A 260,228-nucleotide genomic window follows, 5' to 3' on the forward strand; every position below is an offset into this window, starting at 1 on the left:
TTGTTCAGAAGTCGGTGAGGAGTTTGAGACATCACAACAGAGTATTAGCCCAAGCCCAGGGCCCCTTCTGAGCATCGGGTCCTGTGCGGCTCCCTCTCCAGGCTGCCGGCTCTGGAAGCTGGCCCGGGAGCTGAGAAGTTCGAGAGTTCCAGAGGAGGGGCGACGTCAAGGGAGATGACATTTGAGAACGGGCTGTTGAATTTGATTATTTCAAGGTCACGGTGATCTTCGCGAGGGTGGAATTGCGGGCAAATTATCTGATTGGAAGCGGTGGGAGAGCTGATGGTTCAAAGAGGAAGGCATAGAAAGTGACAAGGATGGGGCTTGAAGAGATGGCCCAGTAGTTCAGAGAGCAAGTAGGTTAGGAAACATCCATGTATTTAAAATTTATTTTAGGGGCGCCTTGGTGGCTCAGTCGGTTGAGCGTCCGACTTGGGCTCAGGTCATGATCTCACGGCTCGTGAGTTCGAGCCCCATGTCGGGCTCTGTGCTGACGGCTCGGAGCCTGGAGCCTGCTTTGGATTCTGTGTCTCGCTCTCTCTCTGCCCCTAACCCACTCGCATTTTGTCTCTGTCTGTCTCTCTCAAAAATAAATAAACATTAAAAAAATTTTTTTAATTTATTTTAATATTTATTTATTTTTGAGGCGGGGAGGGGCAGAGAGAGAGGGGGACAGAGGATCCGCAGAGGGCTCTGCACGGATAGCGGAGAGCCTGAGGAGGGGCTCCAACTCATGAACTGTGAGATCGTGACAGGAGCCCAACTCGACTTGACCGACTGAGCCACCCAGGGCCCCCAGAAACAGCCATTTGCAAGTGGAACAGACACAAACACATTTATTGGCTTGAATAACACAACCAGGAAAAACTGAAAAATCAAGAAAGGAGAGTAAGCGAAGACACGAGGTTGGGAAGTGGTAAACATGTTGTGATTCACGGAAAGTCCGCTTCAGAGCCGCTCTGGAACAATGAAAGAGCAGGAAGATACAAAGAAATCAAGGAGAATGGGGCCGTCACAGTCTCTAAGCAGGCAGAGTATATCACCCTGGAGGGTTTCAACGAGTTGGATTCCATTTGTTTATCACATTCAACAGATCCAGGACCTCGCACTTTAAAAGGAAACAGATTCATTTGTGAAAACCATCCTCTGTGCTTCTGTGGGCCATCAGTTTAGAAAGCATTCCCTCTGTAGTCTGGAGCCATGGGGATTTAGTTAGAATCTGCTATCCACTGAGTGGCCTGCTTCTGATGAGGTCAATTACATCTTAGCCCAAGTCCATCGTGTTTAGAAAACAAGGAAGAGTAGCAGATTCATTTTTTTTTTAAATGTCTTATCCCTGCTTAATTTCTGTTGATTCTTTTGCACTTGTTTAGTTCTATTACAGGGTAAAACACTTCACATCATTTCACCACCAATTTTATTCTTGCTCGGCAAATCTTTCCCAATCATTCTCAGTTTCACATGGAAAGAAAAATCCCTTCAGGGCTTTTGAATTGCAAGTTATGAGAAATAAACACACACACACACACACACACACACACACACACACACAAACATTTGTCTACAAGTTTCAAGAACATGTAAAAATGCCCTTCATTTTTGTTCAGAAAAGCAAATACATTTAATTTTTAAAATATCCAAGATTATAGGTGAACCCAAAGAACACCCGTTGTTTAGTGGAGCATGAAAAACAGGATTTTAGAGTTGTGTCAGTTATTAACTTCTAATTTGTGTGAAAGAACCTTCCTGCACTTTCCCTTTCGATACCTAGTAATTAAACCATTACTCTGACGGGAGCAATTACAGGTGAGTATTTAATAAAAACAAAAGTAATGGAAAAGGTTCTATACACGAAGACACAACCAGGTTAGGAACTGGTAGCAGCCACAGAACAACAACAAAGAACTCGATTTGAAATCACCAAGGAAGTTAAGACAACACACTTCAAATAAAATCAAACAAACACACGGTGGAAAACAAAAACAGAGGGAGATCATATTACTTCATTCATTATATACCCTACATGAGTCTCCCTTTGTGTGGGGAAATGGCCCCAATTGTATTAAAATAAATCTTTCAGCAGTGTGGGTTAATTTTTGCAGCTAAATAAGAGAACGTAGCCTGAGCTGCTTTGGTGTTTTGTTTTGAAAATGACAATTAGCACGGAGTCTTTGAGAAATAAGGATAATCGGAAGGAATTTTGTCTCCGGAAATGTGCCCATTCTGTCATTAACATTCTTGGGGCGCCTGGGTGGCTCAGTTGGTTAAGCGTCCCTTCAGCTCAGGTCATAATCTCCAGGTCCGCGAGTTCGAGTCCTGCATCGGGCTCTGTGCTGACAGCTCAGAGCCTGGAGTCTGCTTCCGATTTTGTGTCTCTCTCTGGGCTTCCCTTGCTCATGTTCTGTCTCTCTCTGAAAAATAAACATTAAAAAAACCACATACACACACACATTCTTGAGCCTGTCACTTGTTAAGAGGGCAACTGTTTTAGCCTAATCAGCTTTGACCAATGGGTAAGACAGCTTCTTAAAAGGAAGCACATAACTTTAAAAAACTGGTAAGAAGAATAGATATTCTTAGAGATCTATCGATTTAAATTGCTTCCCCTTCTCTGTCCAATTTTGTCTAGGCCCTTGTAAATTTAACACGGTCCTTTTCAACAATGGATTCCAAATGCTTAAAATAACATGCACTTTGCTGTTTGTTCCACAGTCTTACTGTTGCAGTTCATCTTTATGCCTTTTGGAGAATGTACGTTTATACAGAAAATCTGATGAATTCTGATAACCACAAGGAGTGATTCTCAAACTCAGAATTGCCTACTTGGGTGCTTACTAAAATGCTGATTTTTAGGCACTCAGCCCACCCCTGAGATTCACAGTTATATATACATATATATATATATACATATATATGTACGCATATATGTATATATATACATATATACATGTATATATGTACATGTATATATACATACATGTATATATGTATATATATATACGCATATATATATATACACACATATATGTACATATATATTTTTTTCTTTTGTAACAACTGTTTCAGGAGATTTTGATGAAGTGGTGTAAACTTTTTTTTTAATTTTTTTTAACGTTTATTGATTTTTGAGACAGAGACAGAGCATGAACAGGGGAGGGGCAGAGAGAGAGGGAGACACAGAATCGGAAGCAGGCTCCAGGCTCCAAGCCATCAGCCCAGAGCCCGACGCAGGGCTCGAAATCACGGACCGCGAGATCGTGACCTGAGCCAAAGTCGGATGCTTAACCGACTGAGCCACCCAGGTGCCCCTGGTGTAAACTTTTTAAATAAATATAATAATTCAGTAAAAATCAACCCTTATGTATTGGATCTGGCTCACAACTCTTTATATGAGTCACAGTGGGGGTAATTATTAACTATATCTTCTTGATCAACAGGGAAGTGACCTTTAAAAAATTAATAGACTTTACGTTTTTGAGCAGTTTTAGGATTACAGAACAATTGAAAGGGAAGTGTCCCCTCACCGCCCCCCTCCCCCCAGTCTCTGTAATTAATGTGCTGTATTGGTGTGGTACATTTGTTACAACTGAGAAGCCAGTACTGGAAAGTGACTTTGAAAGGACATGGCCAAGGCCGCGCAGGACATTGGTGGCTGGGTTGATGCCTGGAACCCAGCCACACCCACACACTGGCTTGAACAAGCTGCCTGGTAATTTCTCTTGAGAGATGTTCTATACAGATTAACACCAAAATGACTGTTAATTGTTTTACGCCAGTATCTGGGCACAGGTGGCCCCAGGACTCGTTTGAGCACTTTGGCTGGTGCCTGGGATTGTTGGTATTTATCCTGGCCCCACCTTAATTTTGCTGGCAACCCGGGACACAAGCTTCCATGGCTTAGGTGTGTAAACATGTGAATCCGGGCACTAGCATAGCACGCTGTCACCAATTAATTTACAAATTGACTCTTTCCAAAGGGAAGCGGGGTGGGTATGAGGAGATTTATGCTGAAGCGCTGCTCTGAGATTCGGGTTACAGACACACGTGGATTTTCACCTAAGGATTACAGAAGGATGCTACATCCATTCATTCTCTGAGACAGGCTGGGGATACAAATTTTAAAGCACAGTTCCCTCTGTTAAGGAGCTTCAATTCTCCCAACTGAAGAAAGGACACCAGAAAAACAAAACAAAACAAAACCCCAAACAAACCAAAAAAAAAAAAAAACAACAACAACAAAAAAAGCAAAAAACAAAAAAACCTTAAGCCATACAGTGTCCTCAACAGTTTTAGGAATAAGGCACACCCCGTGGTGTGTGGCTGGGTAAGTGGCCTGGCATTTCTGGGAAGACTGCCCCTGGAAGATGTGACTTTCTGACTTGAGTTTTAAAGGATGAGTAGCAGTTGGCAGATCCCCTGGAGAGAACTTCGCAAACCACTTGTGGCGAAGAACTAGTCGTTTTTGTTTCCAATTTGCCAGGTACCAATAGGAGAACTCTGCTGTGCCAGGCATGACTCCCCACGAATCCGCCAATACCAAAGCTGGTTTACACTCGGTTGAGAGAGTCCTCCGGTCATTTGTTTGGCTGTCGAGGCATTTTTAAATGGCTACAAAAGTTCCTAAACCTTTGCTCTCAATTTTTCTACCTGTTACGGACGGGCTTCCGTTTGCAGACCAGCACAGGGCCTGGTGCCTCCGTTTGAGGGCACCTGGAAGCTTGTTAGAAATGCCCCACTGAATTCCAACCTGTATTTTAATGAGATTCCCAGGTGGTTCCTGTGCACGCTCAGGTTTAAGGACCTGCCTTAGAGGAAACAACTCCGTATCAGGTGGTTTGATCCTTCACCTCACTTCCCTTTGCCGGTTTCCTTCAGGTCTAGGAAAAGGGTTACATTTTTTTCTGGTGCAACTGGCCATGTCCTCTTCCAGGTTACAAAACTACATTCCCCGGCTGCTAGGAAAACGTCTGTGAACCCGACTGCAGGACAGAAACTCTACACGGGAAGGCAGCTTCTAGAAATTCTGAACAGCCTCCGTTCTCCGCTTTGATCTGGCCCAACAGCCGGGGCAGCTCGGCCGACCGCGCTTCCTTCCCCGGGGTCGCTCATCTGCCGAGCTGCATTAATGAGATCCGTGTTGAGCGGGTTCCAGGGTCCGCTGAAGATCAAAGGCACAAAAGAATCCCCCAACCCCTCCTCCCCGGTGACTATTTGGTCTCTATCACCAGAGGGTAGAGTCGACTCCTCCGCCCACGCCTGGATGGGGAGGCGGAGACACCAGAGGGTGCAGCCCGGCCCTCCCGTCCCCTCCCCTGTCCTCTCCTCTCGCCGCCGAGCGGGCGTCCGCCCCAGGCGGGGTGGGCGGGGCCGGACCCTGCCGCAGCGCGGGGCGGGGTTGGCTGAGGGTTGGGCTCCTGGAGGGGCGGGCGAGTGGGCGGGGCCCAGCTCCTGGAGGGGCGGGGCGGGGCGGGGCTGGTGGGCGGGGTGAGTGGTCCTGTCTGCAAATCTCCGCGCAGCGGTGAGCCGGCTGAGTCCAGGCGCCCGAACCCTCACCGCGGCGGCGCTCGCTCTGGGGTAGCTACTCCGGGCACGCTTTGTGGCCGCTGTCCCCCTGTCGCGGCGAGCGCCTCCGGCTGGGGCGCAGGAGGAGGGGGCGCGCTCCCAAGACCCCCGCCGCCCTCCCCCAGCCCGGGGGAAGAATGTGTCACCAGCTGTTCTCCGCTCGCGAGCGCTGCGCGCAGAAGTAAGGAACTTGGAGGCAGGGAGACAAAGGCTGCAGTTGGGACGGATGAGTTAGAGACTTGGGTTTGGGCAAACAAAAGGTGCGAAAGACGAGAAGGGGGTAAGGCGATGGCAGCCGGAGAGCCCCGCGGGCTCGGGTTCCTGGGAATCGCGCCGTGACACGCATGGTTTCCCCGGACCGTCTGCTGGGCTGACTTCCGCGAGCCGGACGCGGGACTCGGGCAAGTTGGGGAGCGCCCTGGAACAATGGACAACTTCTTCCCCGAGGTGAGTGCGCTCGCGCCGGCGACCCTGCCGGGACCTGGCCCCCGCGCCCCGGGAGGGATCTACCCACCGCGCCGCGCGCACGCTTGGGACCCTGTCCTAACTAAGCCCGGGAGGGCAAAACTTTCCGGGAGTCGCCTGAAATCACCCCCGGGGAGTCTCCGGATGAGTAAGCCGAGGCAGGTTTTGTTTTGTCCCGCGCTCCGGGACGTAGCGAAGGTGAGCCTCCTTCCGCGTGGGTGGCTGGCTCACCGGGTGTCCCTGCGGCGCCCCGCGCGAGGTGAGGCGGCGGGCGCCGGGCCGCGGCTGTCGGGGTGCGGGAAGCCCAATCGAATGTTCTACCGGGACGTGCCTTTCTCCAAGAAAGTTCTGGTCTGGTATTTCCTTTGCAAAACGTGCCGGCTTCCTGTGAGAGGGGCACAAACCCTTCCAGAGGAGACGGCTTAATGAAGTGCGAGAAGCGAGGCGAGGGTTTAATCATTCACTGTGTTCTCTGCCTACGGGACCTTTGGAGTCTAGGTGGTAGCGCTCCCCAAGATGTGCTCATTCAGGGTTTGAGATCACTCCAGAGGCAGGGATCAAAAGATCATGTGCTTGTGCTGACGGTCCTTGGCAGATTCTGAATTCGAATTTAAAGAAAATCGTTTGGAGCAAACAATGATTATTTTTAACGTTTAAGCTGATGCCCCTTTTAGGGCCATTGAGGGCGGGACACCACGGTTACTTGAAACCCTTGACTTGAGAACCTTTTTTTTCTTTTTTTTTCCCCCCTCCCTGGGATGGAGAGTTACTGTGGTTTCTTGGCTCCCTCTCCTTTCTTGGTTGTGTTTATTTAATAAATTCTGTTTTAAGTTTGAGGTTTGAAGTGGCTCAAAGTAAACTGAGTTGACTTAAGGGAGTCTGATGTGACTTTCATTGGAAGCCAGGGGACGTTTCGTGAATCCAGGACAGTTTTGGAATCTTCCAGCAAATTAGATTGGTGAGGGCTTGCCTCTGTTCGCTAACTTGCTTTATCCTAGTTAATTGGATATAATATTTCAAGTCATTCCCCCTGATGGATGCTTACCTTATTCTTAGACAACTGTATTTAATGGCCAAAGTAATAAATACATTCTTGCCTAACAGCAATATCCACCTTTTTTCAAGGTGGCATCTCATACGTGATACCCACATTTGCCGTGAAAAGCAGACTGGAAAGGAATTATCCATTCATATATTTTTTTTTTCTTTTAAGGAAATCTGTGGTTGAGACTATAGCATTTTTTTTTTAACCCACAGAGCTTTGTTTTCATGACTGTAAGAAAACACCAGAACTTTTTACTGGAGTTGCAGGTTAACCAAAGATGGACCAGTGGGCTGTGTTTAATTGCTTTCATCTGTAAGAAAACCTGGGCTCTGCCTGCAGGACACTAATTCGTATTTTTTTTTTTTTATTTTTTGTGTGTTCTGGGTCCCTTGGGAAAGCTGGTGAGCCGTAGGATTTGTATTCGGTTTTGTTGGGGGTTTCAGTCCCGTTGAAGCCTGTTTTTGGACCAAGGAGGGGAGGGGGCTTGTGACCTCCCCCTGGGCAGAACTCTGCCCCCTAGTGCAAGTGGGGGGGAACTGCAGGATAACATGGGACAGCTGTGACCTGCCGGCACTTTCTCTGAAATACTTTTTCCTTACACCATACCTTGGTTAAGTGTAAGGAGACCTGGTTGTTGGATTTTATTTCAGTGATTAATATGAAGCTGGCCTTTGGCGATCATCTAGTCCATCCCCTTCAGTTTTCTGGATGATGGATCTTAGCCTACAGATGTCAAGTCACAAGCCCAAGGTTGAAGAGCTTATTACAGAATCCAGAGCCTTTTTTCTCTGTTGCTGGTGACTCGTGTATTTGGGGGAAATTTTCATTTATTTAAAGTTATGCTTTTGGGGCGCCTGGGTGGCTCAGTAGGTTAAGCGTCCGACTTCAGCTCAGGTCATGATCTCGTGGTCTGTGAGTTCAAGCCCTGTGTCAGACTCTGTGCTGACAGCTCAGAGCCTGGAGCCTGCTTTGGATTCTGTGTGTGTGTGTGGTGTGTGTGTGTGTGTGTGTGTGTGTCCCCTGCTCATGCTCGCGCTTGCTCGCTCTCTCTCAAAAATAAAAACATTAAAAAAAAAACAAAAAAGATTTATGCTTTTAAGCTTGTGATGTATTTGTAGTACAATATTCTAATCAACATTCAAAGTTCCACCCATAATTGGAGTGACCTTGGGAGGCCATCAAGGCCAGTCAGGGAGGCAACACGGTGCTGTATTAGAGACAAACTCTTAATATAGATCCTGTTTGTCTCCGGTAGTGTCTTCTAACAGGCCATCCTTTTGTTAAATTTCGTGAAATTCTCCAGTGAAGAAAATCATGGGATGTCCTGTCACAGGAGAAACAGTAACTGTGAAAGTGATATGTTTCCAAGGACAGCAAAACTGTACCGACTCATCGCTAAGTAGTGCCCTGGTAACTGGTGTCTTTGCTAACTTTTTCCATTGTGATTTAGGCATAATGACTTGTTGCTTGTTGGACAGCAGTTTGAGGCTAACTAACACTAGCAATTGAGAAAAAAAAAGGGGGGGGGGAACAAGATGTTGCATGTATTAGCTTTATGTGAGCATGGCCAGACAATAGCAGAATGGGAGCTTCTTGTGACTAGCAGCTGCTGTTTAGAGCGGGACCAGGATTTCTCAAACCGGGTGCCATTGACATTGTGGCTCCGTTCATTCTTTGCTGTCGGGAGCCGGCCCTGTGCCTTGTAGGATGTTGAACATCACCTGTCTCTACCCAGTAGGTGCTAGCAGAACCCCCAAGTTGTGACAACCGAAATGTTCCCAGACGTTGCTTCATGAGCCACCGGGAGTGAAATCACTCCTAATTGAGAACCACGGAGCCAGCCCGTGGAGCGTTGCCTCGTGGAATTGATTCCTGTGCATGTTGCAAGCACAGCCTTCTGGCCTGCGTTTGCCTGCTGTAAAAAGCCATCAGGGCTTTTACTGCAGGCCAGCGAGATGCCCATGAGGTTTGTGCCGTCCACTGATGGCTACCGACCTCAGAATGTTCCTCGGGATTGGAGAGGCCGAGGGCCCCACACTCCCCATGCAGTTCCTTCGTGACCTTACATTTTCATGGCTTCTCAATTAAATTGTGTGTGCACTTCTGGGAAAACTCATTTTTTCAGCGTTTGGAGTTAAGCTGTTAAAAAGTTTGGTGTTGGCAGAAACTAAGTTGGGGTATGTCTGTAACCAGAAGCCCCTTTTTTTTTTTTTTTTTAAGCAAAGAGAAAAGGCTCAACCAAGTGGCAAGATTATTTTGCAAACATGTTGTTGATATTTTGAAGTGGATGGTGTTTCCGTGTCCCTGGGGCCACGTAGGCAGCTAGGGTAGTGGAGGGGCGGGTACGTACCAGCTGAACACATACAGGAGCTGGACTTTTCTATTTGAGGAAAAGGTATGGCCCCTGGCCATGTAAACAAAAGATCTTTTGAGGATTATTGATGGAAGGTATAGGACTGCTTTGATTTTCAGAATAAATATGTAAAATGTCTGTAAGTGTCATGAATACAAGCATAGAAGGCAGGTTATTAACGTCTTGAGATACATTGTTGGTGAAAATGTCCCTGCTACGCCCATTTCTTACTCTCAGGTGGAATCACCTTCCTTGTTTCCACTTAATTTGGGAAGGTGTCTTGGTTTTGATTGTTAACCTAGAGTTCAAATAGCTTTTTAAGCTGGAAGTCATTCTTGAGCCTATTTCTCTCCCCCCTTCTATAGTATTTTTATTTTGTTTTAGGTCTCAGTGATATTTATTGCCTCGAGCAAAAAAAAAAAAAAAAATCAAGACTTATTTTTCGGGCTCCTTGTTCCGGCAGATCCTGAAGCCGACTCCTCTGGCAATGATAAAATAGAGTCGGGCTGTTTGCTGGGGTCCTCCTTTTTCACAATGGAGTTATAGCGCCTTGCCTTTTCTGCACGCTCGGTCAAGGTTTCTGTTGTCAGATACTCATTTTTTGGCCCCTGCCATGTTGGGGACAGCAGAGCCCTGAGAGCAGCTGTAAACTGGACAGTTGTTACCAGCAGGGAGCCCTGATCTCCCTGGCCTGGCAGGGAGGGGCTGCTCTCCCCATATCGTGTGGCTTGCTGTTCTCACCTCTCAAATCAGGCACGAACCAGCATGGGCGGGGCCTCCACTGTTTAATCAGAGTGGTGGCAAGGGAGGGCGGTGTTTGCTTTTTTAGCTCTGCTGGCTTTAAGTGGGGTCACCTCTAAGGACACTCGCCTTGAATGTGCCCTTCCATTGAAATTGATTAAGAAATCGGAGACTTTATTTTTTTAGTTAAAAAAAAATTTTTTTTTTAATGTTTCTTTATTTTTGAGAACGAGCACAAGTCAGGGAGGGGCAGAGAGAGGAGGAGACACAGAATCTGAAACAGGCTCCAGGCTCTGAGCTGTCAGCACAGAGCCCCACGCGGGGCTGGAACTCCGTAACTGTGAGATCATGACCTGAGCCGAAGTTGGACACTCAATTTGAAGAGCCACCCAGGAACCCCTGTTTTTTTCTGATTTTTAAATTTAGTTTTTACTGAAGTGTAATTAATATGCAGTGTTATATTAGTGTCAGGGGTACAAGAGAAGGATTCAACAATCCTATGTGTTACTATTCCGCGCTCATCACCATAAGTGCACTCTTATTCCTCTCTCTTTCTGTGAGGATGCCTTCTTGATGAGTTTCAAAATTTTGCAGAGTAACTGCTACGTAACATTTTCATATCATCGGCAGGGAACTGAACGTTCAAGAATGAGCAAACACTGAGTCTACATTAAGCTTAGCAATAGTTCCCCACACCTCAATGCCCCTCTGGGCCAAATGAAAAGCACTTCATCCTTAAAAGTAGAACAGATGTAGCTTTGGGGAGCCCAGCTGCACCCCTCACCCCTGTGGGATCTTGGGTTTTCTGACCTTCCTGGGCTTTATTTCTGTGGGCATAATAGTGTCAACCTTGCATGATGATTAGAATTTGAGACTTGGCCCATGGCAGGTGCACAAGAAGAGATTAGTTACAGTAACGTAGAAAGTAAGAGTCAGGGGCTCTTGATGGTGAATGAAATTCCAGAATGCAGCGGGGCAGGGAGATCTTGGCCTTAACGCTATTCCCCAGGATCGTTCCGTGTGCTAGATTGCATTTATTAATTTCCTCCCTTTCAACCTGTACACTTCTGGCAGATTTTGCCTTTCCAGAATTCTGTCTCAAGCGTGTCCATATTGCTTATAAAATCAAGCTCACATTCCTTAGTCTGGTTTTCCAGGCCTTCTGTATTATTTTCCCCATGTGAATTCTACCCTCGAGGATCTCTTACAGGTCCTTCTCCACACCTTTGTGTGTGCTGTGCTCTCTGCTGATCAGATGTCCTGCCTGGCTAGCGCCTTTTTGAAACTATCCCTGACTGGTCTAGTTCACGGTGACCTCCTACCTCTCTTTCTTTCCTCTGAACTTGGCTCTGCCTCTTTCTGTCCTGGTCTTGTTAGGAATTTACCCTGGTTTGCTAGAGGGTTTACCTATCTTTTTCCCCCTTTCAAATGAGTAAACTGAGCCTCAAGAGTTTAAATATCCCACTCATAAGTTTTATCACCTTGTTTGCACTGAGAGGTCCTTATGCATAGGATTCTCTCCTTGTATCGCCTTTATTTTTCCCCCAAGTACTGATCCTTTTATGGTGAGAGGGGTGATGCTTCTAACATTTTTTCCTTGATTGTGAAGCATTTTACAATTCTTTGAGGACAATAATAAATATGGCTGATGTTTATCGAGGGCTTACTGTGTGCCAGGCATGTTCCTGAGTACTGGGCATTCAGCAACTCATGAAATCGATTTGCCAGCTCAAGGAGGAAGTCCCCATAGATGAAGAAAGTGAGACACAGAGAGGTTAAGTAATTTGGCCGAGTGTCACACAGTTAGAAAGTGATCATTAGGATTTGAACACAGACCTTTGTCTCCAGAACCTCTGTACTCTTCACTGTCACTCTTTTCTGTCCTGTTGGTGTCATTTGCCTTCTGCTTGTACCGTTGTTTCTGGGCTCTTTGAAGGGCAGTAGGCGGTTCGTAAATGATATTTGAGTTAAATTGCATGGGGGTTTGGGTTAACAGGTAATCCACACTCCAGAAACCTTGAAACCCAGTAGGAAAATGTTACATCATGCCATTAATTTTTATCTGGTTTTCTTTTTACTTAAAGAAGACCTACACTCTTGTTTCCTTGTAAAATGTGGTTTCTAAAGCGGCCGGCCCTGACCCCATGAGGATGGTAGGAAGATTTATGTAACGAGACACTTTGAAAACTAGCTTTGTGAGATGTGTTTATTACAAGAAAGGGTAGGACTCGTTTGTTTCCCCAGTTCTAGCTATCCATTACCCCCGTGTTTGCCTTTGAGGTTTTCTGATGGAATCTTCTCTTTCAATTCAGGGTTCTGGCAACTTTCCCAGCGTTTCTGCATATCGGTTGTGTATTACTTCAGCTTATTAACGCCCATGGCGTGATCACTGACCACACGGCCGGACATTTCTAGAGAGCATTCCTTGATTGAAACAGGAATCGCAGCCTTGCCTAGAGCTTTTCGGAAAATGTGTCCACCAGGTCTAAAGTATGCAACTTGAGTCCCCAATTTAAATCTGGCGTCTCCCGTCACATGACCTCCTGTCACCTGACTCTGCCAGTTACGGGGAAAGGTGTTGCAGTTCTTGTCTGTTGAAATCCAGCCACAGCGAGGGAGTGACACACGGGGAGCTGTAAATTTAATACCTTCACCCACGCTGCAGTATCGTTCTGCAGGATTAAAATCGTCTCTGTATAAAAGGATTTTATGTGTGGATTTTTTTTTTTTAAGTGAGTTATTACAAAGAAAAGGTAGGCAAGGTTGAATGTTTGCACTTTGGGATAGCCTTATTTTTATTACTGGTTGGTCGTTTAGAGTCGTGAAGGTAAAAGACTTGGGAGATGTTGGAATAGACTGTAAACTTTTTTACGTGGCTTCCTACCCAACATTGGGCCCGAAAAGAAATCTGTAATTCTTTTAAATGCCTTTTTTTTTTTTGTCCACTAATAACATTTGAGTAGTACCCAACCATGGGATACATGATGGAGATAAGTGGACTTCTCTCCAAAAGCATGTGTTCGTGAAGTCCACTTGTGTGTTAAAGTTCACTTTAAAAGAAGTTTGTTTGTCCATAGACCACATGCTTGTGTGTAGCTACTGTTAATAAATTCTTGGTGTTACTAACTTCATAGATATTTAAATTATGTTTAAGGGACTGTATTTAGAATTAGGAATGTTCAGGCTTTAAACAACTTTCCTGAACACGGATTTACTACATCATCAGTAATTGACATCACCATGTCAAAAGTAATGTACAATTTGCCACATCATTGTTAATTTCTTCTTTCCTTAATCTAGCAAAGATACGTACTAAATTTAGAAAATGCTATAAGAGACAGAAACTCCCTGAGTCCTGCTTTTTTTTAATGTTTGTTTAATTTTTTTAATTTTAATGTTTGTTTAATTTTTGAGAGGGGGCGGGGAGGAGCTGGGGGTGGAGGGGGGGGCACAGAGGCTCTGAAGCGGGCTCTGCACTGAAAGCAGCGAGCCCGATGCAGGGCTTGAACCCACAAACCATGAGATCATGACCTGAGCCAAAGTCCGATGCTTGACTGAGCCACCCAGGTGCCCCCCCCCAGGTCCTACTGTCAATGTTTTGGAATGTTTGTTTTCCATGCCTCTCTATATATGTTTCTATAAAAGCACATCTATAATGTTTTTCGTTTAAGAGTCGAGAAAAGTTTTAATTGTCACAAAACTTGCACGTGTCCTTTTCAGTGCCGGGGGCAAGAGTACAAATGCAGACCTCTGTCACATATCTAAGTATTTAAAAGTTCTAAATCAAGCTTACCAACCGGTAAATAAAATGTCTTTGCCTACCTCAACATGAGGTCATGTGTCACGAGGGCACAATCAAACAATTTGTGTAAAGCTGTGTTTTTTATTGCTGAACGCAGAATATCAAGGGTAGAAGAGAATAATTACAGTTGCAAATGCCTGGCCATTCTGTTGATAGGCCAGTGATACTCGCATGAGTAATACACCATGTTGTCCGTAATATATTTTCCATAAATCTATTTTTCTTGTCCGTCTTTCAGCAAAATCACTATATGGTTATTGTCAAGATGTTTACAGTTTATGTTTTATTGGCATTAACGCCAAAGTAAAAGACCTTCCTTGAGTCACAGTGGTGGTTAGATTTTTAATTGAGTTTGGAAAAGGCCTGCATTGTAAGGCAGGACAGTAGTTATTGGCATTGTCAACAAAGCTCATACAGCACTATTTGTTTTTCTTTTTTTAATTGAAGTATAATTAACATGGTGTTATTAGTTTCAGGTGTGCAGTGTAATAAATCACCAACTCTACCTTGCTCACTACTCATCAAGATCAAGTATACTCTTAATCCCTTTTACCTATTTCACTCATACAGCAATATTTAGATTAGAAAAATAATAGGGTTACATGTGATCACTGGTATTGCAGAAAGTACTAAATATTTTCATTATATAAATCCTATCATTAGTACTGTGAATTTTCACTATTCCTTAAACTTTCCAATGCTCTGTATATTATAGAGAAACCATGTTAATTCATTAAAAGTCTGTTTTCAATGTTTGTTTGTTTTTGAGAAAGACAGAGTGTGAGCAGGGGAGGGGCAGAGAGGGTGGGAGACACAGAATCCAAAGCAGGCTCCAGGCTCCAAGCTGCCAGCACAGAGCTCAACACGGGGCTTGAACTCACGGACCACGAGATCCTGACCTGAGCTGAAGTCAGACACTTAACCGACTGAGCTACCCAGGCGCCCCTAAAAATCTGTTTTCAGATGAAACTAAACCTTAATGCATCTTGGCCACAAAACTATCTGCATAAAAATGTGTTTGGGGATTATGTGTGCGTGCATATTTTCCTTCTTGGTCTTGTAAATGTTTTTATTTCCATAATGTTATGTTTTACATATTTTCTTGAAATTTTAGTTTTGTTGTATGTATGCGTCACATATCATTTCTGTTCGATGAAATTTTTCTCTAAAATTTTAAGAGCACAGTTTTTTAAAGTGAAACGGCCAAATTCTGTTCGGAGTTTTCGGAAGCTTTTGCTGTTCTTAATGGTAAGCAGTTGTTCACATCGAATAACTGTCATAACTGTACATACAAAATAATATTTTCCACCAACAACCATGATTCATTCTTTGAGGAACTTCTGTTTATTTGCTACATTTTTTTTTTTTTTTTTTTTTTTGGTCTTTGTGATGTGCAGGGCACGCTGAGGAGCCTACAGCCCAGGGTAGGAGTCCTACCTACGTTTACAGGTCTAAGAATGACCCTGCCTGCTCCTTCTGGGCATGTATCATCATTTATATCACTATTTTAGGTTCATGCTTTTCTAGAAAACCGCACATGAACGTTCTTATACCTAGATCGTGTACCCTTGTCTATTTCTTGAGGATAATATTTCCTGGGAATGGAGATGTGTGATCAAAGAGGTTGCACGTCTTTACTTAGATTCTTTGGCAGCAAAAGTTTCATGAGAGGTGTCAGTGCATCTTCCATACAGCAAGCTCTGCAGAGATACCCTGTCATGATGTATTCATGATAGGGATTTTGTGGCTTCTAATTAGAATCTTCATGAGGTGCCTTTTTCATAAAGGAGGTTATCACATACTAGATTATTGGGCCCACTGTCAGGCTCTCCTCTGAGCTGCAGTGGAGGAGAGATGTTCTCAGTGAATTACAAGCTGGGCTGCCGATTCACATCAGGCCCTCAGAAAATCCCTGTGTGGGTGCTGATGTTCACTGAAGGTCAAAGTGCACACAAGGGACCTGGCTTTACGTTGCCTGGAGAGCCGTTGGCCGTTGGTTTGGGGAATTGTTTATGGATTTTTCTTTTAATTCTCAATCCTTTTGTATTGTAAGTATCCTCGTGTGTTAACCTTGACCCAAGTTACGAGTTGGTTGTTCTAACTAGAGGAATTTAGGTAGCCTACAATAGTATGTGTGTGTGTTGCATTAAAGCTTATTCTTATTGCCTCCACGAAATCTTTCCATGGACTTTGAACTAAGTGTTGAGTGTTAGGTGACAGTAACACTATACCTTTTATAGTGCATGCCATTGTCATTTAATACGCGTTTGCATCAGGGCGCCTGGGGGGCTCAGTCCAGTTCGTGAGTTCCAGCCCCACCTCGGGCTCTGCGCTGACAGCTCAGAGCCTGGCGTCTGCTTCAGATTCTGTCTCCCTCTCTTTCTGACCCTCCCCTGCTCACCCTCTGTCTCTTTCTCTCTCTCTCAAAAATAAACACTAAAAAAAACTTAGTATAGGTTTGCATCTGCTCATTCCCACGCGTATTTTGTTCTTCTGATGTTGTGAGCTAAGCCGTCTTGGGATGTTAAAAAATGCAGCAAGATATTCCTGCCATCCCTCAGTATCTCAGCACGACTGGATGGAAAGCGGATTTCTTTGATGCAAGCTAAGACATCTGGGGCCAATGAAAGTGTCCTTAGCGAGTCCTGAGTTGAGTCTGACGCAAGAGTGGCGGCAGTGAGGGAATCTTCCAGGTGAAGGGTGTGATGAGAAGCTAGGGCGGGCAGCTGGCAGTTTCCACCTGCGGGCTTGTCACTCTGTGAGGAGTCGTGTGCCCAGGTCCTGAGGCCATGCGTGCCACCGGGAACGTCAGAGCCCAGAGAGATGGAAAAGCATCCCTCAGATTCTTGCCCTCATCTGTTCCTGGGTCCTGCCTGTTTGGGCAGACAGAATGCTCTGTGAAGATGAGTGCAGTATGGAAGCAAGGGGAGTGTTTTCCCCAGTTATTTCTGGGGCAGGGGCTCTTTCTTCCTGCTGCGTCTTGCTCCCGGTCCTGTGCTTTGCAAACAGAGAGAGTTTCTCGGGCCCAAGGGGAAAGAAAAAGAGCCATCCTATGGAAAGGAACTCTCTTTAACTTTGTTAACCTGCCCCCCAGATGAGGGGCCACCTGCTCGCCAGGCACTGGGTTGTCCCCAGCTCCCTGAACTGTCTGCCTGAACTGTCTTCACTTCCCGCCAGTCCCCTGCCAGCCAGCCCCCCCCCACCCCCTTTGCCCTGCCTGCCTGCCTCACCCCAATCCCAGATCTTGCTACCTCTTTTGTAATTAAAATAGGAGCTGAGAGTGCTTCCTGTGTCTTAGGGAGATGCCCTGTATTCTCACCACCCAGCTGGAGAGCAAAGAATTTCTCCATACACAGATTTTCTTTACAGCTCCTGTTTTTTTATGAAAAATATCCACTTGCCCTTGTTTTTTTCCCAAGAATGTGCATAGCGTAGGACTAGTGTTTCACCAACAAGCAGGTAAGCTGTACTTACAAGCCTAAGAGATTTTTTTTTTTTTTGCTTAGCATATAGGTAGGAAATCTATGTGTGTGTGCACCCGTGTGCATGTGAGGTCCCATGCATGCACATATATGTAACACATGTACGTGGACACGCGTTCCACGTGTATACATATATGCACACACGTGTGTGTTAGATTTAGCCTCGTGGTTCTAGACTGAGGCAGTCACAGCTGCTGATGTGGGAAATGAAGTCTCTTACCAAGGCCGTGCTGCATGGGGTTTTTGTCCACATGTAGTAGATGAATTGTTTGCTGTCCAGAAGTAGTCTCCAGTAGGCAGTATTTCTGAACTGCTTACGGTTTTCTGAGAAGATAAAAAGTTATAAGCCGCCTCCCCACCTTTTCAGGCGTGACTTGCCTTGTTAGGATGGGGTCCTCAAAATACCACCTTGTTGATCATGGACCTTGCATTTCCTTAAGATTTTCATTCTTTGGGGATTCTCTCGAAAGTGGGTGCCAAGTTCAAAGATATGAAGTCTGGGCATACTGTAAATTCTAGCATTAAACGTTTTAGGTCTTGAGAACCACTGACCTTTGGGATGTTTCTCTTGGTGACCTCGCCTTTCGGCTATAACGGTTTCCTTCCTGCCCTTGGACAGATCTGTTGGGCTACTGTATTTTACGCTCTAAAACCGTGGTCACTTAAGATTCTCTTTGAGAAGGCCAGCGCATCTTTTCTGTAACTATTGATGGAATATAAATAACAAAATATGAGTAAAGTTGGAATCTCCTGTTGTTTTTCAAAGCCTACGTCAGAAGAAAAGCATCTGCTACAATGAGCTCTTGGCTGTATAATCAGGACAAGATTCTGCCATACCTTATTCTGGTGACGAAGCAAGCAGGTCAGGGCCTCTTGGCATTTACCGTGGAGGGTAATTTGTGCGTCTGTCTTTTCACCACATAGTTTTTATTGTCTTGTATTTTGCCATCATAAAAAAAATGAAAACACGAGTCAGCAGTTCCGAAAGTGACAATGGGGGGCGAAAACCATTCTAGGGTGGCCCGCCTTTCACGGACTGTGTGCAATGTTAAGAAAATGTGCTTCTGACGTTGCAAAATCTCTGGAGTTCAGAGGGCTCTTGATGGGAATGTAACTTTATGCTTATTTGCCTGTTATCTTGGTGATATCAAGTAGATTCCTTTTACCGTGAGTCACAGAGAACGGTTGCTTTACCCAAGAGCTACGCCAAATGATAGGGTCAGAAATCTAACTTAGGTTGTGTCACTTGAGTGTCTTAAAGTCGTCGTGGACTCTTAAACCTCCGCCGGATGCCTAAATGTGAATCTCTGTGGTTGGCACGTGCATTTGAAACAAAGAAACGGGGTGTCTTCAGAACAAGAGGCCCTGTGAGGGTTTTCTTTGGTGGTTTGATGAAGTTGAGTAGCTATTTCCTCAAGGAAAGCAGAATTTTGGGAACTTATTTATTTTTAAAGTTTGTTTATTTTTGAGAGAGAGAGAGAGAGCTGGGATCAAGTTGGAGAGGGGCAGAGAGAGAGAATCCCAAGTGGGCTCTGTGCTGTTAGCATGGAGCCCCAAGCGGGTCTCAAACTCACAGACCGTGAGATCGTGACCTGAGCTGGAATCAAGAGTCGGACGCTTAACCGACTAAGCCTTTTAAAAGATGATACAGCCTGACTTTATCACAACCCAGTTTAGGACAAAAATGTCTTAAAAAATGTTTTAGCAGTGTTCTCTAATTCAGGTCAATAGTTGCCCAAGACCAAATACGATACATACTTAGGATTTGGTATAATGTGAGATTTGGGTAACGATTTGACTAAATGGAACTGAGCATCATGGCTAAGCCTCGAGGCAGTATTTTCAACCTCTGTGCCGTCTGCATTTTCTTTTATCCAGTTGAACTAGTGAAACTGTCTTGATCACTTGGCTGGCACTGTATTAATGCATAATAGTCCATAAATGCATGGACTAATGCATTTAATCTGCCCAATAATCTTAGGCGGTTGGTACCGTTCTCCTCTCTCTTATGTATAAGGATAGAGTCTCAAAGACGGTAAGTAATTTGCCCAAGTTCGCAGAGCTGGGCAGTGGTAGAATTGGAATTAGGATCCAAGATCTCTAGCTCTAGGGAACTCAAATTCATTCGGAGGTGATGTCAGTAGTTTGTGTAGGAGGGGAAGATCGGATCTGTGTTGAAATCATTAGGAATGTATATTCGTATCTCCGTAGAGAGCAGACCAGTCAGGTGACACAAGCCCAAGAAGAATTACCTGTTTTTTGCCAGTGACTGGAACAAGGAATTGAAGTTTTCCTGTAATCAAACAATAAAAACATAACCCTGATTGTTTCTGTGATGGGCCACCGAACGTTCATCCTGAGTGAGAGCTATTGCAGGGTGTTCTGTTGGGGAGAAGATTCAGAGACTAGTTTCTTTGTTTTTATTGAAAAAAAATTTTTTAATGTTTATTCTTGAGCGAGACAGAGCATGAATGGGGGAGGGGCAGAGAGAGAGGGAAACACAGAATCCGAAGCAGGCTCCGGGCTCTGAGCCATCAGCACAGAGCCCGACGCGGGGCTCGAACTCACGAACCGTAAGATCATGACCTGAGCCAAAGTCAGACGCTTAACCGATGGAGCCACCCAGGCGCCCCTCAAAGACTAGTTTCTATAAAATTTGTAGATTTCTGGGGAGAATTTCTACTGAAGAACAAGGTCACGTTGAATTTCCTGAATCATTTTTCTTGGCTTTTGTGTGTTTGCGATCAAGTCCAGATTCCCATGAAGTGATGTTGTGAGAAGGCATGTTTGCTTTGGAGGCAGCACACAGTTTGGGAATCTTGCTTGTCATCTGCATTTCTGATGGCTTCTGTCTGCCTCGCTGCTGTGAGTGGCCCTCAGCTCTCTGGCCATACTTCGGCATCTGGACCTTTCACATCTCCCTCAGCAGGGATGGATGAAAGGGTCATTTCATTTAAGTTTAGGGATAAATCTTTTTTTTATAATGACTTTTCTTTTTAGAGCAGTTTTAGGTTCACAGCAAGTGATGAGATTTTAAGAAACCATTTTGGAAACTGACCCTTCTACTGATCTGAGAGTTTTACTTGATGATTAATGAATGGTTTACATTTAAGTGAACCTTGCAAAGCTGTGATTCGGTGAACGTGGCGCTACGTCGGCTGCTACTGTTTGCCATCCCTAATGAATACAGATTTTATAGTTTAAAGAGAAAAGTGTTAGCATGAAGGAAAAAATTGCTGGCGTGGTTATATATCAGCAGATATATTCTTTGTCCTAAAGCGTGTAGTCTGAATGTTGCTCGGGGTTTGGTAGATCATAATGGATGGGATTTGAATTTTATATAGAACGGTGGTTCTCAACTGGACAATTTTGCCTCTCTGGGGACACTTAGCAACGTCTGCAGACGTTTTGGGTCGTTACCGCTGACGTTGGGCGGGCACTATTGGCATTTAGTGGGTGGAGGTGAGGGTTACCGCTGAACTTCCTGGGATGCACAGTACAGCCCCCCACAACGCAGACTGATTCAGTTCCAATGTCAGTAGTATCAAGGCTGAGACACCCTGATACAGAAGACTGACTTGATTCTGTAAGGTTCTACCCTTTTGTATTTTAGTTTCCTGTTTTTTAAGGAAAATGATGACCGCTAACATAATTTTCTGTAAATGTTTTAGGAGTATGTGTGAATGAGTATCCGTGTTGCCGTCATCTGATTTTTTTTTTTTTATTTAAAAAAAAATTTTTTTTTTTAACGTTTATTTATTTTTGAGACAGAGAGAGACAGAGCATGAATGGGGGAGGGTCAGAGAGAGAGAGGGAGACACAGAATCTGAAACAGGCTCCAGGCTCTGAGCTGTCAGCACAGAGCCTGACGCGGGGCTTGAACTCACGAACCGCGAGATCATGACCTGAGCTGAAGTCGGACGCTTAACCGACTGAGCCACCCAGGCGCCCCCGTCATCTGATTTTTTAATTATAATATCCAAATTCTGTTTATTATGGCTTAGTTACATTATATATCTAGATTTAAAATTCTGTTCATTCTGAAATTAATTTCTGTGGCATCCATGAAAAATATATTGTATGTCTGTGTATTTATACAGTGGGCTGTAAAGTTATTTTTTCCCAGGCCTTTTTAGCTATGGGCTTCCGTTTGTCCTAAAAGGCAAAGGAACAGACAGTACGACCAATTCCATCACCAAGCACCAGGAGACTGATGTGTAGATTTGACACGGAAGAAGGCTGGAAGGGGCCAGAACTAGAGCTCTGCCCTCCGGTCCTCTCTCTGCCACCATGTGATTATTTTCATTCATTTCTGAGCACTTGGGTCACGGACCCTGATCGTGCTTGAGACAGCATCTTGAAAGGGGTGAGCGAACCTTTACCGACAAACTCCACGCCGTCCTTCCTTTTCCGCTTCTCCCTATGCTGATGAGTAAATGTATGATTTTTCTTTCGGCTTAATTTTCATCTAGCACGTCGTTGCCTCGCAAGCCACAGCAATGAATCACTGAATGCTTGGGGAGGGCGGTAGAAACAGCAGGCCAGACTGCAAAATAAATGGAAGAATACTAAGTTCACACCCTTCTTGTTCTCACCAAACCTTTGGGCAGGAGGAAAAGTAAGTTGGGTTCATCTTTAAAGTTCCTGGATTTCATCTGTGCTTTAGAAGTGAGGGCTTTTTAAAAATTTTATTATTTTATTCTTTTATTTCAGTTCTACTGAGGTATGATGTGGCATATAAAATTGTAAAATATTTATTTATTTTTATTATTTTTTAATTAATTAATTAATTTTTTTTAACTTTCTTTATTTTTGAGACAGAGAGACAGAGCATGAACGGGGGAGGGTCAGAGAGAGGGAGACAGAATCTGAAACAGGCTCCAGGCTCTGAGCTGTCAACACAGAGCCCAACGCGGGGCTCGAACTCACGGACTGTGAGATCATGACCTGAGCCAAAGTCGGTCGCCTAACCGACCGAGCCACCCAGGCGCCCCAAAATTGTAAAACATTTAAAGTGGTAGGAGTTCTTCCCATGTTCTTCCTCACCTTTTCTTCCCCACTAGCAGGAAGACCAAACAGGGAAATAATTGATTTGCTGTTGACTTTGTTGCTTTTTAACGTGGAAGGTGCCATAAACGAGACCTCTTTCTACATGAACGTTAGTGTCCTGCAGGTTTCTGTCTGTCGATCAGGAAAGGACTCCAAATAGGAGAGTTAAATTGTCACAGCAAGAGTCCGTACCACTATCTTTTGGCCCAGAGTTCATTTACTAAGTGGATCATTGGTTGGGCGCGAGCTGAGCCTGATTGGGATTAACGACTCTGGACCTGGTTCATGATGGGAATCTGGGCTGGGTAGGTTGGTAACGAGGCTTCAGCGATGACCTCCTTGCCAAGCCTTCGACCTACTACTCAGGGGACTAAGCCATTCAGCTGATAAGGGATCTGTGCCAAGTACTGACTCACCCGCTCGGTTAGTTCAGATTACTGATAAGAAACTTGAGTACGATGAGGGATTGTCTTAGAGATCACTGCTTGTTAAAGATCCATGTTGATGGAATTCAGTATGGTTCAGTTGTACTGATGGACCTGGCCTGCTGTGAGGCTGAGATAGCTCAAGTTGGCATCTGGCTGTAAGTGGGATTCCTACCCCTGACTCACTGAGACCATGAGGCCAGCGGGGAGGGGTGTTCACTAGAGGATCCCTGGGAAGTACAGCTGATTAACTGATGCAGGTACCTTGGGTTGGGGCGCCTGGGTGGCTCAGTCAGTTAAATGTCCGACTTCAACTCAGGTCACAGTCTCGTGGTTCACGAACTCGAGCCCCGCGTCGGGCTGACGGCTCAGAGCCTGGAGCCTGCTTCGGATTCTGTGTCACCCTCTGTCTCTACCCCTCCCCCGCTCATACTCTGTCTCGCTCTCTCTCTGTCTCTCTCAAATTTTTTTAAACATTTATTTTTATCAGTGGTTAAAACAAATTTATTTTAAAAAGGTCCCTTGGATTTATCCAGAAGCTATGAACCTCTAAAACTAACAATAACCATAATAGGACATTTATGAGATGCCTATTTGGTGCCATTTGCTGTGCTCATCCCTTCATACGCATCATCTCATTGAGTCTTTCCCTTGTTAGGAACTATCGTTGATCCCGTCTAGGGTTGGACAACCTGTTGCTTCGAGAGGTTAAGCAATCAGTCAGGGCACGCAGCTGGTGCGTGGGATTCTGCGTCGTCTTGTCCAGCTGCAGAGACTGTGTTCATTGCTTCCAAGTTCGCGTCTCAGGAGTTTAGCCCTGCTCTCCAGCCCAGGTGGATCACCAGTCCGGAAGACTGGCTTTGGGTTTATCAAATGTTTCTACTTCTCCCCCTGCCGTATGATCCCCCACGAGGCAGCGACTATATCTCAAGGTTATTTTCATGGTTCGGGGATCTACTTGAGGATGTGTTTTGTCTGGGACTCTCTCAAATATAGGACCTATCTAAGCTACAAACTCAGTATTCACAAACAAGAAGAAAGCAGTGACTTGGCAGAAATAACGGGTCTGCAGGGTTAACACGGGCCATGTAGACCTTTTCAGATATCGCCGGTCCCAGTGAGGAGAGAGTCCCGAGATGTTGTGGTGGTTTTGCTGGCCACTCTCTGGTACCATCGATCTACTGACGACGGATCTTAGGTTCTCTCGTGAGCGGGCACTGCGGGCCTCATTGGGAACTCCGGCAGCTCACGAAGCTTCCTTGGGAAGGTTGTCTCAGGTTAGAATCCTTCCGAGAGGCCGTGTGGCCAGCGGGTGGGATCACTGGAGGGGACTGTCTCAGGGTGAGCTTTCTCAGCCTGGCCACGTTCACGCTGGAATGTCAAGTTCTTGGTCACTCTGTCAGGAGCACACAGAAGTTGTTCATGCGCCCTTGTCTTTTCTGACCTTCTTTATTGCCCAAGTCCGTGTTCCCAGGTGCCTGCTTCCTGGGAGGAGCCCAGGCGCGTGGAGTGAGGTATATCGTTTCTCGCCTTAACCGGAATGATGAAAGAGCCTTCAACGTTGAACTACAGCGAGTAACCCGCATTATGGAGGTTATTCCTTCTGCCGTGTCTCTTGCCTCTCCTCGGTTCTCACGCCTCCTCAGCGGCTGTGTCCCCGTGGCCTCCCCCACCTCCCCCAATGTAGGTCAAGGCTTTGCTTTGCCTGTTGAACCTGGAGCTCTGATTTTTTTTTTTTTCTTTTTGCCAGCCTCATTTTTGAACTTAAATACAGGTATCATCCTTCTGATTGGTCTCTCTCGTTCTGATTCCAGATCTTGTGGTCCCCGCGGCCACGCCCAACCCCCACATCACACACCTGCTTCGGCCACTGACGACTGCCCAGGGCTGCTCTTGCTTCTGTGCGTAACCCCTGCCTTCCCCTCTCCCACCCCTCCTCCCCGGTCTCTGACCTGTTGCTGTCCTGGGGTCTCAGGGATGACCGGTCTCCTTTTCCTCCTTCAGCTGGAGTATTCACCCTGCACCTGCAGTTCCTTAAAAAATAACTTTCTTCAGGGGTGCCTGGGTGGCGCAGTCGGTTAAGCGTCCGACTTCAGCCAGGTCACGATCTCGCGGTCTGTGAGTTCGAGCCCCGCGTCGGGCTCTGGGCTGATGGCTCAGAGCCTGGAGCCTGTTTACTATTCTGTGTCTCCCTCTCTCTCTGCCCCTCGCCCGTTCATGCTCTGTCTCTCTCTGTCCCAAAAATAAATAAATGTTGAAAAAAAAAATAACTTTCTTCACAGACCTGTGGAGAAGACACTCTGATGCCAGGGCTGAAACTTGCAGTTAATCGTTCCGTCTTGAGTTCCAAGTGGCCGTGCAAGGAGGAGCGAAAATCACAGTTTGAAATGTTCCCAAGCGGTTCATGGCACAAAGGCCTGGATTCCTTCCAGAGTTACCAAATGTACACCTCCCTGCCTTATTGCTACAGTCAAAGAAGACTCGATGGTCACTCAGGGTTCGGGCGTTTTAAATTAGCCAGAGTTTTAAGAGCATATTATATCGATAGCGGCGTGTACCTTTTTTGAGTTTTTAACACCTTTCAATTCTGAGTATGAAAATGGTTTTATAACTGGGGGAAAAGCAACGAGTTCTGGTGGAAGCACGGTGAGAAATGTAGGCTCCTTTTTGCTTGAACTTGATGAAAACCAGAGAGAAGATAGGATCAGGGGTTTTTTGGGGGTTTTTTTTTTTAAGAAATAAACAGAATTTTGCGTTCAGGCGTTCTGCGGGCAGCTGGCCAGGAAGCGTGCCTATAGCTCAGGAATCATCCCAAACCAACTAATGGAAAAAGTCTGACTTGCTGGCGGCTGAAATTCAATATTGAGGCAGCGACACGGGTGTGTGTGTGTGTGTGTGTGTGTGTGTGTGTGCTGATGCTGGGGCAGGATGGCGGTAAAAGACATTGGAAGCCTTAATCCCTGGCAGCTATAAATAGAGCACTTACTTGGGTGGCTAACATTTGTGCTTTTAAAAAAGGGCTTTATTCTGTCATTTGGTCAGAATTAAGATATGATTCAATAGGTTACGTCCAAGACTGGCCTAAAAACAGACACGTTTTCCATTCTGATGTGAGCCAGCTTTAATTAAAGAGCACTGCTGCACAGACCCATTAAATAGTTGAGACACTTCCCTTCACAAGCTTCCTTTGAATGGGGGCATTCGACACAAAATAATGCATTTTTTAAACAACCCGTATTGAGGCCCAGACCGTGTGGCCGGCTGTCTGAAAGAGTTGCAGATAGGGGCGCCTGGGTGGCGCAGTCGGTTAAGCATCCGACTTCAGCCAGGTCACGATCTCGCGCTCCGTGAGTTCGAGCCCCGCGTCAGGCTCTGGGCTGATGGCTCGGAGCCTGGAGCCTGTTTCCGATTCTGTGTCTCCCTCTCTCTCTGCCCCTCCCCCGTTCATGCTCTGTCTCTCTCTCTCTGTCCCAAAAATAAATAAACATTGAAAGAGTTGCAGATACTGGCCCGTAGGGATCAGCAGGTGAGGAGATGAGTGAAACGAGCCAGGTTGTGCTCGTGGGGAGTGGCGAGGATTGTGGTTAACCGGTGCTTGTGAGCCTGGGAGAATTTAAGACTCGGTGTTGGGGCACCTGGGTGGTCAGTTGGTTGAGCGTCTGACTTTGGCTGAGGTCACGGTCTCGAGGTTCGTGAGTTCGAACCCCACATCGGGCTCTTTGCTGTCAGCACAGAGCCCACGATCCGATCCTCTGTTCTCTCTCTCTCTCTGCCCCTCCCCTGCTTGCGCGCTCTCAAAAATAATCCATAGGGGCGCGTGGGTGGCTCCGTCGGTCAAGGGTCTGACTTCAGCTCAGGTCATGATCTCACAGCTCTTGTGAGTTCCAGCCCCGCATCAGGCTCTGTACTGATAGCTCAGAGCCCAGAGCCTGCTTTGGATGGTGTCGCCCTCTCTCCCTGCCCCTCCCCCACTTGCACTCTGTCTCTCCCTCTTTCTCAAAAATAAATAAACATTAAAAAAATAATAAAAAAATAAAAAGACTCGGTGTTGCCAGACCTTTCCAAGCAGGCTCACACTCAGCATGGAGGCTGACGCAGGGCTGGATCCCACGAGCCGGGGATCATGATCTGAGCCAAAACCAAGAATTAGTTGCTCAACTGACTGAGCCACCCAGGCGCCCCCAGGCCTTCTTTCTAGTTTTGAAAGAGACCAGATATATAGATTTCTGTGAATTGTCCCAATTTGTAAAACGTTGACAAGTAATGAATGCATGTTGGTTTTTACTGCGTGAGCCAAACGAAACTTGACTGGGGCTCATACTACACGGTGAAGAAGTGACGCGGCTTAACTTTGGAGCAGGAGGAGGGAATGGAATGACTCTTTGCCTTTGGGTTAGTGTTAGCTGGCTTCCAAAAATATATTTACTGTGTTGTAAAACCGTTTTTGCAAGGGTGGTATCTAGGTTAAATTTCTGCATTTCTAGAATGGATCCCCATTTTATTCAGTGTTGTTGGCTCCTTCTTTATGTTTTACTTGGCTAATCCAGGGAGGCTGGATAGTCTTGTCTTTTAAAGGGGAAAAAGTTTTATTATACAATTTTAAAACTTTACTCTTTTTTTTTTTTTTTTTTTTGGCAAGGATGTGAGGTATGGAAGGTTGGATGCCGTTCGAGGGTCCTTTCCTACTTCTCTTGGTCACTTGGGTGTTCATTCAGCAAGAATGGAGTGTCCCTTAGAGGGGAAGGTTGTGGAAGCAGGCTTTGAATGCCGTCCCCTTGCTGGCCAGGTGGATGGCCTTGGCGACCTGCGTTCCTCTTCAGTGCCTCATGCCTCCCATTTGTAAAATGGGTTTGATCATAACTCTGTAGTCTTAGGGGCACCTGGATGGCTCAGTTGGTTGAACTTCTGGCTCTTGGTTTCAGCTCAGGTCATGATCTCCTAGTTTGTGAGTTTGAGCTCCGTGTCAGGCTGCATGCTGACAGTGCAGAGCCTGCTTGGAATTCTCTCTCTCTCTCTCTCTCTCTCTCTCTCTCTCTCTCTCTCTCAATAAAGCTAAAAAAAAACTCCATAGTTTTAGCTTGGGCTGCCATAATAGAACCCCCCAGACTTGGTTGGGGGGTGGGACTTAAAGAGGCATTTATTTCTCACAGTCCTGGAGGCCAGAAGTCCAAGATCAAGGTGCTGGCAGATTCAGTTTCTGGCGAGGACTCCTTCCCTGTCTTGCAGAGGGGGCTATCTTCTGATTGTGTCCTCACATGGAGGGAAGAGAAAACGCTCTGGTGTCTCTACATAGAAGGATCAGAGTTTCACCCGTATGACCTAATTAAACTCCCAAATAACACCCGAACGGTTACTCCCCATTCACCCCCTCCCCCAGCCCCTGGCAACCACCGATGATCCATAGAGTTACCCATTCTGGATATTTCCTGTACATGAAATTGTACAGTATGTGACCTTTTGTGTCTGACTTCTTTCACTTGGTATGTTTTTTAGTTTCATCCGCTTGATAACATAGATGAGTGCTTAATTCCATTTTATGGCTGAATAATACTCCAGTGTTGGCTCGGACTTTATATAGAAGTGTATAAAAATATGATATAAAACTGTCTCCAATGATACATCTCACGTACATAATGTATATATTTCTATATGTTGATTTCCATCCGTCAAGAGGCTCCATTTACAGAGACCGGAATGGATGTATTGTGTTCTTAAATTTTTTTTTTCAACGTTTATTTATTTTTGGGACAGAGAGAGACAGAGCATGAACAGGGGAGGGGCAGAGAGAGAGGGAGACACAGAATCGGAAACAGGCTCCAGGCTCTGAGCCATCAGCCCAGAGCCTGACGCGGGGCTCGAACCCACGGACCGCGAGATTGTGACCTGGCTGAAGTCGGACGCTTAACCGACTGCACCACCCAGGCGCCCCATGGATGTATTGTGTTCTTAAGTACAGTATCCTGGTGGCTTTAACACAGTTCCTACTTTGGGCTTCTATTTTCAGTTGTTTAATAACCTTATTTTTTTTTTATTTTTTTTAACGTTCATGTATTTTATTTTAATGTCTATTTTATTTTTTATGTGTATTTTGAGACTGAGACAGAGTGTGAGTGGGGGAGGGGCAGAGGGAGAGGGAGACACAGAATCCGAAGCAGGCTCCAGGCTCTGAGCTGTCAGCACAGAGCCCGAGGTGGGGCTCGAACCCATGGACTGCAAGATTGGGTCCTGAGCCACAGTCGGACGCTTAACCAACTGAGCCATCCAGGTGCCCCTCAACTAATAAATAAGTTTTTATTTTAAATGCTTTATTCATAGCTCACAAGCCAGAGGCCAAAGCATGTTCAGAAAACCTAATTGTAGTTTAATTCACAGGAGCCTGAGGCTCATCTCCCAGTGGTCGATTTGGACTGCTCACGTGTGTGATTTAACACGTGCGAATACCTGGTTTTATGTTGATTTCATCCTTTGTCTTAAATGTGTGCCAAGAGGTAGGAAGGTTCGGATTTTCCGCTTACAGCCACGTAAGAGAACATTCAGAAGTGACTTTTTTGCTTTAGTTTTAAGTGATTCACCAGTTTTTTGCTCTTTTTATAACCAGGGTAAAGATGAGTTTTTATATTACATTTTTTTTTTAATTTTTTTTTTCAACGTTTATTTATTTTTTTTTGGGACAGAGAGAGACAGAGCATGAACGGGGGAGGGGCAGAGAGAGAGGGAGACACAGAATCGGAAACAGGCTCCAGGCTCTGAGCCATCAGCCCAGAGCCCGACGCGGGGCTCGAACTCACGGACCGCGAGATCGTGACCTGGCTGAAGTCGGACGTTTAACTGACTGCTCCACCCAGGCGCCCCTATATTACATTTTTTAAGGAATAAAGCTCAGAAAAAGGAAGTTACGTGGATGTGCTGTGCGCGTTCCCTTCCCTCTTGGCAACTCACACATGGAAATACCAAAGCATTATCTCCCATAATTTTACCATAGTAGTGTTAAAAACCAAGCCTTGGGGCGCCTGGGTGGCTCAGTCGGTTGAGCATCTGACTTCGGCTCAGGTCATGATCTCACAGTTCATGGGTTCAAGCCCCATGTCGGGCTCCATGCTGACAGCACAGAGCCTGGAACCTGCTTCAGATCCTCTGTTTCCCTCTCTCTCCACCCCTCCCCCGTGCTCTCCTTCTCTCTCAAAAATAAACAATTAAAAAAAAAAGAAGAAGAAAAGCCCCAGAACTTAAGTATACTTTGCCTTTACCCACACTGAAGTTTTCTATTCTATGGATAGTGGGGTTTTTTTTGTTTTTTGTTTTTTGTTTTTAAAGAGGGAGAAGCTATCTCCTTCTGTAAATGTTGTTACGTGAAAAGCCTTTCGATATTACCTGTGTAATCCTTTGGGATGTGGTGGGAGCCCTTGGGCCTTATTTAGGGCTGGCTGAAATTGTCCTGTGGTCTTTCTTTTTTCAATAGAGCACTCTAGATGCAAATGCTCTCACCGGCGATCTGTCAACCGATCGAGGGACCAGTGCTGGTTGGTTTGGTCCTCGCTCTGGCAATTGATACTTTGTCCTTGGTTTTTCCAGTCCTTGTGCTTCCTGCGAGCTCTACTCTTCTGTGTCCTTGGCGGCCTTGTTCTCTATCTCGCACTTGAGAGGCAGCAGAGTCTAACTACAAGAGCGCGTGCTCTGGCCCTGACCTCTATTTCCAGTCTGGGCTCCACCACTTCCTAAGTTAAGTTACAAAGAGGCAAGCAAACGGAAACGGAGGAAGTCACTTTTGTCGAGGGGCAATCCGAAATCCCGGGTTCTTGAAGGTCAATGGGATTTCTCTGCTAATGCCCAGTGGCCAGGGGCATCGACAGGAAGGGGGGCGGTCAGGAGACGTCCCTGGGAAGAGACCGACAGGATCCACAGAATTCCGGCACCTCTTGGGTACGGGTGATGAGGTTGCCGAACGTCAGCTTTCCATCCAGTGGTGGCAGAGACCCTTCAGGACGGGGGTCGGGGAGGAGGAAGGGTGGAGAGATGATGATAAGGTTTTGGCCAGGCTGGCTTGTGTCTTCCAGGCCTTGGTGGTTCACGATTTAAAACTTCCTCTAGGTGGGATGTCAGTGGGCCATGAACACTCTTTAGACCAGTGGCTCTCACTGTAGGTGGCTTTGCTCTGCAGGGGACACTTGGTGATGTTTGCAGATTTTTTTGGCTTATCCCAACTATAACCCCGTGGCTGGGGTTCCGCAGTGAGTAGAGGCCAGGGATGCCGCTGAGCGTCCTGCCATGCGCAGGGACAAGCCTCCACAACAAAGAATGACCTGGCCCCAGATGGCGATGCTGCTGATGTTGGACCGTTCCGGAAGTAAAGGATGCACGTTCCTTTAGTCCCAGGAGTGACCTGCTAGCGTCTCCTTCTAGTTTGTAACGCTGAGGGGGTTGGGGAAGGACCGCTCCAGACTCTTCCCCTAGTGCTCCACAGGGCACTAGAAGCCTGTTGTTGGCCTTAACGACACTCAGGCAGCAGCTGAGTGTCAGGGAACAGGTGCCTTTGGGGCCTGTAATGGATACGGGATCCAGCCCCGGTGTGTGAGACACATTGTCACTTCTGTGCAAATGCCAAATACAGGGGATTTCTGTTGCTTCTGACAGGGACTGCGATCGAGGGTGTGTCCGTCCTGATCTCTGGGCACTTTCTGTCTTCACTTGGAACAGGAAATCGGACTCCACAACTGTGGGATCGTTCTCCCTCCTCGGATATCCCTTTGCTCGCAAGCTGTTCTCGACTCTCCCCACAGCTCTCGCCCTGGACCCACGCGTTGTCTGCGTGTGGGTCAACGCACAGGACGGTTTGTGGCCAATTGGCATCTTGGAAGTCAGGTATTAAATTTCTTAGTTCCACCTGCAGCAGGGAGCTCATTCTTTTTTTATTTTTATTTGTACTTAAAAATTTTTTTTTAACGTTTATTTATTTTTGAGACAGAGACAGAGCGTGAACGGGGGAGGGTCAGAGAGAGAGGGAGACGCAGAATCTGAAACAGGCTCCAGGCTCTGAGCGGTCAGCCCAGAGCCCGACGCGGGGCTCGAACTCACGGACCGTGAGATCATGACCTGAGCCGAAGTCGGATGCTTAACCGACCAAGCCACCCAGGCGCCCCAGGGAGCTCATTCTTTAAAGCAAACGAGAGATCGTCAGGTGGTGTCCTGGGAGCCGTAAAATAGAGCTGGAAGTGGGTTCCTTCTGAAGTGACACTGTCTTCTGCTTTGGCAGACCCTAGAAGCAGAACTTTCTCGCTTTGTGACGCTTGTCCGTCAGCGGATCTGGAATGGGCCTGTTTGCCCTGGGATCGGGTCATTCCCACAGCCCGGGAAGATTGGCTGTCAAGGAGGCAGCTCTGGGCTCTGACTGCCCAGAGCTGCTGGCCTCCGGGCGGGAGAACATTCCTCTGTTGCCCTCCTTTCCTGTCTCCTGTTGAGAGCAGGGAGACTCCGGCTCCAAGGGCAGCCGCGGTTTGGGAGAAGAGGGTTTCAAGGTCAGGGGGAAGATGATTTATCCTCCGAAGACAACGGTAAGCTTCGCAGAATGAGACCAGACAGATGTGGGTTACGTTGCATATCCTACGTTCGTTCCTGGAAGCGTTTCCTTCAGAGGGTTGGGAAGCCAAGCTGTGTGCGGTTTGCCTAAAGACGGCCCTACCCATCCCTGGAAAGAGGGAATCAGGCCACTCTCCGCCGCCGACGTGATTCTATCGGGGTCAGAAACGTACGACTCCACTACTGGAGGTTCTGGTCTGTTCTCACGTAGTTCGTGATTCAGTGCGACACTCAACTCCGTGTTCTCATCCCAGGCTCTGGGTTGCAAGTGCTTCAAGCTCCAGACTCACAGATCTTCCCTCCCGTTTAAACACACCATTCCCTTTTGTGTTTTCATCAGCACCTCTCGTGTCCTTTGTCCCTCTGCCTTTTGTGACGCCTGTTTTCTGTAGCTACTGGTCTGGTCTCTGATTAGATTAAAGTCTTTGAGAGAAGACTAGCTCTTGTTCATTTTCAGGCTGTTGAACCATTCTGGAAGCCAGGGGCACTGGACTGGGCTATTTTCCTAATATTCGTTCCCTTATTTAATCTCTTAGCTGTCCTGCGGATCTGAATTTATCATTTGCGTTTTGTGACGTAGGGAACTGTAGAGCAGAGAATAAACGTGCCAGGCGAGGCCGAATTAGGTGGAGTTAAGAGGATGCACTTGCCCGAGAGTCAGTGACTTGATGGTATATAGATTATACATTAATAGCCCTCTTTTTTAAAAAGAGGAGAGAAAAACCCCACCTGTTGCGCCACCTGTTAGCTCTGGAGCTTTGGGCAAGTTCTTTGCTCTGCGCCTGCTTCCTCACTTCTGTTAGATGGGGGCAGTGTTCGTTGCTGGGGCGTCAGAAATAAGCGAGCGTGTGCGAAATGTTTGGCACCTGCCCACGGTCCGTGTGTCTGCTGTTGCTGTCATTCTCCAGGCTGATGTGGCCACGTGGGGTACTGGAGTCCGGTCTGCTGGATGCGGAGGATGCCTCGCCATGGAGTTCTGTGTTCTTCTTGGCCCTCGCACAGTGCCTTGTCAGCCAACGGGGCTGAGTCAGTGTGTGTAGGATGAGTCCACGCATTTGGAATTCTGGGTGCTGCTTGTTCTTCGGGTGAAGCGAATTTGCTAAAAGATGAGAATGTGCCTCAGGTTCACGAGAGAAATAGAACGGCGGGTCACAAATGTGGAAAATCCTCTCGCGTTCCTTAGCCAGGGCCGAAAGAGCAAACAGCTTCTCAGATCAGTCGTTTTAAAGGTGGGAAATATGGCTTCATGATGGTTTGGCTCTAGAAGCTGCCAAGGAGCCAAAGTGCTGGGGGTTGGGACGGTGGTGGGAATTTCTAGTGTCCTTCCCTCTGTCTAGAGAATGAGTCTGGCCAGCCTTGGGGGCGGGGTGGGCAGAGTGGCATTGGGAGGGCTGGACAGGGGGCATGATCGGGCATGTGGGTTCCGAGATAAGTAGCCCCTGAATGCTCCTTGTTAGAGATTCTAGAAGACAGGAGGTTTTCGTGTATAATCCAGGATAAGTGTTTTTAGAGTAGAGCTATCACTTGTAATACTGTGTTCCACAGTGTGAACCCCAAAATCTGAAATAGGAGTCTTCCTACCTATTTACATGCTATAGAGGTAATCTTAGGGAAGGGAGTTGGACACAAAAAGGTCAAGGTCACTGTTGATGGGGCAGGGCTGGGAAAAGGTACACACTCTCTGGCAAAGCATCAATGTGAACGGAGTTGATGCTGGAGTCTCCCGTGTCCTTGGATCTTTGTCGGAAGCCCTTCCTTCTGTCCTTGGCCCTTCCTAGCACAGGTGGTTGTGGCCTCCCAGGGAACAGGGAGGCCTGGCATCGTGCAAGTTTCTTACTTACATATGAGCATACCTCGCTTTATTGCACTTTGCAGGTACTTCATTTTTTACCAGTTGGAGGTCTTTGGCAACCTCGTGTCGAGCAAATCTGTTGGCACCGTTTTTCTAACAGTATTTGCTCATTCTCTGTCTCTGGGTCACATTGTGGCAATTCTCCAAGTATTTCAAACTTTTTCAATACTACTACATTCGTTATGGTGATTGGTGACCGGTGATTATGACTTGACTGTAATCTCAGATGATGATTACTGTTTGTTCTTTTTGTTTTTGTTTTAACAATCAAGTGTTTTTCTTTTATTTCTCTCTCTCTCTCTCTCTCCCTTCCTTCCTTCCTTCCTTCCTTCCTTCCTTCCTTCCTTCCTTCCTTTCTTTTTCTTTCTCTCTCTCTCTCTTCCTTTCTTTCTTTCTTTCTTTCTTTCTTTCTTTCTTTCTTTCTTTCTTTCTGTCTGTCTTTCTGTCTTTCTTTCTGTCTCTCTTTTCTTTTCTTTTCTTTCTTTCTCTTTCTTTCTTTCTTTTTCTTTCTCTCTCTTTCTTTCTTTCTTTCTTTCTGTCTCTTTTCTTTCTCTTTCTTTCTTTCTTTCTTTCTATTTCCCTTCCTTCCTTCCTTCCTTCCTTCCTTCCTTCCTTCCTTTCTTTTTCTTTCTCTCTCTCTCTCTCTCTCTTCCTTTCTTTCTTTCTTTCTTTCTGTCTGTCTGTCTTTCTGTCTTTCTTTCTGTCTCTCTTTTCTTTTCTTTTCTTTCTTTCTCTTTCTTTCTTTCTTTCTTTCTTTTTCTTTCTCTCTCTTTCTTTCTTTCTGTCTCTTTTCTTTCTCTTTCTTTCTTTCTTTCTTTCTTTCTTTCTTTCTTTCTTTCTTTCTATTTCCCTTCCTTCCTTCCTTCCTTCCTTCCTTCCTTCCTTCCTTCCTTCCTTCCTTCCTTGTCTGGTAGGCTCCATGCCCAGAGTGGGGCTTTTCATGACCCTGAGATCAAGAGTCGCACGCTTTACGGACTGAGCCAGCCAGGCGCCCCAGCAATAAAGTATTTTTAAGTCAAGTTACATACATTGCTTTTTTGTTTTAGACATAATGGTGTTCCACACTTAATAGAGTACATACACTATAGTGTAAACTTTTATATGCACTGGGAAACCAAAAAAATTCACTTGACTTGCTTTATTGTGGTGGTCTGGAACCGAACCCACAGCATCTCCCTCTGGGCTGTGCCTGTACTGGACAGAAGCACAGGCAGCAGATGTGGCTGGGCTGGAGAGGTGGGCCAGGCCCTTCCGGAGTGGGCAGTGTCGATGGCAGGCCGCAAGGTGCCTCGGTATTGGTGGTGGAGCAGGGAGCAGGCAGGAGGCACTCGGGACAGGCTGGGCGTGAGTGAGCTCAGCCTGGTTGAGATCTGAGAAGAGTCCAGAGGAGGCCGGAGGGGGAGGCAGGGGCCCGGATGTGCACAGTCCCCATAGGCCTCAGGAGGGATTGTGTCCAAATGAAAAAGGCATTTCAGCAGGGAAGGGATGTGTGTTTAAAAGGGTCACTCTGTCTTCCTGGTGGCACATAGGTTGTAAAGTGTCAGGGCTGGGTGTGGGGCCTGGCGTGGGGGCCTGGGGTGGGGGGGGGACGGTGAGAACAGATGGCCTGCTGGGCCTTGTCCCCACGTTTGGAAAGGCCAACTTGCCTCTTGGAGCTGCTCACCTCCCTGCTGGGTGTTGGGGCGAATTTACAAGTTTTTCTGCAGTCTGTCTGTCTTCACATCCCTACACGCCAGGCTCCAGGGTCGTTTTTACGGTTGCTAACCTATAGCTCCTGGAAACCCCAATTCACACATTTGCCTTACCCTGCCCTCATTACACCGGCAAGACTCTGTCGTCTTTTTGCTCTCCTGTTTAAAAAATCTGGTCGTGGAAGGAGGCGAGGGCAGTTTTGGGTGAAAGCACATACTTCCTACTGCTTGATGCGTAATTAATTGTCTAGCTTTATTTGTTTTAACTCTAAGCCCCATAGTAACTCCGATAATGAGCTGACATGTGCATTTAAGAGTTCAAGAATTTAGAAAGCGTTGCTGTTGAAATCGCTGTGAGTTTTGGATTCGGGTAAACAGATATGTTTTTCTTCTTCCCTTTGGTTAAAAAAAAAAAAAAAGAAAAAAGTCACAGGGCAATTTGTGTACCAAGTTCTCTAGAACTTTTAAATCATCTTATACACTGGGCATGTAGACTACCTTCTTAGAGTGATCGTATTACCTCCTTATTTCAGAAGTAGAGAGAAAAAGACCGTTCCGCCCATGTCTCCAGGTAGTGTTGTGCTAAGGTAGGTGCGGGGGTTGGGGGGGGCAGGCGATATGACGAATGATTCATACATACCCTTGCTGGTTGTCGCTGGGGAACGTGTGTCCGTATGCTCCCTAAAACGGGAGGAAGCAAACAAACAGAAGACCTCGCATTCATGTCTTTGTACATATGCCGCTATCTTGGCTCACAAAATGACAGGTCTAGAGTCTAGAACTGCATCGTCCAGTTCCTTAGCTTCTAGGTACAGTCGGCCAGTGGGCAGTGGGAGTGTGGCTGTTCTGAACTGAGATGTGCAGTGAGTGTAAAATACCCTCTAGACGGGTGCCTAGGTGGCTCAGGCCATTGAACGTCCGACTTTGGCTCAGGTCATGATCTCCCGGTTCACGGGTTCAGGCCCTGCCTTGCCCGGAGTCCGCTTTGGGTTCTCTTTCTCCCTCTCTTTCTGCCCCTTGCTCGCTCGCTCGCTCTCTCTCTCTCTCTCTCTCAAAAACAAACATTAAAAAACAATTTTTAGATAAAATACCCACTAGAGTTTGTGGGGCGCCTGGGTGGCTCAGTCAGTTAAGCATCCAACTTCAGCTCAGGTCATGATCTCACCGTTCATGAGTCTGAGCCTCAAGTTGGGCTCTGTGCTGACAGGTCAGAGCCTGAAGCCTGCTTCGGATTCTGTCTGTCTGTCTGTCTGTCTCTCAAAAAATAAACATTAAAAAAAAATACCCACTAGAGTTTGAGAATTAGTATGGAAAAAAGAATGTAAACTATCTTGTTAGTACATTGTTTGTACGGATCACATGTTGAGGTGACACTATTTGTATCTATGGGGTTAAATAACACTGCAAAAGGCAATCTTATGTGTCCGTTTTTTTCTTTTTCTTTTTCTTTTTCTTTTTCTTTTTCTTTTTATTTTTATTTTTTTTTCAACGTTTATTTATTTTTGGGACAGAGAGAGACAGAGCATGAACGGGGGAGGGGCAGAGAGAGAGGGAGACACAGAATCGGAAACAGGCTCCAGGCTCTGAGCCATCAGCCCAGAGCCTGACGCGGGGCTCGAACTCACGGACCGCGAGATCGTGACCTGGCTGAAGTCGGACGCTTAACCGACTGCGCCACCCAGGCGCCCCATTATGTGTCTGTTTTTAATGAAAAACAAAACAAAACAAAACAAAACAACGGGGTTGCTAGAAAATGTAAACTTCCACACGTGGCTTGCATCTTTTGTGTTGGGGGACATCGGTCTGAAGATGGGCTTACCAGGACGCAAGACGGGCTCCTAGAGACCCGCCGAGCAGCCGGCCGGCAGGCACCTCCTCAAAGTTTTCTCCCTGGAGCCCTTTCAGCTGCTTGTGATGACTGCTGGTACTGTCCCCCCAGGGAGGGCCCCGCCGCTTCCTTTGTGACTTTGCTCAGCAGCTCCCGGGGTCCCTTGCCTGTTTCTCTCCCGGCCTGCAATCGATGACAGCCACAGGACACGCATACTGGGAGGTCATCTCTTTGGCACAAAGAGAGCTCAAGGAGTTCTTGAGATTAGTGGGGTCTGCAGAGTTTTAGCGACCCTCTTGAGATGTCGGATAGCGTTTGGGGGGATGCCTGCGAGATGGTTCTGACTACTGTGTCAGCCACCTAGGCGGTTTTGTCCGGGCTACTTTTCTGTGATCCGCTGAGATTTGTTTTTTTGTTTTTTTGTTTTTTAATTTTTTCTGTTTGTTAGTTTCGACAAAGACCGTGTGCGCAGGGGAGGGGCAGAGAAAGAGGGAGAGAGAATCCCAGGCGGGCTCCTTGCGGTCAGCGCCAGAGCCCGACATGGGGCTCGACGTCACGAACTGTGAGACCGTGACCTGAGCCGAAATCCAGAGTCAGATGTTTAACCGACTGAGCCACCCGGGTGCCCCTCCGGCTGGGATTTTTCAACAAACCTCCTCGGGAGCTTTTTCTGTCGAGGGAAGAGGTTTGAACCCGTTTGTGTTTGCCCTTCCAAATTGCTAGAGCTCGTAGCCCATGGCAGGGTGGCCCCAGCAACAGCTGGCACTCTGTATTGCCTGTAATTTGGGGCCTTGGAGGTAAGTGGTCGCTTCTCTAGATTTCCAGTGTCTGTGGACCAACCTCTGTGGCATCTGTATGGGGAACAAGGGAGTTTGGATGGTACCATTTAAGATGCCTTCCGGTTTGCCTGGTGTCATTAGCAGGGGAGGACAGCGCATGGGCATTCTGTGGAAGCCTGTAGGGGGGACCCGTTGCCACTTGAAAAGCTGAGCTGTGGGCTTAAACACTGATTTAATGGGATTTATCCAGGGAAGCTGGTTTCATGCCCCCGGGGGAGGCGTTTTGCATTATGTCTTGGGTATGATGATAGAGGAGTATTTGTGGAGTCCCTAAGTAAATGCTAATAGAGGACGGTTTTTTTAGGTGATGTTTAGCCAGCCGGCTGTGTTATAGGTGCAGTTTTGTGGGGACTTCTAAAATAGCTCTTAAATGACATGTTTTGAAAAGTGACTTTCAGCTAATTTCAAAACAAACACTTGGATCGCAGCGGACGTTAATTATTGAGTAAATGAATACTGCGGGGCCAGGGGGTGGCGGGGCGGGGGGTGCATGCCAGCATCGTGTAGTAAATTATTCAGGAGCGATGCGCTCCATGTGTGGACAGGGTATGTATGTTAACTCACCTCCTTATTTCCTTCCTCTCTCTCTGTCTCCTGCTCTTCCTTCCTGGTTTTGCTTAGACCTAATGGTTTCCCTGCTAGGAGTAGCTATCTTGGATTGGTGGTTTTGAACCCAGTGCTCTGAAGCTGATGTTTTGCTTTGCATGGGGTTCCAAAGAGAGCCCCAAGCGTTCCCTCGGAGCCAGACCAGGTTTGAGAGCCACCGAAGTGGTGAATTTGGGAGGGGGGAGGGAAGGGAAGGAGCCCTCGTTCCTTTGGGTGACCACCTATCCTGCTGAGGACTAGCCCGGCAAAGGAGCGCTTCCTCACCCCCCCTGGGCCCAGAAGCCCCAATGGTGGGGCCTCCGAAGACGCCAGCTGTGCACATCTGGAGCTGGTCCCTGGGCACTGTCCAGGTTTACGAGCTCCACGGGTGTTTGATTCTGCTGTAAAGTCAGAGGTGAGAGCCTCCCTTCTGCACAGTTTTCTGTCTCACGAGGGTTTACTGGAAGTTGGCTTGGCCACTGGTGTTTGTGGCACCTGATTCGTGGGCTTTCTCTCTGCCTGTGGTTCCCTTCCTTCGTGAGCCGGTGGAGTGGAGGATGGGCTCCATTCTTCCAAGAAGGGCAGCCAGGCCAGGGGGACTGGGGGCCAGGGGATGGTCTGCAGTTGGGCTTGGGAGCAGCATCCTGCCTCAGCTGACCTCCTGCCGGCCCTGCTTAAACCTCCTTCCCGTCCTGCTCTGTTTTATAAGAGGAGCCCCTGTGCCTGGGGTTCACCATTGAGGGGTTTTATTGCATGCATGACCTTGCTTCCGGCCATGAGTCAGGCTTTTTACTGGGTGAGGTGGTTGGGGGAGGAGTGCCTGAATTGTGGCTGGAATGGTTCTAGAAGGCTGGAGCGGGGGTGGGGGGGGCTGTTGGACTCCATCCCTAGGAGGTGTCTTCTGGTCTCTTGCTGGGAAACCTCTCCTTTGCTGGGATGAGCCTCTTCTTCCCGCTGGTCGGTTGTGGCTGCCTGGGTGTGGAAAGGGGGGCATAGGGCCTTCATCTGGACCAGACAGGGCCTGGCATCCAGGAGTCAGGGATAAAGCTGACGAGAAGCCAGGAGAAACAGAGAGGAACGTTCCTTTAGCTTCAGGACCCAGGGCTTTGTGTTACCTGCCCCGATGGGATCGGGCCAGATTTGTCCGGCCGGCCTCAAACTTCAGCCCACCCTGGCCTGGCTTAGTCTCATCTACCCCAGTGGGGGGTCTTAACTGCAGGGCATGCCCCGCCCCCCCACTTCTGTCGGCCTGTTGATTCTGCTCAAGGACGTCTTGAGAATTTCCAAGTTTTGGAGAGTCTTTTGAAGGGAGGGGGGGATTCAAAGTCGATACCTCAAAATGACTTGGCTGCTGTATTGTTTTGTTTCTTGTTTTTGTAAGAACATAGTTGGAAGAAAGTCTGTTGCGTTTGTGAAACAATGTTACTTGGCCTACATTTTATTGGTAAGCGGGGAGGTAGTTTTAGTCCTTTGCGGTTTCTAGAGCTTTGCTCGGGAGAGTCTGAGATTTTATTTTTTCTTGGGCCGGACAAAGGTGAATGCCTTCTTTGTTCAGTTGTGTGGGGCTGTTAATAGTTTCTGGACGGAGATTAAGTAGAGCGGGTAAGCCACTTTGCATTGTCTTAGCCTACACTGGCGCTTGGCTGATTTGCAGAAAATTGCCCTTTCACCTTGGTTTGCACCTGCCTTAGGGGAGTCCATCCAGTTCTTCGCCCACGGGAGGCCTGCTTCCTTTGTCAACACCCCCCTACCCCAAGTGCAGGTTCCGTGTATACATCCCCGGATGAGTCCTTATGGCATCAAGCTTAAGGTTTCTATTTAAACTTTGTCCCCCTTGGACTGCAAGCTTCTGGAAGTAACCTTAGGACTGTGACTCTGGCCCCCCATTATTGTTGCTCACTCGGAGGGTGGCCCCTTCTCTTCATGGGGAATTTCTGGTTATGCGCTCACCTTCATTGTCAGGTTAGCTGGTTTAATCCCCACAGTGACCTGGGAGTTGGGTTCCTCTTCTATCGAGGAGGAAATGGAAAGCCACAGAGGTTTAATTTGTTGCAAGCCACGTGGCCAAGATGCAGGAAAGCCAGGATTCCCATTGAAGCAGTTGGACCCCCTGGATTGAACCATTGTTGGAAACCACCGAACTCCAGCCCAACCACAAGAAAAACCCCCAACCAAGGAATATTCTACAAAATACCTGACATGCACTCCCCAAAACTGTCAAGGCCATTAAACAGGGGATAGAACGCGAGCAGCGGAGGGGCAGAGAGGCAGACTCGGATTCCGAAGCAGGCTCCAGGCTCTGAGCTGTCAGCACAGAGCCCGAGGCGGGGCCTGAACCCACGGACCACGGGATCATGACCTGAGCTGAAGCTGGATGCTTAACCAACTGAGTCACTGAGGCGCCCCAGAAATTGATTTAAAACAACAGTTAAAACCACACATCCCATTCCATTCCACAACTTGTCTGGCTTGTCACACTGTAGGTGCCCTGGTGTCCTCATGCCTCACTGGTCCTCACGGTCAGGTGCACAGGCCCACGTCCTTGGAAGAGCATCTCCTTCAACTTGTCCTGAATTACCAGTGGCATTGCCGTTGGGTTGTTAGACATGCTGCCTTGTTCTTGTTGTTAGAGAGAGAGAGAGAGAGAGAGAGAGAGAGAGAATCTCAAGCATGCTTCCCGCCCAGAGCAGAGCCTGAACCAGGGCTCAATCTCACAACCCTGAGATCATGACCTGAGCTGAAATCAAGAGTCAAATTCTTAACCGACTGAGCCACCTAGGCACCCCATGCTACCTTTCTTAATAAGTGTCATTCTGTTTCCCAGATCTCTGTGGAACCCAAGAAGATATTGAATATGGAGAGAAATGAAAATGCCTTTGGTATAGGAGAGAAATAATTTTATTTAGAGAAAATCTCAGTATATAGCAAGTAGAACAAATACAGGCACTTACGTGATTTAAAAATGTTTCTGGCCTCTTCAGCCTCCACCCCCATCACTCTCCTGGTGGGTGTAGTTTGTCTTGATAAGTTATTTTTATTCTCTTCTAATTAAAAAAATTTTTTAATGTTTATTTTTAAGAGAGAAAGAACATACGTGAGGGGAGGGGCAGAGAGAAAGAGAGAGGGAGACACAGAATCTGAAGCAGGCTCCAGGCTCTGAGCTGTCAGCACAGAGCCCGATGCGGGGCTTGAACTCAGGAACGGTGAGGTCATGACCTAGACCGAAGCTGGGCGCTTAACCAGCTGAGTCACCCAGGCACCCCTTGATAAGTTACTTTTAAGTCTTTTGCAACTGAAAAGCATCCAAAGTTGTAATTTTGGAGAAAAGGTTGGTTTACGTGGTTAAACTAGGCCTGCACGTTCTTAGATTCTCTAGCAAGGCTTTCCAAAGCCAGTTGTGAAAGCAATATGATGGCTGAAAGCCACCCTAGATGTGACCCGAAGGTGCCTGCAAGGCCCCAGATGTAGGTGCTGCCACGATGGGTCAAAGAGCCCCGTGGCTTTGGAGCGTTTCCGTAAGCCATGTCAACGCCATCCCGTGTCCTCTCGTACCCTGTGTCACAGACAAGCTGGATGGTCCCTCAGCTCATTCACGTCTGAGTCCACACCTTCTAGGGAGCATCCAGTGGGGTTTCTCAGACTTTGTACTGAAACCCTCTGCGGTCCATCATGTCTGTGAACAGCACTGTTCTAGCAGATGGCGCGTGCATTTGCTGGGCACTGGGCAGAGCACTCGGGTAGGGTTTTCAATTGAGAGCGAATTAATGAATTCTTCATCCTCCCTGAGGATGTCCAGCCCTGTTGCAGGTGCTGGAGATTCAACAGCAAGTAAAACCAACCCATTCCTGCCTCCTGTTCATACTCATGACCTAAATCCTGTCCTACATCAAACAGTCAAAGCACTGAAATAACTATGGTTTTGATGTTCTGGGGAAAGCATATAAAACCCGGTTGTGGTCATCTGCGTAAGTTTCTTGTTGAGTCAATTGCCTTCTGGATGTCTCCCGAAAGTCATGACATTCATGCATTTACAAAGATGGCAACTGATACCTCTCTGTGAAAGCTACTCAATGAAAAGCAGTTGTAAACCGAAAAGGCTTTCTTGACGTATGTATGGGGTGAGGGAGGCCGGGGGTGTAGATGGCCGTGGGGTAGTTGGATCCAGGGAGGGAATGAAGTCAGAAGTGATTCCGCCTGGATTTCTGGTTGGCCTTTCTTCCTCTCCTCTTTGATTTGCCACGTAATTCCCATTTCCTACAATCCACCTTCTGAAGCACACAATTCAGTGGTTTTTAGCATGTTCACTAATGACTCGTGCAAGTACGTTAGTATATATTAATACTAGCATATACGAATACTTGCACAACCGTCACTGCTGATTCCAGAAGGTTTTCACCACCCACAAAAATAAAACAAACCCCCAAACCCCCACGTGTATTAGCTATCCCTCCCCAATCCCAGTCGCTACCTTCACCCAGCCTTAGGCAGCCAGCCGCCTGCTTTCGACGTCCATGGATTTATCTTCGGGACATTTCACGGAAATGGAATCGGGCAACGTGTGGTCCCTTGTGGCTTCTTCCCCTTGGCACGATGTTTTCGGGCCTCATCCACGTTGTAATGTGATCCTTTGCATCACTGAACGATCTTCCATTGAATGGATGGGGCACACATCGAAAAATCTTTTCATCAGTTGATGGGCTATGAGGGTTATTTCCACTTTGGGGCTGTCGTGAATAAGGCTGCTGTGGACACGCGTATACAGGTTTTGATGTGTGCACGTATATTTTCATTTCGCTTGGTTATATGCCTCAGAGTGGGATTCTTGGGTCATACGGAAGCATTATGTTTACCCTTTGGAGGAACTGCCAGTCTTTTCCAGAGCAATTGTGCCATTATGCCTTTTGACCAACAGCGTATGTGGGTTCTAGTTTCTCTGAATTCTTGCCAATATATAATCTGCCTTTTTGATTGATTGAAATTATTTAAAAAAAATTTGGGGGGGGGCGCCTGGGGGGCTCAGTCAGTTAAGCATCCGACTTCGGCTCAGGTCAGGATTTCACAGTCCGTGAGCTCGAGCCCCGTGTCGGGCTCTGTGCTGACAGTTTCAGAGCCTGGAGCCTGCTTCCAATTCTGTGTCTCCCTTTCCCTGACTCTCTCCCATTCATGCTCTGTCTCTCTCTGTCTCAAAAATAAATAAACATTAAAAAAAAATTAAAAAAAATTTTTAATGTTTATTTTTGAGAGAGAGTGAGAGCGTGCACGCTTGTAAACCAGCGCGAGCATAAGTGGGGGAGGGGCAGAAAGAGAGGGAGACACAGAATGCGAAGCAGGCTCCAGGCTCTGAACTGTCAGCACAGAGCCCGATGCGGGGCTCGAACCCATGAACCGCGAGATCATGACCTGAGCTGAAGTCGGACGCTTAACCGACCGAGCCACCCAGGCGCCCCGATTAGATTCTTTTTTTAAGCACCTCTTAATTCAGGAAGTATGATTGTATGAAAAATAGCTTTTTTGAAATTTAACAAAATTCTGCAAAGGAATCACTGTGTGTGCCACAGAAGTGAGAGATAGCTGTTTTAAGTTTATTTATTTCCTACTGTGTTCTTGGTTTATTTGTTTTTAGGAAATGCTGACAAAGTCCTGTTCCAAGTAAGTTGGAGGGGTTTTCTTCCCCCTAAAAATAGATAGCAGCCAGGACAGGATTTCATTAAGATGATCCTATCAGTTTTTATCTGTAGGTTTGTTTGTTTTTTTTTAATTATTCTGGTCAAGATTAGGAAAGGGCCATAAACTCTAGGGAATAAGTGGTAAAGGATGTCTGGTATTCTATTCCATGAAGAGTACAAGCGTCTTGTGATGGTCTCTTATTACCCCTTCTGTTCTGTATCTCCTCCTGTTTCCACTGGAAGGAAGAATGGAATTTAGTTTTAAGTCCCTTAGGGAGGATTCCTCAGTAGTGTTTGAGAGTTCTTAGCACCAGAACAGTTTTCTGCATTTTATAAAATCTACGCGTCCTTTCTTCCATTTGCTCCTTTGTCTCTCTTGTCTTGGTCTCCTTGTAATTATTATTTCCTTTGGAAGAGAGTCGATGGGGAAGGTATTAGAAAAGGAAAACTTTCTCTTGGATACATTGTAAGCTCTCGGGGGCAGCAGCGATTTTGTTTCTGCTGAACCTTTCATAGTGCCTGGTACATAATAGGGGCCTCAAAAGATGTTTATAGGGTGAATGGACTTGTGGGTGGGTGGATGGATGGATGGCCTTATGGATTAAGTGACTTATAGATGGATGAATACATTTCAGATGTATTAACTGCTTAGCGCTGGTTTGTTTTCTTTTAAACGTGTATTGGCTGTGTGATAAACGATTAACTAACAGATGGACTAGTTTGATTTTTGTTCCTTGGATTCTCAGTGTTTGAGATTAGCTCAGCAACTTGGAGATGTCTCATTACCCTCAGATTTAAATGGTTTCTGAGATAATTTCGAGTCACTGTAGTTTAAAAGAGCAACCGAAAAGCCATTTTAAGGGGGTGCCTGGCTGGCTCAGTCACGAGAGCGTGCAACTCTTAATCCTCAGGGTCATGAATTCTGTCCACGTGTTGTGTATGAGAGATTGCTTAAAAAATAAAATCTTGGGGCACCTGGGTGGCTCAGTTGGGTAAGCGTCCGACTTCGGCTCAGTTCATGATCTCACTGTTCGTGAGTTCGAGACCCGTGTCAGGCTCTGTGCTGACAGCTCGGATCCGGGAGCCTGCTTGGGATTCTGTGTCTCCCTGTCCCTCTCTGCCCCTCCTTCACTCACACTCTGTCTCTCTCTCTCTCTCTTTCTCTCTCTCAAAAATATTAAATTTTTTTTTATTAAATCTGGGCGCCTGGGTGGCTCAGTCGATTGGGTGTCTGACTTCAGCTCGGGTCATGATCTCACAGTCCATGAATTCGAGCCCTGCGTCGAGCTCTGTGCTGACAGCTCGGATCCTGGAGCCTGCTTGGGATTCTGTGTCTCCCTCTGTCTCTGCCCCTCCCCTGCTCATGCTCTGTCTCAAAAATAAATAAAAACATTAAAAAAAATTAAATTAAAAAAAAGCCATCTTAAGGAATTGTAAAGAAGGTAGACAAAAATAGAATATAAAATCAGGGCTGAATCGGTTGGCAAGGTCGGAACCCTGTAACCGTGGAATGAACTCTTGATGGCATCACATGTTCATAATTGAGGCATCTTGCTCTTCAGCACCATTTGTTCGGTTTTGACTTTGAATCGAGAGTGGGGGATACCAGTGAGCCTTTGTACCTGTATCTGGGGAAGAGTGAGCCAAGGTTAGTTTTTTCCTGGACGGTTTTCTTCTTTTCCTTGCTTTTTACCTCCTGTCATTTGTGTACTTTTCATGTGATCCTCTGCAAGGAAGCTGCCGTCCAGGTAGCCGATGGGGGTAACAGAGTTTGACCCTCTGGGCAGGACAACAGGAAAAAATGGGAGTGCCTCATGATTCTTGGCAGGTGGGGGCATGGGATCCTATCTAAAGACATGGGACGGATTGTCAGTGAACTTTGCATCATGAATGCACACGTTCCTCTCTTTGCAGCCATACTGTTAAAGATGTGCTTGCGTTGTTTGAGACACTGCATGTCTGCCTATGGGTCTCAGGCCCATAGGTGAGGCCAGGAAATGGTGTTAATAATGACGTGGATGATGTAGCTGAAAGTTACAAATATAATGTACATACACATAGCTGGCATACATTTCTTATAAAAATATACAGTACTTCAGCAATATCCTCAAGGAGTTGGGTCGGCCTGTCTGTGGAGTGACTTAACCCTTGTGGCAAAATCTTAGGGTTCGGGGGGACGGGGGTGGATTGTGTCTCTGAGTCTGAAGCAGAATGTCAGCAACACGTTTTCCTCTGGAATCCAGTGGCCCATCAGCTCTGGTGGGCATACGATGGTTGTCGGGGTTGCCCGTATGGAACACGAAAGGCATCGCCATTCCACAGCCAGCGGTAAAGCGGGACAGACTTGGGGTCCTCAAGCCACACGTTTCCATCATCACGGGCTGTATGCTCAACGTTTCTCTCTTGAGCCCCCCCTTGATTCCCTGGCCCTCCTCAGCAGCCGGGGCAGGGTGGAGCACTGACCTCGGCCCCTGGTTGACATGTCCTTTGGGACATGAGCCTAATGCCACCCGGGTTCCGCTTAGAGCCTGGTTGCGGCGAGCCTCTTTAGAATCTGGTACGGTTGTTCAGAAATGATTGCCAGCCTCGGGTCCGAGCCCCTGCAGTCACGAGGGGAGGCAGTGAGCCCGAGATCACTCACCCCGTGGGCCCCACACTGTGCGTGCTGTGTGGCCAGGGCGTGGGGAGACCAACCCCCGCGGCGGGGATGCTAGGACACCGTGGTCTCCCCGGCCTCTCCACCGCATTTCCAGGCCCCCTCCTGGGCCACCTCTGGAGGGGAGGCGGCGTAGACTTCACCTTCCCCGTGTGTTTCTAATCTGCGGGCTCTGCCCCCTCTGCTGTGTCCGTGCCGCGTTTCCCACGCTCGTTTTGTACACGGGCTTTTGCTCCTCTCTTCATTCCTGTCTGCACCGTCTCCAAGCTTTCTGGCAAGTTTTGTGTTGGGGTTTGTGAGCACAGAGGACAGGTTTTTGTCTGTACAGTTCAAGCATCTGTGTACAAGCGTCAAAAGTCAGCTGTAATTCACATGAAAAACAAAACAGACTGGACGGAGGGAGGAAAAGGAGAGTGTCCCTCTAACCCCATCGTCAAGCCGTCTGCCTCCTGGACCTCTTTCCTTATGTCTGTCCGGCACTTGGCAGGCTCTCACCGCCCCCTCCCTTCTGTACGCACCTGCTCTAATGTCACCAGAAATTAGATCTGTCCCAGGTCTGCTGTATCTGGGGCTGATCCTACTCTGGGAGGTGGTGGAAATTCTTAGAATGTAGACAATGGAGTCTGCTTTCAATTAGGTCACGGACGATGAGTGGTTTTTAAAAACTCTAATTTGGCTGTGGCTCCAGAACTTTGTATGACTCTGGCTTGGTGGTTTCCAGCTAAGACAGTCCCCTCACCCCCTAGAAGTAATTACCTCGACCAAAATGTCGCGAGTGCCGAGTTGAGGAGCTCGCATTAGCATTTGGTCTGTTATAAAAGCCATGTGTCTTTTAAGGTGGATTGGAATAGAAGGATTAAAAAAAAATATGTTGAAGAGTTGTTTCTACTTCCAGTGGAAAAACCATTGACTGTAAAACAGGAGGGATTTCATTCATATGTGGAATCTAACCCCTATCCCACCCCCCCCCAAAAAACAACATAGATACAGAGGGCAGTTCAATGGTTTGTGGGGGGCAGTGGGGGGAGATGGGAGAAGTAGGTAAAGGAGGTCAAAAGGTACAAACTTCTAGTTAGAGTTAAGTCCTAGGAATGTAACGTACAGCATGGCGACCATAGTTAATAATACTGTATTGTATATTTGAAAGTTCCTAAGAAAGGAGATTTTCCAAGTTCTCATCACACAAAAAAATTGCAACCATGTGTGCCGATGGACGTTAACTAGACTTACTGTGTTTATCATTTCATAATATATGCAAATATTGAATCCCATACACCTGACGCTAATGTCACGTGTCAAATATATCTCCATTTGAAAAAATGGAGAAAACGTGCCATTTAAGTCCTTGATACTATGATATGTTATCTACATCCAGTTTCTGGAATTCAGTATCGTCAGGAGCAGGGTCCCCTGGCCCCTGCCCTGCCCCCGACTTCAACGTTAGACACCTTAGAAGATGCCAGGTTAGAGGGGCACCCAGGTGGCTCAGTCGGTCAAGCATCCGACTCTTGGTTTTTGGCTCAGGTCATGATCCTGGGGTCGTGGGATCAAGCCCCTCGTCAGGGACTGTGCTGGGTGTGGAGCCTGCTTAAGATTCTGTCTCCCCCACCCCCCCCCGCCCCTCCCCTATTCGTGTTCCTCTCATTCAAAAAAAAAAATCATTGCAGGCAAAAGAACAGAACTTTCCTTTGGCTGCTGCGTTTACTACAGATTTAAATAGCCATATTAATGTAGCCGTTACAAAATTATTTGTCCCCTTTGTCTTTAAAAAAAATACCAAATTTCCAAACACATTGTGATTTTATGGTGTAGGTTCTTAGAGAATCCTGAAGTGTAGCCCTTGACACAGTCCAAGTAAGCACTTACAAGAGAAAAGTGGGTGTGGTGCTCTGTTCTGGGTCTAAGGCTCAGTTGTGTGTTTGGGTAAAGAATGTTCTCTTTTCTGTGACTCTGTAATTAGAACATGCCACACAGCATGGTATTTAAAGCCTATCATCGTTACCTCTTTTTAGGGTTGTTTCCCTACCTTATTTTTAAACTTAAGTGTTTTCAGAGTTCAGAAGAGAAAATCATTTTTAAAACCAGAAGAGAAATGCGGTAGTTTTGAAAAGGGTGACAGTAGGTTGAAATCTGTGCTGGCGATTTTTATCTTCGTTAGCTTAAAGTAGGGATCAGCAAACTGTGTGTGCGTCAAGGAGCAGGAGGTAACAATTCCAGGCGACTTCGCATGGCCGCGGTCAGGGGGAAAAGCCGGATAAAATTCCTTGCCCTGGGAGGAGGCACTCCAGGTCGGCAGTAGGCGGGAGATTAAGAATCATCTTCCAGGGTGAGGGGCTAATACCTGAGCACCATGAGACAACGATATGCTCTACCCCAGTCTTCTCTTTTGTTTGGGCAAGTCTCCAGCGTGGCCACTTAGCCCCCTTGTTGGCATTAGTAGAGAGCAGGGGCTTGAATTCAACACACATCTTCGGAGTTTCAGCCCTTACCCTGAATCTTTATGGGTGTGTGTGTGTGTGTGTGTGTGTGTGTGTGTATGTTTCTTGGTCTCTGATTGCCCAGTTACAGAGACGCGATTGGGTTTTTCCCATTATTGAATGCTTAAGAATGTGCGTGTACAATTGGGAAGTATATAGGTTTGGAAATTAACTTTTCCTAATGATTTGAAATCACCAAGGTTTAATTGCAGACAATAAAATTCACCAATGACATGTCCACATTTGAAGGGGCTGTGGTGTATCTATACAGCTGCAAGGTTATCCACATGATCCAGCTTTCTAATTGTTCCGTCACCCCCGGGCTCCCTTTTTCCACATTCGTGGTCAGTGTCCCTCCCACACTTCGCTCCGGGCAGCTTTTCCTTTGCTTTCTGTGTCCACGGATTTGCCTTTTCCAGAAATGCCATATAAATGAAACCCTGCACTATGAACTGTTTTGTGTGTGGCTTTTTTTCACTTAGCATAATGTTTCTGAGATCTGTCCTTATTGATTATTCTGTCAGTGGCTTGCTGTTTTGTTTTTTTTTATTACTGAAGAGTTCCATTGCATGGATTCATTACATTTTATTTGTCTCTATACCAGTTGATAGTCATTTGAATGATTTCTAGTATTTGGCCATTAAAAATGCTGCTACAAATATTTGCATGCACGACTTTTGAAACATTTCTTTCAAGGAGGTAGATCTCTAGGGTGAGTTGTTGAAACCTGGGGTAAGATTGTGGTTAGTTTTTTTTTTTTTTAAAGTTTTATTTATTTTTGAGAGAGAGAGAGAGAGAGAGAGAGAGAGAGAGAGAGAGAGGCAGATGAGAATCTGAAGCAGGCTCCACACCGTCAGCACAGAGCCTGATGCGGGTCTCACGCTCAGAAACTGCGAGATCGTGACCTGACCCAATGTCAGACGCTTAACTGACTGAGCCTCCCAGGTGTGCCCCAAGATCGTGTGTAGCTTTTTAAGAAACTTCCAAACCGTTTTCTAAATGGGGGTACCATTTTACATCCTCCCTAGTTTCTCCACATCCTCACTAACACCGATAGTATTTTTTTTAATCCTATCCAGGAAATCGTTTGTTGGTGATGGAAAGTGGAACCCCTAGGAACCTCACTTTTGAAGAAGGGATGGTATTACTTGCCTCCTTACCTTACAGGATTGCTCTAGATCAAAGGAGATGGGAACTTTTGAGCAAGTGCTTTGTATGGTAAAAAAATGTTACCGGTGATTGATTATGCGCAGGAAAATTTTTAGCTATTAAACTCGACACGTATCCGTCTCAGAGATCAGGATGGGAACTTGTCCAAGTTTTAATAAAATGTATATGTTATGATCAGACTTTTAAAGACAGTTTTAAACTCCAATTGTGAGCTTTCTCCGTATGCTAGGTTGCCATATTGTACATTATCAGCCTTATTTAACAATGACAGAATATAATGACTTGCATGTGGTGGGCAAACTTTTCTTCCCCACTCCAACTTGGATGGTCTGGTAAATGTCTGCTTGTGACTTCATTTTTAAATGCCTGTGGGTGGCCTCTTTACTGGACCTGGGCATATGTGTTCTATTCGAATAGAATGGAAGCAGAACATTCGGGGGCTCAGAGAAACCACCAAGAACAATCTATGGAAAAATACCTACTTTGGTTTTGCTTTGCAGGTCTGATTTCACGAACATTGCCGGTGTAAGCTTTTCCAAGGAACAAAGGGAACGTTTTACATGCATTTCCCTTCCTACCTGTGGCAGACAGCTGCTGTCTGTAGGTCTAGTGGAACTGGCCGTGAGCTTCCTATTGGCAGTCTGGGCGGATTTCCTAGAACTTGCTTATGAGCAGCTCTTCACACCTGTTGAAAAAGACCTTTGGACTAAGGAGGGTGAACTGTGTGTTTGATCATGTAGGACTGTGTCAACAGAGGGCTTTATGGTACCTTCACCTGAGAAGGTAGGAGGGACCACCGCAGCCAGTGAAAGAGTCTGCGTGGCCGTATAGCCCCTGGAAGTCGGGAGGTTTGTGTTCATCCTTGTGACAATTTATACGAGTTCGGCAATGTCTCGTGACAAAATATCTGATTCGTACCAGACAGATAATTTTTAAAAATAATTGTTTTTAATCTTTATTTTTGAGAGGGACAGAGGGTGAGAAGGGGAGGAACAGAGAGAGAGAGACACACACAGACACACACACACACACACACACACAGACACACACACACAATTGGAAGCAGGCTCCAGGCTCTGAGCTGTCAGCACAGAGCCTGACACGGGGCTCGAACTCACTAACTGTGAGATCATGACCTGAGCCAAAGTCGGATGCTTGAACAACTGAGCCAGCCGCCCCTGACAGACAATTTTAATAATCGGGCAGCACATGAAATCCATTTTGATGTCAGGAAAAAAAAATAGTGCAGGTGACGGTTCTAGCAAGCAATGCTTTTGGACTTAGGACTTGGAGGGTGGAGGAACGACTGTGGTTTATGATTTCATGATTGTACCTAATGAGTAAAAGTTCTCTATTTATAGAACTTTGAAAGTTTCCATTTGAATGCGTGTGTGTGTGTGTGTGTGTGTGTGTGTGTGTGTGTGTGTGTGTAGGTATCTCAGAGCTTTAAAATGTTGCAGTCTCTGACGTGTAAATTAAATGGGATAAAGATGGGGCGCCTGGGTGCTCAGTCAGTTAACCGTCTGACTCATGATCTCAGCTCAGGTCTTCATCTCAGGGTTGTGAGTTCAAGCCCCATGCTGGGCGTGAAGCCTACTTTAAAAAAAAAGGGCGGGGGGCACTTGGGTGGCCCAACTGGTTGCATGTCTGGCTCTCGGTTTTGGCTCAGGTAGTGATTTCAGGGTCCTGGGATCAGGTCCTTTGGCGGTGTGATGCTTACTTGATTCTCTGCTCCTCTCCCCAACTTGCACACGCATGCTCTTTCTTATATATATGTGTGTGTGTGTGTGTGTGTATATATATATATATATATATATATATATATATATATATAAATAAAATGGGGCATCTGGTCGGCTCAGTCAGTAGAGAGTGCAACTCTTGATCTCTGAGTCGTGAGTTCAAGCCCCATGTTAGGTGTAGAGATTACTTAGATAAATAAATCTTCACAAAAATAAAAAGATGAAAACAATAGTTCAGGCACTTGGAAATCTTTTTCTAGGTCATTACAGATGGTGTGGTTTCGGTATGGAGTGATATTTGACAGGACAGTCTTAGAGGATGCCAGGAGTAAATATTCCTTTTCGAAGCAGCGGCCTGCTAATAAATCGGGAGGGACAGGCCGCTGTAAGTGTCATTCTTGGCGTTCCCTGTGTCTCAGCCCGAACCGCCAATCAGAGGTATGTGACTGACGCATGCGGAGATGGGAACTTCTCCCACTTGATGTTCTGTGTGTTCTTTTTTTTAAGTTTATTTATTTACTTTAAGATTTATTCATTTTTGAGAGACAGAGCATGAGCGGGGGAGGGGCAGAGAAAGAGGGAGACACAGAATCCGAAGCGGGCTCCAGGCCCTGAGCGGTCAGCACAGAGCCCGACATGGGGCTCGAACTCACAAACCGCGAGATCATAACCTGAGCCAGAGTTGGCCGCTTAACCGACTGAGCCACCCAGGCTCCCCATGATGAATTTAATTCTATATTATTTATCCCCTACCAGCTCTATCAAGAAGCCAGTTGTAGCCCCTTAAACTGCAAGCTGAATAAATTATAAGTAACATATTTTAAATATTTCACTTAACATTTGAAATCAAAACAAATTAAGTAGACCAATAAAATGAGGTTAAAAGTTCTAGAAAAAGCTGTTCGATGTAAGTACCATTTTTTTTTATTACACAAAGTTTTTTTTAACGTTTATGCATTTTTGAGAGAGAGAGAGAGTGAGGGAGCATGAGCTTGTGTGCACCAGTTGGGTAGGGGCCGAAGGGGGCTAGGGGCAAAGGATCCGAAGTGGGCTCCAAGCTGACAGGAAAGAGCCCAAGGTGGGGCTCAGACTCCTGAAGTGTGAGATCATGACCTGAACCAAAGTCAGATGCTTAATCGACTGAGCCACCTGGGCGCCCTTGTATGTGCCGTTTTGAGTGATAACTTAGGTATAGCATTTCCACGTTAACACATTGTGTCCTAAGGGTGTGCTCGTTTACTGTCAATTTTGTTGGGATTGAGGACACTGAACTCAGTTGAAATAACTTCATGCGGTATTAAAGGTCAGTGTTTCATTCCATCACGTGGGCGTACAGCATAGCGATAATTCTTTACAAATTGACCGGTAACCCCCCCCCCCCAGTGATTCCTTCAGACTTTTATCACTGGTTCTTAGAAACAAGTGGTTCTCATGTTGTGAAATCAAAGGAAGAGGAAATTCATCATTGGAAAGGTAAATACTATGCTTGTTTCATTTGTCCAGTGGGGAAACAAAAGATGGGAATAAAATCAACACCAAAAAAAAAAGCACCCCCGGGGTTAACACTGGGATCTGGAACGCTGGAGTTCCTAGCAAACTTGTCACCTGTGGATTGGGTTCTGATCTTTACTAAAACTTTAGTCCCTCCCTTGGAGAGTTCATCTGACACTTAGATCTGGTAGCAGCCGGAAGTCAGTGGGGTGTTCTGATGCCCTCCTTGTGGGCACGTGTGTGGGGCGTGGCCCTGGGAAGATGGGAGCCAGCAGGTCCCAAAGAGTCTTCATCACGAGGTGCAGCATTGTCACGACCTGGTTAAACTTGTTTCTGGAACCCGACTGCCCGGGTCAAGTGCTCTCTATCTTGTGATGCTGGGCTAGTTGCTACTATTCCTTCAGGTCTTCACTTCTCCGACTTGACTTTGCCAACAGTGGCTGCCTCGGGGGGCATTCGTGAGGGAAACCGAGATCGTCCACGTAAAGCGCTTGTGTCTCGGCAGCACGGGGCGTACCGTTTTCTCCTTCCCTCCTCCGCATTCTCTGGTGGGACACCGGGTCACGCTTGGGGTCTAGTGAAGGCTGGGGACGATGCTTCCCGGGGAGCCATTCTTGTCTGAGAAAAACATTTCCTTCTTAAAACCTTTTTTTTTTTTTTTTTTCCCCCGCAAAGGAATGTTGTAGTCAGTAATTTCGAGAGTGGTGATTTGCCACGAAACACAGTCCAAACTCCTAGTTCAATCCTGTGTGTTTTGTTTACAGGGGACACGGGTCTGGCTGAGAGAAAATGGCCAGCATTTTCCGAGTACTGTCAATTCCTGCGCAGAGGGCGTCGTCGTCTTCCGGACAGACTATGGTCAGGTGAGCTTGACCTGCAGCCTTCAGGGTGCCCGTGCTCCGCCTCCCGGGGTTGCCTTCCACTAGAGCATGCGTGTTCGCTGCCCCCACCCTCCATACCTTAAAGAGTTGTTTCGAAGTGGGAACACCAAATCCCGGAAAGAACGTGTAACATACACCGTCGCGTGTGAGATGCAGTCCAATTCTCCAAATGGAACACACACGGTGTTCTAGCCAGTGCAGGGCAGAAAAGCGCTAGACTTGGCTGATTCTCTCCCCCGGGAATCCTGCCAAAGGATCCAGAAGGGACAGGGGTGCAAGCATTTGAGAAAAGTTGCCCAATCATTGATACGTGCATCTTGGTTTCATTTCCACTTTCCCTTAAAATTCTGAGATTCCTGAGAGGGTTGGAAATAACCCGTCTGCCAGTGAGAATGTGGGCTGCTTCTGGTTCCCCGTTCTTTAGTGTAACATGAAGGCTGTAGTATCACTGAAAACAGACAGGTGAATTCAGAAACCGAATATTACATTTGGGCAGTTGCGAAAGGAGGCTGGTGTCTCTATTTTATAAAGGAAACTAATTTGAATGCTACAGAGGGATCCCTTTAAGACCTCTGCTGGAGGGGTGTTGGCTGGGGGGATGGGCTAGATGGGTGATGGTCATTCAGGGGGGGCACTTGTTTGGGATGAGCATTGGGTGTGATGTGTAAGCGACAAATCACTAAATTTTACTCCTGAAACCATTATTACACTATATATTCATTACCTTGGACTTTAAAAAAAAAAAAAAAAGGAATAGAGGTTGATGTAGTCTTAAGAAGGCTACACTGAATATCCTGAAAATCAGGGCAGAGGGCAACTATTCAGCAAACGATTGTAAAATAGGAAGCAGTTATTTGGTAAGTGACAGTAGAAATCGCTGTTAGTTTAATTGTAAAGTAGGAGAGGTGTCATAGTGTTTGTATCCCAAGTCGATGACTTGGATAAAACTAGGTTTTACCCAGTGGTAAACTTCAAAAGAAAAACTTGGAAAAGCATATGGTTACTTAAGTCACAATGGACATGCACTCCTGTTTTATCTGCCTCTGTCAGGTCTTGAATACGGTCTTTGTCCAAAAACAACCTACTTGTTTTACTACTATATTCTAAGTATATCAGTACGACCAAAGGACTCAAAAAAAAAAGATTTAAGACCTGAAGAGAGAAGGGGGTCATAATGCCCAGTATTTAAAGCTCACAGGTTCTGAATCTGGTCTGCAAGGTTGTTGAGAACAAAAGCTTCGGTGTCCGTGTTGAGTTGATTAAGGCCAGGGGGCTGCTCGCGTATCGAAACTTCTCAGAGATCGTCCGCTTGGTACGTTTCTCATTTCTTGGCTTGATAAACAGCGATGTTCCTGGGCTGTTTTGCGGTTCCTCAGTTTCTTTCTCATCGGAGACTCTTGAATAGTTGCTCAGCATTCGGTGGTAAAGACCTAGCCGTGTTTCGTAGGTGTGGATTGCAGGGAACGGACAGAGACGGCCAATGGGTCCCGTGTCTGACGGTCACGGCCAGCATGGATGCCGTGCTGCTCCCCGGGCTGGTTGCTTTCTCATCACATTCTCGGGTTGTACAGTATGATCTATAAACTAAGGACAGGCTAAGTGACTTTTGCCCAGCTTTGGGTCAGGCACTGCTTCAGTGTTTCCAATCCCACGCAGAGCTGGTCTGTCTGTCTTGCCATTGTCCTGTCCCTCTTCCCTTCCTACTTCCTCCAGATGAGGATTCCCTTCCTTGTAGCTTCTGTGCCTACTTCTTAAGATGAAGTGGAAAAGGAGAACAGTGTTTAAACAGTGCACCCGACTTGATGTAACTCGGTTCGTGCAAGTGCCGTGAAATAGATTTTTAGTAGAATTTTCTTTTTTTATGGACTTATTTTTTGATCCCAAAGAGAATTCTTTTTTTTTTCTTTTTTTTTTTAACGTTTATTTTATTTTTGAGAGAGACCGATCGACAGAGTGCGAGCAGGGGGGGGGAAGACACAGACTCCAAAGCAGGCTCCAGGCTTCCAGCTGATGGCACAGAGCCAGATGTGGGGCTCCAGCTCTCGAACTGTGAGATCATGACCTGCGCCAAAGGTGGACACTTAACCGACTGAGCCACCCAGGCGCCCCGATTCGTGTTTTCTTTTTAACTCTTCCCCCACCTCTTTTTAACAAAATTGCAGCAAAAACGCGTAACGTTAAATGTAACTATTTTTAAGCGTAGACTTCAGCAGTGTTGCATAGCACTCCGTGAGCAGAGGTGGCATGGGCTGGTCAGGCCAGTAGTTCTGGTCACTGTTGACAGTATTTAGGGATTGTGGGCTTAGAAAGAACTAAACCAGAATAACATGCACTTAAACATGAAAGCAGCTCTCAACTTTGACTTCTAATCTTCCTTCCATCGGGCATCAAATACTTGGTCTTGGATTGTCCACTCTGTCATTCCCAAGTATAATTAGCTTGGAGATTTGTGTAGGAATTACAGGGTTTAAGATATAAGAAGAGTGACACGAGATGGAAAGAATTGGGTTCAGACCGGGATCAAGAATTGAGAGTGGTGGAGGACTCTAGTATCTTTCTTTCCTGACCGACTTCTTCCTCTCCCCACATCCCAAGTTTGCTGTGGGACATATGGGTGTGTTCACCAGGGATTAGGGCAAGTTCATGAACTGGTTCTGGTCCCCAGGACAGGAAAAGCTACTCCTTAACTGGGCAGGGACAGATTCTGGAAGGAATCAGGGTCAAAGACACAGAGCGTGGCCTTGTCCTGGTCAAGCCTGACTATGGTAACTTTGGAAGGTATTGGCTGAGAGACAGAGAGAGAGAGAGAGAGAGAGAGAGAGAGAGAGAGAGAAGAGAGAAGAGAGAAGAGAGAAGAGAGAAGAGAGAAGAGAGAAGAGAGAAGAGAGAAGAGAGAAGAGAGAAGAGAGAAGAGAGAAGAGAGAAGAGAGAAGAGAGAAGAGAGAAGAGAGAAGAGAGAAGAGAGAAGAGAGAAGAGAGAAGAGAGAAGAGAGAAGAGAGAAGAGAGAAGAGAGAAGAGAGAAGAGAGAAGAGAGAAGAGAGAAGAGAGACAGGATCCAAAGCAGGCTCTACACGGACAGCAGAGAGCCAAATGTGGGGCTCAGACTCACCAACCGAATGGTGAGAGCATGACCTGAGCTGAAGTCGGAGGCTTAACTGACTGAGCCGCCCAGGTGCCCCAGTTTTTTCTGCATTTTTAAAAACAATTCTAGTGACATTTTTGTTACTAAAACGTGAACTCTCCCAACAGCCTAGGAAACTACTAGTTCGCCCTCTCACACTTCACGGGAATCACCTTGGCGGTCTTCTTCAGATGCACATTCGGATTGACAGGTCTGGGGTGGGGTCTGACAGAGGGCTTTCGGTAAAGGTGGAGAGGGGTGCCTGTGTGGCTCAGTCAGTTAAGCATCTGACGTGGGTCATGATCTCCCCGATTCAAGCCCCATGTCGGGCTCTGTGCTGACAGCTCAGAGCCTGGAGCCTGCTTCGGATTCTGTGTCTCCCTCTCTCTCTGCCCCTCCTCTGCTCACACTCTGTGTCTCTCTCAAAAATAAATGAACGTTAAAAAAAAAAAACACAAAAAACAAAAAGCTGGAGAGCTTTCCTTTGGCTTCCAAAGCTCTTCCCTTCCCTTTGCTCTGTGCCCTCCCTTCCTAGGATCTTTTCACCCCGAGCATGGCCGGGTTGGGCCAGCTGCCACAAAATGATGCTTGAGTGGACCGGGAAGCAGTTTCTGAGTCCTGTTTGGTGTGGGAAGCCCAGCAGAGCCATGTGTGGCTAAAATCCTCAAGTGGGACCTCAGGGACCCTGGCTAGGAGATGATAATAGTGTGTCGTTTTTGGTGAGAGCACCGAAGGGCATGTTCTCTGATTTCATCGAGTCGCTGAGAATTGTGTGCGCGTGCTCAGCCTTTTTTTTTTTTTTTTTTTTTTGCCAGGGAGATAGTTTTACTGTTAACTTAAAATTCCATTCCACACTAAAACTTAAACTACTGTAGGTTGGTCCAGGGAATAGAGAGGACCAGAATGTTCCCATTTGATTTATAACTTCTGCTCTCCTCGCGGGAAGTATTTGCAGATGGAAAAAGAAATGTGCAAGAGACATGCTAATAGGCTTTGTTGAAACATACGCATAGTTGTGGCCTGTGGAGGACGCGGCGCGCATGGGCAGGTTAGCACTTGCCCTGAAAGTTACTTACAAGCATACACGGTTTTATTGCACTTTGTTTTGCTGAGCTTTGCAGTGCTGTGGGTTGTTTTTTGGGGTTTGTTTTTCTTTTTTAGTGTCTTCTTTGTTTTTCGTTGTTTGTTTTCAGATTGGAGGTTTGTGACAACCCAGCGTCAGCAAGGCTGTTGGTGACATTTTTCCAACAGCATTTGTTCGTTTTGTGTCTCTGTCACCTTTTGGTAATTCTTGCGAGTTTTCAGACTTCTTCATTTTCCTGTTTGTTATGGTGATCCGTGATTCTGACTCCTTGAAAGGTCAGATGATGGTTAGCATTCTTTTAGCAAGTATTTGTACATTCAGGTATGTATGTTATCTTTTAGGCCTGTCGCCTTCTAGATTGTGGTAGTGCAGTCACTTCTTGGCCTGGTGGCTACCACAGTGTAGTGTAAACTTAACCTTTGTGTGCATCGGGAAACCAAAAAATTCACTTGAGTCACTTTTTTTGCGATGTTCAATGTGCTGTGGTGGTCTGGAACCGAACCTGCGATCTCTCCGAGGTACACCTGTACTTCTTGGATGCTAAGCTGCGGACAGAGTCTCAGAAGAACACCCTGGCTTAGCAGGGTACAAGTATGGCTAAAAGATCAACTCTTAGGAAAGCATAGGATGGAAGACAGCCTTGAACAGCCTTGAACACTTCTGGAACATCCACGAGGTGCACAGGCAATCAGTATAGCACCCTCTAGGAGCGTTGTAAATTGAGTGATAAGTTCTAAATTAGATTTTTCACTTTGAGAGTAAGCTCTATTATCTTTTCTGAAAAGCACCTAATTTGATTGCTCGGGAAAAAGCTTACAGTGATATAATTTACCTAATTGTGTTTTAAGGGGTAGTTATTTAACTTACCCCAGTAAACTTAATCAAGACGATTACTCTTTGCAGTGATTCTGTTGGGTTTTTTGTTTGCATTGTCTCTCTATGGGGTCTTCGGAAATATTTTCCTGGCTGGGGATTTAATGGCCCCAGTCTACAAATGAATGCCCTCCTCCTCGCCCTTCTCTTTTTATTTGCTTGCAGTAAGTATGATTAGATTTGGGTCTAAAAGTTATTCTTCTCATTTTATTAATTCACAATAAAGGCCATTAGATTGCCTGGTGCTCTCAAGTCGGTCCTCGGCCCCTCAGGAAATTCAGACCTCCTCCGGCGCTGCAGGAGACAACACTACTAAATATTTATAATCACACCTCCCGTTTAAAGCCGTCTCTAACCTTTTTGGTTTGATCTTCTGGTTTTGACTGGTTGCAATTAATACTTTGGGCCCAGTTTTGTGAAACTTGCTAATGGATGAGTGTAGTGATTTTTTTTTGGATACATTTTTGGTCCTTTTCACACACTTTCTACCCTGTCCAGCTGGTTTTCTTTGCTGTTTTCCCTTCACTTTGCCCCCCTGGGTGTCTTTGTGTGCTCCTCGAATGTCATGTGCTGCACACCCTCTCCCTGCGTGCACTCTGTGTGTCCTCTCCGCGGTCCTGGGGAGATCTCCCCCAAGCCTGCTGAGTGTTGGAGAATGGACGGTGGGGCGACCCAGCACGTCTCCTGTGGCACAGCACTAAACAGGACCCTGGTCCCACACACTGTCAGGTAGATGGCTAAAACTCTGTGATTTCATTTCCAGGGGCAGCGGGTTGGATCTGACTGCTAACGGGAAGTAGTCGATTCTAGATATTTTAACTGAGTTAGAAATCTTGTCTGCAAGGAAGCCCGCGGCCCAGCTGGCCCCCAAGAGCTCGGGAATGCCCTGGATTTCAGCATTCCACAAGGCTTCACGTGCAAAGCCAGCTGTGGGTCGAGGCAGCCGCCTGCGGAAAGAGGCCTCCCCGCCAGCTCCTTCTGTGTGCATGGCAGTTGGTGCGGCCCCCCAGGTGGGGTGGCCCGGCACCCCCACCTCTTTCCCCACCCCAGGACCACTCAGATGAGTGGTAGGGGAAGGGGGAGACCAGCTGGGAGACAGGAAGATGGAGGAAAAGGAATTTGGGGACAGCATTCGTGATGCACAAGCAGTGTCACTAGGGTGCCTTGAGTCTCAGGGCCAAGCTTTGAGACGACAGTACAGACAGTCGAGTGTCCCTTGTATCGTAATGGCTGCTTCCAACCGAATTAACCTGTGGGTCCAGTTGAACCATGTGAAATCACCATTTCTCTTGGCCGAGAGGATTGAATGTCGGTGGTTCCATGTGGTTCAGCCCAAGAACGTGTTCGTGACCCGCTATTTCAGTTTTGTGCCGTAGCTTATTGAGATGCTTATGACTTGAAGGTGGAATAAAAGAATGAGTTTTCCTGGTGGCTTCCAGCAAAGTTGAACAAGATGGTGTTTCTGCAGTCCAGTCAAGAGGCACAGCGTATCCCTAACACAGTATAGAGCCCTGGCTTTTGGAGTATGACTGCCTTCTTAAATTCTGTTGCTCTTGGGTATGTGTGTTTGTTAACAGCTGTGACGAGCTGCGACATTTGTATTCTCTTTTGGGGTTTCCATTTTCTCCAGGTGTGTAAATGATTTGCTATGATCCGTTTCTGCCGTGAACATCCAGATTTGAGTGGAAAGAAAAATGAACGTGGGTACACTTTTTTTGGAAACAGAGTTTGGGTTTTCCTCTCCTGTTGAGGGTGTGTTTATCGTGGTAAATATACATAACATAAAATCGACCATCGTAACTGTATTTAAGTGTAGAATTTGCTGGCATTAATTACATTATATGTGAAAGCCTCGCCACTATTTCCAAGACTTTTCCGTCACCCCAAATAGAAAGTCTGTACCCATCAAGCACCAACTCCCTGTGTAATTTATTTTTAAACTACTGTCCGGGTGCCCTTGCTTGTGCTGCTTTCAGAAAACAGGAGCACATTAGAAATTCTGGTTTGTATCTTTCTTAATAGACCATGTCAAGAAAAACTTGCTGTAGCCTCCAGGTTCCTAGGGGAGATGCTGACCGCTGCTGAATATCCGCACTAGCCACGTGATGTGCCCGTGTAGATGGATGGTGCTGCCCCAACTCTTCCCTTCTCAAAAGGGAAGTGTCCGCATAGCCATCTAAAAGTAAGGGGAGGGGCACCTGGGTGGCTCCGTCGGTTAAGCAAGCGTCCACTTTTGATTTCAACTCAGGTCATAATCTCACAGTTCGTGAGTTCGAGCCCTGCAGCTCTGTGCTGACAGTGTAGAGCCTGCTTGGGATTCTCTCTCTCCCTCTTTCTTTGCCCTTCCCTCACTCTCTCTTTCAGAATAAATAAATAAATTTAAAAAAAAAGGGGGGGAGAAAGGGGCACACTGGTGACAAGTAACAGATAATTTTTAAAAATCAGATGTGTTGGCTTCTTTTGTTGAAACTTTAGAATGGGTCCATCTGTTATTCTTGGAAGTCATTTTAATCAAAACAGCGCAGCTGCCTTAAAAATACAGCATTGAGCTGGGAAACTCTTAAGTTCTCTGTGTGTTTCCCACATTTTGCTACTTCGTCCTGGAAATACCCGTCTCTGAGCTGGATATTAAACGCCAGTCTGGGGAGTTTCTTAGAAATCTGCACTCCAGAGACTGAACACCGCTGGGGCTTCCAGTCCTGCTTTGAAGCCCAAGCAAAATGCACTTTGTCCAAAGTGCTTGGTTTTCAGTGAGAAAGTGTTTTTACGCTCTGAAGGCCACGTGAGTCTTCCTCTCTAGAACTCTTCCAAGAATTTGCTTGGGCGTCTTGTGGCTGAAAGAGGGAAAGTCAAATGTTTCCATTCATTTTCACTCTGGGACGACAGCAAAAAAAAAAAAAAAAAAAAAAAAAAAGGATCTGCTTGTTTATTAGGGAACCTAGCTCCAGAAAGAAAACATGTGCATGTTTGCTGATCTGCATGGCTCTGTGTGTTGCAAATTGAACTCACTGTTGTAAATTTCAGCATTTTGAAACCTGAGGTTGTTATCCCATGGACGTCCACGTCTGCCCTGGACAACATCTACATTGGACCGGGAAACCGCGTGCAGTAATAAACACGACAGGATGTGCCGGTATTCTGAGGCACACGGGCTGTGTCAAGCGTTGCCAACCTTAGCTTGCTAAGAGGGCACACCATTTCTGGGTTGTTACCCGCCATATTCCCAGTACTAGTGAAAAATGCCTTAGTAAGACCTAAGAAGAATCCGGTCTCGGGGGCCTGCCTCCTTGCACCTTTATGTGAATCCAGCTTAAGTGGATTTAGAATCTAGGGTATTTCTGACTCTTTGAGACCGTGGTGTTTTCCCTATCCCCTCTGGACTGGACAGCTGGGCCCCACCCTGCATGGCCCCACCACTGGCTAGGTAGACAGGTGGCTAGGGACTTGGATGCTGTTAGCAGTATTTATTGGCCCGAGTGAGGTTCTAGCTGAATACGTGTGCACGTGCGCGCGCTCTCTCTCTCTCTCTCTCTCTCTCTGTCTCTCCCTCCCTCCCTCTCTGTCTCTCTCCCTCTGTCCCAGAGAATGTGTATAGCCTTTGCCACGGGTCATGACCTTCGTTGGCTTCCTGTCCTCCTTCGGTGGGTCAAATTGGTGCCTTTTTCCTTTTCTCCTTTGTGGATCTCTCTTGACTTGGGCCGCTCGGTTCCTCTGGAATGAGCCTCTTCTTCCCATCCTTTAGGCTTGGTCTGTTTGTAGCCGAGCCTGCCTCTGACCTGCCGGTCCCTCTCATCTTCAGTTGACTTTGGGATTCCAGGCTCTGCTTCTGGGTGGCACACTCTCCTTGTGCCTCTGAGCCTGCGGTACGTCCAGACTTTTCCAGCAGCGCTAATGTGCGGGCACGCAGAGAAGGGTTGACATCTTGTGCCATCAGTCCCATTGTTACTTTCAATTTTGTGGTTAGCTTGGCAAATTAAATCGCTCCTACTTGAAGGTTAGCAGGATTCTCTCTTGCATTCCTGGTACCCATGAACTGAACATAACTAACTAATCTTCCATGTGCTCAGCTCAGACCAGGTTGCATTTTATGACTGGAAGAGGTGAACAGAAAATAGTACATCAAAACTTGATTTTTGGTTGGGGAGGGGGGGGTGGCGCCTGGGTGGCTCCGTCGGTTAAGTGGCCAACCTTGGCTCAGGTCACGATCTCACAGTCTCTGAGTTCAAGCCCCGCGTCGGGCTCGGTGCTGACAGCTCAGAGCCTGGAGCCTCCTTCGGATTCTGTGTGTGTGTCTCTCCCTCTCTGCCCCTACCCTGCTTGCTCTCTCTCCATCTCTCAAAAAAAAAAAATGAATAAAGGTTAAAACAAATTTTTTTTATTTTATTTTGGAGACTTAAATACCATTTGCTTCCGATGAGTATCATTTTGTGAAAAATACATGTGAAGATCCTGTTGTTTGGAAACAAGACAGTTTACAGATTATCTGCAGGAATCAGACATGGCACCCGATAGTACTGGCTGTAATTTCACCAGAAAAAGCAGAGGCCGTTTGTTAAAACAAATCCAGGTGGTTGTCTGTGTGACTGACGAAGTTGCATTCCATTCCAAAAATTCATTTATAGGCCTGTAATTTGGAACCAGTTTTCCCAGAGACTCTGTGCTGTACATGGGGAGTTGATTGTCCAGTCCGTGTACAAAGCCCGGGTACCCACAGTGCGCTGGGGCGGTGCAGAAGCCCCCTGTTGCTTGATTCCAATTTTAAACGCGGTTTCAGAGGTCCACCCCAGGATGCCGCTGCGGTGGGATTAGGGGATCACATTCTTCCCGTGATCACCTCCCTGGCAAGTGGTGGGAAAAAGGAGGCACCACGTTTCTTTTAAAAAAAAATTTTTTTTTTAATGTTTTTATTTATCTTTGAGAGAGAGAGAGAGAGAGCACAAGTGGGGGCAGAGAGAGAGAGAGACGCAGAATCCGAAGCAGGCTCCAGGCCCTGAGCTGTCAGCACAGAGCCCATCGCGGGGCTCAAACCCATGAACTGGGAGATCATGACCTGAGCCGACGTGGATGCTTAACTGACTGAGCCACACAGGTGCTCCTTTTCTTTCCTTTTTTTAAAAAAATGTTTATTTTGAGAGAGCGCATGAGGGTATGCAAGTGAAGGAGGGGCAGAGAGAAAGAGAGAGGGAGAGAGAGAATCCGAAGCAGGCTCTGCACCCTGCAGAGCCTGACGTGGGGCTCGATCTCATGAAATCCGAGATCACGACTTGAGCCGAAATCACGAGTCGGATGCTTAACCGGTTGAGCCACCCAGGCGCCTCTGGAGGTACCTCCTTTCTAAGCCACTTTCTCCGCAGCAGGGTTGGCATGGAGGATAGGTAAGGGGGGGGGGTGCCTGGTGACCTCTCCCTACCAGGAACCACGCTGGTGCATTCCAGCCACTTGTGCTTCTTGGTCCCCCCAGCTCCCCTGTGGGGAAGGCATCCTCAGCCGCGTGGTAGTGCTCTGGAGGCTGAACGTAGGTGGAGTGACCTGTCCAGACGTCCACACTTGGCCGGTGACGAGGGGTGCCGCTGGGGCTTGGGTCCAGAGTCGACCATCTTCCCCGATGTTACTTCTTGAGGAGCAGACTGAAGTGAGGGGGCTGTGTTCCCACCTGCCGCTTCCCGTCCTGGCCGCTGTGCTGGGGGCGCGTCTCTCTGTGGGCCCCAGGGATGGGGTGCACCCGCGGTCTTCCTCCTGAAGCTTTCTGCCAAAGTCACTCTTCAAGATTGGCGGGTTCTCCCGCCCCCTCCCCCACCCCTCCTTTGCGGTGGCTTTTGTTTTGTTTTATTGCTCTAGGGAAATAGAAAGGTCTGGAAAAAACCCACACGTTTTGTTTTGATGTTTCATCGTCTTGTGTGCACAGTCTTGCTTCCGTGCTGCTGCTGCTGACAAGAGTCCTTCTCAGCCCTGGCCCCGGACGATGAATTCAGCCTCTCAGCTGGGACTCAGGCCGTAGTACACTTTTTAAAAGCTTCTTGGGTGCCTCGTTTGACATGCAGCCAGGTGCAGAACTATTGCACAGACTGAATGAGCATCGTCTCAAAATATTATGGCAAAAGTTGTTGAAAAAGCCTTTTGCAAACTGGGCTTAGAAAATGCTCTCGTAACCCATCACTGCTCGGCCTGGCTCCCCCCCCGCCCCCGCACGGCTGCTTTCCTGGACGTCGTTGGTGGTTCTGCGAAAGGTCTCTTCTGCCCACAGTCTTTGACTACAGCCCCTTCTGTCTGTCCGTCTGTCCGTCTTCCTCTCCCTTCAGGGAGTACCTGCTCCTGAGCTTTTCATCTCTTTTCTCCTCCCACCGTCTCGCATCGGACACTCCTTTTGAGTGGGACTTTGGGGCTCAAGTGTCGCAAACTCGGGGAGCATCGGGGTGGCTCAGTTGGTTGAGTGTCCGTTGAATTTGGCTCAGGTCGTGATCCAGGTTGTGGGATTGAGCCCTGTGTCAGGCTCCATGGTGAGTGTGGAGCCTGCTTGGGATTCTCTCTCTCACCTTCTCTCTCTCTCTCTCTGTCTCAAAACAAACAAAAAAATAATTAAATGCCCCAAACTCGAGTGCAGTGTTTCTCCACGCGTGCGCCTCCCTGACTAGCTGCTTCCTAATCACTTGCCCTTGTCGCCGATGCAGGTTCCTTGGCCCCTCCCTGGATCCACTTCTGTGAAGATGGCCCTGGGATCTGTGTTTTAACAAGGTTCCCACCTGTTTCTGTTGGCCCTGAAGTTAGGGAACCGCTGACTCCGTGGGTGTGTTGATCCGAGATGAATTGGAGAGCCGTTCTCCTTACCTTTCTCTCCCTGTCTGATTGGCTGTTTGCTTCCAAGGGGGCTGGTCCCTGCCCTGTGGGGTAGGGGACTAGGGGGAGGAGCTGTGCTCCTGATGGCGTGACCCTCAGGTTGGGTTCTCTCATTCTCCCCATCTCCCTCACCCACAATCCCACCCCCTTTTCCTTCTGTGTCTGGAACAGAACCCAGTGTTTGGGGACTTTTCCTTCCAGCTGAAGATACAAATGAAGGTTTTTCTAATTTGTCAGTGGAGACGTTCCACTGGTAAAGCAGCTTCCTGAAATCCCCCCTCCTGTTTTGTTTTTTTTTTTTAAGGTTTATTTATGAGAGAGAGTGTGTGAAAAGGGGAGGGACAGAGAGAGGGGGAGACACAGAATCCGAAGCAGGCTCCAGGCTCTGAGCCCAACGCGGGGCTTGAACTCATGAACCGTGAGATCATGACCTGAGCCGAAGTCGGACGCTTAACCGACTGAGCCGCCCAGGCGCCCCCTGAAATCCCTTCCTCAAGTTTGAGCACGGAGGCCATCAGTGATGGGCTTGAGTTTAAACAACTCAATTGAATTACATTTGTTTCTGAGGAAAACTGGACCTGTTTCTCTTTCAAGAGAGGGAGGGTCTTGGGGTGTGAAGGAAGGGCAAGGGCCCCAGCGTTCAGAGCAGCCCTGGGTGGGGATGGGTGAAGGCGGTCTCCCCTGGAGGGGGCTTGTTTCCTCATTCCTCAAGCGGTGCACCTGCCATCCTGCCCGGAAAGAGCCCACGGGGCTGGATGAGAGGCATCATAAAGAAGGGATGGGTAAATCCCAAGCAGCTGCCCCACATTCAGGAGGAAAGGGCGCTTCTGCCCAGCGGATAACTATTCTGGTAACTTCCATCTAAGGAGTGTCGGTTTCTTTTTTTTTTTTTTTCAACGTTTATTTATTTTTGGGACAGAGAGACACAGAGCATGAACAGGGGAGGGGCAAAGAGAGAGGGAGACACAGAATCGGAAACAGGCTCCAGGCTCTGAGCCATCAGCCCAGAGCCTGACGCGGGGCTCGAACTCACGGATCGCGAGACCGTGACCTGGCTGAAGTCGGACGCTTAACCGACTGCGCCACCCAGACGCCCCAGGAGTGTCGGTTTCTAAAAGCAGCAGTTGAAAGCACGAGCTTCCAGTTTTTATTTCAAACCAATTGCATCGCCCTGTTAAAGGTAGGGAATCGAACTAAGTGGTTAGTTAGGAATTTTGGCTGGGAAGGGACACCCGTGAACTTTCTAAGGTAATGGAAATGCTCAGTGTGTTCTGTGTGGTTCCTCAAGCTGTGTATTTTGCTGTGTGCAAAGTAAACTTCAGTTTTTAAAAACACCATCTAGCTTTCCTGAAGGCCGCTGTTTGCATTGAAGTGTGTGCACCAACACGCGGCTGACCTCCAAGCTTGTGTAATTACTCCAGTGTTCAGTGAAGCGGCCGCAGCAAACCCTGGCCGATGCCTGCTGCCTGTTTTTGTATAGCCCATGAGCCTACAAGTTAATGGTTTTAACATTTTTTACTGTTTGGAAACATCAAAAGAATAGTATTTCATGACACGTGAAAGTGACCTGAAATTCACATTTAATGAGGAGGTGTTGGAACACAGCCATCCCCATTCATTGACTGGTCGTGTGAGATTGCCTTCAGACTCCAGCGGCACCCTAGAGGGGTGGAAACGCTTTTTTTGCCCTCTGGTCCTTTGCGGAAGAAGTTTGCTGACCCTGATCTAAAGGATCATTTTCCCCAATTACTTTTGATGTGATATTTGGTGCCAGGGCCTTCTAGTGGCTTCTAGTCCTGGCTGTAAATCGGAATCCCTTGAGGGGCTGCTCATGGAGATTCCTGGGCCCCTACTCAGGCCCAGTGGTATAGCCTCTCTGGGGGGGGGGGGGCAGGAGTCCGGATTGGCAACCAGCCGGCAGGAGTCTGTGCTGTGAACCCCGACTAGCAGATCGATTCGTGGTTAAGCCCCATCATTTTGTTTTCCTTGTGAGGTGGAAATGTCTTGCCCATGAGGATAAAGGTCATCAGTGACAAAACCCAGGTTTCCTGCTAGCCTGTAGGGCAGCGGCTGTCAGAAGTGAACAGGCCTCTGAACATCAGACTCCCCCTGACCCCTCCCCAAGGAGGGTTTATTAAACCACGGGATCCTGCGTCTCCACTCACAGTTTGATTTGGCAGGTCTCGAGTGGAGCCTGAAAATGTGCATTTCTGACGGGCTCCCGGATGCTGCTGATGCTGCTGGTTTGGGAACCACACTTTGAGAACTGATTTGTAGGGCTTGTTAGGTTGTATGTATGGATTGCTGCGTTTTTTTAATCCGTGTTCTAAATGCACCTCATACACAGTCTTCTCCCCAGAACATGTTCTTTAAAAACACGGATGGTCACTCACACAGCCCAGGTACTGTTCTTGACTGCTATAGCCATAAAGGAAGCATTCTTGAAAGGTGTCTTGTCAAAAACGAGACGTCGTCTGGCCATCTTAGTTTTAAATACTAACACCTGTTAATGGTTTAGTCTGTAAGCGGCTATTTGAGGGGTGGTGGTGGTCAATGGAGAGCCACTCCCAGGCAGAGCAAAAATAAGAAAGCCAATGTGCTGTGTGTTAATTATATCCCAGCACATTTCCAAAAAGTTTTGCAAAAATGACTTGATGGTGCCTTTACACAACCTTCAGAAGTTACTGTGCAGATTTGGACACCTAATGCCTATTATTTTTTTTATATATAAGTTTATTTTTGAGAGAGAACGATAGCTAGTGGGGGAGGGGGAGGGAGGGAGGGAGGGAATCCCAAGTAGGCTCCATGCTCAGTGCAAACCCAGCGTGGGTCTCAGCCCCACGACTGTGAGATCACGACCTGAGCCGATAACAAGAGTCGGAGACTTAAACTGACTGAGCCGTCCGGGTGCCTCCCCGATGCCTTTTCTAATATTGAAGAGCAATTAAATGGTTAACCAGTTGTCATTCCGGGCAAATACATAGCCCTCATTTTCTAAGGGAAATGCCAGAAGCAGAGAGGAAGGAGAGCGATTCTGTATTTAGAAGCTGTGGGTAGAACCCCCCAAGCTTTTGACGGTTCGTTTTGGTTTGATATGCTACCTTTTGCCATTATCCGTGCCACCCGGGTACAGAGAACATTGGGCTGGTGACCAGGAAGGGGACCGGGACTAAGGTAAGGTAAGCCTGGTGCTCAGTGCAAAATATAAAGAAGCACTCAGTCAGGGTCAGGACGAATTTGCATGCTCCTCCCCTCCCCCTCCCCCCCAGTTGATTGCTCCTTAAATTGTACACCCTGGCCACCTGCCTCCCCCTAGTCCTGGCCCTGATCAGAATCTGGGAGCATGGGGCGCCTGGGTGGCTCAGTCGGTTAGGCGACCGACTTCGGCTCAGGTCACGATCTTGCGGTCCGTGAGTTCGAGCCCCGCGTCGGGCTCTGTGCTGACAACTCAGAGCCTGGAGCCTGTTTCAGATTCTGTGTCTCCCTCTCTCTGACCCTCCCCCGTTCATGCTCTGTCTCTCTCTGTCTCAAAAATAAATAAACGTTAAAAAAAAAAAATTAAAAAAAAAAAAGAATCTGGGAGCTTAAGCAAGGCTCTCTAGGACAAGAGTCCAGCTGTAGACTCGAACCTCCCCCTTCCCTTTGCTTTGCTGCAGTGATTCATTGACATGCCTCATTTCCAACGGTCCTTTGATAGTTTTCAAAAATCTGTGTCAGTACATTTTAGGGAACTTGTTTAGGATTAAATTACTGCAGTGCGCACTGCAGGGTGTCATAATGGTTTGGAATATTCATAGGAAGTTTTGAGGGGACAGATATCCCCCAAGGGTTTCCTAGATGAAGGCTTCAGAGCAGGCTTGTGCAATCCCTTATAAAACTGCAACATTACATTTACAAATTCAGCACGTGGACCGTATTAGAAGTTCCAACTGCCTTCGTTTCAGAGGTTCAAGTTGGTCTTTGATCTAGCTGCGGTGGGGGCGTTCCAAATCATTTTTGTAATAATTTTTAAATAATGTAATGGTATTTTTAAGTCTTCCACTAAGGGTAACTGAGTAGCCAGCCCTTGAGAATTCAAGTATTTTTGTCTTCTGGAATGATCTTCTGTTCTGAAATGGATCCACCTTCCTGCCGTGTCGGAGTTCACAGTGGCTTGCTCCAAGCATCTGCTTTTATTCTTGCAGAGGGAGCTAATGACAGATGTTTACGGGGTGATTCTGAGAAACATTCGCTCCCGTGACCGTGGCCTGGAACATATGCTGTCCTCAGTTTCAGGAAGCTTTTGTAACGAAGGATTCAAAAGAGATCAGGCCACTGGGGCATATTGCCAGCAAGCATGCCTTTGTGAAGGGCAAATCCTGTCCGATTAACCTAATTTCCTTCCCCGAGCAGTGATCAACCAGGGACATTAAAATAGCAGATTTTTCCATGTTAGCATTTTTTTTTTCTGACTTAAACAACGTTCGTAATTAAAGTTTGAAGATCATTCACTTAAAAAAAATATTCTTTGTTTTTCCTCCTTACATCGAAGAGGACTTGCCTCAGCAAACAGTACATGGGCCTCGTAAACATTCACTGGAGGTTAGCACTAGTGAGCAGAGACGTCAGCATCCAGATCCGCATACTTATTTTGGATGTTTCCGTTTGGGTCGTTCTCCGCGATGGTAGGATGATGTAAATACCATAGAGAAAATAATTCTCGCCTTTTGAGGAAAGTCAGACTCAGAAGTATCCATTATTGGCTCGTTGCTATCTTTGATGGAGACTTTAAAATAGTTTGCAGATGTTACTTTTAGCTAAAAGAGGAAAAGAGACTGTAGCCACGTTTGAGCACCTAGGATATGATATGATTAGTTAATAACTCTCGCAAGTTTGAGCCGTGGTCTGAAATGAAAAGGAATGGTTTTTCTTTTAACAGCTGTACTGCGGTGTGATTCGCATCCCCAACAGTTCACCCGTTAAGAGTGTACATTTGAGTGGCTTTTAATATATTCACAGATTTGTGTAACTGCCACCACCAGAGTCTGTTTGGGAAGCTTGGTTACCCCAAAAAGAAACCTTGTACCCCTTAGCTGTCACCCCTAAACACTCCCATCCCAACCCCCAACCCCAGGCAGTGATTTTCTGTTCCGATGGATCAGCCTGTTCTGGATGTAAGTGAAATCCTGCAAATAAACTTCCGCGACTGACTTCTTCCACGTAGCATGATGTTTTCAAGGTTCATCCGTGTTGCGACGTGTGCACTTCATTCCTTTTTATTGCTGGGTAATTTTCCATCGTATGGTTATGCCACATTTGATTTAAAAGGAATAGTCTTCTAAGGCTTGGTAGAACAGGGGCGCCTGGGTGGCTCAGCTGGTTGAGCGTCAGACTTGGGCTCAGGTCGTGATCTCGTGGCTTGTGAGTTCAAGCCCTGCATTGGGCACTGTGCTGATAGCTCAGAGCCTGGAGCCTGCTTCAGATTCTGTGTCTCCCTTTCTCTCTGCCCCTCCCCTGCTCACACACTCTCTCTTCTTCAAAAATAAATAAACGTTAAAAAAATTTTAAACTTGGTAGAACAGAAAAGTATGAAAGAAAATGAATGGCCAGCTGTATAAGCCCACTGTTTATATGGTTTATAATGGGTCACACAGGTAATATTTCCAAAAGTAAGGATGATATTTTACTGTAAAAAACACTTTAGATTTTCTCTTAGATACAATTTTTATTTCTTTTTGAGAGAGAGAGGAAGTGTGAGAACGTGTGTGGGCGGGGCAGAGAGAGAGGCGGGGAGAGAGAGAGAATCCCACGCCCCATGCTGTCAGCACACAGCCCAATGTGGGCTCCATCGCACAAACCATGCGGTCATGACCTGAGCTGAAACCAAGAGCTGATGCTTAAGAGTCACCCAGGTGTCCTGCTTAGACACTATTTCTAATTATGCTCTCACATCTGAAAGTGGGTACTTTTTTTTCAAAGTTCTGGGAAGATCGCAAGATCATTAAGGTTTAGAGAAATGGGTTCTACAGAAGCAGCCCAGGACGTGGGTTATACAGCATGAAGGAGGCCAGTAGGTTAGTGTAAGCGGATGGGATACTTACATCGATAGTGCAGACCAGCTCCTCTCTCCCACTGGGAAAAATGGATGTCAGCCCAGCTAGGAAAGCTGGTGGGGAGGGACATCCTGACCCGGAGGATGTCAAGGACAGCACGGAAGGACAGCAGAAGGGATGGCTGGCTTCCTTCGCCTTTGAGAATAAATAGTTGGCCTCTCATCTGTCTGGAAAAGGAATAATGCTAGGGATCTTAGAACCGAGGATTTCCAGGGATCGTTTCTTCCAGCCTCTTCTAAGCAGGTGACAGATGGTCACGAATATTTCCTTGCACAGGCGAGACTGTATCGTCGTCCCGACTCAGCACAGCTGAGAATCACTGTAGGTCGCCTTGACATTTGACGATGTCGTAGAAATGGAACAATTTTTAAAAAGAGAAGATGTAACTTTGAAAAGTGACCTGTGATACTGAATTCTGTTTGCAATGGAATTTTGAGATTCTCTCAGTGGTGTCTCAAACCATCCCCGCTTTGTTTGTAGTCCTGCCCCCTGCCGGTCCCCCCGGTCCCCCCAGGGACAGTTTACTGTTGTCCCTCAGCTACTCTCTAGGACTGCCTGGCAGAGGCTTTGGAGGAATTCCTGGAAGGGATGCCAGGGTTCACACAGGTCATTTTCCGCCAAGCATTTGTTGAGTAATTTGGGGGAAGAAAGGGCGGAGCGGATCACGTCGTTCCGCTGGGTCATTTCGTGTGTTGAGTGGACGTGGCCCCGGATGCTTTGTCCAAGTCATCTGAGCGCTAAAACAAGCACGGTGGGCACAGAGGGCTTCCCTTGTATGGCTCGGGCCTCCCTCTGTGTGCTGTCTTCTGCTTGAGGGTAGTGAGGGCTGGCCAGTCCCGGCCTGGAGAGTAACCCGGATGAACCGGAAGAGGCAAGGGGCTAACCAGCCGCCATCTGTCGAGGGATTCGTGGCTGGGTTTCACAAACCCGTTAAGAAATTGAATCAATGTCTGGAAGCCAGAGGCAAAAAATAAATAAATAAATAAATTTTTGGCACCTGCTGCCCAGTAAACCATTGTGAGTGAATGCACTTAGGATAAAACTGAAAATAAGACCCAGTGAATGAGTTGATTTTCCCCGTGCGAAGGAGAAGAGAGCTGTTTCTTTACGTCCAGTGTTAAGCCAGTGTAGGTAATTGCTCAGTGACAGCACAGGTGTGACCTAGAATCTGTACTTCTCGTTACTTTGTGACTTTTTTTTAAACCGATGCCCTCGAGTGTATGGCTTTTTTAATGTGGTTGAAATTGTTTAAGACTCTGTTCTTACAGGGTTTGTTCACTGTGTCTATATCTCCGTCTCCGTCCATCCATCCCAACCAATGATGAGCACATCTTTTCTGATTTCCTCAACCAAATTGAAGAATAGCATAGAAGTAATATCATGTTTGTATGCAATATCACATGTTTGTATATTGATACTTAAAAGTTTGTTTTCTAAGTTGACATTATTTGGTTGGATCTTCCCGGTGCACCCAGTTCGGGAAATAAAAATCACCATCACTGTTCTGCAAATCTGAATAGTCTCAAAAAGGTCACTACCTGCCATGGTCCCTGTGAGCCCCCAAATGTGGTGTGGAGATGCTGGACAAGCCTGACATTTATATCACTCTGTGTGGTTTGTAAAGTATTTTCATTGGATTGATCTTCTTTTGATCCTTATAACAAACGTGTCACCCAAATCTCTGATTTTTAAAATGTCATGTAAGAGGATCTTTATTACCACTTCTCTGTTGCGTAGACAGAAGCGATTTTGGGGTCCATCAGTGTCTGGGACCTGACTTCCTGGTATAAAAGCTAGGTGGCTGGGGGTGAGATTCATTCCTAAGGGACCATCTCCTCTGGGTTTAAGGATGACTTTTCCTTAAAAAGTGTGAAACCATGCAGGGGTTAAGAAAAAGGTCCCAGAACCTAACAGCTACTTTTTCATTCTGTCCCTGCAAGACTTCAGGTTCAGTCCCAAGGTAGAAATAAAGTTTTTATGCTGTCTGCTGTTTTAATTAAAAGTCATTTTACATGGCAGGAAAAATCCAGGGTGAGTTGTTTTGTTTGTTTGTTTGTTTGTTTTACTTTGTCCCCTAACCCCAGCTTTTTTAGAGCTTGTTTTAAGGTATCAGTGTTACTATTAGGTTGTGCTTACCTATAAATGCACAGCCTTTTCCTCCTCTTTGTCCTTGCCAATGTATTTACTTTTTATGGTTCTAAGTAATGCCTACACCCAGTGTGGGGCTCGAACTCACAACCCCGAGATCAAGAGTTACACGCTCTGACTGAGCCAGCCTTCACCCTTCTAAAATTCTTAAAAAAAAAAAAAAAGTGAGCAGCTGGGAGTTGGAGTGTTGGGTTTCATGTCAGGTCAATATAAATAAGAAATAGCTGGGTGAATTGGTGGTGTTCTTTGATGAAAGTCTCTTTCCTGTGATTGTCGGGCTAAGCAGAAGGGCTAATACTCCAAGGGCTCTCTGTGTAGACCAATTAATTTTTTACTCGCCTAAAAGCATCCCTCTTTGTCTTACAGAAATTCCAGGCCTCGAATTGCCGTTGGGATCAGACTTGCTGAATAAATAGTTTATATGTTCGTCTTCTCAGTTACTTTGTGTGAATAAAGTGTGAGCCATCTGGGCCCCTCTGTGCTTTTATCTCGCTGGCTCTGAAAGAGCCAACTCGGCTTTTGTTTTGAGGTCAAGGCAGATGTACAAGTCTACCATGTTGATTTCTTTGGTGTGGCTGGCATGGATCTTAGCTGCTTTGAGATGTTGAGAAGATTTCAAACCGAGTTGGGGAAGAACAACATAAATTGGTGGGTTGTTTTTTTTTTTTCTTTCCATCGAAGTCTACTAATGCAAATATTGCATGAACAAGTGTCCTCTGGAATAAGTCCATTTATTTAACACCATTTGGATGTTTCTCTAAATTTGTTGTTCATCTTAGGGTTTGGGTTTTTTTTTGTTTTGTTTTTCTTTATTTTTTTATTTAAAAAAAAAAATTTTTTTTAACGTTTATTCATTTTTGAGACAGAGAGAGACAGAGCATGAATGGGGGACGGTCAGAGAGAGAGGGAGACGCAGAATCTGAAACAGGCTCCAGGCTCTGAGCTGTCAGCACAGAGCCTGACGTGGGGCTCGAACTCACGGACCGCGAGATCGTGACCTGAGCCGAAGTCGGACGCCCAACCGACTGAGCCACCCAGGCGCCCCTGGGGGTTTTTTTGTTTTGTTTTGTTTTTGCCAGATGTTTAACTTCTGTATGGATCCCGCAGTGATGATTTGGTTTCAGCGTATATCAGAGAATGTCAGAACGTGAAATATTTTGGTGTTAATGTGTTATGGGAAAGTCCCTCTTCCCAAACGCAAAAGTCTGCATCGGTCTCTAAATGTATCGTCCTGATTTGACCTTTTTCTTTGCCACCTTGTGCTCGTATAGTTGTACTTCATTCTAGGGGCATGAAGACTGTGTCGTTAATAACAAATTTGGTCATAACTGGCTTCTATGTGAATTTGTTGCTCTTAAGATTATGCCAGAAGCGGTCTTGTGAGTGTATTTTTAGTTACCTTTGGAAAAGCCATTTTGTTTAAAAGATGGGTGGGGCAGGGGATAAAATCACTGTTGACCAGCAGTTTGCAGCTTGGGCCGTGGCAATCTGTAGATGCACGTAACGTGCGGATTATGGAGTGATGCTACTTTCAGTTATCAAAATGGGAGGAGAAAAATGCTTTAAAAATAATTCATTCAAATAAAGACTGAAAGTGCTGCTTCTCTAGTTCCTATTATTTTAATCTTCCTAAGTGATACTCCTATTTCCAAATGTATTTGAAAAAACTTACCTGCCCACGAGGGATGCCGATGCCCTAGGCACAGCTCAAGAGGAGCCTTGATCTGTACCGTCCAGGACTTGTATTTAAACACCGTAACCAGCCATGGCAACTGGTTCCAGTAATGGTGGTTGATGATCCTGAGATAGACACCAGCCTCTTGAGTTGTCTGGTGGTGAGACTGGTCCTTCTCTTCGTAGCCGATAGATATCAGCTACTAGTGTTTCTCAAAGACTTGACTAGTCCTAAATGGTGTCAGGAGAAGTAGGTGGGGGGGGGGGGGGGTTGGCTAACCCAAGTTTGGGAAAGGCTACGTTATTTTTTAGAAGTTTAAAAAGCACATTTAATCTTACTTTCTATAATAATGTTTGTTTCCTTCCTTCCTTCCCTCCCTCCCTTCCTCCTTCCTCTTTTCCTTCTTGTTTTCTCTTGTCTTCTCCCCTCCCCTCCCCTCCCCTCCCCTCCCCTCCCCTCCCCTCCCCTCCCCTCTCCTGTTCTCTCTTTAGTCCCAAACACCAGGAGAAGCTATTGGTAAAATTAATGCCCATTAACAGGACTTCACTTTGAGAAATCTGACCCAGATGTTGGTTCCTTTTTTGTGATCGCTACTTTCATTTGGGTTCTCATCAGCATTAATCAGCTAATAGCAACATTGTCTTTAGGAGATGAGTCCTGTGGAAGTACTGTTTGGATGCCTTCCTATTTTAAAAAACCATTAAGGAGTGTGTTTGATTATTGTGTGTCCCTCTTCTTGGGCTCTGAGCTCCATGAGGGCGGAGGCCGGGTTTATTTTGTTCTACATCACCTTGGCTCCTCCCAGGACACTGCCACTTAACAAGTGTTCAATAAATAGTGAGTGGATGAAGGAATGAAGATGAGCTGTGTTCTAGACTGTATACATTTCAAGTTCTGTCACCCTGCCACCTGTGTTGAGGGCAGTGGTTTATCTTAAGTAGTCTGAAGAGACGTATCTCCGCAATGAAATATGATCTTGGTGATAAAGACAACAGGGTCCCAGCTTGACTGCCACCGACTGAGGAACTCAGGACAGTTACATAACATTAATCATCTGTTTTCTCACCTGTGACACGGTGACAGTTCTACCTTTCAGGGTTGGTTTGAGGAAAGGGGGGGTATATGAGGGTGCTTAGGGATGAGTCAGCATTGTGTATGCTTAGCACCTGTCACGTATTAGAAAGTGTCGTCCAGGGGCACCTGGGTGGCTCGGTCGGTTAAGCAGCCGACTTCGGCTCAGGTCATGATCTCACGGTCCGTGAGTTCGAGCCCCGCGTCGGGCTCTGTGCTGACAGCTCGGAGCCTGGAGCCCGTTTCAGATTCTGTGTCTCCCTCTCTCTGACCCTCCCCCATTCGTGCTCTGTCTCTATCTCAAAAATAAACATTAAAAAAATTTTTTTTTAAAAAAAGAAAGTGTCGTCCCAAAGGCACGCCCTGTCCTTTAATGATTCCCCGCCTTTCAGTGCCAGCTGGCTCCTTACAAACCTGTTGTGCCCACCCAGCTTGTCTCCATCCCGTTTTAGTTGCTTTGACAAAGAGAACTGAGAGAATGTCAGCATTGGGAGCTGGTGAGTGACACTTGGGCTGTTCCGTGATGACCAACATCTAAAAGAATTTTTTTATGGTCGTGGACTGTCGGGAGCCAGGTGTTAGCCTTTATGCTTGGGTGTGGGAGAGAAGGAAGAAAAGGGATCTGGCAGATTCGTTCTAGAACATACCGTCTCACACCCAGAAATGACTGCCACCCTTCAGTGGTTTCAAGGTGGTTTTCAGTGTTGCGAAAAAGCTTGGTGCGAGCCAGCCTTCATCCAAATCCTCTTTAGTCTTATGACACTTAAATGTAGTAATGTTATAATTAATTCTCCAGGAGCTTGTGTTTTTGTTTGGCCTCATTTCACTTTGACAAGAAAAGCAACGATACAACCCAAGCACACAGTTGGCCACAATTGGTGCATTTGATGTCCCTCCTCACCTGGGTGCTGCAGCTCGGTGGTCCCCAGGCCTTCTGATTCCTGCATCCAGAGATTCTAGACCGACATAGTTATCCTGCCTCTTACATTGTCAGGTAAGGGCATTGAATAACTCTTGCCATCATTTTAATTTTAAAAGACAGTGTCAACATACTGAAAGTGGGGAAGATGTGATCTCAGAATAAAGGATAACTTTTTAAAGGGAGGAAATTAAGCTTTATGAAAACTAGTTCCATTGTCTTTTTTTTTTAATTATTTTTTTTAATGTTTATTTTTGAGAGAGAGAGTGCGAGTGGGGAAGGGGCAGAGAGAGAGAGAGAGAGAGAGAGAGAGAGAGAGAGAGAGAGAGAGTCGAAGCAGGCTCCAGGCTCTGAACTGTTAGCACAGAGCCCGATGCAGGGCTTGAACCTGTGAGCTGTGAGATCATGACCTGAGCCGAAGTCAGATGCTCAACTGACTGAGCCATCCAGAGGCCCCTCATTCCTTTCGTTTAAGGACAAGGTTTGATTATTTTTATACAGCTCGTTAAGGCTTCGGTTACGTGTTTTGGTAAGATAATTAAGACGGTTATATTCAAAAAAAGAAATATGTATCTGGAATCCCTCTGCTTCAGATAAAATCTTACTGGAAAGTTTACACGTTGTCCAGACTGCATAAGCCCCTTCGTGTCTTAACTGGGGTTTTTGTGACATTTTGAGTTTTGCAGACCTTGACTTAAAAACCGCCGAGAATGATCTAATCAGTATCACGCTGATTCTTAATGTTGCTATGACTTTCACCTTATTTCATAGTTGGGTTGGCCTACTTTTAAGGACAAAAATTAGAATACAGGGTGAAACTGAGAATTAGTGGTGGAATATAGGTTCTCTTGCTTTTCAAAAAACAAACAGAAAAAACCAACCAGCCATTTGGTTCTGGTAGGTTAATTTATTAGCGAAAAGATCAACGGAGTAAGATTTCTTGTTTGTTTTTTAATATCCCCCTTGCCATACTTTCCTAACTATGTATTTGCCCTTTTTGATCGTGAATATGGAGAAAGCAAAGAGCCAGTTAGTCAAGTTGCTGGAGAAAGTGTAGTGGGTCGTTGGATATACTCTCGATTTTCAGAAATCTTTGTTCTCTGTTCCACCTACCTCATCAAGGGGTGCTTTGAGAAGGAAAACAAAACAAATTATGTGGAAGTGAAAGGTCTGCGTGAATGTGTGCTGTGGGCCTGATCGCAGGGCAACGTGTTTCTTCTGTGATTTTCGTAAAGAATTCGGAGCCCGATGGATCAGCCTTGAGCTGGAAAAGGAATCGATCCTTCAGAGAAAAAGAAGTAGATAAAATTGTTTGGAAGAAAATCGTTTTCTGATAGTATGATTTGAAGGAATCGTTGTAAGGATGCCCAGGGGAAAGAAGATGGAAACAGAAACAGCTCCCCAGGTTTAAAGAGGGGAGTAGGCAACGGAGAATAAGAGCGTGGACTGTGTATTGTGACTAGTTCAGAGGCCGATTCGACTGGAGACTCGGACAAACCCACTTTTCCTGTTGTGCCCACTTTTTCCCTCTCGTGTGTCAGTCTTTTTGGTCTGTTGGGATAAAGTATAATAAAGCTCTATGGGTTCAGTATTTGAAGTTCTTATGCAACCTTGTAATTATTATTTATTGGTGTCCTCGCTTAGCCTTCCCAGCCTAACCTGTGCAAACCAGTTTTGAAGCTGTTAGTGAGTTCAGAAGACCTGCAAGCTTTCTGGCTGAGTGTTAATGTCCAGTTGTCATTGTCTGGGATGTTTTACTTTCTTTACAAAAGAAAATCTGTAATTTTACCCGTCACTGTATATTTGATGTATTATACTGGAGTCCAACTCCGTAGCATGGATGCGGTTTTAAAATGCTGTTCCATTTTAATTTTGATTTTTAGCAATGGGTGGACAAGAGTGACTTTTAAAAATATTTAGGGGCGCCTGACTCTTGATTTTGGCTCACGTCATGATCTCGTGATTTGTGAGATCAAGCCCTGCGTCAATCTCCATGCTGACAGCCTAGAGTCTGCTTGGGATATATTTTCTCTCTCTCTCTCTCTCTCTCTCTCTCTCTCTCTCTCTCTCGTCCTGCCTCCCTCCCCTTCTCTCTCCTGCTTACACACACACATGTGCTTTCTCAAAAAATAAACATTAAAAAATATTTAAAAAAACTAAAAAATTTATTTAAAACATTAGATAAGGGAGTTTTAGGACCTGTGGAAACAAATGAAACAAGTATTTTGAACCCGGAAAGTATCACACACACTGATTTGTCCGCAAGCCTGCACTTCGGCAGCAGCTTGGCATGCTCTGATGGGGCATTTTGGACTCCCAGCCCTGCCTGCTACGTACTAACCACAGGACCTTCAATAAGGACATTCTGGGTCCTAATTTTCTTGTTCATAAATTGGGGATTAGAGTAGCACCTGCCCGGAGGGCTGATTGCCAGATGGAACATGGGCATCTGCCAGGTTATACAGATAAGAATTGCAATAATTATATATGCATATGTATATGCATATGTGTATGGAGATATTTGTGTATATGTGTATGTAGATGTGCACGTACAGGTTATAAGAATATTGTGAGTGGGTCATTGCCATAGCACTTTATTATTTTTTTTTTTACATTTGTTTATTTTTGAGAGAGCATGAGTGGGGTAGGGGCAGAGAGGGAGGGAGACAGAATCCGAAGCAGGCTCCAGGCTCTGAGCTGTCAGCACAGAGCCTGACACGGGGCTCGAACCCACGAACCGTGACGTCATGACCTGAGCCGAAATCAAGAGTCAGACGCTTAACCGTCTGAGCCCCCGAGGTGCCCCTGGCGGAGCACTTTCCAAGGTGAGGGTAGGTGTGGGGCAGGTTTCTAACTGGAGCACGTGGGAGGTTTTGGGACACGGGAAGGCAGGTGCTGAACCAGGCCAGCTGGGCGTGGTGTCAGCTGGCTGCCAAGGTGGCAGGGAAGGGCCTTGTGGCTGTGTGGCCATGGGCTCGGGGCTGAGAGCACAGAGGTCATGGGAGGAAGCAGGGCGAGCAGAACCAGAAGCCACAGCAGGCTTCCTTTGACAGTTTCACGATTGAGCCAGTGGGCTAAATCACATCAAGCCGTGCTTGCTTCTCTTGGCCTGTGCTTCTCGGTCCCCTGCACCTGTGCATCGTAACCACCCTCTCTGATGCTCCAACAGCCCTGTGACCGGGAGTGGGAGGTGTTTGTGCAGCCTTGAGATAGATTAGGAAGGTTCCAAAAAGTGGACCTGTCCGTGTCAGGTCGCATCACTAAAGTGTCAGGACCATCGTGAGGAGGTGATTTCCCTGGTGAACTTGGTCTGCCCCTGCACCTTTAGTGCGGCACCTTTTAAAGGTACTTTCAGGATCCATTTCTCAGTCTGCCTCTTCCCTTCCCTCGATCTCCGCTCCCTCTCTTGACTGTATCTTCTCAGCCTCTCGCACAGTGCCCAGGCCTGGCGTCAGTACGTTTTGAACAAAAGAGCTCTTGGCAAGAGGCAGGCAGGCCGACTTAAACCCCCCCAGCTCGGTCAGCGCACACATCAGAAAGTACATGCATTTCAACTCCGACAGGTATGGGGACACGTTTTCTAAAGTGTGCATGTAAGTGTGAAGAGTTTCCTATGAGGGTCTCTGGCCGAGGGCTGACTGTATACTGTGAAACCAAGAATGTACTTGCCGCCTGACTTTCTGTTTGTTATGTAATCCTACCCGCACTGCTAACGATACTCCCGAAAGATTTGTCTCCCAGCTTCTGTGATTGAGGCCTGTTTGTGTAGTTATCAGATACTGTGCTAATCTCAGCAGGAAGTCTCATGGCTGTGCCTAGTTGTGGCCTCATGTGTGCCTCATGTTTAGGGAAAAACAAAAAACAACAAAACTCCCAAGGCCCCGAGCCTGGAATAAGGAGGCCAGGACAAAGAGATCATCGACTTTATTCTTAGACACACTTTCAAAAAAGCTTATTAATGAGAAACAGTTTGCAGGAAGAGTTGGCATAGAAGTCAGCTTCCATTGTGAAGAGTTCAAATAGAACGTGGCTTTGTTGAAGGGCAGCCTGAATTCGTTATTAGTGTCTCAGACCACAAAGCCTCCTCCAGTTTGACGGTCCGTGGAGCTCATGAGACACAGCTATCCTTTCTACCTGGGAGGAAGTGGAAAAATTAGCATTGTTCAAATGAAAGTTAACTTCCGGCCCCGCTGTCTCCTGCTTGCCTGTGCGTGATTTAAAAGGTATTTGCAGGGGCGCCTGGGGGGCTCAGTCGGTTGAGCGTCTGACTTCGGCTCAGGTCATGATCTCGCGGTCAGTGAGTTCGGGCCCCGCGTCGGGCTCTGTGCTGACAGCTCGGAGCCTGGAGCCTGCTTCAGATTCTGTGTCTCCCTCTCTCTCTGACCCTCCCCCGTTCATGCTCTATCTCAAAAATAAACATTTAAAAAAAATAAAAATAAAAGGTATTTGCAGAGGCCAGTCTGGTGTCAGTGCAAGGTAAAGAAAGACGTTTTAAGCTGTTTTTCTAAAATCTGGAAAATTTGCTGGACTATCCGCCTGGGCAACAGAATCGTTTGCATTGTTAATCATCTGCGCTGACCTTTGGTTCGGTGCAGAAATACTGTCTCCGTTTGAATAGGCTTTGCCCAACCCACAAAATGATTACATGTAATATCTCAATTCTTCTAACACACCGTGCAAAGACTTAAAACTGAACTCATCTGAAACCACGCGTTGTTTCTGAGTAATACTTTTTTCTGGGTCGGTCTTCAGGGTTATTATGTAAGCAGCTTCTAAACATTTGAAATCACTTTCTTTTTATTTCTTAAGTAACGATACCTTCCCTACGTTGAATCTTTCTTTTCCCCCCATATGTTGGTTTTGTTGGTAGCAGCTACTTTAAGCGTTTACACCGTTGGGGGGTTTTTTTGTACCGTGTTGGCAATTATCACCTTTCCTCTGAAGACATAGAAACATTTTTCTTAAATGTCTGTTTATTTTGAGAGAGAGAGAATGAAAAGGGGAGGGGCGGAGAGAAAGAATCCTAAGTAGTTTCCGGGCTGTCAGCACAGCACCCGACATGGGGCTCGAACTCACACACCATAAGATCATGACCTGAGCCAAGGGATCAAGCGTCGGATGCTTAGTGGACTGAGCCACCCAGGGGCCCCGACATTTTTAATACTCGGCTCAGTTTCCAGTGTGCGAGTAGCAGCTCTGTTCCTCCTAGGAGCAAGGGTTAGAGCATGAAGTGTTTTTCACAAGGGCTTATTGGGACACAGAAAAATCAGGTGTTGCTGCTGAGAAATACAAAGCAAAGAGCCTCATGGGGCAGGTGTGCTTAAACGCTTCCGTGTTATTTCTGTCTTTTTAATTGCTCTGTTACGGGTCATCAGTAGGAAACCTGGCCAGAGACTGTCAGAGCTTGGCGACATTCTGTTCACCCCATTCTCCTCTCCTCCTTCATCCGCAGATCTCCCCAACTTTTACCTGGCCGCCCGCACTGCTGCTCTGTTCCTCCCCCTCCCGCTAAACTTGCAATTACAGCGCACAGATAGCCTCTTTGAACTGTAACGGAGTGGCTTGCCAAAATACAGGGCATGGGAGAACCGAGGCTTGAACCCCGGTCGTATAGACAATGTTCGATGTTAATCACTGCTTTGGTATCTTGCTTCTGAATTCTTGTTCCCCCGAAATGTGCTACTAAGTCACCCAAGCACATAGACCCTGAGGCTCTTCTTCCTTGATATTCAGATGGTTGATATTCTACAGCTTCTCACGGCGCCTGGGTGGCTCAGTCGGTGGAGCGTCCGACTTCGGCTCAGGTCACGATCTCGCGGTCCGTGAGCTCGAGCCCCGCGTCGGGCTCTGTGCTGACAGCTCGGAGCCTGGGGCCCGCTTCGGATTCTGTGTCTCCCTCTCTCTCAGACCCTCCCCCACTCATGCTCTGTCTCTCTCTGTCAAACATAAATAAACATTGAAAAAAAATTTTTTTTTAATATTCTATAGATTCTTCCTTGTGCGCTGATAGTCCTTGAATTCAGATCCACATCTGTTCATGCTGGCTGTTTCATGGGACCCATTGCCTGCATTCGCTTTCCCCACCCCGTCACACAGGGGTAGGTACATAAGTATAGTATTGGGAGTAATAATGGCATCTGTTAAGCATGGCTGGGTACCACACCACGCTCTTTCTAACCATGGTCTCATTGTCCTATGAGGCTTCTGCTCAAATTACCTCGTGTTGTCTCAGGCAGGGGCTGTAGCAAGGGCTCTCAGATTGTCCTCCGGAGGGGAGACTATGATCTCAGATGCTGTCTAGTGGTTCCTGGTTGTCACCAACCCCACTGTCATCTGAGCTGATTTGCCAAAACCCAGTTCGCTGGCCCCACCCCGGACCTCTACCCATCAGAACCACTGGAGGTGGGGCCCAGGTGACAGCGTCTTCTGGTAATTCTTCACATCCTCCACACAGCTGGAGGATGACCCCTAGGTCTAGCTTCAGCCTGGCCTTTGTTCTGGGTCTTATGCACCGACCCAGGCTCCTTCTTCTGGGGCCGTGCACAGCACTCTGCATTTCTAACTAGGTATTCAGGGAAATGGCAGAACCCAGTTCAGAAAGCAAGGCGATGGGGTGCCAGGCTGGCTCATTTGACGGAACGTGTGCCCCCCGATCTTGGGGCTGTGAGTTCAAGCCCCACCTTGGGTGTAGAGAGTACTTACAAATAAAAATGTTTATGAAAGAATGAAAAAACAGAAAAGCAGAATAACAGTGCTGATTCTAAGTCACAATGACCGTCACACTAAAACGCCTTATGGGAGAATTAAACGTCACTTCTCAGCTTTCCCGGGACACACCGCCACCCACCGAGGTAGTCACGGTGCCGATGTAGGAAATTTACCATGTGACTTTCAGTCTGGGTTGCTTACCGGTCTGTACGTTCAGGGGGAAGGATGTTTCTTGTAAAAACCCATTGATCACATGGCTGTTGCTAGATGCTCTCACACTTACTGGTTTTGAAGTAGCGAATTTTTTAAAACAAGGATGAATCCCAAACAGGGGTTCTTAGTTTGAGAGTTAATCCGAAATTGTAGAATTCTCTGCAGACTATCAAAGTTCCTGGGAGTTCTGGTTTTGCCTCAGTACTGTATTTGAGAGAAAAATGGAGCCAAATGCACCAGTTGATTCCTTAACATTCACAGTCCTGGTGGAGAGACGGAAAACACCTTGTCGTAGAAAGTTGTACGGAGAGATCTGTTAACGTAGCTCTTAAATTCTCAGTAAACTCGATTTAATGACTTTTGAGGGCTTTAGTAAGTGTTAATAGCGTACCTAGTAATTGCAGAGAGATCCTTTTCCATCTTACAGAAAATACTCCCACAGACTTAAAAAATATATATCTTATTCTCAGGTCCCTTGCAAGCGAAGAAATTGGATCTCTTGCCTGGCACCTTTTTGCCGGACTTCACGTAAATGTGCCGGCAAACGTGTCACTTTGTGGAAAGTGACAAGACCGCTGGGGAGATCAGAAAGGAAGCCTATAGCAATGGGCATCCACCTGGCATTATGAATGCCCACCGTTCTCTGCACCTGTCTCTTGATGTCACGGGACCTTGCACTTAGAACAGGAAATGGTAGCTGACTGCCATGACTTCGTGCCCAGGCAACGCCAGGACGGCAGCCACGTGCACAGATTTGCCCTTGTAGGAGATGCCAGCCTGACTTATTTTGCAGCCCGGTGCTCAGGACCCCTTTACTCTGCCAAAAGGATTCTATTTTTCGCTTATTGTTAATGAAACAGAATGCGGTGTTTCGAGATATCCCAGTCATCTGAAATAATGCCTAATAAAGTGATTTCAATTACAGGCTTCTAAGACAGACTAAGCGAATGATTGCTGGCGACTTCTCAAGACTTCTGAGTTTTCCACCTAAACCCCAGGTGTAGCTTTGCATGCCTGTGTTTGCCTGATTTCGTTACGCTTGAGATGCCCATGCTCTGTGCATCCCAGTGTCTTCCAGCCGGGGGCATTATAGCATTTGGAGATGTGCGGGGTTCTGTCCCCTGGTCACTGAAACTGAGGCCAGACATTTCAGGGTCAGGGTCTGGGCACTAAATACATGCCCATGAATGATAAAGAACTCTCCCGGCCGAACGCCACAAGTACACTTTACCTTGAACCGGGCGCTCGTGTGAGACCCCTGGGTTAGTGTTGCAGGTTTTTTTGTTTATTTTTGCGAGAGAGTGAGAGAGACCGAGCACAAGTTGGGGAGGGGAAGAGAGAGAAGGAGACACAGAATCCAAAGCAGGCTCCAGACTCCGAGCTGTCAGCACAGAACTGATGCGGGGCTTGAACTCATGGACAGCGAGATCATGACCTGAGCCAAAGTCGGACGCTTAACCTCCTGAGCCACCCAGGCGCCCCAGTGTTGAAGTTTTTTACCCAAGTAGCGTAAAACCAGGAAGGGTTGGATTGGTGGCAAGATGGCAAACACATCCATGGAGCAGGGCAGTAGGGGGACAGGGGGGTGAGGGGAAGGCACACCCAGAGTGTAGGGAGCACAGGGTCAGTGAGCAGGCTGGTCTGAGCCGAAGGAGACTTGGGCATCCTCAGCCTAATCCTTTGAGCGCTCACTCAGCCATCTCCCCTGCTCCTGGCCTTCTCTTCTCCAGAATGCCTTGCGGTCAGCCCAGGGCTCCTGGTTTTTGCAGGGTGGGTCCACTTGTGTGCAGGCTGACCATCCTCGTTCCAGAACTGCTCGTTTTCCCCCATTTCTGCCTGCGGTTCCATCATACCCCTTTGGTGCCTGCCTTTTAATCAGCAGGGTGGTGGTCGGCAGGATGTCTGAGGGGGCTCCAGCGGGTGACATTCAGTATGGGAGGTGGGCCCGGCACACAGCGAGGGGGAGGCTCCTGTGTCTTCCTCTGCCATCTTCTGGGCCAAGTGCCTGATTCAAGTATTTGTTCAAGACGAAGCAAAACAACTTTTTGTTGTTGTTGTTTTTGAGAGAGGGAGAAAGAGAGAGTGCTTGCAGGGGAGGGGCAGGAGGAGAAGAAGAGAGAATCTTAGCCTTCATGTTCAATGTGGAGCCCCATACAGGGCTCGATCTCAAGACCGTGAGATCATGACCTGAGCCCGTATCAGGAGTTGGATGCTTAACCGACTGAGCCACCCAGGCACCCCCCACCCTCCGCAAAACAGCTTTATTAAGATATAATTCACGCCCCATAGGATTCACCCATTTAAAGTGCACAGTTCGAGGGCGCCTGGGTGGCGCAGTTGGTTAAGCGTCCGACTTCAGCCAGGTCACGATCTCGCGGTCCGTGAGTTCGAGCCCCGCGTCAGGCTCTGGGCTGATGGCTCAGAGCCTGGAGCCTGTTTCCGATTCTGTGTCTCCCTCTCTCTCTGCCCCTCCCCCGTTCATGCTCTGTCTCTCTCTGTCCCAAAAATAAATAGACGTTAAAGTGCACAGTTCAGGGATTTTTAGGATATTCAGAGTTGTGCGGTCCTCACCATGGTCCATTTTAGAACATTTTATCACCTCAAACCCATGAGCAGTCACTCCCCAACTCCCCCCACCCACCCCCCAAGCCCTGACAACCACTCATCTACTTTCTGTCTCCGAATTTACTTATTCTGGACATTGATATAAATGGACTCCTATAACATGTGCTATTCTCTGTCTGACCTTGTTCTGACCTTGGCCTAATGCTTTCAGGGTCCACCCGCATTGTGGCGTACTATATTCCTTTTTCGGAATTATCTTCCATTGTACAGGCATGCCTCGTGACCTTCATTTGTTCATCTGTCAATGGGCATTTGGGTTGTTTCCACTTTCGGACAAATAGAAATAATGCTGTCAGCATTCATGTACAGCCTTTTGCCTGGACTTGATTTAACCTCTCTTGGGTATACATCTAGGAGTGGAATTGCCGGCACGTATGGTGACGTTAGGTTTCCCCTTGGAGGGAGCTGCCAGACCGCTTCCCAAAGCAGCTGCGTCATTTTCCATTCCGTCGGGCATTGCATTGACTCCTGTCCTCTTGATGGTAGCCTCTATTACTAGCTATCGAGGGAGTAAGATAGCATTAAAAAATTACTTAAAAATATTGGGGCGCCTGAGTGGCGCAGTCGGTTAAGCGTCCGACTTCAGCCAGGTCACGATCTTGAGGTCCGTGAGTTCGAGCCCCGCGTCGGGCTCTGGGCTGATGGCTCAGAGCCTGGAGCCTGTTTCCGATTCTGTGTCTCCCTCTCTCTCTGCCCCTCCCCCGTTCATGCTTTGTCTCTCTCTGTCCCAAAAATAAATAAACGTTGAAAAAAAAATTTAAAAAAAAATTACTTCAAAATATAGAGAGTGATAAGAATGTGGATGAATTCATTTCTAACGCAAATCTTCGGAGAGAGGGAGCGGACTACTCTGAGTTTGATGCAGCCTTCTAGGTTTTTGGACGCCCGCAAGGTGGGCGGCCGTCCCCTGGTACATTTCCATCATCACGTTCTTTATCAGTCTGCTCGTGTCGTGTGCGTGGGGTCACTCAGTTGCTGGTTTCCGTCTTCTCCAGGATCTTTGATCTTTGTCCCTGGAAAGCGGATGGAGGCGGAACAACATTGGTAGCTGACGCCTGAGAGCAGGTGTGGGTGTGAGAGTTTGGACGTGAAAGTGGGGAGTGAAGCTTATAGTGTTGGGTCTACATCCCGGGAGGAGGAGCTGCTCTCTGGTGGGAATAGGGACCATGTGGTGGTGGCAGAGACGCTGTAGGGGCCCCTTTGTCTTTATACTGCGTTTTGACTCTGTCACATCCTAAAGTCGAAATTTGAAGGGAGGCAGGCTTATCATAAGGATATCGATCACCGGAAAAGAAGGCTCTCCTAACTCCCTTTTTGGGAAAGCTAACAGGAGGAGGATGATATTGACAAAAACATGGCCATGTTTCTCCTCGTGACCTCGGCTCTCAAGATTAAGATTCCAACCAGATTCCCATAAGTTTCTAAAGCTTGGTGACTCTGGCTTTTAGGTATCTGGGCCAGATTTCCAGCAGAAGGCATGGCGGGCTTTTATGTCCTTTGCGTTCATAGACATTTGCGGAGAAACAGTTTCTTGCTGGCACCTTTTTAGGGAAAGACCAGCAGTATTCTTTTTAGCCCCCTTACTTTGCTCATGGTCCGTATCCTAGCAAGAATATCTTAGTGCTTTGTGTTTCATTTTTCATTCAATATAATTTTGTAAAGAGATCTTTTCTGTCTTCACTTAGTAGCCTATTATTTTTTTCAGTCTGTTGTCTTTCAGGCCTTCTGCCTCTTTTTCATCCGTCCAGTAGTTCCAATAGAGTTCTCTGCCATTTCTAGAGATTTTCTTGGCAGGGGGGTGGGGGTAAGGGGTTGGCCCACAGGGGAAGTGTGGGAGCTCTTCCACGTTCTGATCTGTTGTGCTGTGTTTCTGGCCTTTCCTATTAGCTGGGTGGTGTTTCCTCCTACTTCTTGGACCATAGGTTCGAGTCCAGCAGACTTCTTTGTACATATGTAGCCAAACTGACTTCTGGCTTCAATCGGGAGTCATTCTGAATCTGCGTTTGTTCACTGCATTCGTAAATAACTTGAGTCTCTTCTTATTTGACACTTGGAAATGAGTGGCATGCAAGACACATAATGCTTAAAGTTAAGATTTATAAAAATTATTTAGGCTCTTTTTGAACTCTGAGATGGACACATACTTGGCTCAAAGACCAAGTCTTTTCTCATTTCACTTAAGAACAGCCAAGGAATTACTGTCGTTCAGTTTAAGGCTGTTGCAAAGCAGCCAGTGAACGGAAAACGTTGATTTACAGCTCAGCCTTTGGAGTTCGGTTTTAGATGACCAGTGCAGGGTGCTAAGTATATGATCTCAGCACCATGGAAGGAAGCTGGTGCTCATCACTTTAGCAGACAGTTGGTAAGCAGCTACTGGTGCCAGATGTTTGACGAGGCGAGGAGGACTCAGACGTCTTCGCGAGATACAGCCCAGGTCCTCACGGACTGGTCCGGTATGAGGATTATAGTGCATCCATGACTACTGTGGCATCCCCCTTTGGTCTCGCCCTCCTCCCCACCAGCCCACCTACAGCTGCAGATCTTCATCATGGGGCCCCAGGAAATCACCGCTTCCACACAGGAGCCTGAAAGTTCTGCCAGTCCTGGTCCCTCGGCAGAGATAAGACAGAGGGTAAGATAGCGTAGTGTGGGTAAGTGACAGGAGAGGTTCTGTCCAAGGTGCTGTGGGAAAGAAGGGCACTCCAGCCAGGCTGGGCATGGTGGTGGAGGCTTGGAAGACGGGTCATCTGGAGGAATGCAGGACGGATCCCAGGACAGTTCATGGAGTATGGAACATGGTGAGGGGTTGGAAAGAGGGGGCGGGAAACTCTAAGTCAGTCTATAATCCTGGAGTCAGTTTGGTAGGAGCAGTAGCGGGGGCCCCTCAGGAAAGCATTGTAGGGAATCCACCCACATAAGGAGATTTTTCTTCATCTTGGAAGTGACTGGGAACAAATGGTGAGAATTCCAATCAATGCATGTCACTGGTAACAGTAACACGGCTAACAGTGAAATATTTGAGTTGCTTGCTCAGTACCAAGAGCTGTGCTAAATTCCTTATGTGCATTATCTTACTCTGATCTCACTACCACTCTGACGTGTAGGTATTATCATTCTTATTTTATAGATGATGAAACTGAGGGCTAGCATGTGGTGTAACCGGAGAAGGTTAAGATTGCTTAGCTGATGGGAAGCAGACTGGGTTCAAAGCCCTCTAGGTCTGTGCTGTTCAGGCTTGTATGGAATCCGCTAAAAGATCCTAGTTAGTCCCAGTTTGGGAAACACCAGTGTAAGAAACCAAAATTTTATCTCTGAAAATTTCTTTGAATTCAAAGTTATCACGGCCAAGAAAACTTATCTTTAAAACTAGTAGAAAACGTTTTTAGTCATTAAAATTAAAATTCAACGTTAAAAAAATGTTTCTTGGACTCTAATTTGAGGACCATTGGATTCACGCCATGAGACACCGGAGGCAGAGGAACTTATTAGGAAGTAGTTGTGGGGGTTGGATGAAAAATGTGAGGCAGGCAGAGGAAGAGGAGAGCAGATGGGTTCTGGACAGTGTTGATCATCTGACCTAGGACTTGCAGAGAAGACATGGTCAGCAGTAGGGAGGGGTTTTGAGGTTGACTCCAATTTCTAGCTTGGGCAGCAGGTGCCAAAGGTGTCATTCTTGAGGAAGAGATGAGGGTAAGTTGTGGAGGTCTGTGTGTGTGTGTGTGTGTGTGTGTGTGTGTGTGTGTGTGTGTGTGTAGAGGTGCTTTTGAAACGTCAAAATGGTTTGGAATTCTAGGAATGGAGCTTTGATACCAGAATTCAAGTTCATGCTATCAGAGTCTGGGCTTCTGACTTGCAAGAGAGGGACCAAAAGGAACACACGAAATTAGAACAAGGATCAGGACGTTAGGACCAGGAGTAAGGAGCCTCAGAAGCAAAAGCTGGTGGACCAGTTGTCTCAGGAGCATGGGACCGAGAACCTGGGGTCTGTAGGCTTTTGTCCCATACCTGCCTCTTGCTTTGTGGTTTCTCTGGGCTGAAACTTATCATGCTTATTACAAGTGGATTAGAGGAGAAGCCCCTATGCTCCTTCTAATTGCTGGTGACTCTTGGGAGGGTATTATTTCATTTCGTTTTTGTTACTTGGGGAAAATAGTTCTATAATAGTCACTGTTTAAATTAATTGAATCAGTTATATGTATCCAGATATGTTCACTGATAGTGATTTTTGATTGGGCTGATTTTTTGAAAAAACTTTTTTAAATTGTTCATTTTTGAAAGAGAGAGAGAGAAGCAGAGCACAAGCAGGGGAGGGGCCGAGGGAGAGGGAGACACAGAATCTGAAGCAGGCTGCGGGCTCCGAGCTGTCAGCACAGAGCCCGACGCGGGGCTCGAACTCCCGAACCGTGAGATCATGGCCTGGGCTGAAGTTGTATGCTTAACCAACTGAACCACCTGGGTGCCCCTGGACTGATTTTTTTTTTTTTTAATTTTTTTTTTCAACGTTTATTTATTTTTGGGACAGAGAGAGACAGAGCATGAATGGGGGAGGGGCAGAGAGAGAGGGAGACACAGAATCGGAAACAGGCTCCAGGCTCTGAGCCATCAGCCCAGAGCCCGACGCGGGGCTCGAACCCACGGACCGCGAGATCGTGACCTGGCTGAAGTCGGACGCTTAACCGACTGCGCCACCCAGGCGCCCCTGTTTTTTTTTTTTTTTAAGGCTAGAAATGTTTTAAACTTTTAGCAAATAGGAAAAGAGTGATAGAAAAGTATAAAAAACAAAGTGAAAAACCCCTACAAGCTTGTGATCCATTATTGGATCTGATATATTTTCTTCTAGCCTTTTTGCATACATTTTTATACTTTTTGGTAATGAAACTTTTTGTTTTGAGATCACTGTAGCTCCACATGCATTTGTGAGCAATAATACAGAATGATTCCATATACCCTTTACCTACTCTTTCTCGAGGATAGCATCTTGCAAAACTCAAGCACAATAGCGCAATCAGGGTCTTGACATAGAGTCGAGATGCAGAACCTTTCCATCAACGCTGGGACCCAGCATGTGGCCCCTTTGTAGCTACACCCATTACCCTCTTGCCCCCACTCCCTTCATAACTTGTGGCAACCACCAATTTGCCCTTCATTCTCTACAATTTTGTCATTTCAAGAATATTCTGTAAGTGGGATCGTAGCCGGTGTAACCTTCTGGGACTGGCTTTTTCAGCTTTTGCCTTTTACACAAAAAGCTGCTATGAATGCTTGTGTGCATGTTTTTGTGCAAATGTAAGTTTTCACTTATATAGAAGGAATGCCCAAGAATACAGTTGCTTGTGTGTGTGTGTGTGTGTGTGTGTATCTGTGGGCACAGAGTTGCTGGTGTGTATGTGTGTGTGTTGTGTGTGTATCTATGTGCATGCATTTAAAAAAATAAACATAGGATTATATTATGTGTGTGCCTAGTATAATTTTGTCATAAATCAAGTTAGTATGATTGTAATGAAAAAATATTTGGGGCGCCTGGGTGGCCTAGTTGGGTCAGTGGCTGACTTCAGCTCAGGTCATGATCTCATAGTTCATGGGTTCGAGCCCTGCATTGGGCTCTCTACTGTCAGCATAGAGCCTGCTATGGATCCTCTGTCTGCCCCCCCCGCACCCTTCCCCTGCTTTAGCATGCACCAGCTCGCTCTCTCTCTTTGTCTCTGTCTCAAAAATAAACATCAAAAAAATTTGTATAAAGCCATCTTTTTCTTTCTAAGTTCTTCAAACATGGAAAGACTGGCTTAAGGGGCATGACCATCTTGTGATATATACAAGAGAGCCGATAGATACAAGAGAGCCGATAGGTACAAGAGAGCTTTCAAGACACTTCCTAGCACAGCTTAGGATCAAGTGTAATTTTTTTTCAGGCAGATTTTCCTAAAATTTCTTTTATGAATAAAAAAGCAGTACAGTTTAGCATTTAAAAGAAATCTGTCCATAATTCTGTAAAATCACCATTCCTAAATGTTGCCTATAAGTTCCGATTTCTTCTTTTCCATTTAATTTCCTTAACTAGCAAGTACTAGTATGTTCTTTAATCTGTGTGAGCGTGATAGTCATTCCTCCCGACTCTGCCAACTCACTATAACAGTTAACTTTTTTCTCTCAAGTTCACCAGTAGAGATCAGGGCCAGGGCATCACCTAGACCTTCCAGGCTGGGGGCAGCTGCCCATGCGGACGAGGTAGTTGATTTTGCACCACTCATCGTGTGGTAGGGCTCTGCTTCTCCACTGGCCGATGTCCTGTCCACAGGTTAGCTTCCTGCTGTTTTACACTTCTCAGACGCTTAAATTTATTTTATTTTTGAAAGAGAGAGAGAGAGAGAGAGAGAGTGTGTGTGTGCAAGCAAGCGGGGGAGGGACAGAGAGAGGAGGAGGACAGAGGCTCTGCACTGACAGTAGAGAGCCTGAAGTGGGGCTCGAGCTCGTGAACCGTGAGATCACGACCTGAGCTGTAGTCCGGCGCTCACCTGACTGAGCCACCTAGATGCCATGAGACTACTCAGATTCATAATCTTCTTGGTCTGCCTGTGAAGTCTCGAGTATCCTCAGAAAGACTCGTGCTCAGTGACCCGCCGAAGCTTCCTGTCCTTGTTGCGTTGTGTGTATCATTGCTGATGCTTTTGGTCGTGTGTTATTTGCGCACAGGAAGGCAGGAAGAAACCCTCCAATTTTTATTTAAGTTTGTTTGTTTATTTTGAGGGGAGGGGGAGAGAATCCCAAGCAGGCTCCATACTGTCAGCCTAGAGCCCCACGCAGGGCTCGATCTCACAAACAGTGAGATCCTGAGCTGAGCCTAGATCGTGAGTCAAACGCTTGGGACACCTGGGTGGCTCAGTCAGTTAAGCGTCCGACTTCAGCTCAGGTCATGATCCCTCAGTCTGTGAGTTCGAGCCCCGCGTCCGGCTCTGTGCTGACAGCTCGGAGCCTGGAGCCTGCTTCGGATTCTGTGTCTCCCTTTCTCTCTGCCCCTACCCTGCTCATGCTCTGTCTTTCTCTCTCAAGAATAAATGTTAAAAAAAAAAAAAAAAAAAAAAAAAGACACTTAACCGACTGAGCCACCTAGGCGCCTGGAAACTCTCCAATTAAAAAAGTGTTTTTTTTAATTTTGTTTTAGCGAGAGAGAGCATGCGCATGAGGAGGTGAGGAGGGACAGAGAGGGAGAGAAGGACACTCCTAAGCAGGCTCCACTGGCAGCAGAGGCTTGATCTCACAACCCTGAGGTCATGACCTGAGCCAAAATCAAGAGTCTGGTGCTTAACCAACTGAGCCCCCCAGGCGCCCCAGGAAGAAACCCTCCACTTTGGGGACAACACTGATTGTAGTGATGACGCCTGAAGTGATTTAGGCATCGCTTTCCTGCGGGGTTTCTGGAAAGTCGGACTCATTGTATTCCATTTTGTAGTGAGCTCTCTTCTCTGTTTCTCTAGAAGAGCGATCGCGGGGTCATGTTTGACATCAGCTGTCTGTGATGATGAATAATAAGTGGAGACGTGTCAACCCCCACCTCAGGTCAGAGGCCAAGCGTCACTGCAGGGCACAGGAGGCCCCCCACACCCTGCCCCCGTCACGCCCCACTCCGCGGGTGCCCTCCACTGTCTTGCCTTTGTCTCTGCTCTTCCCCGGCCGCGGTCTGTCCCACGTGGCTGGTCCCCACCATACCCCAGGAATTTCCTCTGCGCTGGCCCCCACCACACGGTGGAAATGGCTCTTTTTTCTCATTTCTTGGTGATCGGGAGACTCTTTGAACGACAGGCCGGTTATTGTATTCCCAGGGTCACCCTTGTTTTCCCAGGGGCCAGCTCACAGCCTGCCACAGATGGCAACTGAGGGAGCTAGAAATGGTAAAGAAGTGAAACATAGCGGAATAAATGCCCAGGGTTCACAGCCAGTTAGTGGCAGAGCTGGAATGCAAAATGCTGTCTCTGAACTGGTGACCCCCCCAGGTCTGGCTGCACCGTGTGTGCTTTTCCACAGTCCCAAGGAATCAAATGCTAGCTGTGCTGTGTGCCTTTGGGCAAGTTCCCTAGCTTCTCTGATCCTTTGTGAACTCATCCCCCAAAAGACTGAGCAACAGTGTGGCCTCCTCTGCCTCGGATCACATGAGGGAATATCCTCAGTGTGCCTGGTGCACACGGCCGGCCGTCACTGAGTGCCCTGTGCCTGTGCCCAACCTTTTCCCTTACGCTGGTTTTGGCCCAGATGCCATGCACCCTGTGGCGTCAGGCACTGAAAACTTGATGACAATTTAAATGGCTTAATCAGTGGCGCCTGGGTGGCTCAGTCAATTTAGTGTCTGACTCCCGATTTTGGCTCAGGTCATGATCTCGTGGTTTATGGGTTCGAGCCCTGCATCACCCAGCATCTAACCAGCGCAGAGCCTGCTGGGGATTCTCTGTCTCCCTCTCCCTCTGCCCCTCCCTCGCTCACTCTTTCTCTCTCAAAATGAATCACCTGGACATTTAAAACATGGCTTCATCTCACAAACTATTTGAATCTCTGAAGAAGAAAATCTCAATCTTTCTTTTATCTGTATTTAGTTGTCAGGTATCCAGAAGCTCACCCAGGGCAGATTCTAGTCACCAAACCCTTACGTAAAGATGACTTTCACCCCCTGTGCCATGTCACTAAAATGCTAAGTCTCTGACGAATGGGAGCTGAACGCAAGGGACCGTGGCCATTTCCCCCCTGCACTCTGGGAGAGTACTTTTACTTTTGATGAGATTTCCGTGGAACTTTCTAGTGGACTTTACATTTTTGTGCCCCATCTACTTTCTGCAGGCTCCCGCGGCAGCAGCAAAAACAGGAGGCCACTTCCTCTTAGACTCCACAGTGCGCCTAAGGGCATCCGTCGCCACCGAGAGCCTTGAGTCAGAGGGGCTGGCCATGAGAAAGCTCGTTTTTGGTTGCCACGATTGCTCAATTTAGCCACAGGTCAGGAGGCAGAAGTCTTCACCTCTATCGTTGATCGTCCTTTTAGTCATGAATTAATGAGTCAATAAATGAAAGAAAGTAGGAAACTGAATTAAGAGAGGCGCCGCCAGAAGCGAGGTCGAATCCAGAGAAAACCCAAACAAGGCCAGCCGGATTTGGGCGAAGGGAATCGAAATAGAAGAAGGTATATGTTGGTTTTTCATCAGATAACGTACAAGTTGAGATTGTCCTGAAGTTTGTAGAACTGAATGTGTACCCCTCCCTTTTGCTCACTGCCTCGTTCACACAGCTAGTCTCCAGGCTCAAGTCTAAGGAGTCTGGGCTCCTCCGTGCAAGGACAATTGATTCCTTTCCTTTTAGAACGTTCCCTGTTCTTCCTTGCGTTACGCCCCCCTCGTGGGAATAGGTGCCGTTTGTGGAGCCCTTGTTTGTGCCAGTCACTGTGACTTTTACCTACATTCCTTAGCTTTCGTGATAATTCCGAGTTGGGTATTGCTATTACCATTCTTACTTTGCAGGTGGAAAAAAAATCACGGGTCAGAGCAGGTCCAAGAACCTTGCTCACTTTCCTGAAACGATCGGAAGCCCAGATCCAGCAGAAATGAATCCAGCTGGATCTGCCTCCAGGCGTCTAAGGCCATGTTTTGGTCATTACCCCACTTTGCCTCTCCTTTCATGTTATAATCATTTGGAATTTTTTTTTAATGTTTATTTTTGACGGAGAGAGAGAGAGAGAGAGACAGAGCATGAGTGGGGGAGGGGCAGAGAGAGACGGAGACACAGAATCCAAAGCAGGCTCCAGGCTCCGAGCTGTCAGCACAGAGCCCGACACGGGGCTCGAACTCAGAGACCGCGAGATCATGACCTGAGCCGAAGTCGGACGCTCCACCCACTGAGCCACGCAGGCGCCCCATGTTATAATCGTTTTGAAAGCGAGGGCCACTTATTCTGTGTTTATGCTGTTTATTGAGTCCGTGTAGTGGGCCATGGCTGGCACTGGGGAACGAGGTAGGCATGCTCCTTGCCTTCGTAGAGCTTTCAAACCATAGTTCACAACCCACAACAGACGTGAAATCGGTTTACGGGGTCACAGCCGGCGTTTGAAAGAAACAGAGTAGAAAGGATTGAGGTGCGTCGGACATCGCGACAAGTGTTTTATGAAACTGCGTATGGTAGTTCATGGAATAAAACCTTTTTAACTGTAGGTTGCGGTCAAATGAGTTAAGAGAGACTGACCTGAGGTCCTAGAGTGGGGGACCCACAGGGGGATTTTGAACACGTGAGATAATAGATAAGCGATTACAGGTTGTCCCGGGAGCTAGGAAGAGAGTACCCACAGCAGAATAAAGAGGAATCCGACGTGGTGCCCTTGACCTCGTCGGCGTCTTCTGGGAGGATCACCTTGGGGCTGAGGCCTCAAGGAAGGTAGCGGGATGTACGTGGCCCCGACACGGGAGGGCCGCCCTGGACGGGGTAGGAACAAGAGAGAACTGGCCCATGAGCATCTGACCATGATACGGTACAGGTAGATCATATCTGTACGAACACACACAGAACAAGGGAGCACAAATATAAGCAAACCCCAATGCCTAGAAACTGTCATTATTTTCACCCCTACCCTTGTTAACTTAGGACAAATAAGAAAGAGCCAAAAACGAAATTGCAGAATAGTGTCATGCTGACCTTTGATGAACCCTATTCAGTGTTTTTCTGTCTTTGCTTCCAAAACGTTTTTATATTTGATGAAAGGTTTTGTTCATAGGCCTTGGCTCGTTCGCATCATTTTCTTCCTAGGATCTGTGTAGACCCCTGGTGGGTTGGCCATTCTAGACCAGGGTGTCTCCACCTGGCCCTCTTGACATTTGGCCTGAATAATCCTGTGGTGTTTCTGGCCATCAAAACTGTTTGCAGATAGGGCCGCGTGTTCCGTGGGTGGAGGAGGGGTGCTGAATTCAGAACCACTCTAGCTGAGGGAGCGCCTGGGTGGCTCAGTCAGTTAAAACGTCTGACTTTGGCTCAGGTCATTATCTGGCGGTTCGTGAGTTCGAGCCCCACGTTGTGCTCTGTGCTGTCGGCGTGGAGCTCGCTTCGGATCCTGTCTCTCTCTCTCTTCCTCTGCTCATGTTCTCTCTCTCTCTCTCTCTCTCTCTCTCTCTCTCTCTCTCTCTCTCTCTCAAAAATAAACATTAAAAAAAAATACTCTAGCCGAAATTCTAGGATGTAGTGAGATGAGGTTCCCCAGATTGAGAACACCCTCTACCCCATCTGTCCATCAGGGGAGGACATGACAGGATTACTTTCTTTTTCCTTTCTCTTTGATTAGAAAAGCTAAATGTAATGACTGGGGCTTCTAATGACTTGCAATAAGAGAGGTATGTGTGTGTATGTATACATATACCCACATATACATAACTTGGTGTTACGGAGGCTCTTGCATTCACGTGGCGCGAGTTTCCTTGCAATGTAAGTGCTATGCTAAGGTTAAAAGTAGATCGGGATGCCCGGCTGGCTCAGTCGGAAGAGCGTGCGACTCCTGATCTCTGGGTGGTGAGTCTGAGCCCCACGTTGGGTGCAGAGATGACTTCAATAAATAAAACTTTAAAAACTTTTCAAGGTAAAAGTGGATAGTAGCTCAGCTATGTTTTACTTAATTGACTTCAGACCTTGTGATTCTTCGTGTAGAAGTGGACCCAGCGTTAGGCAAGCCTTCTGAGTTGTTTTTCCAATCATGTTGATTGGTTTCCTTTGTTCTCCCATGCTTAATCCAGCCTGTCTTGTGACCCGCGGCTTGGATTTCTATAACAGGAGCTGTTTGTTCTGAGGCTGCATTTTCTCTAAATTGGTTTCCTGTCTATTAATCTTTCCATATTTTGTTCCATTTCTTAACCTTACCACCTTTCTCCTAGTATATGCTCCGTTGGAGGAAGTCCGTTTATTCTGAATTGGATTTTTAGGAATACATTTTGGTATTCTGGCTGTTTGTTCCCAAAAAATTCCGGTAAAAATAATCCCGTTCTGTAAAGCTAGAGTTCTCCTGCTATTTGGGAATAATCTTGTGCAACTAATACCCTCTTAATTCTTGCACGTAGCCGTGACTTTTGATGCTTCAAGGGACTCTCCTTAACAATTCTTGAATAAGACTGTGGCTGTCATGAATCCTTTGAAATCTTTCTAGATTAAATCAGGTGTTAATTCGTCCAGTGCACATTAACACACTGAGTGCAGCGGGGGGGAATCCCATCCCTTACCTCCTTAGGGTAACATCAACGTAGAGACCCTGTCAGTGAGGCTGTCCTCACATATTTAGCATTAAATAAGCCTTGGTGGTACTTGGTCCCTATACCCTGATTTATGTCTTCATAAAGATTTGGGGCACCTGGGTGGCTCAGTCGGTTAAGCGTCCAACTTCGGCTCAGGTCATGATATCGCGGTCCGTGAGTTCGAGCCGCGCGTCAGGCTCTGTGCTGACAGCTCGGAGCCTGGAGCCTGTCTCAGATTCTGTGTCTCCCTCTCTCTCTGACCCTCCCTGCTTCATGCTCTGTCTCTCTCTGTCTCAAAAATAAATAAATGTTAAAAAAAAAAAAAAAAGATTCATGACCATGTGTGATAGTTACGTGTATATTTGGTTTTATTTTCTTCCCCTTGTTGGAATGTAAGCCATATTCCCAGGGCTTAGACCGCACCAGTAAATATTTGCTCGAATGAATGCATTTCCTTAATTTCTCAGCCACTTATTTAGCATCTACAGTGCCCCACACACTATTCTAGAATCTTTACAGATATTAGCCCATCTCTGAAGGGATGGTTATCCTTGCCTTTCCTTCACAAATACATTTTCTACATATCCTACTTTTCTGGGAGTAATCAGTGTTTTGAGCAGCTGCAGTTGGCATAATGTTTTGGTCTTTTTTTTTTTTTTTTCTGTTCGTCGTCTCTTATTTATGTAACTATTTGATTTTTTTTAATGTTGATTTATTTTTGAGAGAGAGAGAGAGAGAGACATAGAATGTGAGTGGGGGAGGGGCAGAGAGAGAGAGAGGGAGACACAGAATCCGAAGCAGGCTCCGGGCTCTGAGCTGTCGACGCAGAGCCCAATGTGGGGCTTGAACCCACAAACCACGGGATCACGACCTGAGCCGAAATCGGACGCTTAGCTGACTGAGCCACCCAGGCGCCCCTCTTATTTATGTAACTATTATCTGGCCTCTTGATTCTGTCTTCTTGAGGCCATGGGAAGGATTGGTCTAGTTCTCTGGGTTTTTCCACTGCACGTGTACCCGTTTTACACACAGCATGCTCCTGAAAACCTTAAGACAAATAAACGTATGAAGGTGGGAACTCTACAGTGTGTAGCCATTTCTGTCAGTGCCCGTGTGCCCCCCTCTGTATTTTGGCTCACGCATTGTCTTGCTGTTCCCAGGGCATGAAAAAAGACAATGAAATGTTTACAGATGACATATTTAGTTTTATGTATATAGACACATATATAAACACTTAGTGTCTAAGTATTGTGGGCTGTATATGATTATTTCCAAAAGGCAGACTCCATATAAATTCAGATGACATGTCCGTATTCTAAAACATTGCTGTCCTCAAATTCTGGAATTCTCAGCATACTCAAGCAGCAGGTAGGGCTGTTTCCACCTTGGGAGGGTCTTGCCGATGGTGGGTCTTGGGGGAGTTTGAGCGGGAGCCTGTCGCGCCCACTCTGGTGCCTTGTCGTCTTTCCTGTGGGTACGTTTTCCTGGGAACCTGGGGCAGCCACCCCGCCTGCTGTGTGGCAGGAGCTTTGAGCAAGCAGAGTGAGAAGAGCCGCCTCCCGTGTGCTCTGGGAGCAGAGAGGGGACACGGGGACTCTTTTCTGCCCTCCTCAGCTGGCTGGGAGCTCACGGGGCCAGACAAGTTCTGCTTCCTCCCCCCACCGTCACAGTCACTGCAGGTGAAGACCCCAGTGCCAGCCCAATGGTTAGTGTTTCCAGAAAACCCGCCTGGATTAGCATCGTTGGCATGAGGCAAAGCTGGGGAAGGGCAGAGGGTTTTTTTTTTTAGCCGTTCACTTCTGGGATTTTCCAGATTGCCCCAAGACGACTTCTACATTTGACCTAAATCTCTGTTCCTTCAACGTTCCTCCATGAGTTGGGATGGAAAGTCAGTGTCTTAGAAGCATGCCTATGCTCTTGAATGTCCCTGTGCGTTTTCTTTAATACCTGTTATCTTGGCCGTGGCATACTCCACCCTGCACTCCCCACGCGGGCCCCAGGCCTGGCCTGCCCTGTGGGTGCCTCCGTGGCAGGAGGTGAGGTGGGGGGTTGGCTTCCTTGCCAGGAGGTGGGGCCGCTGGGGCTGGAGCATCTCCTGGTGGATGTGCGGCCAGGAAGCAGCTGGGGAGAGTAGCTCGTCCTGAGAAAGGATGGTTCTGGTGTCTGCCCTGGCCTCCAGCACTTTCTCAGGACTGGTTTTGACCAACTTTTGTGGTTCATGTGGCAGAAATGCCACGGCTGAAGTTTTATTTTTTTCTCTAGAAAAATAAAACCTGCCCTTTTTCATGGCTACTGGAAACCATTGGATTGGTACTTTTGCTTTCCTTCGTGTGTCATTCTCTTTTGCAATAACATACTATTTGTTGCCATGTAGGCATCTGGTTGATATTTAAAAATAGAATTTCCCAGTCAGGAAGTTCTGCAGATACTCTTCCAGAAAGTCGTTTTGTGCATGTGCACATGTGAAGTACGTGTGCCTGTGAAGACTGTGCATTTTTCATGTTATTTAGGTCCTTTTTATATATTCATGTCTTTAAAGGATGAGTATTATAAAAGTATAAAGTGAATAATTATGGAGTAGACGCCATAATCAAATGATTTTGTTATGTACGTGAGTTTATATGTAAAGCTGGCCAAACTTTGATCATCAGACAGGAGCTGACTTAATATGGTTAGTCCTTTTTTTTTTTTTTTTTTTTGTAAGATTCTGTTTTTAAGTAATCTCTACACCCAACATGGAGCTTGAACTTAAAATCCCAAGATCAAGACTCGCGTCCTCTACCAACTGAGCCAGCCAGCCAGGTGCCCCAACATGGTTGAGTCCTAAATCAAATCAGTGGCACAAAAGCATTTCAGAAATGCATGGAAATTCAGTAATCAGTCTTAAAATATCAGAATTCTGTCATGCACATGCTACCTACCGCGTGTATGCGGCACTCATCAATGGTGTTTGGAATTTTGAGCAAGATAGACGAACACACCCGTTTTATTTTAAATCTGAGAAGGCATTTGTTTGCTACATATCCTGGTGGAGAGGAGATAGAGTCCAAGGACATCTTTTTGAACATTCCTGGGAAGGTGCGTTCCACTCTTTGAACAAACGTGGAGACTGCCAGGGTGAATTTATGTAACACTTAAATTGAAGAGCTTTTATGATGAAGTTTTGAGATATGCTGTATGATCCCATGGGAAACATTATGCAGGGAAGCCAAATTATTTTCTAAAAGTTTGGTTAGCCAGGGTCCTAACCCTGGGATCCTACCCTACCCAGGGTCCTAACCCTTACTGATGTATAGCAACAGGAGAAATCTGTGGAGAAGTGAACTGTGAATTTAAGATTTCTGTGTCCTCCAAGGGATGGCTAGTACTTGAGCTAATAATGTCTTTTAGGAATATCTAATAGCAATTGTCAAATGATTGCTTCCTCTAAAAATAGATAGGCACACAGGGAAAATGAAAAAGTTCTCTGCAGTGTACTTTTTCTTGGCCAATTCAGGCTCTTGTTGCTAAAACTGGTACTGGGATCGTATTTTAAGGTGGGAGACATCTGTGGAGAGCATTCACCGCCGATAACTAAACAACTGAATTCATTCTGCTCCCAGGTGTTCACTTACAAGCAGAGCACAATTACCCACCAGAAGGTCACCGCCATGCACCCCGTGAGCGAAGAGGGCGTCGATGACATGGCCACCTTGACGGAGCTCCACGGGGGCTCCATCATGCACAACTTGTACCGGCGATATAAGAGAAATCAAATATACGTAAGTTCCAACTTTAAGTCTCTGTAAAAATCCCTCCGGTTTGAGTGAAAGTTAATTTTTGTTTTCCGAGGGTATTTTCTGGCCTTTTGAGAACCTCCAGTTAATCGAAGTCAGACTGTGTCTCCGGGTGTTTCGCCAAACTGGAAACGTGGCTCGAGAAATCGTGTTCTCGCGTTTCTTCCCTTGATCGTTACTTTCTGTCGGAAAGAGGTGATCTCACCTCTTTTTACGAGCGCATTCTGTTCGCGGTCCAGATCGGTGTTAATGAAAGTAGTATTTAGAAATCATTTCAAAAAGTCATTTCCGTGATACATACTTTTTGAAATTAGAGTACGGAGATTAGTTGAACTGTCCAGGTGAGCCTGCAGACTTTATCTTTTTTTTCATCTGCCTGTTTCCAAGTCTTGATAATAAAGGGGGCAACTCTTGACACGTGGGTTTTCTTTTCTTCTTGTCAAGTTCAAATTTATACAGGTTTGTCCCTAAAAACCTCAAGTTTTAGTATTGTAAAAACTCTCGATCTTTTAGTAATTTCTGTTCTTTAGCAGTTACGGTTAATTTTGCCAATATATTTGTGATTTTGATGAGTAGCGTCAGCCTTCACAGCAAGCCAGCAGGTGCTAACGGAAACTCAAGACGGGCCTGTGTTGTATCCATGTTCCTCCAATTAATTTATTTACCCTTAGACTCGGGGAGGAGGGCTGGGAAAGGAGGAGGAATTCGTTATGTGCAGGTTTACTGCTTAATTTTCCTCTGCTTTTTACATAGTGAGTTTCATGCTTGCCCGATTGACCTGACGTTCGCTGTGTGGTTTTAAACAGCCTGATCTAGAGAAATGCCGTGGTGTTCTCGTCCTCTGACTGGCTGAGCTTGCTTACACTCAGTCTTCAGATTATAGTAGTTTTTGTATGTTCTTCAGGAAAGGTAACATTCCTACGTGTTTACGTGAATGGCTGCCTGCTCTGTGCTGTGCACGTGCCGGCAAAGCTCTGTTCGGTCCCCATGTCAAGAATCTCCAGGGGTGCCTGGGTGGCTCAGTCGGTTAAGCGTCCGACTTCAGCTCAGGTCATGCTCTCGCGGTTCGTGAGTTCAAGCCCCGCGTCGGGCTCTGTGCTGACCGCTCAGAGTCTGGAGCCTGTTTCAGATTCTGTGTCTCCCTCTCTCTCTGACCCTCCCCCGTTCATGCTCTGTCTCTCTCTGTCTCAAAAATAAATAAACGTAAAAAAAAAAAAAGAAAAAAAAAAGAATCTCCAGCTGACCAACGAACTCCCTTCTTCCCAGGGAGTAGCCACTACATGTGTCCAGGTCACCACCCCTGTGCCTTTAGGAGTAAGTATTTGACACTGTCCCGTCATAGCAGTTTCCTTGCTCGGTTTGTCAAGGACTTATTTTGTCTTTCTTGAGCCAAGGACATTGCCAGGAACCTGGTAGCTGTGTAATCAATGTTTGAAAAATAAATGCCAGACGTATTAGAAATAACATTCTAGTTGATGAGAAAGTGTGAGGCTAGATTTAAAAGTTCTTTATCGGTGTGTGCGTCTTGTAGGTATTTCGGGACTCAAACTCTTCTGTCTTTAGATACGAGGTCTTACTCTACATTCAATAGTCAGGAAAAATCCAATTGGAAGGGGGGAAAAACTACCAAAGGGGTTTAAAAGGCAGAGTCTTTAAAAAAGTTTTCCTAGGGGCGCCTGGGTGGCTCAGTCGGTTAAGCGTCCTGACTTCGGCTCGGGTCATGATCTCACAGCTCGTGGGTTCCAGCCCCACATCGGGCTCCATGCTGACGGCTCAGAGCCTGGAACCTGCTTCCGATTCTGTGTCTCCCTCTCTCTCTGCCCCTCCCCAGCTTGCACTCTGGCTCTCTGTCTCTCTCTCAAAACTAAATAAACATTAAAAAAATTTTTTTAAGTTTTCCTCCCCCTCTTTTCATGATGATGAGGATATTAAACCTGATAGCTGAATTGCCCACTAAAGCCTATGAATGGGATATTGGCTTTATTCCCTACAATGAACAACTTTTCCTCTCCCCCACCCCCGCCTTTTTTTTTTTAAGCTAATTTATTTATCTTGAGAGAGCGAGAGAGCGTAAGGGAGGGGTAGAGAGAGGGAGGGAGAGAGAGAATCCAAAGCGGGTTCCACACTGTCAGCCCGGAGCCCGACGTGGGGCTCAAACTCACAAACCACGAAGTCGTGACGTGAGCCAAAACCAAGACTGAGACGTCTAACCAGCTGAGCCACCCAGGCGCCCCTTTGTCCTTTGCTCCGAGGGAAAAACACAGGATTTTTGTATGTCAATTTGCAGGTCATTTCAGTTAATACTGCCCTCCTGCGCCTGCCTTGTGAGACTTGGATCATTGTATTATCATGAAGCAGCCACCTTGATTTTCTTATCGCTGAAGCTGTTTGGGGTGGAGACCACACAAGCCAGGCTCTGCCCCATCAAAACAAAACCACCACCTGTCAGAAAAACCACCTCTTTCCTGCCTTTTCTCCCAGCTCTGAGTGACGCCTGGCTGTGTCTTTAAGAGGAAAAAAAATTACTTGTGCCACGGGTGCTGTATCTATTCTCTATTGCTGGCATAAAAAATTGCCACCATTAAAACAGCAGGTGCTGTCCTATGGTTCTGTAGGTCAGTCGTCCGGCTGGGGTCTTGCCAGCCCAAAACCCAGGTGTGGGAAGGTCAGTGATCCTTTCTGGAGGCTGTAGGGGGCGATCTGTCCCCTGCTCCTTCTGGTCGGCTTTCTCTTCCGAGTGGCAGGTAACACAGGTCGTCGGGGAGCAGACTCCTCTCCAGGTGGGAAGGTCTGCTGTCTTGTGTGAAAAAGGACTTAGCTTTTTTCCTCCTTGGGGACCACCCTTACTGCCTGAGGACTTCAGCAGACCCCCCAGTAAGATATTTTTCCCCGCCGTTACCATCCTCCATTAAAATGGGGTAGACAGGGATGCCTAGGTGGCTCAGTCGGTTAAGCATCCAGCTCTTGATTTCCACTCAGGTCATGATCTCACAGTTTGTGAGTTCGAGCCCCACATTGAGCTCTGTGCTGATGGTGCAGAGCCTGCCTGGGATATTCTCTCTCTCTCTCTCTCTCTCTCTCTCTCTCTCTCTCTCTGAAAATAAACAAACTCAAAAAAATAAAATAAAATGGGGTAGACAGCTCTAAAGGGATAAATGCTCAGAGCAGACAAATCCCAGGTGAGCATGCATTTCTCTACCCACCTTCTCTTGGGCTCTACATTAATAATTTAATCTGTGTGTCAGTTTTTTTTTTTTTTTTAATGTTTATTGATTTTTGAAAGAGAGAAAGAGAGCGAGCTAGCTGGGGAGGGGCAGAGAGAGGGAGACAGAGAATCTGCAGCAGGCTCCAGGCTCTGAGCTGTCAGCACAGAGCCCAACGCGGGGCTCGAACTCACAGAGCGTGAGATCATGACCTGAGCCGAAGACGGATGCTGAACCGACTGAGCCACCCGGGCGCCCTGTGTGTCAGGTTTTTTTTTTTTTTTAATTTTTTTTTTTTTTAACGTTTGTTTATTTTTTGAGACAGAGAGAGACACAGCATGAACGGGGGAGGGGCAGAGAGAGAGGGAGACACAGAATCGGAAACAGGCTCCAGGCTCTGAGCCATCAGCCCAGAGCCTGACGCGGGGCTCAAACTCACAGACCGCGAGATCGTGACCTGAGCTGAAGTCGGACGCTTAACCGACTGCACCACCCAGGCGCCCCCCGTGTGTCAGGTTTTTAATTTATGTTTTTTAAAAGGTCAGATGTCATAACCCCCATATCTGACGGGACTCCTTTAAAATCAAGCGACAAGCGGAAAGTTTCTGGAATGTCGTTACCTTTGTACCTTTCCCCCATCTTACTCGTCTGTACTATGAGGTCTTTATAAAGCTCCTGCCTGGAGCTTGGAGCTTGGAGCTTGGCCCTGGGCTCTTGAGGACAGGAACGGAACAGACTTGTCTGTCACTGTGTGGGTCTGCGTGACCCTAGCCTCGCCACTCGTCCTTTTGGGACCTGACCCCTGGTTAGGGCAGCTCTGCTCTCGGCATGATTGCCTTGCGTGGGCCTCTTCCTTCGGCCCTAATGCTGGATTGCTTTCCTGGAACTTGAGGTTTCTGGTGCCTAAGGCTCCGCTTCATCTTTCCCACCCTCTGGCAACTTCTGAGACCCGCGCCCTGCTTAACACTACAGCTCCCAGCCTGGGACCTCGTCCCAGACTCCCCCCCTCGGCCTCTTTGCCGTGGGCTTCCTGCCACAGAGACTGTCCCCTGATTGCTTCTCCTCAGGAGAGGGTCTGACGAGGGTCCCGCATTCCTCTGTCTCTTCCTGCCACTCATGAGACCGGGTGAGGACAGATACCCGCACTTGTAAGTTCCGAAAGACAGAGGAGAGAGGAGCATGTGTTTATGGGACAAAGAAGAGGTAGGGAGAGGTAACCTGCAGGTGGGCGAGAAAGCCTGAACTGGTCGTGAGACGCCCTATAGGGCGAGAGGAGGTGACAGGAAGGACACTTCAGAGGCAGGGAGAAGAGTGGGTCAGAAGGAAAGGCTCGAGGACGCCACACGTGCAGATGGAGAGACGAGAGTGAATTCAGTGCGATGGCCTCAGTCGGGGCAAGTCCCTTTGCTCATGGAATCCGGTGTGCTGGGGACCGTCGAGCAGTCAGGTGGGAGGGGCAGGCCGGGGTCAGAATACCCTTAAAGCAGTGAGCCTCAGCCGGGAGACCTGTCCCCAGGGGACATTCGGCACAATCTGGAGGGCATCTCTGGCTGCATAGCGAAGGCAGAGGATGTAACGGTTATCTAGCAGGTAGAGGTCAGGGGTGCTGCTGACATCCCACCACAAAGGGTCCTCTGGCCTGAGATGTCGGTCCTCCCGAGGTTGAGAGGCCTTGATCAGCTGACAGTCCGTCAGCAGCGTCTGGGCTTGGTGGCACCCAGACCACCCCGTCTTTGCCAAAGGGTTTTGAAGAGGGGGTTTCCCCAAGGAAGGACTCAGCCGCGTTGATCGCGAAGCGCTGTGATATGGGCCAGGGAGGGCAGGTTGGCAGAGAGAGTGTCGCGAATACGCCGGGACAAAGAGACGGAGGGGGTCTCGCCCGGGGCGGGGCGGGGAGGGTCGGGAGCCAGAGAAGAAGGAGCTAGAAGTGTGGGGGTGGAGGGGTGCGTGGGGGCCTTGTGAAGCCCCCGTGGCCGTGAGAACTTGGCGCTGAGGGTCCCGGCAGCCCCTCCAGGGGAGGAGCGTGGGGAGAGGACGGGTTGGTTTCGGACCCCTGTCTTAGCGTGTCGTCTGGAGCCTGGCTCGTTTCGGATTGTCACGTACCCAGCGTCTAAACACGGTGTCGACAAGGGCAGAGGAGGTTTCTCTGTCGTGTTGCACGTCAGCCCGGGGTCTGCCAGGCGGGCTCCGTGGTGCGGCAGGTTGGTCTGCAGCCACACGGAAGAGAAGCAAAGGGAGTGCTGGGGTTTGTCGCGCTCTGGGTCAATTGCACGGGGGAGGCTCCTCCCCCAGCCTCTAAGGAATGGCTCAAAACCACATCAGGGAGGGAGCCCCAGGGAAGGGCAGGGCTCCTCTGCAATTATGGCCTCGGGGATGGCTCCAGAGGAAGGAGGAGGGGGGGACACCCAGCCCGCCTGTCCCCTCGTTGGGCTTGCCGAACCCACAGCACAGACATCAGGATCAGACGAGTCCGTTTGGAGAAGCTGGGGCGGGGCCCAAAGATGAACGCTTCTGTAGGCACAAAAGATTGTTTGTAGGCACAAAAGCTAACGTGTTTTGGGGGGTTTCAGAAATACCTCCCCTCTGCTGGGTGCCGTTCCAGACCGAGTCGGTAAGTGTGGCCTGACCGTGTTCCCGAGTGAGCTCGGAAGCCGGCTTCTTCCCGCCCAGCGCAGCGTGTTCACGGTCAGTAGCCGGCTGGGGACTTGGTGACTGCAGCCGGCAGGTGGAGGGCGTTCACCCGTGGGGAAGCCCTGGGCCGTCTGTACTGGTGGGACTGGGCGTGGGATGGGGTTGGAAATCCAAGTCCGCGCGTTGCATTGGGTTTCCCCAAAGTAGCCTTTTTTGGGGTGGGGGCTGGGGGGGATTCATTTCTGTCCCTTTCCAAAGCCAGTGTCACGTATCCACGTGCCTCTCAGGGACGCGGGGATGGCCTTAAAACCGGATGGCCAGTCCTCCCTCATACCAGGAACAGCTGAACCCAGTGTGGTTTGTCTGAGGCTTTTTTTCACATGAAATCAAAACTGATGTTGCCAGAAAATGATGATCACCCATCTGCCTTGACCGTATGTATTTTTAAACTTTGCCGAACGTTGGTACGCTTGAGTGGCCACTTCCGTATCAGCACATGAGGGTGGCGGTTAGGAACGTTGTTTTTATGATGTTTTCTCTTCCTTTCCTGCCTCTCTTTCGAAGGTCAGATTCCTTTGACCAAGGAGGGAATGATTGGCCCGAAGGTTACTCCCATTAAATGGAAGTGTCGCTTCTGAATTTCAGAGCTTGACTTCAGCATCGACTGAAGGTTCCGACTAACTTGCCATCTGGTTTTCAACTAACTTGAATGCTTCACAGTTTGTTTTTAATTGTGTAAAAATGTTTTCAATGGTTTAATTGGATAATGACAGCAAGCCGTTGTGTTTGTTTTTTGTTTTTTTTGTATTTTTATGTAGAAGGTAGTGGACTTAGAGCGCTGCAACATGGTTAAAACACGAATTGATTTGTGGTCAAATCACGTGCCCCCAATATAGCTACGTCAATGTCGCCCTCCCCGTGGGCCGGGCTGAGCGCTAACCTCCAAGGACGCAAGAGTACTCTTGTTCACAGGAGTTGCTTCTTGAAAGATTGGATAAATGAGAGATCCCGCCTCTCGAAGACCTCACGGTTCCTTGGCGAAGACAGACACAGGCACACCATTGACCACTGCTCAGGGTGCGGTGCGTGTGATAAAAGTACTTTGGAACATCAAGACCGGGCACCCAAAGGGGAAAAGAAGGAAAGGGTCAGAGGAAAGTGATGCCCGGGAGAGGCACTAGTTTGGAGAGAGAGTGGCTCATTTCTAGCAGAAGATTGCCACGTGCCAAACACGTGAGCCAGTAGGGAGCGTTTGTCCAACTGTGGGAAATCAAGATGCTGAAATCACTGTGGCGGACAGCTGTCTGGCAAGATGGTCGGGAGCAGGTGAGGAAGGGCTCCGTGTATACGTGAACGAGTTTGACTAGATCTGTGAAGGCCGCGTGGGACGACTTTAAACAGGAGGTCTGGGGGAGCTCACTCCGCCTGCGAGGTGATGGATGAGTGCGGGACGTATCCAGCCCAGAAGGAGAAAGTTGACCAGCTCACTCGATGGGAAACGATGGCGTTCCACACCAATCCTGAGAGAGTTTGAGTATGAAGCATACCGACCAAGAGGAAGAATGCAAGTGTTTGAGAGGGTGGGGGGGGGTGCTGATAGAGTGAATTTCTGTAGGATGGCTCCTCGATTTCTGGATTAGCCATTGGGTTGACTGTGGTGCCTTTGTCAAGATGGCACTGAGAAGAAATGGGTGTTTGGGGGGAGCTTAGCCTCGTCCATGTGAGTTGGAGCTAAGGGTCATCCAAGTGAAGATGTCCAGTGGGCCACTGAGTGTGTGGATCTGTGATGTAATACTGAAGCTGCATTGAAGGTGAAGGTTGAGGAAGTAAATTATTGGCATATTGAGCTGTGATGACCAAACCGGAAGGAAAGAGGAGAAGGGTGTATGGGAAATAAATCTCCTGACGATCCCCACCTCTTACTCGGTTTTCCCTTTAGCAGAGTATGGCAGGGCCCTGACTAGCCGATTTCTGTAATGCATTTCAGATGATCTGTTCCGTATCCAGCTACGTTCAGGATCACATGGGGAAAAGGAAGTTGTGGTTTTTATCCTCATTAACAAAAATGATAAATACCTCTGATTTATGTAGTACTCTCACATAGCAGTCAGGTGGGGGTCATCAGAGGATATGTGGTTAGACTGACCAGAAGCGTAGGCCCGGAGGGGTTAAGCAGTGTTCTGGGGCAAGGTGCTCCGGGCTAAGGACTTCTGGGTTCTGATGACCAAACTTTGTCGCATAGACCATTTGTTCCCGTGTTTGAACAGTGCCTTCTTAATGGCAGCATGGATCCCTCGTATCTCAAAGCATCTGAGGCCCCTGGGTCACTTTTCGTTTTCTTCGTCACCCCCGGTCCTTTTGGAGGGAGATGGGATGCCAGGCAGGACACCCTGATGGCCTTTTGAAAATCTTGAGTTGGTGGACTTTGGATTGAAGAGATGCCGTGAGTTTCTTCCAACATTTTTAAGCAGTATGTGAGACAGCTGTTCCAGATTATTAAAACGGGCAAGGAAATGTATTCTTTGGGGAGTTATGTGGAACTTTTGTGACTAGAAAAATATGTCATGTGCTTCAAAGTAGAATGGTCTGTTTCTGAAAAGCTGTGAAAATGACCAAGCTATTTATTCTTGTGGAATTTGGAATCCAGTATGAGGAGACCAGTCGTGGTCCTGGTCCTGCCTCATGTTTGAGAGTTTCATGTGTCCACAGTCTGAAACCGCATGGGATGGTCGTGGCCATTTGTAGAGCAGTACTGATACCTTTTTATAGAGTGATAAACGCTACGACACGTAACCAGTGTGTGTCACAGCTTTTAGAATTTCTTCCCACATGTGACCTTTGCTTCACTTGGCACTTAATTTACAGCCAGGCTCTTCTTTGACCCCCTTCGCTTGCCAGTCACCATTTTTACTAATACTGATGAATCTCTTATCCACGCAGCCTTTGTTCTAGGGAGAAAATTACCCGGGCAGAGTGGTATGTTTAAGGAAGTGGGGAAAAAATAAGAGGTCTTGGGCAGTAATTATTTTTGCTGGTAGACCTCTAAGATTCCACCTGACTCGTCCTTCTTTCAATAAGCTGTTAGGAACTATTGCTGTCGTCCCCATGTTGTTTTGTACTTCTGTTTTATGGAGGTTCAAACGTGGGCGCGAACGGTGAAAACTCACTAAGTAGCTGGAGCCCCCCCCCCCGCCCCCCAAATTCCACAACTGTCATGAGAATAATTCGTTAGGACTCAAGCTGTTCTCTCACCTTTTGGGAGCGGCTCAGACTGTCTTCTTAAATACCCCAGCGGGTGACCCCCAGAGATGGTGGGATTTGGTGAAGAAGGGTTTTCTAAGCAGGAGACTTGTCCTGTTCAGCAATTCCCGTGGCAAGCTTGGAGCTTGGATTGGACATGCCAGACCACGGTGGGAAATCAGTGAGGAATGGGACATTCGTGACATCTAAGCAAATGAGGCCAGGGCGGGGGATGGAAGGGAAGGAAGGAGATAGGTTCTGGGGTTCATGGAAAGTGGGGCGTATAAATGTGGAAGCATTGGTCACGGGTGATGAGCTGGACAGAGTCTGGGATAATTCCCTTCCGGACGTGGGTGAGTGGTGATGCGGGCCACCGCAGGCCCACAGTGTGGGACGCCGGGAACCCGGGGTCCTGTCCTCGATTTCATCCGCTGGCTCTGTGACTACAGGGGCAGCACTTACCTTTCCCTCATCTGTCAGAGGAGGCAGAACGGTGGCCTCTGGCCTGCCCACATCTCGAGGTTACGTTGGAGCAGATGAGGGCTGCGAAGATGTGTCTCCGTGGGTAGGATTGTCTTTGCCCCACAATTACGAAATGTCAGATGAAGTTGTGTTGGAGACATGTGGGCTTAATTGTCATTTAAAATCTGTTGACAAGCCTTTTAAGAAGCGACTTAGGCCATTAGTGAGAAGGTGAAATATAAAACTTGTGCATTCATGTTGGAAGAGCCTGATTAACCCCTGATGCCAAATGGAGGCACTTATATTAGGGAGGCATTTTGAACTCTAAATGAAGTAAGATTTCCTGTCGTCCTAAAAAAATTAAAAAATTGAGTTCTCAGTCTATACCAACCAGACATATTTTATATATTCTTTCTTTGTTTGTTTGTTTTTTGTAAAGAGATTTCAAAACAGTACATGGGGAGAGATGGGCAATAGAGATTTCAGATGGAATTTTTTGTTGGTTTGTTTTAAGTAGTCTCCACACCCAGCGTGGAGCCCAACGTAGGTCTTGAACTCAAGACTCTGAGAACAAGACCTGAGTTGAGATCAAGAGCCCGATGCTTAACCAACTGAGCCAGCCAGGTGCCCTGTTAGATTATTGAGTTTAGGCTCAAATTGAGTCTGGCTGTTTGCTATCAATGTTGGTATGTGGGATTCCCATCCGTTGAATGTACTTCCAGCCACAACCTGTGTAGTTATTAATCTCTGAACTCGAATCAGATTATGTCGCCCCTGGAAACCTGCATGCCTTTCATTCTCTCCCTTACTAAACGGTCTGTAATTTGTCACCAGAATATTTTTCTCAACTTCGGTTGAAATTGGAAGGCGCATATGCCTCTTGTTACTACCCTTAATTCTGTGCTTGTTTTCAGATCGCTCCCTGATACTATAAAAAAGAGATTAACGTACTCTATCAGCACCAAAATTCTCGTATTTTTTAATTTTTAAAATGTTTAGTTGCGATCAAATACACATAAACTTTGTCATCCTGACCATTTGAAAGTGTATACTTCAGTAGCGTTAAGTATGTGCACATCGTTTTGAATCTTTTAGAATGCTTGCAACTTCGAAAACTGGAACTCTGTTCCCATTAACTTCCACATTCCCCACTCGTCAGCCACGGCAACTGCCTCTCTCCTTTCTGTTTTTACGAAGTTGACTACTCTAGGTACCTCGTTTCAGTGGAATCCCACGATAGTCGTCCTTTGGTGACTGATTTATTTCACTTAGCGGAACGTCCATGTTGTGTGTGTCAGAAATTTCCTTCCTTTTTTAAGGCTGCATAATACTCCAGTGTATGTGTGTATCACAGTTTGCTTATCCATTCATCCATTGGTGGATGCTTGGGTTGCTGACACCTTTTGGCTACTGGGTAGTATTTTTTATATGCTCTGTAGAATGCAAAGTTTGAAAACCCATTCTTCCCTCAGGAGTACAGCAAAGAACAAGAAAGTGCTTCGAGAACATGCATTTAAGGAAAATCTGGAACAGATTCAAGACCTGTTATAAATGTGTGTAACTTAGCTCTCTTAGAGTATTTAACATGGTCTAAACTGTAGGGGTTTTCTTTCTTTCTTTCTTTTTCTTTCTTTTCTTTTCTTTTCTTTTCTTTTCTTTTCTTTTCTTTTCTTTTCTTTTCTTTTCTTTTCCTTTCCTTTCCTTTCCTTTCCTTTCCTTTCCTTTCCTTTCCTTTCCTTTCCTTTCCTTTCCTTTCCTTTTCTTTTCTTTCTCCCCTCCCTCCCCTCCCGTCCCTTCCCCTCCCCTCCCCTCCCTTCCCCTCCCTTCCCCTCCCCTCCCCTCTCCTCCCCTCCCCTCCCCTTCCTCGTAGATTATGTGTTTTATATGCTGGAAGCCTCAACCACAAAGTGGAAGGGGCCCAACAGGAGTGCCTGCATTCTTAGAGTCCTGTTGGAATATAGCCATATGCCAACAGATGCTTGATCTTTTGAAATCGGATGCAGCAATTTTAGCCTTAAGTGCTCTCTCTGCGCCCATCAAGAAGGGTCCTGAACATTGTGGGGACAGAGGAATTCAACCCTTCATCTGGTTTAATGATACAGATGTGTGCATGGGGTGTGAAGCATTGTCACATAGTTAAGGACACGTAGCTGCCAAGGGGCTCCTCACTTACTTGGATGGTGAAAGGTTTCAGCGGTCGAAATGCACATCGTTTTGAACGTGTGTCTCATTTCCCGCAGTGTGTGGTGTGTGCTGTGCAGAGTAAAATAAAAGCCTGGCTTGGTGGCTTCCATCGCCTGTACAGCAAAACGATCTGTCTGCAAAGAGCGCAGACCCTCCTAGCACCTTCAGCCGCTCCTCTCGTGGAGGAACCGGAGGAACAGCAGTTTCGGAAGGAGACGCCCTTGAGATTTGGGGCCACCCTCAACTGGTGCTACGTGGGGTGCGTGGCAAGGTCGAGAGGCTGCAGTGGGAGAAGTAGTCGGGAGCTCCAATCCGGGGCGGGGTTAGTTAGACACGTAAGACTGTGTCTGCCTCATTCGGTGCGGGCATCGTTTTCATAGGCTGAGAGACGGAAAAAGGCCAAAAATCCTTAAAAGAGTAAATTAGGTTCACTAGCCTGGGTTTGGGAACACAAAGGCACGTGCTATATAGGCTTCCAGAAGTATTCCATCAACATGGGAAAAATCAGGCATTCTTGTGTAAAGGGATGAAAGTCTATTTTTTGTAATATTTATGGGGAACTTCTAATTTCTCAAGAATGTGTAATAAAGAACCACATTTTCTTTTTCTTTCTTTTTTTTAAATAAAGTTTACTTACTTATTTTGAGAAAGTGAGCAAGCAGTGGGCGAGGTGGGAGGAGAGAGAGAGAGAGAGAGAGAGAGAGAGAGAGAGAGAGAGAGAATCCCAAGCGGGCTCCACGCTGCCAGCATGGAACCCGATGCGAGGCTTGAACCCACGAACCGTGAGATCATGACCCGAGCTGAAACCAAGAGTTGGACACTTAACCAGCCGAGCCACCCAGGTGCCCCAGGACCAGTTTACTCGATGGCAGTTCACTAGATTGAAAGACGAGAGACGTGTTTCCACATCTGGCTGTGAAAATCAGACACGGAGATCAATATTGTTTTGGGAAAAGCGTGCTCAAGCTGTGTGGCAGTGATTGTGCTCGGTGGGGAGGATGCCATGATGCATTAGTGGGTCCGCTGTGCGTGACCACCGATGGAGTATTTGCCAGTTGCGCAGACGGCTTTTCTGTTGCACAAATGCTTGTTCAGAGTGCCTGGCTTCCCTTCCCCTCTAGAATCGCTGCGGGTTGGGGATGGGGATGTCTTAGCTACCAACCACACTGTTCTGAAACACTTTACAGACTACAATGCGAGTTACTTAAAAGCAGGCCTAAGACCATTTGGAATGTTCCAACTTGATCTGCGCTAACAAGCTTCTAATGCCCTTGGATTCCCTGCCCCCGTACAAAAACCGTGTCATCCACACTTCCGGGATGAGTGATCTCTTAAGTGATACTGCATGACCATTGGGGTGGCCCAACCAGGAGGGGACAGCGGGCCTATGAGATTGTGACCAAGAGAATCACTTTCAAAGTAAAGCGTTTGTAAAAAAGGTTATGATACCCTGAATGAGTAAATTGATACTTTCTTAAAGAAAGGCTCGTGGAGGGACGCCTGGGCGGCTCAGTCAGTTGAGCCTCCGACTGTTGATTTCGGCTCAGGTCACGATCTCACACACAGTTCGTGAGTTCGAGCCCCACGTCAGGCTCTGTGCTGACCGAGGGATTCTCTCTCTCCCCCCTTTCTTTCTTCTCCCCCACCCTGCTCTCTCAAAGTAAATAAACGTAAAAAGAAAAGACTCACCTTAAAATTTTCTAACAATCGTTCAGACACAAGCAAGGTGTGCAAAATTTTCAAGACGTGGGCTGGGCATATCATTTTTCAATTTGTTTTTGTGTTATTTTTCTTTTTAAGTAGGCTCTACACCCACCATGGGGCTTGAACTCAGAATCCTGAGCTCAAGAGTAACAGTCAGGCGCCCCAGGGCGTATCATTCTTTTTTTTTTTTTTTTTTTTTAACGTTTATTGATTTTGAGACAGAGAGAGACAGGGCATGAACGGGGAAGGGGCAGAGAGAGGGAGACACAGAATCTGAAACAGGCTCCAGGCTCCGAGTTGTCAGCACAGAGCCCAACGCGGGGCTCGAAGTCACGGACCGCGAGATCACGACCTGAGCCGAAGTTGGCCGCTTAACCGACTGAGCCACCCAGGCGCCCCCGGATCATTCTTTAAAAAGTGTGTTGTTAACAGGTTAATATCCTAATATTAATTTAATGCACCGTTTGATACTGTGTGGCTTTTATATTTTACTTGTAACTGAGAAAGAGTATTGCAGTGTGTGCCTGCTGAGCTGTTTTAAGAGGGAAGCCGTTAGTGTCTTGATTTCTGCCAACGGAGGAAAAAAGTAAGAACGTATCTCACAGAAAAATGAACAGTTTTGAGATTTCCAGATGCAGAGTAGTCAGGGCACCTGGCTGGCTCAGAAGAGCATGTGACTCTTGATCTTGGGGTCATGAGTTTGAGCCCCACATTGGGTGTAGAAGGTACTTAAAAATAAACGAACTTTAAAAAATATGCGTAAAAATAATCATTCCGCTACCAAAAGGTAGAAACAACTCTGACATTTTAGACAACGTAGTGGAAGGGGCTAAGACACCCAGAGCCTCGACACCGTCTGCCTGCCTGCTTTACCTCTGCAAACAGTTGACATGAAGGAAGGCACCAGTGCCTGTGGTCAAAGCATTGACGGAAGACATATGGCCTCCTCCAGAGAACCAAGTCGTTCTCTGTTGTCCTTTAGAAGTAGGAGGCTTGGGCACCCGCGTGGCTCACTCAGTTGACTGTCTCTTGGTTTTGGCTCAGGTCATGATCTCACGGTTTGTGAGTTCAAGCCCCGAGTCGGGCTCTGCACTGATAGTTCAGAGCCTGCTTGGTATTCTCTCTCTCTCTGTCTCTTTCTGTCTCTCTCTCTCTCTCTCTCTCTCTCTCTCTCACCTCTCCCCCCCCACCCCGTGCTTGCATGCTCACACGCTGTCTCTCAAAATAAGCATAAAATATATGTTTATGAGACTTTCCTTCCCCAGAGGAGAAAGCAGTCCCGTCTGTATGGCCAAATCTTGCCCACAGTGCTCTGGCAGGGGAAGATGGGCTTTCTAGAGAGTTGAGGTTTCCAAAGACCTGAACATTTACGCCTTAATGTGCTATGTCTTCTTCTGTTAATTGAGGTGAAATTATCATAACTGAAAAGGAACCACTTTAGAGTATACGATTCAGTGGTATTTCGTACACCCACAGTTCTTGTACAGCCCGCCTCCCTGTCTAGTTCTAAAATATTTTCATCACCCTGAACGGAACGTTAGACCCACTAAGTGGTCACCCCCTACTTCTGTCCTCCTCCCCCTGCCCATAGTAACTACCACCAGTCGTCTGTCTTTATGGATTTACCTCTTCTGGATACGTGAACTTTCAGGTCTGACTTCTCCAACTTGGTGTAATGTTTTCCGTGTTCCCCATTGTTCTTCTGGATACGTGAACTTTCAGGTCTGACTTCTTTAACTTAGTGTGGTATTTGCGATGTTCTCCATTGTAACACCTGTCAGTACTTTATTCCTTTGTGTGGCTGAATAATAGTCCGTTGTATGGACGTACCTTCTCTCGTGTACCAGCCCCTCTGATCGTTGGCACTCGGGTGGTTTCCACTGTTAGGTAAGTGCGAAAAATGCTATTATTTGTCGGAGAGCCTGTTTTTAACTCTTTGGGTTCTATATCTAGGAGTTGGTCATACGGTAATAATTCTTTTATGTTTTTTAACCTTTTTTGGTTCAAAACCTTCCCAAAACATATTGGAAACCTCCTTACGTTTGGAAACAGTTCCGCGGAGCATATGATACCGTGCTGCGTGTTCGTGGCAGGCGCTCTGAAAGTGGATGATGGCTAAATGCTGCAGCGTCGCGTGTGGTACAGACGCTCTCGGGAGGGTCACACCTTCTGCCCAGCGTCGCTTGCTTTTCCTTTCCTTCCTGCACTGCTGTGCCCTGCCAAGGGATATAAGACGTTTCTGCAAATTGGTTCGCTTTCTACTGCATACTGGCTGCAATAGGCGAACGTGCCATTGTTTCCCCATGCCTCAGTTTCCGCATCTGATAAATGGGAGTAGTAATGCTGCGGAGCTCTTTAGGCTCTGGTGAGTGTTACGGGGGCCCCGTGTGGTGGTCGGCTCCGGAGGTCCCAACAAAGTATCACTGAGGGGGCGGCTTAAACGGACACTGATCTTCTCACCGTTCTGGGGGCTGGAGGTCCTAGGTCAAGGTGTTGGCAGGGTTGGCTTCTCCCGAGGGCTCCTTCCTCGGCTTGCAGACAGCTGCCTTCTGTGTCCTCACATGGTCTCTGTCTGTGCACACACATCTGGTGTTTCTTTGAGCACACAGCTTTCCTCCTGAAAGGATGCTAGTCCCGTTGGATAGGACCTGCCCTAACAGCTTCGTTTCAGTTTCATCATCTCTTTAGAGGCCTTCGCTCCAAGTGCGGTCCCCTTCCGAGGTGTTAGGGGTCAAGGCTTCACCGCAGGAATTTTGGAGGCTCCCGTGCAGCCCCGAAGCCTCCACGAAGCACTTGGCACAGGGCCCGTGCTCCGTAAAAGGTAGTGGTGGTGACTGGGGTCGGCTTCTACCCCTCTGTCTGCTGCTTCAGCCGTGTCTGTGCCGGGAAGCCCGATAACTGCACTCCGTTAGCGTTTCTGGCGGGAGTACAAGCATACGGTTTTGTGCACGTGAAGGAGGCAGCAGGCCTCACATTTTAATGATCGTGGCCTCGGCTTTGCTGCTCTGAAGAGCTTGATTCATTTCTAGCTCGGGTTTTGTTCCAGAAGGGTTAAGATTGTCCGGCATGTAAGTCCCAGATCACTTATTCAGCACCAGTATTTTCAAAACGGTCTTGGTTTTTAAAAGTTACGGTTAAGGGGTCCCTGGGTGGCTCGGTCAGTTAAGTGACCCACCCTTGATTTTGGCCCAGGACGTGGTCTCGCGGTTCGTGTGATCGAGCTCCGCGTCAGGCTCTGTGCTGACAGCACGGAGCCTGCTTGGGATTCTCTCTCTCTCTCCCTCTCTCTCTGCACCCCCAACTCATGCATGCGTATGCTCTCTCTCTCTCTCTAAATAAACATTTTAAAAAGGTATGGTTAAATATGCATGACATACAATTTACCATTTTGACTTTTAAAAAAAGTCTTTTTAAAAAAAAAATTTTTTTTAATGTTTATTTTTGAGAGAGAGACAGAGAGACAGAGCGCAAACAGGGGAGGAGCAGAGAGAGAGGGAGACACAGAATCCGAAGCAGGCTCCAGGCTCCGAGCTGTCAGCACAGAGCCCGACGCGGGGCTTGAACCCACGAACCGTGAGATCGTGACCTGAGCCAAAGTCGGACGCTTAACCGACTGAGCCACCCAGGCACCCCCATGTCGACTGTTTTTAAGTGAACAATTCAGTGCTTTAAATGCATTTGCAATGCTGTGTGACTCTAACCACTGTCTGTCTCTAGAATCTTCTTACTATCTCAAACAGAAACTCTGCGCCCATTCAACAGTAACTCTCCATTCCCCTCTCCCCCAGCCCCTCGGCGTCTCTCTAGTTCTTTAACCCTGCTGTTTCCTGATAGACACCCAACCGGAAAGAAGATGGGAGTGGACAGTCCTCTGTGCCGGGGACAGGGGAGCAGGGATTTGGGCCTCCGGTTTGCCTTTCACTGTGAGTCCTCTTTGAAATGGCTCCCTTTGTCTGTACAGGATGCCAAGGTTTTATCCCAGAGGCGTCTAGGAAACGCGTGCAGAGGGGAACCCCGTCTTTCCCCTTCACGGACCCTCAGGTGGCTTCCGGGAAAGCCCAGGACGGGTGGCTTTGGGGAGTTGTGGCCGCCCTCCCCTTCCGGGTGTGGACCAGCACGGAGCCGCATCCAGACTCTTCTGTCTCTGCCCCAGCGCGCACCCCCCGGCCCCCCAGCGCCCCGTATAACCTGGCGTTCCTCTGTCTCCCCCTCCCGTGTGCTTGCAGACCTACATCGGCTCCATCATTGCCTCCGTGAACCCCTACAAGACCATCGCTGGCCTGTATGAGCGTGCCACCATGGAGCGCTACAGCAAATGCCACCTGGGGGAGCTGCCCCCCCACGTCTTCGCCGTCGCCAACGAGTGCTACCGCTGCCTGTGGAAGCGTCACGACAACCAGTGTGTCCTCATCAGGTAACCCGTCCCCCGTGAGGCCGGCGGAGGGACGGGAAGGGGACCCCCCCCCCCCGGAGAGCTGGTGGGTCCGCCGGCCCCCAGAGCACGAAACCTGCTCAGAACGTTCACGAGAAACAGGTCTACTAGGTGCCCCAGTTTCTCCGGTGGAGTTTTCTCTTTTGAGTGGCTTGATCCCTACGGCCTTCAAAAGACCCAAACTCGCTTAGGAAAAAAAAAGCAAGACGTACCAAAGTTGCTCACTCTGGGCCTCAGAAGAATTACTGCCTTCTTTTTCTTTTTCTTTCTTTCTTTTTTTTTTTTTTTTTTGCACTACTTGCCTTAATTATTCTTTGGTTTATTCCATTGTGGCATGGTCCTTTTATACATTTAAGAAAACGCGTAATTCTTTCAAATTTAAAAAGTGACAGGTATGCTAGAGTGAGAATGTATATTTGAGCAAGAGGTCTTTCTTTGTCTGATTTGATAAGGCTGCACAGCATTGCCCAAATTGAAGAACTTTAATGATTTTGCACTGGGTGTTCCTGAAGTGTACCTTTGAATTCGCGACAGACAAGGCGCTTGCCGTGTGTGTGCTGAGGGAATGATGGAAGGACGTGTTTATTTCCCTTTTTCTGGGAACGGAATAGGGTCTGGACGTCTCTGTTTCAGCCAAGTTGTACTCATTTCTTAAACTACCAAAAGACCCACTGTCACAACCGATCACTAGGAACTGTCTCAAAAAGCAATAGAGTACATTTCCTTAAACATATTTCTTGGGGCGCCTGGGTGGCTCAGTCGGTTAAGCGTCCGACTTCAGCTCAGGTCATGGTCTCACGGTTTGTGAGTTCGAGCCCTGTGTCGGGCTCTGTGCCGACAGCTCGGAGCCTGGAGCCTGCTTCAGATTCTGTGTCCCTGTCTCTCTCTCTCTCTGCCCCTCCCCTGCGTGTGTGCACACTCACTCTCTCTCTCTCTCTTTCAAAAATACACATTAAGACAGGTATTTCTTAATTTTTACTAACTAATTCAGATTGGCCTCATCACTTAAACTCTAGGGACATCCAATTGGATCTTTCTATTCCTTATAACACCCCGGGACGATATTCGCAGCAGATGTGCTGAGCCTCCCTGCCAGTGAGGTTTCCGTGCAGTTACCGAAGCCTGGATTCTTTCCTGCTTCCAGGGCTGCATTCACGGGGCACGGCCGTCACTGAGAACCTGTGGTGTACCAAAACGGCTGGTGTGAAAGATAGTGGCTTCTGTTTTTGGCGACTTTCTAGTCCCAACTTGTGGCTAAAGAAGTCTATTATTTCAAGCGGGAAGGACAAGGCCGTTTGGATTTGGAGGAGATGTTCAATGAGACCCTCCTTTCCCCTTCCGGATTTCTGATTTCCATGGAAGTGAGACCGATGGGGAGCCATATGTTAACTTTAGACTTGGAGCCCGTGGGGCTGGCTAACACCGCAGCCCCAGATTAGACAGAACCTCCTGATCCGGATACAGGGCAGGTCAGCGGTGGCCACGATCACGATCACTGCGGGAAGCCAGTTCCCTGACCAGCCCTCCCCCCTCTCCCCCCGCCCCCGGCTCACCTGTCAGGGAAGCCGTCCTTGCTCCTGTAGGGAGGAAAGGGGGAGCATAGGGGCACGGGGAAGGGAACCGGGGGGCCCCCAGCCGAGGACGTTTGGGAGACACAGTGTCCCACGCGGTATGTGTTTGGGGATGAATGTGCTCACGGGGTTTGAAGGCTGGCTGTGAGGTGGACGCCGGGCAGGAACTTCTCAGGCATCAACTCACTGAAACCTTCCGACGGCCCTTTGGTGCGTGTGGCTGCTCTGTGGTATTTGCGGGCGCCACACGCAGAAAACTGCTTGAGGGATTGTATTCTTCTGACCGTTTTCACCCGTTGGCCTTGTGCACGGGTCCTTGCTTTTTGTAACAGGTCAGAATTGATACCACTAGAACAGCAGAACGTTGCCTTCCTCTTCCTCGTTCGACCTCACTCTCTGCCTCTTGTGGGGGAGGGAAGCATCCGGGCAGATACACTGTCTTGGCTTTATCACTTTTATGGTGCTCACGTCCTGGGCGGTGCAAGTAACTTGGATAGAGGGGCTACCCATTTAGTTAGGGGAGCAAATATGAATCGTTATGACTTGAGGCTAATCGAAATGACGCTATTCGGGGTGCCTGGGTGGCTCAGTCTGTTAAGCGGCTGACTTCAGCTCAGGTCACGATCTCGCGGTCCGTGGGTTCGAGCCCCGCGTCAGGCTCTGTGCTGACAACTCAGAGCCTGGAGCCTGTTTCAGATTGTGTCTCCCTCTCTCTGATCCTCCCCTGTTCATGCTCTGTCTTTCCCTGTCTCAAAAATAAATAAAATGTTAAAAAAAATTTTTTTTTAAAAAAAGGAATGACACTATTCAATGTATTTTTTTAAAAAGGGAGGGGGCTTTCAAGGGTCCCATTGCCAGTAAAGGAACTTGCCCTGTGACTGCAAGCACATTGTTTGAAGCCTCTTCCAGATGACTTCAGCAAGGCTCAGAACTTAGACTTTAAGATCACCATTTCAGCTTGCAGAAAATAATTTAATAAGATGAACAGAAAGGAAGAAAACATCTATTTTAAGAAGGTTGGTTTTCCACACTCAGGTACCTAACTATTTGCCACTGATAATGGCCTGTGTTACTCACTTTCATTGGAAAAAAATGAGAGAATCCCTTGTCTGTCGCTTACTTGCTCGACAGAGCAGCTTAGGAAGAAAGTGAAAAATCAAATGAGATCATTGTGCATGCATGTGTGTGTGTGTGTGTGTGTGTGTGTGTGTGTGTGTAATAAAACGGAAAGCGGTTGGCATTTTCACGCCCAAGACTGTGGTATTTAAAATAAGGGGGGAGGTAGAGGGTGAGTGGATCCCGGCTAGAAAGCTCTCATTGTGAAATACTGATGTGAACAGAGTAACTGTATTTATCTAAATTAACTCAGGAAATGGAGTCTTTAAGAATAGAGTTCTCATTAAAATGTGTCTTGTTTAATCTCTCCAGTTGTTTTTTTTTTTTTTTAATGGGGATGGGGGCTGTGGGAATTTACAGAAAATTGAGTATAAAAATACAAATTGCAGGTTACTGTATGTAGCCCTGTGTAGATTTCCTCAGGCGTGATCTGCCCCCTGGTGGATACAATGTGTTTTACTACCTTGAAAACCTTTTCTCATGCGATCCCTTAAAATCAGAAAGTAGGCCTGTTTGGAATTAGGACTTCAGACATCGATTATTCCCTCATTTCACGAGCCTGGGTCCCTTGGCCAAGGTCCCCATCTCTTTGGTGGCAAGCTGAGTCTCTAGGCTTCTAGCCCAAGCCTCTCGTGTTGGTTTTACTTAGAAGGTTGTTACCTCTCCTAAGCTCTAATTTTTGCCTTTTTGTGCACATTTAAGCAAATGCTTATGCTATTACAGTTTTTAAAATATCAATCTATGTTTGAAATTTGAGAATTTTTCTGTTTTTTTTTTTCATCTAGCTGGCAAGATCAGCATTTGATTTTGTTTGATCTGGTGCATTCTACGTTGACCTCAGTTTCTCACACCTTGATTGGACAGGCAGGGTTTAGTTTATCAGGGCCTATCAGGATACGTGACCTTCTCAGGTGTGTCGTGTAAGTCAGGCCTGTGCCTGATTCATCCATGAAACTCAGTGTCCGAGTGTCTGGTAAGAGGGCCAGCATTCAACCGGGGTGTCCAGAGTGGCTGGGTTTAGGACCTTTGCTTCCTTTGCATGTTCGGTGTTCCAAAACTGAAGCGATTTCTTTTCCATTCTGGAATGATAATTAAGTGTTCCATCTTTTTCTGTTTCTAGTGATGTACTTAGAAATGATGGGGTTGGAACAGTGAACAAAACTTGTGTCCTGGATTAGAAGGGCACCAACCTGGGGCGCCTGGGTGGCTCAGTCGGTTAAGTGTCTGACTTCCGCTCAGGTCATGATCTCATGGTCCCTGAGTTCAAGCCCTGCGTCGGGCTCTGTGCTGATGGCTCAGAGCCTGGAGTCAGCTTCGGATTCTGTGTCTCCCTCTCTCTCTTTGGCCCCTTCCCCTGTGCATGCTTGTGCGCACGCTCTCTCTCTCTCAAAAAAAAAATAACATTAAAATATTTTTTTTTTTAAAGGCACCAACCTGAATTAGGCATGAGGCATGCGTGCCTCGTGCTCATGTAATATGGCAGGTTGCTGTGCTAGAATTTGGGGATTAAGAAAAAATGAAATAAAATCCAATCGTTGCCTTCAGGAACTTCTCCTCTGATGGGAAGAAACTGATAGAGCTAAGTAATTTCAATATAGGCTACCAAAAGCTATACTAGAAATGTGTCCATGGTCGCTCAGAGAGGAGGTGGTAGGTCCTCGGGAAGGAACTCGGTCAGTACTTCATGGAGAAAAGGGTGTATGGTTATGAGTCAGAGAATGTGTGGGAATATGGCTGGCATGAAGGAGAGGAAGGGCACAGAAGCGCTTGTAAAAGCATCGATGTTTGGACCAACGAGGGTAGTTAGGAAGTGGAAAGCAGCCCATGAGGCTGTGGGGTTTGCTGAGGGACACGAAGGGCTGGGGTTGGAAAGGCAAGGAAAGGGAATTGAAAGACACGTGTGTGCGTCATCCCCAGACAAGCCCAAGAGGACTTTCCGCGGGGACACTGAGGCTCTGTGCTGTTAAGTGACTTTCCAGAGGCCTCAGCTGTGAGCAGTAGACCCAGGATTGAGCTCCAGTCTCCCCGTGTCATTTTAGAACGGACTCCTCCTTGCTGGTGCAGGACACGTGTTCAGGGCTTTGTCCTGCTTGCGGAGACCCGTGCGCTGAATCCCACGCAGGCGGACACTCGCCTGCGTCCTCTGCCAAGCAAGGATCTCGAGAGCATCGTGTGAATTAAGAATTTGATTCACACAGGACTGAGAATGTTTGCCGGGTGTCCACAAAGTGTTCTACGAGGAGCCAGGAGTATATACTTCAAGCTTCGTGAGTCGGTCTTGTTACAACTACTCGACTCTGCCCTTTGAGGACGAGAACACTCACGAGCTGGTCTGTGTTCCAATAAAACTTTATTTATAAAAACAGGCAGCAGAGCGGATCTGGGGCCATAGTTTGTGGGCACCAGGGCAGGTATCTGGGAGACTAGCCTGTGTGGGTGGGTAAAGGGCCTTGTTCACATCAAGGGGCCCTTTCCTTCATGTGGGTTCGGAATCCCTCCTCTCTGCTTTCTTGCGGGCTTTGCTCTCTGTCTTTGGGCCTCCCTGCCCCCTGATTCTCTGATTTCTCCCTTTCTACTGGATCCTTGGCATTTCTAGTACGTTCCATCCTTTAAAAAAATATATTCACCTTTGGTTCCGTATCGCCCTTAGGCCACACACCTCCCCCACTCCTTTCATGGTGCGCCATCATCGCCCTCATCGTGGGTCGCTTCCTTGTTCCCTGGGGCTCCCCAGTCATCCTCCACCAGCTCCTCTTCCGTCAACCTTTCCGTCTCTGGGTGTGCAGGACTCCCTGGCCTCAGACCCCTCCACCCTCCCCCGCAAGTTTCTCCTCTGAGTTCCAGATGTGTGTCCAAGTGCCTCTGAGGTCCCATCACAGAGATGGCTCATGGGCATCTCAGAGCACGTCCTACATTCATCCGAAGCTTCTCCCAGACGTGTGTCCCTCCTCTCCTGTTCTCATGCTCAGCAGGTGGACTCCATGCCACCGGGTCACAAGCCTGAGGTCAAGAAGTCCTTCTTGGAACTAGAAGTTCTTCTCCGCCACATGCCCCCTCCCGCCCCCCCATTAAGGTAGAATCGTGCACAGTAAAGCACCCCGATCTCACGGAGACGGCTCTCTGGGTTTTGCCAGCTGTGCAGGCCTGTGTGGCAACACTAGGATCACCCCCCTGGCAAGCTCCCCGGGCTCTCAGGAGTCCTTCCCTGCATGTCGCTGTCCCTTACCACCCTCCTGACCGGGGCTGTCCGTGTCGTTCCACCCCCACCCCCCCACCATCTTTCCCGGGGCCGCTCACTTCTCGTCTCCACCGCCCCTGCGTCCTCTCCCTGTCTCCCTGCGTCCTCTCCGGCCTCCCTCCATGCATTCACCACACTCCATACTCTGCACAGAGCGATTTAAAACCATGAACTTGGTCATGACCGCCTCCTGCTCAAAAAACTGTCTTGTGACTTTGATTCTGCCTATGAAAACTTCTCAAAGCTTTTACTATGGCCTGTGAGGCCCCCGTATCAGTGATTGGGGTTATTTTTCTTTTCTTTCTTTTTTTTTTTTTTTGTTTTTTTGTTGTTGTTTTCATAGTTTTTTGTTTCGCTTTCAGCAGGCTAAGCTCATGTTGGTTCTGGGAGAACACATGTTCTCTGAAGCCCATGTTTGTGTCAGCAGTCACGTTGACACCAAGGGTTAGGACCGTAATTGCCGTGGGCTGATGAGAAGGACTGGATGTGTAAGCGATGTGTTTGCTTTTCGTGGAGGTAGAGTAACATCGTAATCGCTGGACGAGTCACTGTTGTACAGCGGCTAGAAGAAAGGAACAAGGTGGAAGAAACGAGTCACCACGCCGCCCGTGGTGGAAGAAAGACACCAGGCTCCGCACCCAGGTAGTGAGACCGTCACACTACAAAGCAGTGACGCTAACCAGTAGGTTAGAATTAGTCCTGTTCATTTGGATTTTTTTTTTTTTGGCGTTCTACTTTTGCTTATATTCTTTTTTTTTGATTTAACTTTATTTTTTATTTCTTACAATGTACGTCCAAATTAGTTAGTATATAGTGAAGCAATGATTTCAGTAGATTCCTTATGCCCCTTACCCGTTTAGCCCGTCCCCCCTCCCACAACCCCTCCAGCAACCCTTAGTTTGTTCTCCATATTTATGAGTCTCTTCTGTTTTGTCCCCCTCCCTGGTTTTATATTATTTTTGTTTCCCTTCCCTTACGTCCGTTTTGTCTCTTAAAGTCCTCATAGGAGTGAAGTCATATGATTTTTGTCTTTCTCTGAATAATTTCACTTAGCATAATACCCTCCAGTTCCACCCACGTAGTTGCAAATGGCAAGATTTCATTCTTTTTGATTGCCGAGTAATGCTCCGTTGTATATATATACCACATTTTCTTTATCCATTCATCCACCAATAGACATTTGGGCTCTTTCCAGACTTTGGCTATTCTCGATAGTGCGGCTATAAACATTGGGATGCATATGCCCCTTCGAAACAGCACACCTGTATCCCTTGGATAAATGCCTAGTAGTGCAATTGCTGGGTCGTAGGGTAGTTCTATTTTTAGTTTTTTGAGGACCCTCCATCCTGTTTTCCAGAGTGGCTGCACCAGCTTGCATTCCCACCAACAACGCAAAAGAGATCCTCTTTCTCCGCATCCTCGCCAACATCTGTTCTTGCCTGAGTTGTTAATGTGAGCCATTCTGACAGGTGTGAGGTGGTATCTCACTGTGGTTTTGATTTGCATTTCCCTGATGATGAGTGATGTGGAGCATCTTTTCATGTGTCGGTTGGCCGTCTGGATGTCTTCTTTGGAGAAGTATTACTTTCGCTTGTATGCTTAAGTTTGGCTTTCTAGTTCTGTGATTACGGTTCACAAGGAAGGAAGGGGATACCTAGTTCTGGGTATCACTGTGCTGTAACATACGTGTTCTGTCGTATTCTCCACGTTACCTAGCAGTAACTCAGTTCTGAGACGGTCTACCTGGAGATGATGTCTCATCCCACAGGTTAAGGGCTCAGTCCCCCAAGGCTGCCGTCTCCGTGTTCCCCACCCCCCACTTCAGGTACCAGTCACAATTCCGAGTTGTCACCTGTGCTGCTGATTCGCCGGGCTATAGATTGGAGGTTCCAACGGATCCACTCCTTTGTTTGATTAATTTGCTAGAGTGGCTCACAGAACTCAGGAAACCAGTTTCCTTACTGGATTACCGGTTTATTATAAAAGGATATGACTCAGAAAGAGCTGGAAGAGATGGGTAGGATGAGATCTGGGGAAAAGGCCATCGGCTTCCCTCCAAGGGTTCACCAATCCGGAAGCTGCCGGAACAGCATCTCCCACCCCCATTTTCGTGGATTTCTATGCCAGCTTCATCACCTAGGCATGAACGATTAAATCGTTGACTGTGGGTATTGAATTCAATCTCTTGCCCCTCTCCCCTCCCCGAAGGCCAGTGGTGGGGGGAGGAATCGAAAGTCCCAACCTTCTAATTCTGTTATTGGCTCTTCAGGCAACCAGCCCCGCCCAGTCTTTGGTTACCTGGGTGCTTTCCAAAAGTCACCTCATTAACATAACAAATGACATCTTTATTGCTGTCGTCATTTAGGAAATTCCAAGTGTGTTAGGAGCTCTGTCAGAAAGGAGGATGAGGACCCAATATATATTATAATAAATAATCACACTATCACACGTATTTAGCATGTATATTATATGCTGCATAGATAATAATGATGGTTAACTTGAAAATGTCTGGATTGGGGATGATTGGTGATCTTCCTCACCACCCTACTCCCTTATTTCATGTTTGTTTGTTTCTTTAGAGAAAGAGTGAATAAGGAGGGGGCGGGGGAGAGAATCCCAAGCAGGCTCCCTGCCGTCAGCCCAGAGCTTGACACAAGGCTCGAACTCACAAACCTGTGAGATCACCACTGGAGCTGAAATCAAGAGTCGGACACTTACCCAGCGGAGCCACCCAGGCGCCCCTCTATTAAAAGAACTACTTGACGGGACAGCAGTGACCTCTCAGTGGGGCCCTACTGTCCTCCCTTCAGTCCCCTGGACTTTGGCCCTGCTGGCTGCTTTTCCTTCCTCCAGGGCACTGAGCAGGGTCCTCCCGTGGGTCTCCCCGCTCTCCCTTCAATTTGCACCCACTTGTCTCCCGTGCATGTTTTCATTTTTTGGTCTCCCTATCAGTGTGCCGCCCGACCCTCCTGCTCCCCCCAAAAAGGTCTTTACTGAGCCCTTACCGTCCACCGAAATCTGAACTTTCCTGTCCTCTGGGACACTTGTGACTCCTTGCTCGGTGTCTTTGTGCTGCTAGATCACAGACAGACTGTGCCATTTCACGCATCCGTGCTTTGTGAGCCCTGAGTGCAGCCTGACACGTAGCAGGTGCGCAGATGTTTAAGGAGGGAAGGAATTACCTGCAGAGATGCTCTTCCTCCATTGCTTCGAAGATTGCATTGGTTTGACCCTCAGTAAACTTTTCACGTCACAGGCAGGGGCGGGAGGAGGAGGAGGGAGAAGTGGGGGGGGGGGTGTTCCTTAAATGTGTATGACCCGCGGAGAGTCCTGTCACCTTGTGATCAGGTTACCTTTACCCTCTGCCTTGTTCAGGTAACACTTCCGTGGCTCCGTATGTGGTAGCCCCCACCTGTCCCCTCCTGCTCTGGTCCTCTCTGAATTTTGTGAAACTGCTTTCAAGAGTAGCAGTTCCCAAACCTGGCCTCATGGTAGAATCCTCTGGAAATTTTTATTTTTTTTTAATTTTAATTTTTTTTAAACTTTATTTATTTTGAGAGAGACAGAGACAGTGCAAGTAGGGGAGGGGGAGGGAGAGAGGGAGACAGAGAATCCCAAGGAGGCTCCACGCTGCCTGCGCTGAGCCCGATGCGGGGCTCCAACCCACGAGACCGGGAGATCATGACCTGAGCTGAAACCAAGAGTCGGACGCGTCACCGACTGAGCCACCCAGGCGCCCCTGGAAATTTTTAAAAAATACCGACAGTTGAGTTCTACGCCTTACAGTTCAGGTTAGAGGTGTATTAGGTGATTCTGATGTGCAACCATGTTTGAGAACTGTGGTCACAGAGCACCGTTCAAGTCGGGGTTTTATTTTGTTTCAAGATTTAATTCTGTGCCAAAAAAGATGTACTTAAAGAAGGTGCTGGAAAAAAGTATGCTAGAGTGAGAAAAAATGTGACTGCAGATTGCTATAGACCGATATCCATGACTGGTTCATGGCAGTGAGAGTCTTGGGTTTTCTTCTCTTTGACCAAGTCTTGCTCTTGAATTTGAACCGTATCTGCTCTGTGATCGAATCTTTAACATGTTATATTTGTCAGGGTAAGCTAATGGCTGTAACAACCAGCACCCCCCCCCCCCCAATCTCAGGAACATTACACAGGAATGCTTTACTTCTTGCTCATTTTGCAGCCCCACAAGGGAAGGCAAGAAGACTTGACTTTAGTCTGCGTGTCATTTTGTTTAGAGATGTGTCAACCCTGAGGGCACCCAGGTGGTGGGCAAAGAATGGAGGACAAAGAAATGCATTTGGGGAACACGTGACATCATTTCTGTCTCATACGTTTTAACTAGAGAACTTGGTTTTTTAAGTTCTGTGTGTGTGTGTGTGTGTGTGTGTGTGTGTGTGTGTGTGTGTGTGTAATAGAGTCAACAACTAGATAGATGTATATATATATTTTTTCAAATGCCAAGCATTACTTAAATCTCTTCTTGCAATTTTTCTCTCTTAGTTTATGTCATTCATTCAGTGCTTGACTGCTGAATGCCCTCTGTGTGCCAGACCCTGGCCTAGACAGGTGCCAGTGACGTGAAGATGTGCGTACTAGCAAGATTCTGGTTGTTGGTAACAGAAAACCCAGCCGAAGTTGTCCCAACTCAGATGACACCGGGCAGGGCAGTTTCGGGTCTGGGGATTCAGCCATGCCTGCCGGGCCTTCTCTGATTTTCTTGGGTTTTGCTTTATTGTCCCAAGATAGGTGTGGATTCCCAGGTACTGTCTGCAGCAGGGGGGAGGTCTCTGCCTGGTGTCTCTTGTGTGTACACAAAGCCCCCCACGAGCCCTTAGCACGCTCGACATGAAGTCTCTCCGGCCGGAGTCCTCACACCAGCCCGTGATCTACCCTGGTCACTTACAGAGGGAACGGTGTTACCGAGAGTTGCCTAGACCAGTGTAGATTCCCCGTGGGTCTGTGGGACCCAGCCGGACGTGGCTGTTGTCATCTCTGAGTCACTCCCTTTCCTTTATTACGTGTGGTTAATCATTTCCCATTTCAGCAAAATTCCTCTTGCGTAACTTCCCAGATCGTGGCACTCAACGAGGGCAGCTTTCTCAGGACCACGCGGAGCTCATCCGTGTATCTCGCCCACTTAGCAGTTACGAAGGCGCTGCTTTCGTATATTGTTGGTGTTGCTCTTCTGTTGCTCAGACCTTTCGTTGACTTTTCTTACAAGTTCCCTGCCTTTGGCTACGTCTGTTCTCCCCAAAGTACCGGACATGGTGCCTTACACAAAATTGAGTGTCTCCTTTCAAATCCCTGGTCTCCATGCCTGCTTGTCCATATCCGGCGGGGCTGAGCTTGTCCGGGGCGTGACCACCAGCAACAGCTGGCCTCCCGAGAGCCCGCGCGCTCCTTCTGGAGCATTACCTCCAGAGCCGTGTTCCTTCCAGGCCACCTCGATGAGCTTAGTCTTCGCCGTCTGTCTCCTGTCTCCGGCGGTTGGCCCTGAGCCATCAAACTGGATCCTGTGGGCTCTCTCTCTCTCTCTCTCTGCCGCCTCTGATCTCAGTGCAGCTGACCCAACCAGAATCCTGCCCCCCCGTGGGTCTTCCCGAGCTCATCTGGCCCTGGTGCCCCACTCTTTCCCTTTCCTCTCCGTGGGACTCACGTTTGCCGGTCCGTTAAGGTGCAACTTGAACCTTGTTTACTTCGCTCACCGGCCTCCCCTCCCCGCGTGCTGCTGCGTTCCCTGGCCCTTAATTGTCACGAAAGCGTGATCTCTGCAGGATGTTGGACCCAGACCTGGCGTTACATCCTGGCTCGGACGCTTAGCCTCCCTCGTAGGACTGTTGCGAAAGCGATGATACAATGATTCACTGTGGGTCGAGTACCTGTGGGGTACCCTTGTCCCCTTCAATCATATTTATGAATAATTGCATTTTTGTGCATATTTATTTGCCTGCTTTCAGTTCCCCAGAATGACGTTGTTGGTGTGCCTGTTCATGTGACGAGCACTTAATACCAAGTGCCTGTCACCAGCACCGGAGGTGCTGTGGAGATGGCTGGGGACGCTCGAGTGACCAAAGCAGAGATCTTTGCTCATTTCGGGGCCTCTCTGGAAGGATAGGCGCCTTCCAGCCTCTTACCTTAACTTAGTGGGGGTGGTTCCGTTTTCTTCCCACGCCACAGAGGCCTTTGCAAGTGCCAGAAACGGTGTGGCCAGAGCTTTCACTGCCCTTCAGAAGCTTGCCTCGTGGGACCGACATTTCGACCTCCGTTTTCCCGCCTTCCAACAGGTGTTCTGTGGACAAACTGGAGGGACGTGGGTCACACTGAGTTTCGTTTCTTTTTTGGTTGTGTGTTTGTTTCTCCTTGCAAGTAGAAGCCCAAGCTTGTGCATTTTGTTTTGCAGCGGCGAAAGTGGGGCAGGGAAAACCGAAAGCACCAAATTGATCCTCAAGTTTTTATCGGTCATCAGTCAACAGTCTTTGGAACTATCCTTAAAAGAGAAGACATCCTGTGTCGAACAAGCTATCCTCGAAAGCAGGTATGTCGGGATCATGTTCCTTCTTTCAGATAAATAGGACTTACTGTCCTCCCTGTTGGCGAATTTAAGGATGAGTTAGAATCAGTGGGTCTGTTTTCTCTTTTTCTTCTCTTTTATAATTCCTCGAGAAGTCCCAGCATGCACATAGCAGTTTCCAATAACCTGACCTGTCTCCCCCGCTGCCCCCCGTCCCCACCCCTGGGCCAGGTTGGAGGTGGTGACTGAGTGATTCGGAGGAACGTTCTGTAGCCTCCTCTTACAGCGAGCCCTCGACTCGCTTTTGTGGAGGCCTTGTGACGGGCAGAAATTTCAGCCTCTGGCCACTGTGTAACAGAGGTCTTAGCACAGCGATGAGGGAGCCTCTGCTCAACATCCAGCCCTGTGGAGGCACCATGTTGGCAAGATGGCATTTTTTACAAATTTGTTTAATGTTTATTTATTGTTGAGAGACAGAGCATGATCACGGGAGGGGAAACGAGAGGGAGAGACACAGAATCCGAAGCAGGCTCCAGGCTCCGAGCTGTCAGCACGGGGTCCGACGCGGGGCTCGAACTCGCAAACCGCGAGATCATGACCTGAGCCGAAGTCGGACGCTCAACCGACTGAGCCACCCAGGCGCCCCAAGATGGCATTTTTGTAGCCTCCCACGTGGCAGAAGGTCACTGAGACCTTTGATGGCAGCGAGCTTTTGAAAGAGGGCTGTGTGGGGAGGTATCCTCTGAATTTTTATTTTATTTTTTTATGTTTATTATTGAGAGAGGGAGAGAGAGAAAGAGTGTGAGTGGGGGAGGGACAGAGTGAGAGGGACACACAGAATCCAAAGCAGGCTCTGAGCTGTTAGCACAGAGCCCCAGGTGGGGCTCAAACCCACAAACTACAAGATCATGACCTGAGCTGAAGTTGGACGCTTAACCTACTGAGCCCCCCAGGCGCCCCTGCATTTTTATTTTAAATGTGCACTTGCCAAACACCTGATTTGTGCCTTATAAGATTTTAGAACCAATAAGGACTTCACAGATTCTATTACTTAGAATTTAGTCCCGGGGTCAGCACACGACAGCCAGATGCCCATAACCTGTGGCCTGTTTTTGTTTTAGCATTCATACCCTTTTTTCCGGTGTCGTAAAATATACATAACGTTTGTAACTTTAAACGTTTTTTTTTCAGCGTGCAGCTTAGTGGTGTTAAGTGCATTCATGTTGTGCAACCATCACCACCATCCATCTTCAGAACATTTTCATCTTCCTGCAGCCTGTTTTGTAAATAAAGTTTTATTGGAACACAGACACGCTCATTTGTTTCTCTATTGCTGATAACTGCTTTCAAACTGCAGTGGCAGAACTGAGTGCTTGCAACAGAGACCGCAGGCCCCTAAAAGATCTATTACCTGGTTCTTGACAGAAAGTTTTCCACCTCCTGACTGGTCTGACCCCATTTTACAGGTGGAGAAGACGCAAAGAAGTTACTGATAAATGAGTTGCTCCGGGACAGACAACAGATGGGTGAAATGCCCAGGACTGGGACTTTTTCAGTGGCCGAAATTTAAGTGGGGGGTCTTCTCCTGCGCCATCCCTGGCTTATGTACATAAGCCCAAGTTAATTTGTGCGAGATCAGACCGTAGTGACTCCCTGAGCTCCAGTATCCTGCACCTGCACGAGCTGTAAGATCTCTCGTTCAAAATGATGAGGGTCATAAACCCATTTCAGCAGGGGCTTTGGAAAGCTGGCTCTTCTGTAAATAAACCTAGTCACTGTGGGTCCCGTTGCTTTCAGATTTGTCCCGCAGTTGAATATTTAGACAATCGGTGAGGAATGCTCTTGCGGTTTTTAGACCTACCCTAATTAACACTTGCTGCGGTCCTCGCGTCTTCTTTTTAAATTTTTTTTATGGGGGCGCCTGGGTGGCTCAGTTGGTTAAGTGTCCGACTTTGGCTCAGGTTATGATCTCGCGGTTCGTGAGTTCAAGCCCCGCATCGGGCTCTGTGCTGACAGCTCAGAGCCTGGAGCCTGCTTCGGATTCTGTGTCTCCCTCTCTCTCTGCCCCTTCCCGGTTCATGCTCTGTCTCTCTCTGTCTAGAAAATAAAACATTTAAACAAAAAAAAATAAAAAAAAAATTTTTTTTTTATGGAGTATAATGACGTACCATGTCCCGTTAGTTGCGTATATCACAGTGATTAGGTTTTCTGCGCGTGATGAGATGTTCCCCACGGTAAGTGTCCTTACCGGCTGTCACCGTGCGGTAATATTGCGATATTACCGACATTGAGTGGGTGTGCCGAAATTGACATCTCGTGACTTGTTTATTTGATAACGAAGCTGTCCTCACTTCTATCACAGCCCCATCATGGAAGCTTTCGGCAACGCGAAGACCGTGTACAACAACAACTCCAGTCGCTTTGGGAAGTTTGTTCAGCTGAACATCTGCCAGAAGGGGAATATTCAGGGCGGGAGAATTGTCGATTGTATCCTGTTTCTTGTGGTTCTTGTTTTGAGTATTTGACTCTGTAAAAGGACGAACTGTTCTTGGTTACCACAAGGGCAGTTAAAGAATGTGACACATTCCAGGTTTTGCTCTACTTTTACTCTGTCGGACCTATTAATTATTCCAGGAGAACCATCTTTCTTTCGGAAACTTCGATACTGTCTGTAATCAGGAAAATTGGAATCCTTATCAAGCGTCAGGTTTTTTTTTTTTTCAACGTTTATTTATTTTTGGGACAGAGAGAGACCGAGCATGAACGGGGGAGGGGCAGAGAGAGAGGGAGACACAGAATCGGAAACAGGCTCCAGGCTCTGAGCCATCAGCCCAGAGCCCGACGCGGGGCTCGAACTCACGGACCGCGAGATCGTGACCTGGCTGAAGTCGGTCGCTCAACCGACTGCGCCACCCAGGCGCCCCAGGTTTTTTTGTTTGGAATGAATTCTGTCAAATAGTGTGGCACCTCCGAGGAGGTCATGTGTCCTGTTTGAATTGGATTTAGGTGAAATAGCCTATGCTTTGTTGGCTTGTCTCTTGGCACTGGAGGTCTCTGTGTCAAAGAGCAGGGATTTGTTTTTATTTTATTTTATTTTTTTAATGTTTATTTTTGAGAGAGAGGGAGAGGGAGAGACAGAGTGCAAGTGGGGGAGGGACAGAGAGAGAGGGAGACCCAGAATCTGAAGCAGGCTCCAGGCTCTGAGCCGTCAGCACAGACAGAGCCCGACGCGGGGCTTGAACTGACAAACCTCGAGACCATGACCTGAGCGGAAGTCGGACGCTTGACCGGCTGAGCCACCTAGGTGCCCAAAGGGCAGGGATTTGTCATTATTTGGGCCACAAAGTCTAGAAAATTGAAGGGTAATTGAGCATGTGATCTCCTTGTTTTGTTCCTTGACTTGCCATTGCTTTTCGCATGAAGATTTATTAGAAAAAGTAAGTAAACGTTTAATTCACATTTTCTTCTGTAGTAATTGATCTTTGGAAATTACTGGTTTGTGCTCACTAAACAGAGGAAACCTCTCTGAGTCGAAATCTGATTTCTCTCCACAGAACCGAGTAGTAAGGCAAAACCCCGGGGAAAGGAATTATCACATATTCTATGCACTGCTGGCAGGGCTAGAACATGAACAGAGAGGTGAGTGGTGGGAGACCGGCGGGGAAACACGGACTAGCAACTTGTCTTCCCTTGAAAAGCCGTCGGTAAATGCAAAAACTCTCTTTGGGCTTTGTTGGTGTTCCATCGATTGAAACAAAACGTGGGAGAGACGGGCCAAAAGATGCTGAGTCCATTTTAGAGCCAAATAACGTAGGGGGGAAATCATCAAAAGGGAAGTCTTAAATGTCTTGTTTGTTTTTGGAATCTTGAGACTTTTCCGACTTGTACAATATTGATGAGAAACTATATAACACCTCGTAACTGGTTTACTCTTAAACCACACTCAAATAAAGCTAATTTCTAAACATTTGGTTTTTAAGAGAGAACAGCCAAGACAGGGTCCTCATCAGTTATTTTTTAAATAACATTTTCTATCATGCCATCTAATTTAATGAAATTATTTTTGCTTTCTCTAGGTGATGATTCAGAGTTCTGTATTTTAATAGGGGGCTGTTAGCATAGAATTATTTATGTATTTTATCTTTTGAAGTTACAAAGTGAAAACTCTCTTGGACTCTGTCTTATCCTGGCCAGTCAAGTACTGATACTCCATTTTTCGTTGTCTTTTTGCAGAAGAATTTTATTTATCTGTGCCAGAAAACTACCACTACTTGAGTCAGTCTGGATGTGTAGAAGACAAGACAATCAGTGACCAGGAATCCTTTAGGGAAGTGATTGTAAGTTACGTTGTTCTTTTGCCTTCTTAAGAGCGACAGCCCCCTAGAAAAATAAGTGACACGTTTCATTTTCTGTTTCAAACAATATTTTGTTCATGAAGTAATTACATTTGCACCGCTGTGCGAGAACAGGTGCTAGCTTCTTGTTCCCACTCATGATAAAGACTGTTCCAGACTGGAAGAGAATCCTCTTTCTTTAGAAGTTGGATGAATGTCTGTGACATTCAGGACAGATGGGAGGTTGACTTGGAACAGTCCACTAAAAATAAAAAAATCATAGGCTTGACATTGGATCATGCCAAGCTTTCTTTTTTGAGCTTACAAATATATATATAATATATCATATTAAATATGTATATATTATATGTGTGTGTGTATTTTTGTAATAACCATTTCCATGGCTAAAAACAAATCTGTCAACCATTAGACCAAGTAACTGTTAGGATCTTGTTTGTTTCTCTGCAAGAATAGTCACCTTACAACTCTGAGGTGTGGATAAGTAAGCATCTTGTAGTTTTCTGATATCACAAGGACTTGTTATACGGTGACAACATTCAGGAAGCCTGGTTGTGGAGCTTTATTAACAGCCCCACCTGATTGAGAGTGGCCGGTCGGTTTTGCTGATGTGGTTCTTCCAGAAATGCCAGAGTCACTGCTGTAGTAGCTGGAGACAGCGGATCGAGGGTGGAGTCACCATTGTCAGTGCAGCTGACATGGAGCACTTACCGTACGGACTTCCCCGGCCATCTCTCTCATTGCTCTGAACCCTGAGGGTAGGAATCCCGGCTGTCTGCACCCTGCGACCCGGGGAGGTTGGTGACCAGCCTAACCACACACGGTACCTAATAGAGCTGGTGTGGAAAGTTTAACTCCAAAGACTCTAAACCACAAGGCAGGTCGGTGGTACCTGCTTTTGTCTGTCAGGTTCTTATCTTTACAGCTGTCAACGCTTCTCTCTTGACTATCCCCATTTGCTCTTCTAGATTCGTCATAAAAATGCCTTGTGGAATGAAACCAGGGTATTTTTTTAAGTGAATGCATCTCATAACATCATTTTTTCATGTCTTAAGTTGAAAATGAAATTAAAAGCAGGATTGGCTCAAATATCAGGATCATCTTCCCTCTGTGGGTCTTTTATCTGTCATTTGTAATGCAGGGGGCGGGGGGCTTGGACTTCTTTTGCCCACTCTCCTCTCTTGAACCTGTTAACAAAAAAAGCCCCCTGCCGAGGGTGCCTTTTTGCTGCGTAGGCTGGACAGCAGGGGATTTGGCCCTGTGAATTGGATTTTCCAAAATGTGTTTTAAGTATTTTAAGTTTTCTTTCCCAGTTTCATTTGGCCCCTGGATTTGTCACTACTCAGACTTCATCCCGTTTCAGTTCGTTTATTATGGTCTTTACTGTGTGTTCGAATAAATATAAAAACTCATTTTTGGTGAAGAAAGACTTCTCTTGGGATTTTTTTTTTTTCCGGTTTTCTTCTTCTTTCTTGAAGCTGGAGAACCATGCTTTGTGATAAAAGGACGTTGTGGCAGAAGACAGATAATTATCCAAGAATGGCAGGTCTTGTACTGATTAGCTCGCTGGCCACTAGGGTGCACTGGGCATCAGTCCTCTCCTTGTTCTGGAAGTGCCCCTGAGAAGTTACTCCCTTGGCTTTCCTCTGCTTTCCTCTGGGGGCTTCGTTTTCTGATTGAGAATCGTTTGTTCTTTTTGTTAACTACTGGTAAACTTCTGAGGCTTGCCCTGCCTTCGGTGATTGCTGGCTCCTATTCTTTATTTGAAAGAGTAGGTTTTGGCCTTTAAAATCTGATCTTACGATGGAAAGATCATCTAGAAAGGAAGAACAATTTGTACGTGAAATTGACAGAGAGGTACGCAACAAGCTTACAAGTATTCCGTTTATGTGTTTACAAGTATTCAGTTTTATATATTTACGTTGTGATTACTTTTTAGTGTCAACCTACCAGAAATGTAAATGAAAACTTAGCTGCTAGTAAGTAAAATCAGGAACATGTAATTTTTACTATTATTTAACCTTCTGGAAGTTCTAAGCAACGCAGCCAGAAAAGAAAAACGATGCGCACCTTTTCAGAAAGGAGGAAAAATTCTCTTTTCTATAGCTAAACCTGCAAGAATCGCAAATTGGGGAATGGCTTAAATAATTTGTTATATTGGTAAAATAAGATCCATTACAGCAAGCAAAACACGTTCAAGTATATTCAATTACATGGAAAATTTATTTTAAACTTGAGAAAGATAAGCTGCAACACTAGATAATCCTTTTATTTAAAAAAACATTTTATGTATAATTTGATATACGATAATTCATGTAGTAATTACGTGTGCAGAAAGAAGGCTGAGACAAAAATGGACAAAAAATGTTCTCTCGTGAGGCAGAATTCTACAATCTTATTTTATCATTCTGTGTTATATTTTTACAGTAAATAGGCTGCCTTTCATGATTACCTAGTTATGATTATATTCCTAGAATCGTCATTTCTGTAATATGGGAATATAATCGTAAGTATCCTATCAATGCCAGCCAGCCCACTGTTCTGCCTTAGGCAGCACTCTGTAACCAGGAGTGACACAGGAATGGTTAAAAACTCCCCCAGGCATGCATATTCTCTCTCTCTCTCTCTCTCTCTCTCTCTCTCTCTGAAACAAATTTTTTTTAAATAAATAAATTGGTATCTTCATATTTCAATTTCATGAAGCTTTTTTCCCAGAGGTTTTTGGACCAAAGGAAGGAAAGGAACCACATTCCGTTAAGCCTGAAGGACATTTGTTTGCATAATATGTTGAAATGTTCATGGAGAGAAATTGTTTCTGTGAATTCTGTATGAAAATGTCATTTCTGGTGTTCATTCTTAGCTACTAAAAAAAAAAATGATCCATCAACTTTAATGTCTGTATTAAAGTTGGCAATAGGACCTTTTAAGAATTTTCTTTATTTTACTGAGAACTTGCTTTATGTATTTTTAGAGTTTATCATTGCCACCACTTGGCATGAATATAAATGAGTGCCTGTAAAGTATCATGGGAGCTATAGGGGACCTGTTTGTTTTTTCCCCCCCGGGGCAGACTCTGTGTTTCATAACCATTTGTTTATGCAGCCTTTCAAGTTGCCCTAGAAATTGCTTAGATGCAAGCCATTTCAAGTCAATGAGAGCAACTGATTTATTGTATTGCCTGCATTTGACCCACCAGAATGGGGGCGGATGAAATGTGTGAGAAATAACAGGAGTCTTTGGGTGATAATCTTTTCAGATTCTCTTATGCCACAAATGTTGAATATTTTTAGAGTGCTTGGCTGCGGACCAGGACTGGACCCAGCCTTACTGGCTATATCCATGGGTTTTTAGTTGTTTTGAGCCCATGTATATATATACATAAATTCATTCCACATGAGTCCAATTTTATTAAGGCGGACTTTATACCTCAATTTTGCCAAATGTGAAAACTTCAGTCTCTTTCAGTGGTAGAGAACTTGGGAGCATAAGCAAATTTATATTATAAAATAACATAATATTGCCTCATAGAGCGTTACATGATAAATTATGATTTTTTTAAGATTTCATTTTTAAGTAATCTCTGCATCCAACGTGGGGCTTGAACTTACAACCCCAAGATCAAGAGTCACATGCTCTACTGACTGAGCCAGTCAGGCTCCCCATGATAAATTATTATCAGATTGCTTATTTGGAACTTACTATGGCCAGAATAGCCTCCACTTCCACCATTCCAGGGGCACCATTTGTTCAAGATTCATCCGTGGCCCCTTTGCCTTCTGGAATGGCGTCTCCGCACCTCACAGCCAACTGCCTGAGACCCGGAGTGGGTATACCTTTTGGCATCTGAAATTTGCCCCTCTTTTCTATTCATTTCCAGGGTGATGAGCCTGGCTTCCTTTGTCTCTTCATGGTTGGGACCAGATCACATATTTGTCATCCCCCCCACCCCCAACCCCCAGTTTCCCAAACACCTGTTTTTCTCTGTGCCTAATAAGGACGTTACTGAAAATATTCTGTGTAATTTTTTGCCAGTTTCGTAACTAAATTGCTGTTCAGTGCTTCTGAACTATCCTGAGAATTTCCCGGCATGGTTTTTTGAGTCTTGAGCCCTACTGCTGAGAAAATAAGATCATTATAATAAGCTTTAAAGCGGCTACTCTTGGGGGGCCTGGGTGGCTCAGTCGATGGAGTGTCTGACTTCGGCTCAGGTCACAGTGTCGCAATTTGTGGGTTCGAGGCCCGCGTCAGGCTGACAGCTTAGAGCCTGCAGCCTGCTTTGGACTCTGTGTCTCCGTCTCTTTGTGCCCCTTCCCCGCGCTCGCTCTCTCTCTCTCTCTCTCTCTCTCTCTCTCTCTCACACACACACACACACACACACACACACACACACTCTCTCTCTCTCTCTCTCTCTCTCTCTCCCTCTCTCTCAAAAATAAACATTAAAAAAATTTTTTTAGAAAGTGGCTCCTCTTGCCAAAGGGGTGGAGATGGTGACTAAAAAGATTTTAAACAAGACAATAGGACACAAGTAAAGGGTCTTGCCAGTAATTTTAGCATACATGTCCACATTACTGGTAATTGGTTGCACCCATTAAATTACCCCATAGTATGATTAATATAATTATTCCTTATCACCATGCTCCTGACTCACTTAGGGTTAGATTGCAAGTAGTCAAATTTATTAATACCGTAAGCACATTTGATTCATTTGCTTTCATGTCTCCATGTATAACTTCTGTATGTATTTTAAGAACTTAGAGAATTTTTTCATGGGGCATCTCTCAATATTTTTCATTTGATAGCTTGACATTTTGTGCTACTGCAAACTTAGTATTTTTAAAGTCTTACTTCCTCTTAGTGTTATATAGACTCCAAGTAGTTGATTTAAACAGTGAAGACTTACATTTCCATATCGTTCTATGATCTAAGAATTTTTATAAGTTAGTGTTGAATAGGTCTTATTAATATAGGAGGATAACTTTAACCATGAAGATGGAAAATACTAACTTTAGCACAGTGGAGGTGCTTTGTAATTATTTTGCTGTTTAGTTTGGTTCTTACCACCGTTTCAAGAGGCTTGAGAATAAGAAATTATTTGTATTCTTTAACTGTCATTCCTTTAACTTTTAGGATAAGTGAACTTGAATAATTTTCCGTATGTTTCTTTTTAATTGATAAGCACTTGACTAATCGTTTTTATTCTTTGTGTCAATTTCTGTTTGCACCCATGAAATGAGTCTTCTCACCCCTGAGTAAATAGTTTCTCTTAACGTGTTAAGATTACACCATGGGGGTTATTTTACAGAACTTCTTTTCTATTGAGATTTTCTTTGTAGTAAATTTCCAGCATTGAAGTTATGGAAGATAACGCAGGAGATTGCGTTTTCTTTTTATGTCGTTAGAAAGTAATAGCATCTGGCTGGATAATAAGTTCATGGACTCTGTGTTCGTGGGGCCCGATTTTGAATCTTGGCTGGGTAGCCCTGTGAGAGTTACTTAACCTCTGTGAACACTCGACAGTTATCCACATTTGTGGCCAACACAGTGCTACCATAGAGTCTCATTTTCCCAAAAGATTATATTAACTTGTGTACTGGTGATCAGTGCATAAATGTCCCAGTTTCACCAGTTTTAGGTTTAACATCCACAAGTTTTTGGCTAATTTAATAGAAGTTATTATCCTGCATTTGCTCCAATAAGAAATGCCTGTTGCGTTGGTTTGCTCATGTGTCTTTTATTACAGCTTAAGCGATGGCTCCTTCCCTTATAATTTTTAAATTTTCCTGCCTATTGTTGTTGCCCTTTGTTTTCCCTTTATTGTCGTCTCCTTAAAAAGAAGTTAAACTTCTCACATTTTTAAATCCCTGGTTGTTTCCTTGTCTAATTTCTGTTGCTTCAAAATGGCGCGTGGTTTCCTTCCTGGTCTCCCAAAGTGATTGTCGTTGTCGTAGTTATTACGTTGTGGGTCTGACGTAACCCCTGGTGGGTTATTTTCGTCAGTGTGGCCAACAGTTCTGTCCTCAGTTGGGGGCGAGGGGTGGTTTCTTCTTGACAAGCATGTGGCTTCTACATCACACTAGAAAATGAGCACATCTTGGGTGGGATTCAGAAGACGCCTGGCTTCCGCTGTCAGGATACTTGTATTTGGGGACAGACCTCGTCTCCTGTAGTCGCTGGTGTGTTTTTCTCCATTCATCTGTTCCATGGGGATCTATTATAAAAGGAGCAGAGACTCTCCCGTCTACAGAGTTCCTAAGAAAGAATGTTATTCCCCCGATTTGGGTCCCTGCTGCATTTAACCGTCAAGGGAAGCCTCCAAAGTTTATGCTGGAGCAGCCCCATGAAGTCTCCCCCTCACCCCACCAGTTCATGTGGAAGAAAATAAATGTTCCATTATGCTTCAGTATCTACAGAAAAAGCATTTCCTTATCACCGTCATTACTGTGACTCTCTGAGGTGATTCTGCTGTGACATAACTGGGAAGCCTCTCCGTAAGGTGTCTCATTTTTCCCCATTGGTGGGGTGAGCGCTCCACATTCTACAGTTCTTTTTTCTTAATGTTTTTTTAATTTCAATGTCTGTTTAACGTTTAAATATTTAGTTAGAAAGCGTGAGCAGGGGAGGGGCAGAGAGAGAGAGAGAGAAGAGAGGGAGAGTCCCAGGCAGGCTCTGCGTGGCCGTTGCAGAGCCCGACGTGGGGCCATGTCGCTCGCACTGTGAGATCGTGTCCTGAGCCGAAATCAAGAACCGGGCGCCCAGCCCACTGAGCCACGCCAGGTGCCCCTGCAGTTCTTCCCTAACATCACGTTATTTTCTGTGCGGCTCTGCAAGGTCTTTATCCCTTGAAATTGAGGGCCCGTGAGTCTGTCTCCTGTTTTCTTGCCTGTAGAGCAATACCTGACACTTTGATTGAGCGGGGGAGGTTTTCGTTTTCTTTAGCGTGGGGAAAACACCCGCAAAAAAATTGAACACAGTTACTGTCTTTCAGACGGCAATGGAAGTCATGCAGTTCAGCAAGGAAGAAGTTCGGGAAATTTTGAGGTTGCTTGCTGGTGTATTACATCTTGGGAACATAGAATTTATCACGGCTGGTGGGGCCCAGGTGTCCTTCAAAACGGGTAAGATGACCCCTGCCTTCCTCCCTTCCTCCCTTCCTCCCTTCCTTGGCTTTTTCCTCCTAGGGAACTTGGACCTAAAGTATTTACTAATCCGCCCTTTTGCAGAAAGGGCTTTCTGAGCCCGGGAGAGAGAACTTTGTATTTGATGCGAATGATCAGCCGAGAAAGGGTCCAAGCATCTAAGAAGGGATTGCTGGGTGGCATGGTGGCTGTGTTCTCATTCTTACCAAGAAAAGAGGAAAATGGACCCGGTAAAGAAATGAGCAACCGGGATGGTTGTAGGATAAGTGTTACGGGTCAGGGGCGTAGTGTCGCTGTAGTTTTTCGTAGTTCTCCAGTGGTGACGCAGTGTAATGGTGAACCCTGTTTTCAAGCCTGACCGCTTGGCTCAGGGTCCAGCTCTGCCACAGGCCGGTTCCTTGGGTTATAACGTGTCCCCTCAACACCACTGACTTCTGGTCTATAAAGCGCGGCCGTGTTGTCAAGATTAAACGAGCGAATATGCACATTGCCACGTCAATAGTCACTTTCCAGAAGTAGTTGATGTGTTTACTCTTGAGAGTTTCCTGATGGAAGCCACGTGTGAGGGCACAAGGGCTTGGGGGGGGGGGGGCAGATGAGTTAAAGTTTGAAGTGGCCTTAGATGAGGCCAGAGCTGTAGGTCAGCAGTTCTCACGCGTTTGGTCCCAGAGCGTCTCAATCATCTTCAAACCATAGAGGACTCCCCGGGGCTTTTTCCTTTATGTGGGTCATGTCTGTTCATGTTATCGCATTAGAAATAAAAACTGAGATGTTTTTGAAAATTAATTGTGCAATCACCATCAGAAGCCCCTTGCGTATTGAAATAAATAGTGTGTTTTTATTCAAAAGACTATCTTCCCAAACAGAAGAAAATCCGCGAGAAGGGCAACATTGGCTTACATTTTTGCACCTTTTGAAAATATCAGAGGTCGGGGAGGACAGCTGGGTTCTCTTACCTGCTGCAGTCACTTTGGTGAGCTCCCTTATGTCGTGTAGCCATTGGAAACTCCTCTGTATTGCGGTGATGGAATGAGAGTTAAAAGAAACAGCAAGCGACCTCTTTGGATCACTGAAAAGAGTTAGGACCTTGCAAACCTTTATGGCGGGGTCTTGGACCCGGGGTCTCAGGACCACACTTGGTCCGGGCGTCAGGCCACTAGCCTAAGACTCATCAAGGGAGTGATTAAACGAGCGAAGAAATGTGCGTTCTCTAGATTCTACCCACGGGATTTAGGAATGTTCTCTGGCCTCACGTGTCGCAGTGTGGAGTTAGCTCTGAACCCATGTCTCTGCGTGGGGCTCCCTTTGGGGTCCCGTGGCCCGTTCCTTCTTGGGTCAGTCACTTTTGCCTTGTTTGCCTTCATTTCCAGCCTTGGGCAGGTCTGCAGAGTTACTGGGGTTGGACTCAGCACAGCTCACGGATGCTCTGACGCAGAGGTCCATGTTCCTCAGGGGGGAGGAGATCCTTACGCCCCTCACCGTTCAACAGGTACACGCGCTTCGCCACCAAAACTCGTCTTAACGGATACCCCCAGGGTTTTCAGATCCATGGCTTTGATTCAAATGAGGCACTACAGCAAACCGTTCAAAGGGGTTTGGTTCATGATCGAAAGAAAGAAGATACCCACGCCGAAGGGAATAGACCAGAGTTGTTCATTTTCTTAGAGGTAGCGTAGCAGGGTGTTCCAGAGGACCGACCGGGCATGATGGAGGGTTCCTGAGTCCGAGTCCTGACATATTATTTTCTGTCTTTGGAGAATGCATCCGTTGTGTCTGTTTGCTCCTCTGTAAGGCAAGGGTAATTGTCATACCTAAGCCGTAGGATTCTTGTAAGGATAGTAATAAATGTGCTAGATACGTAAGCACTAAATAAACACTAACCATGATTATTTGTTATTATTATGTAGTATTATGTATTTCTGCTTCTGTTACTGTCTGAAGCTAGTTATATGTGCCAGCCCGTCTAATATCGATTTATTTTTTAAGTTTATTTATCTTAAGAGAGAGGGAGAGCGAGTTGGGGAGGGGCAGAGAGAGGGGGAGAGAGAACCCCCAGCAGGCTCCTCGCTGTCAGCACAGAGCCCCACGCAGAGTTCGAGCCCACGAACTGCGAGATCATGACCTGAGCTGAAATCAAGTCGGACGCTCAAACGACTGAGCCACCCAGGTGCCCCATGTTTTAAACATGATAAAACTTGCAGCTACCCATACTGGTTCAGATTCTTTCCTACAATTAACATAAAAACTTGAGTTTGAAAGCCTGATATTTCAAAGAAGTCTTAGTGATGGGCATCGAGGAGGGCATTTGTTGGGATGAGCACTGGGTATTGTATGGGAGCCAGTTCGACAATAAATTAGATTTAAAAAAAATAATACGAATGAAAGAAGTCTCGGTGGCTCCTGCGTGTAGAGCGAGTGAGTGAACTCCATTTTACTCTTTCTTGAGACATCCGCGTCTTTCTGGGTGTCGGGTGCACGGGTGTTCTTCCTGTTCAGTGTGTGTGCGTGTCCCCCGAGGGGTCTGGGATGGACTCACCTGCCTGGGCTTCTGTGGTCAGTGGGAGGCGGTGACCGTGTCCCCCTCTCCTGCAGGCAGAAGACAGCAGAGACTCCTTGGCCATGGCACTTTATGCACGCTGCTTCGAGTGGGTGATTAAGAAGATTAACAGTAGGATCAAAGGCAAAGATGACTTTAAATCTATTGGCATCCTTGACATCTTTGGATTTGAAAACTTCGAGGTATGCTTCTCATGGGTGGGATGCATGAATTTTTTTCTATCCACTTATTGACTTAACTCTCTTCACATGAATACTGGTATTTTTCTCTGAAGATTTTTTTTTTCTTTTTTGCTCTTTCTTGACCTTTGTATGTAATAGGAAGGGCACTAAAGATACGTGTTGAATGGTTCCCCCCCTTAGGTTAATCACTTTGAGCAGTTCAATATAAACTATGCAAATGAGAAACTTCAGGAATATTTCAACAAGCATATTTTTTCGCTGGAACAACTAGAATATAGCAGGTAAGAGCTCACAGAATTCCATTTAAATGTAAAAAAAAAATAAAAAGCCATAAATTAGTTTTAAAACTCTATTTTATTATAACTTAGCCCTTTTAAATCTTTCCACAGGGAAGGATTAGTGTGGGAAGATATTGACTGGATAGACAATGGAGAATGCCTGGACCTGATTGAGAAGGTAACATTGTTGAAGGCTTGTTACCAGTCCCAAGGGTGTCCAGCTGGGCTGATTCATATTTATGGGAACAGAATAGCTTGTGCGAACATGCACATCAAAGATGTGAATGTTTAGAACACAATGGACCATTTGGAAACATACATGTAAATGTGCAAGGTTGAATTTTAATAGTTGGCTGCTTCAAACTTATTGTTTCATTGAACAAAGTATTTTAGAATCAACAGTGTGTGCATTGGCTTCCCTTGGATTTTAAGTCAGCATCAAAAGCTTCGCCAGCACCAGGAGTAGACTGGACAGTGTAAAAGTTTTGTTCACAAAATTATGGTGGGTTCCATTTTTCCATGTGTGTGTGGAAATTAAATTCATTGGATGTCTTTATAGTATCATTCTGAATTTTTTTTTTACCTTTATTTTGAGAGAGAGAGAGAGAGAGCGCGAAAGAGCGCTTGTGTGTGCGCACACACACAAGTGGGGGAGAGGCAGAAAGATGGAGAGAGAGAATCCCAAGTAGGCTCCCCACTGTCGGGGCTGAGCCCTATTCGAGATCATGGCCTGAACTGAAGTCTGACTCTTAACCGCCTGAGCCACCCAGGCGCCCCCTGAATTTTTTTAATCCAAGAAATTTCTATGACTTTTCCTTTAACCACTTACTTGAGAGAGTAGAGAGGAAATATGTTGAGGTAGACATTCAGCTTCGAATTCAATTCACCTTTCTTCTGTCTTCCAGAAACTCGGTCTCCTGGCTCTTATCAATGAAGAAAGCCATTTTCCACAAGCCACAGACAGCACCTTATTGGAGAAGTTACACAATCAACACGCGGTATGTCAAAACCTGCCAATTCTTAATTATGTCTGAGTGGGAGATCTGTGGGTTAAGATTCCACACAAGCTATTTCGGTGCTGTTGGCTCTCCTCGGCTCTCCACACGTAATTCTCTTCTCAAACCAAAGCTCTTCTCCAATTGCTGGAACCAAATTGAAATCCGTTGAAGGGATAGATTTGGGGCTCCTTGTCAGAATATGCCCACATTCAGTTTATGAGTTTAGAATTTAACATCACTGCTGTGAGGCCAGGTAAGAGCTCCATGGTTTCGATAAAATTGCGTCACATGCTCTGTCCTCAACCTCTGCTCTGTGGTGGGCTTTGCGATTGTTTTCACTGTCTCTGGTAGTCAATTGTCTCTGGAGGTCTGTGCAAATCAGTAAGTGACATTAGGCGCTTGTATTTTTTTTTTTTTTTTATTAGAATAACCACTTTTACGTGAAGCCTAGAGTTGCAGTGAACAATTTTGGAGTGAAGCACTACGCTGGAGAGGTAACTTCTTACTTGAGATCCTTGTGGGTATTTGCCCGTCTGGTACCTAGAAAAATAGCTGATTTCAGAAGCCAACATAAATATGTTGAAATGACTTCTTTCATGGGTCTGGCGTTTAAAGGGGATGCCTATGACCTGAAATCATTCTTTTGACCAACTGTACGGTTTTTCTTTTTCTTTTCTTTTTTTAAACCAGGTGCAGTATGATGTCCGGGGCATCTTGGAGAAGAACAGAGATACCTTCAGAGATGATCTTCTCAACTTGCTCCGAGAAAGCCGGTATGTCGGTCTCCAACCCCATATGTTGTTAGCAAGCAAAGCATTCCTTGTGCAAATTTACAAACATAGAAAAAAATTGGTATGGAAGCAGCTTGGTTTACTGTGTTCTTTCACGGGCAATATTTCATTAATCAAATGACCTCGATACAGAAAATAATATGAGTCGCATTGACCACCATTTAATGAGGTACCATAAGAAGAGCGTATCTATGACGTAGATACTGTCAGTCCTGTTAAGCAGATGAGGGAAGTAGTTTTGGGGGCGGTTCAGGGCCTTGCCCACGAATCGACAGCTAGTTTTGATTTGCTCTGCTTGGCTCAAGAACAGAAGGCCTTGCCCAGGATGACCTTTCTTCTCAACAGGCCGAGAGCTCCGTGTTCAATTGCTTTCATCCTCTGGTCCGAAGGACCCGTGTGTCTCTAGCTGAAGGGATGTCAGGAAAAAACAGCCATCCAGCTAAAATTACAAACTTCCACATGCATTGATTCGTGCACGAATCGTAAATTCACGCCCTTAAATCGGTAGTTGGTTAGCTTAGCTGCTTGGAGGAGGCTGTGTGAGAGAGAAAGGGGGAGAATCGCCCAGAGGGAAAGCTTTCGATACTTGTTTCAGATCCAGAGTGAATCTGTGACAGAAACATTTTTATTATCTAGGTTGGGAAAGTAGCACAATTACTTAAAAATCTGTAATACTTTTAGGAATGTCAACCCCATGTGGCTACACTGTCACATAGACTGAATTGAGGTGAAGGAAGCCCACCCACAGGGTCAGATAGGAGTTTAGAAATGGAAGGTATTTCGATTTGTTTGAACTCTCCTGTGTGAAGATTCCCTGTTTACAACATTGGCAGCTATTTTTGCTTTTATTTTTTTTGTAATTTTTTGTAATTTAATGTTTATTTATTTTGAGAGAGAGAGAGAGACAGAGCACAAGCAGGGGAGGGGCAGAGAGAGAGGGAGACACAGAATCTGAAGCAGGCTCTGAGCTGTCAGCACAGCCCGACACGGGGCTCGAACTCACAGACCATGAGATCATGACCTGAGCCGAAGTCGGACGCTCAACCAACTGAGGCACCCAGGCTCCCCAGCTGTTCTTATTTTTAGATGAGTTTTCAGCTCTTTAAAAATGGAGATGTTCAGGGATGCCTGGCTGGCTCAGTCAGCAGAGCATGTGACTCTTGATCTTGGGGCTGTGAGTTTAAGCCCCACATTGAGGATAGAGTTTACTTTAAAAAAAAAAAATACATATATATATATATATATATATACACACACAATAATAAAAATGGTGGTATTTTCAAAATACCATAGCAATGGTACTTTTCTATCCGCTGTCAAAGCAATTTCTTAGTTATTAGATTTTAATTGATACATTTAAAAATGACCTTCATGTTAAATAAAAGCATTTTGCTGTGAAAAGATCACAGGTGTGGAGGTCAGCAAGGTGACATTTGGCTGGTCGCCTCAGTCAAAACGTAAAGTGGGTTTGTGACTGGAGTAAAAGAGTTTCTTTCTTAGTCCAGGTTTGTCTCTGCAAAAATGAGGGGCTTGGGCTGTTGCTTGGTCTGTGCTCTTTGACCTTTGACATCTGTGACACTTTCATGGAAACAGAGCTTTCCTCTGAAGCGCTCAAAGCACACTAAGAGAACTTCAAAGAGCACGTAATAGCACCCTGGAACAAAAACGAAAAAGGGATGGGGGCAAAGTGAGAGGTGACAGGGCCGCCTTTGATGGTGCCACCTCAGGAGGTGTGGATCCTCAGACATCGTCCCTGCCTTTCCTGGTCTCAGTGAAGCCACTCATCCCCACTCCTCTGCCCAGAGCTGTAGCGTCTTCCATGCAAGAAAGATAAAAAGTTATCGGAGGGGCACCCGGGTGGCTCAGTTGGTCAAGCATCCGACTGCGGCTCCGATCACGATCTCGCGGTCCGTGAGTTCGAGCCCCGCGTCGGGCTCTGTGCTGACAGCTCTGAGCCTGGAGCCTTTTTCAGATTCTGTGTCTCCCTCTCTCTGCCCCTCCCCTCTTCACACTCTGTCTCTCTGTCTTTCAAAAGTAAGTAAACAACAACAAAAAAATTATTGGAAGCCTTTTACTTTTTATTAGTAGGGGCAATTTTATAGAGCTTTTCAGCGTTAACAGCAACAAACTAACATGAGCGTTGACGCTGTGCCAGGCACCGTGCTCAGCCTTTGGTATACATTTTCTCATTTCATTCCCCACCCCACCGCCAGCACAGTGGGACAGATTCTTAACTTAGCCTCATTTTTCTGCAAAAGGAGGGTAAGTCACGCATCTGCCCTGGTCCTGTAGCTTGGAAGGGGTGGGGGCAGGATGGAAACCCTACTGTGTTTCACTGCAGATCTCACTTTTCCCTCTGTGAACTGGTTGGATCTTCGAGATACAGTGAGATGTGCGAAAACATCTCCCTCCTACGGGCAAAGACATCAGGGCTGCAGAAGCATAGGTGGCACTCTGGAAACACAGGGCTCCTTGCTGGCATGCCACCCCGGGTGACTTTCATCCCAGTCCGTTTGTCTTCTGCAAGACTGGGGCTCAGAAGGCGGCCACCATTTTTCCCCCCAGTGCCTAAAGCCCTCGGGCAGTGGTTGTTTTGAAATCTTTGGAAGTTGTCTTAGCTCTTCCTGGACTCGATGTGTTACTTTCATCGGGAAAGTGTGTTGTAATTATAGTAATCCAGCCCCTGATAACCGGGTGCGTGGCCCTCATGGCCCTGCCCCTCTCTGCTCACACAGATTCGACTTCATCTATGACCTGTTTGAACACGTTTCAAGCCGCAATAACCAGGATACCTTGAAATGTGGAAGCAAACACCGACGGCCCACAGTGAGCTCACAGTTCAAGGTTAGTCTGTCCTGCTGGCTTTCACGAATTTATGGGTGCTGTGATTTTAGGAATTGGAAACAGGGATTGGCGTATGTGAGGTCCAGGAAAGCGTTTATTTTATTTTTTCTTTTATGTCACCAGATAGTGCTTTCGAAATAAAATCTGCTTTTTTCTGAGATGAAAACATGTAGGTTTTTGGTTTTTTGTTTTTGGGTTTTTTTTTTTTTTTTTTTTGTCTTGTTAAATAGCTACCTATTCTAAGTTGAAGGACTATTTGGCCATTTGGGGTCACCTTGATTTGTATTTAGAGGCTCATATGAATATAGAGTGTATTTCTTCCCATGTTTGGTTTTTGTATTTTTCCCGGGTACGTTTACAGTATCATAACTGGGAATAACGACTGAGCAAGCACGCATTTAAATAAGATCCATGTCAGTTACCTTGTCCAGAATTCAAGGAAATAGGGACCATTCTACTTGCATTTTAAATATGTAGCCATTTTAGAAAGTTTAGAGGTAGAGCATGTGAAGACCATTTTTGAAAAAAAAAATTTTTAATGTCTATTTTTGAGAGAGAGAGAAACTGGAGCACAAGTGGGGGAGGGGCAGAGAGAGAGGGAGGCACAGAATCCGAAACAGGCTCCAGGCTCTGAGCTGTCAGCACAAGCCCGACGCGGGGCTCGAACTCACAGACCGTGAGATCATGACCTGAGCCGAAGTTGGACGCTGAACTGACTGAGCCACCCAGGCGCCCCTGACCATTTTCTGACCTTAATTGTTCTGTTTTACCCCCAAGTAACAAATCCTAATAGGAAGAGAAAGAGAGGCGTATGAGTCAATAGACATTTATTAAATCTGCCTTCAAAGAGTCTTTCACTTAGTTATTCGGAGTTGGATGCATCCGGTGGGGTTCTGTGTGAGGCCTGTTGTACAACGTAGTTGGCAATGAGCCAGACACTCACCAACCTTGCTAACAGCTGGATCATGAGATATGATGGGCAGGCTTCACCTAGATAGGATATAATAAAAACAGTTGCCATTTGGGGGCACCTGGGAGGCTCAGTCAGTTAAACATCTAACTCTTGGTTTCGGCTCAGGTCATGATTTCACGGTTTGTGAGTTTGAGCCCCATGTTGGGCTCTGTGCTGACAACGGGGCCTGCCTGGGATTCCCTCCCCCGCCCCTTCCTCTGCCCCTCCCCCACTCACACGGTATCTGTCTCAAATAAATTAAAAAAAAAAATAGTTACCATTTATTGTGTACGTATTATGTGCCAGTCACTAATCACGTATATGATCTTGTTCATTTCTCCCATCTTATAAGTACATACTGTTGTCCCCATTTTATAGATGAGGAAACTGAGGTTTGGAGAAATGGAGACCATTCAGGCCCTCTGAGGACTAAAGCTAGGATTTGAACTGTACCTGTCTGACTCTAAAACCTAGGTTTCTAATCCCCCAGTGGAGTTGTTATATTACCTTTTTCTAGAGCAGTGTTGTCTGGAGTTGCCTTGGAAGGCTTTGTGGATATTTGGGGATTAAATTGCACTAGGAATCAAGGAAATGGCAGAGAGCGGTCCAGTGCATTCAGACCTTCCAGGTAGAGAGACTGAGCAGGAGGAGTCCTGAGGCAGGAACGTTGGGTCGTGTTCCCGGAAGACTGATTCAGTGAGGCCAGCAGACAGAATGTCTCATAGGGAGTTAAATTGGCACCAGAATATATATTAATATATATATATATATATATATATATATATATATATATATATATATATATATGAAGGGCCACACATGCCAGGCCATTTGGTCACCTGTGAGAAATCCTAAAGCTTTCGAACCCGAGAAGTAACTAACCAATGTAGTGCTGTAGACGACCCAGTTTTTTCCACAAAATTGTAAGAAGAAAAAAGAAATGGAGGGAAACCCAGTGGATTAAAAGACTGAAAGACCCTAAGTACAGTACAGGAACCTCATCTGCATTCTCATTTCAAGGAACAGACCGGTTAAAAATTATGAAATTTGAGACACTTGAGGATTTTTGTATGAAATCTGAGTCACCTGCTTCTTTTAAGATTGGAATTAAGGAATTCTTGTTCAAGCTTTTTCGGATGATGCTATGGTGGTTACATACAGGTTTGGAAATGTTTAGCCTTTAATAGCACATATGAAATCTTGAGGGATGAACTAAAAACGCCGTTTTCTACAAGGGCTGGGCGTAGGGTGTCCTCAGATGGGGACTGGATGAAATGAGATTAGCCATGAGCCGAAGCTGGTGATGAGTGTTCATTACATGCTCTGTCTGCATTGGGAAATGTTAAAAATTCATCACAATAGCAACAAAAAATTTAAAAAATAATAATAAAGCAGTATTATGGAAGCTTGATCTGCCTGGTGACTTCTGGGTAAGAGTGAGAAAGTGTGAATTATTGGTACAGACTGTCATCTTAATGGAAATAATGAATTAGGAGGAAAAAACCTCCAGTGGGACAGTGCATTCAGCCCAGATTTTCTGTACCAAACATCGAAATAGCCCAGAGTTGCTTTCTGGTGGTTAACAGAATATTGGTTCCCCCCCCCCCCCATGATACTCTTCCAATGAAGTGACAAATGAGTTTTGTATATTGTGAAGTAATTTCAGTGACTATCGATTGTAGCACCTTGGCTTTATCTTATATGAGGATGACAGTGTTAAAACTTAATATTCCATTAATCAGAAAAAAATTATTCCTGATTTCTATTGTTTCTTCCTGTTTCTGAGGAGTGCCTGAGATGCTGAGAAATCTAAAGAATGACATAATAAGAGACTAAATCAACATATACTTTTTTCTTTCTAATAGGACTCGCTGCATTCCTTAATGGCAACGCTAAGCTGCTCTAATCCTTTCTTTGTTCGCTGTATCAAGCCAAACACGCAGAAGGTAAGATTTACAGCAGCGCTAGACTGAGGCTGTGTCTTTAAGGACACCACCTCCCGGGCACTGTCTGTAAAGCCCTTTCATCATAGAGGGTTGGGAGCATATATGACATTATTACAACCTAACATTAAATAGAAAAATTCCCTTTGTCTCCTGGGCCTACTTCTCTGCTTCTGAATGCTGCCATTAAGCTTTAGAGAAATCTAGTTTAAAAGGAAACCTTGTGAAACCTTCACAATTTTTTTTTTTTTTTTTTTTTAAGGATTTGGTTTGAAATTCTTGGGCAGCTGTCTCTTATGGAAGAGATGGTTGGTGTATGTTTTGTGGTTGGTTTAGTTTTTCATTTTGCTTTCTTGTTAAGCATGATGAGAGGTCTGTATTCTAAGTAGCGATGCTGACTTTTTTAAGGACTCTGACCAGGTAGTCATGCCTAATTTGATAATTCCTGATAGAGCGTCATCGTGTGTTTTCATGGGCAGGCTCTGTGAATTTAGTGTTTTAATGCCATAGCCTGATCAGAAACAATGTGAGTGTTACAGGAAGCTGTCTGAACAAAGAAAATTTAGTATTCAATGTATGTCGTTGCTGAATCCAAGACTAAATGGGAAACTAGCCGTCAAATGTTGAAAAATAGAAATTGTCTTGCTTTGGGAAACATCAGCTCTTTGTAATCTCCCCGAAGAGAGGAAAACCCTCCACAAGACAGTAATGTCAGCAGCCCCTCTTGTTAAAAAACTAAATGCTGTTCTCATAAGGTGTAAGAGAAGGAATCTGACCTGAAACTGTTTCTCTTGAGACTTAGGTTATATTCTAGTAACTTTGCTGATACTAGATCTTATTTTTTACCTTGTTTCCCAGTTGCCCTTGACTTACTATTAGTGGTTCCTCATTTATAGTTTAAAGGTGTTCATGGGGCGCCTGGGTGGCTCAGTCGGTTGAGCGTCCGACTTCGGCTCAGGTCACGATCTCGCGGTCCGTGAGTTCGAGCCCCGCATCGGGCTCTGTGCTGACAGCTCAGAGCCTGGAGCCTGCTTCCGATTCTGTGTCTCCCTCTCTCTCCGACCCTCCCCCATTCATGCTCTGTCTCTCTCTGTCTCAAAAATAAATAAACATTAAAAAAAAAAAAAAAAAAAAAAGATGTTCATAAGAACCACGATACTGAACTCTCTGTCTTCTAGGAAGGTAAAAATGGATGCTGCCTGTAAGGACAAGTAACCTGTTAAGTTTGCTGTCTCACTATGAGCCCATGATGGTGAGAATTTGGTATTTGTGTGGCATAAAGCAGCCGACGGAGACTGGTCTTACATGGAAGATCTGTGCCTCTGTTCTGGTGGTTTAAAAAAACAGCTCACCTTTCCATGTCTCGAATTTATATTAAAATGTTTTAGATTATCACAGAAAATGGCAGCATAAACAATATGTAGTTTTTGGCCATAACGTAGGAAATTACTAGTTAAAACCTAGCAAGATACCACGCCAGCTGTTTTCTATTTCTCTTTAATTTTTTTTAACGTTTATTTATAATTGAGAGACAGAGCATGAGCATGGGAGGGGCAGAGAGAGGGGGAGACACAGAATCGGAAGCAGGTTCCAGGCTCTGAGCTGTCAGCACAGAGCCTGACGCAGGGCTCAAACTCACAGACCGCGAGATGGTGACCTGAGCAGAAGTCGGACGCTTAACTGCCTGAGTCACCCAGGTGCCCCTATATTTCACTTTATAACCTCAATAGGCAGTTTTTACGATATATATGGACTTTGTGATTTGGGTCTATACATACTCCCAGGAGCTGTGTAACCTCTCTTACTTTTCCTCTTTACACAACAGGGATAGTAATACCGTGTTTCATCGCTCAAAGAGGCTGTTTGTTCCCAATTTAAGGACTTGGGTACTGGGGGTGCGTTTTACAACTTCTGGCGAGCAATAGTTTAATTGGGAGCGCTGTGCCTTTCTCAGGGGTATGTGTAACATACTCATGCAGGTTTGTAGGCGTCGGTGTCTTAGATTCAGTAAAATGCGGACCTGCCATATGTCAGCACTGTTATAAGGAGAGAAATTTGAATTTGAAAAACATAGTCCCGCATGTATTTGTTTTCTTTCTTGGGTGACATGGAGTTTTTCCTCGAAATTGTAATAGCTTTTGAAATTAGGCCTGCTTGAACAGTCTTCAGCAGGCAGAATATTGAAGAGATTACCTTTTACTGATGTTTATTTTTTTCTTGCTGGGATGTGACTGTCCCTAATTGCTTTGGTTTTTGCATTTAAAGAAATGAGCCAACCCAACCTCATGTTTCATAAGTACTTCTCACAGTCTTCCCATCACCTGTTCTGTGGCAGAAACTAATTAATACTCACCAAGAGTTGGACCGTAGGAGACTTTGGAAAAACATCTCAGTACCATTTCAGATGCACCCAGAAAGTGAAGGCACAGACACGTGAACCTTCTGGTCTGAGGCCCAAGACGTAGGTGTGATTTTAAGTGCGAAGATGCTAATTAGAATCTGGAAATCGTTAATTATGGCTTGCTTAGCATTCATTTGGTTCCACTGAAAATATCTGAGTGCTCCTGTTGATGATGTTATATGAAATGTATGTAAACAACCCTCATTTGGAGTTTATTGTGAGCTTTCTTTTGTCCTAAGATCAGTGCTTCTAGAAATCTCACGGGGAAAATCTTGCCAGCCTTTGCCCCATAGAAGAGGAGTGTATATTTCTGGCATGAAGGGATGAGACCATGTCTCTTACTCCATACCCTTTTCTGGTCATTTGCTCCTTACGGGACCTTGAGAGGATGTACTTGAACTTACGTATATGGAAGTATTTTGTGCCTCATTCAGGAACATGGGTCATAGGTTTGGGCAGATTCTAGAGGGTTCATTTTTGACAACTCTATGACCAGAGGGATAAAAGCAGTGGCCTTCAAGTCTGTGACCTAAAGAAATGTGGCCTTAGAAAAAGTGGAGGAGTTGCCTTGTGCTTTTGGGAGCATATCCAAGATTACCATGGTGGCCTTGTGAATGTGAGTACACGCCCAGTGGGCCCCAAGCTTGCAGGGCAGGCTGCCTCCTCTCCTTGGCAAATGCATGAAGCTCAGAGTGGGTCCTTGGGCCTAAAGCATTGGGAAATCCTTTGCTGGAAATATTACAGGGTTTTTGTTACTTGGCACTTTTGTGTTTTGCTTTGAAGGCCAAGTGCAAATGGGGAGAATTGGACTGAAATGCTAGGATATTATGTCAGTTCAGCTGTAATAATTGTGGACTTTTTGTCATGCGCAACATGAAGTTGATCTTAGGTGTTGTATAAAAGACATTTCACTCGCGTTGAGGAATCCTGGGGCTGAGTCACAAGGTGAAGTTGAAAAAGCCTACCTCTTAGACAATGGAGTATTACTCAGCCGTAAACAAAGAATGAAATCCCGCCATTGGCTAAGGACATGGATGGAGCTGGAGTCTGAGGCTAAGCAAAATACGCCTGAGAAAGACAAACACCGTGTGATTTCACTCCTATGTGGAATTTAAGAAACCAAGGAGCAAAGAGAAGAAGGCAGGCGAGCCAAGAAGTTCTTGCCTGTAGAGAACCAACTGTTGGTTACCAGAGGGGAGGTGGGTGGGGGATGGGTGAAATAGGTGATGGGGATTAAGGAGCGCGCTCATGGTTGTGAGCACTGGGTGTAGTATGGAAGTGTTGAATTGAAACCGACAGAACGCTGTGTGTTAACTACACTGGAAGTAAAATTTAAAATAAAATTACAGGGGCGCCTGGGTGGCCCAGTCGGTTAAGCGTCCGACTTCAGCCAGGTCACGATCTCGCGGTCCGGGAGTTCGAGCCCCGCGTCGAGCTCTGGGCTGATGGCTCGGAGCCTGGAGCCTGTTTCCGATTCTGTGTCTCCCTCTCTCTCTGCCCCTCGCCCATTCATGTTCTGTCTCTCTCTGTCCCCAAAAAAACGTTGAAAAAAAATTTTTTTAAAAGAAAAAAATAAAATAAAATTACAAAGTAAGCCCCCCTCCCCATAGGGGGTAGTGAGCAGTCAGTTCTCTGGCTTACACATAGCATTGAAGGATGTAATCTTCTCCTTGAGTTAGAATTGTGGCATTTCCAAGGGGCAGCGTTCTCCCTGAGACAGTTTTTAGTTGGCAATGTAGCCTACTAGCTTTTGTCTATTGTGGCTTGTGAGGCAGTGGTAGTTTCTGGCTCCGAGGGTCCAAACCAACAGCAGATTTCCATAACAAAGGAAACCTGCCTTGCTTCATCAGAATTTCTCCCCAAGGGTGTCCCAAGGCCTGTGATCTCTCCCCTCTCTCCCCGCCTAGTATTTTAGCAAATAAGTTCTAGTCAGAACAGTCTGTCATTAACATTCCTCAGAAAAACCCTGAGGAGGTGCAGGACAGAATTAAAGAAGGGAACGGACTGATAAATATCAGGAAAACCTTCGGGGGTGTGAGCACTGGGTCTGCAGTTCCCAGGCCCCCGTGGGAGGAAAGCGAGGCCACTTCCCGCAGACGCTGTGGGCTGTCACTTGTCAGGAACATGACTGGCCGGCCGTCCTCACCGTTCCTTCAGTTGTGAGCTGAGGAGCCCTCGCCTTCCAAGGTGGGGAAGCCTTCGGTTCCTTGCAGCATCCTCTTCAAGCTTTTAACCCAATGTAGCGGCGTCCTTAAAGATTCTGTCAGAGTCTCCTCCAAAATGGCAGGACTTGGGTCACCTGAATCTCCCCAAGGCCGGTGGCTGGTGGAGGAAGGCTTCTAGCCAAGCTGGCTGCTTGGAGGGAGGTTTTCCTAAGGGAAGAGGGGAAGAGTGAGGAGAGGGGCGTCCATGCCAAGGGAAGGCTGGAGACCAGGCCCCAGGGAAGGGAGACCATGGGGTCTGTGAGGGAGGACTGCAGTCATATTTGCTGGACATTGGAATATCCAATGGGAGTACAGAGCGGGAGACACAGGGTTAGCCTGACCGTGGTGGCTTGTCTGGAAGCACTGTCTGTGTACCCTGAGACACACGGACCTATCAGCCTTCTCACACAATCGTCTTTCCAAGACTGGAGAGGATGCCGTGCTTTGCACTTCAATGAATCCCGATGACCTGTGTCCCTCTCTTTCATGGTGGCACCATTGATACCAGACTAGATTCCCCAGTTGGACGACACCGGAGACAGGCTGGGACCGCACAGGAAGTGAGAACAGTGTGCAGGCGTTACGAGAACCTAACCTTACTCTGCTTCCAGAGGCATAATGATTCGATGAATGAATTAATGAATTCAGCACCTGTAGTCCTGGGGGGTTATATTTGTGTCATCCAGATGCTGCCTGCCATTTGCTTTCTTGTGGGTTTTTTTGTTTTTGTTTTTGTTTTTTTCCGGTTTTGGGGTTTTTAAGTAAGCTCTACACCCAATGTGGGCTTAAATTAAATTCCTGGCCCTGAGATCAAGAGTTACCCGCTCTACCCACTGAGCTAGCCCTCCCCACCCCCTTTTTTTTTAAACAAAGACCAAACATTTCTTTAAAAATGCTGATAATAATGTGGCATATTTCCTACCTTGAATTTTTGTCCTGTTCTTCCTGTATCTCCTGTATCTCATTTTGTTCATCTTCTGTCTCATCAGCCTTACTGAAGTTTACGGAAGCAACTTTTTTTTTTCGTCTTTGATCTCTCTACCCTAATCTTATTTTTCTGAATAAAGTGTTCCATGCGTACAGAGGATCTTAACCAAGTACAGCTTCATAGGACCTGCCTTGCCCGTCTTTGCGTCCTGCTGCATAGCTCAGTGTTGCGGCCACAGGATGTGCTCAGTAAGTGAGCACAGAATCGAATTGCTAATCCAAGTACATCGTACACCCACTCACGGTACACGAGGGCTTAACTTTGCCAAAGATCTAGACCTAACTTGCCACTTAAGAAAAAAAATTAGGGGCGCCTGGGTGGCTCGGTTAATTGGGCATCTGACTTTGGCTCAGGTCACGATCTCACGGTTCGTGAGTTTGAGTCCCGCGTTGGGCTCGCTGCTGTCGTGCAGAGCCTGCTTGGAATCTTCTGTCTCCCTCTCTTCTGTCCCACGCTCTTGTCACTGAGCGGTCCCCTGGCCTTGGGTTTGCTTCCTCCTCCCTGAGGCGTGTCTGGGGACAGTGCCCGTGTAGGGAAGCAGCCGTAGGTATTAAATGAGCCAAGGGGGACACGAAACAGCTGCATTGGACCGTGAGAAAGATTGCACACCCGCGCTGTAGGTTGGGGCTAGAGACCGTGCTCAGCATTTTACAGCTCACTCCATCCTCATGAATGCAAACCCCAATTTATGCTGGACCACGGGGAAAGCTTCCCAAGGCTGTTGCCAGACCTTGTCCTTTTAAGCCCTTGATGTTGTTATGGGATGGACGTTTCTTTCAGTTGTTTTAAAACCTTTTTTAAATGTTTTTATTTTGGAGAGAGAGAGAGAGAGAAAGCACGGGTGGGGAGGGGCAGAGAGAGAGGGAGACACAGAATCTGAAGCAGGCTCCAGGCTGTGAGCCGTCAGCACAGAGCCCGACGTGGGGCTCGAACTCACGAACCGTGAGACCATGACCTGGGCTGAAATCAGACGCTTAACCGACTCAGCCACCCAGGTGCCCCTTATTTGGGGTGTTTTAAAATTGACTTTATTTTTTCTTTTTAAGTAATCTCTATACCCAATATGGGGCTTGAACTCATGACCTTGAGATCAAGAGTGAGATGTTCTACTAACTGAGCCAGCCAGGTGCCCCTAAAGGTGACTTTAATTTACAGAAAACTTGAGCATATAGCATGGGGTTTCCATGTCATTCTCCATGCCCCTCAACACACACACACACACACACACACACACACACACACACACACACAGTTTCCCCTCTTATTAACATGGTACACGAGTGTGGCACGTTTATGATAATTCATGAACCAGTATTCTAAAGCCCAAAGCTCACATCTAAGGTTAGCTGTGTTGTAAGGCTCTCTGAGCTTTGACATACACGCACTGTCATCCAGTGTCAAAATGCCAAATGTTCCCAATCTACTCACAGTACAACGAACATCTTTCTCAAGTAATATTTTATAAGAACGGGATTGTTTCCAGTGGGACAAAACTTGAGGCCCTGAGAATGTGGTTTCTCTTGCACGGGATAAAATGTGAGTGACACGGTTTGCTGCAGAAGAAACAAACAAACAAAAAAACTACCCCAGAAAGTAGGGAGCGCAAAAGCATCTGGAGCCCCAGGGAACTAAGGACATTTTAGAACTACCTGGATTGTCAGCCCCTTTGACTCCTCTCTCCGTTCAGTTAGGCTTGCAGCCTGTAGGGGTGGTTCCGTTTCTTCCACGTACTTACTGGAAAATGCCCACTTAGCCCTGAGTGGCCTTCCATAATTCTTCCTGTCTTTCTGACTGCCACTCACGTTGTCTGCTCTCCCGTAACTGGAGTGCCCACTGCCAGCGTCTTTAACTTTTGAGAACGTCACATACGGACGACTTCTAAAAAGACAGCTTTACCTTTTCAGGAAATTTTGGTGAAGGAAGCCTTCAAGCCACCATTCTTCTCCCCCAAACAAAACAATCCCATTAAACCCCTCCGTGGTCACTCGAATCCTGTTTACCATGTTGTCATGGCAACTATTCAGTCCCGCTCTGCAAAGGCCAGGATAAATAGCCATAAATGAAGCCCCGCTCAAGTGAAGAGAGTTGTTCTCTGGGCGGACCTTGCAAGGTCACAACTAAATTGCGTGATTTTGTCCCGTGGCTTTTGATTTTTATTTTTCCCTTTTTAGTCCTGGGCCATCTTTTAAGATCTCGGGGGCCTTCACATGTCTTTACACATTTCTTGGTGCAATGGGGGGCGGTGGGGGGCGGGTTAGTTAGCTCCTGCAGTTAGAAGTATCGTCAGCAATTGCAAATCCCCGCCAGCCTGGACTTCCTTTCAGTAGAATCGGGAATGAATTAAGCAGGCAGAGCCCAAGACACCACATAAAAGCCTGGGAACACCAGCGAGCCGAAGAAAGCCCGTTTTTGTGTCCGTTGCCTCAGATGCCTGTAGTCCGGACTGCTAAAGATGCCGCCATTTACAGGGGACAAAAGCTGAACGGGCACAAGGAACCCAAGGTAGGAGCTCTTCTCTTATTTGAGCTGCTTCAAAGTTTCACGTGCCTTGGAACGATGATGGCAGCGGGAAATTCTGTGGAGACATTCTTTAAACCGGGGAGAGACGGGTTTTCCGTCTCCCTGAGCACCAGACCTGTTTAATTTCTCAACAGGTGGGTAAGTACTGATCTTGATGGCATTTCCAAGTTTGAACTGCTAACGCTTTGTAAGAATGAAGGACATGGTCGCGTAAGGCGTGGATAATGGGATATGCTTTTGAGAGGCAATTCACCTTTTACAGGAAAAACCATTTTTTAATGTGAGGTTGGGAGGGGAGATTGCTCGTGGTGGTTTCTTTTGTTTGAATTTGTTATCTCGAGGCGTGTCCGTTTAAAAGTTTACACGTTAGGGGCTTGCAGCTTCTCCTTGTACTTGGTGTGAACCTTTTAAGGAAATCTGCCCAAGCGGAATTTTTGGTTTTTTAATTGCGTTATAAACTGGTTTGTACACAAATGTGGAAATGGAGAAGTTATGGGAGTCCTTTGGTCATCCATTGACTATCATGTGCTGATTTCACACAAGCAGACCCATGCCAGAAGTTTGCAGTCTGCCCAGAGAAACCAGATCAGGCACTTTTGGCCGAGATTCTCTTAGTCCCCAAGTAGGTGTCCCCAAAGAAAGAACATAATAAAGAGCGTCTGAAATGCTAATCTCTGCCTCCACGGACACTTGAATGTGTTCTGTGGATTTCCATTCATTTGCTAAAAGTGCCCTTTAAGGGAGCAGGTTTTAAATGTGAAGGTGGTCTTTCATATTAAATCGAGCTACATTTAAAAGAAAGGAATAATAATGTGGCTGACTGCTGCTTAGCTAAATCTACTCTCATGGAAATAAATTTCCAGCGCTAGGTGAAAACCTAATGTTAGAATGTGTTTTACCATCTGGTTTAACAGTCTTACAAGTAATTAATCTGACATAAAATGAAATGCCATCGGAAGAGTGTTAGTCACCGGTGGGAAATTACCACTTATCTCTGCCTCGCTCGTACTGACTTTCCTTACCCGTATTTCCGTGCTGGTTAAGTATGTAGACCCCCAGCTTCAGAATCCCATTGCTTGGCCCCAGGGCTAGAGTGACACCATACATGTCACTCTGCTGAGCACTGTTTCGCTCACTCGCTGTCCCTGATGAGTGCCCCAGCTTGTTAAAGAATACTTTTTGGGAAGACTGATTACAGACACCAGCCCATCTGCACTGCGAGCTTCCTACCTGGGAAGTGACAGCTGCCACGATGGGGTAAACATTTTTTCCCCGCCCCCCTCCTGCCCACCGTATCAGATGGTTATAGCCCTCAGCCCTCCCACTGTGCATCTTTACTTTGGCTCTTCTTCCTGAACTTCTGGAAATAGCGACCAATCAGAATAGCAGCCCCACTCCAGCATTTGAACAAATCCCAGACCCTCCTGTCCCTTTTATGCAGACTGTGGGGCGGTGGGTTTGTTTGTTTGTTTGTGGGGTTTTTGGTCGTCTAACTTAAATGGCCTTGCATTGGCATTTTCACCAGCCCCCTTCGTGTGTGTGTGTGTGTGTGTGTGTGTGTGTGTGTGTGTGTGTGTGTGTTTGTGAGAGTATGAGTGATTGCTGTTAGAGACTTTGTTCTAAAACTCCCCACTGCCGCCCAGCAACTTTAGGAAGAGCCGGTTCCCCTCGATGACCTTGGAGCAAAGGGCCCAGGTTTGAGCCCAGACCAGAGGGTAGAACTGGGGGATGAATTGCGGCCTGGTGCTCGGGCTCAGAGTCAGCCTCCCTGCATGTTCTCACAGCCTTAGAGGAGGCCCTCTGCACCTCCATACTTTGTTCAGCATTTTGCTGTGTTGCCCTTTGACCCTGGGGTGTTCTTGTCCTTCCTCAGGCTGGCTCTTTCCCTGATACACAGAAATACTACAATAAATAGTAACAATAATACAAACACCACCACAGGGGTTTGCCTTCAACCCTCCTCAGTATGAAGGCACTACTTTGATTCTAAACTATTTGGAAAACGTGCAAAATACAAATTCAAATGGTTTAACCTTTATGTAAATTATAGTCTACTCTTCATTTTGTAATTGACTTTTTATTAGCTTACTGTATCTTAAAACATTCCCGTGCCTTTTCTTCCCCCAGGACTACAGAATTCTGTCAGGGGCTGTGCTTTCAAATAGATTCTATTACTGGATTATTTCCTCGTCGTCAACAGTGTTTCTGCATTATTCATGTGTATGAATACCGGTGCACACTCAAGATTGTCTTTTAAAAGTAAAATTTGTCAGTGTATTTGCTAAATCATGGCATGCACGGTCGTGACTTTGACGTATACATACACAGGGCCAAATTGTTCTTCATTTAAGGCCAGCCAACAACGAACAGGAAAAATATTTTGCAACGTGTTTCACAGGGGATTTATAGCCCTAAAAAAGAGCCCTTAGAAATCGGTAAGGAAATCCAATGTTCTGATAGAAAAGTGAGTGAAACACATGAATGCGAAATTCGCAAAAGGTGATACGCCAGTGGAAAATGGCCTGCGACTTCAATAGTGTGATCAAAGAAATAGGGAGATTATTTTGCCAGTGTGTAGACTGAATGAGTTTCTTGGTTTCGTGTTGCTTTTTCACAACACGTCCGGAGGTGGTAGGGGCAGGGACGACCATTAACGCACCCGGGGAGTTCCCACTGTGGCAGCCTTCCCCAAGACCAGTCTCATCCCGTGTTCTGGATAGCGTTTCCTTGCCTCTTTCGGGACAGCCTTCCATCCGTTTTTCCCTCTTGTGCTGTCAAACGTTCCTTTGCTCAGGGTTCCTTCTCCTTGGTCACACTCTCTTTATATCCAATGTCTCTAAACAGTCTGAAACATTTAATATAGAAATCTATACTGAAGGGGGCGGGGAGGTGGGAGCATACGGGGAATGCTCCCCTGGGCAGCGCTCACCGCTGTTTGCAAAGAGAGGCCATGCCCGTTTACTTATTTCTAACGCTCTGCTCTCTAAACTGCCCCGGCCTCCCTGGTGCCGGAAGCTTCCAGGTTGGGTTCTCGCTGCCCCGCCCTCCCAATCCCCTCCCCGCGCGCCCCCCAGGCCCCCAGGCCTGTGACCTCGCCAGCCACCCCGCCTTCCTGGCACCTGTCTGACTGGGCCTCTCCCCTCCCCCTTTCTCTTGACTGGTTCCCGAGCTGTAGGCCTGGCCTCACACTCTGCCCTCCTCCTCACCTGCCCGCTCCTGCAGAAATGCTCCCTTCTCTCCTCCGGCCCGCAGCTAGGTGAGTCCCTCAGCACCGCGTTTTCCCAGCCCGGGGCCCTCCTCCTCAGGCTTTGGCCCCGTAGCCTCAATTTGTAACTGACTTCTTTTCTAGTTTCCTAAAGTTGGCTAGTTCTGGGCTGCCCTATCGCCTGCAGCACCCTTCAGGTTAGAATGCGTTCATAATTAAATTTCCCCTTCTTTACCTTCCCCCTCCTTGTTTAATCGGGTGTTTCTGATTTCTCAGGTTATAGTAGGAGATCTCCACCGCGGTGCCGTTGACACGTCGGACGGGGCGATCCTTTGCGGTGGGGCCGTGTCCTGGGCAGTGTAGAATATATGGCAGCAACCCTGCTTTTTCCTACCCAGTAGATGCCAGCGACAGCCCTGTTGTCCCAGGCATCTCCAAATCTCCCCCCAGGAGGCAAAATCGCCCTGGTTGGCGGCCACTGGGTTATGGTGTCCATGCAGATGATTTCTTGGTGTTTATCCTGTTTTTCCTTTGCTCGCGGTTAAAAAAATGGCATCTGTGTACAAGTGAACTTGCATTGCACCAGTTGTCAGGGCTTTGAACCTCGTGTTTTGCTGTTGGCTGTGTGGTGAAAACAGAAAATTTCATATCGCTTAACATTTTTCCAGAGGTATCGATGGAGTCATTTGCTAACATGTATTGTTTCCTAGTACGTAATCTACTAGGACGCGTGAAGTGGGGGTGGGGTGGGGTGCCCTTAATATCGGCGCGCCTGGCAGGATTACGTAATTGCTCTGTGCTACCCACTTTCTCAGATGAATGGGTGGCCTAGTTTCAGCCGCTCTGAAAGGCTAAAACGGCTCATTAAAGTGTGCCAGATGCCCCATTTGTCAATGTTGCACTGAAAAAGGAATACTGTTTAGCTCTGGAGTTACGCTGGGCTATACTCCGCTCGCCTTTATGAAATGCAAGACCAGTGTCCTTGTGAAAAATATTGCCGCGTTCCCGCCTCAATCCCCTCCACGTTTACAACGGTGAAAATTTCGCTACCAAACGAATGGTTCAGAAACTGTCAAGTAAAGCTTTTTTAAAAGTCCCTTCAGAGACACGAGAAAATGAAGGAGGAATATGCATCATAAGGTTGGATGAGATTTCTGCCTTTGAGCCCGCAGGGAAAGCACAAGGGTTCGGGGATGAACTCTTGGGTGCCTGGATATTGTTTCCACTGGGACAGTTTCATTAGGGATATTACAGTACGTGAGTAGAACACTAAAGCAAATTTTGTGGAGCCACAAGATTATGAGGGCCAAATGTAAGGCGTCTTTAATATGTTCATTGTGGCTTGAGAAATTGCAGAAAGAAAATCAGCCTGGCTTCTTTTCATTTCCTTCTCTATCTTCTCTCTATTTTGGGGGGGTTCGTTTGTTTTAGTATTGACTCTGACACATTGGCCCTATATATCTGATTCACTGATGTCACTGCATCAATCAATTCCACTGAAACTCTGACAGTTCGATTTATATCAGACCTCACTTGCAGGTCCTGGGGGCAGGACCTCACTTGCAGGTCCCAGGTCCCATGCAAATTAGGGAAAGGAGGTCCTTCGCCGAGGTGCAAGGGCAGTTTGGACCTGATAATGGCGTCATTTGGATTTGGATTTGGATTGCCAGGATTCGAACACACCTGCTGGCACTCAGGGCCAGGCGACAAAGGTGAAAAAGATACAAAACACCGCAGAGCTCCTTGTAAGTGACCATCTCTTAGACCGGTCATTGTCTGGAGCCCTGCTGCATCGGCAGATTTTGGGAGCTCCTGCTCTCTGGAGCTGTGCTGGAGGCATTTCCTGGTTTACACACACTTGGGGCTCGGCCAGTGTCCACAGAGTTAAAGCCTTTCCCTTCTCATGCTCGATTAGAAAAAATTAGCTACAATACAATAGCTGCTTGTTCTCCATTACTCACCTTGCCTGCTCCCAGCACATCCACGCTCCTTGTTACAACATGTTGACGTTTTTAAATGATTGAGAAGGTGGTTTGGAACTATGGGAAGCGCCTTTAGCAACCGACCTGGACGCCCAGGCCTTTCTGTTCTCCGTCCTGGTCATTTTGGTTACCGTGCCTAACACGCCTCTGGCAGGTGCGGTGGGAGCTGTAAAAACCGCCAAGGGGGGCCCTGGTGTATGGGCATAAAGGAATGGACGCTCGTCAGTTGAATATTAACTATGTTGAGGACCGGGTGCCAAAGTGGAGGAAGGAGCAAAGACATGAACGGATCCTGCCTGAATCCTTTCCGTTTCTGCTCATAATCACAGACTGGCCTCAGATGCCGAAACACTGACGTAGGGAAATGCAGAGACTGACCCCGGAGCGTTTGTTGAGTGCTCCCCAGAGTATGATAGATCATCATCGTGGCTGTAATCCCAGCAGTTTTCTTGCCTAAATCACAGAACTTAAACTCTAATTCAACACCTGTCCTGCCCAGCCCAGTGACTGTAGCAGTCTACTAACCTGGAACTGTTTCTCTACGTATTCTGGGGCTAATGTCATAAGACTTTCATCACTCTCAGAGAACAAGTTGATTTTGTTGCTGCTTGCTAGTGAATAAGGCAGTGTGTCCTTTAGACAATAAATCGGTGACCGGATGATAAAACGGGTTACTGAAACATTTTTGGATTAAAATAATTTATGAAGATGTGGGGCACCTGGGTGGCTTAGTTGGTTAAGCTTCTGACTTTGGCTTGGGTCATGGTCTCAGTTTGTGAGTTGGAGCCCCACATTGGGTTCTCTTCTGTCAGTACGAAGCGGCTTCAGGTCCTCTGTCTCCCCCTCTCTCTGCCCCTCCCTTGCACATATTCATTCTCTCTCCCTCTCTCAAATAAATAAACTTAAAAAAAAATTATGAAGATGTATCAGGAGGCCACATATCGTGGTAGACTGAGCGAGGTTTTGTGGGAAATGCTGTCCTACCACATGTCCCTGGTCTATCTTTTAGGTTGTCTGTGTTCTTCTTGATGGAGTAAGGACAGAAGTCTACCCCTTTTAGGGTGGTGGTTACAAGGATCGACTGATCATATCTGTAAGACTCCCAGCTCACAATGGCACACAATGGCCACGGATGGTCTCTCCTGGCTAGCACATAATAATTATTCTGTTTGTCATGGAAAGAGGTAACGAACGTCTCTTGGGAGAGACCATCGATGGTAATTGTGTGGCTGTCCCAGCAAATAGAGATGTTCATTTCCTCTCATGACCTGTCCTTTGTATTTATTTTTATTGTTTATTTATTTATTTTGAAAGAGAGAGAGAGAAAGCATGATCAGGGGAGGGGCAGAGAGAGGAGGGGGAGAGAGAACCCCAAGCAGGCTCCACACTGTCAGCACAGAGCTCGACGCAGGGCTCAATCTCACGAACTGTGAGATCATGACCTGACCTGAAATCAAGAGTTGGACACTTAACCGCCTGAGCCACCCAGGCTCCCTGACCTGTCTGTCCGTCGTGTCTCTTCACCACTTACTGAAGTTGGCACCGCACCCTCAGAATTTATAAAGGACATACATTCGTTTTAAAGCAAATGTAGAAAAAGGTACATTTGTGGGAAAAGAACACTGAAAACTATTCTTTAAATCCAGAACTGGGGAATGCTGTTGAAGTAAATGGGATCGCTAAAGGAAGTGGATGGATGTGTTCTTCTGAGAGAGGTGAAGAGAAAAGAGCATTTTATTGTCATACATGTTTTCCTGTGGCCTCGGATTTAGGAACGTGTTTGTTCGCTGTATATATCCCTTTTATTTATTTACCATTTTGCTTAGTGGACTAGTGTTCAACTTAAAACCCTCTTTCATATGGATTCTCAGGCATCAGTGCCTTAAAGCAAAGTGCCAGGCTACGGACGAGCTAGTGCAGCCCATCACACATTAGGCTCTTTCCCCATTTGGGGGACCGTGGGGGAGGAGCATCAAATTTAAGCATCTTGAGCCAAACAGTTCAGAAGCCTGGCCCTCGGTCTGGCTGCTGCAGTGTTTGGGACTCTGTCGAGGCCCCGGGGATGGGAATAACCTGGCCTTTGAGCATTGCCTGACCTCTTGTTGCCTAACAACTCTCAACTGCTCAGTGGAATATTTTGTGGTGCTCCTAATTTATACTTAACAGATATTGGCTGTGTTTAAGGCTGGCTAATTTCCCATTATGACTTGCAAACAGCCACTTTAATACATGAATAAGCAAGAGAAAGGACTCCTAGGAAGCTGTGCTCACCAGCACCCCCTTGCCACCAAGCCTTCATTTTCCTTCTAGAACATAAGTAGAATTTACGAAGGTCTTGCAAATCCGTGACCGTTTCTCTCAGGACAGGCTGCACTGAACCGTTTTCAAGTAAAATTCTGTTACATTTTTTTCTGATACCCCAGCCAGTGTTCATGGATGTTTATAAGTCCGCTGCATCCATTACCGAAGAGTAACTCCTTCCTTAGCTGTATTGTTTTAAGCGAACGTAGAGCGGTTGCTTCATCCCTTCATCTCTTCCTGGGTAAATGAGGTGATGGGATGGGGTGATTCTCACACCGCTTCCAGCTCTCAGCTAACATGATTCTGATGAAATCCTGCTCTTTCTAATAATTGACATCTCCAGTTTGGTGCGTATATTTTTCTGAGTTGCCATTTTTATTTCCATACTTTTTTTAAAAAAATTTTTTTAACATTCATTTTTGAGAGACAGAGTGAGTGGGGGAGGGGCAGAGAGAGAGACAGACAGACAGACAGACAGACACAGAACTTGAAGCAGGCTCCAGGCTCTGAGCTGTCAGCAGAGAGCCCGATGCGGGGCTCGAACTCATGGACCGCGAGATCATGACCTGAGCCGAAGTCGGATGCCCAACTGACTGAGCCATGAGCCACCCAGGCGCCCCATTTCCGTACTTCTTATAACTGTTCAAACTCTTCATTCCTAATTTGGTTTTGTAGCAGTGGTCTCTCAGAACCAGTTTTCTCCTCTTGTGTCCGAACTTAAAAAATAAAAATTGCTTTTAAACTTAAGTATGGCAAATGATCTTCATCTTCCAGTGGCTCAGAAGTTGTGGGTTTTGTTTTTTTTTTTGTCTCTGAAGTTCAATTACCTTAAAGCAAGCAACCACACAGTATATTGTCCTGATAATTATCTGTGCACTAATTCGTGCTCCCATTGTGGTGTATCTTAGTACCTATTGAAATAGCATTATAAAAATAATCGCTCTGGCCAAGCATTACAGATGCCAGTTTGACAGATTTTCCAGGCTATGGACACTGAAGGATGTAGGGCCACTGGCACCTGTTCCCCTTGTTTTCTTCCCCATCCCCTGCTTTTTTTCGAACTCAGCATCCTTACAGCAGTGGCAGAACCTTGGTGATTGTGTGAGTGACTCAGTACGTTCCACAGCTATTCTAGTATTTTAGTGACTGATTGGCGCCTCCTTGCCAACATCTACAAAGAGAGACAGCTGCCCTCCTAATTTGTATTTCTCGCCATGATTTTTCAGAGCGAGCGTGAATAAAGGGGCCTATGACCTATTCAATATGGTGGACGGAGAAGTTGAAATAGAACAGTGATGAATTGTGTGAGATTGAGTTTTAGTTTAGCAAGATAAAGGGTTTAATTACATTCATTAGATTAAATGGCAACAGATTATACCCAAGAGGGAGGCTGCTTTATGAGGATTTCCAGATGGGAGTTATGCTGAGGGTTGGACCTTCTGGTGTCTTTACTGGGGTCTGTGGTCGGTTTAGAACAAACCTGTAGTCTCCCTCTCCACCTCCAGCCCCCCCCCCCCCCATTTCTCTGTTTTCTTTCTGCATCTCCTTCAACACACATTAGTTGATTCTCAGGATCGATTTATACATCCAGGTATATCTTGAACTCCCAAACCTCTAATTTTAAATATATATGACCAATTCAGAATTTAAATTGGCCCCTCCAGCCCACCCTCTCATCCTTCTATTGCTTTTACTCTGTTTGAGGGAATGTATTTTCTTTGCGTGGCCCGGACCTCAGCCCCTTAGTTTCTCTTTGTCTCCCCTATGGATTCATACTGGAGTCCTTTTTTTGCCTCAGTTGGATTCACTGGTGGGCCTTACATTTTTTTCGATTGGAACACAGCATACATATTTTAAAAGTGCTCAGATCATAAGTAGCCTGCTTTGAATGATCACTGCATGAGCCCAGAGATTGAAACAGTGGCCCACATAGGGAGGAGAGCGGTTTGGTTATGAACTTGTGGCTTTGCTTTGGTCCCTTGGCTCACTAACCCACATTCTCCTCTCTGATTCTGCCATGTTGCTGGATGATACCAAGAAATGTGCTCTGGTTGGTTCTAGGACATGTTTGTGTCCGCCCTGGAGGAGGAGACCTCCCTGCCCTCCAAGCCCTCCCACGCTCGTGACCCTGATGTCAACCTTCCCACTCCAGCGCATGACCTCACCTTTTAATCCAGCAGAGGACTGAGAACATCTGTCATTAGCCAACTCGCCGCCCTCCTCCACAGTGCCCCGTTTCTCCCTCCCTCCGTGAGGTTCTCACGACGTTCTGAGTGCTGTGTTCCTAGAACTGCCCTGTCCCAGGCCTCTTGTCTATTTGGCTGCTTCCCATGAGGCCACCAACTCGTGGTTCTCACTCTGGCCACAGGTGCTCAGTCCATGCGTTCTGTCTTTGATTCTGACTTCTCTGACCTAGATTTGAACTCCACCACAGCTCTGTGATGGCCATCTGGCTTTGGTATCGCGTACCAGTTCGTGTTGTCGGTGCTGACTTCTGCCGTGCGGCTGATGTGCCTTCTGGATGTTTTTGAAGTTTACCGTGTTCACCACAATAGCGTTTTAAGCTATACGGCAACCTTGCATTTCTACCAGGGATCTTGATCTTTCTGCAGCCTAAGCCCATTCCCCACTGGTGCCCCTTCCTTCCCAGGGGTATTCCTTCCTTCCTTCCCAGGATCTCTTCCATCTAACCAGTGATCATACAGGCTTGTCACACACACTCGCCACCCCTCAGTCTCCCTTTGGAAAAACCTTGACTCTTAAGCAACAAGACACAGTAACTCAGCCGACTCAGTATATATGTACAAGTATCACACTTAATAAGCATTTGTTTAGAGGCTCCACAGTGTTGGGGCTTCGCGTCAATGTGTCTTCCATTCTCTTGGTCCTTCTTCAAGGTTGCAAAATGGCTGCCATAGGGGCAACCATCCCATCTTCACAGAATATCTTCATTCAGTTCTTTTAACAGCTAGGTTTTGAGTCCCTGTGTGCCGCCTTGGGATCCATCCATCTCTGAATAAAGAAAACAGAGACTTTGTTCTCTTAGAGTAAATATTAACCTGTGAAAGGAATCGGCTTAGGAAGGAAAAATCTTCCCAGGAGCCCCTCCGTGGGTTTGCCTCCCAGCTCCTCGGTGCTGGTTTCTTTACTTGGTTTGAGGACCAGACAGGGTCTGTGGCTGAGCCACACCCCACAAGAAGCTTGGGAGAGTGCGTATCTGGCAGAGTGGATGGGTTTGCCTGGTGGGCATGGAATGACCTCCCATTCCCAGGACGGCTGCCCTGAATACAGAGGGAGTTCCGTTAGCAGGGGAGGGCTCATGGGCCCCATCAGAGAATAAAACCACAAGTGAGGAGTGGAGAGGATGAAGATGGAAAGAGGGAAATACAAAAATACTTGGGATGTATCTTGTGTACAGTTCAGAGAGCTTTTAGCAGGGATGTGAGATCAGATTCTCTGAACATTTTACACTTGTAACGGTTTTGAGGAAGGAGTTCGATAAATACACTCACCTTATTCATTGACCCTGATTTGATACTAAACAATAGAAAGGGAAATGAATCTAGTACTTAATGCAAAATTGATGTGGTACTAACAGATTTGTGTATGCTTGGTTATCAGGAAATTTCTCATAAGCATTACCCAGCATTGTCCCTGGAATATTCTAGAACACACTACCCAACATTGTCACTGTCATATTTTAGAACACGCTACCCAGCATTGTCACTGGTATATTGTAGAACACATTACCCAACATTGTCACTGGAATATTCTAGAACAGCACTTTTCCCACTGTGGCAAAAGAGCAGTTCTTTTTTTATGATTGCCAATTTGTTGTGGACTGGTAATTTGATGGTGTGTCCGTGTCCTGTTGCTGTAAGTTCCTGAGGGCTGACTCTCAGGGGGTCCCGCTCATCATGAACTGCTACCTGTCACCAGCCACGCTCGGAGTGATGCCCTTCTGGCTTTTCCGTAAGGAAAAAAGAGCAGAGAATCTCATTCCAGGTCCTGATGCTTACCAGCCACACCCCCTCGGACAAGACACTCAAATTGTATCAATTCACTTCCTTCATGTACATAAGGAAATCCTATTCCTGGCACCCCTCCCTTGCCTTAATAGGGTTGTGTGAGGGGCGCCTGGGTGGCTCAGTCAGCTGAATGGCCGACTTCGGCTCACGTCACGATCTCACGGTTCGTGGGTTCGAGCCCCGCGTCGAGCTCTGTGCTGACAGCTCAGAGCCTGGAGCCTGTTTCCGATTCTGTGTCTCCCTCTCTCTCTGCCCCTCCCCTGCTCACACTCTTGACTCTGTCTCAAGAATAAATAAACATTTTTTAAAAATTTAAAAAAAAAAGAGGGTTGTGTGAGATTTGATTGAGGTAATGAAAAATCTGTGCAGAGCAGCCCACATTTAAATATTAAATACCATTGTTTGCTGTTTCACTTTTAAATCAAGGAGAAGGCCATAGCTTTTCTCTTCCGTAATAATTAAATACCAGCTCTCCTTTTAACAATCACAGGGGTTCCCTTTCTGCAGAAACACGCTGCTTTCTCTCTTCCCCACATGACTGGCAGAGGGTGGCCACAGGGAAGCCCCAGGTGCCTTGTCCCCCAAGAGGGGTCTGGTGTGCAGGCCTGAAGGCTGAGAACTTCCTGCAGGTTTTCCTGGGAAGTCATGGCCCAGAGGGAGGCAGAGTTGGGGGCGTCTGCATCCGGCGTGTGCAGGAAAGGAGGGAAGGAAACCCCACAGTGTGCTGTATTCTCCACCACGGCCCTGGAGAGGAACAGAAGTCAGAGCAGCAGGTGCACGCTCTTGTTAAAAGCAGGAAACCGGAAAGGAATAAGAATGGAAGAAAGAAGCTGTGGACAGGGGCAGGTTTGCATTCTTGTAACGCAAGGAAGCGTTGGACCAGACGTTAAATACCGGTGGCTTTCAGGCTATTTGTGGGGTTGGGAAGCAGGCACGTGATGTGGGCACAATGGTAGCTACGATTCAAATGAGCCAACGTCCTACAGACACAATGAGAGGCAAAGTGCTTGTTCTGGACCCAGGGGTCTGGCCGTGAGCCGTAGCCTTTCTAAAGCATTTACTGGCCAGGTTTGAGGGAGAAAGTAGATCGGAGTGCCCTCTTTCTGGCCTGTTCCCATCTAGCTTTATTACACATTCCCCCAGTGGTGCCCTTTTTTATTGTTACCATAGGGGCTGGAGATGCTGGGTTCAATGGCTTGTCAAAAATAAAACCAACTGAAGGGCCTAGGAATCTTCTGGAGTGACTTTAGACACTAAATATATTAGGAAAAAAAGAAATCCGTGCATTTTTTGTTGTTGTCTGAGAAGTCTGTTGGCAGCTCGCACTTTATTTGAAATTAATGGATATTCCTCACGTCTGATTTCTTTAGAATCATGAGCCTTGTGTGAAATACTCATGGGGTGTCTTTCACAGTATTTGCGTCTTTTTCACCTTTGATTCACGAATACTGTGTGCAAAGTAATATATTTTATTTCGGTCTCTGTATAAGCCTTGCATTAAAATAGTCTGACAGTTCATTTATATAAAACTGTGCTCCAAGTATCAGTGCAAATAGAACTACAATGTTAAGCCTTGCTCTTTTGCTCCAAGCCCTCATAGAGTCAGAGGCTCAGCCTGATTTAGTAGAGCCACACTGTCCAGTAGAAATAAAATGCGAGTCATGTTAAAAGAAGTTGGGTTTTTGTGAAATCAGTTTCAATAATCTATTGTAGCCCAGCATAGCCAAAATGTTATTCCAACACGGGATGCATTTCAAAGTTATTAATGAGAGCTTCTCCGATGTTTTTCATGCTGATTTTTGGGAAATTGGATATATAATTGTGTGCAGACCGCAGTTCGGTTTGCACCGTGGGAGTGCCTTATTTGCCGGGCTTTTTCATTCTCTCAGTGGTCGGCCGCGTGCTCTTTCTGCAACTGGCAAGACAGTGAATATTTTAGGCTCTGCTATTGTCACGTGAAAGTAGTCACGGACAATGCATGGCTGTGTTCCAAGAAAACCGTATTTACAAAAACAGGTGGCAAGCCGGATGTGGCCCGCAGGACGCGGTTTGCCAACCCCTGCCCTAGCTAAGTGTATTGTCTCCTTGGACTTTTAATCCTCAGAAGTTCATTTCTGTTTTGGTATGAAGTCTGCTACCAAGATATAGCTATTGTGATGAATTTCATTCAAGAATATTCAGGAAAAACGTGCCAGGAAACAAAGGCCGTTGTTCAATAATAAAAACTTTAGAAGAACCACAGGAACTCCCCACCCCGCCTCCTGAACTTGGCCCTCGCAGGGCGGACGGTGCAGCCTAGCTCTTTGTAGTGCTGGCTTGGGCCCCCCCCGAGACTGGTTCTGTCTCACAAGAGCTTTGTGACTCTTTGTAAGTTGCTCTCTCTGTGCCTTAGGTGTGTCCCTTAATAGAGTTGCTAAAATTAAAAGCGGGTGCCTGGCAGGCTCAGTCGGTAGAGCATGCAACTCTTGATCTTCGGGTTGTGAGTTCGAGTCCCACGTTGGGTGTAGAGAGATTACTTATAAAATTTTTAAATAGAATCTTAAAGGGCACCTGAGTGGCCCGGTCGGTTAAGCATCTGACTTCAGGTCACGTCATGATCTCGCGGTTTGTGAGTTCAAGCCCTGCTTCTCTCTCTCTCCCTCTCTCTCGGTCACTCACTCACTTGTGCCTTCTCTCTCAAAAAAATAAATAAGTAAAATTAAATCTTAAAAAAAAAAAGCAAAAGCAAGCTAACGTTATAAAGTTAGTGTAATGTCTGGCATGTGATAAGTTCCTGGTACATGAGCCTTCATTGTTGCTACACGTAGGATTCTCACTATCGTTACCACCACCACCATTAAGGATTCATCAATACAGACCAGAACAGGAACACGTCAACTTGATCGGCCACCCGCAGGGGATCATAGCAGCTGCTGGCACAGCGTCCCTTTGGACGTGGACTTGTTGACGAGGGGAGGAGCCCTGCCCTCTGGGGACTCGATCGCAGAACCTGCAGAGATTCCGATATTAGAAGTGGTGCCTGTCCCGGTAACTGCTGTTGATGTGGCTCCGTCACCCATTCTTTGGACCTGTTTAATGAAAATACTAGCAGCTGCACTGCCTGCCTCACCGGGTGGCGGAGAACAGCACGTGCTACCGTGTATGTGAAGGACTTTGGAAGTTGCAAAGTGCCGTGCAAATGTTAGCTAGTCCCATTTCCTGAAGAGTTGTCTCTCTTTGCCTTGTATTGCACATTTAATTTGATATCATGGGCTGGTGTAATTCATAGGGCGGTTGGAAGGACTGAGAGAGTTGCCTGTAGGACGCTTAATATATTGGTGGAACCAGGGCCCCTGTTCAGTGAGTAGTAGCTGCTATTTTTGTTACTAAATTGGTTTAAGACACAGCCTTTTATCACAACCCATCCCTGAAGACTTCTCTCCATCCTTTGGACTAGAAATACTATGAAAATGACCCTATTACATAGTGTGATAGATAAACTCCCAAATTTCCATGGTCTGACACACTAGAACGTAGTAGAAAATGGACAGAATTAAGTCACCAGAGTCTTCTGGTCGGTAATTACCTTCTGACTGATGAGAGTGTCAAACCAACAGTGACACTTTATGTAGATGGGAGCTGAGGGCGTCCCGCAGTGTGATGTTGTCTCTGTAACCATGTTTCCTTAGAGGTGTGGGGGGGGGGGGGTTCTAAAGCTCCACATGGGAGTGGTCACCTTCCAGGTCTCCGAGCGCCTAGCCATCGGCCGTCAGAAGTACAGGAGTGCATTCGCCATGAGACAGAGGGACTCTGGAGGGCCAGGATGGATGTCCACACCTCCAGGAGACTCGCTCGTGTGGGGACTCTGCTGTTCCCCTTTCTTATTTCCTTTCATTCAGTGAAAGCTGAAGAGAACGCAGCAAAGATTAGAAACCACATAAATGTCCTCACTTAGGGAGCTGATGTAATGCTTTCTGGTGGTGATGTTGCTGTATAACTATGGAAAGAATGTTGGACACCTGTGTGTCCTAACAGGGATTTCTTCCTGAAGGGGAGAAAACCAAAATGCCTTTCTTCTTCTCCTCCTCCTCCTCCTCCTCTTCTTCTCCTCCTCCTCCTCCTCCTCTTCTTCTCCTCCTCCTCCTCCTCCTCCTCCTCCTCCTCCCTCTTCTCCTTCCTCTTCTCCTTCTTCTTCCTTTTTTTAAACAAAGTGGGTGTTTACCTGTAAGTGCTCATAGGTGTGGATATAATGCACACACAGTTGTATGTTTATGTGTGCATAGAACATACGCAGACACACAGGATTTTCATTGTATGCCTTCTCCATATTTCTGATTTAAAAAAAACAAAACCTTTGGGGGCGCCTGGGTGGCTCAGTTGGTTAAGCGCTGGGCTCTTGATTTTGGCTCAGGTTATAATCTCATAGTTCGTGGATTCGGGCTCCATGTCCGGCTCTATGCTGACAGCGTGGAGCCTGCCTGGGATTCTCTCTCTCTGCCTCTCCCCAACTTGAACATACGTGCACGTATGCTTTCTCTGTCTCTCTGTCTCTCTGTCTCTGTCTCTGTCTCTCTCTTTAGAAAATAAACTAGAAAAAAAACCTTGATGCCTTATTCTGGTATTTAACAACAACTTAATGGAGAAAATGAACCTGCCTTTATCTCCCCATTTATTTTACGTCTGTCCTCAAACTATATTGGAAAGTTACTTCATATTTTGGAGCTGAACCATTTCCTATAGAAACACGTTCTGGTTATGTCACATAAGTAGTTAAAAAACATAACTGGATGTTGAACTGTGTTTTGGGCATGTGCTATAGAAGCACGTTTTGAGGACGGCTGGGACCTCGTGGCTGGCAGCTTTTAGAGTGCCAAGTAAGCCAACATCAGATCGGATTTTTCTGGGTGCCTGGGTGGCTCAGACGGTTAAGCACCTGACTCTTGGTTTCAGCTCAAGTCATGATCTCACGGTTCGTGAGTTCCAGCCCCGCATTGGGCCCCATGCTGTCCATGAGGAGCCTGCTTGGGATTCCCTCTCTCCCTCCCTCCCTCGGACCCTCCCCTGCTTGTACTCTCCCTCTCTCTCAAAATAAACTTAAAAACTTAAAAAAAGAATGGAGTTTTTCTGCTGTTTTCATAAATCTAGTTGGATGGAATTAGTTTTATTAAGGTTTGCTTGCAAACATTCTCTCTTGCAAACAGTGAAAAACCTGACTCCAACCACCTGCCATCCATTTAATTGTAGAGTATGAGAATTGTGACCTGTATTCCGAGGGTAGAAACTCCATCAGCTATACTACTTACGGTGCTTATGTGTAGCTTCTTTTTTGTTTGTTTGTTTGTTTGTTTGTTTGTGTATTGTTTGAGAGACAGAGTACGATCAGGGGAGGGGCAGAGAGAGGGAGACCCAGAATCCGAAGCAGGCTCCAGACTCAGAGCTGGCAGCACAGAGCCCGACACGGGGCTCGAACTCACAAACAGCGAGATCACGACCTGAGCCGAAGTCGAAGCTCAACCTGCTGAGCCACCTGCGCTCACCTGTGTAGCTCCCTTTGCCCCTAGTCTTACAGAGCCCGTTTCCACATTTACTTAAGGCTGCCCCGCCCCCAGTCCTTCAGTGAGCTTGGGTCATGGATTTGTAATACATCTAGATTCTTTTGTGACAGGACGCATTATTTCCTGGGGTCCTCCAAGCTTCACTCCTGTGCTTACAGTTCTCTGGATGTGGGCAAGTGTATCACGTCGTGTATCTACCATTACAGTATCATACAGAATAGTTTCACCCACCCAAAATTTCACCTGTGCTTTATTCATCCCTCCCTGCCGAGCCCCTGGTGACCCCTGGAGTTTATACTGTCTCTGTATAGCTTTGCCTTATTCAGAATGCCATATAATTGGAATCAAATCGTACATACGTATGCTCATTTCAGATTGCTTTCATCTAGCACGGACTATTGAAGGTTCCTCTGTGTCGTGGGGGGAACTTGATAGCTCCTTTTTATAAATCTCTGAATAATATCCATTGTGTATGGATAAATGGACAGTTTATTTGTCCCTTCACCGACTGAAGGACATCTCGATTGCTTCTAGGTTTTTTTTGACCGTTATGAATAAAGCTGTTACAAACAGTCACTTGCGGCTTTTCGTGTGTTCAGTTCGTTGGCTGAATCCTTGAGAGAATGATTGCCGGATCATTTTTAAGACTGTGTTTAACTTTGTGAGAAACTGTCTTCCGAATTGGCTGTATGATTTTGCATCCAACCAGCTACGAATTAGCATTCTTGTTGTTCCGCATCTTCCCCATCGTTGGGTCGGCTTTCTGGATTTAATCGTTCTAACAGGTGTGTGGTGCTATCTCGTTATTTTAATTTGCAATTTCCCGAAACAACTGCTGTTGAGTATCTTTCCATATGCTTATTAGCCATGTCTATGTCTCCTTCGATGATGTGTCCAGGTCTTTCCCTAATTTTTAACTTGGACTGTTTTTTTTTTCATATTGTTCACTGCAAAGTGTCCTTCTATATGCTGGATACATTATTCTTTCAAATAAGTATTTCAAAAATAGTTTCCCACTGTGTTGCTTGTCTTCCCATTATCTTAACAAGTGTCTTTCAGAGAGAAGTTAATTTTAAGGAAATCCAACTGTCCGTTTTTCCTTTTATGTACTGTCTTCTGATAATATTTCTATGTCCTTGCTGAATAAGTACATTGGAAACTGCTATAAACAGAACCATAGTTTTATGTATGTACGTGTGTATGTTTATGTTAGAGAGAGAGACAGAGTGCGAGTGCGGGCAGAGAGACTGGGAGACAGAGGATCCGAAACAGGGTCCAGTCTCTGCACTGACAGCAGAGAGTCCGATATGAGGCTTGAACTCAGGAACCACAAGATCATGACCTGAGCCGAAGTCAGACACTTAACTGATTGAGCCACCCGGGCACCCCCATAATTTAATTTATGCAGTACAGTAGTATAAGTGTATACATATCTTATGTCCCGTCCAATTTAGTTATGAATTCATAAAATTCAGCTCCTCCCTTGAAAGAATGCATCACCTAATGGGGACTTCACATAGATATGTCTAATGGACGTGCAGAAATGCATGACGTGGAAAAGTGCATGGTCAAGGTCACATCCTAAGGCAAGTTGCACGTGTGCCACCAAGGAAAGGGAGGTGACAGATGTTGGCAGATGCATTAGGAACAGATTTCTTTATTGAGGGGGCTATGTTTGAGAGACCCCTCAAAGCTCCATGAAACTCAACAGTGGGAGACAACAGAACATTCTGGTGGTGGGGCTGGCTCCAGCTGACTGGATGGAAGACTGGAGCCGTATTGTGGGCCCTTGAATGTGAAATGGAAGGTTTGTCTCAGTTTGGTATGTGCTGGCTAAAGCTATGGCTTAGGAGGATTGTGTGTGTGTGTGTGTGTGTGTGTGTGTGTGTGTGTGTGTGTGTGTGTTACTTGTTCTAGCTCCTCTCCTGTTGAGTAGTTGGCGTTTGCATGGATCTGAGGTGAACACAGCAGCTTCCCGCTGTCGTAGTTTGGCTTTTCCTGCTCAGGGTGGTGACTGCGCTTCAGTAATGTGAAGGCTGTGCTTGGTGAGGGAGAACTTTCCACGCTTTATACTCTGACCTCCAGGACTGACTGGCAGCCTTAGCCAGTCACGTGACCGAGTTGGTTCCTGTTCCTCACCTGGGGCGGGCGGGGGGGGGGCTGCCTCTTTTCCTGGGAGAATTTGGTTTCTGCCTCTTGGCTCAAAATGTGAAAATTAGCAAGTGGCAACAACTGTGTAAAATGTGTCACAGCCCAGGGTGAAATGACAGAGGTAATTACGTACAAAGAAGTTTTGTTGCTGGTTTAATTGGCTTTTGTTTATTGCCTGTTCAAGGTCAGGAAGATTATATAGGCTGCTTTAGTAACCATGCTTTTGAAAACTCTTCAAAGCACGATAAACTTCTGTTCAATATTTATTAACTGCTTTTGGGAATCTGATGTAGCGAGCACAGCGAATAAAGATTGAGAGGCGTGGCATCTTTTTAAATTATTTTTATTTATTTATTTTTTGGTTAATGAGTAAGGTGGACAGGAGCCCTATTGTAAGACTCTCTCAGTCATTATAGGGGTGGGAATGATGTGTTATTAGTGTAACATAATCGACCTAGCAAGCTTTTCTGCAATCTCTGATTTTCTAAAGTTGAAGAAGGGTTATTGGAAGTAGGATTTGTTTGTTTTAATTAAAAAAAATCTTTTTTAATGTTTCTATTTATTTTTGAGAGAGAGAGAGAGAGAGAGAGAGAGAGAGAAACCGAGCTTGAGTAGGGGAGGGGCAGAGAGAGAGGGAGACACAGAATCTGAAGCAGGCTCCAGGCTCTGAGTTGACTGCAGAGAGCCGGATGCAGGGCTCAAACTTGTGAACAAAGACAAGGTCAGGATCCATTAAAAAAATACGAGAAAAAGTAGAACTCTTTAATTTTAGAATATTATACTACTCACTTGGAGAAACAGTCTACCCGAAGGGGTGGGAGATTAACTCCTATAAGATAGAAAGCTAAAATTTTTTTTCTATTAAGCTGCTAACAGCAGTAAGGCACTTGTTGGTATGACGCTCAGATCTTGTCTGATTTTTCTGTGCTCCGAGGACCTAGATCGTTGGGCCTAGGGCTCTCCGCCATGTTGCATTCTAAGCAGATTGGAGCCAAAGCGAGGCCTGCGTTGGTTGAGTCCAGAGAGGGACAGGTGCATTGCATGATGTTACCCGTATGGTTGCCCTCAGTCTATGGAAAGTTGTTTGTTTGTTTGTTTTAATGTTTGTTTATTTTTGAGAGAGAGTGGGGGAGAGGAGCAGAGAGAGAGTGAGAATGTGAAACAGGCTCCAGGCTCCAAGCTGTCATCACAGGGCTTGGACTCCCTAACTGTGAGATCATGACCTGAGCCAAAGTCCGATGCTTCACCGACTTAGCCACCCAGGCGCCCCTGGAAGGTCCTTAATAAATACATTTGACGGATTAAGAAATAATGTCCGCTTTTACCTCATCTTCAAGACATTATGACCCTGTCAAGTGGTTAGTTATTAATACCTTGAGTAATTTAAGTATTTCCAAAATAGGGAGGGAAGGGCTCATTCTAGAAATAAATTGTAGCCAGTGTTCAGAGGCATCCACACGAGTTACCTAGTTGTATTTGGTATTTGTTATTAAAGCAAAAGTCGTCATTATGAAGTACGTTATCCCAGGTGGGCCTGTTCCATGGGGTGTAGCTCAGTGCATTCCGAGTGTGTCTGTGCACTGTTGTGTACCGACTCTTCTGGAACATCCGGCCATGGCAGGTACCCAGGGAAGAAGAAATGCAAGTGTAGGTGTAACCGTGAGTGGGTCGGAGAACACTGCACGGTCTGTTCGTCATCTGAGGCTCATAAGGATGTCATCAGCCTCTCACCACCTGTGTTAATGGGACCACAGTGACCAAAGATGGATGTGCTCACAGTTTGCTATTTCATTTTCCGAAATTTTCTCTCTTCACTAGCCATGTCGATGTATGTGGCTGAACTCACAGCGTGGTGAACCAGTTTCTGATCTACGTTCCCCTTGAAGTTGTGATGATTGCATCATCTGTATTTAGACCAAGTCAGCACCTGCAGGTTGGTCCCTGAGGCCTCTCCTAATGCTGACATCCTCAGATGTCTCTGTATTCCCGGAAGATGGGATGCTCCTGGGATGTAGGGCCCATTTTCTGCTTAGACTCCATCCCCATCTTTTCCCTGAAGAAGTTTGCAGCGTATTCCTTTGAGAATTGTACCCTATGAAAATACGCCCCCGATTTTATAACACTTCGGTAGGAAAATGATGTGTACACGTTTTTTGTTGTTGTTTTTAAGATCTTCTTTTTAAGCAATCTCTGTATCCATTGTGGGGCTTGAACTCCCAGCCCCGAGATCAAGAGTCGCAAGCTCGGGGCGCCTGGGTGGCTCAGTCGGTTAAGCGTCTGGCTTCAGCTCAGGTCATGATCTCGCAGTTTGTGGGTTCAAGCCCTGCTTCGGGCTCCATGCTGATAGCTCAGAGCCTGGAGCCTGCTTCCGATTCTGTCTCCCCCTCTCTCTGCCCTTCCCATGCTCATCTTCTGTCTCTCTATCTCTCTCTCAATAATAAATAAACTTTTTTTTTTTTTTTAAAGGCATCGTAAACTCTATGGACCAAACCAGGCAGGTGTCCCTGTTGTGTACAATTTTGATTCATATACTAGTTTTTGGGAATGCTAAGCTCTTTGAGACTTAATTTTCTAACTCTTTGATTTAAGGAAGTATTAAAACGAGCTTGACCAGGTCATGGAGACTTGCTCACTGTAGTTTCCTCATCTACAAAATAGAATCCTCTACCCTTCTAATCACCCTGACCCCCCAGTAGAGAAGTATCTTCTCCCTGAAGTACCAGCCGGCCCCCGCCAAACCCCTTGGGCCCGTGGGTGGCAGGCCGGGTTCCCACTCTGCCTGACTTCTCAGGGCTCCTCTGCTGGTTTCTGAGAGATCTCTCAAATGCAGAGAAACACTAGGCCTTTGAGGATGCACCGATCATGAACTCACTGCATTTTCTGCAGTAAGCACAGACTGAGTGTCCTTGAACTGCAGACAGGCAGCTATTTCCAAGTCTGCTTTCATACTTCTTAGGATCTTTATGCAATATTTACAGAATTATGAAGGGCGAGGTAATGTTCAGGGTAATCAGATGCATTAACTTCTAAATGCATTTATTTCTGGCTCCAGTTGTGAAGCGTCTCCCCTGCCCTGGGTCCCTGTTGATCAGCACCTCGCTTGCCCTTTATTTCGATCTGAAGCTGCAGAAGGTCAGGCTTACTTGTAATGGGATTTAGGGGAGGTCTTACTTAGCACGCTCTGCTATCAGTCATTTGTTTTGTCTAGGAATTCTGAAATCTTATTTTTTAAGATTGTAGGGGCCAAAAATTTTTCTGATTTTTTTTTTTTTTTTTTAATAATTGAACCACCTGAAACTAAATACATTCGATCCTGTCTCGGGTTTTTTTGTATATTCGTGGATAAGTGCAACCATCACTGCTGTGTTAGAACTTTTCCATCACCTCACAAGGAAACCTCCTACCATTGGCTATCCCCTCCCTCTGCTCCCCCTGCCCCCCCTGCTCCCCCTGCCCCCCCCTTGCCCCCACCGTTTCCACCAGCCCTAAACACCCTCTATTCTGTCTCTGCAGAGTTACCTTTCTGGACATGTCACATGAATGGAATCCAATAATGTGCACATGGTCTCTTGTGACTGGCTTCTTCCGCTTAGTATAAAGTTCTAATGTTTCACATAGCCCATATTGGGGCTTCATTCCTTTTTGTGGCCAAATAATATGCCATTGTGTGAATAGATGTACTATATTGTGTTTATCCATTCACTTGGGGTTTGTTTTAATATTTTTTAAAGTAATCTACACCCTATGTGGGGCTCAAATTCACAACCCCAAGATCAAGAGTCGCATGCTGTACCAACTGAGCCAGCCAAGCACCCTTATCCATTCATTTGTTGATGGACATTTAGGTTGTTTCTACTTTAAAGTATCCTTCCAGTAGCTTCGCACTTGGGTCTCCCTGTTTCTCTTTCCCTTCTTCGCTCTATTCCATGCAGGACTTACAGATTCTACTCGATATCTGGGTTTTTTACCTTGTAAAAAAATATATATACTATTCATTAAATATCTTCAAAAACCTATAGCCACGTAGAAGAATAGTCATATTGTATATATGTGGCTATTTCCTTCTTTCAGCGCAGCCTAACTTTTTCATTCTCTCTTTTCTTAGCAGTCTTTCTTCCCGGCACCCGTAAGCCGCCTACTAGGTAACGAGCTAGCATGTGTCTTCCTGTGCTCTCCTGCACGTGTGGTATCTAGACTTAGGCAGGAATACCTCAGAGATACTGCAGTTTTGGTTCCAGACCACCGCAGTCAAGTGAACGTCACAAAAACCGAACCAAATGAATTTTTTGGTGTCCCAATGCATAGAAAAGTTAGGTTTATACTATACTGTAGTCTATTGAGTGTGCAATAAAGAAAAGGGAAATAGACAAATGGGGGGGGGGGAGTGTATTTATCTTAATTTAAAAATGCCTTACTGCTAAAAAAGAAAAAAATGCAAAGCATCATCTGAGCTCGGAGCAAGTCATAATCATCGCAACGAAAAAGTTTGAAATATCGCGAGAATTCCCAAAACGGGCCCCAGAGACAAAGTGAGCAAATACTATTGGAAAAAGGGTGCCGACAGATTTGATACAGCTTTGCCACAAGCCTTCAATTTGTTTAAAAAAACACACACACACAACACAGTACCTGTGAAGCAGGATAAAGTGAGGTGTGCCTGCGTAATCGTGGGCACCTAATAAATAGGGGGTTTGTTTTTTTTGGTTTTGGGTTGTTTTTTGTTGTGGTGGTGAGGTCGTCGTATACATACTTCTCTGCATCGCTTCTCAACCTTGCAAAAAGGACAGAGAGTCAACTGGTACATCTGTCATTGGGTCTTGTATCTAATGGCTGCATGCTATTTCCTGATGTGCACGAAACATAACTTGGCGATCCGTCTGGTCCTGTTTCCGGTTTTGCCGCTGCCCGCGAAGGGATCCTTCTACACCTGGGTCTGACCGCATTCATCTCGTGCTCTAAGCCTCCACTGGCCCCTTATCTTAAAAACCATTGCCATTGACGTTGGACGCAGGAAGCACAGCAGCCCGGCTCCACTGCGCCCCTCTCTGTCCCAGTCTGCCTACTGGCCATGCCGGCTTCTCTTTCTGCCTCTTAGCTATGGTTCTGCCTCGTGTGAGGACCGCCCCTTCCCCTGCAGCGGTGAATAGAAGCTGTCTGAGCCCAAACTCCGGGTCAGACCTGGGTTCCAATTATGTGCCACCTGTAGCCCCTCATGCTTTTCTTTCTTCTGTGTTCCCAAGGAACTTAATTTCAATTTTTGATATGGTTTCATATTAAGCTTTCTATTATATGAGGAGTTGAGGATTGGTGTACATAGCACCCTTCCAAGTTTAAGGGTCCTGGGAAGCAGAATCCAGGCCCTGTGAGGCTATGTGTGTGTGGACAGGGGCCTAAGAGAAGTCTCTGTAACTTCCTCTCAATTGCTATGAACCTAAAACTACTTTTTTTTTTTAATATTCATTTATTTTTGAAAGAGAGAGAGCGTTGGTGAGGGGCAGAGAGAGGGGGACAGAGGATCTGAAGCAGGCTCTGCTGACAGCAGTGAGCCCCGTGTGGGGCTTGAACTCACGAACTGTGAGATCATGACCTGAGCCAAACTCAGACACTCAACCAACGGAGCAAGCCAGGCACCCCGTAGAACTGCTTTTTTAAAAATCAAATGATAGTTTTCGAACAGAGAGGGGGGGCCAACCATAAGAGACTCTTAACTACAGAGAACAAACTGACGGTCGATGGGGGGGGATGCGGGAGAGAGAGGAGAAGGGCGGATGGGCATTGTGGAGGGCATTTGTTGGGATGAGCACTGGGTGTTGTATGTAAGCGATGAATCATGGGAATCTACCCCCGAAACCAAGCGCACACTGTATACGTTGTATGTTAGCCGACTTGACGTAAGTTATATTTAAAAAACAATAAGAAAAAAATGATAAAATTAAATGTTTAACAACAGTTACGGAGACAGTGAGAAGATTAGTGTATGCCCGGGGTTTGGGAGGGGTAGAGATGAGTAGGTGAAGCACAGAGGACTTACAGGGCAGAGAAACTATACTGCGTCATCCTCTAATGGTGGGTGTATGTCCTTACACATCAAAACCCTTTGAATGCACAAGACTAAGCCCTGTGATGTAAACTGGGGACCCTAGCTGGTGATGAGGTGTCAGTGCGGATTCATCAGCTGTAACAAATGCACCACTGTGGTGGGGGATGTTGATTAAAGGGAAAAATAAATCATCTAGCCCCACTTTTTTTTTTTTTTTAATCTTCCTCGAGCGTGATTCATGGAACCATGCACATAACAGGTGTTTAAAGACCAGCTGGTTTCCTGCTTTATAGCTGTTCCTTCCAAAGCCCATGTTACGGGTTGCCATCCAAACTTCCCCGTTTCCTACTTTGCAGGCAGTCTCTGTCAGCAAGGACTCTGGTTCTGGGAAATTAGTTACCAGCAAAGACCAATGTGCACTGGTGAAGTTTTGAAAGGAACATGCCTTTAAGTTGTGATTTGTCCAGCCCCCAGCTGTGTCATCTTTGAGCATTAAATTCCCCGGGGAAGGACGCTGAAACTAAAAAGAGAACCAACCAGTGGAAATGCAGGCTTACCCCCTCCTCGCAATTGCTGTGTGGGTTGCCCGTGGCGACAATCTGCCTGTGGGTCCCCCCTTCCCTGGTTAAATTACGAGGAAAGGGGCAGAAACACAATCGCGCTGGGAGCCTGGAAAGAGTGGCCGCTCCTGGTGGCTCCCTCCCTCCCTGGGCTGTATGAAATCCTACAACCACACCACACTAATTAGCCCCAGAATGGAAGGGGTTGTCATGGCGACCGAGCACTTTTTAAAGCACAGGAATGGTGTTCATTATTGTTCAGTGTCTTTAGCTGTGGCGGAAAGGTCAGTGTGGCTGTCGGTTTCCATATGAATTTTGGCCCGAGAGCCAAGCTGAAGGTGGAATGTTCCTCGGAGAGGCTGAAGATGGTGAGTGTGGCCGAACTTTCTGGATGGGGCGTCACTTTTGTGATATTTTTTTAGGACGTTCTAGGAACTGGTGCCGAGCTAAGGAATCGTGTGGACTTTGTTAAATGGGGATGGGAAGACAAGAGGCGAGGAGAAACAGTATGGGTCAGGAGTGGGGAGAGCTTGAGAGAGGGATCGAGAAAAGTCTTTGAGCGTCGCGTGATTAAATATTAAATTAGTAGGTGTCTTTGACTACGAATTTAACAAAGTTGACTAAGTCTGATGCATTATTCCGTGCTTTTTAATTTTAGCTCTATGCTAATCTTCGTGCATTGCAACTGTTCAGATTATATTCCCAAACATATATAACAGAAGCATTTTAACCAAATACTTCCAGAACTGTTGCCTCTCTCCATTCTTGTTTTTTTTTTTTAACATAACGATAGGTGTAAGAGTAACCAAGGGTAATTTAATTTTGTTTTTGTATTTTTATGTTTTTCTTTTCTAAGAATGTTTAAATAACGAAGACGAAAAACTAGTGAGCCACAATTTTTTGGATGTTTGCCCTAACTTATTGGCTGTACTCGGCCAGAATACTGCTGAGTAAAGACAAGTTGACCACATTGTTTGTAGAAGAAACTAAATTAAATATAAGAGAAGTCAGCCTGCTGGAGATGATGGCAGGCTGTTCCATCAAAAGCCGTAGGGGAGATTTGCAGAACATTCTTCACATTTATTCTTAGCTAGTTTGGGAAGTGTACAGGATAACATGGCTTTAAGCCTAAATTTGTGTTAATGACTGCCTTTATGGGGATCGCAAACTTAAGTCACTTTCCTTTCTCTTTTTTTTTTCTTCTTTCTGCACTTTGTAACAATATACTTACATTCTCTGGCCCTGGTTTTCAGTCACTTTGTTCACAGTTGTGTAGGATAACAAAATACAAATTAATTAAAGGGGACGGCTGTTTAGATTAAAAAACAAGTCACTGCCCAAAAGGCCGTAAGTGGGAAATGGCCTACTTTCGGGTTTTACTCTGAAAGACTATTGTCCTGTCTTCACTGCCAGTTTGTTTGGTAACTTGAGTGGATAGGAGAATACATTTCAGAACATTAAGTCTTGGTCTGATTTTTGTGTTTGGTTTGCATTTTCTGGGATTAATTTACCGAGTGAGCATCGTGTAGAACCGTGAATAAATGGAGTATTTGACTAGGTACCGAGAAAATTACAATTCTTTTTCATTTTTGTCTCTTTGGTCCACTGGTGCACTCTCTTTCTCCCCACTCCCCACCCCCAACCTCACCCACCCCTCCCTCAGCCCCTCACTGGGTCACTATAGTCTCTGACGAAAAAAATCCCTTTCAGTGCCTTGAAAATGAAGTTCAAAACGTAAATAAAGTCACATCTGGATGACACTTTAGGTTCTTTGAAAAGCAGTATGAAACATGGTTGTATGTTTTATGATAGTTAAGACGGAGATTTGCACGTGGATATTAATACCAGGAAGTTATCGGTCTCTGTTAAGATACAGTGGTGTCGTGGTTATATTAAGAAATGGTATTGACCGTATTTATCGATGACAGGATGTGAAGTCTAGGACTTCAGAGAATTCAAGGGCGGGGAGTAAGGGCTCGTGGAGGGAGCCGGCAGGATTGACAAGGTGGTGGCCCTTGAAGCCAGGTGATGGGTACCTGGGGGTGGGGTTCACTTTCTAGTCTATTTTTGTGCAGGTTCCGTGTGTGTGTGTCTGGATCTGTGTGTGCAAAACGGTGACAGGGTGGCCTCGTTAACGCGTCCCCGTCTCGCATGTTTCAGATGCCAGACCAGTTTGACCAGGCGGTTGTGCTAAACCAGCTGCGATACTCGGGGATGCTGGAGACGGTGAGGATCCGGAAAGCCGGGTATGCGGTCCGAAGGCCCTTCCAGGATTTTTACAAAAGGCAAGGCAGGGCCGAATAGATGCTCTTTCTTTTCCGAGGGGCCGGGAAGAGAGCCGTCGTAGGAAGGTGACGCCGGGCGTGTTTCTGTTGCAGGTATAAAGTGCTGATGAGGAACGTGGCCGTGCCCGAGGACATCCGGGGGAAGTGCACGGCCCTGCTGCAGCTCTACGATTCGTCCAACAGCGAGTGGCAGCTGGGGAAGACCAAGGTGAGGTCGCAGAGAAAGCACGATCATGCCCCCAAACTCCTGAGCACCTGTTCTGTGCCCCTGCTAACCAACTACGTTTTGACTCGGGGGAGATACGCTGCCATACTTCCATCCTCTTGTCCCCCGGATGGTTAATCTTTTATCTGAAGTCCTTGGCTTTCTAGGAACTCCGTTTTCTGGAACATCGGCTCCTGAGTGCATAGGCGTGTGTTTTCATTCAGGCAGTCAGTCGGCCAGTTTTGGCCGATGAGCGGTTCAGTGCCATGAGATGCTGGGCTCTGACTTCCAGGAACGGAGACCCCAGACCCTGGTAACTGTTGATAATTCCGCTGCTGAATGCTGTCCTGACACCCCAGGAGCTGTCGTGCGGGAGACCAGCCGGCAGTCTGAAATCCCATCGGGTTGACCCAAATCCGGTCCAGAAAACCAAGAGAAGTCCATTTTCTGAACGTGCTGGTGTGGCTGACGTGGAGCCTTGACCCCTTATTCCAGACAGGAGCTGAACGGCAGGCAGTTCGGCCCCGATGGCAAAAATTAGCCGCAAAATCAGCGGTGTCACCTGTTCTCCCTGTATCCGGGAACTGCCAGAAACCTCATTTGCCTTTCTGCTCCTGTTTCCTCACTCTGCTCGTGGGCCCCATCACACGGGGAAGGCAGAGATGTGACTCGGGGCGCAGAAAGGCAGGCTGCTGGGGGGTTCGACCTTTGACTATATGCATGTCGTCAAAGGTAAGATGTGGTCCTCCTGTCTGATCGATCTGACCCGAGAGGCTGTGTAGCACCAGGAAAGTATGTTAAAGTTTCTACTCCTATACGTTGTTTGTTTTTTTTTTTTTTATGCTCATTAATTTTTTTTTAATGTTTATTTTTGGGAGAGGGAGAGACAGAGCATGAGCAGGGGTGGGACACAGAGACAGGGAGACACAGAACCCCAAAGCAGGCTCCAGGCTCCAGCTGTCAGCACAGAGCCTGATGCAGGGCTCGAACCCACAAACGGCGAGATCCTGACCTGAACTGGAGTCGGACGCTTAACCCCCTGAGCCACCCAGGCACCTCTTAATGTTCGTTTATTTTTGAGATCGCAAGCGAGGGAGGGGCAGAGAGAGGGAGGGTGAGAATCTCAGTCAGGCTCCCTGTGGGACAGTGCAGAGCCCTGTGCAGGGCTCAAGCCACAAGATCATTAACCAAGCCAAAATCAGGAGTCAGACACCAAACTGACTGAGCCACCCAGGTGCCCCCTGTGACATTCTTTTTAGCCAAAAAATCTTTGTTTAAGAAAAGGGAGGGCACCTGGGTGGCTCAGGTGATTAAACTTCCAGCTTGGGCTCCAGTCGTGATCTCGCAGTTTGTGAGTTTGAGCCCCGCGTCGGGCTCTCTGCTCTCAGCACAGAGCCTGCATCAGAGTCTCTGTTCCCTTCTCTCTCTCTGCCCCTCCCCCACTTGCGCTGTCTCTCTCTCAAAAATAAACAAACATTAAAAAAAAAAAAAGGGTGGGAGTGGGGGAAGGAGAATGATTGTCCTGGTCCATTCGGGCTGTTGTAACAAAATACCACTGACTTAAAGAACAGACATTTATTTACCACAGCTTTGGAGGCTGGACGTCTGAGAGCAGGGTGCCAGTGAGTTCAGGTTCTGGTGAGGGCCCTCTTCCCGTGTCCTCACATGGAGAGAGCTCTGGCTTCTCGCCCTCTTCTTACTGGGGCACCAATCCCATCATGGGGCCCCACCCTCCTGACCTCATCCAAACCTACTTACTTCCTAGACGTCCTCCCTCCAAATCCCATCGTGTTGGGGGATGGAGAGGGCACAGACATTCAGTCCATAACCTCAGCGACAAGTACGGAGGCTTCATCTGGGGACCCTCAGCAAGGGAAAGTGTAGGATGGACCTAACTCTTCTACTCTTGAGGAACGTCATCCTTGCCAGGGATTTAAGATCCAAACACCTAACCGGTCAGAGATGGCAGGCAGAGGTATTCTGTTAATTATCTGTTGCCGTGTAACAAACTACCACTAACCCACGTCCATTATCTCACAGTGTCATGGGTCCCACGCCTAGGTGTGGCTCAGCTAGGTCCCCGGTCGGGGTCTCCCGGGCTGCATTTCCTTCTGGAGCTCGGGTCCTCTTCCCAGCTCACGTGGGGCCACAGTCTAGTTACTTGCGGTTGTAGGACTAAGGTCCCTGTTCTTGCTGGCTGCCCCCTAGGGCTGCTCTCGCCTCCTAGAAGCCCCCCACAGTTACCATGTGATCCCTCCAGCGCCCTCTGGCAACATGGCAGCTGACTTCTTCAAGGCCAGCAGGGGAATCTCGCTGTAGTCTCGTCCGAGGGAGTCTTACATAGTTAACACATTCACAGAAGTGACATCCCATCACCTTTTCCATATTCTGTTTGCTAGAAGGAAGTCTCAGGAGGTTTCACCCACATTTGCAGGATTAAACAGGGGTGTAACTCACTGGGGGTCACCTTAGGATGTGTCCGTCCTCACAGGTTTCTAGGTCTCTCTACCTGGAATTCTACTCCTTCCCCGCTCCATCCCACCCATTTAGCTAACCCATCCTTCCAGTCTCAGCTTAGATATGGACTTTGACGTTCTCCATTGAACCCCACATGAAAAACACCCCCCCAGACCAAGTCAAGCTTCCTCCTCTCTAGCTCAGTCCCACCGTGACCCTTGACGTGCTCTCGTGCCATCTTGGCATCGCCTGTTGCCTTCTCTACAATCCCCAGTAGAGAATGTAGACTTAATTGTGTGTTTTTCTTCACAGTGCCCTTACTAGGAGCTCAGTCAGTGATCTGTCAAGTGCTAAAAATCTGTGAGGGAGGGAACGAGGAAATTCCCCATTTAGCCACCCGGGGGGAAACTTTCTAGATAAGACGGTTCAAGTGGAGTTCTTGGCAACACAATATGAACCTGCCCTGACGTTTTTCAATCACAAACATCCTGCATTCTCGATCAACTGATGTATTCCCCCTGTGCTGCTGCCTTATACAGTGCAGTAACAGCAGAGATCGTGATGTCTCACCTAATACCTCTTGGAGCTCTCAAGGACCAGTCCAGCTTCACCTACAATTACATTATGAAAATCAGGCCCAAGCAAGGCTTGGGGCCAGGCATAGCCCAGGGGACGCACAGACACAGTGACAGGGGCATTGCCCTCCAGGTTACTGCATTGCTGGGAGAGAAGACATGCATGTCCAAACGATAAGCCATATGGAACCATCGCCTCTAGGAATAAAGACACAGCTTCTTCAGGAGAGGGCTCCCCGTGGACTGAAGTGCTCAGGGAAGCATTGCAGAGGAGGAGATCTTTAAAGGGAAGTTACATTTTAATTGGCGACACATTGGAAGTAGAAGTAGGACGGAAGCGTGACCGTTCACAGAAACACTGGGAAGTAAATGTAAACATTAGAGCGTTGGCGATTGTGTCCACTAAATAGCTTTGACCTCGACCAGTGCTTGACTTAATTATACACCAGTATGTGTTTTGGTTGTTGTTGCTGCCAGGTCTTTGTATTGAAAGCCTTGAAACTAATGACCATCCGGGTCTTCTGGTAAAGAAATTTCCATCGTACGTGACAGAGGGAAAGGGGGGGACAGTATTGTAGTCAGCAAAGTCAACGTGGCACCAGGTCTGAATTAGTTGGCTTACACAAAACACATTTAGTTCTTGGAAGGCAAGGATTCATATCGGCTGGGGAAGTGTTCGTACTAAAGGTGAGAGTCCCGCCTGAACCCCCCGGTGAACAGCCGTGCGGGGGATTCCCAGGTGTGTCCCCACCGAGAGGCTGAGGGGAGGGTGACCTGGTTTGGATTTTGCTGCCTTGTGATTCTGACACGTTTCAGTTCTCTGACCACTTGGACTACATTGCCAGACCTTTTCCCCTTATTCTTTGGTAATAGAGCCCGCAAGAGGTATTTTTATAGACATCTTACTAGAATCATCCTTAGGCTCTTGAGCTATGAGGATAAGGATGAAAAAAAAAGCCACAGAGCTTGTTCGTGTATGAGTCGAGTTCAGCTGAGCAGTCCCTGGAGTGGGCACTGCCCTCTCCTAAGCCGCTTGACAGGGCCTGGCGAGGACAGCACGTCTGTTCATAGCCGGGTCGTGCCGACTCCATCTTGGCCACATCCCAGGAAGGCGGGGACGTGACAGCAGGTCACCACGGCGCCGGGAAAAGTGATGTGACTTTCTGTGTGTCGTTGCAGAAATTTAGACTGGGTGTTCTTTTAAATTTTTTTTCTTTATATTTATGTATTTTGAGAGAGAGAAAGTGAGCATGAGCGGGAGAGCGGCAGGGAGAGATTCTCAAGCAGATTCTCAAGCAGATTCTCAAGCAGAGCCCGACGTTAGGGCTTGACCCCATGAACTGTGAGATCGAGACCTGAGTAGGACGCTTAACCAGTTGAGCCACCCAGGCGCCCGGGGGTGGACATTCTTAATGAAGCTGAGTTGGGTCTCTAGAAGGAATTTGCTCTGTTTGTCCTTGAGGTTAGTGAAGAAAGTTTAGAAAAAGATGTGGAAGTAAATTTAGTAGGCAGAGCAGAGAGCTCTTTGTGATGGGCGCGAAACTTAACACGAAAGCAGGTATTTCTCTGGCTGTAATTCAAGCCGAGGCATTCCGTAGACTTCCGATAAGGTGTGGGACGCTCTTTCCTTCATAAAACTTTCTATTTGTTCATGGAACAAATATATTGCTCATTAGAACTGACACTTGTTTCATCATAGCTTCCCCACTACCATGCTTCCCCAAGATTTGACTTTCTTACTTAAAAAAAAAATTTTTTTTAATGTTTGTTTATTTTTGAGAGAGACAGACAGAGCACGAGCAGGGGAGGGTCAGAGAGAGGAGACACAGAATCCGAAACAGGCTCCAGGCTCTGAGCTGTCAGCACAGCCCGACACGGGGCTCGAACTCACAGACTGTGAGATCATGACCTGAGCCGAAGCCGGACGCTCAACCGACTGAACCAGCCAGGCGCCCCCAACTTTCTTACTTTTAAATGCTCATCAAAGCAACAGCATTAGAGGAAGATCTTTCATATTGAAAAAATAGTCTCAAAGAAGTCAAAATACTTAAAGTCCAGTCTTGATGAAAACTACTTCTAATCCATGGTTTTGATAAACAGATTCCTATTTCTGAAAACTTTTTATTAAAAAAAATAAGCTGGGGTGCCTGGGTGGCTCAGTCAGTTAAGTGTTTGCCTTCGACACAGATCATGATCTCACAGTTCATGAGTTTGAGCCCTGAGTTGGGCTTGGTGCTGACAGCTCAGAGCCTGAAGCCTGCTTCAGATTCTCTCTCTCTCTCTCTCTCTCTCTCTCTCTCTCTCTCTCTCTCTCTGCCCCTCCCCAACTCATGCTCTGTTTCTCAAAAATAAAAATGTTAAAAATAAATAAGCCTTATACTTGTAGCTTCTGTCCTTTTTTTTTCTTTTGCCAAAGATGTAGTCTCTTCATGCATCAACCGAGCGTATCATTGCAATTATAGGAAGAGGGTTCCGTGAAACACTTTTCTAGAAGTGTCTGTGGTAGAGTTTTGCCAAGTACTCAGGAATCCAGAGTGGGAGTAAGTAAAGCTTCTGTGAGTCACGTGGTGGTAGGAATCTTTATTTGCTTTTTTGCCCACATGTCAGAAGAGACAGAACAGAGTCTGGGGAAATGTGCTATTAAGAAAACGTAATGCATCATTATAGGCTAGAATGACTCACCGGAGCATAAATCAAAACATCATGAGAGAGAGTGTCATTTAGCCCCCTGCCCACTGCCACCAAAATGTTTCCACGCTGTTAATAGAGGAGCATAAAAACGTGGCACCTAGTTTTTCTAGGGAATGATTCAGAATTTCTTATGCATGCAGTAATTCTGAAATTACACAATTAAAAGCTACCTTGATTGAGGGAGGGTCTTAATATTTTCACATCTTTTCAAATCATGGGAATTCTGATACAACGCTAGTAATTAGATACACTTCCCTTATGTCATGAGCGTGGATTCAGGTGTCTGTTCCTAGATACAGGCCAGCCAGTAGCTACGATCTTTGTAGTCTCAATTCTGGTATTCTTGTGATGGCCAAACTGAGACGGGGTGGAAGTGGTGCCATTCTAATTTCAAACTCAGTCTTCAATTTTTTTAAATAAAGCTATTTATTTATTTGTTAAGTTTCTTTCTTTTGAGACAGCTAGTGTGAGTGGAGGAGGGGCAGAGAGATGAGGAGAGAGAATCCCAAGCAGGCTCCGTGCTGCCAGCACAGAGCCCAATGCAGGGCTCGAGTCCACGAACCATGAGATCATGACCTGAGCCAAAGTTGGATGCTTAGCCAACTGAACCACCCAGGCGCCCCTCTTTCCTTTTTTTCACATAGGGTATCTCTCTAGATTTCTTGTGACTTACACTTCGTGTAGGACTGGTGCTGGTTCATGAACTATTTGTCCCATGATGAGATAAGTGATTATAAACTTTAATGGCAACTTCATAGTCCGTTATGACTATTGAATCTAATAATAACCCCCCCAAAATGAGACTTTTCCATATTTTTGCTTTTTCTTTCTAATAACATATTTTTACTATATTTTACAAATGTCTTAGTACATGACAGAGGGAAAGTTGACAAAACAAAGCAGCCCTTCCCCAAGGGGAGTTTGAGAAGCACTGGAGTTTGAGTTCTAGAATGCACGGCTGTGTGTTTGGAGCAAACTTACGGAGAGAGAAGAAAGCCTTACCTCCCCTAGAGATCTCTGACCCAGAAAGAATCTCCTTTCACCAGCCATGTTCTTTGCTTCTGATGTGTCACTTTCCCTCGGGCAGGTCTTCCTCCGAGAATCCCTGGAGCAGAAACTGGAGAAGCGGCGGGAGGAGGAAGTTACGAGGGCAGCCATGGTGATCCGGGCCCACATCTTGGGCTACTTAGCACGGTAAGGGGAGGGGAGAGGCCATCAAGCGCCAAGAGGAGGGCTTCCATACTATGTGTCCCCGGGCGGGGCAGCCCCTGTCATTTGCTTTCATTTACAGTAGACCTGGATGGAGGTTAGGACCAGGCTATGGAGAGTCTCGGGTCAGTGCTCGTAACTAGCGATGCCAGATGCCCAGTTGGCTTGACCGGGACAGAAAGTAGGAAAGGGGCCTTCTGGTATCTCCATTAGAGCCATGGCAGGAGAGGACAGTGCTGAGATATTTAAATCGTTTACCCAGTTCCTCTGTACCGTGTATGGAAGCTGCGGGCAGTCTGGTTGTTTGGACTTTGCTGTTATCGCGTCCACAGAGGCCCGCTCTCCAGTGTTTGCCCAGCGAGGCAGCTTCTGGTCTGGTGCACTTGAGTCCTGTCCATCTCTGCGGACCTGAGCGCCACATGAAACCCCATGCCGTGACATTTTCTGAAGGACAAAACCATCCTGCTGTGGCATTTCACCACCCCCTCCCCCTGCCCCCATCATGGGAACAGGAGACCATATCAAATCTCTTTTGGTCCTGTTTACAACCCAACTTCTGCCAAGACCATTCAGAGTCAGCATTAGGGGTTATGGGTTTATTTAGCCAAGACAATGATAGGGTTCTTACTTTAGCTTTGTTTGTTATTATTCTTTTGTTTTTCTTCTGTTTTGTCCAAAGGGGCCTCCTGTTCACTCCCGTCTCTATAATGAGACTTTCCAAATAGGCCCTGTTCTTTTGTCTTGTAGCATTAACGTAAACTCCTCTGGAGAGCTCGGAGCCTCGTTACCTCAACAATTCTGTTGTGCTGCTCTGTGTTCATTTTCAGGAAGCAATACAGAAAGGTCCTTTATTGCGTGGTGACCATACAGAAGAATTACAGAGCGTTCCTTCTGAGGAAGAGGTTTTTGCACCTGAAAAAAGCAGCCATAGTTTTGCAGAAGCAACTCCGAGGTCAGATCGCTCGGAGAGTTTACAGACGGCTGCTGGCGGAAAAACGGGAGGAGGAAGAAAAGAGGAAACGGGAGGAAGAGGAGAGGTATGGTGGCTTTCTTGCTCGGATGACGAGGGCGCCTTTTGAGTTTTAAAGTCAATATCTATTCTTGCAGCAAGAATTCCCAATGGATGCTGCAGAACCATCTATTTGAAACATTGCCTCTTGGCGGCTTGGGGATAAAATTCCTTGGTAGCATTGACAGCCGACTTCTGTGCGTTCTTACTCATGCACAGAGTGATTAATATACCAAAGGATAAGGGTCCCATCCTTCATTCTTTTTAAGTTGTCTTGAGCAAAGCATTTTTTTAAAAAAGTTGGCTCTCTCTGAAAAGTGCTTCTAGGATGTTTTCTCTGCTTCGGTTTATTTTCACTTTTTTTTTTTTTACTGTTTTTAGAGAAAGAGAGAGGGCTCGAAGAGAGGCTGAGCTCCGCGCCCAACAGGTAAAGAGTGCCACGACCACGCGGCCTCTCGTCTACCCGTTTCCTTCCCGCGTCAAACACGCTGAATCAAGGATTTGGAGCTAAAATAAAGTATAAAGCTACAAGAAGAATTTTAAAGGAGATCTTTACGATGCAACCCATTACAACCGAGTATAAAGACTGTATTAGTTTGCTAGTCCTGCCATAACAAAATACCACAGCCTACGTGGATTCGACAACAGAAATGGTTATCTCACGATCGTGAAGGCTAGACACCCAAGAGGAAGTTATCAGCAGATTGGGTTTCTTCTGAGGCCTCTCTCCTTGGCTTGCACACGGCCACCTTCTCCCTCTGTCCTCCTGAGGTCTTACGTCCGTGTGCGTGCATCCCTGGTGTCTCGGTGTGTCCCAGTCTCCTCTTCCTATAAGGACACCAGTCGTTGGGTGACAGTCACCACCTCATGGCCTTGTTCTAACTCTGTCACTTCTCTAAAAGCCCTTTCTCCGGGTGTGGCCGGGGGGCTCAGTTAAGCGATGGACTCTTGATTTCTGCTCAGGTCATGATCTTGCTGTTGGTGAGATCGAGTCCTGTGTGGGGCTCCGGGCCGAGAGCACGGAGCCTGCCTGGGATTCCCTCTCCCTCTCTCTTTGTCCCTCCCCTGTGCGTGCCCTCGCGCGCTCTCTCGCGCTCTCTCTCTCTCAAAATAAACTTTAGAAATAAAAGCCCTGTCTCCAAATACACATTCTGAGGTACTGAAGATGAGGTTTCAGGGCATTCAGCTTGGAGGGGGCGGCACACACACAGTCTTCCCCTAACACCCACCTCTCCTCACGCTCTTGACTGCAAAGGAGGGAACGATGCTTGCCCTCCTCGCAGTGACCCTGGCTGACCTCTTCCCTCTTCTTCGGCCCAGGAGGAAGCCGCGAGGAAGCAGCAAGAACTGGAAGCCTTGCAGAAGAGTCAGAGGGAGGCCGAGCTGCGCCGTGACCTGGAGAAGCAGAAGGAAAACAAGCAGGTGGAGGAGATCCTCCGGCTGGAGAAGGAGATCGAGGACCTGCAGCGCATGAAGGAGCGGCAGGAGCTGTCCTTGACCGAGGCCTCCCTGCAGAAGCTGCAGCAGCTGCGGGACCAGGAGCTCAAGAGGCTGGAGGACGAGGCGTGCCGGGCGGCGCAGGAGTTCCTGGAGTCGCTCAACTTCGACGAGATCGACGAGTGCGTCCGCAACATCGAGCGCTCCCTGTCGGTGGGCAGCGAGTTCTCGGGCGAGCCGGCGGCGCCCGCGGAGAGCGCGTGCGCAGAGAAGCCCAGCTTCAACTTCAGCCAGCCCTACCCGGAGGAGGAGGTGGACGAGGGCTTCGAGGCGGACGACGACGCCTTCAAGGATTCGCCCAACCCCAGCGAGCGCGGCCACTCGGACCAGCGGACCAGCGGCATCCGCACCAGCGACGAGTCCTCGGAGGAGGACCCCTACATGAACGACACGGTGGTGCCCACGAGCCCCAGCGCGGACAGCACGGTGCTCCTCGCCCCGTCGGAGCGCGGCTCGTCCGGAGGGGAGCCCACCTACTGCTTGCCCCAGAACGGCGGGGGCCTCCCCTCCCCGGACGGCGACTACGACTACGACCAGGACGACTACGAGGACGGCGCCATCACCTCGGGCAGCAGCGTGACCTTCTCCAACTCGTACGGCAGCCAGTGGTCCCCGGACTACCGATGCTCCGTGGGCACCTACAACAGCTCCGGGGCCTACCGCTTTAGCTCGGAAGGGGCGCAGTCCTCGGTGAGTGCGGACCACGGTGGGGGGGAAGGAGGAGGTCTGCAGTCCACACCCCGGGTGCCCCCTCTCCTGGAAGGACGAGCCAAGATTTCCAAGGCAGGCTCTTGAAGATGCTCCCCAAACCCCCTTCTCTTGCGGAAAGCAGTGGCATCAGCAAATGGAACTTTGAGGTGCCTGTTGTAGGTTGAACAGAGCCCGGAATTGCAATTTTGCGTTTTGCCCCGAGCCTAAGGAAACTGGCATTGTCCGTGGAAACTTGAGCCTGGTCTGTCCTAGCTTCCCAGCAGGTTGGGAAATACGACCTGCTCGGAATTAGAGCTAGAATTGCCAAGGGCATCCTGGAGAAGCGGCCCTTACGGTAGCTTCACGGTCCACCCCACGGGATGTTCTGCCCTGTGCGGGTTGTAAGGGAGGACCGTTTAGTGCTTATATGTGCTCTTTCCAACTTGTGGGTTTATTTATAGTTTACTCTAATTTTCCCCCATTGACTGCGCATTAAATACCCCCTTGATTTTCTAAGACTTGAAGATATTTTTATCATAGTAATTTAAAGGGAATTAACTTTTGGATGGTTTGATTAAAATTATACCCTTGAACAGCAGTGTTTTTAGAACAGCCTTTGGATTCAAGTCTGTCTCGCATTTTATGTATCCATTGGGTGGGCCATTCGACCTTAAAAGTCAGTATTTGGAGATTCTTTTGATGACCACCGGTGTTGTAATGGTACGAATCCACGTGTTGCCTCTTTGTCAGTTTCTGTTTTGTTCAATGTCAATCGATGGCTGGGCATTTTTGTTGCTTTTTCTGTTTTGCTCACCACTGGCTCTCTTTCTCTTCTCCTTGTCCAGTTTGAAGATAGCGAAGAGGACTTTGATTCTCGGTTTGATACAGACGATGAGCTTTCTTACCGGCGGGACTCTGTGTATAGCTGTGTCACCCTGCCTTACTTCCACAGCTTTCTGTACATGAAAGGTATGACCTGTGTCACCAGGGTGTCAGGGTTGGGGGTGGAGCCTTATCACTTGGGCTGATCGAGGGGCACCAGGAACGTCAGTCTCTGTTCCCCCTTCCCCTTACCTGGTGTTAGGTCCTCTTAGGTGAGTGAAGAGTGCCCTGGTGTCATGACATGGGTGACGTGATCATGCCATGGAGAGCTGCTTTGACTTTCCACAGTTGGTCCACCGAGTTAGGACAGAGGGTGCAGCCCCTGCCACCATATTCCATCCCTCGCTCCTCTCTCTTGCCTCCCCATCTCGTTTCTGTGCTCTTTTCCTTTCTTCCTACATCTCCCCTCCCCTGCCCCCAATTTTTCTCTCTTACACACGCGTGTCCACACACACACACGTGCTTCTGCAGGAGTTGGTATAGCCCATTGTAATGATACACTACACTTTTCCCTCCCACACCAGTGTCCAAGAACCCAGAAAGGTTTCCTGCATATCCATGGGGGAACTGTAAAGATTTGAGAGAATGGTGCACCTTGCCTTGACTGCTTATGACACCTGCTGTCTGCCCCATCCTTCATGATGAGGATTTTGGTTGTATGTGTTGAGTATTAAATTTTGAACACGCTGAGCTGACCCTTCATACTTAAGGACTTCGGGGGCGCCTGGGTGGCGCAGTGGGTTAAGTGTGGGACTCTTGATTTAGGCTCAGGTCACCATCTCTTGGTCCTAGAGTTCAAGCCCCGCGTCAGGCTTTGTGCTGACAGAGCAGAGCCTGCTTGGAATCCTCTCTCTCTCTCTCTCTCTCTCTCTCTCTCTCTCTCTCTCTCTCTGAAAATTAATACAGAAACTTAAAAAAAATAAAATACTTAAGGACTTGGAAGCATTCTGCTTTTGGAAAAGAACTTAATTAGAACCTTCTAGTCCTACCTTATTCCTGTTGTCAACTCTGACTTCTGAATCGGTGACAGGGAGTGTGAGAAGTCACCGTCATCACCATGTTTTGGTAGGAGTTTCACTTGGATCACTGAAGGAAGGGACTGCCTGGTTTCCCACATGCCCCTCAACTGGACGCGGGAAGGGGTCTGGATCTTGGGGAGGAGGCAGGGATAAGAACCACTGCCTGCCGGATGGCACCCTTCACTCCGCCCTGCCTTTTCTTTCCCTTCCCCGTTTCGTGGTCAGCGAGTGCGTCTTCTCTGACTCTTCACTTTCTTTCTGCGGCTGTCTTTCTTCATTTGCTTTGCCTTTCCTTTTCTCCTCCATGGAAAAGTTTTTTCTTCTGTTTTCCCTTTCCCTGTTCCTTCTGTTCTTTGCTTCTCTCCTCTTCAACTGACATATTTCTTTTTTCATATCATTTGTCCTCCTCCGTATTTTTTCTTTTCTTCACTTACGTTTTTCTTTTAATTTGATTTTTTTTTCTACTTCTGTCTCTGTCTTCAACATCAGTCTAGTTACTAACATCAGTCACTCGCTTTTCAAATTTCTGCTGTGCTCAGCCCCAGATCCCCAAGGCGCTCATGGAAAACCCCACCAGGTTTAGTTTAGGGACCATCTTCCTGTTGCCTGGAGTCACTGGTTAGTGGAAATTTTTATGGTTGTGCTGAATGAAAAAGATTGAAAAATCCTAACCAAGCAATCAAGTGTTCATTGGAATAATCGATGAAAGAAAAAAATTAATCGCAAATCAGAACCTAATCTAATAAGTATCGAATCAGCATTCTGAGATTTTCTCGTATAAGGAAAAAAAAAAGATTTTGTCATGCATTTCTCAGAATAAATATAAGCTTTTATTATTAATATATTTCCCCTGCCCCTAATTAATCTAGTTCCCTAAATGAGCTTTAAAAATTCCCTATACGTCACTCTTACTTAGAATATATGACATTGGCTTATTGCATAATTGTCTGATTAAAGCAAATGAGACTAGGGAAAAGTAAAGCTATATTCAAAGCATCAAAATTGTAAGATTAAACAATGAGGGGTGCCTGGGTGGCTCAGTCGGTTGAGCATCCAACTTCAGCTCAGGTCATGATCTCAACGGTTCATGGGTTTGAGCCCCACATCAGGCTCTGTGCTGACAGCTCAGAGCCTAGAACTTGCTTCAGATTCTGTTGTCTCTCTCTCTGCCCCTCACTTGTGTTTGTTTTTTCTCTCTCTCTCTCTCTTTTTTCTCGAAAATAAACATTTTTTAAAAAAGATTAAAGCATTAAAAGCTCAAGAAGGTAAGCAAGTAAATTTTTGGCAAACTCCTCTTAATAAAACAAATTATATAAATGAATCACCTTTAAAAAAAATTTTTTTTAATGTTTATTTATTTTTGAGACAGAGAGAGACAGAGCTTGAATGGGAGAGGGTCAGAGAGAGAGAGGGAGACACAGAATCTGAAACAGGCTCCGGGCTCCGAGCTGTCAGCACAGAGCCCGACGTGGGGCTTGAACCCACAGACTGCAAGATCATGACCTGAGCCGAAGTCGGACGCTTAACCAACTGAGCCACCCAGGCGTCCCAAAATGAATCACCTTTAAAAAAATTTTTTTTAATGTTTTTATTTATTTTTGAGAGACAGAGACAGAAAACTAGTGAGGGAGGGACAGAGAGAGAGGGAGACACAGAATCCGAAGCAGGCTCCAGGCTCTGAGCTGTCAGCAGAGCCCAATGCGAGGCTCGAACCCACGAACTGTGAGACCATAACCTGAGCCGAAGTCGGACGCTCAACCGACTGAGCCACCCAGGCACCCCTAAATGCATCACCTTTTAATCTTTGATACATCATCATTTAATCTTTAATAAGGCGCTTACAAATTTGCGACCAAAAGTTTCAGAGAAACCAATTGTAAAGAAAATCTGACCGTCAGATTATATTTCATGAGCATCAGTGAGTTTTCACCAGCCCGATAGTCTGCTAAAGGCGTTCGCAGTTAGGAGATGAATAGCATTGATCATATTCTCTCCATGATGAAGTATGGAGAGAGCACCCAGAGTTGGAGTGGGGCGGCGGGGAGTGGGGCCCGTTCAGAACATAGGAGCAGCAGAGGAAATAATAATGACTGAACCAGCTTTATCATTTAAGAACATTTTTTTAACTTTAGTGTGATTAACATACAATGTAATCTTGGTTTCTGGCGTACGACAAAATGATTCACCAGCAGTTCTGTACGTTACTCCGTGCTTACCACAGTAAGTCGTAGCCCCGTCTGTCCCCGTCTGTCGTCATATAGTGTTTTTCGCCTTTATCGCTCACAGACAATAAGATAATAGAAGAACTTTGTCCTACAGTTTCCTCCGGGCTTGTTTTGAGAAACCCAGATTAAAGCCACAAATCAGAAAGCAAAAGTCTATTCCGGTAGCCCTTTTCAAGTTTGTAGTTTGTGAAGGAAACCACTCTGGAGCAGGGTGTGGTCACAGACTTCACAGCTAGGTGAGCACGAAATGCTTTAGGTTTAAGAAGGCATCGGTGTGTGCGACAAAAACAGGTCCCTTTGCACACCAAACGCAGACCAGTGTCGTCCTGGCTTCATTTGTTCCAGGGTGAGGTTTAGGTCTGTAGCCATTGAAGCAAATCGTTGAAGAAATTAATCTGAGAAGGTCTGTTTTCAAGTTATATGCGATTTGTGAAAGAAAGCATTTTCTTTATTTCTTCTTTCAGTATCCGTGTTCAGGGGTGCCTTATTTTTTTATTACTGGCTGGTCAAAAAAATAAAAATAAAAAACCTGTCACTTTATAATACATTAATGAAGTAGGTTAGTTGGTGGATTTGTTAAGAGATTTTTGATTAATGGTGGTTAAGATGTCATCTTTGAGTGTCCTTGGGAAATCTAGAATACTGAGGTCTATTGTGATAGCATGAGAAGGGGGGGCGGAGAGAGGGAATCCCAAGCAGGCTCCACACAAAGCCTGACTCCAACCCACAAACCAGAAGATTGTGACCTGAGCCTAAACCAAGAGTCAGCTGCCCCACCGACTGAGCTGCTCAGGCAACCTGGGAAATCTGGAATACTAAGATAAAATTATTCTGCTAGAAAAAAGATTCGAACTTTTTTTTAAGATTTTATTTTTTTAATTTTTTTTTTTTCAACGTTTATTTATTTTTGGGACAGAGAGAGACAGAGCATGAACGGGGGAGGGGCAGAGAGAGAGGGAGACACAGAATCGGAAACAGGCTCCAGGTTCCGAGCCATCAGCCCAGAGCCCGACGCGGGGCTCGAACTCCCGGACCGCGAGATCATGACCTGGCTGAAGTCGGACGCTTAACCGACTGCACCACCCAGGCGCCCCTAAGATTTTATTTTTAAGTGATCCCTACAGCCAGTGTGGGGGCTCGAACTCAGATCAGGAGTCGCATGCCTCACCGACTGAGCCAGCCCGGACGCCCTTTAGAAATACTTTTTATCTTGTGAAAGATAAATTTATTCTGTCTGCCTTCTCTTAACCAAAAATATTTCTAGTAAATAAGTTACAGCAAAGTTCTCATGTTTGTGCTTTTTTTCCTTTAAAAAAAAATTTTTAAGGTTTGTTTTTCAGTAAGTGAGAGAGATGGAGTGTGAGTCGGGGAGGGGCAAAGAGAGACAGAGACGCAGGATCCAAAGCAGGCTTCAGGCTCGAGCTGTCAGCACAGGGCCTGACACAGGGCTGATCTCATGAACCGTGAGATCATGACCTGAGCCGAAGTCAGCTCCGCCTGACTCTTAACCGACTGAGCCACCCAGGCGCCCCTGAATTCTCATTTTTAAGGCCCAGTCACAACTGTTTCATGTTCTAAATCTTCTACGTTTTACATATAAACCGTTTTCAGATGATGCTTTTCTTCGAAAAGAATATGTTTACCCGAAAAAGTCCTATTTTATTTTCCTGTGTAAGTTTTCAGTCTGGATCCCCACATTGACCAAATAAGGAATGTGTAAACTTTTGACACCATTTAAAAATGACACCATTTTAAAAATTAGAAATTTTTTTAATGTTTATTTCTTTTGAGAGAGAGATAGAGCACGAGTCGGGGGAAGGGCAGAGAGGGCAACAGAATTTGAAGCAGGCTGAGCAGTCTGAGCCGTCGGCACAGAGCCCGACGTGGGGCTCCAGCTCCCTGACGGCGAGATCATGACCTGAGCCGAAGTGGGACGCTCAACCGACTGAGCCACCCAGGCGCCCCTCTTTGACATCATTTTAACTTAATCTCTCCTTTCTGGGGCATTTGAGATCCGCATGATCCGTACATACAGAAATGCTTCTCGCACCATGGCCCTTGACTCGTGCTGGGGGTTAGAGTGTCAGCTCGTCATTTGCGTTTCTGATAGCCCCTCACCAGGATTTCCCAGCTGAGTAGGAAGTGCTCCGGACATAAGGAAGGGACAGCGTTCCCGTGTGGTCCAACCAAGCTAGTGTAACATCTCCCCCTCCGCCTCCTGAACACAAGCCAGCGGCACCGAGGCTTCGTTGAGGGGCGTCCGGGGGTGGGTCGGTTGGGTGAGGTGAAGGGGAGGCAGAACCTCGAAACCTGCTGAACTTGTCATCCAATGTGATCGACTTTTCTTGCACCCCTCCCCACCCAATGTGGGGGCCACAGGTGGCTTAATGAACTCCTGGAAACGTCGCTGGTGCGTGCTCAAGGACGAAACCTTCCTGTGGTTCCGCTCTAAGCAGGAGGCCCTCAAGCAAGGCTGGCTCCACAAAAAAGGCGGCGGCTCCTCGACACTGTCCAGGAGAAATTGGAAGAAGCGCTGGTTTGTCCTCCGCCAGTCCAAGCTGATGTACTTTGAAAACGACAGTGAGGAGAAGCTCAAGGGCACCTTGGAAGTCCGCACGGCAAAGTATGTCGATAGACTGTGCAGGTGGCCCCGGTGGGTGGCGCTCTGGGGCTGCCGGACCGTGGGTGTCGCTTCCTCCAAAGCCACCGGTCCGCCGGCTGGAGTAGGGGTTGAGTGCCCCCCAGTCATTCACTTCAGTGGACCGGATTGTTAGGAAACCGGGGAAGTGACTTCGTGAACAGTTCACTTTCTGCGGGCACGTTCAGACATCTGGCTGTCGTTTATGAGATGCCAGCCGGGCCTGCAGCTGGCTGTCGGAAATGTGATTGGTCGTATGCAGGAAGCCTGGGAATCTTGAACAACTGGTTAAGAATCTTTTTATTGGTCCACAGACCACTTCTAGTCCTTTTATGTGAGCAGATTGCTAAGTTGGAGACAGACTGCCAATCTGGAGCGTTTGGGTTTTGTGCTTTATTTTTAGAGGTACCATTGACCTATGTTAGTTTCAGACGTACACCATAGCGACTCCACGTTTGTGTCTATTGCAAAACAGTTACCACGGTGAGACTAAGCCATCCATCACCATCACCGTCCATAGTTATAAATTTTGTTTTCTGCTGTTGGGTACTTTTAGGATCTACTCAACAACTTTCATATATGCAACACAGTATTATCAACTAGTCACCAAGCCGTATGTGACATCCCCAGGACTTATTTTATACCCGGGAGATTGTACCTTTTCACTACCTACCTTCTTTCTTTTCTTTCCTTTCCTTTTTCCTTTCCTTTTTCCTTTCCTTTTTCCTTTCCTTTTTCCTTTCCTTTCCCTTTTTGATTACCTTTCACTCATAGAGGTGTTTTTTGGAATGAATTTTTTTGTCTTTTACTAACGTGGGATATACCAGCCATCTTCATTCCCAGCAATGACAGGAACAGAGCTAGGCTTTGAATCCAACAAACCCCCTTTTTCTGCCCCCCCCCCCATAGAACTAAATCACTGGACTAGTGGACTATTATTTAGTTAAAAATTCAGGAAGTTGGACTTAGCGGCAACTGGGTAGCTTGATACATATTTAGAAAATAAGTAAAATAAGCTTCGAGACATGAGATTAACTCCTGAAATCACGAGACCTGAAATTAGCATTTTGTTTCCAACCAGCACTGGCAACTCTTGAACTTTTTTTATTGAGAAGTGGGAGGTTAAATAGGCAAAGCGTTTTGTGCATTTAATTTTAAGGGCAAACAATGAAGTGCAGACAGCAGGAGTATTAGACTTTCCAGGCTGTCCCTCGGGGTTTGTTAGGAGCCCAGGCTCCAGAACAAGAGTGAGTGTGTAGGATCGGGAGTCTAAACCCTACAAGAAATTTTCATAGCACGACACAGCTCTGTGCCTCTGCCTCTCAGCTCTGTGTATTTGTTCTTCCTCCTGATTCACCCCACAGAAGGCTCACCCACAAACGCCAGGAAGCTCAGAGGAGGAGGGCAGAGAGAGAATTTCAGTGGTGGAAATTGATGTATATTCCTCATGCACCTGACTCTGTGCTGCTTGATAAAGCCCCGTTTCCAGGTGCTTTGTGAGAATTCCAGAGTTAAGGAGATGTTAGCTATCATGCGGTCATTTCTGTCCTATTCTGTAGAGGAAGGACATTAAATTCTTCGGGTTTCGCCACATTAAGATTTTTTTGTTGAGATTAATTAAAATGTTCCATTTTATTAAAGAAGATTTCAATCCTATGCAGGAGTAGGTGGGAGAATATAACGAAGTGCCTGTGGTCATTACTCAGCTTTCAGCAGAGACCCACCCCCGCCCCAAGGCCGAAGTGTTTCACCCATAACCCCACCCTTCACTCCTTCCCTTACTGACTGTTCTGTAAAACATACATCATATAATTTTGCCTCTAAACAGTTGAGTAGACACTTAAAGGTTAAGACTCTCAATACAAAATCACATTATTATAACAGTTAAAAAATAACTCTTTAATCATCCAAACTCCAGTCATTGTTCAAATTTATCCAGTTGTCTTGTAAATGGAGGCGATAGTGCTCTCCTTGGTTCGGGCTGGTTTATTTCTTCAAATCAGAATTCAAATAAGGTCTGTAATTTTTAACTAATTGACCCATCTCTCAAGTCTTTGGCGGTTTATACAACATTCCCCTCCATCGTTTTCTTCACTCACTCGCTGTCACTGATGAGGCCACCACATTTATCCTACGGAGTTTCCAGATGATGTGTACTGTGACCCTGACAATATCATCACTCACTCATCTCCAGGGAAGCTTTTTACGAGTGTGGGTCCCTGCCCTCCCCCTGCCCCCGCCAGAGAGCACCCACCTGGGTTTTCTGAAAGTTTCCCAGGATTCGGATAGGCCACTGTGGTTCAGACGCACAGCCTTACGACTAGATCCGTGTCCCCTCTCATTTTGCATACAAGATTGCTGAGTTCCCGAGAGGCAAAGCGGCTGGTCCAGTATGACACGGTCTGGACACTTCCCTGGAGCCCTACTCGAGAGGCCCCTCTAACCAGACGCTTGGCTGGTGGCTGCCCATTTATCACCTCTCGCCTCCTGCTCAGCAAGGGCAGGAATTCTCGCTATCTTGACTTTTAAAAATATTTTATCTTGTGTGATTCCAGCTGTAAGGTTTTTATTTTTTCTAACTAGCAAGCCTGTTGAGTTTTGTAGATGTGGAATCCGTGTTTTACTGTGAAGAGTGGTACTACTTGGGTTGGCAAAGCAAGCTGGCTTTATCCCCAAGACCCTTCTTCATCAAATATTTTACCATCTCTGGTCCCATCTCAACACCTGCTTGTATTTCATCCTGATCTTGTTAACCTGCTCCATCGATTTTAAACCTCTAATGCTGTGCAGGGCGTGTTGGGATGAGATCGGGATGGCACGGAGATCCAGAAACACCCAAATCTTCTGAGCCCCCAATGGAAATAATGTGCCCTTACCAGGTCGCACGTGTTGGCCAAGGCCTTAAACCGCAGCAGGAAGCCATGAGGAATTAGGAAGGAGCTCAAGACTAGTCCCCTCGTCGGGGGTCCTTCCCTTGTAGAGCAGTGAGAGGGGCCAAGGGAAGGTGCGGGCCAAGAAGGGGACTCCTGCCCCAAGCCTTCTAGGGTCTCGGCAGGGACGTGTCTTGGGAAGGCCAGAGTGAGGAGAGACACTCCTCCCTGGAAGTGTCCAGCAGGCGCCTAGCCCTGGCCCCAGCCTCAGCCTTCCTCTCTCAGGAGCAGAGAGGAGCCCCGGCCCCCCCGGAGGCCACAAGGTCGGGCTGAAGTAGGCGTTTGATTTTTCGGTTACAGTTTCCAACTTAGCCATCTGTTTGGTGAAATTGCTTTGCTCGCTTCCTCTTAAGGATCCCGTAGCCCTGATTTGCATCTGATGCTTGTGTTACTTTGCAGAGAGATCATAGATAACACCAGCAAAGAGAACGGGATTGACATCATCATGGCCGATAGGACCTTCCACCTGATTGCGGAATCCCCTGAAGATGCCAGGTGAGACACTGCTGTTGACCGCATGTGAACTACATCTTTACTCCCCTACAGGCCTGGGTGCCACACAGTTCAGTGTTTACCCTGCCGGCTCTGAAAAGATTTTTAGTGGATTTTCGAGTTGGGCTTGTCTGTTAGGACGGTTGAAGAACCGCGTCATGAGATTGATGTTCTTGTCCCCTGGGGTATCTTTCACTGGGCTAAGGTGTCCAAGTTACCACACACAGTCGAGGATTTCCAGCTTCGAATGCCACTAGAGCCCTTGGTGTCTTGGCTCAGGCTTTTATTGTCCCCGGCAGCGTGTGTCAACCATGCACCTACACAGAGGCGAAAGCCCACCCTTTGGAAGCTTCTGAGCTTCAAAAGGGAACAGCTTGTGTTTGCCTAAGGAGTGAGAAGGCAGGCGCACTCACCACTGGGTGTTTAAATAATTGATAGCACTGTGGCATTGAGAGAGTGTTGAAGGTCTTCACGTTGAAAAATTCAATAGGGTAGAAGAGATAGTCAACACTTAGAATTACTATATTTCAGGCAATGTGGTGACATGTTTCACGTGTATTATTACACATCGTTACCCTTAAACACATTTTGTCGAGTAGGAGACTCAGGTAAGAGAAAGGGCAGTATAATCTGTGAAGTAACAGAAGTTCATTCTCCTGAACAGAGGCATTATGTTTCTTAAGGAGCTTGAATGTTTGAGTTCCAAGGACAGTGTGGTGTCCGTTGGCTGGGTCAAGCGGTCTAACCTTTCTGGACCTCAGGTTTCCATCCTAGTGCTGGAGAGACGTGGAAAAAGTCAAGGAGAAGGGCTGTGTGCTCCCAGCGCGATGCATCACAGGGTCATACGGTGGATGAGATACGGTCAGACGTCTGTTTGTCCACTTGTGTTTTGTGAGCCACAAGGTTACGTTGGAGGGATCTGTTGGCTCCTCTGAGCAATGCCAGAGAGGACCCTCCACCTATGTTCTTTACTTTTCACCTCAGAAATCATTAGGATCTGCTAATGAATTCTCCTTGCCTTTCGCTACCCCTTGCCCTTTGAATGTTTGAGTTGATATAACGCCATGGTAGCCACAGCAAGGGCAAAGAAAATAATTCTTCCCATGGGAACACACTAAAAACCCTGCTTGGATCCATAAATTATGACACAAACTGGAAAAACCAAGCAAACCTGGAATTACAGCCCCCTCGTTCCATCTGGGACTCCTAGAGACCACTTGTGGTTGTTTGCAGTCCCAGGAAGGCCCACAGTTCTCGGCTAAATTATAGGCCCCGCGTTTGGCAGCCGTCCTCTCTGCTTTGTGCCGTAATGAGCCTGCGAAATTTAACACTGGGGATCTGTTAACTGAGGACTTGTTCCCCTGACCAGCAGAATGTGTTTTTTAAAAATTCCTTTTTGGATTGAGTTAAATAAACTTGATTCATGAGGAGAAATTTGTAAATTTAAGAGTATCACCTGAACAGATCGAAAGCATAGCAAATGTTATTTTCTGTGTGTGTGTGTGTGTGTGTGTGTGTGTGTGTGTGTGTGTGTGTGAGATCCCATGTGGCCTACATCTGGAATGTATGTGTTTTTCAGCGTCTGATCTGGGAAATTGTTGAACTTCATAAAGCAATAAGTGAAGTCTTAAGTCTTGCCTTAGAGTTCACCAGAACTGATGAAGCAAATTTATATTAAATATTTCCGTTGGTTGTTTCCCAGGAGTCTGTATATGCTGTTTTGAAACTCTTGGTCACTGGGGCACCTGAGTGGCTCCATCGGTTAAGCGTTCGACTTTGGCTCGGGTCATGATCTCGCAATCCATGGGTTCGGGCCTTGCGTCGGCTTCTGTGCTGACAGCTCAGAGCCTGGAGCCTACGTCCGGTTCTGTGTCTCCCTCTCTCTCTGCCCCTTCCCTGCTTGTGCACTCTCTCTCAAAAATAAATAAACATTAAAAAAAAATTTAAAAAGAAAAGAAACTCTTGGCCACATTCTTCTCCTTCAAAATTAATGGGATAGGTTTTAGTGCTTTGCTATAAGTACTTGATGTGACTTAACTTTCTATATAGGTATAATTTTTTTTTTTTTTTTTTGCTTAAATATCCCATTGTATACCAAGCACTTGGTCCTCTGCCTTACTTAGTAGGAGTGTGTATATATGTCTTAATGAGGCCCTACAGGAGAAGGATGTCCTAGCATCTCACATTTGGTACCTCACACATTTTATAGTTGCTTCATAAATGTTGGATGGATGGATGGATGGATGGATGGATGGATGGATGGATGGACAGATAGATGAATGAATATTCACGGTCATTTTCCTCAAGCACGTATTGTGTTTGTAGTTACATCATGACTTCTGTTCAGCTTGACTTTTCTGAGGTTGACATGTTTTCCTTTATTGCCTGATTCTAATGAGTCTGAGAGTGAGAAAACTCATTTGAAGAGAAGATGGAAGAATTCTCCATCAAAATCACTTTCTACTTCAAACAGTTGTGTTCTGTTTCCTGCTCTCCTATGGTTTTGTTCATACTTTGGTAGAAAATCCCATCAGGTGGTTGGAAAACCCCATCCTGGGAGTGAGGAGGGAAAATAGACACCAGTGGCCTTCTTACCTTGGAATTTACTTTCAACAAATGAAAAGGTCCTTGAATATTCCCTAGGTTAGAAATAATATCTTCAGTAAAGATCCTTGATTATAAATGTTTTGGGTAGAACTGAGGATTTCATTGTCATCGTCATTAAATGTCTAAAGGTCTGGGGGAACTGGAGGAGGAGAGGGTCTCTCATTGTCTCTCATTGATCTGACGTTGCCACAGGTGATACCCAAAGGCAGTTTGGCTGTTTCTTCCCCCCTTGCCCGTTGGTAGCATGAAACCCACATTTAACCCCTGAGGAGTAGGCAGACGAGAAGCAAAGGTGCTCAGAGGACATGTCATTTTCGCAGAGATCGTGGGGAAGGGCATCATTCACTGTGTTGCAGATGCGACAGCTGGCCCCTCCTTGACGGTCACTCTCTCCTTCCCACAGCCAGTGGTTCAGCGTGCTGAGTCAGGTCCACGCGTCCACGGACCAGGAGATCCGGGAGATGCACGATGAGCAGGCGAACCCACAAAACGCCGTGGTGCGTGAGCATTTTGGAGTGGCGGGAAACGTCCGAGGGAGGCAGGGGGCTTGGGAGTTTCTAGGCAGTATGAAGTGTAGTAATTAAAGAGAAAACCAGTACTATTTTGTTTAGAAGTCATGCAGAAAAATAGAATAAGTTAAAGAAGATTATCAGTAGTAATCCAGTTCTCCCACTTTAAGCCATCAAAAGAACGACAACAAATCCCAAGTCTTCTGACATGGAAGCATATTTATTACACTTTCCTTCAAAGGACTTCGTGAATTTTAAATTATGTGTTTTCAGTCTTCGTTCTATCCTAGATACATACACAGAACCATAAAATCATATTTTACAAATCAAGTTTTATTTTCTCATAAGAACTACTTAACATCAGAGTTTCTCAGCGGAGTAAGGGGCATCTGGGTGGCTTCCTCAGTTGAGGGATCCGCTCTTGAATTTGGCCCAGGTCATGATCTTACGGTTCACGAGAGGGAGCCCCGCATCAGGCCCTGTGCTGACAGCATGGAGCTTGCTTGGGATTCTCTCTCTTCCTCTCTCTCTGCCCCTCCCCTGTTCACACATGCACGAACTCTTTCTCCCCCCTCCCCCCTCCCAAATAAACATTTTTTTTCAATATATGAAATATAGTGTCAAATTGGTTTCCATACAACACCCAGTGCTCAAAATAAACATTTTTTTAAAGGGGGAAAGAAAGTTCTATTTAAAAAAATTTTCTGGGGCACCTGGCTGGCTCAGTCGGTTGAGCATCCAACTTTGGCTCAGGTCATGATCTCTTAGTCTGTGAGTTCAAGTCCTGTCAGGCTCTGTGCTGACAGCTCGGAGCCTGGAGCCTGCTTCGGATTCTGTCTCCCTCTCTCTCTGCCCCTCCCCCGCTTACGCTCTGTCTCTGCCTCTCTCTCTCTCTCTCTCTGTCAAAAATAAACATTTAAGAAAATAAAAAAAGTCTGTTAGAGTACGTGTAAAATTTAGCAATAGATCATAGTGTAAATCAGAAAAATTTGTACAATTGAAAGAAGTTTGTAAACACTTTTCCCTGAACGTATTTTAAAAACAAGACGGGGAGATTAACTTATATGTATTTTTTTTCATGAGTGAACTGTCTCCCCTGTCTAGAGGCTGTACTCACCAACCGAAGGTGGGACCCTTCTTAGATAACGATTATTTTGCATTTAACACAAAAGGAAGGAGCTTTTTTTGTTTGTTTGCCTATTTAGAGCTTCGTGATCTAAGGATATTATGATGATGTGTGCTGTATTTCAGTGGTTCTCTTCCCTCCGTTTTTGCTCCTTTCCAGGGCACTTTGGATGTGGGGATGATAGACTCTGTGTGTGCCTCTGACAGCCCCGAGAGGTAAGTTCAGATGTGACTCTTGGCGAAAGTGGTTAGTAACCTGCGTGCTCCTACAGCTCTCTCTGCTTCTAGGTCCCTTCTTTTCTGAGCTGTGAAATGATTTTAGGCTGCATGTTGTCACCTGGTCAATTCCAGTCTTCTTTCTTTGTGCCCAGTTGTATATCACCCAGAAGTCGTCCTCTCTGGGTATCTTTGGGCTGCTGGGAGAGACCGTGGAAACCTAATTTAGACAGTCAGTTAAAAACATACACACAAGAGGAATATTCTTCATTTGGGTACAGGGGTAAACCCAGGATTCAAAGAGGAAGAAAATACCTATTTAGGAAAATAGTATTCCACCATAGGGAAGGGTGCTGTTCCCCTTCCTAAACTTAATAAGGAATTTAAAAAGGATCTTGTTGTAACGTATATGTGGAGTGTTAATAAATTAAACCACATTCTTCCCTTGACATCTCAACCTTATTTGTACCCTTAAAATAGCATGTGTTGGTTTTGTTTTTTTTGAAGGCAAACCATCTTCATGGATGCCCTCAGGAGTCTGTACCGTTGACCTTTGTCTTCTCTGTGTTTCTTTGCTGCTCTTTGAATTCTGCATTAAGAATCAAAATTGGCCTCTGCCTTCAGTAAGGTAGCTTTAGAAAGTGGATAGAAATGTATTCCAACTGACACCAAAAATAGTGCCTACTAGGTAGAATTATCTAGAGTCTTCAGAACCTTTAACACGTGTGTTTTGTCCATATTCAGCCCAGATTTTATTCTGACGGCCAAGTTCCTACCCTATCTACATCTGTCTCCTAAACCCTTTCACTCCAGCAGGCTGGGCCATGTAAGGGTCCATGCTTAGAACTTTCCATTCCTACTCACATCCTTGTCTCTTCCTCAAGTGCCCACCTCCTTCCCAACAAGAGAAGTGTCTTTTATTTAAGAGCACCTGTCTTTCCCTGTCTACTACAGTCCCATTAATCTTGCTTTTTCTTGAACTTTTGCAGCGCTTAATTGCCGCGAGCATTTGAAAGCCTGCAAGAAATTCACAGCCACCAGCTTAAGTGGTTCAATATAGGCATGAGTATGAGCTAGGGCCTAGGAGAGACTCAGGGCATTGCCAGACAAAAAGAGGTGAAGGAGAAAGTAAATTTCCATTATTATGTTATCCCTGACTGGGAAATAAGCCTTTGTTAGATTGCTTTGAAAACATGGACCCAGGTGGCTTTTTGTAGCAAGCATAATCAAGTGTATAAGATGTTCCATTTACACCTATTTACTGATCTGCTTTTATTACTGGTGTCTGACGTTTCATTACCGACCCACAGAAATATTATCCAAGGCAGTACCCAGAGGCAGAGAGAAATTTACTTTGGAGACGCATCAGAAAATAAAAATTTCCCCCACCGTCACCTTATTTTAGCCTTCCCGGAACCAAGTTTCATTTGGAAAGTTTTGCATGAAGGAATCTTTCCCCTTCCAGGGCCTCCTGAATGTGTTGCTCCAAGTTTAAAGGTTAATGATGCATAAAATAAATCCTGCAGAAATGAGCAAGATTTGCCTTAGCACAAACCACAAATAGCATCGCGCTTTTCGTCCCGCTGACCATAAGCCAGGAAAGAGGCGGCTGGTCTTGGTTCGAGCAGGTGATGCGGACAGTAGAGCGCTAAGTCTTGGCTTCCTTCTTGCCCTGTCGCCCAGACCCAATTCGTTTGTGATCATCACGGCCAACCGGGTGCTGCATTGCAACGCTGATACACCGGAGGAGATGCATCATTGGATAACGCTGCTGCAGAGGTCCAAGGGGGACACAAGAGTGGAGGGCCAGGAATTCATCGTGAGAGGTGACTGCCACCACGGCCTTGCCCCTTTGAGCAGCTTTCCTGAGTAATTTTGACTCTTGAACTTGCTTAACAAACCAACAAGCAGACAGGCAACAAAAACACAAGAAAGGGTCGTGGCCCTTTCTAGCAAATATATAGAACTATGACCCATTAGGAAGCATCCTGCAAATTATTACCTGATGTTTGGTGTTTGTCTTCCTAGTTTTTAATTTACACTCCGATCTTCCTTTCCAGGGTGGCTGCACAAAGAAGTGAAGAACAGTCCAAAGATGTCTTCGTTAAAACTAAAAAAACGGTGGTTTGTGCTTACCCACAATTCCTTGGATTACTACAAGAGCTCAGAGAAGAATGCTCTGAAATTGGGCACGTTGGTCCTCAATAGCCTGTGCTCGGTGGTGCCTCCGGACGAGAAGATCTTCAAAGACACAGGTAACGGTGCCGTGTGCCTGTGACGAGCCGGGCCCGAAAGCTCGCACCTGGAGCCCGAGGAGGCCTGGGTTTGCTCGGACCAGAGGGAGGAGTTTGGTTAGCTGTATGCACGCTTAGTATTGAAACCGTGGTGAAGAGGTCCCGCTTAACTGAGTTGCAGAAATGTTCTTCTGAGGACAGTCACATATAAACAGGGATTCTCCTGTATGGAGCTTTATTTCTGTATGCCGCGTTTTCGTCTTTGTGCTGTGAGAGCCCTAACGCAGCCTAAGAAAGATCAATCCTGACTGTCCGTGAGCTTCACCTCGTAGAATAGAGAGCACTGATGGTAGCTTAGTTTTCTTTTGTTTTTTTTTTCCCCTTGTCACTATTACGAAGATATTTCTACATTGTTTGGGTTTTGTTGCCAGTTGTGATTTTGCGCTTTTGCAAACATAGCTCCTCCGTCCCCTGCGACAGCTTGTTTCTGGACACACAGACTGTTTGCTTAGCAGAAGTGTTTTCTTCTCAAGGGAGAGCCTAAGGAAAGGAGAAGAAACAGGAGGGGAGAAAGAACACCAGGAAGGGAGGGAAGCATTTTCACTCTCGTCCAGAGCCGGGAAAGGAACTTCCAGTTTATGCCTGTTTTTCTTCCAGAGCAAACGTGACCCTTTATGTGTTTAATCCTGGGTTTCTTACTTTATGTGTCTTCCTCTCGCAGCTGTACGCTCCTCGTTTGGACATGTGGGTGCTTAGCACAGGACAAGGCGCGTGTAGAAATCGGGAGAGGATTTGTTGAATTAGCTAATTAAAGGGGCTCAGGCGGAGAGGACACCGGCTCTGACAACAGGGCTGAGTTTCTGGCTTTCTGGGACTCCGTCCCTGCGGAGGCTGACACCTGTGGTGTGTGTGCTCTGTCACAGGCTACTGGAATGTCACCGTGTACGGCCGCAAGCACTGCTACCGGCTCTACACCAAGCTGCTCAACGAGGCCACCAGGTGGTCCAGCGCCATTCAAAATGTGACAGACGCCAAGGCCCCGATCGACACTCCCACCCAGCAGCTGATTCAAGACATCAAGGTAAGGATTCAAGACAGGGTGGCTCACGGGAGGTAGCTCACCGGTTCTCACCCTTGGAATGTCAAGACGTTGGTCAAGCTCCATTTTTATTCTGTAATCAAAAACTAACTTTTGGTTGGTTTTCCGTTGGAACGTCACTGCTTTTAGAAATCTGAATTCGAGAGCTGAGCCGAAAGCTTACGCTAAAAATACTTTGTCTCCAGAGAGGTGTCATGTTGCCGCTGAGGCAAATGTGGGCTTGTGTTGTGTAGACAGAGGAATGGTGGTCTGTGGTTTGGGGTGCAGAACTCCCCGTGACGGGAACGTGCGGTGATCTGCGTGGAGGTGACGTGTGCCACAAGTTGCCCTTCAGCCCTGGGTTGGGGACCTTCTAGGAGTAACACGATAATCCTATCCTTACGATACAGTTAGTGGACCACACAAGTGGGTACACAAATAGCCAGGATTGGTCTAGAAAACTTGGAACCTTTAGTAGGCACCCCCAAACTCAACAGGAAGCGTCCCAATCTCTGGACCTACACTGACCTTCTTTTTGTTTGTTTGTTTGTTTGCGAAAGAGAGTGCATGAGCAAGGTAGGGGCAGAGGGGGAGAGAGAGAATCTCAAGCAGTCTCCGTGCCCAGCTTGGAGTCAGCCTGACTCGGGTCTCCCATCTCACGACCATGAGATCGTGACCTGAGCCGAAACCAAGAGTCCGATGCTTAACCGACTGAGCCACCCAGGTGCCCCTAACCTGGTTAAATTTTCATTTCCTTTTTATAAAGATGAATTGCTCAGTTGAGTATACATTGAAATGGCAGCATTATTCATAAGGGGTACTCCACTCATTTTTCAGGAATGGAAACAGACACAGAATAGTCTGATTGCGCTGTTCATGTAGCTGGTCAGTCCCCAGTGTAGAACCGGGTCAAGGGGATTATTTTTACTGCTGTTCCTCCAAGTTACCCATTCGGATAGATTCCCAATACAAAGGGAAGAGCTGGAGCAGTGACAGAAAAGATTCGAGAATGATAGCAAGATAGGTATTTACTGATCTACATCAAGGAAAATTAAGCAGATCCAGGAGGCAAGCTCTGCCTTTGCAGAGGCGGAAGAGGGTCTGATAATGCAGTGGTGCACAATTTCCCACCGAACACAAATCTGCCTCTTGATTCCAAAGTGGTGCATTTTCTGGGTATTTGGAGCTCAATTCCACCAAGCTAATTATTCTCCACGTCTCTGTAAAGCTTTCCATGGAACCCAGGGTGCTAAATACTAGTAACTTCCTTTTTCGCATTAAAAAAAAACTGTTTTTAAAGCTTCCTTTTGAGAAAGGAGTGAAAAAAACACATCAGCTGAACTTTCTCTTCAAAGCTATGTCAGCTGTATTCTTATCTTCTCGAATTTGACATCTGTCGTTAAAAGAGTAATTGAATTTTCCAAATATGAAGCAATGTTTTTTTTTTTTTTAAATTAGGTTGCCCTAATTAAGTCCATACAAAATTTTTGAAATAGTTTGTTTTTTTTTCTTTTTTTTCTGGCTCTTAACTAACTGGGTGTTAACCAAAAAAGTTTCATAGTGGAAATTACCACACTAGAATGATTCACTGCCTCTCCAACTTTTCTGTTTATTTAATGTTCTAAAAGGAACTTTGCCTTTTTTGAATCCCCCATTAACATTTTAGGAGCATAAGTGCATGATGAATTGCTGTGAGATCTCTTAAATTTCAAGAAAGAGACGGCAGGCATGTTGAACGGTCTCACTAATAACATCCTAACGTGTAACTTTTATGTGTAGAGAAATACAGAAGATCATTTAAAGAACGAAAGCAACGTATTTTTTTTTTAATTTTTTTAATGTTAATTTATTTTTGAGAGAGAGAGAGACAGAGTGTGAGTAGGGGAGGGGCAGAGAGGGAGACACAGAATCTGAAGCAGGCTCCAGGCTCCGAGCTGTCAGCACAGAGCCCGACGCGGGGCTCGAACTCACGAACGGTGAGATCATGACCTGAGCTGAAGTCAGACGCTTACCCAACTGAGCCACCCAGTTCTTTTTAAAAGAATTATGGATAAAAATACATGGTTTGGCTACATGATTGGTGGCTAAATAGCAAGAGAACTTCAGTGTTTCTGAAGCATATGTAATCTCCAGTGGAAATTTTTGGGTTTTTTTTATAACGTGGGAAAATATATACACATGGACTGAGCTGTGAGAAAAACGTGTATTTGTGATTTGCCCTCAGACGCAGATTGCCGGTATCTTCGCGCTTGAATTATTAATGCTAGACCCTCACCACGTCCCGAGGCCCACGGACGCTTTAGACTCTGGGAGAGGTTCATGCGTGGGAGAATACAGATGATTTTGTTCATTTATGTACATGTGTTCTGGATGAGCCGGCTGGCTGGCTTTACCGGGTCCTCTGCTTTCCAGGAGAACTGCCTGAACTCGGATGTGGTGGAGCAGATCTACAAACGGAACCCCATCCTCCGTCACACACACCACCCCCTGCACTCGCCGCTCCTGCCCCTGCCCTACGGAGACATCAACCTGAACCGTGAGTCCCCACCCCGCCCGCGCCCCGCTGTTCTCGGTACCGTAACTGTTCTCCCCGGTCACCGACTCTGCCTCTCTGTCCAGCCAGCATCTGTCGCTTGTGGTGAGAAGAGGACTGTGGAACTAAGAGAGCGATTTTCAAGGGAGTCAGGAAATGCCAGCCCTGCCTCTGAACTCAGGGTTGCCTTAATTTGCCAGAGAATTAAAAGTCTAGTCCCGGATCCTAAAAATAGAGAACCTGTCTGGCAACAGACCAACTTTTGAGCCAGCGTCTTGTAGAGGGAAATAGGTGAATTGCGTAACAAAAGAGCATAACGCTCTCACCTCTGTGTTCGCCTGATTCAGATGTTCAGGGAACGTGGCGAGCCCTGGGTCGTGAAGCCGACGTCTGTCCCCGTTCCTTCCCCCTGTGCGATGCTCAGATTGGACCTTGGCCAAACCCTCCGTGTGACGTGTGTGTGTGTCCTCCTCCTAGTGCTCAAAGACAAAGGCTACACCACCCTTCAGGATGAAGCCATCAAGATCTTCAATTCCCTCCAGCAACTGGAGTCCATGTCCGACCCCATTCCCATCATCCAGGGCATCCTGCAGACCGGGCATGACCTCCGACCTCTGCGAGACGAGCTGTACTGCCAGCTCATCAAACAGACCAACAAGGTGCCCCATCCGGGCAGCGTGGGCAACCTGTGCAGCTGGCAGATCCTGACGTGCTTAAGCTGCACCTTCTTGCCGAGCCGGGGCATCCTCAAGTACCTGCGGTTCCATCTGAGAAGGTGGGGGGTGCATGGCGGTGGGGGGGGGGGGGCGGGGCGGGTTGCACACCGCAGGGGCGGGGCGGAGCTCAGATGCGGAGAGCCCGAAACAGAAGGCACCTGGCGTGGTCAGGGACCTCTTGGTCAGACGCGTGCGTCCCCTTGAGCAGGCTGACACTGTGCAGGCCTCCTCTCCAGCTCAAGCCATACAAGGCTGTCTCAGGGACGCGGTCACTTTCAGTGTAGTGTCCCCATGCGGAAGAGGCTGAATACGTTTAATTTTTTTTTTTTAATATTTATTTTTGAGAGAGCATGAACAGGGGAGGGACGGGTACAGAGGGGAGACAGAGGATCTGAGGCAGGCTCCACACTGACAGCAGAGAGCCTGATGTGAGGCTCGAACTCATGAACCGTGGGATCACGCCCCAAGCCAAAGTCAGATGCTCAGCCCCCTGAGGCCCCCCCAGGCACCCCAAACGTCAAATACATTTAATTACCGCTGCCTGTATACATGGAGGGGGGAAACCTTAGCTATTTTTGGTCCAGATCAAACAGAAACATTCCCGTGCAGACTCTGATGCAAACTATGTAAGAACAGTTTTCATACGATGGTCTGAGACGTGACCGTCACCAGCATCACGGAGGTGAGCTGGCAGCAAAAGCTTTGGGATTTGTTTTTGGTTGTTTTTGTTTTTTTGTTTTTGTTTTGCTTTTAAACAAAACCTACACAGGATAGTAGAGGCCCCAGCTGGGAAGTGACCGGCATCCGCCGCACGCGTCACTGGGGGGCCACCGGCTCCACTGACGTGCCGCCTGCTGAAGCAGCCCAGCGCCCAGACGGCGGCCAGACGCGGTCTAGCACATTAACAGCGAAGTGTTTGTCTCCTAGGATACGGGAGCAGTTTCCAGGAACTGAGATGGAAAAATACTCCCTCTTCATTTATGAATCTCTCAAGAAAACCAAATGCAGAGAGTTTGTGCCTTCCCGAGATGAGATAGAAGCACTGATCCACAGGCAGGAGATGACGTCCACGGTGCACTGCCACGGCGGAGGCTCCTGCAAGATCACCATCAACTCCCACACCACGGCCGGGGAGGTGAGGGAGAAGCCCGCCGCGGCGGACTCCGATCCCTGACCGCCCCCGTGCAGACGTCAGGGAAGTTGTGCAGTTAGGTGGGCCAGCGTGCGGTCGTGACCGGCATAGTACAGCGGCTCAGTAAGCGGGGTGTACGTAACCAACGACAAAGCTCACGTACGACGAGACAAAAATACGCATCAAAGATGAGTAGGAATGCAAAAATTAAGCTGGTGCCAGAATACCTGAGCCGCAGTCCTGCTGACGTGCCGAGCAGTTGAGGGTCGAGGAGAGATTTCCTCCCTGACTCGGGTGTGCCTGCCCTGACGTGGGATTTTTTGGAGCATCTCTGCCATCAGGTGTCTGTTTGCCAAACAGAAATCTACCGTGATGGGTCAGATGAGAGCGTATTTTCTTTTCTTTCTTTTTTTCTTTCTTTTTTAAAATTTAGTATTGTAAAACCAGTTGGCTAAAAGAAGTAGGGCAGTAAAACACAGGGAAGCTTCTGGCGTGGAAGGAAGAAACACGGTGGAAACCCTTGTTTCTTGGCAGTCGATGGATGTATCAGATGAAAGGGCTTCGGTTTTCATGCACTTTCCTACCAGGATGGGTCTGCAAGAAATCCGCCCACCATCCCTCTCTACCAGTGGGTGAAATACATACCCCGTGTTCTTTTTTTTTTACAAGGATAAGACAAATCTGGTTTCTAGAGAGTAATGGAAAAACGGCACCTTTGAAATTCTGGGTGACCACACAGGACAGTTGTAGGGGGGCTGCTTGGACCCTCGCTGGCCGGCAGCTCCCTTGGGGTTCAGGGGAAGGCACATTCTAGAACCGCGTGCTGGCAGCCGAAGCCCTCGGGGTATATCTTGCAGGTGGTGGAGAAGCTGATCAGAGGCCTCGCCATGGAGGACAGCAGGAACATGTTCGCCTTGTTTGAGTACAACGGAAATGTGGATAAAGCCATTGAAAGCCGAACCATCGTAGCTGACGTGTTGGCAAAGTTTGAAAAGTAAGTGCCTTCTCCCTCAAGTGCTAGCAGATTTAAGTCAAAGAAATTGAGAGTTGAGGATTTGAATTTCTATTCCATTTTCACCTTCAGTGTGCATTTGAGTGCCTTTTCTTTTACTTGTGCTAAAGCAGGTTTCATTTTCCGTATCTTTCGGCTGCCTGTTTTTCTTTTTGTAAATGTTTATTTTGAGAGCGAGAATTCCAAGCAGGCTCCGCACTGTCAGCACAGAGCTCGACACTGAGCACGGAGCTCAGTCCCACAAACTGAGAGATCACGACCTGAGCCAAAATCAAGAGTCGGATGTTTAACTGAGCCACCCTGGTGTTCCTGTTTTTCTTGATTCCTAGATAAAGCCTCTGTGTCAAATAAGATTGTTCCTTTACCCCATTCTTTCTCTCAGGTCCTTGCTATACTCATTATCTTGGAATTTCTTGAGTCTATGCTTTTCACTTATTAGCTTTGAAACTGGGCTAACAGACACAAGCAAACTCATAAATCGTTCAAAATGCATTTTATATCTCTTGGATGTACAATATTTCATCTATGACTTCCCTATCGCCTAAGTAACACAAAAGATATTCCTATTCAATTTTTTTTAATGTGTGTGTTTTTTTAGCAGAGACAGAGTCTGAGCGGGGGAGGGGCAGAGAGAGAGAGAGAGAGAGAGAGAGAGAGAGAGAGAGAGAGAGAGACAGAATCTGAAGCAGGCTCTGCGCTGTCAGCACAGAGCCCGACATGGGGCTCGATCCCGTGAACCGTGAGATCATGCCCTGAGCCAAAATCAAGAGTGGGGACGCTTAACCGACTGAACCGCCCAGGCGCCCCAGAATTCCTGTTCAGTTTAAACACGTGCTATTCATGTTGATTTTTATAAATACTGTAGTTTACTCGAGGACTAGTAAAGGGAATGAAGATATACATATATAGCCTTTGTTTCTTTTCTTTCTATGGACTCAGCATAAGGCTTAGCCAGTACTGATTTGACTGGGCGACTCAGAAAATACTTGTTAGCACAGTTTAAGTGAAGTTTATGGTCTTGAAGTGAGACGAGAAAGAAGGCGTCATTTTTCACCTCTGGCTAAATAACGCAAGGGACTCTGGTAATCAGCCTCGCCCTTGTTCTGTTTTCTCTGCCTCCGTCCCCATCCCCACCGTGTTACCTGAGCACGGACAGAATGTCTGTGTCCTTGGAACGAGCCATCTCAAGTCAGCTCCTTGTGCTTTCTGAACGTCTCTTCTGCCTGTAGGCTGGCTGCCACTTCGGAGGTGGGGGACCGGCCCTGGAAATTCTACTTCAAGCTCTACTGCTTCTTGGACACAGACAACGTGCCAGAAGACAGTGTGGAGTTCGCGTTTATGTTCGAACAGGTAGAAGGAACCTGCAGAAACGGATTCCTCTGCTGGGGAACAGGGCTAAAACCTGTTCACTCCGCTGCTAGGTTAGCGGTTGGGCATAGCGGTATGTTTCCCAGCATGCACAGGGACAGCTGCTTTGTGACGCCTTTCTAGAAGGAAACTACCGCGTGTTGTATTTGAACTCCTGTGCCAAGAACTGTTTTAGCTGGGGGGGAGAGAGACATTGAGGGATAAAATATGGGTTCGATGCTGTCTGGGCTAGGGAGAAATGTAAAGCAGCCAAAGGGGGTGAGGGTACAGTTTGCAGGGGAGGTGACACGGGAGGGGAAAGCTGGCGGATTTAGGCTCACGCGCCCCTAATGCCGCCGCTGCCCGCCGCCTCCTTTCAGGCACACGAAGCTGTTATCCGTGGCCACTACCCGGCCCCCGAAGAGAACCTCCAGGTTCTCGCTGCCCTGCGGCTCCAGTACCTGCAGGGGGATTACTCCCTGCATGCCTCCATGCCACCCCTCGAGGACGTCTACTCCGTGCAGAGGCTGAAGGCCCGCATCAGCCAGTCGACCAAAAGCTTCACCCCGTGTGAGCGGCTGGAGAAGAGGCGGACGAGCTTCCTGGAGGGGACGCTGAGGCGGAGCTTCCGGACGGGGTCTGTCGTCCGACAGAAGGTCGAGGAAGAGCAGTTGCTGGACATGTGGATCAAGGAGGAAGTCTCCTCGGCTCGGGCCAGCATCATTGACAAATGGAAGAAATTGCAGGGAATGGGCCAGGAGCAGGCCATGGCCAAGTACATGGCCTTGATCAAGGAGTGGCCAGGCTATGGGTCGACGCTCTTTGATGTGGAGGTGAGGGCTGTTGCTTCTGGGATCAACTGGCCTAAGAGCGCCTTTCGGTGTGGCCTTGGCCGACTACTTTGGCTGGGGGTGGGGCAAGATGGAGCCTTTGTTCTCTGGCCCCCTTGTGTTAGAGGCCCCCCACCACGCTTTACCATTAGCACACCCTCGCATCCACCAAACGGTCTGGTAGCAAATGCTTTCACAACATTCGGAGCGAATGGAAAATTAAGATGTCACCTCTTCTTAAATAACTTCTATTTATTTTATTTGTTTTGAGAGAGAGCACTGGTGCTTGGGGGGGAGGTGCAGAGAGGGAGAGAGAATCCCAAGCGGGCTCTGTGCTGCCAGCGCAGAGTCCAGTGCTGGGCTCGCTCTCCCAAACCATGAGATCGTGACCTGAGCCGAAATCAAGAGTCAGACGCTTAACCAACTGAGCCACCCAGGAGCACCTCTCTTCTTTATGAGGGAAGCTCTAGATAGATCCAATCAAAAAGTGCTGGAAAAAATCTGTATTTAAAATTTTTTTAAAATTTTTTTTAGAATTGTGTACATAGAATTATAAATTTTGGATACAATCGGCCCTTGAACGACATTGGGGTTGGGGCGCCGACCCCTAGGCGGTTGAAAATCCGCATATAATTTTTGACTCCCTAAAAGCATACTTGCTAATGGTCCTGCTGTTGACCAAAAACTTTACCAAGAACATGAACAGTTAGCACATATTTTGCATGTTATATGTATTACATACTGTATTCTTATAACGCAGCTAGAGAAAAATGTTACTGAGCAAATCATAAGAGAAAATACATACCGTTAAAAAAAAAAAAAATCCGCATACTGGCAGACCCGCACAGTTCAACCCCATGTTTAACAACATGGGTCAACTAGGATTTTACGTTTGTTTTTTTTCCCCCATGACTATCTGTTGGCAGGGAAGAATTTGTGTCACAATTGGAATTTTGCTATTAGCATTAACCCATACTGACTCATACCTCTTTTTTTTTTTTAAAGACCATTTACTGAAAGGAAATCTTACTAGTGGTCTAGATCAAGACTTGGCAGTCCATGGGCCAAATCCTTTCTGCCACCTTTTATAATGTTTTATTGGAACACAGTAATATTCCTTCCTTTCTCTGTCTTCTCTGGCTGTTTTCACACCAAAATGGTGGTAATGAGTAGCTATGACAGAGACCACGTGGCCCACAAAACCCAAAATATTTACTCCCTGTCCCTTAACAGGTAACTTTACCAGCCCCTGGTCTAAATGAGCTTTTGTTTTTCTTTCCACATGTTTGGTATCTGATGACTTTTAAATGAGGCTTTATAAAGATGCAAATATTGATTATCTTTTCCAAGATCCCTTCATGGCTTTTCACTGGATTCTATCTTGGGTTTGGTTGGTTCAGTTAGGTTTGTTTTTAGGTGTAAATCAGATGCTTTGTACAACACCTCTTTTCGGTGTCACTAATGTATATCCCTCCCATTTGTTTTTCGTTTAATTTTTTATTTTTATTTTTGAGAGAGAGAGAGAGAGAGAGAGACAGCATGAGCAGGGGAGGGCTAGAGAGAGGGAGACACAGAATCCGAAGCAGGCTTCAGGCTCTGAGCTGTCAGCACAGAGCCTGATACGGGGCTCGAACTCATGAACCATGAGAGCATGACCTGAGCCGAAGTCATATGCTTAACTGTCTGAGCCACCCAGCACTCCCCCCCCCCATCCCTCCCATTTGTATTGGTTCCCATCAGCCCTGTGTTCTCATCCCTACATCAGGGCTCTTGTTTTCCAACACCAATCCATGCAGGGAAGCCTGTTACGAAGCCAGTGATATTCCTGTTACCGCTGTGCTCACAGGAGGTCACTGCTGCCTCTTGTTGAGAACCCTGTTTTTCAAAAGGAGCCAGGACTGCTAGGCACAGAGTGTTCTGGAGAATTTTTCCCCTGATCTTCGATTTTGTATTTGAAGAATAATTATCCGAAAAAGGGTCGGAGGAAGACCTAGATACAGGAGATGGGCTCAAGCTGGTGGGTTTGCTGGCGAGCTCGGGCCACCTCCGAGAGCTAATCCGGTGAGGCGGAGAGTGATGGTCTCCATGGGTGGAGTCGAAGCACGATGTTGGCATTCACCGATTAAGTTTTCGCGATGCACAGGATGGGTCAACCGGTCAGAAATCAACCAAGACAGCCAAGGAGATGCCGTATCTCCTCATTCGGTTCTCCCAGACGTGAACACGCCTTGGGTGCATCTGGTGTTCTGCATACGGGGCTTGGCTCCCTCTCTCCTGCTCCTAATTGCTTTGTGATCTGACTCTTGCCCGCAGTGCAAGGAAGGCGGCTTCCCCCAGGACCTCTGGTTGGGCGTCAGCGCGGACGCTGTTTCTGTCTACAAGCGTGGGGAGGGAAGACCGTTAGAGGCCTTCCAGTACGAGCACATCCTCTCGTTTGGGGCGCCTCTGGCAAACACGTACAAGATCGTGGTTGACGAGAGGGAACTGCTCTTTGAAACCAGTGAGGTAAGAGCCGAACCAAGGAAATCGTTTGTGGCCTTGACAACACAGAAAAATGACACCCCGTTTCCTGGGGCCTTTGGGTAATTTTGTTTTGCTGTAAAATATATGAAATTACAGCGTGGCGGTCCCTCCCCAGCTTCAGGTTCCTCGGGGGCCAAAATCGAATCTCCAGTTTCTTTTATGTTTGCAGCAGAGAAATTTGGTTTCGTTTTATCGGTGGGGTCTTACCCCTAGAGGAAAGGGGAAGGGAATGATGTAGATGTCCACAGTATATATAGTTTGGCAATAGAGCCTTGTGCCAGTGAATGCCAGCTGGAGGGAGTGAGGGGCACGACCACCCTGGCCGGAGCTAATTCTGGCTCACAGGATCGCAAGAAAGAGCCTTTAAATGTGCGTGCCATCTGCTCTGAAGCTTAAAATGCAGTCACCAGCATCATGATAAATCCAGAAGCCTTTATGAAGGGCTCTGCTTAGGGGGCTCCTAGCGAGCAAAGGTGGGAAACAGACATGAGTGACTGGCTTCCGGTTTGGCCACTGGTGCGGAGTGATGGACCGGAGGCCAAGAGGGCGCCCAGGGCACTGGGAGGTAGCAGTGACACCAGGGCTGCTGTGCAGGAGGCAGACTAGGCCGACGGGAGGCCTGCAGTGAGATGGAAGAGGCGGGGCCCCCGACTGGAGGGTCCAAGGCGCCCGGCTGCCAGGTTTGGTCGACGCCAGGAAAGGAGAGGGAGCCACTGTGGGCGTCTGATTGTGCCTGATGCAATGACCGTGGTTTTACCAACTGTCATGGGTGGGATTGGGCAGGATTAAAAGGGAGGGGGAAGGAGGGAAATGGAAGGAGATCAGGATGCTTGAAGAGGGATGCAGGCCAGCCTGAGAAGGGTCGGGCCCCAGGGGGTGGCGGTGACTGCATCACGGGAAGGAGCCAATACGAGGTCGCAGCCGGCACCTGTGACTTGTCCGCAGGCCCATTGAGCCTCTTTCTGTTCTGCAGCCGCAGCATGACGGGTTGACTACGATACAGTGTTCACCAGCTGGGATTGTGGGCTCAGGCCTTTACCAGCCTTTTTTTTTTTTTTTTTTTTTTTTTTTTAACATTTATTTTGAGAAAGAGCAAGGATGAGCAGGGGAGGGGCAGACAGAGAGGAGGAGAGAGAGAGAGAGAGAGAGAGAGAGAGAGAGAGACACTCCCAAGCAGGCTCTACACTGTCAGTGCAGAGCCTGACGTGAGGCTCGAACTCATGAACCACGAGATCATGGCCTGAGTCGAAACCAAGAGTCGGACGCTTAACCACCCGAGCCACCCAGGGGCCCCTCATTTACCATCATTTTAAGTGGGGATAGTGATCCCAGCCCGAACGATACCCACAGACTTTAGTGTCCTCGGGCGGGTTTGTTTTTTTTTTCCCCTAACGTGTGAAATCTGACAATTGTACACCACGCAGAATTGTCATTTTTGTGTGCAAGAACCACCGGGTGGTGCACACCGTATTCAGAGAAGCCACGACTTCCCTTCTCACTGCCCAGGAACAGGTTAAAGCAGCTGAGCTCTCAGCCTCCTCCAAACCTGGGGACGGGGGGGGGGGGGGGGGGCATCATCCCGGCCGAGACTCTGACCGTGTGCCCCTTCTGCTTCCCCTGGGCAGGTGGTCGATGTGGCCAAGCTCATGAAAGCCTACATCAGCATGATCGTGAAGAAACGCTACAGCGCGTCGCGCTCCGTGAGCAGCCAGGGCAGCTCCAGGTGAAGGCGGGAGGGAGTCCGCGTGTCTTCAGCGTCCGGATGGGCCACCCTCTGGCCTCGGCCGGCCAGGGCAGAGCTGCCCCCGCTTCTGGAAGCCCCTCGTTGGAGGGAGGCGTCTCCCAGGGTCCTTTCGCCCCGTCGACGTCCGCGATCCTGTATTAAGCTGTCAACCTTAACAGTCCGCCCAGTTTCGAAAGCTTTACTACTCTTAGATGACACATGCCTTAAGACAGAGAGGAAAAAAGCCCCCACGCTGCCACCAAAGCAGCCAGAAGTGCCTTAACGTGTGGAACCAACACTAATTGACCTTAACTGTGCTACTGAAGGGAAATGCCCCCCCAGCCCCTGTTTGGGGGGAGACTTACAAAGCTTGGTGGGGGGTGTTCATCTATCAATTCTGCACTAACCTCCCAGCCTGATTTCCCTACTTGGAGGGAAGGTGAGGGGGTCGGGAGGGGGGACAGAGGGAGCACAAGGGGACAGGATATTTTAGTTGGAGTGCTGCTGGCAGCCTTCCTCATGGACATATATTAACTTTTTTTTGTTTCATCTTTTAAGTCTGTGTGCCTGCCTGTGCGCCCATGTGTTCATAAACTCATCACTTTAATCACTGTCTCATGAGCATTAAAAGCAAAGGGAAAAAGGATGTGCAATGGTGTAAACAGTCTGTATATTTTAATAGTTCAGAGTTCTAGTCTTCAGTCATTACTTTAGGAGGTGGTTTTATTAACACACCAGAATCCTGGGTTTTCCTGTCTTTGCTGTATTTCGAAAACCACATTTTTGACTCCGTTCTGTTTTACATGTAGCAAAAGTCTGCACTCTGCATCTGCTGTATTATAAACAGATATGCAGCCTATACAAATAATTGTATTTATAAACCACTCTTCAACAGCTGGCTCCAGTGCTGTTTTTAGAACGATATGAAGTCATTTTTTGAGTCTTTAGTTCCTAAAAAAATTTAAGTTAAGAAAAAGTTTTCTTTGAAGGTTAGTCTGGATCGCTCCGGGTAGATTACCAAATACCACGATGGATATGGCGGCAAGATGCCGCGTTCCTGAAGGGTGTAATGCATGAGCGAGTCTTGTAAAGGACCCTGACAGTATAAATGCTAAGGCTTTAATATAATACGTCTTCTCCCAAGTTTATAATGATAGTCTGACCAGGTGCCTGTAAATAAATCAGTGTTTATGACCAGAAAAAAAAAAATAATCTGGTCTCGGACTTTTATTTTTATATAGAAAAGTTGTAAAGACTTAGGCCAACTAAGTCTACCCACAAAGAAAGAAAAAAAAATTGCCTTATCCCTCCAGGACAGCTATGCGAAATCATGGTCTGTTGGCTCAAAGAAAATCTGACAATAAAAGATATTAGCTATCACGCAGTGTGTTTTCTTTATCAGGGTGACTCGAAAGACGTTATAGGGTTTGGGTTTGCTTTTTTTTTTTTTTTAATTTAAACCCAAGCTAGTTAACATATAGTATAATAATGGTTTTAGGAGAATTTAGTGATTTATCACCTACATAGATCACCCAGTGCTCATCCCAACAAGCGTCCTCCTTGATGCCCATCACCCATTTAGCCCATCCCCGACCTACCTCTCCTCCAGCAACCCTCAGTTTGTTCTCTCATTTTAAGACTCTCCTATGGTTTGCCTCCCTGTTTTTAATCTTATTTTTCCTTCCCTTCCCCATGTTCATCTGTTTCTTAAATTTCACGAGTGAATCCTATTTTTCTGACTTATTTCGCTTAGCATAATACACTCTAGTTCTATCCATGTTGTTGCAAATAGCAAGATTTCATTCCTTTTCATTAATATTCCATTGTGTGTATATATATATACACCTACCACTTCCTTATCCATTCGTCAATCGATGGACATTTAGGCTCTTTCCGTAATTTGTTGTTGATAGTGCCGCTATAAACATTGGGGTGCATGTGCCCCTTTGGATCAGCGTTTTTGTATCCTTTGGATAAATACCTACAAATGCAATTGCTGGGTCACAGGGCAGCTCTATTTCTAATTTTTTGAGAAACCTCAGAGTGGCTGTACCAGTTTGAGTTTCCACCAACAGTGCAAAAGAGTTCCCTCTCTCTGCATCCTTACCAATATCTGCTGTTTCCTGAGTTTTTAATTTTAGCCATTCTGACAGGTGTGAGGTGGTTTCTCTTTGTGGTTTTGATTTGTATTTCCTTGATGATGAGTGATGTTGAGCATCTCTTCGTGTGTCTGTTAGCCATCTGGAGGTCTTTCGAAAAGTGTTCACATCTTTTGCCCATTTCTCACTGGATTACTTGTTTTATGGGTGTTGAGTTTGAGAAGTTCTTTGTAGATCTCAGATACTAACCTTGTATCCGATATATAATTGGCAAATATCTTCTCCCATTCTGTTGGTTGCCTTTTAGTTCTGTTGATTGTTGGTTTGGTTTTCATGCTTTTGGCATCCCTAAGCTGCACGTCTCATAACTTAATTATCTTTAAGTGGACGTGTAGACCTCTTAACTGCTCTTTTAGACATGCGGCAGGACTCCAAGAAGGCAGAGAAAGTAAAGATTCAGTGAAACCCAGAAGTCTAAGGCCTTGAAATGTGTGTTTATATCAAATGGTCCCGTAGCCCCATAATGTGCCGGATGGTGAAATCTGACCCTTTGGCCTGCTTGCAGCCTTGCTCACTGTGGAGCAGAAACAGAGGCAGCCTGTCTGGCCACTGATCTACCCAAAGAACCAGCGCTCACCCCGGGATCTCACCTGGTTGCCCTGGCCAGACGTGGGGCATGAGTGGTACCAGTCCCCCGGATGTCCCTTTCTCTTACCTCTGAGTCTCACCTCTGCTCGTGTCCAGAGCGGCTTCCCACTCCACAGGGACAGGGAAGTCCCCTGAAGGCAGGTGATGCTGAGCGCCTGTGGCCTTGAGATGAGAAGGAAGATGAGCTAGACTCCATGGGTGGTGGTGTTTTCATTTCCAGCCCACAGGGAAATTGGCAGAAGGGCCTTCTGCCCTGCTCACCACTCGGGACTCACTCTGTGACTTCCCGCATCGCAGAAGGCTGCCTCTTCCCCAGCTGTAAATGAAGCAAGTGGGCAAAGGAAGGCAGAGTGCCTCAACTTAGACACTGCAGCAGCACCAAAGCCAGAACACAGGTCTCTACACATAGGCCTTTGCATGTCAGCGGCTTCCTTTGTTTTAATGTGTTATTAGAAGCGGTACAGATGCAGACGAAGCTGCATTAACACACACAGGGAGACCCAGATACCCTTCGCCTGGTTTCCCCAATAGTAACATTTTGCAGAACCACAGAACGGGATCACAATGGTCCGTTATAATTAGGATTTTGCTTCCACGTTTTATACAAGGACTAGAGCCCCCAGTTTTGAGGTTCTTGCTTCAAACATTTCTTGTCCGCTATTTTGAACGAGCCCTCTGCTTCCCTTCTCTCCCTGAACATTCTCATCAGCATAGACTGGCTCAGCATCATCTCTCATTTCTACTCGAGCCATCAGCATACGGACGAAAGCCTCTCCAGGAGAGCGGCACTGTCCTCCCTTCACACAGCCCAAGAAATCCAGCATCATGCCTGTCCAGAGCAGGTAGAGATGTGACCGGGATGGCCAGGGAAGACTGCAGGTGAGGGAGTGCTGGGTCTTAAGCTGGCCTTGCAGGATGGCGGAAGACCCTGGAAGCAGCCCAAGTGCAGGTGTGGGGGAGGAGATGGTGTGGGGCGGCTGTTAGGGCAAAGGTCAGGAGCCATGCTCCAACTCCCTTATCCTAGCTCCAGACAGCATCTTCACTGGCCTCTGTGTTCTACCACCTCAGGTACAGAATGGGGATTTCTAAGTAACCCTCCCCCCTATATATGCTGTTGACAGACCAGACATCTGGAGGGATCCTTATAAAGTACCCAAAGGCGTCCCTCTCCTAAAAGCTCTCCTATAACTTTGTCTCACCAACATACGAATCTCTACTCCAGGGCTGTGTTCTCCGTCCCGCCTGCCTCTCGCCTTGTCTCACGCCACCCTCTTCCCTACTCAGCACAGATCTTGGTCATGATTTCATTTTGTCCCCATTCTATGGGCTCCCCCACTAAAGTAGTCTGCCCGGCAGGGAGAAAGGTGCCTGATGTTTTCCTGGTGAAGCTTTGTGTCTGTGCTCAAGAAGAGGAAAGCTGTAATTCCCAGGTACCTGGAGCTTAGGCAGGGATGTGCTGGCAAATGTTTAGCCACCGGCTCTCCCTGAGGAAAACAGTCCCGCTTTGTAGTGTTGGCCGGTTTTCATGGCGTCCGTCATTCCCACCATGGCTCGTTTCAGGCTCCAAGGTGACATCACAATGTGGAGCTGGATGGGATGTGTGGTTGGCTCCGGAAGCTTGGTCCTGCACGCCACAGAAAGGACACGTCAGTCAACAATTTTTCAATAAGAAAGTTGCATCTTCTTCATAAGAAAACCTCTAAAGCAAGTAAAAAGATACTTAGAAAGCTTTAAGCACTTTGTGTGGGGCAAAGTTTCTGTGGGAAAATTAAAGAGGTTTTCAAAGTGTATCATTTGTTCCTATCTTTAGTTTTCCCAGAGACTTCTTTTCCCTTTCAAGTAACAACAGGATTACAGTTGATTAGTGGCTTGAGACATAAACAGGGTCGACTCCCCCTAGGCATCCAGACATTGCTGGTGGGAACTAGTTGCCGAATTAGAATTCTCATCAATCCCTCAAGACATGCCAGAAAGGAAAATGAGGGATTCTGGTAACTCTAATCTCTTGGGGGAACTGTTCTCTGTAAGTTTACTTAGTGACTTGACATTGAGCAAATGTAACAGGCCTCCTGATCAGAAATAAGGTAACCCCAATGATCAACACCAACCACAACATAATTTAGTTGACTTTAATTTACTAAATATTTACTAAATTCTTATTTGGGTTAAAACACACACACACACACACACACACACACACACACTATCTCAGTGGGGTTTGCAAAGGAAATAGAAAAATTGTCTTAATTGCTTGGAGACAAGTTGGGGGGTAAAAGGTATAAACAGATGAAACAAGTTGACTCTAATCGGACCACCTGCTAATGTGTCGAAGGGGCCCAGCAAGCGAGAGTGTGAGGGTGGGAGTTTTCAAAGACAGCGGAGCCGAAAAATGCAGATTTGTGATACGTGAGCACAAGCCAGTAAAACACATGACCGAGGAAAATCCAGGTGACAGAAATGAGAATGGGGATTTCTAAGTAATGCTTCCTTTTACTCTCATTGTGTCTTTCCCTAGACCATCTTTCTCTGATGTGATCCATGACATTAGCGTACCGTTTGCTCAGAACATTGTTTCAGGCTTCGCGTACCATCCTCCCTCCCATCGTGGCCCCCCGGTAGCCATGGTGGAGGTGCTAGCAAACCCGTGTTTGCCCTGAGGATCCTGAGATCCAGAAAGCAGGTTAACTTGTTCTAACAGCTTTGCTGTGCAACAAGTCGTTCCAGCATTCAGTGGCTGAAACAACAGTTTATTCAGGTCGCGATTCTATAGGTCATCAGTTGGAGCTGGGCTCATTCATGACTTAGTTCGGTTGCATCCGGGTCAACTCTGTGGATGCTGCCTCGGCGTTCTTATGTGTCTGGGGCTTCAGTGGGAGGGCTGAGCTCTGTTCCATGTGATCTCTGTCTCGGTTGCAGTCAGCTGGCCTTGGCTGATTCTCTGCATTTGGCAAGGTCTCGTGAAAGCGAGTAGGTATAGGCAGAGCCTCTTGGGGCTTACGTTCAAAACTGGCACACTGTTACATCTGCAACATTCTACTGGCCAAAGCCAGACCCAATGCCAGACCAGAGCCAAGAGGTGGGGAACCAGACTCCGTATCTTTTTTTTTTTTTTAATGTTTTACTTATTTTTGAGATAGAGACAGAGCATGAGCAGGGGAGGGGCAGAGAGAGAGAGGGAGACACAGAATCCGAAGCAGGTTCCAGGCTCCGAGCTGTCAGCACAGAGCCCGATGCGGGGCTCGAACTCATGAACTGCGAGATCATGACCTGAGCCAAAGTTGGACTCCCAACCGACTGAACCACCCAGGCGCCCCTCCGTATCATGATGGAAGTTGCTGCAAAGTCACTCAAGAGGTTGAAGAATTACGGCCACTTTTATAATCTAAGCACACTTGGCAGAAAAATGACAAAACTACAGGGGACAGAGCATTCATATCCAAGCTTGCTTCTCTCACAAAGCTACCCGAAAATCCAAATCCTTTCTTTTTTTCTTTACGTGGACACACCCCTCGTTTACCACTGTGCCATCACCAGCTTCCCCTGATGTAGACAGACACACGTGACCCCCTCGGTCCTTTTTCCAGGTATCCATCCACACAGATTCTTCTCTTGCCTGAAATGACCTTCCGCCCTGCTCATAATCTCTCCGGCTGTGACAACCTGGCTTTGATTTTAATCTCTTGCAAAGCTGCCTGGGGCGGAGACTGCTAACCATCCCCTGGGGATCTGCCCTTTGACCATTTGTCCTTTTTCTTCTTTGACCTTTTATAATAGAATTCCCCTAAATCGTAGCTTGCGGTCAACGCTAAGCTACAGAATCCATTCCCCAGCCTCCCTTGCAATTTAGCGTGTGTGGTAGTTTTAAAAAATGTTGCAACTTCTTGGGGCGCCTGGGTGGCTCATTTAGATGAGTGTCCAACTCTTGGTTTCAGTTCAGGTCATGATCTCCCGGTTTGTGGGATGAAGCCCCACTCTGGGCTCTGCACTGACAGTGTGGAACCTGTTTGGGATTCTCTCCCTCTCTCTCTCTCTCCACCCACCCTCCTCTCAAAATAAATAACCTTAAAACAACAACAACAACAACAAAATAATACACCTTGCAACTTCTTGGGGCACCTGCATGATTCAGTCGGTGGAGCATCTAACTCTTGGTTTCGGCTCAGGTCATGGATTCATGAGATGCAGCCCCACGTCAGGCTGACCGTGCGGAGCCTGCTTGGGGTTCCCTCTCTCTGTCAGCCCCTCCCTCACTCACACTCTTTCTGTCTCAAAATAAACATTAGAAGAATAAAGAAAAACATTGCAACTGCCTGATAAACCCTCCCATAAAAAAGGTGAACTCTAATCCCCGTGAATATTGGCCAGCCATAGTCACGCCACTTCTGGTAGAATGTGGTAGAACAGATACCGTATAGCTTGTGAGGCCAGGGCGACCTGCACCTGAGGAGGACAAGGCAGACATGAAAGAAATCTCACCAACCTGAAGATTCTGTGCTAAACACGCCTATGTAAGGAGGCCACAGAGAGACAGACAAGCCCCACAGGGACTGTCCCCCAACTGGTCTGTCTTCTCAACCTCAACACGTGGGTGCGTCTGCAGATTATTCCAGCCATTAGCTCTATGCAAAATACACTCCCTCCCTCTCCAGACCCATCAAAGCCTTGCTTACTAAGGCATCCAGGGTTCGGGCCTCAAGCCCAAGATTTTGTCACACATCAATCAAGTTCCAGGGTGAACGAGGCTCGTTGGGTGTAGTTTCTCAAGTGCAGCTGGTTAACACGGACTGGAAGAGCTGTGTGCTCTTCCAGAAACTCAGAGGCAAGTTTTCTGTCCCCCATGGACAGTCGTGGGGCAGCCATAACTGCCATGGAGACCGTCATTCCCACAGGGAAAACCGGGAGGCATAGAAGTCTGTGGCACTGATGGAAAAAAAAAAGGATGACTCAGGGTATATCCAAGAACCCATGGAGAATGATTCCCAGTCAGTGGAGCTGAGCCCCAATCATGGGATTGGCATCACGTGCCCAGAAATGTGTGAGGGAGAAATGTAAATAATTTGGGCCGGAGAAACCACCGTGCTGTCTTTAGACATATCCACAAATTCTTTGACGATCCTCCCATGAAAAGGTGGGGTCTAATTCTCCTCTCCCAACAGAGTGTGACAGGAGGGCTCCCACATGACACCCAAAGCTAAGGTCAAACAGGGCGGGGGCGGGGGGGGGCACTACGACATCTGCTAGGCTCTCGGGACATGGGACACGTGCTTTTAGAGCCAAAGGGGCACATCTTCCCAACAGCAACCGCCAGACATGCAAATGCTGGGCCTGCAGATGACTCCAGTGCCCCCCCCCCCCGGCCTGCAAGGCCACTCAGCTGACGCAGGGGGGACAGATAAGTGCTGCCCCCCTCCCCCACCCCGCTGAGGAAGTTCTGACCATGCCAGTAAGCCAAAAAGAGGAATAAACGTATGAGGAATGGGTGAGATTTGAAAGTGTCACTATTTACAGCTAACGTGATGAAGCACCTAGTTTATCAACCGATCGTGTTGGATTTTCTATTAGAGTTGATGAACGTAGCAAGGTCACTAGATAAAACATCGAAATTCCTTTAAAACCCAACTGCGTCTCTATACGGCAGCAGCAACCACTTATAACTTTTCTTTTTTTCATAATACATTTTACAGTGTTATTAAACACCTTTACTATCGAAGAGAAAATCTGAGGAGACGCTGTGTCCTCGGGTCACGAAGCCCACATCTCCTTTAGGCCATGCTCGGAGTCACGACGTAAATTGATCTTGCAAAAGCATTTGAAATGAGGCAAAGCAGAAGGCACTGTGACACAAATAACCAGCTAATCGTAAAAACAAAACCACGCTGGAGACAGAAGGAAATGGGCTTATAACCCAATTTCTGTCTGATACACGTGAGGGAGCTAGAGACTCAGAACTTCCGGTCTCACGGTCCTTCCTCTGACATGAGGTTGAGCTGAAAACACAGCAGGAGGAAATCTTACTTACTTCTAAAATAAAACACATCCCTTCACGACAAAGAGAAAGTCCCATTTACGGGCGAGCAGAAAGCTCCCGCTTCAAGTGTTTATTTTGCATTTTAAACCATCTGGCCTTCCGTTGCTCGGTAGAATCATGAATTTTTTAGAAGTAAAGTTGTGCTGCTGTTCAACCAGACCGTGCCACCTAGAACCATCCGTGTGAGAAGCACATCGGTTGCAAATTGGTTGAAGGCAAGACTGGGTCCCCATGTGATGTCACATGGCCACTCAGCCCACTTCTCCTTCCCCTGATTCTGCACCTGTGACTCTTTGTCGTTCAGGCCTCAGCTTAAATGTCACCTCTCCAGAAAGGCTTTTCCTCACCACCAAATATAGAAGAGCCTTTACTGTATCACCATGCCGTAAGGAGCACTTGCCACGAAATAGCATTTTCTAACTTAATTGTTTATGGTAAGTCTTCTGCGATTAGAAGGTCATCTCTAGAAGAGCAGAAATCTTCTTGGATTTGTTATCGTCACTCTTAACCAGGACCAGGTCTGAACACACTAGATGCTCAGGAATTGGTTCTTAAACGAAAGAGGAACTGGTAACTTTCAATGTGGGGGCCTCCCTGGCTGAGACCCCCTCCCCCCCCCCCCCCCCCCCCCGGAGAACAGAGGTCAAGTGCTAGTGCTTTGGGAAGTGCAGCCGGGGCAGCGAGGGTAAGGGAGCGAGGCAGAGAAGGATGGGAAGCCATGCAAAGCACTGCCCTGCTGTGCTCGCACCTGCTTCCCCGCCGGCCACCAGGAGACCCGACAGTTGCTCAGCAAGACCGGGGCCACGTGGGATGTGTCTGCACAGGTTGTATAGGAAACTCCTGCCTCGGAGCAGCCGTCCTGGAGAAGGAAGAAAAGACATTTCCTGAGTTGGTCCTGTCTCCTGTTTCCCATTGGCTGAATTGCACTAGGTGGGGAGCCAGTCCCCTCCCATTTCCTTGTCAGCTGGTGCCTTTCAAAGCCACATGGAAGCCACATCCCACACTGTGGCAGGCTGGAAGGTGTCCACATCCTAATCCCCGGGACCTGTGAGGGTTACCTTCTACGGCAGAAGACACTTTGCAAATGTGATCACACTGAGGGTTTTGAGATTATCCTCGTGGGGCCAGTGCAATCATGTGTCCTTGTAAGAGGGAGGAAGGAGATCAGGCTCAGTAGTGGGAGACGTGGTGACAGCAGCCACAGGCTGTAGCGATGCAGAGAAGGGGTCACAGTGGAGCCACGCAGGCAACTTACAGGCATGCAAAGGATTCTTGCTTGGAACCCTCGGGAGGAGCCAGCCCTGGTGACACCGTGGTCTTGGCCCTGTGGGTCTCATTTCAGATTTCTGACCTCCAGAACTGTGAGCAAATAAACTACTGCTTTAAACTACTGAGTCGGTGGTAACTTATTACAGCAGCAATAGGAAACCCATACCCAAGGCCTCCAGGGGAGTGTTTCCTCTAAATCGGTGGCAAGAGCATCCAGAAAGCCCCGGATAAGCACAGCCAGAGAACTGGAGGTACGTAAGATGTACAGCCTACAAGGACCCACGTGACTGCTTAGATCAAGGAGCTTAGGACAGAGAAAATGTGTACTTGTTGATTGTATTAACATTGTCCTTTATTATAATTCTTTTTTTTCTTTTAATTTTAGAGAGGGGAGGAGAGAGTGCAAGTGGGAGAGAGGGGCAGAGGGAGAGAGAGAGAGAGAGAAAATCTTAAGACAGGCTCTGTGCTCAGAGCAGAGCCCGGTGCGGGGCTCGATCCTATGACCCTGGTATCATGATCTGAGCTGAAATCAAGAGTCAGACGCTCGACGGACTGAGCCACCCAGGCACCCCAGTTATACTTCATTTTCACTTGTGAATAACTGCCCAGCTCTGAAAAACGTCCCTGGGCCTCTCCGGTGATGTTTACATATGACACATAACCTATACTCTGGCCAGACCATCAGAGACACGCCTTCAAATCTGGTAAAAATCCATCCTTACAGAAACGATTTTCTTCTAGGTAGATTTGATAAAGAATGTATAGAGAGCATAGTATGTATTAGGTAACCCCAGCTGCTTTGGCAAACACCTACATTTCAAGTGCCCACTGCTATTAAGGACCATTTCTTGCTTGCATAGCTGACCAAGATGGATGTAATGGTAGGAGGGTATTGGCTCTGCTCCTATAGCTATTCAGGGGCCCAGCTGACAGGGGTTCTGCCTTCTTCAACATTTATCTTCCGAGGTTACCCTAGCCACAAACAAAGTCGGCAAAAAGAGAGCAACTGACTGGATAAGAACATATGCCTTTTAACCTCCTCAGTCTAGAAGTGACATCACCTGGCATTACTTCTATGCAAGGGATGCTGGGAAATATAGCTCCAGGCTGGGCAGCTACCTTTTCAGTTACACTCTGCATCACGTAAGGGGAGAATGTGTACGTGCTGATTGTATTAACAAGCTTCGGTGGACAACCGGCTGTCACTTGCCACGGTCTGTCCCTCTGGCCAAGAGATATTTGTGAGGACTCTTTCCCTCAAATGTGAAAAACTCTTCTCCCAGCCAGAAAGGAACATCCAAGGGAATTAACTCAAAACGCTATTAGTTCCTGCATCCCTAAGGGCAAAACAGATGGGTAGCCAACAAGAGACTGCTCAATCTGTACGATTAAAAGAAGTCAAAGATGGGGCACCTGGGTGGCTCAGCTGGTTAAGCGTCAGACTCTTGATTTCTGCCCGTGTCATGATCATGTGGTTGTGTGATTGAGCCCAGCACTGGCCTCCATGCAGGGTTCTCTCTCTCCCTCTCTCGTTGCCCACCCCTGCTCAAACATGCACTCACACTCTTTCAAAATGAATAAACATTAAAAAAAAAAAAGTCAAGGATGGATGACCAGGAAGCTGAGGGGACACCACCCCAATAAAAAGTCTCAAGTCCTTGCCTGGTTTCCCGGCCTGAGCCAGTTTTTGGACCCAAGCCCATTGGTTGAAGGCAAGACTGTCTCCCCAGCCCCCTGCCATACCACACAACTCTGATCTCCCGGTCCTTCACCAAAGGGATCTACTTGGGTAACAATGCTGAGGAATACCCAAGCGTTTTGACGACTCTTTGACAGGGGATTGGTAGACATTAACACCTAGAGTCTCTACTCATCCTCACAGGCCTCTGTTAGAGTCAGGAATATTGGGGCTAGGTAATAAGTGGATCCCTGGCCCAGATCCAAGTTACAATGGCTACAGCGGGTCCGTGGCCCCATCTGGAGGTCATTTTCCCAGACCCCAAACATATAACGGAACTAGACGTGCTTGGTCGTTGCACAACCTCGCCTCACATTGGTTCCTTGCCTTAGGGTAAGACTACTACCACAGTGCAGATGTCAAGGAGAATGCTCTGAAACGACTCCCCTCCGTGGAAAAGATGGTGAATCAAAAGTGCTATGGTATCCCAGGGGGAATGGCAGGAATTAGTGTCATCACCAGAGAACTAGAAGATTCAGGGTGAGGCCCCCATCCTGTTGCCTTTTCATGCACAAATGCGGAACCTACAAAAACCAAACAAATCCAGCGGACTATGGCCAAGTCGCCCAAGTAGTAGGCCCAACGGCAGCTACTGTGCCAAGTGTGGTGTTGCTCCCAGGTCAGAACAGCTTCATCTCATTGCATGTTACATATGATTTCACATTCATTCTTCCTTAGATTCCTGGTTTTTTCCATTAATTTCAAATAAACTTAAGTCAGAATGTAAAACTTTGAAGATACCCAAGATATATAGGATGAGATTGATTTCTTCAAAGAGAGCTACGTAATTAAAGCTTAGTAAACATTACCTATGATGATAAATTATTCATAGAGTGCTTATCTGCCAATTTCAGTAGTTCAGGACATGGCCGAAGAAGCAAAACTTGGCTTCAAGTGAGTAACCATTGCTAAGTCCGCATGAGCTTTGCTGACTCTGATGTTGCTTCTGCCTGGAGCGAGCCTGAACAGCTTATCCTCCCTTTCGCCACACGCGACAGGCGCCTCCCTCTCTCCCGATGCTGCACCCTGTGTTCTCAGCAGCTCATGATCTGTCACCTGCAAACTGCCCATAATCACCTCCTCTCTTTTATGTTCCGCCTTTTAACTTTTAAAATATTTTTGATGTTTATTTATTTTAGAGAGAGAGAGACAGAGTGTGAGTGGGGGGAGGGACTGAGAGACAGACTCTGAAGCAGGCTCCAGGCTCTGAGCTGTCGGCACAGAGCCCGACGCGGGGCTCCAACTCATGAACGGCGAGATCAGGACCTGAGCCGAAGTCGGCTGCTCGACCGACTGAGCCACCCAGGTGCTCCGATGTTCCACCTTTTAGCTCTAACTCAGACTTGGCATGTTCCCTGCAGCCCTCTTGGGTGAGGACTCTGGTTCCCAGCCCTGTACCGCCGGGCCTACTACGCCGTAACTGTCCCCTTGGTACTTCCAGACCATTTCTCTCATTTCCGCGATGTAATCCTCAGGATCTTTAGAGCAATGCTATTAGACCATACCATCTACACTCCCTCCTCATCCAAGTATCTGGCTCACTGACTTTCTCTGCAGCATGATTCTGCAGACTTCTTTCACATGAACAATCCACCCGGTGCCCTGACTTCTTGATCCTTCGGCCTCATGACCTCCTCCCCCTCTAAATTCTAGCTTCCACTGACTCCTTTCCACTGCTTTTTAGCATACTCCCTGCTAGGTACACTTCTTTAACCCTGTTACCTCATCAGGACCTCCCAGCCATGAAGCCACCATTTTCTTCAACGCTTTCACTTCCCTCCTGCCCCAGATTAGAATCTCTGGTCCATCACTATAATCATTCAATTGTGTTCACCCTCAACTCCTTTCTTATCCCTTCCTCTTCTCCACTTAGCCTAAAAAAAAAAAAAACCCATCCACGGTAAACCCGATTCTCTAAGTCTGTCTGTGAGCGGCTGAATGTTGCTGGAGAAACACCCAAGCACACTCTCACCTTGAGCTTATGACCATGATTCTCAGAGGCTGCCCATCACCTCCACCCTCCCACCCTTCCCTAGTGAAGGGACTCCCATGGTTTCCTGGGTCCCAAGGCCACTATCTCAAAATCCCTCTCTTTTTAAACTTCATGTCACTATTCCTCCCATCCCCCAACTTCTTACTTAATTATGCAAACCGAAGCAGAAAACACTGTACCTTCTACCACATCTTCCAATTTATCCCATGGATTCCTGGGGCTTTTGTGCCATTTAGATGTTGACTTTCTCTTCCCTGAGCTCACAGTTTTTATATCCAGTTTCCTGTTTGTCTGCACTTGGACCCATATTAGGCATACGAAGTATAGTATGTCCAAGAAAGAATTCCTCTCCCAAGAGAGAATTTCCTCTCCCCCATCTTCCCTATGTCTACAGGTGTTAGATGTCATTTGTAATTCCTCTCTGTCCCTAACATCTTACTTTGGATGCATCAGCAATTCCTGTTGGCTGTGTGTCCCAGATGAGTTCCAAATCCAATCATTTCTCACCATATCCACTGCTACCAATCTCTCTGACTAGTCCGGGAATCGCTAACTGATCTTGCTTCCTGCTTGTCTCCTCATCAATGACCAGGACAATCTTTTCAAGCTGGAAATTGAGGGGCTCTTGGGTGGCTCAGTCGGTCAAGTGCCCCACTCTTGATTTTAGCTCAGGTCATGATCTCACACAGTTCCTGAGATCGGGCCCCACCTTGGGCTTAGTGCTGAGTGTGGAGCCTCCTTGGGATTCTCTCTCTCTCTCTCTCTCTCTCTCTCTCTCTCTCTCACTCGTTCTCTCACTGTCTGTCCCTCACCTGCTCACATGTTGTCATATACTCTTTCTCAAAATAAATAAACTTTTTAAAAAAATTTTTAACATTTTTACTTATTTTTGAGATACAGAGAGAGACAGAGCACGAGTGGGGGAAGAACAGAGAGAGAGGGAGACACAGAATCTGAAGCAGGCTCCAGGCTCTGAGCTGTCAGCACAGGGCCCAACGTGGGGCTCGAACCCATGAACCGTGAGATAATGACCTGAGCCGAAGTCAGACGCCTAATCGACTGAGCCACCCAGGGTGCCCCTCAAAATAAATAAACTTTAAAAAGAAAGATGAGGGGTGGCTGGGTGGCTTAGTCGGTTAAGCATCTGACTTCAGCTCAGGTCATGATCTCGCAGTTTGTGGGTTCAAGGCCCATGTCGGGCCCTGTGCTGACAGCTCGGAGGCTGGAGCCTGCTTCGGATTCTGTATCTCCCTCTCTCTCTGCCCCCTCCCCTGCTCACACTCTCTCTCAAAAATAAACATAAAACACTGTTAAAAAGAGATGAAAATTGAACGAAGTCATGTTTTGCACAACACCCTTCATTAATTTTCTACCGTCTTTTAGAACAAACTCTAAACTGTGCATGGTCTGCTGTGCCCTTCGTGAGGCCCCACTGCCTTCCTCTCCTCACTCACTCATCTTCCCTCCCTCTGCCACCCCTCGTCCCTGGTCACACTGCTCTTCTCATTTTAGCTTCTTGTTCCTGGAGCACAAACTCGTTCTCACTTCACGATCCTCACTCGCTCTTGCCTCTAGACACCATGTGACTGGCTGTCTTCCCTCATGTAAGTCTGCTCAAAAGTCACTTCTCGGGGCGCCTGGGTGGCGCAGTCGGTTAAGCGTCCGACTTCAGCCAGGTCACGATCTCGCAGTCCGTGAGTTCGAGCCCCGCGTCAGGCTCTGGGCTGATGGCTTGGAGCCTGGAGCCTGTTTCCGATTCTGTGTCTCCCTCTCTCTCTGCCCCTCCCCCGTTCATGCTCTGTCTCTGTCCCAAAAATAAATAAACGTTGAAAAAAAAATTAAAAAAAAAAAGTTACTTCTCTCACCCGCCCCCCCCACCCCGTCTCTTCCAAAGCACTTCCCCTTTTCACTCCGCCCTGTTTTTCTGCACAGCACTTAACCTGTGTTACGTCATGTTCATGGTCCCCGTGCTCTTGTGCTGTCGCCTCTCACACGGACTCGGGGCTTAGCCATGTGACTTGCCTTGGCCAGAAGCTTGCGACGTGCTGGCACCTTGGGGGATGCCTTCACGGACCGCCAGCTGCCAGGTGAGGAAGCCTGAAGCCAGCCTGCTGGAGAGGCCACACGGGGGACGACTCAGACACATCTGCTGACAGCCCCAGCCTCCTGCCATCCAGCACATGCTAACTGGGCTGGATGCACACGTGAACCCCGCATCACCATGTGGATCTGAGCCACGCCCTTCCAGCTGATCTCTCCCCAACGCCAGTGCCCGGAATCGTGAGCAAATAAAAGTTGTTTCAGGCCGCCGGGTTTGGGGACGGTTTGTTATACAGCAGTATACAATACCAGAATATATGATACATCACAGCCTAGGATTTATGTCCATATGCATATTTGCTCACGGTCTGCCAAGTCTTCTAACATTTACGCTCTAGGAGGAGAGGAACATTACGTTGAGTACACCGTGGTCTGCCGTCTGGCTCACAGAGGCACGGAGGAGGCATTTGTTGCTGAATGAATGAACGGTCTTTTGTGGAACAGCCTCACCTTGTCCCATGGCTTCCACTAAGATCTCTAAATTTGGCCCATTTGAGAGCTCTGTCTAACGGGGCACCTGGCTGGCTCAGTCCGTACAGCACGTGACTCTTAATCTCAGGATTGTAAATTCAAGCCCCACATTGGGTATAGAGATTACCCAAAAATAAAATCTATTTTAAAAAAAAAAGGGAAGATCTGTCTCCTATATTCTAATTGACCACTAGACATGACCAGTTGAAATTTAACACCTTCTAAATTGATGGGTTTTTTTTTTCTAAGTTTGTTCTCAACTTTTCTCCTCTACGTCATATTTTAGCAGTGGCACAATGAGGTGTGACAACACTTAATTTTATGTGTCAACTTGGCTAGGTGATGGTGCCCATTTTTTTTTCCTTTTGGTCAAACACCAGATGTCACTGTGAAGTTATTTTTTAGATGTGATTAACATTTATTTTGTTTTTTAACGTTTATTTATTTTAAGAGAGAGCAAGCAGGGGAGGGGCAGAGAGAGAGGGAGAGAATCCCAAGCAGGCTCCGTGCTGCCAGCGCAGAGCCTGATGTGGGGCTCGAACTCACCAACTGGAGATCGGGACCTGAGATGAAATCCAGAGTTGGATGCTTAACCAACTGAGTCACCCAGGTGCCCCTAGATGTGATTAACATTTAACTCGGTAGACTGAGAAAAGCACAATACCCTCCATAGTATGGGTGGGCCTCATCCAATCAGTTGAAGGCTTTAACAGAAAAGACTGAAATCCTTTGAGTAGGAAGGAATTCTGTCTCCAGGTTGCCTTCAGAATCAAGACTACAACATTAACTCCTGCCTGAATCTCCAGTCTCCAAGTCTACCCGGCAGGTTTCAGACTTGCCTGTGCACACAACTGCAGGTGCTAATTCCTTAAATCCCTCCTCCCCAGCTCTACAACACACACACACACACACACACACACACACACACACACACACTCTCTCTCTCTCTCTCTCTCTCTCCATTGGTTCTGTTTCTCTGGAGAACCCCAACACAGGGTTATCTTTGACAATCCCCTCTCCCTCTTTTTCCAACATCCATTCAGTCACCAAAGCCCTACTGGTGCCGTATACAGCATGCCTCCTGCCGCTACCCTTCCTCTGCCTCCCTGTCCCCTGCCTTGCTTTCGACTCTCAGCATCTCTCACCTGGACTATTTTAAAGTCTCCTAACCAGTCTCTCTGCTTTATCTCCTGCCAATCCACAAGCTACTCCACCACCAGGGTCACCTAAGAATCTGATCGTGACACTTACACCACCAAAGTCTCCCATGGTCTAACGAATACAGCTCAAACCCCTCAATGTAACGTGAAAGCTCTTTATCAACAAGTTCAAGTTCTATTCCCAGCTCCGTATCTCTGACTCCTCTCAAAAAGCCCCAAATTCTAGCTATATTTAGCACCTGTGGATCCCCAAACATGTCATTTCATACCTTCACGCTTTTACATATTTTATTCAATTTACTTGGAATGCCTACCAACTTGTTTTGAAAACATTCCAACCTACTCCTCAAGCCTTAACTCAGATGTACTCTTCGTTCGTAAGCTGTCCCTGGATGCTTGGTCATAGCGTTTAGACAATGATAAAGATCTTTTCGCTAGTCTTATTGTCTTGAAATTGATGTATGTGTCTGTGTTTCTCAAAGACAAGAGGCTCTTTGATGGCAGGGACTGTGTATAATAATAGATACTAATAGATCTTAATAGTAACAATAGTAATTAGATCCCTAAAGGAAAAATAAGATAAAAACAGAAAGGGGGACAAACCATAAGAGAATACAGAGGACAACTGCGGGTTTCTGGGGGCTTGGGGTGGGGGAATGGGCCAAATGGGTGATGGGTATTAAGGAGGGCACTTGTTGGGATGAGTGCTGGGTGTTATATGTAGGTAATGAACCACTAAATTCTTCTTCTGAAATCAATACTACACTATATGTTAACTACCTTGGACTAAATTAAAAATAGATAGATAGATAGATAGATAGATAGATAGATAGATAGATAAAATTAGATCCCTAGTCCTGGTCTTCTGTTTAGCTCATAACAGCCATTCAAAAACTGTCCACTGAGCCAATTTTTGTGCGTTAGATTTTAAGCCCTTTGAAGGCAGAAACCATATTGATGTTCATCTTTGTATCACTCATGGTGCCTCTCATAGGATCTCGTACAAAGTATAAGGATTGGGTACATAGAACAATGTACACAGTACACAGATTAAGTACCTAGTACATAGGCTCTTGCTCAATAGAAGAGTGAATTAAAGAAAAGCTTCAGTTCTCTGGAGAAGACAGAAACATCTCATTTCCTGTAGCTACAATGTGTCTGCCATCATTGGATTCCCTTGCTCAGGGTTGTCACAATGATATTAAGTCAAGCAAGAGTTTGTGCAAAGAAGAAACCACTGAAGGTCACAGTCTTGAGGAAGAGGAAAGAGAAGGGGACTGTCTGTTTAAAAAAAAAATGAAAACTATGAGAACTTTATTTCCTATTTTCTCACAGTCTTCTAGAAAACATTCTTTTTTCTTTTGACAGATTTCAAACCCACAGGAAAGTTGAAAGAACAGTACAATGAACAGCCGGATACCCCTCACACAGATTCACCAACATCTCACCACACCCATTTCCCCCACCTCTCTGTTTCTCTATCTATACTTCCCTAGTGCTGAAACGCTGTCACGGCATTTCACCCCCAAATACTGCATGTTGTACCACTCAGAAGGAGGACTTTCTCTTACGTCACCAGAACACCATTATCACACCTAAGAAAAGCAATCTTAATTCAATAAAATCATCTAGCATAGAATCTGGACTCAAATCTTCCTTATTTTTCCTCCAAATGTCTTTGATGGCATTTTTTTGGACCCAGAATCCAATCAAGTCTCACACATTGATTTGGCTGTTAACATCTCTTCTCCTCAAACTGTTCCTCTGTCGATACCAAACACCTGAAGACCCAGGTCAATTGACCTGTAGAACGTAGGACGTTGCTCTGTTAGGGTTTGGTTCAGGTCAAATGCTTCCAGCAAGGTTTGTTGTGTCCCTCCTGTAACATCAGGTCAGGGGACTCACAAGGTCACATTGTCCCACTTCTGGAGATGCTCAGCGTGATGAGGTGCAGATAAGGTGGAGGTATCTCCAATGCAAAGACACACTGTGTGATTAGTAAGTAACCTGCGAGATCATGTAAACATGTCTTCCTCGGGGCGCCTGGGTGGCTCAGTGGGTTGGGTGTCCGACTCTTGCTCAGGTCATGATCTCACTGCTCGTGAGTTCGGGCCCCATGTCAGGCTCTGTGCTGACAGCTCGGAGCCTGGAGCCTGCTTTGGATTCTGTCTTCATCTCTGTGCCCCTCCCCTGCTTGAGCTCTGTCTCTCTCTCAAACATAAAAAAACAAAACACTTAAAAAAATTTAAACACATCTTCCTTAGACTTTTTCCCAGGGGGTCATTGATGATCATTGCCTGAATCACTGATTACGTTGAGAGTTAACAAAATGGTGCTTTTCTAAATCTACAGTCTATACTTATTAACTTAGAATCTTTTCTAAAGCAGAGCCTCCCTCCTACCCCTTTTGAGTATCATTATGGAGCCACAAGATTTTTTTTTTAACTCAATATCATCGTTTACCAAGATGATTATTTTGATCCTCAAAGTTTCCCAGATTTGGTAACTGGGTTCCCTTTCAAAGCTGGCTTCTGTGTCCCTGTGACATAGATTTTTAAATAATCTTTGAACATATCTTGCTTCCTGGCACACAAGATGTTCCTAACGTAGACCCAGTATCAGCCAATTCTCTAAGGAGCCACTGTTCTTTTCTGGAAGGAAATAGAAAGCAACACCTGGTCTCTAAGTGAGCTCACTGCCATGGGGTGCCATTGATTCTAGGCTCTTTCTATGGGCACGGCTAGAACATCACATCACGATCTTACGCTCCTGGATAGCTCCAGTTCAATTCTTCCCCCAATTCCACATTCTTTGGCTTTCACTGAAAACCCTCATGAGTTCCAAGAATGAGGAACACAGCCTGAGAAGATCTGGATTTGGAAGAGGAGGGGGCCACACTGGCAGCAGGTGAGGCAGCTTGAGCAGGCATGGAGGCCCTGACACTGGAGAACGAGGGATACGGGCACGAGAGCCTTTAAGAAGAAGGGCTCAAAGCATAAGAGACTCTTAAAAACTGAGAACAAACTGAGGGCTGATGGGGGGTGGGAGGGAGGGGAGGGCGGGTGATGGGCATGGAGGAGGGCACCTGTTGGGATGAGCACTGGGTGTTGTATGGAAACCAATGTGACAATAAATTTCATATACTTAAAAAAAAAAAAAAAAAAGAAGGGCTCTCAGCGATTGTTGAAAGCCTGGAGGTAGATGGGGAGTCCATATAATTTATCGATCAAATCAAGACACTTCTGAGAAAGAAAGCAAAGTGGTATTAATAACCATGCCAGAGGGGCTCCTGGGTGGCTCAGTTGGTTGAACATCTGACTCTTGATTTGGGCTCAGGTCATGATTGCAAGCCCCACATCAGGCTCTGCACTGACAGCACAGAGCCTGCTTGAGATTCTCTCCCTCTCTCAAATAAATAAAACTTGAAAAAAAAAATTAAAAATAACCATGCCAGACAGCACGCATCAACTAGCACTGTTTTGGGCTGGCTTAACACATGGTTACTCCAGGTGGAGAGAATAAAGGAGAGACCAGAATAAAACTTACTCCAGCGTTTCCTGTCTTTGGGACTGTGGGTTACTGTACTTGAAAAGGCAGTTGTAAATCCTGCTTCTCGGGCTGGGGGTGGTGGGCATGTCTGTGTGATGGCCCCTTGTCCTGCGGAACAGGCTTCATTTACAAGGTGTGTGGCCAGGGTCCTCTCTGGAACCCACTGGGGTGGACATTCTTGCAGAAGGAGCCTCTCCGCTGCAACTCTGTCCACCTCTCTTCCTGATAGGGCAAGAGCGAGAGCAACTTCATCCACAGGAGAATAAACTGTCTACAGGTATGCTGGATGCTAGCTGTTGGCAGAGTTTCTGTGAGAAATCCTGCTGCCCGACACCAGGGGAAGTGGGGGGCTGCAGAAAGCCAGCCCTAGAAGCAGAGGCCACCCCTGGGTTCACATGTATCTTCTCCCTAGAGAAAGGAGAATGGCCTTCAGTCCCAGCCAGACTCTTGTCCAGGTAGCCCGGACTCTGCCTCCAGTTTTGGGGGTAGTTCTGGCTTAGGGCAGGGGGAAAGTGCAGGAGAATGCAAATGGGGTACAGAGAAACCATCCGGTTTCAATGAATTGGCTGCAAACATACTCAACTCTGAACTGTGTTAAATCCTAAAACTCCTTTGATGGTTCAGAAGACGCTTGAGTCTTGTAAAGCTTCGGGGTCCCCATGAACACGCCTGGCTGTAAACACCCAGCTGTGCCCAGTCGTACACGGCCTGAGGGATACAGGCGACACGCCTTGTGTGCGTGTTCTCAACACGCCCTGGGCCACTATCACAGCCTAAAGGGTCACCAGGTTTTGTGCCTAATTTCTAGTGAGCTAAAATTAGTAACAGGTAACAAGCTGTTACATTTTGAAGGGATGTCCGTGGGCTATGACTCTCACAGCTATTTTCACTACTTTCCACGGATCTAATTCTGGCTTAGAGACTACCCCTGGAGGCTGGAGGCCTGATTTACAGACCTGGGTTTGAAGACGAACACACCACAGTTTTGCTTTGATAATGGAGGTCAAGCTGGAGTGTCTGGGACCCCAGGGGACTGGTGTTTTGAGTCTACGACGTTCTTGGTAAAAACAAACAAACAACAGAAAGAGATCCATCCACAAACTTCGGGAACTCTCCATTGCTCGCGGGACTAGGGACTTAGCTTGTAGAATGGTACTCAAAACTCTCCTCTATCTGATCTGCGTACCCAAAAGCCTCAATATATTTTCTATCCCATACGCAGTCCATCCGCTGTGGCCGGTGCCTCTGAACGCACTGAGATGAGTTTCCACCCCCTCTGCATGGGTCCACCCCTTGGCCAGGAGCCTACTGCCCTCGGAGCTACAGACCTCAGTATCCAGCACCCTCCTGACTCGGCCGAATGTGTTCCCGCCTTAGTGACAAGGAAGAAGTTTCTTCCAGAGGTTTTGCCAGGCTCTGTTTCATCCACTGTCCAGAGACACCTTTCTAAAACACAAACCAAGCCCTTCAACTGTCCTGCTGAAAGCCCCCCGATGACCCCAAAGCTCAAACTCCTTATCACTACATGGGAGGAGGCCCTTTTGAGCAACCACCGGCCCATCCCCCTTGGTCCTCTAGCTCAAGACTGCTCAGGGTTTCCTCCCGGGGCCAGGCTGGCCTCCCTTCTGCCTCCTGGATTAGTGTATCACCTGGCTACCTTCTGCAGGTTCCCTTGCCCGTGACCTAAGTGTCGGGATGGACATAAGCAGCCTCGTTTCTCTCACTAGAAGCCCACAACCAGCCTTTAATGAACGTTTCATGATCACTAAAAGAAGAAAGATGGGATGAATGATGCAGAATTGCAGTGAGATAGAACCAGGACCATAAGGGGGCAAAAAACCCACAGGAGGTTGTAGACCAGGGTGGTGGTTCACAACCTTGGGAGCTCCCCAGGTGAAATCCGAACACCCCACCTCTGTACACACCCACGGAGGGCAGGGAGAGACTGGAGGAGGAGGCAGACCACTGCAGAGGGCTGGGTGGCGGGTTAAGCAGGCAGGGGCCTTACAGACCGGGCTTGTCTTGGGCAAGATCTCCACACCCACTGGCCAGAATCTTAAGTCTGTAAACAGGCCTTAACTGGGTTCAGTCACATATACTGTCCAGATAAGCAACAACACCTGACTCCCTCAAGACTGTACCCTTGAAATGGCTTGCGCTGTGGGGACGATGTATAAAACATACATCCCAAGGACAGGGGAGGGGGTGGGGAGCCTGTAGTTGCCCAGGTCCAGTCTGTGGGTCAACTGACAGTCACGGCCCCTCGATGGTGTCTCCGGCATAGGGCCAGGGCAGTGGCTCGTCTGCTGATGTGGGTGTGACTGCTAGCCCAGTGGGAAGGGCTTGGAAGCTAATGTCTTGGAGTGATTCTTGTTGCCCGTGCCCGTGCACCTGCCATAGACAGATTGTACCTTTTTGGGACACACAGTAGTGTGACCTCAGTTCTCTTTAACCATTCCGAAGTCTTGAAAACCTTTTGTGTAGCACCAGGGAGCGATACCTAAACTGGGTGCCCCAGCTGGTATACAGACGGCCACCATCTTGATGTAAGGTTGTTTATCTCCGGTAAGCACGTCCCTGACAGACACTTGTCAAGTGTAGACTATTCTAGTTTGGATATTCCAATTCTTATAAGCACAACAGTCAACCCCAAAGCAGAAATAACCAATTCTTTCTATCAGCTGTGCCTTGGAAACCGGGTACAGTTTTCCTTTCCATTTCCTACGTGTTTGCATTTTGGAATATGGTTCCTGTTTATCTGGGCTTACTTCTCCTGGCTCAGTGACAAGGAAATTAGGGAAAATTAGGAATAAGGACTAGATATGGTGAGAATAGGAAGGCAAAATTGCTTCAATAATATTATCAACACAAAAGCATCTCTTTGCTGGACGAATAAACAATACAACATGTATGCACGGCTCCTTGTATGTGACTGGTCACGGGCTCAATGTAGGATTCTACCAGAAAACATTTTAAGGAAAAAAAAAAAGCAATACTGGGGCACTGCTAGCTCATTCTTAGGCTTAGCTTGATGCTACGTCGATCCTGAAGTGAGAATTAATTATTCCTTATTTTTCTCTCCTATTACAAGCTTTCCAGCTACTTTTGGAAGACAAAAGTGAGCAGACTCTTTTAAGAGTTCCTATGTGTATTTTGGCTTTCTTTGCTGGGGTTGTGTTATTTTCTAAAAGTGATTTTCTAATCTCTTAGATTCGGTGGCCTCAACTATTTTCTCTTTCTACGCCCCGCCCCACCATCCCTCCATACATTCCCAATTTACTCATTTTCCTCGGATACATATTTTCAAAATGTCTTGCTCATTGGTGTTCATCGTTCTGTTCCCAATATACAGAGATGCAAAATTCATAAGAGAATCCTGAACAGTGAGGTTACCCAAATGAGTTTTAAACATGACAGGTTCTTGAAACTAGGGGACAAGGTTTGGTGTAATCATAAGTATTATTTTTATGCAATCTTAGTAATGAATAAATTGCTGAAACATCACAAAGACAATTAGACAAAGAAAAACACCGAGTAGCACCTATTTATGTGTCTATGTGTCTCCTCCTGTGACACTGTCAGCAATTATTAGAGGTCAGAGGTGAAAAAGGCAGATTAGGGCAATCAAGCCAGGTTTTTTCGCATTTGTGCAGCATTTTTGTGTAGCAATCTTAAGAGAGAGAAAAAAAGATTTCATATAGCCTGCGGTAGGCATAATAAGATATAAGAGATACTCTCTCTTATTTTATTTTTTTAATTTTGAGAGGGACAGAGAGAACGTGAGCAGGGGAGGGGCAGAGGGAGAGAGAGAGAGAGGGACAGAGGGAGAATCGGAAGCAGGCTTAGCACTGTCAGCAAGGAGCCCGACACGGAGCTGGAACTCATGAACCCAGGGATCGTGACCTGAGCCGAGATCAGACACTTAATCACTGACTGAGACACGCAAGCATCCCGATATGTCTTATAGTAAGTGTTGCAAACCACACAGAGAAACCGAAGTTTAGCTTTTATGTGCCGTGTCCACATTTTTTACTACTTCCACAGATCCTCGCAGCAATAGTTAGAATTCAGGGGGAGAAGAAGGAATGTGAAGAACCGCATTCATGTTTCTGGGAGCACCTCCCCACTGGTCTGGACAATGGGGATGACCTGGCTCCTCTTCTGCTCTGCCCTGCACGTTCTCCTCCAGCTGCAGAGTCTAGTGAAAACTAGAATATCGTACCCCAGGGGGCTGTGCCCCGTCCTAAACAAAGGCCAGATTACACAATAAAGCATCATTTCTCTTTCAGAAGCTTCTGCAGCAGAGGGCCAAGGGAGCGAACCAACACGTGGGAAAAGGTAGTCTTTCTTCCGCGGAAAAAACACCCGAATTGTTTCCACGGTGCTTTTTCATTGCCTCCCTGGCCACTTTCTATCCGGTTGTCAGCTTCTCTTCAAATGCAAGTCAGACGCGCCAGAGATCCTGCACCGCCTTCTGGAAAACCCCAACCTTTCTACCCCCGGCGGATCATCAAGGCCTCAGTGCACCCTGCAGGTGCACACAAGGAAGTGTATCTGTAACGGCACACCTTCTCGTGTTGATCTCCCAACAGAAATTATTCCCCCCGCCCACCACCTTGTTTCCCTCCTCCTCACAACTCAGGGCAGATGCCATTGTTACAAAGAGCTCCTAAAACCTGACTCTGCCGCTCTTTCCCTAATTTGGGGTAGCTTGATTTAAATGGAGACTCTCAGCACCCAGCAATTATTTCCACCACAGCGGTTATCACATTGTAATTAGCCCCTCCTTGGCCCGTGAGCTTCCCGTGGCCACCGAGCTTAGCAAAGCGTTTGGGCACATAGTAGGGGTTCAAGAAACCCTTGCGTGAACTCTAGGAATATACCCTCTTGAGGTATGTCATCTAAACGGCCAAGCACACACACCCGTAATGTACAGATCAATGAATTTTCACATACGTATCCATGGAGATAGAAACATAATGACCGCCCAGGTGAGCATTATCGAGCATTCCCCAGAGGCCCCCTTGAAACAACAGGCTTTAATTGCTCTGGGAATGAGCCTCATGCATCTTGTGAAAGCGGGCTGGTGGCCAGTGTGAACCCCAAGAAGATAGAAGCAGCCCTAATTCCCTGCCGGTAGAATGCCCCGGGAGAGGGAAGGGGAATTTTTACTCTAGAGAAAAGTGAGAACAGAAGGATTGAAGAATAGAACATTAAAAAAAAAAAAAAAATGCAACCGGCGAAAAGCGAGCATAACAATGACATTGCTTACCTCCCCCCCCCCCCCCAAACTCAACCCTGCAATACCAGGGCCAGGCCCGGTGTGGGTGTGGGCGGTCTCAGGGTTGCCTGTCACCCCCTCACAGCCGCCTTACCCAGGTTCTGATGGCTGTTGAGACAGGGACACCAGAGTGACTCAGAAGTAACCGTAGTCAAGGCTTGCCAAACCTTAGGTGACACGCGCAAGGGGTCCCTTCTCCGCCTGGGTTCTGGCTTCTCACCTGCACCTCCCACAAACCAAGGTGCATTTTTGAGGCAGCGGACTTTGCTTAAGTCGCTCCCCTCCCCCGTCGCTGCGGCCTGACGCTCCTTCATTGACCCAAATGGGTTTTGTTTTTTTTTTTTTTGCTTTTGTGTTTTGCTTTTTTTTTTCCTTTCTCAGTCCAGCACGTCTAGCATCACATTATTCCCAGAGGACTAAAAGAAAGACCTCCGCGCAAGCTGTCCAGGCGGTGCCCGCAAAGGCGCTGGGCTGCCATCCGCTGCCCGCGGAAGGG

At 46.8% G+C, this 260,228-nt stretch overlaps 1 protein-coding gene across 4 annotated transcripts; it reads left to right on the forward strand.

Annotated features, from left to right (window-relative positions):
• Window positions 1–5,501: 5,501 nt before the first annotated feature.
• MYO10 (myosin X) lies at window positions 5,502–234,776 on the forward strand. 4 transcript variants are annotated; one of them, XM_023239408.2, is made up of 41 exons: window positions 5,502–6,009; window positions 55,259–55,357; window positions 104,578–104,736; window positions 122,402–122,589; window positions 134,947–135,081; window positions 137,420–137,544; window positions 138,481–138,494; window positions 138,612–138,696; window positions 139,291–139,394; window positions 146,398–146,527; window positions 147,919–148,037; window positions 149,141–149,287; window positions 149,468–149,568; window positions 149,677–149,743; window positions 150,471–150,563; window positions 150,989–151,057; window positions 151,254–151,336; window positions 154,090–154,198; window positions 157,016–157,096; window positions 193,168–193,292; window positions 193,386–193,500; window positions 200,308–200,414; window positions 201,257–201,466; window positions 201,820–201,865; window positions 202,759–203,625; window positions 204,471–204,594; window positions 210,131–210,374; window positions 213,719–213,814; window positions 216,822–216,915; window positions 218,213–218,268; window positions 219,952–220,094; window positions 220,329–220,523; window positions 221,426–221,583; window positions 223,993–224,116; window positions 224,591–224,888; window positions 225,757–225,964; window positions 226,819–226,955; window positions 228,203–228,323; window positions 228,701–229,153; window positions 231,464–231,655; window positions 233,299–234,776. In XM_023239408.2, the coding sequence occupies exons 1-41, from the start codon at window positions 5,989–5,991 to the stop codon at window positions 233,398–233,400; spliced, it is 6,144 nt and encodes a 2,047-aa protein (XP_023095176.2). In that variant the 5' UTR covers window positions 5,502–5,988; the 3' UTR covers window positions 233,401–234,776. The 4 variants fall into 4 exon arrangements, with proteins under 4 accessions (XP_023095176.2, XP_023095185.2, XP_023095182.2 ...); XM_023239418.2 differs by lacking the exon at window positions 5,502–6,009 and adding an exon at window positions 79,071–79,268 and having other exon boundaries at window positions 55,272–55,357; XM_023239417.2 differs by lacking the exon at window positions 104,578–104,736.
• Window positions 234,777–260,228: the final 25,452 nt, after the last annotated feature.

The sequence above is a fragment of the Felis catus genome, chromosome A1, assembly GCF_018350175.1.
Source record: "Felis catus isolate Fca126 chromosome A1, F.catus_Fca126_mat1.0, whole genome shotgun sequence".
Lineage (NCBI taxonomy): Eukaryota > Metazoa > Chordata > Mammalia > Carnivora > Felidae > Felis > Felis catus.

What these genes read in the sequence shown, in the direction of transcription:
- MYO10 (XM_023239408.2), top strand. Translation starts at nt 5,989, where the DNA reads ATGGACAACTTCTTCCCCGAG. An exon ending in AACCAGTGTGTCCTCATCAG is followed by an intron (nt 122,590 to 134,946) that starts GTAACCCGTCCC and finishes TTTGTTTTGCAG; the next exon opens with CGGCGAAAGTGGGGCAGGGA. An exon ending in CAAGCTATCCTCGAAAGCAG is followed by an intron (nt 135,082 to 137,419) that starts GTATGTCGGGAT and finishes CTTCTATCACAG; the next exon opens with CCCCATCATGGAAGCTTTCG.